This window comes from Loxodonta africana, chromosome 6 (assembly GCF_030014295.1).
Source record: "Loxodonta africana isolate mLoxAfr1 chromosome 6, mLoxAfr1.hap2, whole genome shotgun sequence".
Classification (NCBI taxonomy): domain Eukaryota; kingdom Metazoa; phylum Chordata; class Mammalia; order Proboscidea; family Elephantidae; genus Loxodonta; species Loxodonta africana.
Genome location: NC_087347.1, coordinates 56,095,932 through 56,375,447, shown reverse-complemented (window position 1 = coordinate 56,375,447; position 279,516 = coordinate 56,095,932). Strand labels below are relative to the sequence as shown.

Genomic DNA, 279,516 nt, shown 5'->3' with positions numbered 1-279,516 from the left:
CTAGGTCAAATATAATAACCAAATGCCCACTGAAAACGAAAGAAGAAATAACAGATCTCACAATTAGAACTTCTGACCTGCAATTCAGTTTTTAACCGACCTTAAGACACCCCCCATTTGACAGTACCATCATGTGAAATTCAGTGTGTACAAAAATGAACTGGTCATCTGATCCAGCTGCATTTACTAGAAAGAGCCTAGGCTTTCCTGTTAGACAGCCTTAGATAAAAATCTTCCTTGTCCCTCTAGCTTCATGAGCAAGCGACTTGTGTTGCCGAAGGCCCTATACCCAAAAAAACCCACTCCCGTCGAGTGGATTCCAACTCATAGCAATCCTATAGGACAGAGTAGAACTGCCGCATAGAGTTTCCAAGGAGCGCCTGGCAGATTTGAACTGCCCACTTCTTGGTTAGCAGCCGTAGCACTTAACCACTACACCACCAGGGTTTCCATGGCCCTATACTAGAAGGTTAATTTTTAAAAAATTTAAAAAAAAAAAGTTGCCATTTAGTCAACTCCTACTTATGGTGAGCTCATGTGTTTCAGAGTTGTACTGTGCTCCATAGGGTTTTCAATTTTTCAGAAGTAGATCACCAGGCCTTTGTTCTGAGGTGCATCTGGATGGACTGGAACCACCAATCTTGCAGTTAGTAGCCCAGAGCATTAACCGAGAAGTGCAGCCTGCCCGCAGACACCACCAAAAAGGAGCTGAAAGCTGTCTTGGTAGGAAGCTACTAATTGATAAACTGTACCCTGTCTTCTGAGTTGTTCCTGTTATTTCCAAGTTGATCCTGATCTCAAGCTGTAGCTGTTAACTTACCTAATAAACCCAGTAATCGTGAGTATGGCCTGTGAGTTCAAATGGACACTGCAATGAATTATCGAACCCAGTAGAGAAGTAGAGGTGCTGTGGGGAGGGTGGCTTGTGTCAGAATTGGGAAAGTCAGAGAGTGGAGGTGTGTCTGATCTCCACCCCATAGAAATCAGCTTTGGGCTGATAGTGATTCTCATCATCCACCCCCCACCCCGCCCCTTGAAGTTAGACGAGGTCAGATGCCACCACATTACAATCCTGAAGGCCTAAATCAAGTTTGATCTTCCTGAAATAGTCTCTTACTCTACCCCGTACTGAAATCTCCTTTTCTGAACTCCATCTACACTTTCAATTAGTGTCATAGTTCATCACTCACTTCTTGCCTTATTGTTGGCTGTGTTAACCTTCTCTCTCAAACAAATTATACATTCCTTGAGGGTAGGCACTGAATCTTATATTTTGTTTGAATCTTTAAAAACTAGTGCTGGCACTATTGTAAGAAGGCATACAAATTTGATGTACTAATTTACTCATTAGGAAAGAGGTTTTGTGTGCGAAGAACTCTGTGTGTATTTTAATCATTGGAAACCCAGCAGGATTGTGGAAAATAAGGTTGTAAAATGTATTTGTCAAAATGCAAGTGGCCTCTGAATTAAGTACCCACAACATGTGAAAGATTGTCCAGAAGCCAACACAGTGGCGGAATGGCAGGGAAGTGACTCCCTCTAGTCTCTCTGGTTGGAAATTATATTCTCAGCTCCCAACAGCACTTCTCTTAAGGCACTTACCATCTACTCCCTTGTATTGTAGGTGTGAGGTGAGCAGTCTTATAAAAGTCTCTTTGGGGCTTCTTGGACTCCACAATTTTGGTAGTCTCTTAAATTGAGTAATGAAATCTTCTGGATCCTTTTCATTCCTTCTTACTCAATACCCAAAGTAAGTTAACTAAGCCCTTCTGCAAGGCTAATATTCAGTTAGGAAGCCAGTAAGACCATAGGATTCATAAACATTGGTAACAGTCATGGGCCACTGCCAGCTAACCCAGCTACTCTGGCCCCAAAGAGCTCCACATGGGCACGGCTAAGCAAACCAACCTGGCACTCATCAGCTAGCTGGCCACAGCTATCTACACTAGGTTCCATTCCCATTTGGCCATAGTAGACCCAGATTCTTGATGGGGAGACACCACACCCAGCCATAGGGCTTGCATACCAGAAGGCATATACCCGCATATGCCTGGTGCTTATCAGGCTGGTCCTCCCAAAGCTGAAACTGCCTGCTACAGGCAAGTATGCTCCTAGAACCACCTTCACAGGACTGTAGTGTACCATAGCTATTTGATAGTTTGAATATTGCCCTTGCCCTTTTGTGTGCTTGTCCTAATCATTGTTTCAGCCCAATGTACGGGATTGGACCATGTGCGTTATAGTGGAGTTATTGAAAGAATCACATAGACAAAAATTGGATTTGAAAAACTTTAGAAGTAGAGCCACATCTGGGGATCTCCTCTATCTCCCTCTCTCCTTGATTGCGTGGAATCTCAAGCAGGCTAGTGAGATGTTTGCTTCTCTCTTGGTGCTTTATCTAGTCATTGAGTGCCTATTAGGTCCAGGTGCTATGTTAGGTGCTGGTCCCTGCAGCTCTGGAGCTATGGGGGAACATAGTAGGGCCTCTGTCATGGATTGAATTGTGTCCCCCAAAAATATGTGTCAACTTGGCTAGGCCATGAGTCTCACTATTGTGTGGTTGTGCACCATTTTGTCATCTGATGTGATTTTCCTATGTGTTGTAAATCCTACCTCTATGATTTAATGAGATGGGATTAGTGGCAGTTATATTAATGAGGCAGGACTCAACCTACAAGATTAGGTTGTGTTTTAAATCAATCTCTTTTGAGATATAAAAAAGAGAAAGTGAACAGAGAGACATTGGGATCTCATACCCCCAGAGGGCAGCACCAGGAGCACAGCGCATCCTTTAGACTTGGGGTTCCTGCACAGATGGGCTCCTAGACCAGGGAAGATTGACCATAGGGACCTTCCCGCAGAGCCAGCAGAGGGAGAGGGCCTTCCCTCAGGCTAGTGCCCTGAGTTCAGACTTCTGGCCTGCTAGACTGTGAGAGAATGGATTTCTCTCCATTGGGGCCATTCACTTGTGGTATTTCTGTTGTGGCAGCAGTAAATAAGACAGAGTTGTACCTTTTATAGTCTAAGAATATGAGAAGGCTTTCCAAAAGAAGTGACTGTTTCAGATATAGAGAATCTCTGTATAGGTGGAACATAACATGTGACTCCCAGCATTCTAGTAGTGGCACTGGTGAGGTGGGAATGGATCAGGCCACAAAGGGCCTGTGAAGCCACCTTAAAGGTATTTAAGCAGGAATATGGCATGATACTATTTTAATTCTATCAGTATCATGTTGGAGCATGGCCAATGGATCAGAGGGTAGCATTTCTGGCTCCCTACGCTTCTGTCTATATCTTTTGTGCACCTTCATACTAACTTGACTTGCAAGAGGCTTTGGCTTATCTGAAACCAGTTCTACTTCATGATAACATTTCACAATATCACTTTTAAAATAGTTATTTTCTAACTTACTTATTTTGCCTTTCTCACACTTGCTTACTGGCTAGTTTATTTCTCCATTTCTGAACTCAACAGAAAAGTCTGATTAACCTAGTTTACTCTTTTGAGCTCTGCCATCATGGCCTCCTTGAATCAACGGCCAAGGGGTAAACGTTGAAATGACAAATGTTTTGTACATATATATTTGCCACAATAAAAAAAAAAAAAAAGAGGCCATGAGGCTAATTATCTATTTGGAGAGTGAGAATGCTCATAGGTTCCAAGAGTATTGGTTTGGCAGGCAATGATAGCTTACTTTTCTGATCATCAACCAGCACTCATGCTCAGAGGATTGATTCAAATAACAACTGATAAAGATGAGGGCGTTAATAAGGTACCCATTGCTATAAAGTCGATTCCAACTCATGTCATTTCCAACTCATATCAACCCCATAAAACAGAATAGAACTGTCCCATAGGGTTTCCAAGGCTGAAAATCTTTACGGAAGCAGATTGCCACGTTCTTCTCCCACGGAGCACCTGGTGGGTTAAAACCACTGACCTTTTGGTTAGCAGCCTAGTGCTTAACGGTTGCACCATCAGTGCTCCTTTTGTTAATAAAACAGCAGATTTTAAAAACAATGTAAGAAAAAATATATTTGTATATATATGCACAAGAACTTTCTAGAGGAATGTACACCCAAATGTTAACAGTGATTATCCTTGGTAGTAGTGGAAATATGGGTGAATCACCTCTCTATAATTATTTACATTTCCTGTTGTTTCTTTTGAGAATAAAAACTGAAACCAAACCCATTGCTGTCAAGTCAATTCTGACTCATTGTGACCCTATAGTGCAGAACAGAACTACTCTATAAGATTTCCAAGGAGCAGCTGGTGGATTTGAACTACCAACCTTTTGGTTAGCAGCTGAATGCTTAACCACTAAGCCGCCAGGGATCCCATTTGAGAATAGACAGTTGTTTTGTAACCAAAAAAAGACGTATTTTTTTAAGGAAGTCAGGAAGCATTACACAAAGCCTACCATTTGTAAAAATTGGTGGTGCTAGAAATATCAAACTCCATTTCTCTGACACCAAACTATAAAGATCAATTGCAACTCAACTGCAGTTGCAGTTCACCTACCTCTGACCTTGACCAACTACAGCTGGGTCAGAGCTCACAAGTTAAAGGGCAGAGCCCACTAGACTACTGAGTCTGCCCAAGATCTCAGATACCAGCTGCAGGGTTGGGAGCCCCCACGATACCCTCACTTCTGACTTGCTGGCTACAAATTTGAGGTTTTCCCACTACCCCCTCAAGATGCCAGCCGTAAGCTCAGAGATCCCCAGGGCCCCCTAACCTCTGACCTGCTGGCTCCCACTATTCTCTTACGTTTGATAATTTGCTGGAATGACTTCAGAGCTCAGAAAAGTGCTATACTTACTCTTACAGTTTGTTATAAAGGATTAAAGTCAGGACGAGCATAAAAAAGAGGTGCAAAGGGTGAGATCTGGGAAGGCTCCCAGCGTGGAGCTTCCAAGTCCTAAAAAGGAACGAGCTACACTTCCACATGCATGGGTGCCATTCACCAACCAGGAAGCCCATGGGCTTCTGTATCCAGAACTTTTACTGGGTCTTCATTACTTAGGCAGAACTGATTGAGGCTGGGCTCATAACATGTGTGGGTCTTACTGGGCCAGCCAGGCCACATCTGCATCACCTCATTAGCATAAACCCTGGAGGCCTAATCAAAGACACTTAAATCACCAGAGAAATTCCAAGGTTTTAGAGGTTATCTCTCAGAAGCCAAGGACAAAGACCAAATTCTTCGGGTAAAGTTAATCATAAACCCTACAGATAGTTTCCAAAGTAACTTTTGGGTGACTTTATTCTTTACCACGCATGTACTGGGTGTCTGGTGAGTTGCCACCAAATAGTGACTATTTCACATCAAAGAAAATTAAAAGGCTTACCTTTTTTTCCATAAGGTAAAAAAAAAAACAAAAAAACTCAAACCCACTACCGTCGATTCCAACTCATAGTGACACTATAGGGCAGAGTAGAACTGCCCCATGGGGTTTCCAAGGAGTGGCTGGTGGATTTGAACTGCCAACCCTTTGGTTAGCAGCCGAAGTAGTGGTGGTTATTGTTTTTATTGCCCTTTTTTTATAGTCATAGTCAATTCTGACCTATGGTGACCCCACAGGTGCAGAGTAGAACTGCTCTGCAGGGATTTCAAGGCTGTTACCTTTTGGAAGCGGATCACCAGGCCTGTCTTCTGAAGCACCTCTGAATGGGTTCAAACCACCAATCTTTTGGCTAGTAGTCCAACACTTAACAGTTTGTGCCACCCAGGGACTCCTTCCATACAGTAGTTCTCCAAATCAGGTTTCTTAGAAAAAATTAATACAACGTTTGGTTTTGACTCATTACATGCCAAATTGTGTCCCTCATAATCAAACCAAAAATACATACGGAACATTTACATTCACAACATAAGGTGCAACATTGACATTATAAAGAATGCACAGTGTTTTTAAAGAACATAAACTTTGATACATAGTGACCTAACTGGAATAAAAATGTAAATTTATAAATATTTAGGAAAAGACACTAATGTAACAAATTTTGAACATACTGATATGTAAGCCCAATAATTAGAAAAATAGAGGGTAATAAGTGCAAAGCGTAAAAAACATTAATATATTGGGTTGAATAGTGTTCCCCCAAAAATTCATGTCCCCCTGAAAACACAGGATGTAGCTTTATTTGGACACAGGCTTTTTGCCAATGTAAGTATTAAAGATGAGGTCATACTGGATTAGGATAGGCCCTGAATTCAAAATCTGGCGTCCATAATAGAAGGCCGAATGAACAGACATGAGGGAAGTAGGAGAAGATCATCTGAAAAGAGAGGAAGAGACTGGAGTGATGCAGCCATAGGCCTAGAAACACCAAGGATTGCCTGCAACCACCAAAAACTAGAAAAAGCAAGGAAGAATCCTTCCCTAGAGCCTTTAGAGGGCACATGCCAAACCAAATCAAGCCCATTGTTCAGTTCATATCAATTCATAGCGGCCCTCTGGGATAGAGTAGAATTGCCCCATAGGGTTTCCAAGGCTGAATCTTTAGCAAAGCAGACTGCCACATCTTTCTCCTGCAGAGTGGCTGGTGGGTTCAAACTGCCAACCTTTCTATTAGCAACTGAGTGCTTTAACCACTGTACCACCAGGGCTCCTCGGACAAAAACTAACAACCTCCAAAAAAAAATAACAACACTGAGCTGTAGCTAAAGATGACTTCAGTAGAAGTGTAACAGTGGCTTATAGTGAAAAAGTAAAGACGAGGATTACTTTAAAACTATCTCCCGTAGAGTGGCTGGTGGGTTCCAACTGCCGACCTTTTGGTAGCAGCTGGGTGCTTTAACCACCGGATCACCAGGGCTCCTATGAGCCTGACAACACCTTGATTTCAGACTTACAGACTCTAGAACTGTGAAAGGATAAATTTCTCTTGTTTTAAATCACAAGTTTTGATAATTTGTTGTGGCAGACTTAGGAAACAAATACAATGAATAATAAACTTCATCATATTTATAGGCCAAGTGCTATCCATACCCATGACGAGTCACTTCTGGCTCTTAGTGACCCTAGAGGACAGAGTAGAGCTGCTGCCACTGGATTTCCAAGGAGCGGCTGCTGCATTTGAACTGCTGACATTTTTATTAGCAGTAGAGCTCTTACCCACTGTGCCACCAGGGATCCAGTAGTACTATCCATACGTTGGTGTTACTTAATTAGATTTTACTTTAAAAGTATAATGTAACAACAATAGTAGATAGGCAAACCCAAGAATCCCCATATCCCACAGGAAGTTTGCGTTTTACTCTAAACACTTTAATAAGCTGGATGGAAATGACCAAAATATGCATATTATGTATACACAGTCTTAAAGGCCTCAGCAATAAATATTTAAAATTATCACTAAAATAAAATGTATAAAAGTAAATTGTTCTGTCTTACCAAGTTTGATAAGTTGGACTACAATTTTGTAGCCTTTAAACTCTTCTGGGTTTCCCTAGAATTGTATATATGCATACACAGTAATAATAATAATATGCAGTAATACATAAGTGGTACATTGACTATGCAAAGGTATTCGAGTGTGTGGATCATAACAAATTATGGATAACATTGTGAAGAATGGAAATTACAGAACACTTAATTCCGCTCATGTGGATCCTGTACATAGACAAAGAGGCAGTTGTTCAAACAGAACGAGCAGATACTGCGTGGTTTAAAATCAGGAACGGTGTGTGTCAGGGTTGTATCCTTTCACCATACTTATTCAATCAGTATGCTGAGCAAATAAGCCAAGAAGCTGGACTATATGAAGAAGAACACAGCATCAGAATTGGAGGAAGACCTGCGATAGGCAGATAACACAACCTTGATGTTGAAAGCAAAGAGGATTACACTTCAACATAAAGAAAACAAAAATTCTCACAACTGGACCAATAAGCAACATCATGATAAATGGACAAAATATTGAAGTTGTGGAGGATTTCATTTTACATGGATCCACAATCAACGCCTATGGAAGCAGCAGTCAAGAAATCAAAAGACACATTGCATCGGCCAAATCTGCTGCAAAAGACCTCTTTAAAGTGTTAAAAAAGCAAAGACATTGGTTTGAGGACTAAGGTGCCCCTGGCCCAAGCCGTATTTTCGATTGTCTCATATACATGCTGTCTTAGTCACCTAGTGCTGCCATAACAGAAATACCACAAGTGGATGGGTTTAACAAAGAGAAATTTATTTCCTCACAGTAAAGTAGGCTAAAAGTTCAAATTCAAGAAGTCAGCTCCAGGGGAAGGATTTCTCTCTCTCTAGAGCCTCTGGAAAAAGGTCCTTGTCCTCAATCTTCCCACAGCCGAGGAGCTTCTCAGGCACAGGGACCTAAATAATGAGGCACATTATATACAGCAGAAGAGAGTTACTTAACAAATTATAAACCCAGTATGATCAGCAAATGAAGGATCTACTTCTTGTCTCCTCTTACCTTTCCAGTATTTTGCTGACTTAAGTTTTTGCCAGGATGATTTGGTAATATGAGTTGTGGAAAAGACATAAAAGATGTGGTTTTATATGTATTAACGGTTTTAAAGAACCTTCTTAAATTTCTTGTTTTGAATGCTTAAGAAATTAAAAGATTTTTTAATGTAATATTTCCTATAAAGTTAATATTGTCTTCATACTCACCACAAAATATCAAAAGATACAGTACCAAATTACTGACACTTACTTGTTAAAATTAAATTAAGGAACCATATTCCAAAGCAAAATTCACAAAAGGAATAAGCAATCAGGATGTAAATTTCCAAGATATGTGATAAAATGATTTTACAAACTAAAGGGTATTAGAGAGGATCCAAAAATAACTTGATTTTACAGTATTCCATGGAAAGCTAAAGTAAACAAGAATTTATTCAGGGATGTTTAAGAATTGAAAGAAATGGCTCATTGATAATACGCTTGCCGAGAGGATAACCTTTGTACTCTACACCAGAGAACTCTACACCTAATCAGCAGGGTCTGGGCTGGGCCGTTTACTAAGGAATGTTCAGATGAAGCACATGAGAAGCCAAGCCAGTGTCCTTTCCCTGAACATTTTGCTCTCAGATTCCAGCCTCTAATTCTCTTGAGACATGGCGGAGCTCAGATCCTAAGGATGCAGTTACATCAAGACTTTTAGCTTTTATTATCTTTTACATCTGGGAATTCAGTAAGCAACACTGCTATGGAAAGGTAAGTGGAAAAAAAAGATTATTCCCACTTTATGAAGTTTAACATATATACTGTGTATGTATGGAGTATGACAGAACAAAGATAAATACTTCAGCCCAGTGAAACTTTGTTAGAGATAAGCTCATATTCCTGTGCATCGGGAAATGCCTGTAGATATATTTACTATGACTTGTTTCAGAAATGTATCCTTTGCTTTTGATATCTCAGCAACTCATAGACTCCAAAACCACATTCAACTCCCCTTAGTTTTTATGGTTTAGGACCCTTGCACTGCACCTTCAGAAAAACTCAAAATGCTTTAAATATTCTATCACAAATGTTAAGGATCCCTGCCCAAATCTTTAAACAATCATGGATATACTTTGCTTTCATGAGATACAGTCAATTTCTTGTAAGGCAGGTATAAATATTTTACATTGGTTAATGATTTAAAGAGAACACAAAAATAAGATTGTGCAATATAGTGCTAGGAATTTATTACAGCTAAGTCAGTTTAAATCTAGTTCTCTGTGAATTGCCACATTTTCCCTATTTGTTAACTACCTAATATCCTATGGTCAAGTCATCTTTACATATGCCTAACAGAAGAACTAGAGATTATGGCAAATGCTGCAAAACTCATTATAATCCAATGAACTACATTCAAAACTAATTTTCAGTTTCTAGCAATTGATTTAAAGTTATGAGCTGTGGTAGTGGCAGGCAGGCACTCTTGATCTGTGTAACAGCAATTGATGATTTCAAAATCAGTTTTCTAAGAACCACAGGCTGATCTGATATGATTGAGCAAAGGATACGACTGTGAGGGTTAAGAAAGGCTGTGAGGGCTGTCTGTTGACCCTGCTATTATTGACCTTCGTTCTAGAGGCCTTGGCCAATGTATCATTAAAATCTTCAAAAGAATATATGTGTGTATACAGAGCATGACAGAACAAAAATAAATACTTCAGCCCAGTGAAACTTGGTTAGAGATAAGCTCATATTCCTGTGCATTGGAAAATGACTATAGATATATTTACTATGACTTGCTTCAGAAATGTATTCTTTGCTTTCGATATCCAGCAACTCATAGCCTCCAATACCACATTCGACTCCCCCTAGTTTATATAGTTTAGTAGCATTGCACTGCATCTTCAGAAAAACTCAAAATGCTTTAAATATTCTATCACAAATGTTAAGGATTCCTACCCGAGAGAATACACAAGAAAGCTACTGGAGTTAAGAAAATGAAGTCAGCTAAGCTGTAGGGCACAAGATCAACACACAAAAATCAGTTGTGTTTCTACACATCAGCAATGAAGAGTCTGAAAAGGAAATTAAGAAAAGTTTCATTTACAAAAGTATCTAAAATAATAAAATACCTAGGAATAAATTTAACCAGAGAGGTGAAAGACTTATGCACTTAAGACTGCAAAACATTGATGACAGGAATTAAAGTAACCTAAATAAATGGAAAGATATCCCATGTTCTTGGATTAGGAAACTTAATATTATTATGATATCAATACTACTCAAATGATCTATAGATTCAATGCAATTCCTATCAAAGTTCCAATGGTCTTTTTTTGTAGAAATGTAAGAGCCAGTCCTTAAATTCATCTGAAACTGCAAGGTGTGGCGAATAGCCAAAGCAATCTTGAAAAAGAACAAAGTAGGAGGACTCGTACTTCTTGATTTCAAAACATACTATAAAGCTACAGTAATCAAAATAGAATTTAGAAGCTATAAATAAACCCCTACATCTACAGTCAATTAATTTTTGACAAGAGCACTAAGTCCCTTCAACAGGGAAAGACTAGTCTCTTCCATAAATGGTGCGGCGATAACTGGTAGAACAGGCAGAAGAATGAAGCTGGATCCACACCTCACACCATATATGAAAATTAACTCAAAATAGATCAATGACTTAAGTATAAAAAGAAAAACCAAAACTCTTAGAGAAAACATAGAGGCAAAGCTTCAGGACATAGTTTCGACAATGGATTCTCAGATGTGACAACAAAAGCACATGCAACAAAAGACAAAATAGATAAATAGGACTTCATCAAATTAAAAACTTTTGTGTATCAAAGGACTTTATCAAGAAAATGAAGCGACAACCTACAGATGGGAGAAAAGATTTGGTAATCATACATCTGATAAGGACTTAATATCCAGAATATAAAAAGAACTCCTACAACTCAACAGGAGTCCCTGGACGGTGCAAATGGTTAAGTGCTTGACGAGTAGCCCAAAGGTTAGTTGTTCAGACCCTCGAGAGACACCTCAGAAGACAGGTCTGGATATCTACTTCTGAAAGGCCACAGCCTTGAAAACCCTGTAGAGCAGTTCTACTCCGCACACATGAGGTTACCATGAGTTGGAATAGACTGGAGGGCAACTAACAACAACACAACTCAACAGAACACAAACAATCCAGGTGAAAAATGGGGAAAGGACTTGAACAGACATTTCTCCAAATAAAATATACAATAAGCACATGAAAAGATGCTCAATAGTCATCAGTGATTATCAAAAACCAAAAGCAAACCCATTGCTGTCGAATCGATTCTGACTCATAGTGACCCTATTGTACAGAATAGAACTGCCACATAGGGTTTCCAAGGAGCGGATGGTGGATTCGAACTGCTTACCTTTTGGTTGGCAGCTGTAGCTCTTAACCATTGTGCTACCAGGGCTCCCCACTAGTGATTGGGAAAATGCAAACCAAAACTACAATGATATACCACTTCACACCCACTAAAATGGCTGTTATCAGAAAAACAGAAAACAAGTGTTAGCAAGGATGTAGAGAAATTGGAATACTTGTCTGTCTTAGTCATCTAGTGCTGCTATAACAGAAATACCACAGTGGATGGTTTTAACAAAGAGAAATTAATTTTCTCACAGTCTAGTAGGTTACAAGTCCAAATTCAGGGTGTCAGCTTGAGGGGAAGGCTTTGTCTCTCTGCCGGCTCTGGAGGAAGATTCTTTGTCATCAATCTTTCCATGGTCAAGGAGTTTCTCAGGCGCAGGGATTCCAGGTCCAAAAGACGCGCTCTGCTCCCGGTGCTGCTTTCTTGGCGGTATGAGGTCCCTCACTCTCTGCTTGCTTCCCTTTCCTTTTATCTCTTGAGGGAAAAAAGGTGGTGCAGGCTACACCCCAGGGAAACTCTCTTTACATTGGATCAGGGAGGTGACCTGAGTAAGGGTGGTGTTACAATCCCACCCTAATCCTCTTAACGTAAAATTACAGTCACAAAATGGAGAACAACCACACAATACTGGGAATCATGGCCTAATCAAGTTGACACATATTTTTGGGGGGATACAATTCAATCCATGACATTGCCCATTGCTGGTAGGAATGTAAAATTGGTGCAGTTGCCATGGAAAACTGTTCAGCAGTTCCTCAAAAAGTTAAACATAGAATTATCATATATGACCCAGCAATTCCACGCCATGTATCTATCCAAAAGACTTGAAAGCAAGGACTCGAGCAGCTACTCATACACCAATATTCATTGCAGCATTATTCACAATAGCAAAAAGATGGAAACAACACAAGTGTCCATCAACAGATGAATGTATAAACAAAACGTGATATATACATATGTGATATATACATATAATGGATATAGAAATTAAATTCTGACACATACTGTGACATGGATGAACCTTGAAAACACCACACTGAGTGAAATAAGTCAGACGCAAGAGAACAAGTATTGTATGATTCCACTTATACGAAATACCTAGAATAGGCAAATATAGAGAGACAAAAGTTTATTAGTGGTTACCAGTGGCTGGGGAAAGGCGGGAATAGGGAATTATTGCTTAAGGGGTGCGGAGTCTCTGTTTAGGGTGACAAAAAAATTTGCAAATAAATAGTGGTGATGGGTGCACAACATGGTGAATATAAGTAATGTCACTAAATTGTACAATTAAAAATGGTTAAAATGGCAAATGTTTCATTATATATATTTTACCACAGTAAAATTTGAGAGGAAAGAATATAACGGCATGATGAAAGGCTCATTACGATGGTTAAACAAGAGTTTACAAAACAATATATATAGTAGTATTTGTAAAAATAATACACACGCACATACACACACACACGATTGGAAATTGATACTCCGAAATGTTAACAGTGACAGTATTTTGGTGGGTTTTGTTTTCTTCTTTTTACTTTTTCACATTTTTTCAAAGTTTCCATAAGCTTTTCTTTATGAGACATTATTTTAAAAAGTAAATACATTTCACCTGAAAGTACACATAGTAAGAATATTTTGAAAAAGTAAATTTTGTTCAGAAGTTACCCTATTGCTATTGAAACGCCAAGGGCCCAGTAACCTCAAAGAGGAAGAATAAAACAAAATAGAGGACCCATAAACATGCCCTCGTGCAGAAAAGGATGTAATGCACAGTACATTGGTCACCATGGATTAACGGAAGAGAGATGTTTGCTCAGTAATGATGTCAATAAAATTGGCTAGATATATGGGGTAAAAGTTTAGAATTTCCCAAAATAACTTCCAAATTATTAGACTTAAATCTTAAAAAAAAATCAAGTATTTAAAAATGGGGAAAAATATAATGAATATTGATCTGATCTTTGGTTTAAAAAGGATTTTCTTGGTATAAAAACAGAAAAATTCACAGATTTTACTATATAAAAAATTTTTAATTTTGTACATAATAAAAACCCTTAAATGGAATTAAAAGGCAAACTAAGAAAATAATTTGCACAAAGAAAAAAGGGAGTACTATTGTTACTGTTGTTAGTTAGAATTAAGCAAGAAAAATAATAAGACTCCCATATAGCTAGTCTGCGAGCTCCGTAAAGGCAGAGACATAACTATATTGTTCACCAGTTTTATATCCATCAGCATAATACCCATAACATAATATGAGAAGAAAGACGAGGAGAAGGGGAAATACAAATGGCTAGTAGACATGAAAATAATTCTCTTACTATAATAAAAATGTAAATTACAACTACGCTGAGAAATTAGGAGAGGCTTTTTTGTGTCGTGAATTTTTAGTAGATGCAGCGATGAGATCGGCAGCATCATTCACAATGAGAAGGAGCACTTTGGCAAAATCATATTGTTGACCAATGTCGCTAGATGGAAATGTAGAAACTGTCAAATTGGTGTGTGTTTTGCTGTTTATATTCTCAACATCAACAAAATAATAAAATTAAAATTATTTTTTAATTAAAAAAAAAAGCTGTTGCCGTCGAGTCAATTTCGATTCATAGTGACCCTATAGGACAGAGTTGAACTGCCCCATAGGGTTTCTAAGGAGCAGCTAGTGAAATCAACATGCTGACTTTTTGGTTAGCAGCCGAACACTTAACCACCACCAGGACCCGGTAACCTAAAGAAGTACGAAAAGACAAAAACAAAAAAAACCCCACTGCCATCCAGTGGATTTTGACTCAGCAATCCTATAGGACAGAGTAGAGCTGCCTCATAGGGTTTCCAACACTATAAATCTTTACGGAAGCAGACTGCCACATTTTTCTCCCATGGAGCAGCTAGCTAGTGGGTTTAAACTGCAGACCTCCTGGTTAGCAGCTGAGCATCTTAACCACTGTACCACCAGGGCTCCTCAAAGAAATACAACAGGCCTTCATATTTATGAAGAATATATCTTCTAATCAATGTCACTAGATGATACATGTAGAAACTATTGAATTGGTGCATGTTTTGCTGTTTATATTCTCAACAATAAATTAACATATTTTTAGAATAAGAAATTTTTAAAAAAGGAACATATCTTCTAGATTCTTAGACTCCAAATGTGTGTTTACAAACTGTGTTCCAAGAGCCCTGAGGTTCAAAGGGTTCCCAAAACCTGTCTAACCAGAGCAATACCACTTTTTTTAAAATTTTTTATTGTGCTTTAAGTAAAAGTTTACAAATCAAGTCAGTCTCTTATACAAAAATATATATACATCTTGCTATATACTCCTAATTGCACTCCCCCTAATGAGACAGCCTACTCCTTCCCTCCACTCTCTATTTTCTCGTCCCTTCAGACATCTTCTGACCCCCTCTACTCTCTCATATCCTCTCCAGACAGGAGACACCAAAATAGTCTCATGTGTCCACTTGATCCAAGAAGCTCATTCTTCACCAGTTATTTTCAATCCCATAGTCCAGTCCAATCCCTGTCTGAAGAGTTGGCTTTGGGAATGGTGCCTGCCTTGGGGTAACAGAAGGTCTACGGACCATGATATCCAGGGCCCTTCTAGTCTCAGTCAGACCGTTAAGTCTGGTGTTTTTACAAGAATTTGGGGTCTGCATCCCACTGTTCTCCTGCTCCCTCACGGGTTCTCTGTTGTGTTCCCTGTTATGGCAGTCATCAGTTCTTCTGGTCTCAGGCTGATGTACTCCCTGGCTTCTGTGGTTCTTCCTGTCTCTTGTTGTTGTTGTTAGGTGCCACCGAGTCAGTTCCGACTCATAGCGACCCTATGCACAACAGAATGAAACACTGCCCAGTCCTGCGCCACCCTTAAAATCGTTGTTAGGCTTGAGCTCATTGTTGCAGCCACTGTGTCAGTCCACCTCCTTGAAGGTCTTCCTCTTCCTCTGACCCTGTACTCTGCCAAACATGTTGTCCTGCTCCAGGGACTAATCCCACCTGACAACATGTCCAAAGTATGTAAGACTCAGTCTCACCATCCTTGCCTCTAGGGGGCATTCTAGTTGTACTTCTTCTAAGACAGATTTGTTCGTTCTTTTGGCAGTCCATGGTATATTCAATATTCTTCGCCAACACCACAATTCAAAGGCGTCAACTCTTCTTCGGTCTTCCTTATTCATTGTCCAGCTTTCACATGCATATGATGTGATTGAAAATACCACGGCTTGTGTCTTCGTCTTCAGGGTGACATCTTTGCTCTTCGACACTTTAATGAGGTCCTTTGCAGCAGATTTGCCCAATGCAATGCGTCTTTTGATTTCTTGACTGCTGCTTCCATGGCTGTTGATTGTGGATCCAAGTAAAATGAAATTCTTGGCAACTTCAATCTTTTCTCCATTTATAATGATGTTGTTCATTGGTCCAGTTGTGAGGGTTTTTGTTTTCTTTATGTTGAGGTGTAATCCATACTGAAGGCTGTGGTCTTTGATCTTCATTAGTAAGTGCTTCAAGTCCTCTTCACTTTCAGCAAGCAAGGTTGTGTCATCTGCATAATGGAGGTTGTTAATGAGTCTTCCTCCAATCCTGATGCCCTGTTCTTCTTCATATAGTCCAGCTTCTCGGATTATTTGTTTAGCATACAGATTAAATAGGTATGGTGAAAGAATACAACCCTGTCACACACCTTTCCTGATTTTAAACCAGTCAGTATCCCCTTGTTCTGTCCGAACAACTGCCTCTTGATCTATGTAAAGGTTCCTCATGAGCACAATTAAGTGTTCTAGAATTCCCATTCTTCGCAGTGTTATCCATAGTTTGTTATGATCCACACAGTCAAATGCCTTTGTATAATCAATAAAACACAGGTAAGTAAAAGATGTTTTTTTTTTTAAACATCCTTCTGGTATTCTCTGCTTTCAGGCAGGATCCATCTGACATCAGCAATGATATCCCTGGTTCCACGTCCTCTTCTGAAACCAGACTGAATTTCTGGCAGTTCCCTGTTGAATTTTGTCAAATGCCTTTTCTGCATCAATTGATAAAATCGTGTGATTCTTGTCTTTTGTTTTATTTATATGATTGATTATATTAATTGTTTGTCCAATGTTGAACCATCCCTGCATACCTGGTATGAATCCCACTTGGTCATGGTGAATTATTTTTTTGATATGTTGTTGAATTCTATTGGCTAGAATTTTGTTGAGGATTTTTGCATCTAAGTTCATAAGGGATATGGGTCTGTAATTTTCTTTTTTTTTTTTTTTTTTTTGGTGTCTTTTCCTGATTTTGGTTTCAGGGATATGCTGATAGAATGAGTTTGGGAGTATTCCGTCCTTTTCTATATTCTGAAATACCTTTAGTAGAAGTGGTGTTAACTCCTCTCTGAAAATTTGGTAGAACTCTGCAGTAAAGCTGTTTGGGCCAGGGCTTTGTTTTGTGGGGAGTGTTTTGATTATCTTTTCAATCTCTTCTTTGTTACAGGTCTATTTAGTTGTTACACCTCTGTTTGTGGTAGTTCAGTTAGGTGGTGTGTTTCTAGGAATTCATCCATTTCTTCTAGGTTTTCAAATTTGCTAGAGTACAATTTTTCATAGTGATAGGATATGAGTCTTTTAATTTCAGTTCAGTTTGTTGTAATATCACCCATCCCATTTCTTGTCTGTGTTATTTGCCACTTCTCCTGTTTTTCTTTTGTCAGTTTGGCCAATGCTTTATCAATTTTGTTAATTTTTTCAAAGAACCAGCTTTTGGTCTTGTTAATTCTTTCAATTGTTTTTCTGTTTTCTGTTTCATTTAATTCTGCTCTAATTTTTATTATTTGCTTTCTTCTGATGCCTGAGGATTTCTTTCGCTGCTCTCTTTCTATTTGTTCAAGTTGAAGGAATAATTCTTTGATTTTTGCCCTTTCTTCTTTTTGGATGTGTGCCTTTATTGATATAAATTGACCTCTGAGCACTGCTTTTGCTGTGTCCTAAAGGTTCTGATAGGAAGTGTTTTCATTCTTATTGGATTCTATGAATTTCTTTATTCCATCCTTCTTGTTTTCAGTAACCCAGTCATTTTTGAGCAGGGTATTGTTCAGTTTCCAAGTGTTTGATTTCTTTTCCCTGCTTTTCCTGTTATTGATTTCTACTTTTATGGCCTTATGGTCAGAGAAGATACTTTGTAATATTTCCATGTTTTGGATTCTGCTAAGGCTTGATTTATGACCTAATATGTGGTCTAGTCTAGAGACTGTTCCATGTGCACTAGAAACGAAAGTATACTTGGCTACCGTTAGGTGGAGTGTTCTGTATATGTCTATGAGGTCAAGTTGGTTGATTGGGGCACTTAGATCTTCCGTGTCTTTTTTGAGCTTCTTCCTGGATGTCCTGTCCTTCACCAAAAGTGGTGTGTGGAAGTCTCCTACTCTAATTGTGGAGCCATCTATCTCACTTTTCAATGCTGTAAGAGTTTGTTTTATGTATCTTGCAGCCCTGTCATTGAGTGCATAAATATCTCATATGGTTATATCCTCCTGGTATATTGTCCCTTTAATCATTATATAGTGTCCTTCTTTGTCCTTTGTGATGGATCTAACCTTAAAGTCTACTTTGTTGGAAATTAATACTGCCAAACCTGCTCTTTTTTGATTGTTGTTTGCTTGATACACTTTTTTTCATCCTTTGAGTTTTAGTTTGTTTGTGTCTCTAAGTCTAAGGTGTGTCTCTTATGGGCAGCATATAGACAGATTGTGTTTTTTAATCCATTCTGCCACTGTCTGTCTTTTTATTGGTTTATTTAGTCCATTAATATTCAGCGTAATTATGGAAAGGTATGAGTTTAGTGTTGTCATTTTGATGTCTTTTTTGTGTGTGTGTGTTGTTGACAGTTTCTTTTCCCACTTAATTTTTTTGTGCTGAATAGTCTGTATATTGTCTTTTCCTCTATTCATTGTTGTTGACTTTGTTTCTGCTGAGTCTCTATTTTTTCTTGTATTTTATTTTGATGAGTAGGATTGTTAGTCCCCTTTGTGGTTACCTTAATATTTACCCCTATTTTTCTAAGTTTAAACCTAACTTATATTTCTTTGTATCTCCTTGTCTTCCTCTCCATAGGAAAGATCTATGACTACATTTCTTAGTCCCACTTTATTGTTTTAATGTTGTCTTCCTTTGCATAATAACATTGCTGTTTCCCTGTTTTGAGCATTTTTTTTTATCTTGATTTATTTTTGTGATTTCCCTGTCTGGGTTGACATCTGATTGCTCTGTCCAGTGTTCTAGTCTTGGGTTGATATCTGATATTATTAATTTTCTAACCAAAGAACTTCCTTTAGTATTTCTCGTAGTTTTGGTTTGGTTTTTACAAATTCCCTAAACTTCTGTTTACCTGGAAATGTCCTAATTTCACCTTCATATTTGAGAGACAATTTTGCTGGATATATGATTCTTGGCTGGCAATTTTTTTCATTCAATACTTTATATAAGTCATCCCATTGCCTTCTTGCCTGCGTGGTTTCTGCCGAGTAATCAGAGCTTATTCTTATTGACTCTCCTTTGTTGATGACTTTTCATGTATCCCCAGCTGCTCCTAAAATTCTCTCTTTATCTTCGGTTTTGGGAAGTTTGATTATAATATGTCTTGGTGACTTTCTTTTCAAGTCTACCTAACGTGGAGTTCGATGAGCATCTTGGATAGATATCATCTCATCTTTCACGATATCAGGGAAGTTTTCGGCCCAGAAATCTTCAACAATTCTCTCTGTATTTTCCGTTATCCCTCCCTGTTCTGGTCCTCCAATTACTCGTAGTTTATTTTTCTTGATAGAGTCCCACATGATTCTTAAGTTTTCTTCATTTTTTTATTCGATTTTTCTTCATATATATTGGTGCCAAGTGCTTTGTCTTCAATTTCACCAATTCCGCCTTCCACTTGCTCAATTCTGCTCCTCTGACTTTCTCTTGAGTTGTCTAATTCTGCGATTTTATTATTAATCTTCTGAATTTCTGATTGCTTTCTATGGATTTTTCCAGGTTATTAAATTTTTCATTATGTTCCTGAATAACCTTTTTAATTTTGTCAACTGCTTTATCTGTCTTTTCCTTGGCTTGTTCTGCATATTGCCTGATCTCCTTCCTAATTTCATTCTTGATGTCTTGAAGAGTTCTGTATATTAATCTTTTGAATTCTGCGTCCAGTAATTCCAGGAAAGCACCTTCATCCAGAAGATCCATTGATTCTTTGTTTTCAGAGCTTGTTGAGGTGATCGTGCTCTGTTTCTTTATGTGACTTGATATTGACTGTTGTTTCCAAGCCATCTATAAGTTATTGTATTAGTTTATTTTATGTTTGCTTACTGTATCATAGCTTCTTGCTTTGTTTTGTTTTGATATGCCCAGATGGGTTGCTTGAGTGAGCTGGCTTGATTATTTTCGCCTTTGAAGCTCTGATGTCCTGTCACCAGATGGCTAGAGCTGTTATCAGGTATATCAGCCGAGGATTCCATTCACTTTTCTTGTATGAATTCAGCTCAGGTGTCCAGGTAGCTGATCATCAAGTGTGTGGTACAAGTTCTGTCCTACAGTCTGAAAGGGGCAGGGGTGATTGGTGTAGGTACTGGTATCCGGTTGCAGTGGTAGGTCATGCTCTGAACAAGGCAGTGGGCTGAGAATCATCCCCCAAGTGTCTGTGAGGAAAGTGTGTCCCTGTGCCTTAGACCGTACAGGTGGGTGGGTTCTGCAGGTGGACCGGGGGCAGCTGGTGCTTTTGGTTGTAAGGACTAGGAGTTACCAGTTAACTTTGTACCCCTGTCGTGGGTGGCTGGGTGACCTGAGTGGAGCCACCAGTCCTTCTGCCCCTGATGTGGGTAGGTGAGGACCCTGTTTAATAGGCAAAGTGATATCAAATATCAAACATCCACCTCTCCACGGCACAGCTGAAATGGTTGCAGTCTCCCATCAAGGGCCTATTCTCCTGAAATAGGCTCTCACAAGTCCATACAGGGGGAAAAGGTGTTCAAAGTCCACAGACCATTTATGCCTGGACAGGAGCTGCTTCTGTCCTGACCTCCCCAAGTTAGTGGAGCTGGCAAAATTATCTTTTCCCCCAATTGTGAATTTATTCCTACTCCACGGCTGGGAGGATGGCTCCAGGCGCTCAACAGGGCCTATCTCAGGCCCAGGGAGATCAACAGCCACTGAAGCCAGCTCGGGGGTGGGGGGCACAGTAAAATATGCGCAAGTACTTAGCTTTTGCTGAGAGCAACGTTCTTCTCTGGTTCCGGAAGTGTGAGTAGGCTGTGTGGCTGGCCGCTTTTCCCTGAGGAAACTGCGGCCGAATGCCACTACCAGCCCACCACAGTCGCTTCTGGGAATGGTGCCTGAGGGATCTCGGCGATTCAGGTCTGGTAACTCCTCTCTACTTTTGAACTGTCTCTTTCTTCCCCTCCTGCTCATTTAATTTTCTAACTTTGCCTTTGATGTTCAGGGCTCTTAGCTTGTCATAAATATAATTGTTTCGCTTGTTTTTTCAGGTTTTTGTTCTAAGAGGGATTGCAGGAAGTGTCTGGCTATTCTGCCATCTTGGCCCCACCTCGAGCAATACCACTTTTATCTAATTTATGTTAGTTTTCATGTAAGAATTTTTTTTTCTTCTTTTATTGTGCTTTAAGTGAAAGTTTACGGTTCAAATTAGTTTCTCACACAAAAATTTATACACACGTTGTGATGGGACCTTAGTGTCTTCTCCCTATAATGTGACAGCACACTCCTCTTTTCCACCCCTGGTTTCTTGTATCCATTCAACCAGCTCCTGTCCCTTTCTGCCTTCTAATCTTGCCTGTGGGAAGGAGCTGCCCGTTTAGTCTCATGTATCTACTTTTTTTTTTTTTTTAATCTACTTTAGCTAAGAAGCACACTCTTCACGAGTATTATTCTACGTTTTATAGCCCAGTCTAATCTTTGTTTGAAGAGTTGGCTTTGGGAATCGTTTTAGTTTGGGGCTAACAGAGATTCTGGGGGCCATGTTTCCCAGGGTCCTTCCAGTGTCAGTCAGACCATTAAGTCTGGTCTTTTTACTAGAATTTGAGTTCTGCACTCACTTTTTTCCTGCCCTGTCAGGGACTCTGTGTTGTGTTCACTGTCAGGGTGGTCATGTGGTAGCCAGGCACTATCTAGTTCTTCTGGTCTCAGGCTGATGGAGTCTCTGGTTTATATGACCCTTTCTTTCTCTTGGGCTCATATTTTCCTTGTGTAAGAATTTTTTTTATGGATTCCACTTAGAACATTACAATTTAACATCAGTATAATGGAATAGGAGCCCTGGTGGCACAGCTGTTAAGAGGTTGGATGCTAATCAAAAGATTGGCAGTTCAAATCCACCAGCTGCTCCTTAGAAACCCTGTGGTGTAGTTCTTCTCTGTCCTATAAGGTAGCTATCAGTCAGAATCGTCCTGGCAGCAGTGGTTTTTGTTTTTGTTTTTAATTTCTTTAGGTTATGGAGCCTTGGTAGCACAGTGGTTAAGAGCTTGGCTGCTAACCAAAAGGTTGGTGGTTTGAATCCACCAGCTGCTCCTTGGAAACCCTATGGGACAGTTCTACTCTGTCTTATAGGGTCACTATGAGTTGGAATTTACATGATGGCAATGGGTTTAGTTTGGGTTTTGGTTATACTGTAATAAAGCTGCCTGGGTGGTGATGCAAGAAGTTTCTGATCCACTTCTAACCTAAAGGTTGACAATTTGAATCCACCCAATGGTGTCATGAAAGAAAGGTCTGGCAATCTGCTTCCGTAAGGATTACAGCCAAGTATAAGCCTATGGAGCATTTTTACTCTGTAACACATAGAGTCTCCTTGAGTCAGAATCAACACGACACCAACGTGTTTGGTTTTAATATATTGTAATATGTGATTTCTTTAATAAAATGCAATAGAGCATTACTTCTCAAAAACTATAGGAGAAATGGAGGACAATAGTCAGAGTGTTACATTCCCAAACTCTGGCCTCAAAATAGTAATTCAAATTCCTGCTTCAGCACACTTATAAATCACTCTAAAATTACCTTGCAAACAGTCAAAAGCTCAGCTGTAAAATCTGAGGATATCCAGGGTATGTTGCAAGAAGAAATAAAGGGTTTGTGTTTTATGATGTTCACAAGTGTTCCTTAATATGTCAGTCTGTCCTAACAGGAGTCAACTTCCACTCAGGTGTTTCAACAGAATTAACTTTATCGAAGGGACTAGTTACAGAAGTTGTGGTTAGGTTTAGGATTAGGATTGAGTGAAGGGACATGGAGGTACCCAGGCACTAGCAACAGTGAGCAGCTTTACATATACTAGACATGAAGGGACAAGGGAAGGAAGTAGTGTTTGCAGAGTCCAGGGAGAGCTGAAGTCACTGAAGGGGAGCTGGCTTGCAGGAGTGGTAGTCTTGGAGGGGCAAATCCACTGTCAACTCTGGCCCAAAGCAGGAAAAGAAGTGGGAATAAATACACCAACCAGCCTTGCTCTTTTTCTATCCTCTCATCTACTCAACCAGTGACAAACCTAACTGGAAGCCAGCTGGCAAGGGTGAGGGGGGAGGGAATAGTCATGAAAGGCCGGCTTTCTGAGACACAGTGCAGAAAATGGATCTGGCAGAGAGTCAGTGAAAATAACCAGCATACTTATAATATGAAATATTAGGAACCTAGACACGCAACAATAGAATGCTTAACTAAATTATAGTATTAACCATTCTCTTAATTAAGGAAATAATGGTGCTTAAAAGACCATTATATAGTCAGGGAGTACAGAAGAGAGTGACCAACTCTATCTTGGAAGAGGGAAGATCTTCTCATGCTGTAAACGCAGGTACTTTCTTGTCCCTCAAACGAAGGTTTTTTTTTTTTTTTTTCCTTAATTTTCATTGTGCTTTAAGTGAAAGTTTACAAATCAAGTCAGTCTCTCATACAAAAATTTATATACACCTTGCTATATACTCCTAGTTTCCCTCTAATGAGACAGCACACTCCTCTCCACTCTATTTTCCTGTCCAATCGACCAGCCTCTGATCCCGTCTGCCCTCTCATCTCCCCTCCAGACAGGAGCTGCCCACATAGTTTCATGTGTCTACTTGATCCAAGAAGCTTACTCCTCAGCAGTCTCATTTTCTATCCCATAGTCCAGTCCAATCCCTGTCTGAAGAGTTCACTTTGGGAATGGTTCCTGTCTTGGGCTAACAGAAGGTCTGGGGACCATGACCTCTGGGGTCCTTCCATTCTCAGTCAGACCATTAAGTCTGGCCTTTTTATGAGAATTTGAAGTCTGCATCCTCCTACTCTCCCGCTCCCTCAGGGGTTCTCTGTTGTGTTCCCTGTCAGGGCAGTCATCAGTTGTAGCCCTATAGGAAACACACACAGACAAGTATCTGTAAATCTTCCCCCCACAACCACTACAAACATCTTGGTGTGTTGATATCATTCCAGATCTTTTTCTACACATATGGTAGTATTATTTGGGATCGTACCTTAGGTATTATTTTATAAACTGTATTTTTCTACTTAAATCATGAATGTTCATATAATTCATATCAGTCTGGAACTTTTTAAAAAACTTGCTTTCCTCACATCCAACTGTAACTAATTTCTCTTCTCATGTAGTTTGGTTTCTACTTTTGGCTATTATCAAATGCATTATGATCAAAGTGTAGTCAACTTTTTGTATACATTGTAAAGCTCATGGCCTGTCTTTCCAAGGCCCTCAAGCTAAGAATTGTTTTTACATTTGTTTTCAGGATTGTAAAAATACACATACACAGAAAGAAGAATATGTGATAGAGACATATGTGGCCTGCAAAGCCTATTAATTCTCTGGACTTTAAAGTTTGCCAACTCCTGTTATAAAGGGTTTCTGCATTATAAATTTCCAGAAATTAAATTTTGGAGTCACAGGAAGTAAATATTTTTGAGGCTTACTACAACCTGCCAAACTGCCCTCTAGAAAGGTTGAACCAATTTATGCTCTTCTCAGTAATGTACTTAGTCATTTGCCATATATCCCACCCCAAGGGTTGCTGTCCCAAATCCCTAGCTCTGAGTATTCTTTTATTTCCAATCAATTTAATGGTGCATCAATTTAAAAATTTCACTTCTCTTCAAAATATAGTTGGCCACTTACATTTTTCTTTTATGACTTTGTTTAAATTTTAGCTCATTAAAAAAAATAGGGTATTTTTATTTTCTATGTACAATGTCTATTTAAAAAGGATGTTACTCTGGTACCTTTCATATATATTGCAAGTATTTTTGATATTTTTGTCTTTTTATTCTCTGGGTTCTTTTTTGATGAGAGAAGTTAAAAATTCTATAGTCAAATCTGTCACTTTTCCTTTGTAATTTCCACCTTTATTTCATGTTTAGAATAACATGAGTCCTGCAGTCAGATTGCTGGGTTCGACTTTGGCTTCACCACCTACTACATATTTGAGTAAATTAATTAACCTAAGTCTGTTTTCTTCTTTACAAAATGGAGATAATAGTAGTACCTACCATAGGGTTGATGTGAGAACTAACTGCTATAAAACACATAAAATACTTAGCACAGAGCCATGACCTATCATTACAGCAGTGACAGGATACTTCAGGCAAAAGCAATGACATGTATAAAGGCACAAAGGTATGAAACTGGTTGGTACATTTAGGAGAGCAAATGTGGTGTGGTCAGATGTGGTGTAAAATGTGAGGATCAGGACTGAGAGGCAGAGGGATAAAAATGGGCCTTGAAAGTCATGCTCAGGAGTTTGCTCTTTATACTACCAGAGATCAGGAGCCAATGAAGGCTTCCAAGCAAGCAAAAATCCCATTAAGATGTATGGTTTAGGATGATCCCTAGTGTAGCAAAGTGGAAAATGAACTGGATTCTAATGATAGTACAAAGTTCACAAAAAGAGTAATCCTCTGCTCCACCCTTCCCCTCCCCAAATTCCTGCTCCCTAGAGGCAAATTCTTTCAGCTTTTAATGATTTTTTTCTGGTATTTTCCTCCTAACTTCTAAATATCATATTTAAACTATTTCTTCATTTTGTCATCATAGGCACAATTTGGGACTAATTAATAAACAGTAGCAACGGGAATGGGAAAAAGGGGATGGACTTAAAAGATGAATCTGAGAGAAGGTAGAATCAACAGGCTTTATTGGTGAATGGGAACCTGGAAGAGAAGTTGAGTTTCAAGTTAGGGACCACAAGAACAGACTGGAAGCAGAAAGATGAGTTCACTTGGGAAAAGCGGTTCTAAGTGGTATTCTCTGGGAGCATGACAGCTCATGACTACTGCCCCAGGCTGCTGCCTCTTGGTGGTCCCTCACTGTTCTGAGGACCAGATGTTGACAACTCTGACAACTCAGGGAGTCAGTCTTGGGTAGTTTGGGGAAAACGTAGATAAGAAAACCTGCCAGTTAGAAATTTAAAAGAGAGATTTTGGGTTACATGCCATGGAATGAGTTACAGATAAGCAGACCTATTGGTCTTCTCAGTCCTCCAGGTGGAAGGGCCCAGTCACCTCCTACCCAAGCAGCTTTTTCTATTTGTCTCCAGTGTTGGATCTTGCAGACATTATCATTTCCTATCTGCGCCAGGAAGTGAAAGCAGGTGGGAAGCTCTGCTTTAGACGGTCCAGTGCAATCGGTAACAGCATTCAGCATACTGGCGCCTTCTACTCAAAAGCTTTATGTTGTTCTTTTTTATTTCCACTCCCTCCCCATCCATCCCTATCCCCACCTACCATTCAAAACCATCTTTGAGCACCAAAGCTTAAAGAGTTGAGGAGAGAGGAATCCCCTACCTGGGCTCTCAAAGTGGCCGTAGACTCACACACTGTAAGACAAGTGCCCAGCGAGACTGCTATGGTTTGAAGAACACCCAGCATATTTGACAATCTATTATAACAATGGGACCCATTGCCACTGGGAGCAAGTCCATCTTCCCAGGGGTCAACCCGTCCATCAAACTCTTAATCCCCCAAGAGTCCGGAAGAACGGAGGAGGAAGATTTTAAAACGCGATTTTTTTTTTTTTTACAAGAACAAAAACAGCGGATTAGGTGACCCTGGAGCCCTTTTCTTCCTGGCACTCCCCTCTGAATCACCAGCCCCACTTGTGACGTCGCAGGCGCCGGGCTCCAGCGGGCGTGGGGTACACTCGGCAGCCCGGGGAGCTCGAGAAGCCACCGTGCGCTTCCACGCCGCGGCCCAGGGGACACAAGGGGGCGGTGGCCTGGCGGATGCTGAGGTCTGCGATCCAGGGCCCAGCGAGGAGCGGTGCGTCGCGCTCAGCTGCGCCTTCCCTCCGGTGACCGCCGCGTCCTCCCGCCCCTCGTCTTCAGGCTGAGCCGGCGACCAGACGCCCGGCGCTCCCTTCCTAGCCTCCAGCGCCGCGGCAACCTCAGCCTCCGCATTTCCCTCCCCCTCCTCCCTCTCTCCTCCTCCGCCTCTTCCGTTTCTTAAGGGAAAGGCTGCAGCCAGTTCTCCGCTCCGCGCCCCCGCATCCCCGGCTTAGGTAATACGTTTTCCTCCTTACGCGCTCCCCCACCCCCACCCCGCCACCGCCCGGCTCCTCTTTAGAACTGGGGCCTGGGCTTGTGAGCAGCACGCGCCCCATAGCCCCTCCCGAGGGTAGGTGAGTGAATCTAGGCCGGCAGGGCTCCGTGCTCTCCGCCCCGGCCTGGGGTGACCTCTGTCCGCTGCAGCGAGGCTGCCACCCCTGCCGGCCCTGCCAGGCTCGGCATCGCTGCTACAACCAGCCGGGCGGAGGAGCTCGCGGGTCCTGGGTTCCCGCGGCTCTGCAGAAGCGTCCCGATAGAAATTGGAGGTGGGAAGAAAAGATTCGGAAACAATTTTTTTTTTTTTTTGATCTATCAATAGCATTTCCTGGTCGAAGAAGCTGACAGTTGTCGAGAGCGGTGGCCCAGGTTCAACAGGTATGTGGCGTAGCTGTCAGCGCCCCTTGGCTGCGGGGTTTGCTTTGAGAGATGCTTCTAAGAGTCCATAAACTGCTGGCTGCAGCTAGTGATCTACTAGAGGCGTATAAAATAAACATGATGGGACTATATTTAGAAGTCTTTACTTCCCTGCATTTTGAAATGCAGTTTTGTGAGACATGAGTAATTAGTTGGTGTGGCCAGAGTAATAGGTGGGGGAAAAAAATTAATATGAGCTTGACCTAGTCATGTGTAGTTATATACAAAGAGCATGGAAGAAAATCCCTAAATTAATACATCCAGGGAAAACACTTATAAACAATCAAGGTGTATACTTTGGGGAGTTCTAGTTTTAAAGCTAATTTTAAGGCATTGAATAAGCAGAGTGTTGTCCACTGTGTGAGTGATGTTCACTTCAAGGGAACTTCAAAAGTTCACTTGAAGGCTGTGTGGAAAGACCACTTAAGTGCATCCCGCATGTTGAATAAAACATTTTTGGTCCATTTTTGCATGGTTTTTAGGTTTAAAAACAAAGATTTAATAAGGAATCAGCCCTGCTGCTCAGCCTGATAATGGTCTAATGATGAAAACAATTCACTGAACTACTATTGACTGATAAATTATCTACATGACCTCATTTTTACCTTAAAATAGGGAATAAAAGAAAAAATAAAGGCAATGAAAGTGTGAATTTTTTGGACACAGCTATATGTATTTTTATTTAGCATCTACTTTATTTTTAAGATTTTGTGGATTTTTACACTACTTTTTTTTTTTGAAGTTAGTTCACCATGAAGAGGATTGCACAAGATGCATAGTTACACTTTACTTTTTGCTTAGAATAAGCAATCATTTCAAGCTTTTGTACTAGACTACAGCTTGCTTAGTTAGATTCATGCCATTTAATGTGAAATGTCTTCTTACAAATTTAAATTATAGCTATATTTGTGATAGATCTGAAGAAATGAAAACGTAGTTTCTCATTTACCATGTATGGCTTGTGAAATAAAAGTTATCAGTGTAATGCATGTTTTTTGTGATTCCTCATTTATTTCTGTCTTTAATAACAATTAGAAAATGTCTTACTCTGTTTCATTCTGTAGATAAATTGCCTGAAGGATAAGTATGTCATATAAAGTGACTAAAAGCAAAACTCTGTTCATTAGAGGTGAGGATGATATGTAGGAGAACTTTTTCTAGTTGTGAGTCCTTTTAAATGTCTTGTTAAAATACTTTTAATTTGTAATGAAACAAATAAAACTGCCTATGCAGATGTTTTTGCTTGGTTTAGAGTTTAGAAATAAAGCTGAGTTGACAGCCTTTTGTTCCCACCTCCCATGATTAGTGTAGTGTTTACCAAACCTGTCTGATTGTAAAAAGTGGTAGGCAAGTGTGGGATAATAGTGGTTTAAAAAGATTCCAAAGTTGCAGTGTGGGGCTTCCGGAGTCAGAAGATCTAAGGGAAATAAGATACTTAAAATAGACAAAACTACTAAAAAAGAAAAAAACATGGAGGGCAGACTAAAAAAATAGGCATGTTTGGGAAACAGGTGGGGAATAACTATTGCTGGAATAAATAGCCGACATAATCTATTAGGATTCCTGTACATAAAATGTTCTTAAATGATATTACTAACATGATGATGTTACCTGTTTAGGAAATCTGAAACTTTTATGTCCTTTAGTAGTCAAGCCTTCTGATGGTTGAACTTAGCAAATGTGTTTTTACATGTTTAGTTTCTTTTATGTGGTATGCAGTGTTAATTCAAGTTCTTTGATACCCAGGTGGCGCAGACAGGTAACACACTCTGCTAACCGTAAGACTGGAGGTTTGAGTTCACCCAGAGATACCTTGGAAGAAAGCCCTGGCAATCTACTTCCAAAAAATTAACCATTGAAAACCCTATGGAGCACAGTTCTACTCTTACACACATAGGGTCACTGTGAGTTGGGGTCGACTTGACGACAACTGTTTTTTAATGTTATAGAGCATTTTATTAATGGATTTTTAAAGCAGCGTACTGTGACAGGTAGTGATCCACGGCAAAACGTTGTGCCTGATAATTTCTCCTTCATATGACAGATTATAAATCTTTGTTGCCTCTTCCATGTTCCTGATTAAATGTAGGGAAGCAAGTATGCAAATTTGAATAACTTATTTGTAGCTTTTATTAAAATGACTCTCCAACCCTATCCAGAAAAGAAAAAACAACTTTACTTGGGCATAAAACATGGTCAATTATATAGATAAAACAAATGAACAAAATGGAGTACTAAGCATGTGTAAAAGAATTTGTTAAGATGAATTACCACAACGGAAAGTATCGGAGTATATTTCTCTTCCCTATCCCTTCCCTTTTTGATTTTCGTTTGCTTGCTTATTTTTCTTTTTAATCACGTGACTGTTAGAAATCTCCTAAACTGATTACCCAGTTGTAAATTAAATACTTGTTAACTTTGCCAATAGATACTCGTTGCTAGTTGCTGTCTAGTGTCCCCCAACTCATGGTGACCCCAAGGTCAACGAAACTAAGTGCTGCAGTCCTGCCCCATCCCCATGATCAGTTGCGGATCGGACCACTGTGATCCAGAGGGTTTTCACTGGCTAATTTTGGAAGTAGATCGCCAGGGCTTCCTCATCTATCTTAGTCTGGAAACTCTACTGAAACCTGTTCGGCATCATAGCAAGGTGCAGGCCTCCATTGACAGATGTTAGATGTGTCAATGTCGTTAGATGCATTAGATGCATTGGCTGGGAATCCAACAAGTAAACTTGCCCTTTTCTGCACAGAGTGACAGTGATAGGTTTCCCTTGATGTTAACATGAGTTATAATTACTACCAAAATTAAACCGATGCATAGCGACTGTATAGGACAGAGTAGAACTGCCTCATGGGGTTTCGAGGGAGCAGCTGATGGAGTCGAACTGCTGACTTTTTTGGTTAGCAGCCGTAGCTCCTAACCACTGTGCCTTCAAATGACTGAAGAAAGCTATTTTGATATTGCATACGGAAGACCTAACTTAGTTAAAGCTATGCTATAGTTTTCATTACCAATAGCTTTTTAAATGAGGATTTGATCTTCCAAATGCTAGAAAACCTCTGTAGTTAATTCCTGGGAATTTGCGAGAATCACATATAATCCCAGTTTGATCTGGGAATAATAAGGTCTGTTTTAAAGATATGCCCGACTTTAAGCCTCATGAATAGCAAAGAATGGGGGAAAATATAGGTAATAAGATCACACAGATAAATACTAACCAGCTGGAACATTTATCTGTGGTTTCAGGCTCAACAAGAATACCAGAGCATTTAGTATTTTTATATCGGTGTAGCTTTAATGAGCCATTCCTAGCCTTTTAGTACTTTGAACTTTTCAGGTAAAAGGTACTATAGATAAATACTCCTTTATCAGTTCATGTTCCTTTGAAGGCAGATATTACATCCAGTATTTTGTATCACTTTTTTTTTTTTATAAATATATGTTAAAAATCAACATTTGATCCTAAAAAGTGGAATAAATAGAATGCTAAAATTTGTTGCTAAACCTGATCTGACAAAATGATACATTTTATGACCTCTGATTTTTACTGTAACATTCAGGGAATATATTTTAGGTCGTGTAATTTATTTATTAGGAGTCCTGGGAGGCACAAATGGGTAAGCACTCAACTAGTAGCCAAATGGTTGGTTGTTCGAACCCATCCAGAGTCTCCTTGGAAGACAGGCCTGGCAATGTGCTTCTAAAAGGTCACAGCCTTGAAAATGCTAAGAAACACAGTTCAACTTTCCATACATGGGGTCACCATGAGTAGGAACTGACTCAGTGGCAACTAGCAACTATTATTTATTATTCCAGAAATAAGTATTAATAAGCATCTTGCAGAGAGCTCTGTAAGGAATGTTTTTGAATATAGTTTTAGACCTACATCATGTTTTCTAACATTATAACCCTAAATTTGCAAAATGAGTAATCCTTTACAGATTAATTTTGGTGCAAGAAAATCCTTTTAAATATGTTTATCTCTAATGGAATGAAAATCCGTCAAATAACTTATAGAACTCCTATTGCCTGTCATGGGGAGATGGAAAAAAAATGTGTATTCCACTGTCAAGAAACTTATAGTCTGCTGGAGAGAGAATCATGGTATCCCAAGGAGTGGCTTCAGTGGGAAGCTTTACTCCTTCCTGATAACGTCCATTAACCCCTCCACCCATATCCAAACCTCTGTATCTAAGTGATTAAAAACTGCTACGTATTAAAATCTAAGTATTAAAAAACCAGTGTTTGCAAAATCAACTTCAAGACAGATAGTCTAGTGCTCTCCTTTCAACGTAATTTTCATGCACACCCCTAACCTCTTTTATATAGAAAATAGATTAAAAAAAAAAAAAACAGGAAGTTTTGAACTGGAACAGACCATAGAGTCATCTTATCCAGCCTCTTGCCCTTTTTCTTTCCTTTTTTATTTTTATAAAAATAAGGAAAACAAGTCCTTGAGAGCTGAAGTCAATTGGTCAAACTTACACATCTGGTTGGTTAATAATATGTTGTTGTTAGGTACCACTGAGTTGATACCGGCTCATAGCAACCCTATAGGACAGATTAGAACTACCCCATAGGGTTTCCATAGAGCAGCTGGCAGATTTGAACTGCCGACTTTTTGGTTAGCAGCCGAGCTCTTAACCACTGTCCCACCAGGGCTCCAGTTAATGGTATAAAAAAAAAAAAAAAGTGCTGTCAAGTCGATTCCGACTCATAGTGACCCTGTAGGACAGAGTAGAATTGCCCCATAGAGTTTCCAAGGAGCGCCTGGCAGATTTGAACTGCCGACCCTTTGGTTAGCAGCCGTAGCACTTAACCACTACGCCACCAGGGTTTCCAGGTTAGTGGTATAACAGAGCCTAAAAACCAGCTCTCCTGTGGCCTAAACAAGGGCTTTTTCTACCACACACCAATGCAGCCCATATGTACAATAAAAGGCAAGTGTTAAATGAGTTGGTGCCTACAGTAAGTATTATAAGATTTCAGAAGGAAAGATAAATTTACCTGGAAATTTTCCTTTAATGACTGAAAAATGTTACACTTAAAAGGAAATGTTCAAAATGGATTCGAGAATTAATATGACTCTTAAATTCTGATTAACAGTTATCAAAACTGTACGTAATATTCCACTGCATAAGATTCTTTCTACAAGATATACATCTTATATGTTTTTCTGCTATTTCTTCTTTCCTACAGTTAAGATGGTTATACTGAATCTGTTTGTATTTTTTATATTCAATCCAATTTCAGGTTTTATTTGCTACACAACAATTCTAAAAACAGCTCTTAGCATACAAAAGTTTAAGCCTATCGTTAGAAAACAGCAGATAGAAAAATAGCTATGTGAATAAAGTTTCATTTAATAAAAATGGTCCTAACTGTGGAAAAAAGGGTAAGAAGGGTCACTATCAAATTTTAAAGCATTTCTAAATGGAATATTTTTCATAATTTTCCAGTGAGTTCTGGAAATTCTTCAAAATCTGTGCTTTACTCAAGTATTATGCTAATGTGGAATACTTGTTATGTAAATCAACTTGCACATCTCCAGTATTTCATTTTTGTTATAATAAAGGCAATAGAAAACTGACTCTTACCCTAAGAAGACTGTCATTCTCAGACACAGTAATGATGGGTTTCCCTGTTGTGGTCCTAAGTAACCAGTAAGGGCCAGAGTTGACTATTGCACATAATGTTTCCTTAAATTTCCAGATAAAAATCACCTGGAGAACATGCCTTGCCCTCAAGCCAGATCTACTGAATCAGAGTTTCCAGCCAAAAATCTATACTTTTAAAAAGTATCCCAATTAATTCTCTATCTGACTAATTTGGAAAGCACTTCCTTAGCACAAGCTCCCATTTATAAGCTACTAGAACAGTATTTGAGAACAGTATTTTGTGACCTATTGCTTTGAGCACCATCCATGAGCAAAAATATGGGCTAAAGTGGTACGTTAGTATCCTCAGTAGAACTAGGGTGAGATAGGAATGACCTGCTTAGAAATGCCACGTGTTGGGGGGAGAAATGTCACAGTTAAGTGGGTATTCATGTCTCTGTGTTTAATGTCTTTTCTGACAAAACTAAATTAAACTTACTATTTTTGGTAACTTAATCATCTAAATTAATGTAGTCAAGGATAGGTCACCTCTAGATGAAGTATAAACACAGATTCTGATTTTGCACTCAAAAAATGTGGTTCAGTTGCTAATCATCCAGCTACAGCTTTGATTTATTTTTGTAAATGAATACAGGATATATGTAGACTTTTATATAAATAAATACAGACCCATGCACCTAAAGGCACCTGGGTAATTCTGATAAAATCCAAGTGTAATAAACAGTATGACAAGGACGAAGCTGTATTTACAAAGCTAAGAGATAATTCATCAGCCAACATTTATTGAACACCTCTGAGGTATAAGCTAAGAGTCAGAAAAAGCTACACGTGCTTAAATCTCACGCCAGACAGAGCATAGACAAGTAAGCCAACATACAGTGTGTTGGAGAGCTAGGATAGAGACTTTGCTCGCCTCTGTTTTCCCATGGTCCAGTTGCCTAAGATAGGGAAGGGGGCCAATAACGGCTCCTGGAGGAGCTAACACTTGAATTGATTCTCTCTCTCACACACATATACACATTAAAAAAAAAGACTGTTGAATTAAACATACATTCAGAAAAGTATACAAATCCTAAGTTTATAGCTTGACGAATTTTCACAAAGTCAGCCCACTCCATGTAACCATCACTCAGGTCAAGAACAATAGCAGTTAAACCGACCAGTTGCTGTCAAGTCGATTCTAACTCATTGAGACCCCATGTGTATCAGAGTAGAACTGTGCTCCATAGGGTTTTCAATGATTGATTTTTCAAAAGTAAATTGCCAGGCCTTTCTTCTAAGGTGACTCTGGGTGGACTCAACTGCCAACCTTTCAGTTGAAAGTAGGCCTTATTCCCCCCTCACGGGTACCACCTCTTTCTCAAAAGTAACCATCGACTTCTAACACTGTAAGTTAGTTTTGGCTCCTTTTAAACTTCATATAAATTAAATTGCACAGTATGTATCTTTTGTGTCTGACTTCTTTCATTTAATTGTATGTTTTGTGAGATGCATTCATGCTATCGCCTGTAGCAGCTCATTCATTTTCACTGCTGTATAGTATTTTGTTGTGTGAATATGCTATGATTTATTCCATTTTATTATTGATGGTTGTTTGGATTATTTTGAATGCTTGGTTATTACAAAATAATGCTGCTCATACCTGTCTTTTGGTGCATACATGCATGAATTTCTGTTAGGTATACATCTACAGTTGAAATTGCTGGATTGCTAGGGACTTATATTTAACTTTAGTGACAAATAGTTTTCCAAAGTGGTTGTACCAATCTTGACTCATGCCAGCAGTCTGTAAGAGTTCCCACTGCACACCAGCAATGACCAAAAAACAAGTATATGGCCACATGTGTATGTGTATAGGCATATAGGTATATGGGTAGGTATGGGTGTATACATATATGTGCACAGATAGAAGTATCTATATGTACATGTAAGTACAGATATATGTCTGCAGGCCCGTGTATTCTTGGAAGATGCAGTTACAGATACTTTTCAGACACAACCCCAAACACCTTTCAAGATTATTTTTCTAAGTTGGAAGGCTTAGGCCCTTAGTCTCATGGGACAACTCTGTCAATTGGCATAATATAGTTCACAAAGTGCCATGTTCTGCATCCTAGTGAAGTGAGTAGTGTCTGGGGTCTTAAAAGCTTGTGAGCAGCCATCTAATATAAAACTACTGGTCTCTACTCATCAGGAGCAAAAAAATGAGAAGGAAACCAAAGTCTCAGAGAAGAAACAAGGCTCAGGGCTAATAGCCTACATGAGCCATGGCCTCATCTACCCTGAGACCAGAACTAGATAGTGCCTGGCTACCACTACTGACGGTTCTGACCAGGGTCATAATGATGGTCTTGGATAGAATGGGAGAAAAATGTAGAACGAAACTCTAATTCTTAAAAAAGGCTTACTGGACCAGTTGAGACCAGAGGACTCCCCGAGACTATTGCCCTAAGATACTCTTTAAACATTGAACCGAAACTATCCCCTGAGTTCACCTTTTCTCAAAATAACAGAGTGGCACGCAATTACCTGTAAGTACAGTGCTCTACTAAAAAACCATCTATCTGAGGCCAAATAGTCAACATTTACTCTAAAGTAAAGATGAGAAGATAAGGGGGCAGGGAAACTACAGTCCTGAAACCGAACAACCAGAATGCAATTAAAGAGAATGTCCACACATTGTGAAAAACGTAACTAATATCACTGAACAATTTGTATAGAAATTGTCAAATGGGAACCTAATTTGCTGTCTAAACTTTCACTAAAAGCAGAATAAAAATGTTATTGTTATTTTTTTCAAGTTCTCATTGCTACATGTCCTACCAAAACTTGAAATTTCCAATCTTTTTAATTTTAGTTATTCCACTGGGTATGTAGTAGTATCCTATTCTGGTTTTAAGTTGCATTTTTCTGATTACTAATGAAGTAGCATGTCTTCCCATATGTTTATTGGCTGTTTGGATATCCTCTTTTATGCAGTGGCTCTTCAGGTTGCTTGCCCTTGTTCTGAGAGTGTGAGTAGGCATTTGGTAGAGAACACAGGAGGAAGAGCATGTTAACCAGAGGAAAAAGCATATGCAAAAGTACAGTTTGTCCAGAGCAACCCAGTGCCATCGAGTTGATTCTGACTTATAGGGTTGCTATGAGTCGGAATCAACTCGATGGCACTGGGTTTGGTTTTTTTTTTTTTTTTTTTGGTTACGGTGTAAATGGACAAGTAGTGAGAAATCAGCTATTTAAAGGCTAAACTCAATCAGGGTGTATGAAGTGGCAATAGCAGTACCACACAGATCAAAATAATGCCAAAAAGATGCAGGGAGTCCCGTACTGTAATACTTAATGGATTCCAAGAAATGTTTCAGGTATCTGAAAGCTGAACAAGGTTTATACACTGGAAAGACAATTAAGTAAAAGTAGTATCTCAAATCACTAGTACTATTCGTAGTATATTTTCCCTTGGGCCTAGGTAGCCAGGTGGGCAGGTGAACATCCATATGGATATCAGGGGAGGATACCATTAGTAAGGTGCACACTAGCCACCCCTGGTTGCCCCAGGAGTTGAACAAATTGAGCTACTCCCCCAACTTTGTGTGGGCCTCCTTCTCTTCCCCTGTGCCTTCTGCCAGAGCATTCTCCAATATTTAAACTACTACATAAAACAAAGGGAATGGGAATGAAGTCTGTGTTTCCCCTACAACAGCCGTGTGAGCTAAATGGAGCCTTGGTCGAGCCCTCAGCATGAGCTGCTCCTTCTTGAGAGAGATCAGCACAGACACCTTGTAAAACACCCAGGTACTTCAAGGAAGTCTGGCCTTTCCCCCCAACAGCAGTACTTGTCAGGCAGAGCCACCATACCATACCTTCAGATTGCTGTTCCTCAGAGGATGAGTGTAAGACTGAATGCAGGCTATGAAGGTGGGGGTGGGGTGGGGTTGATATATAATGGGCAAAAATGTGGGCTCTGTAGCAATAAGGAGTCATCAACAGGAAGAAGGAAATGTCAACAGAAATGCTTTGACTCACTTACCTATTCACTGGAGAGCAATTCTGTTTTGGCTGAGAGCCCTTGTCTGTGTCCTCACATTTCTATTGCTGTTGACAACAGAAAGACACAGCTGGCTTCTGATACCCTGCACACAAGAATGGACTCCCTTGGTCCTAGAATTTCCACAAAATACCCTGACAAAATGTCTCCTTTGACAGAATAATGGCTCTCCCAAGCCACCCGTAGATGGTTTACTGTGAAGCCAGTGTAGGAACCAAAGTTTCCACCCAGACGCCCAGAAACTGAAGTAGTCAGATCTGGCCTGCGTAAATGAACTTTATTCTGGGCCATTCAGAGAATTACAAGTGGTTCCTGGGCTTCTGGATTTAATGGACTAGTAAATTTTCAGAAAAGGTTTCAGTGACCCATGTAAAGTTGCCAGCCTCTTATTTCTCAAGTAAGGACATGTGGTTTCTATGAAGTTATATTTAATAGTAACGTTGTTGTTAGGTGCCGTCAAGTTGGCTCCAACTCAGAAATCTTATGTATAACAGAATGAAACATTGCCTGGTCCTGTGCCATCCTCACAGCCTGAGCTATGTTTGAGCCCATTGTTTTAGCCACTGTGTCAATCCATTTCATTGAGGGTCTCCCTCTTTTCCACTGACTCTCTACCAAGCATGATGTTCTAAGTGTTCTGTGGTTATCCATAAGGTTTTCAATGGCTAATTTTCAGATGTATCCAATCTGTATATTGGATAAATAATCCAAGAAACTGTACTATATGAAGAACATGGCATCAGAATTGGAGGCTCATTAACAAGCTGCGATATGCAGATAACACAACCTTGTTTGCTGAAAGCAAAGAGGACTTGAAGCACTTACTGATGAAGATGAAAGGACTATACCTCAACACAAAAAAAAGAAAAACAAAAAAATCCTCGCAACTGGACCAATAAGCAACATCATGATAAACCGAGAAAAGACTGAAGTTGTCAAGGATTTCATTTTACTTGAATCGACAATCAATGCCTGTGGAAACAGCAGCCAAGAAATCAAAAGATGTATCGCATTGGGCAAATCTGCTGCAAAAGTCCTCATAAAAGTATTAAAAAGCAAAGATGTTACTTTGAGGACTAAGGTGTACCTGATCCAAGCCACGGTGTTTTCAGTTGCCTCATATGCATGCAAAAGCTGGACAATGTGTAGGGAAGACTGAAGAAGAATTGATACCTTTAAATTATAGTGTTAGTGAAGAATATTGAATATACCATGGACTGCCAGAAGAACAAACAAATCTGTCTCAGAAGAGGTACAGCCAGAATACTCTTTAAAAACAAAGATAGCAAGACTTCATCTCACGTACTTGGGACATATTATCAGGAGGGACCAGTACCTGGAGAAGGATATCATGCTTGGTAAAGTAGAGGGTAGTGAAAAAGAGGAAGACCCTCAATAAGATGGACTGACACCATGACTGCAACGGTGGGCTCAAACACAGCAATGATTGTGAGGATGATGCAAAACTGGGTAGTGTTTTGTTCTGTTGTACATGGGGTCACTATTAGTGGGAACAAACTTGATGTCACGTAATAACAATAACAGTTTTCAGAAGCAGATCACCAGGCCTTTTTCCTAGTCTGTCTTAGCCTAGAAGCTCCACTGAACCCTGTCCACCATGAGTGATCCTACTGTCATTTGAAACATCGGTGGCATAGCATCTAGCATCATAGCAACAAGCAAGCCACCATAGTATGACAAACTGACAGGTGGTGGTTAATAGTAATATCTGGCAATTTTTATCAACTAGGCTATCAACAAGCCTCTGTGCTGGGTACTTTTCCAGAAACATCTTGTTTGATCTTCATAACATTCTTGCAACCTAAGTATTAGCATCATATTATAGATGAGGAGAGAAGCTCAAAGAGGGTAAGTAAATTACCTGATGCCACACAGCTAGTTAGTGGCAGAGCCAGGTTTTGAACCCAAGTCTACCCTGTTTCCAAAGTGTGTGTCTTTCCCACTATACTGTTTATCACACCTGAAATATGTATAAATTCTTCCGATACGATTTTCAAACCACTGGTTTTCTCATGAGACAACAGAATGTTCACAAAGTAGAGTTTTGTCTTTGTAGAGAGGTTTGAGTTTCCAGGAAAAGTCTTAAAAGCCTGTTTTTTTTTTTTTTTTTTCTGAGAAGTATTTTCAGTATTTCTCCATCTGGGTATGAAAGCCACATAAAAGAGACTTTAATTCTATGTGGCATTGTGACACAATCTTCTGCTAATTTACAGATATACATTCGGCCTGAGATATTGGGGAACATATTATGTAACTTCTTTAGGCTTGTTTGGTCAAATGTGACTTCAAATAGGTTGTAAAAAAGCAAGGCTTATGAAAGGTTATTTGAGTGTTCTCTGCATCCTTCATGGTTTGACTGTTGAAGGGAGAAGCTTCTAGTTGGAAAGTTTGCCTCATAGAATTAAATTTATTGATTACGTAATGGGAAGAGGGAGGGGAGGGAAGAACCTCATCCCATTTTTACTGTTTGGCCAGAAAACAGAAGACTAAGGAATGGATTGTGTCAGTTTTGCAAAGATTAGCAAGGTGCCTCAAAAGACAGGCCTGGTGATCTGCTTCCAAAAGGTCACAGCCTTGAAAACCCCATGGAACAGTTCTACTCTGCACACATACGGTTGCCCATGAGTCGACTCAAGGGTAATTAACAACAACTCTTTCAGGAAAGGAATTAGGTATTTGGCATGAGTTGAACCCTGGTGGTGCGGTGGTTAAGAGCTTGGCTGCTAAGCAAAAGATCAGCAGTTCTACCAGGTGCTCCTTGGAAACCCTATGGGGCAGTTCTACTCTATCCTGTAGGGTGCTATGAGTTGGAATTGACTGGATGGCAACGGGTTTGGTTTGGGTTTGAGCCCAACCACAGATGATAATCGTTTAACGAAGACATCATCGGAACATGATAGAAGAGTTTTTTCCACCCAGTAGTGTGTTTGATGAGGTTGAGTATCAGCTGAGCAAAAACATTTTTTTCTGAGAGTAGAAGGGAAAGTCAAGTGTCATTTAAATAATGACTTGTAATGGCCAGATTAGTGAAGCTGTCAGCTAGGTGTGTGTTTATTTACTTTTTACTTTATAATGTAAGTTATATTAATAATGTGCTTATAATTATTTATGCTATAGCTGCTAATTTCCTTCCTTATTTAACAGCTAACATTTTATGAAAAAAATTCATTGACTACGATACTGGTTAAGAGTGTGGGCTTCAGTGCCAGCTTACCTGGGCTTGAATCTTGTCCCTGCCACTCACTTCCTAGTTGTGTGATTTTTGGCAAATTACTTAACCGCCCTGTGCCTCAGAACCCAGGTGGCACAGTGGTTAAGTGTTCGGCTGCTAACCAAAAGGTCAGCAGTTCAAATCTACCAGCCACTCCTCGGAAACACTATGGGGCAGTTCTACTCTGTCCCATAGGGTCGCTGTGAGTCAGAATTGATAGCAAGGAGTGTTTTTTTTTTTTTTTCCCCTGTGCCTCAGTTTCTTCGCCAGTAAAACAGAGATAATAGTTGTATGAGGATTAAATGAGTTAATGTATGTAAAGGGTTGTGTGAGGATTAAATGAGTTAATATATGTAAAGTGCTTAGAAGAATGCCTAGCATGTAATAAATATCTGATACATGTTAGCTTTTATTTTAACTTTGGCCTCTCTCTGCACATGGATAACTGATAACAAAATCGCTGCGCCTACATGGTTCCACCAAGATACCTGCCACCAGGTAGCAGCATCCCTGAAATCACAAGCACAGTGATAAAAAAAAAAAAAAAAAAGCAGCTTTGAGAGCAGTAGCTATTAGATTTCAGTGTTTAGAGGATCACCCAGGAGGCTGCTTAAAATCCAGATTCCTGGGCCCTACCCCCAGAGATTTTGATGAACTAAGTTCAGGTGGAGCCCAGAAGTCCGCCTCTTTGTGATAGGCTCCTTGAGTAATTCCGACCCAGGTAGTTTTCAGAACACACTTTGAGAAATACAGATCAAATGGAGTTCTGTGGGGTAAAGAATTTAACTTTACCCAAAGAATTTGGTCTTTGTCTTTGGTTCCTGGGAGAGTACCTCTAAAACCTTGGACTTACCCCAATGACTGAAGTGTCTTTGACGAGGCCTCCAGGCCACACCTGAAGGTTTACACTAATGAGGTGACTCAGGTAGAGGCTGACCTGGGAAAGGGGCGGGACAAAATTCTATCAATCATGCCTGCTTAATGAGGCCGAATAAAGGCTCTGGACAGGGAAGCTCCACGGGCTTCTGATTGAAAGACATCGATGTACACTGAAGTTCTGTATTGAGAACCTTGTACAGTAAATATATACAGTGAATCTCCCAACATATCATTTATTTTTGATAGAAAAGGCATTTAGATAGGTAGCTGATTTTGTTTTTCAAGTTTTAACTCCATCCTACTACCACCTGACAGTTTTTGTGTTATAACTATAGTCCCACTTTGTATGGACAGTTGCCTCTAGCAGTTGAGAAGTATTGTCCCTTCAGGCTTAATTGCCCCAGGATATTTTTATAATTAATTTATTTTATATATATTATATATTTATAGTACAAGATTTGAAAAAGTATAAGGAAAAGATACCTCATCCACAATTCTACCCCTCTGTAATCACATTAAAACCTTAATGTACTTAATAACCTTAATCCTTCTCTATATATGTATATACACACACACACACAGTGTGTATATATATATATATACTGTGTGTGTGTGTGTCATGGAGCCCTGGTGGTGCAGTGGTTAAGAGCTCAGCTGCTAACCAGAAGGTGGGCAGTTCAAATCCACCAGCCGTCCTTTGGAAACCCTATGGGGCAGTTCTACTTGGTTCTATAGCATCGCTATGAGTTGGAATTGACTTGATGGCAAGGGGTTTGGTTTGGTTTATATGTATCACATTATGCATCTACTTTCCCACATAACATTATAACGTTAACTTATTTCCATATTAAAGATTCTTCAAAACATTTAAACATGATTTAAATGACTGAATAGTATTCTATCTTATGTTTTATCAATATTTATTTAAGCTTACTTTCAATTTTTGCTACTATTATTGTTTCTCTTAGGTGCTGTCCAGTCAGTTCCAACTCATAGCGACTCCATGTACAACAGTACAAAACACTGCCTGGTCCTGTGCTGTCCTCACATTGTTATTTTTGAGCACATTGGTGCAGCCACATGGCTGTGTCAGTCCATCTCATTGAGGGTCTTCCTCTTTTTCACTGAACTCCTACTTTACTAAACATGATGTCTTTTTCCGGGGACTGGTCCCTCCTGATAACATGTCCAAAGTCCATGAGACAAAGTCTCACCATCCTCGCTTCTAAGGAGCATTCTGGCTGTACTTCTTCCAAGACATTTGTTCATTCTTCCGGCAGTCCATGGTATATTAAATATTCTTTGCCAACACCATAATTCAGAGGCATCAATTCTTCAGTCTTCCTTATTCATTGTCCAGCTTTCACATGCATATGAGACGATTGAAAATACCTTGGCCCAGGTCAGATGTACCTTAGTCCTCAAAGTGACATCTTTGCTTTCTTAACACTTTTACGAGGTCTTTTGCAGCAGATTTGCCCGATGCAACATGTCATTTGATTTCTTAACTGCTGCTTCCATGGGCATTGATTGTGGATCCAAGTAAAGCAAAATCCTTGACAACTTCAATATTTTCTCTGTTTATCATGATGCTACTTATTTGTCCAGTTGTGAGGATTTTTGTTTTCTTTATGTTGCGGTGCACTCCGTACTGAAGACTGTAGTTTTTGATCTTCATCAGTAAGTGCTTCAAGTCCTCTTCACTTTTAGCAACCAAGGCTGTGTCATCTGCATAACGCAGGTCGTTAATGAGTCCTCCTCCAATCCAGATGCTGCATTCTTCTTCATATAGTCCAGTTTCTTGGATCATTTTTACTCAGCATACGGATTGAATAAATATGGTGAATGGGTCCAACCCTAACGCACACCTTTCCCAACTTTATACCATGAAGGATCCCCTTGTCCTCTTCAAACAAGTGCCTCTTCATCTATGTACAGGCTCCTCATGAACACAAGTAAGTGTTCTGGGATTTCCTTTTTTCACAATGTTACCCATAATTTCTTATGATCCACACAGTCAAATGCCTTTGCATAGTCAGTAAAAACACAGATAAACATCATTCTGGTATTCTCTGCTTTCAGCCAAGATCTGTCTGACATCAGCAATGATAGCCCTCATTCCGTGTCCTCTTCTGAGTCTGGCTTGAACTTCTGAAAGTTCCCTGCCGATGTACTGCTGCAACCACTTTTGAATGATCTTCAGCAAAATTCTACTTTTGTGTGGTATTAATAATATTGTTCCATAATTTCTGCATTCTGTTGAATTACCTTTCTTTGGAATGGGCACAAATATCAGCCTCTTCCAGTCGGTTGGCCAGTTGCTGTCTTCCAAATTTCTTGGCATAGATGAGTGAGCACTTCCAGTGCTGCATCCTTTTGTTGAAACATCTCAATTGGTATTCCATCAATTCCTGGAGCCTTGCTTTTCGCCGGTGCCTTCAGTGCAGCTTGGACTTCTTCCTTTAATAACCATCAGTTCTTGATCATATGCTACCTCCTGAAATGGTTGAGAGCCGACTAATTCTTTTTGGTACAGTGACTCTGTACCATCTTCTTTTGATGCTTTCTGTGTCATTCAATATTTTGCCCATAGAATCCTTCAGTATTGCAACTTAAGGCTAGAATTTTTTCTTCAATTCTTTCAGCTTGAGACATGCTGAGCATGTTCTTCCCTTTTGGTTTTCTAACTCCAGGTCTTTGCATGTGTCATTATAACACTTAATCTTCCTGAACTCCCTTTGAAATCTTCTGTTCAGCTCTTTCACCTCATCATTTCTTCCATTCGCTTCAGCTATTCTACAGTCAAAAGTAAGTTTCAGAGTCTCTTCTGACATCCATTTACTTTCAACTTTTTGCTACTCTAAATAACATTAATTCTCCTTGTACAGGAATATTTGAACTCAGCTCTAACACAAATTAAGGAAAGCCTGGAGTTACTTTTTGAAAGAGTAGTGACATCTATAGAGATCTTGATACATATTTGTCAAATTGCTGTCTGGAAATGTATTTGACTGGGTGCTTCCTGGCAGAGTGTGAGTCCCTATTCCACCACATACTCTCCAAGAATGAAGGTTAAGTTTAAAAACAGTGTTGCTATTTAGTAGTGAAAGAGAATGTCTCATTGTTTTTTTAATAAATTTTCTTTTATTAGGACTGAATTTAGACATGTGTTTTCACATAATCTTAGTAAGAAGGCAACATATTTTTTAGCACACTTAAAGTTTAAGACACATCAACTATGACAACTCATGATTAACTCAATTGTATTGACATTTTCAGAGTTGTGCTAATCCCCAGTCTCCTAGACTCTATAAGGTAACATTTTAAATGAAGAAAATTGTTTATTGTAATAATAAAGGGCACAGGCTTCTATGCAAGACCAATTTCAAGCCCTTCCGTTTAGTCTTGTGTAACCCTGAAGAAGTTACTTAACCTCTCTAAGCTTCAGTTTCCTTGACAGTAAAGCAGGGTGGATAAATCCTGACAGTAATTCTTACAATCATGAGATAGAAATTTTTTAAATTTTCAGTAAATGGTAGCTGCTATTAAAAAAATGAGAATTGTTTCCCTCTAAACTGCAAGATAGACCCAGTAGGTATATGCAAAACACTTTTAGAAGCCAGAACTTTTCAAGTCCCCACAAGTTGCATATTTTACTTCATTTTATTATTTAAACTTTTAGTTTGGTAGAAGAGCAGCACGAAGGAGACTCTTTTTCACTGGGGGGAAAAAAAGCATGACTGGCAGATCTGCTTCGTCTGTGCAGCCCAAGAGTGGCCCCAGAGTCTTTTGCAGTAAACAGCTTTTGCCGGTGTGGTGCTTAGTACTTCTAGAAAGTTGCCCCGGAACTGATAGAATAAATCCTCTTCCATGTCTCCTCCCCTCCACTCCCATAGGGTGAAAGAAAGAGCACTACTTCAATACTGCCACTAAATTAGCCTATGTAATCACTCTAAGGTCATTACAGGAATTTGGCTTTTCTTTTAACATTGTGCTGTGTGTCCCTCTGTCTGCCTAGGGAGTTATAACATAGGTTCTCGTTTGAAGATTTTCTTTTGCTAAGAATTCCACTCTTTGTGTAATGGACCTTTTGAGGCTTAAAATATTTTTTTAAGATAAAAAAAAAATAAGCCTCACGTTTTGGATTATATCTACAACCTTACTTCCACATTGACCATGTGAATATGATATATACTAGCTGTTTAGCCATGCTAACCAGGTTGACTGCCAGATGGGTTGTTATTTTGCCGGAGGCATCCGACATCACTCTCTGAACTGCTTTCTCTTTCACATTCTTGTACTCTGCCAGCTGACAGCCCAGAGGGTGGGTACGGATTCCACCGGCAGCTGCAGCTGAAAGCAGCGTTCAGAAATGTCAGATATTCTCCGGGAGCTGCTCTGTGTCTCCGAGAAAGCTGCCAACATCGCCCGGGCATGCAGGCAGCAGGAAGCTCTCTTCCAGCTGCTGATAGAAGAAAAGAAAGAGGGAGAAAAGAACAAGAAGTTCGCTGTCGATTTCAAGACCCTGGCTGATGTACTGGTACAGGAAGTTATAAAACAGAATTTGGAGAACAAGGTAAGAGAGGTGACAGCCAAGGCAATTGCAAAATGTTTGCCCCTGTAGTTTTTTCTCATTATAGAATAGCATGCTGTTTGCTTCCGCCCCCGCCCTCTCAGGATACTAGCACCTTGGATTAAAATAAACATCTTGGCTTTCCCCTCCCTTGTTTTTATTACATTAATAAAGTGTCCATTGCAGAAAAATTTAAAAATACAGAAAAACAAATAAGAAAAATCACTCACAATTCTAACACTTAGAGATAAATATTTCATTTAGATAGACCTTTCACTTATTAATGAATTTTTAAAAATAAATAATATATGTTCTTTCCAAAATAAGCAAAAATAAGAAACCTCATAACTCTAAACTATTGTTGGAATGCTTTCCTTTGATGTGTATGTGTGATTTATTAAATACATAATTTATTTCAGCAGAAATGATAGCATACTGTTTTGTAACTTGTGTTGTTTGTTTTACTTGGTGTATTAAGTCCCACTTTCTGACTTAGTCATTTATCTAATGGTTGCCTTGATTGCAGGCTTATAGAGTCCTGGAGACTTTCCGTCTCCCTTTATTCTAGTGGAAAAACATTGTTTATGACTAACAGTGACTGTGATTCTGGGTATCTTGAGCTGACTGGGGAAAAGAAACTATTCATAAGTAGCAATAATAATAACTCTAGCAGACACTTAGAAGTGCTTACCGTGTGCCAGGCAGTGCTCTAAGGGCTTTACATATATCGATTTATTTAACCGGTGCAACAATTTGATGAGGTAAGAACTAGTGTTTCAGTGTAGCAGACGAGAAAAGTGAGGCTCCGAGAGGTTAACTAACTTTTCCAGGGTTACACAGCAAGTGAAGGGCAGGGCCAGCTTTAGAATACAGGTACACTGGCTTCAGAGTCTGTGTTCTTTGCAGTACTGTATTGCCTTTTATAATCTAATAATTACATACTTTAGGTTTGGGGAGGATAGAACTTCATGACATAAACCATTATAAAATATTGCAATTGTTTCTATGAAATTCTCAAAAAATCAGGGATCATTTTACAATGATTTAAGTGGAATCTTGACCACAGACAGGAGGAGAGAATAAATGACCCCCTTGAAATTTCTACAAACTTTATTCTTTTTCATACCCTGTAATATCTGGCTCTAGTAAACTAAATGAAACAAGTTTATTTTTGTTTGTTGCTGATCAAGATAGTTGGATCCAAGGGATGGTTGAGCAACTGGATTAGAAATGTGTCAACATTAACTTATGAGCTAATGTTTGCCCCAAAGCATTCTAACACGTTCAGGCAATTGTTCATTCAGGAGGTGTATGCAACGCTGATAAGTAAAAAAATGATAGTTTTTGCTGTGTAAGATATCTTTGTTTCATGACTCTTATATTCTGTAGCCTCAGAAACAGTTTTTGAGTGGTCTGGGGAGACTGCGCTTCAAACTTAGATGAAGAGGCTAGTTTCCAGCCTTTGTTCATTTGTAGTGTTGTGCAAAAGAGAAAAAAATAACAGGTGTTTGTGGGCACTGTTAAAGCTATTGGCCATCAAAGAATGACTGAGTTCAAACATTTGAAGCATTTCCTTGCTTTTTTTCCCTGAGAAGATCATGTGTATCATAATTTAGCACGTTTTCAGAAAAACTATGTTTACTATACAGAGATCAGAAGCAAAATGTATATGAAAGCTTTCTGATTATAGAGAGAAAAGATTCTTACTTGACTCCATTTAGTCACTCTATTGATACATTAATTACTTGGTCAATAAATTATTTTTCTTCTTTTTTTCTGTCACTACATTCTCCTAGTCTGAAGGCTAATGACACCTCCAACAGGTGCCTAAAACACACCTGAAGGTGTAAACAAAATCTCATGTCATCCAATTTCTTTCATCCTTTTCATAAAAAGTAATAATTTGGGGTACTCGGTCAACAGTATTGGAGCCCTGGTGGCACAGTGGATAAGTGTTTGGCTGCTAACCCAAAGGTCGGCAGCTCAAATCCACCAGGTGCTCCTTTGAAACCCTCTGCTCTATAGGGTCACTATGAGCCAGAATCAACTCAACAGCAATGGGTTTCATCAACAGTATTAACTCATATAAGCTACTGGTTTTGAAGAGCAACAGTTAAACTTTCTTAATTTCAAACACTCTAATTTACTGTGATCCTTCAGTAGAAGGATGAAGTTTATAGAAGTACTTATGAAATTGGAAAGAAAACCAGAACAACTACCATAATTTGAACTTTCTAGAGGGGTGGTGGGGCAGGATAATATTAGAAAACTAAGCACTGAACCAGGCTGACTTTATTTTCTACACTGCGATTGATTTACATTTCTGAATTATAGATCTAATTGTGCTATTTAGTTTTGAAATATGAAATGAAAAGCCATTCAGAATTGAATTCTTTCTATCATGCTTTGAATCATTCAGTTTCCAGGCTTGGGGAAAAAAATTTCTGGAGAAGAATCCAATGAGTTTACCAATGATTTGGGTAAGTATAAGAATCTTAATGTGTTTTTGTAACTTAATTATCATATGGTATTCTAATCTCCAACTTACAAATAAATGGATGTGTGGTAGCTTTTCAGTGTAAACAATATAATATATTTAAATGTTAAATTTCATTGAATCTCTACCTCAGAATATCATGGCATTTAAGTTACAGAGATGTGGTACCTTAGAATAATTTAGAAGATCCACATGTATTTATTTAAGATAGATATAAATCTGTAGCATTTTAATAATTTGTGTCTTAATCTCTGGGAAGGTTGCATGGCCCTGTGGGGATCTGATGGAAGGAAAAGATGGCCTCAGAAAAATGCACATCTACACAATTGTACAGACAATTTCAGGCCCTAGGTTTAAACCCATTCGTAGACCCCCTGGGGAGTCCATGGACCTTGGCTAAAAATGTAGAGGAGAGGCCCTGATTCTGAAGTACCATGTGAACTTAAGCAAATGACCTCATCACTTCTGTGGATCTCAGAGTCTCTGTAAAAGGAGTTGGACTAACTGAAAGGTTCCTTTTAGCATCAAGCTTTAAGTCTTATTTAATTAGTTTCCTGTGGGCCAGATTCACCTTTGATAGATCTCCATGCTGCCCTGTGTTATAGATAAAAATATCAAAATCCCTATCAGATTCTTTTGAGAGAAACACATTGTTTTTAGCTTGTTTGGTGTTTTGTTTGTTTAATGGTAGAAAATTAAAATAAACCAAACAAAACCCATTACTGTCCAGTTGATTCTGATGCATAGCAACCCTGTAGGACAGAGTAGAACTGCCCCCCATAGAGTTTCCAAGGCTGTAAACCTTTACAGAAGCATACTGCCACGTCTTTATCCTGTGGAACAGCTGGTGGGTTTGAGCCACCCACCTTTTTCGGTTAGCAGCCGAACACTTTAACCACTGTGCCACGAGGGCTCCAGAAATTTAAGTTAAAAAAAAAACAAAAAACTATTGTCATCGAGTTGATTCCGACTCATAGCAACCCATAGGACAAAGTAGAACTGCCCCATAGAGTTCCCAAGGAGCACCTGGTGGATTCAAAGTGCTGACCTTTTGGTTAACAGCTGTAGCACTTAACCATTGCCACCAGGGTTTCCAGAAATTTAAGTAGTGGCTGATCACTTGATAAATAATTAAACAAACATCTAGAAGCACATTAATAGAAAAAAGAAAAACTATCTTCTGGGTTAACTCTGAAAGATTTTAAGTCTCCTTCATGGGCTGTGTATTAAAATGTAATTAGTTCTACCACAGTCAGAAGAGAGAGAAATCCCATTTAAACTTAAGTTTAAAAACAAGACAAGACTCCTGTGATTGATTCATAAGAAATCCTGTTTAAAATCCTACATTTGGCTACTGCATAAACAGTTTATTTTAACCTCAGTTATTTTTATCTAGCATGATAGGGGCAGAAATGCATTCTACATACTTTTTTTTTTGAGAGCTGAAGCTTCAAGGAGGGAATGGGCTTAGCCATGTTGGAGAAACAGAGACCTGGAGAACGGTGGATGAGGCAGGGCTTTGAACTGCATTTCCACCCCCAGGTATCCTGAATCAGAATCTACATTTTAACAAGACCCCCAAGTGACTCTTATGTAAAATGAATTTTGAGAACCACTGCTTTGCTAGGGGTTCTCAGAATTGGCTCCTGACCAACATATTAGCATCACCTGGGAACTTGTTAGAAATGCAAATTCTCGGCTGGGGTTCAAACCTGAACAAACAGGTTCAAAGCCCTGGGATGAGGTAAGCACAGTTCACGGACAGCCCACAAGTGGTGGGAAGGATCCTGGATTTCTCTCTAAGTGTGATGGGAATCCATTGGAGAATTTTAAGCAAAGGAGTGATAGGATATGATTTGCTGTTTTGAACGATCCTATGACTTACTGAGCCCAGAGTTGATGCTCAGTGGCCATTATTAGCATTATTATTCCCCAACTTTAACAGTCTAATTTAATTTAATCTAATTGTTTCTTGCTGATTCAGAATCATCATTATAATCATTGTTTCACTTTGTACTTCTTAAATTTTAATGACCATATGAATTACCTGGAGATATTGTTAAAATTCAAGAGGTCTTGGGTGGGGCCTGAGATTCTGAAGTTCTAACAAGCTCCCAGGTAACATGGGTGCTGCCAGTCCTTAGAATAGTGACAGTACTTGGAGTATTTATCTGCACACCTAAAAAACCCCAATGTGCCATGTTTACTTGATTTTTTTTTTTAATAGAATTTTCTCCATTGTAGATACTTTTTGTTGCTATTAGTTTGCCTGTTTTTACCAGGCTTTTCCCTCATGCTTCTTTTGGGGGTTGGAAACCAGATTAACCAAAGATATAAGGAGCATGTTTAAAGTGGTAGGTAAAATACCTGGACTTGGTAACTTCTGGTTTCATTTAGAGAAGCTTCTTTTGTTACATCCCAATTTTCAGTGAGTTTTACTGAAGAGAGCTACTTATATGCCATTTAGATTAGTAGTTTTACTGCATTTAAAGATGTGATGATGGTTAACAGGTTTCAGCAGAGCTTCCACACTAAAACGAACTAGGAAAAAAGGCCTGGCAATCTGCCTCTGAAAATCAGCCAATGAAAACCCAATGGATCACAAAAATCCAATCCGCAATCAATCATGGGGGTGGTGCAGGACCAGGCAACGTTTTATTCTGTTGTGTGTGGGATTGCCATGAGTCAGGGGGTGGCTCAATGGCGGCTAACATCATACTTCATCTTATATCACTTTCCTGAGGATAAACCAGTATCAGATGAGGAGGAGGTAGAAGCATTTTAGTGTGCTGATAAGATCTGCATTCTTGTCAATAATACATTCAGACATAAGCAGGGTGACCTGAGTGTATTGTAAGTCAAAAGAAAAAAAAAGATTAAAGATCAAGGATTCAGGGATTCTTAACTGGTCCACAAGTCCCTTTACACTGGACACAAAATTGTGTGCATGTGCCCCTGTGGATACTTTTCTGGGGAGAAAGTCCTTTGATTCCTGGAGCCCATCCCTAGCTATTCTGATTAAGCGCTCGAGTCGCCACTGCCATCTGTGACTTCATGCAGCCCACCAGGTGATCCTGGCAGTCCGCCAGGTTTACGGATTTCCCTCACACAATCTAAGTGTTCAACTTTTGCTCCCCATCCCCTCTTTCTCTCTCTCTCTCATTCTTTCTCCACTGAAACTCTTGAAATGTAATGGCTTTTAGTTTGTCTTTACTCCAGGGGAAAAGATTATCTTGAGACTGTGTTCAGCAGAGGCAGAAACAGTGGAGCTTCTTAGCAAAGTTCTTAATGGTAACAAGTTGGCATCTGAAGCATTAGCCAAGGTTGTTCATCAGGATGTCTCCTTTACTGACCCAGCTCTGGATTCGATAAGGGTCGATATTCCACAGGACATTTTGGGAATATGGGTGGATCCCATAGGTAAGTATAGGAGAGTGTATTTGCTTTTATTATTTGTTCGCAGCATTTTTTTTTTTTTTTCTTAGAAAAATAAAAATCATTGAGTGTAGTTTAGCTCTCCTAAAATTTTTTAAAAATTGTTTTAAGGTTTTAGAATGATGAAAGAAAAGTTGAGAGGTGTGTTATATGTTGTATTATAGATATATGTATAACATGTATATGTGTGTATTTGTGTATATACACATATACATACATGTACATACACACGCAGACATACATCTTTGTAAAATCTTTGAAAAATTTTTCAGTACAGGGGTTTCAAGCTCAAATGCCTTCAGGGCCACACTGGTAAATAAATGAGCGAAGAATGCAGTGATAGAAGCTATGGCCACTTCAGCATACACACCATCTAAAGGGCACTCTGCGAGTTGTTGCCATATGGGGTTGCAGGCCAGATCTTCAGATTCTTAAAGACAAATGAAAATCTAGGTTTTTAAGTGAAATATCTCTATTTTTAACCATTGACAACTAATTGGATTAAACAAACAAAAGCACTGCGCAGGCTAAGCAAAACACAGCTAAATATGACTCATGAGCAATGAGTTTGTGAGCTCTGTTTAAACCTCACCACTTTTTTTTTTTTGTCATTGTGGTAGAATCATAATCTCTAATTCATTGCTTTAAAGGCGTAGGCCTTACCTTAATGATGCTGTTAACACAAAGTCGTAGGTATTAATTTTAAAAGTTCTCTCTTTTGTTCTTTTCTACCTCACTGGTATATTCTACCCAGCACAACTGGGACCATGCATTATGCTGAGCAGGCAAAAACAAACAAAAACAACCCTGATGTCCCCATCCTACAAGCATATTAACACAATTTTATAGAAATGGGTTAGTCAGCAGAGAATTACATAACACTCAGCCAATGGATTATATATGGAAATTAAGACCCATCCCCCAAATATTTTAGGGTAAAAATCAATTATGATTTCTGAGTAACAAGGATTTTCCATTTCTTGGGTCCACGCTGTGTGGATTCTTTTATCAGCTTTTTGGCTCTTAAGTCTGCATACCCTTAAAAATGATGATGGCAGGCAGCTGCTGCTGTGTATACATCTTAAGGGTAAACCCAGCTCCTCAGCTTCTTTTTCACAGGAGCAACATTCATTTCTAGAATCCTTTTATGCCACCAGCATTGTCCCTTTCCATCTTCTAACTTGAGGGACCAAAACAAAAGAAAACAAAAAAGGGTAATTCCACACTTGACAGATTCCTGGGAGGAAGCTATTCCATTCCCCTTGGACTAATCCTCTGATTATAACAGCTGTAAGGAATCCCATCCATTACCCTGATTTATTAGCTTTTAAATGCTTTTGACGTGTTACGAATATTTGCATGCTTATTATATGCAGTGTGCTATGCTAGGTGCCACAGGAACTATAGATGTGTCTCCTCTGGTCGAGAGCTCCCATTTAGTTGGGAAAACAAAACACAAAGCAACTTAAAAGTAAAGTATGAGAGGCCAAATAAAACAGTTCATGACAAGTGACAGCTAGAGATAAAACTTGATTGGTTGCCAAATTAGTATATTCAATATTATCACTAGTAGATATATTCAATATTATCTTCTAAATAATCTTTTTCCTGAATCTGAACAACTTTGCTTCATTTTTTTTTAGATTCAACTTATCAGTATATAAAAGGCTCTGCTGACATCAAACCCAACCAAGGAATTTTCTCCTGCGGGCTTCAGTGCGTCACTATTTTAATTGGTGTCTATGACATACAGACAGGGACGCCCCTGATGGGAGTCGTTAATCAACCTTTTGTGTCACAAGACCCAAACACCCTCAGGTAAAAGATTAACATTTTTGGCATCTTAAGGTTTTTAAAATTTACTAGCTTAGTTTATTGTCAGGATTATCACTCTACATGACATTCACATAACTCGATATGTGGGGTTGTTCCTACTGAAAGTTTGCATGTTTGAATTAAAGTTCTTTCTATTTTCAGTTCTGGATTTGGGATCAATTTATTTGGGGCCAGGTGCATGCCGATAGAAACTTTTGAAAGAAATACTGTCTTGCAGAAATTATGGTTTTGCATTTGGGATATAGCAATCCTGTTCTCTGTTTTCTAGAATCCATTTAAAACCAGCTTAATAGAGTGGTGGTAACATTGTCTTCTAACACATCTGGAACAAGACAGATGCTATCACTATATAGCCAGTTGAACCTTTGTACAATTTTAAAATAAAGTTCAAACCAGAAATGTGAAAATTTTCCAATGAAAAGATTGGTAGGTATGCCCAGGATTAGAATCTGACTGTGGGTTATCTCTTGCTATAATGCTGTCAGCATCATTTTTCTTTTCTGCCTCCTCCCTCCCCCGCCCTTTCCCTGGACTCCTGCACAGAACAAAGAGAACAACCAGGACTCCAGTTGCCTCTGATCCATGGCTCGTGCTTTGGGGTTAGCTCCAGGGCATGGCAAGGCCAAGTGGAAACAAGCAGCTTTCCTCTGTGGTTTTGGTTTTTATTGAAATAGGTCTCATTTTTCTATTTGTGTAGGACCATATATTTCTACTGAATCTTCAGGCACTTCAAGTGACTAAGAAGTGTTTGTTCTTTTATAGTCAAAAACTGTACCTTTGGAACTTTCATTTTCTTCTGCCACCCCTCTTTCCTTCTAAGCCAAAAAATGTGTTTGTCATCTTTAAAAGGTTATTGAAAAAGTACAAAGAATTGGGACTGGATGCAGACGTACTAATGACTAGAAACGGAGGTGGCTGATGAAGTAGTTAATGGCAGAGATCCCAGAGTCAGACTGCCTGGTTTGAATCCAGATGCTATGGCTGACTAGCTGGGGTGATCTTGGCCACATTATTTACCGTCTTAAAGCCTCAGTTACCTCATCTGTAAATGGAGTAAGCTACCCAACATACATATTAAGTTAAGCATTGATAAATGATACATGCTGTTGTTCTTATTGCCAAAAATAGTATTACGAGTCCATCTTTCTTGGTGTTAGAAGCCAGAGTGGAACCAGTGAATAAGAGAAAGAAAGTTACCAAATGAAGAAAAACTTGTTAAAGAGATGGTAAAGTATTTGCAGGTTGAAAAGAAAAATTCTTTATCTGTTCATCTTTTTCCCTGTTAAACTTTAAATGCCGAAAGTGGCAACAGCAGTTTGCAGTGTTCCTGGAGGCCCCAAATCCCACAAATATTTTAGTGTTGTCCTAGATTGATGTGATAATGTCATAAAATTGAAAGGATTTCTAGTCTGTGACAACACAGGCAGCTGCATGCAGATTAGTAGCTTTCAGAAATGAGTTAGCTATTCGATATCCATTTCTAGTCTTAAGACTGTTAAGACTCATTACATTATGATGATATATATCATGTATATTATATATATAAATGTATATATATTTGATATCAATAAGTTTGAAACCAACATGTGTAATGAAAAAACAAATGTGATAACCTACAAACTAAAACAACTCTTCCACAGGTGGAAAGGACAGTGCTACTGGGGCCTTTCTTACATGGAGACCAATATCCATTCACTTCAGCTCCACATTCCCGAAAGAAACGGCACCGAAACACCAAGCCAACTGACTGAAAACACCAGCTCTGAAGCAGAAGCCCACGGTTTTTCAGCTGTCATTAGTACAAGTGAAAAGGAAACTATCAAAGCTGCATTGTTTCGTGTATGTGGAGATAGCGTATTTCGGGCAGCTGGAGCTGGTTACAAGAGTCTTTGTGTTGTGCAAGGCCTTGTGGACATTTATATCTTTTCAGAAGATACCACATTCAAGTGGGACTCCTGTGCTGCTCACGCCATACTGAGGTCAATGGGTGGGGGAATGGTAGATCTAAAGGAATGCTTAGAAAGAAATCCAGAAAAGGGGCTCAATTTGCCACAGTTGGTATACCATGTGCCAAATGAAGGTGCTTCTGGAGTTGATCAGTGGGCCAACAAGGGAGGACTAATTGCATACAGATCAAGGAGGCAGCTGGAGATGTTCCTGAGCCTCCTCATCCAAAACCTTGTACCTGCAGATACAAATACATAGATAAAGTCTGACCTCCGTATACATTTAAACCGAACTGTGAAAATATCTCCCATATCGCTGTCTTCCTCTTTTGAGGAGCGTTTTTCCATTATGTGTTAGAATAATTTTAATTTCAATAAATGAATGACATTCATACAGGAATTGAGTTCATGTGTGAAATCTGCATAGAATTATTAGTTTTGCTTGAAACACTTCAATAAAATATTGAAGAAAGAGAAAACCCTGCTCAATTAGTAAAACTGCTGTGAACACCTAATTGAAAGGTGAAATGTTACTGAAATATTAGGAAGAATGCAGGATTGGGTAGTGCCTAGGTTTTGTTTCCTGTCTTGAAAGAAAAATCTGCAGTTTTAGCCTCTGTGGCAGAATATTTAGAACTGTGAATTTGCAAGACTTAGCCAAGTTCATGTGCTTTCAACAGTATTGTTATGTCTCCTCGTCATGAATTAAAGCCTGGAGCATTTTGGGCACCACAAGTGCACACACACACACACACACCCACACACCCACCCACCCGCCCACTCCTATAGATGAGGCAGAATGGGCCTGCAGTTTTTACATATTTACTACACTTCATCAAAACACAGAGGTAGGTTTTACTACTAGCATCCCATATTGAATGTTCTCTGAGGTGGTCATACAAGACCAGTTGTCATTGAGTCGATTCTGACTCCTGGCAACCCCACATGTGTCAGAATAGAACATGCTCTGTGGGGTTTTCAGTGGCTGATTTTTCGGAAGTATATTGCCAGGCCTTTCTTCCAAGGGGCTTTGGGTAGACTTGAACTGCCAACCTTTTGGTTAGCAGCTAAGTGCATTAACCATTTGCACCCCCTAGTGGACATATAGGGGGCCACTTTTTGCATTCTCAGCAGGCCCTGGTAGTACAGTTGTTGCTAGTTGCTGTTAAGTCAATTCAGATTCACAGCGACCCCGTGTGTGCAGGTACAACTGCTCCATTAGGGTTTTAAGTGCAGCTAAACCCCAAAACACACTGCTGTCAAGTTGATTCTGACTCATAGCAACCCCATAGGGTTTCCAAGGCTGTAAACCTCTATGGAAGCAACAACTTTCAGTTAACAGTCGATTGCTTTAACCACTGCACCACCAGGGCTCCTTTTTAGAAGGGATCAAACTCTGAGCTCTGATGTCCGTCTGCCCTGCGCCCCCTGGGGGCCAAAAGATATTTCTGCAGCATCCTCTCTATTTCTTCCAGGGCTTCAAATAGGTTGAACCCCTGCAGAGAATTTGCATTTCCACCCCCCCACCCCATATGCTGAATCAGAATTCACAGTTTAACAAGATCCTCAGGTGATTCTTCTGTGTACTAAATTTGGAGACCCACTGCTCTACTAGTGGTTCTCAGAATTGCTCCCTAACCAGCAACATTAGCCTCACCTAGGAATTGTTGGAAATGCAAATGCTCAGCAGGGATTGGAAGTGGAACAAAGTGATTTGAATCCCTGATTTCTACCACTGCAAAATAATTATACTTTTTTAGTAGTATTTGGTGCATGCTGCAGATTCACCAATTCATTTAGTGACGTGGTTATCGTTTCTTAAGATCTGTATTGTGTTCTGTAGAGCCCTGGTGACCCAGTTGTTAAGAGCTCGGCTGCTCACCAGAAGGTCCACAGCTTGAATCCACCAGCCGCTCCTTGGAAACCCTATGGGGTGGTTTTACTCTGTCCTACATGGTCGCCATGAGTCGGAATCCAGGGCAATTTTTTGGTACTGTGTTCTGTGATTGATTGTGAGCCCTCAAGCTACATATTGTTATCGTTTACAGTCTAATTTTAGAGGTTGATTTTAAGTCAAGTGATTCATTCTTCACACAAAAAAATTAGAAATGAAAACACAGAACCTAGCTTTATTCCCTCATACGGTGCCAGAATGGAGAAATAGAATATGGTTCAAGAAAAAGTATTTATCAGTATGAACATTTTAGACTATGCAAATTAATAATAAAATACAACAAAAATAGTCATCTTCAATGTGATCTGAACAGCTAGTTGGTTAATTGAAAAATAAAAGCTGAATGAACTGGGAATCAAAAAATTATGCAAATATCTTTTGAACATTTATTACATACATTCACTGTCGGTCTTGTTGGAAAGCTAGGGCCTGTTTAAGCATGTGACTGCTGATAGGAGGTCTACATTGTTTTTCTTGCATAAACCACACCAATGTGAGCATGATTTCTAGTTCTGAGTTCTTTAAAGGGGAAGAGAAACTTTAAAATATTTACAAAGCAATCTGAGAGCATAATCATTCTGGATTTTATAAATTTTCCCCATTTTCTAAGACTCACCTTTATCAATGCTTTCCAACACCTTCAATTCTTTTTTTTTTTTGAAACCCATGTTCCATTATTCTGCATTATATCTAATTAAACCATTTAATTACAAAAAGTACAAATGAAATAAAGGGTTTTAGAAAGAAATCAGCAATTCTTAGTAAACATACAACTCAACTGATGGGAACAAGAGCTGAGGGTAGTGATGGACAGGTGTTGTAGAGAGTAGCCTCTTGGCACCATAAATATCCAATGTCTTATGCATCAGTCAGTGTGTGTTACAGGGGAATAGATAGAGATTTTAATCTTCCAGGTCAATTAAATGGAGGACAGTAAAAAGATAGCTTCAGCTGCACGTCAATAAGAGCACTCTCTGGGATTCCAAGTCAACATTGATGCAATTCCCTCAAAATTCAAATCAAAAACACAGCCAGTCCGCCTTCAAAATATATCCAGGATTCAACCATTCCTTATCGTTCTGCTGCCCTGCACCCTGTTCCAGGCCCTATTTATCTTTCACCTGGATTATTGCAATAAACTCCTAACTCCCTGTCATGGATTGAATTATGTCCCACCAAAATGTGTGTATTAACTTGGGTAGGCCATGTGTGGTTGTCCTCCATTTTGTGATTTTCCTATGTGTTATAAATCATAGTCTCTGCCTGTGGTTAAAAGGATTAGGGTGGGATGCAACACTCTTGCTCAGGTCACCTCCCTGCTCCAATGTAAAGGGAGTTTCCCTGGGGTGTGGTCTGCACCACTTTTTATCTTACAAGAGATAAAAGGAAAAGAGGAAGCAAGCAGAGAGTTGGGGGCCTCATACCACCAAGAAAGAAGCACCAGGAGCAGAGCACGTCCTTTGGACCCAGGGCTTCTGTGCAGAAATGCTCCCAGACCAAGGAAAGATTGACGACAAGGACCTTCCTCCAAAGGCAACAGAGAGAGAGTCTTCTCCTGGAGCTGATGCCCTGAACCTGGATTTGTAGCCTACTGGACTATGAGAGAATAAACTTTTCTTTGTTAAAGCCATCCACTTGTGGTATTTCTGTTACAGCAGCACTAGATGACTAAGACACTCCCTTCCATACTGTCTATTCTCAACACAGAAGCCAAAGTGATCCTTCTAAAACATGTCAGGTATCATGTCTCTTCTGCTCAAAACCCTCCAAGGGCTCCTTAGTTCATTCAGAGTAAAAGCCAACATTATTACATAACCTACAAGGCTTACTGTACTCTCTTCCCATTCCCCCACTCTTTATTTCTTGGAGGTCCTCTGCTCTTATTCTCTCCCTCGCTCACTTTGTTCCAGCCACACTTCCTTCCTCGCTGTGCCCTGAACTTGCCAAGCATATTCTCTCCTCAGGATCTTTGCACTTGCTCTTAGTTCTGACTGGAAAGCTCTTCTCCATATATCTGCATGGTTTTCTCCCTCATCTCCATCAAGACTTCTCAAATGTCACTGTATCAGTAAGATCTTCACTTACCACTATAGCAACTCACATTCCCCCCATTCCAGTCCAACACTTATTATCTTCTTCCCTGTTTCTTTCCTTCATAGTCCCTATTGCCTTCTAATACAAGATATAATTTGTGTGTCTCCCAACTCTAGAATGTTAGTTCCACAAAGGCAGGGATTTTCATATATTTTGTTCAATGATGTATCTCCATTGCCTAGAATAGTGCCTAGGCACATGTTGTTGGGTGCCGCTGAGTCTATTCCAACTCATAGTGACCCTATAGGACAGAGTAGAATTGCCCCATAGGGTTTCCAAGGTAGTAAATCTTTACGGAAGCAGACTGCCATATTTTTCTCCCGCGGGGCAGCTGGTGGGGTTCAGACTGCAGACCCTCTGGTTAGCAGCTGAGTGCTTAACCACCACACCACCAGGGCTCCTTTCTGGACACATAGTACGTGTTAAATGTTTGTTGACTGGAAAGATGAATTGGTTTCAGAAACTGGACAAGAATTAGTACTCAATAGCAACTGATCATACAACTCTTAGTCTTATCACTAAAGTCTCATGATTACTCAACCCTTAGCCACATTCATTTGTGCACTTTTCTACCTCATCCCCCAAAGAATTAAAAGTGCCATAAATACATGCATTTATCAAGATGGAAAACAAAGGGAACTTCCTGGAAGCAAAAGCATAGATGGAAGTATAAGACAAACACAAGTACAGTTAATCCTCTCCTGATACCTACAGAAATCTGTGGGATTCTTGGCCCTGGCAACTGGCCTAGAAGTCTACTGCCCATCTTGTCAGGCCACACTTTCGGTTTCTTTCTGTTGAGTGCTCAGAATGCAGAAAAACCTGTGTCACGTCTCTGTTTTATATACCTTGCTTAGCCATTCCACTTAAGGCATCTGCTCACACTGCCCATTCCATGACACGTATTTGCTGTTTTCTCCAGAGGAGAATGAAGCAAACAAAAGTTTTTTACAGTTTTCTTCTTTTCCCCCAGTTTTTTCTTTTTTTTTTTTTCCTGCCTGTAAGTGCTAAATGTAAAAAGATGGAATAGAAGCAGTAAGTTGTAACCCTTGACATCCATAGTTAAGAATTTTATCTGGCTTGGTAGTTAGGTTGAAAACGTTCACGAAGCAAGCCTAAGCAACTGCAAATGTTCCCTTAGAATGACAGGGACTCAAGTAAGCCCTATAGGCTTAATTCTACTCTGTCCTCTAGGGTTGTAATAAGTCAGAACCAACTCAACGGCACACAACGACAACACACGTGCATAAGTATATCTTTGAAACTGATGCAGAGAGTGTAGCTATTTTTATCACTGACATCTTTTTCAAGATGTTTTTATTTATTTCTATCTGATACTCAGGCTAGCCAAAATTTTGACTCTGCAACAAAATGCCTACAATTAATTTTAAATATGAATTCTTTTCTAGGTTGTATTTTCAGTGTTCCTGATTCTAAACGTGCCTTAATCATGCAGGATTCAGAGCATCCTTCCTTTACCCATTAAAAAACAAACAAACAAAAAAAAAAAACAAGCAAACTAGTCCTGGGCCAGCTTCATGAGCTTGTGACTTCTACAGTCACACTCAGAGGGGCACTGTGTTTAAACCGAGCTTTAATGCTCTGTTGTTGACATCTTAGGAGCCCTAGTGGTGCAATGGTTAAAGGTTCGGCTGCTAACCAATAGGTTGGCAGTTTGAACCCTCCCAGCAGCCCCACAAGAGAAAGACCTAGCCATCCTCTCCTTCCATGATTACAGCCTAGAAAACTCCATAGGGCGGTTCTGCTCTGTCACATGGGGTCACTATGAGTCAGAATCTACGGCACACAACAACCACTGCCATATTGAAAGTCTTAAAAATTTTATCTTTGAACTTGTGCTTTGTAAGTTAGGTTGATGGGACAATGGAACACGAGCCTGAGCAAAGGCAATATATACAATATTCACTTCCACCTACTTTCCTTACCACCCAGTTTGCATGTAGTGCTCATAGTACCCCATGAATACAGAATTCCAGTGGACTAGTGATTCATGGAAGTTCAATGAGACTCAAAGCGACTACAAGGTAAGCGTGTTACCTCTATGACTCAGTAACCAGGGGCACTGACATTCCCAAAAGGGCATGGTTTTAGTTCAAACCAGAACTTACTTCACATGCAAAATGAAGGCAATGACATTCTAAGAAACATGAACAACCATGGGAACTTCTCATATCCTTTCTTGTTATTTTCCTGTACTACCAATCACATAGGCTGAAAATGAGGAGATGGAATGGAAAGGAAAGATGGGGCCACCCATAGAGCCTTTTCAGCCCTTCCTTACCTGTAAGCCAAAGGTAGAGTGTTGGTTGAACGTGTACGTGTCAAGAAGAGAAATAAAAGTAGTTGAATTAATTTCATGCAGTGTTTCTGCTGTTCTAGTAGGAAAGAAATACATATGCCTGTATGAGCTACAAAAATGAATTGTGCAATGTTGATGATTCCATATAGAGTTAAATGTTCTTATATTTAAAACTGGTATAATGGCTAATGTTAGGCGTCAACTCGGCTAGACTACTATTTTCACTGTTTTGGCAGACACTGGACCAGGTGCTCTTCCATAATATAATATAATGTAATCACTTTCTGTTTTGTGATCTGATGTGAGCAGCCAACCAGCTGAAAGGGGAGTTTCCTTGGGGTTGTGGACTGCCTCCAATATATAAATGGATGTTCTGGCAAAGCTTACTCTCTTTCTTAACCCTGCACTGTTCTTGACACCTGATCTCTGGTTCTTGGGACATAAGCTTGCAGAAGTCTCTAAACTGCTGCCTGACCTACAGATTTAAAATTTTCCAGTCCCTGTAACTCCATGAGCCAGCAAAGGCATCCAGCCTACCACCAGACCCACAGATTTGAGACTTGCTACCCCACAATTGTTTGAGCCATTTCCTTGAAGTAAATCTCTGTCTGTATTTATTTATATGTTTCACTGGTTTTGCTCCTCTAAGGAACCCAGACTAAGACAACTGGCTTTTGCACAATATAAAGATGAACATATCTTTACATATGCTTTTAATTTTAATTTTTGTTTATTTAGAATGACACTGGATAGAAAATAAAAACAGTGAAAAGTTGAGAGAGAGACAATAAAAGAGAGGAAAAAAGCTTTATTTTAGTATCACTAATGGTAATTTTTCCTTCTTTTTGAACAAGGGGCCCCACATATCTATTTTGTACTGGTTCCTGCAGATTATGTAGCTAGCCCTGAATTAGTACCATTTCTACTTCTAACCTCACTGTCTCTTGTTTTATCTGAATTTTTGTTGTATTTGCTAGCCAGGCCCAAACACAGCCCTCTGGTAAGCTAGGTTTACCCCAACTGAAAATAGAAAGTTCTTAGTTGTTTAAAAACTGAGATGATTAGGGAACCAGAGTGTGTTTTACATTACATATATTTCTCACCTGGTAAATAAACTTTATGCCTTCATACTGTAACATCTCAAGTACTTTCAGGACATTCAAATATTTGCTGTAAACTTATCAACGTTGTCCACCAGGTGTCTCTAGCAGATTTGCCCAAGTACTGCAACATGAGCGGCAAATTGTGGCAAAGATCTTGCCTTGGTTAACCTCTTCCAAAAGGTTACTTTTCAACAGCATCATCATTTAAAAAGAAACCATCCTCCTTAAACGACTTTATCCTTTCATTGTTTTTAAAATTTTCTTACCCTTAAATACTCCTTAAACAACTAGAAAATATAGAGAAGTAAAAAAAGGAGGAAAACTCAACATCCAGACAATTACTTTTAACGTTTTAGTCAATTTCCCTAGAGTTGTTCTTTTTTGCATTGTTGTTATGTGCCATGGAGTCAGTTCTGACTCATAGCGACACTATGTACAACAGAACAGAACACTGCCTGGTCCTGCGCTATCCTCATGATCATTGTTATGCTTGAGTTCACTGTTGCAGACACTGTGTCAATCCATCTCATTGAGGGTCTTCTTTTTGGCTGGCCCACTACTTTACCAAGCATGATGGCCTTCTCCAGGGACTGGTCCCTCCTAATAACATGTCCAAAGTATGTGAGATGTAGTCTTGCCATCCTTGTTTCTAAGGAGCATTCTGGTTGTGCTTCTTCCAAGACAGATTTGTTTGTTCTTTTGGCAGTCTATGGTATATTCAATATTCTTCACCAACACTGTAATTCAAAAGTGTTAGTCCTTTTTCGGCCTTCCTCATACATCGCCCAGCTTCTGCATGCGCATGAGGTGATTGAAAACACCATGGCTTGGATCAGGCACACCTTAGTCTTCAAGGTGATATCTTTGCTTTTTAACACTTTTAAGAGGTCTTTTGGAGCAGATTTGCCCAATGCAATGCATCTTTTGATTTCTTGACTGCTGCTTCCACGAGTATAGATTGTGGATCCAAGTAAAATAAAATCCTTGACAACTTCAATATTTTCTCCATTTATCATGATGTTGCTTATTGTTCCAGTTGTGAGGATTTTTGTTTACTTCATGTTGAGGTGTAATCCATATGGGAGGGTGTGGTCTTTGATCTTCTTCAGTAAATGCTTCAAGTTCTCTTCACTTTCAGCAAATAAAGTTGTGTTGTCTGTGTAACAGAGGTTGTTAATGAGTCTTCCACCAATCCTGATGCAGCATTCTTCTTCATATAGCCCAGCTTCTTAGATTATTTGCTCAGCATACAGATTGAATAGGTATGGTGAAAGCATATAACCCTGACACACACCTTTCCTGACTTTAAACCAGGCCTCAAAAAACCAAAACCATACTCACTGCCGTTGCGTCGATTCCAACTCGTAGTGACGCTATAGGACAGAGTAGAACTGCCCCATAGAGCTTCCAAGGAGCGCCTGGCAGATTCGAACTGCTGACCTCTTGGTTAACAGCTTTAGCACTTAACCACTATGCCACCAGGGTTTCCTTAAACCAGGCAGTATCCCCTTACTTTGTTCAAACAACTGCCTCTTGATCTATGTACAGGTTACACATGAGTACAATTACATGTTCTGGAATTGTCATTCATCACAATGTTATCCATAATTTGTTATGATCCACACAGTTGTATGCCTTTTCATAGTCAACAAAACTCAGGTAAACATCTTTCCGGTATTCTCTGCTTTCAGCCACGACCCAACTGTCATTAGCGATGACAGCCCTGGTTCCACATCCTCTTCTGAATCCAGCTTGAATTTCTAGCAGCTCCCTGTTGATGCACCACTACAGCCACTTTTGAATGATCTTCAGCAAAATTTTACTTGTATGTGATATTAATGATACCGTTTGATAATTTCCACATTCGGTTGTATCACCTTTCTTAGAAATAGGCATAAATATGGATCTCTTCCAGTCAGTTGGCCAGGTAGCTGTCTTCCAAATTTCTTGACATAGAAGAGTGAGCATTCCAGAGCTGCAACCATTTGTTGAAACAACTTAATTGGTATTCTGTCAGTTCTTGGAACCTTGTTTTTCCCCATTGCCTTCGGTGCAGCTTGGACCTCTTTCTTCAGTACCATCAGTCCCTGATCATATGCTACCTCCTGAAATAGTATAAAAATAGTGACTGTATATTCCTTCCATCTTCTTTTGATGCTTTCTGTGTCATTTAATATTTTCCCTATAGAATCCTTCAATATTGCAACTCGAGGCTTGATTTTTTTCTTCAGTTCTTTCAGCTTGAGAAATGCCTAGCTATTCTTCCCTTTTGGTTTTCTAACTCCAGATCTTTGCACATTTCATTATAATACTTTTCTTTGTCTTCTCAAGCAGCTCTTTGAAATCTTCTGTTCGGCTCTTTTACTTCATCGTTTCTTCCATTTGCTTAGCTAGTTGACATTCAAGAGCAAGTTTCGGAGTCTCTTCTGACATCCATTTTGGTCTTTTCTTTTTTTCCTGTCTTTTTAATTACCTCTTGCTTTTTTCGTGTATGATGTCATTCCACAATTCATCTGGTCTTTGGTTATTTGTGTTCAACGTGTCAAATCTATTCTTGAGATGGTCTCTAAATTCACGTGGGATATACTCAAGGTTGTACTTTGGCTCTTGTGGAATTGTTCTGATTTTCTTCAGTTTTAACCTGAACTTGCATATGAGCAATTGATGGTCTGTTCTGCAGTTGGCCCCTGGCCTTGTTCTGACTGATGATATTGAGCTTTTCTATCATCCCTTTCCATGGATGTAGTCAATTTGATTCGTAAGTATTCCATCTGGTGAGGTCCAGAAGTAAAGTTGCTGTTTATGTTGTTGAAAAAAGGTATTTGCAATGAAGAAGTTGTTGGTCTCGCAAAATCCTAGCATGGAATCTCTGACACTGTTTCTACCACCAAGGCCACATTTCCCAAATACCAATTGTCCTTCTTTGTGTCCAACTTTCATGTTCCAATCACCAGTGATTATCAATCCATCCTGAATCCATGTTTCATCAATTTCAGACTGTGGAAGTTGGTAAAAATCTTCAATTCTTCATCTTTGGCCATAGTAGTTGGTGTGTAAATTTGAATAATAGTCGTATTAACTGGTCTTCCTTGTAGGTGTATGGATATTATCCTACCACTGACAGCATTGTACTTCAGGATAGATCTTGAAATGTTCTTTTTGACAATGAATACAATACCATTCCTCTTCAAATTGTCATTCCCAGCATAGTAGATCATATGATTGTCTGATTCAAAATGGCTGATACCAGTCCATTTCAGCTTGCTAATGCCTAGGTTATCAGTGTTTATGCGTTCCCTTTCATTTTTGACAATTTCCAATTTTCCTAGATTCATATTTCATACATTTCATGTTCCGATTATGAATGGATATTTGCAGCTGTTTCTCCTTGTGTTGAGTTGTGCCACCTCAGCAAATGAAGATCACGAAAGCTTGACTCTATCCACGTCATTAAAGTCAACTCTACTTTGAGGAAGCAGTTCTTCCCCAGTTGTTTTTTGAGTTCCTTACAACCTGAGGGACTCATCTTCCCACACTATATCAGACAATGTTCAGCTGCTATTCATAAGGTTTTCACTGGCTAACTCTTTTCAGAAGTAGACTTCCAGGTCCTTCTTCCTCCTTTTATGCATAAGTGAATGAAAATGAGAGCCACGGAGTGGGAGAAAATATTTGTAATATATATCCAACAAAGGATTTGTATCCAGAAGATATAAAGAACTCTAAGAAATCAATAAGAAAAAAGAGAGAAAGCCCAATTTAAAAATGGCCAAATGGCTCTTAACAAAAAAGGATATCCAAATGACCAATAACTATATGACAGGGGCTCAACATCACTTCTCTTGCCATCAAGTGGATTCTGACTCATAGCAACACTATAGGAGAGGGTAGAACTGCCCCACAGATTTTCCAAGACTGAAATCTAAAATAAAAGAATATGGATAAATCTCACATACTATTGAATGAAACAAGCAGCGCATAAAAGAGCACATACTGTATGATACCATTTATATGATTCAAAGACAAGCAGAAGTAATGGGATGCTGGGATGCTTCATCACGATCCCCCTTCAGTAATGAAGTTCTTCTTCACCTAGATGCTGTATAGGGCTACCAGCACACAACCCTTAGCTCTTGATTCTCTTTGGGAAATGCCTCCACTAAAGAAGCTGCCTGGCTCAAGATCATATCTCTTTCCTGAAGCTGGGTATAAAGACCCTCACCCCACCTTGAGCCATCCAACTTCAGAGATCCACAAGGAGTCAGCTGGATTAGAGGAAGACTCATTAACAACCTTCACTGTGCAGATGACACAAGCTTGCTTGTTCAAAGTGAAGAGGACTTGAAGCGGTTACTGATGAAAATCAAAGAACCGCAGCATTCAGTACGGATTACGCCTCAACATAATGAAAACAAAAGTCCTCACAACTGGATCAACAGGCTACATCATGATAAACAGAGAAATTATTGAAGTTGTCAAGGACTTCATTTTACTTGGATCTACAGTCAACAGCCATGGAAGCATCAATCAAGAAATCAAACTACACATTGCTTTATGCAAATCTGCTACAATAGACCTCTTTAAAGTGTTAAAAAGCAAAGATGTCACTTTAAAGACTAAGGTGCACCTGACCCAATCCATGGTGTTTCAATCGTCTCATATGCATGAAAGCTAGACAACGAATAAGGAAGACAGAATAAGAATCGAGGCCTTGGAATTATGGTGTTGGCAAAGAAAATTGACTATACTGCCCAAAGAACAAACAAACCTGTCTTGAAAGAAGTACAGCCAGAGTGCTCCATGGAAGTGAGGGTGGTGAGGTTTTGTATCAAGTACTTTGGTCATTTTATCAGGAGGGACCAATCCCTGAAGAAGGACGTCATGCTTGGTAAAGAAGAGGGTCAATGGAAAAGAGAAAGACCGTCAACAAGATGGATTGACATAGTGGTTGCGAAAGTGGACTCAAGCATAACGATGATTGTGAGGATGGCATGGGACCAGGCAGTGTTTCATTCTGTTGTACACAGAGTTGCTATGAGTTGGGATTGACTTGATGGCACCTAACAACAGCAGCTTGCTGCTTTCTGCTGCATTTCTCAGCCAATTACCCGGAGCATATGTTATTGTTAGGTGCCATCAAGTTGGTTCCAACACATAGCAACCTTACATATAACAACAAAACGTTGCCTGGTCCTGCTCCTTCCTCACAATCTTTGCTATGTTTGAGGCTGGTGTTGCAGCCATTGTGTCATATATTGAGCATATATAGCATTGGCATTGAAAGTGTTGTGAATGGAAATTTCATGCAGAGGGCTGGGCTCACTGTTCTATGTTGCTCTTTTCTCTTGGATCTTGAGCCCTCAGATTCTGCCTGCCCTGAAGTTCCTAAACTTCAGTTTCCCTCTCCCCAGTCCAGTGAGACAAATGAGAGCTGAGGCGCTCTCTCACTCTCTCTTTCTGAATCTAGACCCCACAATGTGAATTTGAAAATATCTTGGGGTAGACCAAGATTTCTTAAATAAGACATTAAAGCACTAATCATAAGGAAAAAATTGGAAATAACTTCAATGATCATTAAAAGAAAAAAGGTTACAATAAATTGTATCTATATGTAATGGTATATTATATGTTACGGATTGAATTATGTCCTCCAAAGTTATTTACCAACTTGGCTAGGCCATGATTCTCAGTATTCTGTGATCGTCCACCATTTTGTTATCTTATGTGATTTTCTTATGTGCTGTAAATCCTGCCTCTATGATGTTAATGAGGCAGGACTCAATCTACAAGATTAGGTTTTGTCTTAAGTCAATCTCTTTTGAGATATAAAAGAGCGAAGCGAGCAGAGAGACATGGGGACCTCATGCCACCAAGAAACGAGTGAGAATAGCACATCCTTTGGACCTGAGGTCCCTGTGCTGAGAAGCTCCTAGAACAGGGGAAGATTGATGACAATGGCCTTCCCCTGAAGCCAGTGCACTGAATTTGGACTTCTAGCCTCCTGAACTGTGAGAGAAAAAATTTCTCTTTGTTAAAGCCATCCACTTGTGGTATTTCTGTTATAGCAGTATTAGATAACTAAGACATTATACAGCCAATAAAAAGGAAGAGTTAGATCTAGAAGTATTGATATGAAAGATACTTATGGTATAATATGTTGCTAAATGAAAAAAACAGTTTATAGGGAAAGAGGGAGAGTGCTGACACATTGCAGGGATTGTAACTCATGTCACAAAACAATTTGTGTGTAAAATTTTTGAATAAAAAACTAATTTGTACTATAAACTTTCACCTAAGACACAGTAAAAAAAAATTTAATAAAAAAAGCAGTTTACAGAAGAATGATTCAGTTTTTTAATTTTAAAAATATTTTTAAAGCCTGTAAATATATATATTAATTATTTACAGTAATGATGTCAATGATTACAAAAGAATCTGCATTTCTGTATTATTCTTCTGTATTGTTCCTTTTTTTTCTACAACAAGCAAAAAAAAAAACAGCAAAAATAAAATTTGATACAGTATTTCTTTAAGAGAAAAATTAATCTTTGGGCTACATGTTATATATATCCTAAATTTTAATGTTATTCCTCTAGAATATAAAGTTGATGAGAGTAGGGACCTTATCTATTTTATATGTTGCTGTATTTCCAGCACCTAGAACAGTGTGAGTCACAAAGTAGGCACTTAAATATTGATTGAATGAATGATATGTCCCCAAATTTTTAATATGAATGCTAAGTCACTGTTGCTAGTCTTCCATATATAGTTACCATCAAGTGAGAATTCTATGTGATATTATGGAAGAAAGTTTTAAGGGAGATTGGTTGAAAACAGATATATACTTTTCCCCAAATAACATACATTCTTGAAATATGCTTTAATTACATTTATTTCTCTGCTGAGACTGCAAGCTCCTTAATTTCATGGCCCCCTCTTTCTGTGCTCCATACCACCACTCTATTTCACTGAGGGTTTTACCAGAACAGTGAGTGCCTAATAAATATTAACTAAATAATTGCTCAATTATTGACATTTCATTTCTTATTTATTATCAGTGATAAAAACGATGAACTGGTATTACAGGTGTAAACTTCATTGGTATTTTATTTTACTAATTTTAAATTTAGTAGAGTCAACTTTCAATCCAGCTAGGTGAAGACAGACAGAATTATGGTTCCTTTTACATTGTCTCTGTGCCATGTCACAGTAACCTTTAATATAAGATAAATGGAAGAGTAGTAATATTACAATCAAATTTTCAATGATAGCAATGCAAAAATGTATGTTTATCCCACAGAGCTTTTGGGTTTATAGGGAAACATTATTTACTTCGTAATTTTTTTTTAATGAAAACCCTGATAATTCCTTGACACATACAGATGATAGAGAATTGAAAAAAAAAATTAGCTAAAAAGACTTTAAAGAGAACCAACTCCCAGTTCATTTATTTTGTATGAGACTCTGAGACCTAGAAAGTGTCAGTAATATTGAGCCCCTGATGAGGCGACTCAGGGCCCTTGGGGCTCACGGTCCCATAGAGAACAGTCAGAAGTTTTTAATAATAAGCACTATTTGATTTTAACTAATATAAAACATTTTAATTGTTTCATATTTCTATTTTGGAAAATACTTTACAATACTATTCAGTAAAAGTATCGAATTCTGAGTATTTTTATAAGTGAATGAGTGAGCAATTTTTTTAATTTAAATTCACGATTACACTGTTTCACCTACACAGCTCCTCCTGAATTAAATGAGTCTGTCATCATACAGAAAAACGTCTAGTATTAAGAATTTTTTTGTGTAAATTAACTCAATAGTATATGCCCAGACAAGCAAATGGTACAATGGATCAGGCTGTGGCTTTTGGCATGCAGAGTATTGTTTTCAGTTGATTTGCTGAATGAACTAGCAACTACGGCATTACATTAAATCAATAGGAAATGATGACATAATTATGTCTCCAGAAAGACATGACCATGATGAATGCATTTTAGTTGATTCTCTAGACGATACTTCGAGAAGGACACAGAAGAACTGGAAAATGTTCAGAGGAAGTAACTAGGATAGTGAGGATTTTTCTTCTTATCCTAAATGGTATATCCCCCACCCACCCCCCTTCTATGGTGTTTAGTTTTGTTTTTCATATTTGGAAAATATTTCTGTATATGAGTTTTATATCTTCCATATTAATAAACCCCATTATTAATTCTAAGAATTCCTTGGTTTGATTCTCCTGAATTTTCTAGGTGTAAAAAGAGTACAGTTTTGTCTCTTGCTTTCCGACATGTATAGCCCATATTTTATTTTCTTATTGCATTGGCTAGAACTTCTGGCAGGATACTTCAGTGGAGTTTTGAGGATGAGTTTAAGAAGGTCTATTTTTCTGGCTTTTTTACATGCACAGATTACCTTTAATAATGAGAGTCTATTATAAAAATAAACAGTAATTTCATGCAAGGTACAAGATCAACAAACAAAAATCAGTTGAGTTTCTATACACCAGCAATGAAAAATTTAAAAGAGAAGTTAGGGAAACAATTTCATTTATAATAGCATCTTCTTCCTTTTTTTAAATTGTACTTTAAATGAAGGTTTACAGAGCAAACTAGTTTCTTATTTAACAGTTAGTAAACATATTGTTTTATGACATTGGTTAACAACCCCATGACATGTCAACAATCTCCCTTCTCAAACCTGGGTTCCCTATTACCAGCTTTCCTGCCCCCTCCTTCCTTCTAGTCCTTGCCACTGGGCTGGTATGCTCCTTTAGTCTGTTTTTGTTTTATGGGCCTGTCTAATCTTTGGTTGAAGGGTGAACCTCAGGAATGACGTCATTACTGAGTTAAAAAGTTGTCCAGGGGCCATACATTCAGGGCTTCTCCAGTTTCTGTCAGGCCAGTAAGTCTGGTCTTTTTTTGTGAGTTAAAATTTTATTCTACATTTTTCTCCAGCTCTGTCTGGGACCCTCTCTTGTGATCACTATCAGAGCAGTCAGTGATGGTAGCCGGGTACCATCTAGTTGTTCTGGACTCAGTCTGGTGGAGGCTGTGGTAGTTGTGGTTCATTAGTCCTTTGGACTAATCTTGCCCTTGTATCTTCAGTTTTCTCCATTCTCCTGAAGGGTTAAGACCAGTGGAGTATCTTAGACAGCCGCCCACGGGCTTTTAAGGCCCTAGATGTACAATAGCACCTTCTAAGAAAATAAAAATGCCTAGGAATAAATCTAATCAGGGATGTAAAGGACTTATACAATGAAAACTATAAAACACTGCTGAAAGAGATTGGAGAAGATGTAAATAAATGGGAAGATGTTCTGCATTCATGGACTGGAGGACTTAATATTGTTAAGATTGTCAATACTTCAAAGCAATCTATAGATTGAACACAATCCTGATCAAAATTCCAAGAGTCTTCTTTACAGAAATGGAGAAACCAATTCTCAACTTTATATGGAATGGCAAGAGGAACTTAATAGCTAAAACAATGTTGAAAGAGAACAAAGTAGGATGGCTCATACTTCCTTACTTTAAAATATACTACACAGCTACAGTAATCAAAACAGCCTCGAACCGGTATAACAACAGAAACATAGACCAATGGAATAGAACTGAGAGTCCATAAATAAACCCACACATCTATGGTCAACTGATTTTTGACAAGGGTGCTAAGTCCATTCGATAGGGAAAGGAGAGTCTCTTCAATAAATGGTGCTGGGAAAACTGGACTTCCACATGCACAAGAAACAGGATCCATGTCTCACACCATACCAAAAAAAAAAAAAAAATTCAAAATGGATTAAGGGCCTAAATGCGCAAGCTAAAACTATGAAATTCTTAGAAGAATAAGCAAAGACAACACTGTCAGGCCTAGCTTTCAACAATGGATTATCTAATATGATAACTGTGTCAGGCTGGGTTCTCTAGAGAAGCAAAACTAGTAAAGTGCATGTATATAGAGAGAGAGAGATTTATCTCAAGGACTGGCAAGTCCTAAGGTCTGTGGGTCAGGCGTTGGCTGGAGGCTTTTCCTGACTCGTGTTTGCAGAGGCTGATGAAGCCAGAATCAGCTGGTCAGAGAGGCTGCTGGCTCACAGGGCTGTGGAAGCCGTCAAATTTCAAAGCTGTCAGATCAGAGAACAAGCCACTGGCTCAAGTTCCAAGAACCGGAGGTCAGATGATGACAAGCCAGAAACAGGATCCAGAGCAAGTAAGTGAGCTTTGCCATAATGTCCCTGTATTTATTGGGTGCAGGCCACTTCCCCAGGGAAACTCCCCTTACAACTGATTAGCTGATCACATCAGAACACACCAAGAAGGTGATAACATTATATCACAAGTGGAGGATAATTACATCATACTGAGAATCATGGCCTAGCCAAGTTGACACATAATATTAGCAACCACAATAACAAAAGCACAAACAGCAAAAGACAAAATGAATAAATGGGACCTCAAAAATATTATAAACATTTGTTAGTCAAAAGACATTACCAAAAAAGTGAATAGATAAGCTACTGACTGGGAGAATATCTTTGGAAATCAAATATCTGACAAGAATCTAACAACCAAAATATATACAAAACTTCAACGACTTAAAAATAAAAAGATAAACAACCCAACCATAAAATGAGCAAAGGACTTGAATAGACATTTCACCAAAGAGAACATTGAAATGGTCACCAAACACATGAAAAGATACTTAGTATCATAAACCATTAGAGAAATACAAATCAAAACCACAATAGGATACCATTTAATTCCCACTAGGGTGACTGTCCTGGTGGTGCAGTGGTTAAGAGCTTGGCTGCTAACCAAAAGGTTGGAAGTTTGAATCCATCAGCCACTCCTTGGAAACCCTATCGGGCAGTTCTACTCTATCCTATAGGGTTGCTCTGAGTTGGAATGGGCTTGATGGCAATGGGTTTAGTTTTTGGAGGATGGTTAAGATAAAAAAAAATAATAATAACAAATGTTGGTGAGAATGTGGGGAAATTGGAACCCTTATCCATTCCTGGTGGGAAGGCAAAATGGTACCGCCATCGTGGGAAACAGTGTGGAAAAACTAAAAATGGAGCTACCATATCACCCAGCAATTCCATTTCTATCTACGTACCTGAAAGACTTGAAAGCAGAGACTCAAAAAAAGACTTTTATATCAATGTTTACTGCAACACTATTCACTATAGCCAAAAGGCTATTGCCCATCAGCAGATGAATAGATAAAACGTGGTACATACATACAATGGAATATTACTCAGCCAGTAGGAGAAATGCTACAGTATGGATGGAGCTTGAAGACATTATGCTGAGTGAAATTAACCAATCACAAAAGGACAAATATTGTATGACCTCACTTATAAAAAGACAAGAAAAGGCAATCTCTTTTATATCCCAAAAGAAACTGGCTCAAAACACAATCCAATCCCATAGACTGAGTCTTGCCTCACTAACACAACTGCTGCCCATCCCCTTATCACATCAGAGACAAAATGGTGGACAATCACACAACACTGGGAATCATGGCCCAGTCAAACTGATACACACATTTTTGGGGAGCACAATTCAAGCCATGACAAGTGACAGGGAAAGCAGGGGTGTTTTGCTAACATACAGCATGAGCCACAGCCCATCCCCTCTCCACCCCAGGTTTTATTGAGTTGTAATTGAGATACAATAAAGTACACACTTTTAAAGTGTACAATCTGATAAGTTTTTTAAAATCACCCCGGAAACCATCTCCACAATCAAGGTAATGAACATTTCTAGCACCTGCCTCCCCGCAAAATTCCCTCATCCCCTCTTACAATTTTCCTTCCCTCTTTTCCCTTCCTATCCCTAGGCAATCACTCATCTGTTTTATGTTCCTACAGAGTCGTTTGTATTTTCCGGAAATTTGTAAATGGAATTATACTGTACTGTTTTGGGGGGAGGGGTCTGGCTTCTTTTTTTCAGGGTAATTATTTTGATATTCATGCATGTATGTTTGTATATTCACTCAGTGTCAGTAGTTTGTTCATTTTTATTGCTGAGTAGTATTCCATTGTATGAATACACCACAATTTGTTCATTCACCTGTTCAGTGCTTTTTCTGTATGTTTTTAAGCTCCAATAAAAAGTTTAACAACTAAAAAATAAGTATATTAAAAAAACACACACATTAACTGAGATATATTTTAAGTGCTGTGGTTTGAACTAGATAGGCACGCAAGATTGGAGACATGGAAGCCATTATAGAGACTGTTGCATTCGAACCTGAGTTACAGTAGTATGGCTAGGGATGGATGAGAGAAAACGTATTAGAGATACACTAAAGAAATAAAAGTGGCAGGACTTGGTGTGTGATTGAAGATGGTTAAGGCTTTTGGACTCTATGCTTTAGGCCCTAAAGATCTACTGAGTTTTTCTTAGGAGGATAGGAACATGATGAAAGTGATATTTCTGAACAGTTAATCTGTATACAGTTCATAGTTTATGCCACTTTCTATTATAAATGATCTATTTATAGCCTGTCTCTGCAACTAAACTGCAAGACTCTTGATGGAAGGAACCCAATTTTATATTTCCTTATATCTCCAGGGCTTAATTCTTTGTACTACATACAATAAATTTATTGTCATTTAAGATGGCCATAAATAGAAGACAATAAATGCCATCTGATGCAGAACTGGATTGGGAATGGAATCTTAGGCAGGAAGTAAATTATATTAAAAATATTAATTTAACAACTCTTCTTAAACTACAAATAGAAGGGTACTTTATTAACATAATAAGAATATCTACTGCTATGGATTGAATTGTGTCACCCCAAAATGTGTGTCAACTTGGCTAGGCCATGACTCCCAGTATTGTGTGATGGTCCACCATTTTGTCATCTGATGTGATTTTCCTATATGTTGTAAATCCTACCTCTATGATGTTAATGAGACAGGATTAGAGGCAGTTATGCTAATGAAGCAGGACTCAGTCTACAAGATTAGGTTGCTTCTTAAATCAATCTCTTTTGAGATATAAAAACGAGGCAAGAGCAGAGAGACAAGGGGATCTCATACTACCGAGCCAGGAGAATAGCACTTCCTTTGGATCTGGGGTCCCCTCACTGAGAAGCTCCTTGACCAGGAAAGATTGATAACAAGGACCTTCCCCCAGAGCTAACAGACAGAGAAAGCCTTCCCCTGGAGCTGGCATCCTGAATTCAGACTTCTAGCCTCTTAGACTGTGAGAAAATAAACTTCTGTTTGTTGAAGCTATCTACTTGTGGTATTTCTGCTACAGCAGCACTGGATGAACAAGACATCTACCTCAAAGCAACACCCATCCTCATACTCAATGGTAAAGCACTAGAGGGACTTACAGGAAAGAAATTAATAAGAAAAGAGGGTCAGCTATTGATCCCCACAAACATTTATGATTGTTTTGTCAATGTAAGTAAAATTTTTTTTAAAAAGAAATATATACAAATATTGAAAAGTAACCTACAAATCACTATTTGTAGGTTAATATGATCATACACCTGGAAAACTGAAAAGAATTTACCAAAAGCTGTCAGAATAAAAGATTTTTAATAAGTAAGCCTTCTTTCCTTCTACCTTTTAAGGTCCAACATAAGTCCCACCTTCTCCCTGAAGCCAATGCTGAGGAAAGGAGGATGACAGGAGGAGCTAAAAGAAAACAACTTCATTACTGTTGTCACCATTAAATTCATCCACTTACTTTCATCCATTTATTCAACAAATATTTATCAACTTTCACTCCAGACCCCTTCCACTTCCTCCCACCTGAGGTAATCATAGTCAAAAACTTGGTCTTTTCCTTCCACATTTTTCTCCATGCTCATAACAGCATATTCCAACAACCAAACTCTTGATACAGTTTGAGTGGTATGTCAGGGCTGCTAGTTGTATCCAGTATCTGCTATCCCTTTCTTTCATAGTACTGGAATTTTTATCTGTCACATAGCTACTCAGTTAAAGGCTATATTTCTCAGTCTTCCTTGCAGCTAGATGTGACCATGCTGCCAAGTTCTGCCACTAGAATTTAAACATAATATGTACAACTTCTGGTCATGTCCTTAAAAAGAAGAAATTTGCCTTAAACCCCCCCCCCGCCCCTTTTTCTTTCCTAATGGCTGGAATGTGAACATAACAGTAAGAGTTGGAGCAGCTATGTTGGATTGCGAGATGGAAGTCTTATGTTGAAAATGATGGTGCAACAAAATCAAAAGTGCACAAGTCTCCTGGTCCCCAAAACCACTGAGCCATCTATTTGTTTAACTTTTACATGGGGAAGAAACGTAATTTTATCTCATTTAAACTACTGTGCATTGGCTGTTACAGCAGACTACCCTGTATGCTAGCTACTACAATGTTGAGCAAGACAAAAATGTTCCTTGCCTTTCAAGGAGCTCATGATCTATCATGGAAACCAAACAAGTCATAACAATAGTGTTTGATAGAGAAGGCACATGTTACATGGAACAACCGAAGGGCAACAAACCTAGTTAGGGGGTCAGGGAAGGCTCCCTGAAGGATATCGCGTTTTATCTGGGATCTGAAGGAGGGAAAGGAGTTAGGCAAAGAGAGGAGGAGTAGAGTGTTAACCACTTCCTCCTGCATGAAAAACTCTCCTCTAGGCTCCAGGGACACCACACCCTGGAGTTTTCCCCTAATTTTATGACTGATTCTTCTCAATTCCTCCTCCTATACTATCTTTTAAATGTTGGGTGTTTCCAGGGCTATCTCAATGTATTCTCTCCATAGGTGATCCTCTTTTGTAAATAGCACCTCAATGCTGATGACTGCAAAGTCCATCCCTTTCTTTTGAGCTTTGGACTAAAATTTATAAATGCCAACTTCACAGCTCCACCTGCAAGTCTCACAAACAGCTCAAACTTATTGTGCCAAATGTGAACTCCTGCTTTCTTCCATCCACACCTGCTCCTCCCACAGTCTTCCTTTCTGTGAAGGTTATCACCATCCACCCAGTTGCTAGAGCCAGAAACTGGTGAGTCATTCTTAACACATCCCTTTCCCTCGCCTCCCACACCCAGTATATCACCATGTTGTGCTGATACACATCCAAAAAAGTACCTCTCAAATCCGTCTACTTCTCTCCATCCCCACTGCTACCACTCTGGTCCAAGCCACTGTTGAGATTTCTCCTCACTGCTGGTTACCTTCTAACTGAGCCTCACTTCCACTTTTGCCCTCTCTATGTCATTCTCTACACTGCAGCCACAGCGATCTTTTAAAAGCACAAATCAGATATGTTAATGCATCTTTCAATGCATTTCAATGAGTTTAGGTTAAAATGAAACAGGCTCTATATGACCCACAGGTCTCCGCCTGACTTGGCTCCTGCCTACTTCTTCAACCTCATCTTTTGACATTTCTTCTTAGCTCACCACTCATTGTGCTCTAGTTATAAGAGTCTAGCTTTTTCCCACTTCAAGGCTGTTCCTTCTGTGGGGAAGGGTCTTTTCAGGATTCTTTGCTTAGCCATCTCCTACTTATGCTTCAGTTCTCAGTTTAATGTTACTGCCTCCAAGAGGCCTTCCCTATCCTCCAATCTAAATAATGTTCTTCCATTTTTCTCTTGCACAGTGCTTTGTTTCTCCCACTGTGGAAGACTGCTAGTTGACTCCTGTTTTAGACTAGGTTCTCTAGGGAAGCAAAAGCAGTGAAGTGCATAGATAGGTAGATAGATTTACATCAAGGAAATGGCTCACGCAATTTTAGAGGCTGGAAAGTCCCAAGTCTGTGGGTCAGGCTGGGGGCTTCTCCTGACTCACATAACTACAGGGGCTGCTGAACTCAAGATTGGCAGGTCAGGCAGTAGACCTTTTTCTCACAAGCTGTGGAGGCCAAAAAATCCCAAGATCGACAGGTAAGCTGCTAGCTCAAGTCCCAAGAGCCAGAGGTCAGATGAACAGGAGCCAGCTGTAGGATCCACAGTGAGCAAAGTCTGTGAGCCTTGCCAGAAAATTCACCTATATTGAATGCAGGCCACAGCCCCAAGGAAACCCTCTTTCAACCGATTTGCCACTCACAGCAGATCTCATGGTGGACATGATCACATTATATCAGATCTCATCAAGGAAGTGATCACGTCATTATATGACTGCCAGACTACATTATAACTGCCAAACCACTGAGAATCATGGCCCAGCCAAGTTGACACACAGCCTTGACAATCACAACTGTCAAAGTCCATTCTCTCTTCCTTTTGTAGTAATGAAATTTAACTGGATATACAGCTGCTGAGCTAAAGATTATGTTTCCCTCCTTTGCACTCAGGTGTGGCCATGTGATTAAGTTTCAGCCATCAGGATGTGAATGGATGTGACGTGTGCCAATTCTGGGCCTTGTCTTTAAAGGACTGAACTTGTCCTCTCCCTATTCCATGTTCTGGGATATGGTGAGAGTTCAGCAGCCACCCTAGACCACAAATGGAATCCGTGTGTTATATGGATGGTGGAGCCTCATCAGTCTTGGACTATCTATTTTTGGACTGTTATATGAGAAATAAAGAAATTTCCAGTCTTATGTAGCTACTGGATTTTTTAATCTCTTTGTTACAGCAAAGGGGGCCATGGATAGATTATAACCAATTGCGCAAGATCAGCTGGTAGCACATCCAGGAGGTATAATACAATGAATAGTGCCACTTTGGAGTTGTGCAAAGAAATACAATTTGAATGGTGTCTGCTGGTGTTGTACAATCCTGTGGGACTGCAAAGAAATTAAATGGTCAGATGTTTTTAAAGATTACTTTGGTTACAATATGGAAAATTGACTGAATGGGGAAACACACTAAGGCAAAAGCCAGAGAAACGATTGTCATAAGGGAGAGGAGAGATAACAGCTGCACGGATTAGGATAGCACAGGGATGAAAAGGAGGCAAATACCAGAGATATTTCAAAAGGTGGACTCAAGAGGGCTTGGCTTTTGACTGGGTGCAGTAGGCAGAATAATGCCCTCCTAAAGATGCCCATGTCCTAATCCATAAAAACCTCTGAATATATTACCTTATATAGCAAAAGAACTTTTCCGAATGTGATTAGGTTCTTGAGATGAAGAGATTTTTCTGGAATATCCCAGAAAAATAATCACAAGGGTTCTTATAACAAGGGGGCAGAAGGATCAGTCAGAGAAAGCAATGTGATGACTGAAGCAGAGGTTGGAGTGCTGTGCTTTGAAGATGGAGAAAGGGGACATGAGCCAAGGAATGTGGGCAGCCTCTAGAAGCTGGAAAAGGGAAGGAAATGGATCCTCCTTTAGAGTCTCCAGAAGATATGCAACCCTTGATTTTAGCTTAGTAAAACTGTTATGGATTTTTGACATCCAAAACTGTAAGGTAATAACTTTGTGTTGTTTTAAGCTGCTTGTTGTTATGTTGTTAGGTGCCATCAAGTTGGTTCTGACTCATAGAGACCCTATGCATAACAGAATGAAACACTGTCCAGTACTGCACCATTCTCACAATTGTTGCTTGAGCCCACAGTTGCAGCCACTGTGTCAATCTGTATCATTGAGGGTCTTGCTCTTTTTCCCTGACCCTCTTCTTTACCAAGCATGATGTCCTTCTCTAAGGACTGATCTCTCCTGATAACATGTTTAAAGTATGTGAGACAGAGTCTCACCATCCTTGCTTCTAAGTGCATTCTGGCTGTACTTCTTCCAAGACAGGCTTGTTTGTTCTATTGGCAGTCCATGGTATATTCAATATTCTTTGTCAACACCATAATTGTGATGGTTAAGATAGCATGTCAACTTGGCTGGGCCATGATTTTCAGTGTTTCATCAGTTGTATAATGTTGTGATCACTTCCCTGCTGAGATATGAAATGTGATCACCCCTTTCAGCTGAAAGGGAGTTTCCTTGGGGATGTGGCCTGCACTGAATATAAGCAGAGATTCTGGCAGGGCTGGGGGCTTTTGTTCCAGCTGAATCCTGCAGCTGTTTCCTGTTCATCTGACCTCCGATTCTTGGGACTTTGACTAGCAGCTTACCTGCAGTCTTGTCTACTGACCTTGGGATTCGATCATCTTTGCAGCCTGAGAGTAAAAGCCCTGCTCTTTGACCCACTGATCTTGGGTTCAGCAGCCCCTGCAGCTATGCGAATCAGGAGAAGCCTCTATCCTGACCCATCAACTTGTGATGTTACGGCCTTCACAAGTTCGTAAGATTTTCCTTGATATAAATCTCTCTCTTTCTGTATATATTTATATACTTTACTGGTTTTCCTTCTCTAGAGAAACCAGCCTAAGACAATGATTCAAAGGCATCAATTCTTCTTTGGTCTTCCTTATTCATTGTCCAGCTTTCTCATGCATATGAGGTGATGTGTATGGGAATAAAGGTAAACGGAGCATAGACTATAAAGGTCTTGCACTACTCAGTGGATGGCAGTTTGGGAACCCAGAAGGAAGAGTGAGTTGGGGAGGGGTAGGAAATAATGAAGCCTTGATGTGGATTTAGTGAGCTTGGGGTACCTGTGAAACATCCCACTGGATATCTGACCATATGGATCTTCAGTTTAGAGAAGCTACCCCAGAGAGAGGGATTTCAGGGCATCTTCAAATATTCTGTGATGGGAGTCAAGGGAGTAGATGAGAGCATTCATAGAAAAAAACAGAGCTAGAAGACACAGAAAGCCTAGAACAAAACTCAAGGAAAACTAAAACTTAAGTGGAGTGTACAAATGGAAGTGGCCAGAGAGGAGGAGGGAAACCTACAGCTTGCGGTCACAGAATTCAGGGGAATGGAGCATTTTGAGGAGAGGACAATCAACAATGCCCGATGTTTCTTTCTGTGCATTTAAAAATGATTCAATAAACCACATGATTTGAACATCTTCATGTTGTCTTTGAGCCTTTTCATGCAATGACCTATGGAATAGCCTGCCTGGTGCTCAGAGACTAATTTCTCCCACCACACCCACACCTACTGGTTACCTCACATCGGGTGGGGACATTGAAGAAGGAATGGCAGATCACTTTATTTATCTTCATGCAAATTTGCATCTTCTTGGTTATACTGACAATGTATTTGTGTTGTATTTTAAAAAATAAAGACAAATTTAAGTTTGAAAATATTTAGCATGCATATGAATTGGAACAATGACATACTAGGCATGGCCAAGACAACCTGAAGATAATGGGATGTGACTGCCAGGAGAAATTTCTGTCCTAACAAGGCCAGTTAAAACAGCACTTTCTCCTATGCTGACCTTTGAGGCTGCTCTGTCCTGTTTGAAACAGAAATGCCAGCTCTAACTCTAGGATGGCTTGTTTTTCTTTTTCAACATGGAGCCACTTTTGAGCAGCTGTAGGTCCAGAACTACTCTTTCTTTTCCAAAGTTCTTCTGGGTCTCCTTCCTCTCCTACATGCAGGAGAGAATGTAGGACCTGAATAATGTTAGACCTGGGGTCTGTTCGACTTCTTTTTTCCTTATAAAAAGTTGCTTCTTTAATACTGGACAGATAAGAAGAATGGTAATTTTTTTTATGACAACCATCAAGTGGGTACATTATGAGCCGTTCAGTTTCAAATAATGCAATAGGAAACTGTCTTCAGGCCACATCAGCTCAGACATCAGTCATTTTATGAAGTCCAACAACCACCTTAATCTCTTTGAAGATCTGAATTTGAAACTTCAGCACTCACTGCCTTCATGTTTCGCTTTTATGTGTCAGTATTGTAAGCAGATTTTTCACAAGACTAATGTAGCTTACAGGAGAAAGATGTGGCAGTCTGCTTCTCAAAAGATTTAGTCTTGAAAACCCTATTGGGGCAGCTCTATCCTATAGGGTTGCTATGAGTCAGAATCAGCTCCAAGTGGGTTTGGTTTTGATTTGAATATTGCTTAAGTTTCAGGGCTGTTCCTAGGCTAAGGGAGGGGCCCTAGCAACTTCCTATCTGTAATATTGTTTTATTCCTTCTAAGGAGGCACTCCATATTCTAACGCTTCAGGTTTATAGAGCCCACATCTGTATGATTTATTAGTTAAGAACTTAAACCTTGGAGACAAGCCTGCTCTCCTTTCTATGTAGTAACTTTGGATAGGTTCCTTGAACTTTCAGCCCAACATCACCTGTCCCACGGGATTGTGGTAAGGCTTAAACAGTATTAAAATAGTGCTTTCTACATTATGGAAACCCTGGTGGCGTAGCGGTTAAGAGCTACGGCTGCCAACCCAAAGTTCCGCAGTTTGAATCTACCAGGCACTCCTTGGAAACCCTATGGGGCAGCTCTACTTTGTCTATAGGGTCGCTATGAGGTGGAATGGACTCGACTGCAATAAGTGTTTTTTTTTTTTTTCTTCAATATAACAAACAATCATAAATGTTAGCTGCCATTATTGTTGTTGCCAGAATTAGACCATAAGCTTCCTGAGACTAGATCTAGCATCTCTCAAAGCCCATCACAGGCACAAAAAACACTTGCTGAATAAATATGTTTTACAATCATCTCCACTCTCTACACCCTTTCTACGTGTCTAACCAGAAATACAACTTTAATTACGTTCGTAGTACGACACACACGGTTACCTATACAGCAAAGCGCCGGATACTCAGTAGCGTCTTCCTAAAAAGTAATGCTCTCGCCGGGATGTAGCCCTTCCTTAACGACTTGTAAAACTCCCTCGTTGTTTTCCTCTAGTTTTGCGCCCCTTCTCTCTGGGTTCATTTGGGGACAGTCAGTCGGCCAGGGCTGGAAACAGAGACACCGAGATAGCGCATTAATAGCGTTAGCATTGTGCCTAGCACATAACTATAACCAAACCCGTGGCTATGGAGAAGATTCCGACTCACAGCGACCCTGTAGGACTCACAGCGACCCTATCGGGCGGAGTAGAACTGCCCCATAAGGTTTCCAAGGACCACCTTACGGACTCGAACTGCCGACCTTCTGGTTAGCAGCCATAGCTCTTAACCACTATGCCAACAAGATTTCCAGCACTTAGCTAGTGCTCAGTAAGTGATGGCTATTATTATAATTCCCAGGCCAGGCAGCCACCGCTCCGCTACCCCCACCCCCGGCCCGGGGCCAGGCCGGCATCATTTGTAGGTGGGGTGGAGGGATGTGGAGGGCGGCGGAGGTGGGGTAGAACTTCGCCGGTCTGCTTCCCCTTCTCAGCGTGCTTTCCCAGCAGGGCTGGATCCAGGGGTCCCCCGGGGCCGCCAAGGGCAGGCGGGAGGCCGGGAGGAGGCAGCCGCCGCAGCCGCCGCCGCAGGAGGCGGAGCGCTGCACCTGGCGGCGGGTCCTCGGCGCTCAACCCTGAAACGGGTCCAGCCGGTAGAGAGCGGCGGCGGCGGAGGCCCGGAGCCGAAGAGGAGGAGGAGAAGGTCGTGCCGGCGGGTGCGCTCGGCCCACGGTTCGCCGTCACCAACCCCCCGCCCGCATCCCTCCGCCGAGCCGCGCCCCGCCCGCCTCAGCCCCGGAGGAGCGAGTGTCCGGCTGGAGATGGTGTGCGCCGTCCCGACAGCCGCCGCCTGGGCTCCCCAAGCCGCCGCCCTGAGCCCTGGGGAGGGGGCTCTCAGTGCCCCGCTCAGCTGAGCACCGTCGCCGGCGCCAGCAGCAGGTGAGTGGGGGCCGGACGAACGGGGAGGGGGCGCACGTGGGGGCGGCCCAGCAGCCCCACCCAAGCTTCGGTCGCCGCGGACGGACCCAACCGGGGCGGGGTGTCCACCCTGCCGTGTGCACACCTGCTGTCAAGGCAGGGGGGGTCGGAGAAGGGGCTTGGTGAGGGCGCGCGTGGGCGTCGCCACTCCTAGCCTGGCTCGCCAGCCGCACCCGCCCCTCGGCTTCTGTGCCTCTTGTCATCTTTGTGGGGTGCTGGGGTAGGCTGCAGCCGGCGCCCCCGGCGCGCTGGGCGAGGCAACACTTCCGCAAACGTAATTGGAGTCGGGAAAACAAAGGCGCTGCCTAGGGAGCTCTCGCTGGGCGCCGGGGTTGGGGGTGGGCCCCAATTTCCAGGCCCTTTTCGGCCCAGCTCCACCTGCGCTCTTGCCATAAACATGCCCTGGAGAAAGGGGGAGACGAGGAGTTCCCCTACGCCAGATAGCCCTGTGACAAGGACGTGGCCACTTGTGTGGCAAGAGGAGGAAATTGACATCGTCGGCCTCTCCAGGTCAATAAATACGAATAAAATACCACTCCACCTGCCTGCTATCCTTCTTTCAGAAATTCTCCACATCGTGCTTCTAGACTGCAACTCGGTCCACACCTCCTTGGAGCCTTCCGAGAGAGTAATGGGGGTTTCTGGTTCTCCTGAGCCTTATTGACTCCCCACACAGCCTCCTCTAAACTGAGGACTTGAAAAAACCCAAACCTAACTTTCCCCCTCGTTTAATCCATTCCCACAAGGACGGATAGGTGGATTAATTACCCATAAGGCCGGCACACGGTGCATTTTGCCTCTCCCACACACATTCGCAACCACAAACATTTCCTTTCATCCGAGAATATTTAACAGTCACCTTGCAGAGCTACTGGAGCACGAAAAACCTTGCCTGGTAGTTGTAGGGGGGAAAAAATTAAAGAATTGAGGTTCTAATCCCAGCTGTTGTCTAAATCGTTGTATGTCCTTGGGCATGTCCCATCTTCCTGAGCCCGTTTTCGTACTTGTAAAAGGAGATGTGGTTAGATATATCGTGGCCAAGTTTTCCTCCAACAGTTCTTTAAGTCCAGAATTTTGTGGAAGTCTAACCTCTTCAATATAAATGAATATAAGGAGGGGGTTGGACATACCCTTGGCCAATAACGTTTGATAAAGCAGATGTATATTTAGTAGGTCCCTGGTGTCTAGAGTATCCCTTGCCCAAGCACAGGGAGCCATGAGCCAGCTAAGGGTGTATACATCATTGATGGCCTCCTCAAGTAAAAGGAGAACATAGGAAGCTACCTCATTGGGAAGTCTGGCTTTTGACACTTAAAGCTGCTGGTCATTACTAAATATGGAGGATATTTTTATCTATATAGTGGTAGTCATATGGCTTGTGTTCATCACATGTTGTAAGTAAAATTTCAGATTGCTTAGATGGAGGTAGGATATTACTAATGAGCTCAGTGCAAGACATTCTGGGGGAGTAGGAGGAGACAGGATCATATTTCAATAATGATTAAAGCTACTAAGCATGTTTACAGTGATTTATTTCAAAGGCACTTTCTATGTCTATACAAACTAGGTAAATATAAAAACATGAAAGCAAAGTAAGACACTATGTATTTTTATATAGAGACTATAGTACATTTAGAGGATATAATTAAAAATCAGATTAGTAGAAATCATTGATGGTAGCATCATGCTTACAGAAAAATGTACTTTAAACCTCAAGGTCTGTATTCTCGTTTAAATTCTGAGTACATAAATGATGTGTCTGAGAAAAGCAACTGTAAGTATCTGTTTAACATGCCTTGTCTTACGGATGGAGCCCTGGTGACACAGTGGTTAGGGGCTTGACTGCTAACCAAAAGGTCGGCAGTTTGAACCCAGCAGCTGCTCCTTGGAAACTATATGGGGCAGTTATACTCTGTCCTATAGGTTCCTATGGTCAGACTGTGCTTTCTTCTAATCCTGTCAATTTCCTCAGTGTCTTTTATTGAATAGGCATTTATCAAGCACCTATTTTATAAATAAAAGATTATTTTATATGATATGTGTGCTAGCACTATAACCTAATGTTATATTACTAACATCTGATTTTGTTTTATTTCACATTACAATTCTTACTTTTTCCCACAGTTTAATTATCTTGTGTTCCTAGTCCTTTTAGATCTTGGACCCATAGTCCTATACTTATTGTATTTACCTGAGGCAGTCCTTTTCTGAAAAGATTTGGGGAAAAAAAGTTTTAAAAACAGGGGTTTACATAACTAGGTTTAAAAATAACCCCAAAAGTATCCACATTGAATTTGTAATTTATCTTTTATTTATTTAGCTTTTTGCTAATGTGCATTCTGTATAAATTATTTCTAAAATATAGCAAGCAATAATTTATTGAGGAAAATCTTTCTATAAAATGTTAAGCATGTAAGTCTGTTTTCAATATCAACGTTTTAAAAACTCTTTGCTTTATGATGTGGAAAGACAAGAAGCCTAAGATTTTTCCACATTACTTTCTTTGCAGAGAAATTTATATTCATTAAAATAATAAGTAGTTTGACAATAGAAGTAGTTTCAAATGATAAGTGTGAAGTCCTTGCTGTGGCTCTCTGTTTTTGCTGTGGCCTCTGCTGCCATTGACCAGGTTCTGTCCTTCCCTCTTTCATCTCCTAACCCTTTACTGGTCCTATTAACTAGAAGGAGTTTGAAGACACCATTTCAATGTTAGTAGATTTCCCAGGCTCCCAAGTGATAATAATTGCACTTTTTGGGCACCGTAACTGAGAAAATGCATGATAGGAAGCTAATAAGAATTCTAATAATAAATTAACATTTATTACAGAAAAGATTTATGATAGCAGCATTTATCTACATTTGAAGATGAGTAGAACCTATGTACCTGCTGCCATCAAGTCGATTCCTATATATGTGACATGTTATTTACTCAGAGCTTTCAAAGACCCCCAGCAATAACTCCATGGCCCCTGCAGGTTGGGGCCATTGCCTTGGAGGAAGCAAGTGGCTGGCAATTCTAGACCCACCTCTGTGGCTCAGGGCAGGAGAGAAGTGATTAGGGATCTTGGAGCTCTGGGTGAGGCTGCCTTGGTGAGATGTGTTCCTAGCATCCCAGATTGAACAGTAGAAAGTATTTTCACTTAAAAATTATATACTTTGTAATCCTTAGGTTCTTCTGGTAGTCTTGGCTCAGTAATTTGAAACATTACAGGTTAAATGAGCTGAGCATGTGTCTGGACACTGCAAGGTATGGAATCACTTTGCAGAAAGCCACTTGGCCTTTGTTCTCGGTTTGTTTTAGCCATACCAACACCTGAGGCTTATGAATGGGGATTGACCAGACTAAAAGAGACCACATAGGGGCCAATGCTGCCTGAGCCTTACAAGTTGTGATGTAATACATCATGGCCACATAACAAGGCCAATAAGAACCCTGACTCCTAAGGCTGAGAGGCATTTCCTGGTTGGTGACCACACATGGGAAAGGGTAGCACATCCATCCCTCTTTGGGACATGGGAGCCCCGTGCTGTGACCCCTCCCAGGCTTTACCCTATGTGTCTCTTCCTTTGTATCCTTTTTGATTGTAATAAGGCTGTAGTCGTAAGTATGGCGTACTCTGTGAGTTCTGTGAGTCATTCCAGCAAATTATAACACCAGGGCTGTGGGAGCCAGCAGGGGCAGTTGTCTGACTATTTGGCAGTCTGAAAGAAGGTGTCCTTCTAACACGTGAGCCCTGACCTAGCTATGGGTGGCAAGAGTCAGATAGAGAGGGTACCATGTGAGCAGCTGCTCATGCAGAAGTGGGAAGGTGAGGCCTGGATTCATTTCTACACTTTGGCAATGGAATTGATGCTGATATTTACCACACGAAGTTAGCAATGAAGGTGGGATTGGCCCACCTTGCCACTTGTTTAGTGCAACACCTATCACTATTTGTAATGTTGTTTCAATGGGGAAATGGTCTCTAAGCTTCTAACTTGGAATGGTTTTCTAACCATTTCTAACTTAATGGTTTCTAACTAAAATCCAAAAAAACAAACCTTTTGCCCATCAAATTGATTCTTCTAACTAAAGTGTAATGAATTTTGGGAAAGACCAATTGTTAGTTTGGTTACCCTCTAAATACAAGCAGTTGTTCTAATTGCCTCTTCTGGCTCTTGATCTCTGCTTAGATAGTGATGAACATACATCAGTTCTGCTTTCACAAAGCTTCTGTAACCACCTAAATTCTCACATTGTATTCTTTTTTGACAAATAAATGCAGAATAATAATAATAAAAACCCCGTTGCTGTTGAGTCAATTCCGACTCATGGCGACCCTACAGGACAGAGTAGAACTGCCCCATAGGGTTTCCAAGGAGCACCTGGTGGATTCGAACTGCTGACCTCTTGGTCAGCAGCTGTAGCTTTTAACCACTACGCCACCAGGGTTTCCAAATGCAGAATATCAGCAGCAAATTCAATTAATTTCACTTTCTGTTTTGAACATCTCTTAAATTTTTTTCTGTTAAAGAAACTTACAAGATATAAATATCATTTAAAATTTTTTCATGCTGTAATATGAACTGTTAGTTTGTTCCTCCCACTGAACTTGTTTTAAGATGGGAGGCTTATTTGAGAGAGAGAAGAAAATGAGGTCTGGGGCCTGCCTCAAGTTTATATTATAAGCTGTGCTATATTGGCACAATATATAATCAAAAACCTAAAACAAATACATAGGGATCTACTTCCCTAACAGTTGATAAGGTCCAAAAGCCCTAAATTGTAAAAAAAAAAAAAAAAAAGATTGGCATTTAATTGTTTCTTTCCACACAGTGAAAGCAAAAATCCATTTGGTTTGTATTACTAAAGCCATCTTAGGGTTAATAACCTTTGACCCTAAAGGTGGCTTTAGTAATTAGTTCCTTTCACTCTTAGCAGGTTGAGTGGAAATATACTAGAGAGAATTTCAGTTCTTTTGTTTCAGATTTAGTATGTTTCAAATAAAATTAAAATGCCCTTACAGGGAACTGTACTTTAAATGAGTAGTTATTTTTGGTCCAGAAATAATTATTATTCTAGACCATAATCCAACAATGTGTTTTGTAGTGAGCTACAAAAGATTGGGCTCTAAACATGGACAAGAACATAAATGTACGAGCTTTGATGGATAAAATGCTAGTCTTGGTTGAGGAGTAGATGTACCAAAGAATTCTAGAACACTTACCTGGGAAGAATGGTTTTGGAAGAACTACAAAATAAAGCCCATTATGCCCTGAAATAAGACCATCACTACCACCAACAACAAATATTCACGTGTTGCTTTTGAGTTTGCAAAATGCTTTTTTTTGTATATTTTTTAGTTTAAACCCTACAACTCCTCTGTGAGTTAGTTGACTTGAGTTTTGGGGGTTTTTTTATCCCAATTTTACAATGGGGAAATGGACCTCGGACATTCTGCTAATTCAGAGCTGAAACCACTCCTGAAACTCCTGAAGCCCACTCTTCAGACAAAGCTTAGACAGGCCTATAAAACAAACAGTAACACACATGAGAGAGGCAATGATTTACCACAACCAGCAGAGGAGCCAGGACTCCTCTCTGCTGATCCCTAAAATGAATCTCTGATCACATGAAACTTTAACAAAACTTTGTATGTATAATGTCATAAGCTGCTTGTCAAAAATAATGTATATTGAATGCTCAAAAGAGTAAAGGACAGTATCTAATTACTAGCATCCTCCCCCAAGGTGTTTATAATCTAGTTGGGCAGACAGGAAGTATCTGTTAAAAGATAGCAATAAAAAATTGCCCCTAAGACCTACAAGAACTCAGGTGTGAGAACCACCTGAGTAGTAAAGGAAGGAGTCAGGAAAATCTTGCAAGTTTATTCTATTTTCAGATCTTATAAAAGGTTGCATTAGATACAATTCATAAAATACTGTTTGTTCTAAAATGATACCATCACAGGATATTAACACTTGGAATCAGTGTAAAGACGACCACATTAAAATGAAAGTTTAAAGGTTAGAAAATTTTTTTTTCATTTTTAAAAAAAATTTATTGTGCTTTAGGTGAAAGTTTACAGCTCAAGTTAATTTATCATTCAAAAATTTATACACATATTGTTTTGTGACATTGGTTGCAACCCCCCACAGTGTTGACAGCAAGCTCCCCCTTTCCAGCCCAGGTTCCCTGTGTCCATTCATCCAGTTCCTATCTCTTCCTTCCTTCTTGTCTTTCTTTTGGATGAGAGCTGCCCATTTTGTCTCATACATTTGATTGAACTAAGAAGCACGTTCCTCATGTGTGTTATTGTTTGTTTTATAGGCCTGTCTAATTCTTGTCTGAAGAGTGGGCTTCGGGAGTGGTTTCAGTTCTGAATTAGCAGAGTGTCCAGGGGCCATAGTCTTGGGGGTTCTTCCAGTCTCTGTCAGACCAGTAAGTCTGGTCTTTTCTTGTGAATTTGAATTCTGTTCTACATTTTTCTCCTGTTCTGTTCAGGACTTTCTGTTGTGATCCCTGTCAGAGTGGTCAATGGTGGTAGCCGGTCACCATCTAGTTCTTCTGGACTCAGGGTGGAGTCGTCTCTGGTTCATGTGGTCCTTTAGCCCTTTGGGCTAATATTTTCCTTGTGTCTTTGGTTTTCTTCATTCTCCTTTGCTCCGGATGGGATGGGAGCAATAGATGTATCTTATGTGGCGATTCACAAGCTTTCAAGACCCCAGATGCTACTCACCAAATTGGGATGTAGAACATTTTCTTTATGAACTATTTTATGCCAATTGACCTAGAAGTCGCTCGAAACTATGGTCCCCAGCCCCAAGCCCCAGCAGCTCGGCCCCTCAAAGCGTTTGGATGTGTCTAGGAAACTTCTATGCTTTTCCTGTGATCAAGTTGTGCCGACATTCCCTATATTATGTGTTGTCTTTTCCTTCACCAAAGGTTAAAAAATCTTTAGTAGGGTTTGCAGTAGTAAAACCCTGCCAATCTATTCAATCTGTTTTTCATATTGTAGCCATAATGATCTTTGTAAAATTCACCTATGGCCGTTCCACTCTCCTGCTTAATTCCCTTCAGGGACTCTCCATTGCTCCCAAAGAATACCTACAAATTCCTAGTGTGTATCAGGCACTGTGCTAAGAACTCAACCTGCATTATGCTTTTTAATCCTCACACCTACCCTAAGAGAAAAGAGTTATTATATTCCCTATTTTGTAGATGGAGTCCCTGGGTGGTGCAAACCATTAATACCCTCAGCTGCTAACTAGAGGTTTGAGCCACCCAGAGATACCTTGGAAGAAAGTCCTGGCAATCTACTTCCAAAAAGCCAGCACAGTTGTGCTGTGACACATGGGGTTGCCAAGAGTGAGAATCAATTCAATGGCAACTTTTTTTTTTTTTGTAGATGAGGAGATGGAAGCTTAGGAAAGTTCATAGCTTTCCCAAGGCCACAAATCTAGTCACGGATAGAGCTAGGATTCACATCTTTGCTAGTCAGTTTCTTATCCATTATTTAGGGACCCCTTAGTATTGTGTACATACTCACCATACCCGTTGCCGTTGACTTGATTCAAACTCCGCAGTGACCCTATAGGACAGAATAGGACTGCCCCATAGGATTTCCAAGGCTGTAATCCTTACAGAAGCAGACTGCCACATCTGTAATCTATTCCTGTTTGGTAGCCTTATATGTCCCCCAGCCCCAATATAAACCTTTTAAGAATCTCCTGCTGCCTTCTCTTTTCCCCATCCTAGAATAGTTGTCTCACTCATCTTTGCCTAAGGTAAATCATACTGATTTTCCAAGGTTCTATTCAAGTCTCTCATTCTCTTGACAACCCCTGTCTGAAGTGTGAGCTCTCTGCTCTGAACTCCAGAAGTACCTTGTGTCTGAACTATGTTTTGGCAATTAATTATACAGTGCTATGTGGTTTCTTTTTTTTATTATTCTTTTGACTTGGTATATAAATATTTCGCATTATTTAACATTTATGAAGCCCTGATGGCACAGTGGTTAAGAGCTCGGCTACTAACCAAAAGGTCAGCAGTTCAAATCCATCAGCCACTCCTTAGAAACTCTATGGGGCAGTTCTACTCTGTTCTGTAGGGTTGCTATGAGTCAGAATCGACTAGATGGCAACAGGTTTGCTATTTAGTTTAATGTTTACATACTTGTATTTTAGGCTCATCTTATCAACTATAAAGCGAGTCTCTGAGGCCCAAGACCAAGTTGTTGGCATCCATATCTAGCATCACAATGCATCCAGATGTAGTACCAGCCAAAATCACAGGCTCTCGTACCAGACTTCCTGTGTTTGAATCCCAGTTCTGCTGCTTACTACCTGTGTGGCCTTGGGCTAGTTGTTTACCTTCTTTGTGCCTCAGTTTCTTCATCTGTAAAGTGGGGAAAATGATCGTACCCATCACAGAAAATGTGAGAATTAAATGAATTAGTATATGTTATTTTTTTTTTTAAGCCCATCCAAGCCAAACCCATTGCCTTCAAGTTGATTCTGACTCGTAGCAACCCTATAGGACAGAGTAGAACTGCCCCATAGGGTTTCCGAAGAGTGGCTGGTAGATTCAAAGTGCCACCCTTTTGATTAGTAGCTGTAGCTCTTAACCACTGCACTACCAGGGCTCCAGTAAGCCCATAGCAAGTGGTACTTAGGTGTTGTAGTTAGTTACAAAAATGATGATAATATATCTCATGGAACCCCTCTTAAAATACAAATATTTTTTCAAGATGAGGCAACCACAGGATATGCCTTAACTTTTTGTATGGATCAGTTTGTTACCTAGCAGACAAGTTTCTCTGGGCGCCTGGGAAAAGACCATCACAAATGTCACAAGCAAAAGCAAACCCATTGCCACTGAATCTATTCTGACTCATAGTGACCCTATAGTATCAACGATGGCAGGTTTTGGTTTCTAGGAGGAGTTTCAATGCCAGTGAAATACTATTAGTAGCAGCTGTGGGGAGCCCCAGGCAGCTCTGATTACCTGGAGGGCTCAGACTGGAAGCCAAAGAATCAACTGGCCTGGCAGGACTAGGACCAGTTTTGACTCTTTCACAATTTGACTTAGTCCCAGCCATAAAGGAGCCATGTCAAAATGTCCCAACAGGAAAAGGAATATTCCAAAATAGTCATTCACTTTCATAGATGTTAATGCCTTTGGAGTATGCATGACTATTAAAAACCAACCTTGTCTGTCTTTTGCATGACATTGGCTAGCTGTTTGGCAGATGCTAAAGCAATCCTTATTGAAAAAAGATCTGTTCAAACAGACTTTGAGCGCTGTGCCTGTGAAGAAACCTCTATTCTAGAAAATGCTAGGGATTGAACTGAATATTCAAGTGTTTGTTGTTGTTAGATGCTATCGAGTCGCTTCCGATTTGTCATGGATTGAATTATATCCCCCCAAAAATGTGTGTATCAGTTGGGCTGGGCCATGATTCCCAGTATTGTGTGATTTTCCTGTATGTTGTAAATCCTGCCTCTGTGATGTTAATGAGAAAGGATGGGCACCAGTTGTGTTAGTGAGGTAGGACTCACCCTACAGGATTGGATTGTGTTTTGAGGCCATCTCTTGAGATATAAAAAATAGAAGCGAGCAGAGAGACAGGGGAAGCTCATACCAGTGCTGGGAAGGTAACCAATGCTGGGAGCAGAGCGCATCATCCTTTGGACCCAGGGTCCCTGCTTGAAGAAGCTCCAAGTCTGGAAGAATGTTGATGAGAAGGCCGACAGAGAGAAAAAGACTTCCCCTGGAGTTGACACCTTGAATTTGGACTTTTAGCTTACTTTACTGTGAGAAAATAAACTTCTCTTTGTTAAAGCCATCCACTTGTGGTATTTCTTTTATAGCAGCACTAGATGACTAAGACAGAATTTGGCACCCAGAGAGTGGGGTGCTGCTCTAACAGATACCTGAAATGTGGAAGCAGCTTTGAAAGTGTGAATGGATAGAGCGACAGCTTCAGAGAATCGGCAGCACAGAATCAGGAGACCAGTGTGAGACAGCGCTGGAGCCGACCCATGGAGTGAGAGAGCTGAATGCCTGTGCGAAGAAGGCTTCCTGGCAGAGTGGGGTGCCTCTAGGCACTTATTGGTGGAGCAAGGCTTGCCGACCCACCGAACAAGAAAGCTGAGTGCCTGTGAGCAGGAGGCTTCCTGGCAGAGTGGGGTGCCTCTAGGCACTTATTGGTGGAGCTACAGAGCTTTGGAACATTTTCTCTAGCAGGACAGATCCAGATGTGAGGCCCTAGGAGCTAAAAGGCCAAGAAACAGAAGCTGAAGAGACAACACAAGAAGCCGAGCTGCCTCAGTCTCAAAAGGTATGGCCATGACCTCAGGGTTTTCAAAGAGGGGAGCCATGGCCTCTGGTGTTTCTAAGGGTGGAGTTGCCACTCAGGTGGAGAATGGTGAGCCTAAAGCTGAGGGAGTAGAGTTGCTGTCCCAGTGGGCCTGGAAGGCAGAGCTAAAGCCCACGGCCAGGGGGCCTCCACTCAGAATCTGGAGAGTGTGGCCAATACCTAGAGTCTGGAGGGCAGCGCCATTGTGTAGAGTGTCTCAGGGAACAGAGGATTATTTTCAAAGCTTTGAGGGCTAATGTAATGTATTCTGTTGACTTGCTTGGTGCCTGTTATTCCTTCTTCCCCTCCAGTTTCTCCCATTTGTAATGCAAATGTCTAGCTTGTGCCTATTCTGCCGTTGCATCCTTGGAAGCAGATAATTTGTATTCTAGATTCCACAGGTAAAGAGGAAGTTTTGGATTTTGAACTTGGAGTTAAGACTTTTGCTATGATGTGATGGGGTGAATATGTTTTGCATGTTGCGAGGATGTGATTTTTTGGGGACCAAAGGGTGAAATGTCATGGATTGAATTATGTCCCCCCAAAAATGTGTGCATCAACTTGGTTAGGCCATGATTCTCAGTATCGTGTGTGGTTGTCCTCCATTTTGCGATTGTAATTTTTATGTTAAAGATGATTAGGGTGGGATTGTAACACTACCCTTATTCAAGTCACCTTCCAGATCCAAGGTAAAGGGAGTTTCCCTGGGGTATGGCCTGCACCACCTTTTATCTCTCAAGAGATGAAAGGGAAGTGAGCAGAGAATCGAGGACTTCATACCACCAAGAAAACAGTGCTAAGAGCAGAGTGTGTCCTTTGGACCTGGGGTCCCTGTGCCTGAGAAGCTCCTCAACCAGGGGAAGACTGATGACAAGGAATCTTTCTCCAGAGCCGACAGAGAGAAAACCTTTCCCTGGAGCTGACACCCTGAATTTTGACTTGTAACCTACTAGAGTGTAAGAGAATAAATTTCTCTTTCTTAAAGCCATCTACTTGTGGTATTTCTGTTATAACAGCACTAGATAACTAACACACGATTCAAGTGTAGTGTGTGAATACCAGAATTCTACGGTCTGTCTTGGAAACCCTAGTGGCGTAGTGATTAAGTGCTACGGTTGCTAACCAAACGGTCAGCAGTTCAAATCCACCAGCCGCTCCTTGGAAACTCCATGGGGCAGTTCTGCTCTGTCCTCTAGGGTCTGTCTTAGAATGGCTGCTGTATGTCTGTGCACTAGTAGTTACAGTCTTGCTCTGGTACATGGCTCAAAGCGCAAAGAGTGGTCAATAAAAGCTGAAACAGTAGAGCTAGCTGTGAGGGTTCATGAAGTGTATTTCCTCGTTTTCTAACTTCAATTTTGGTCTCTGGGCAGCATCAAGTTAACAGTGGTGCAAAGGAAGAGTGTGCCTTCTGCGTTATCCAGAGATTGTTTCCTGCTCGTCACTGATTGTTATGTTGCTACTTCATTATAACACTCATTACCATCATGTTTGTAAATCTGATCTTTGGCAATTATTATTACAAATAATATAACCCTGCTGCCGTCAAGTCCATTCCAACTCATAGCAACCCTATAGGACAGAGTAGAACTGCCCCATAGAGTTTCCAAGGAGCGCCTGGCAGATTCAAACTGCCGACCTTTTGGTTAGCAGCCGTGGCATTTACCCATTAAGCCACCAGGGTTTCCACAAGTAGTATATTTCCACAAATAATACATTCAGGTCTAATTTTTTTTTCAAAAGTTGAACCCATTTTCATACTCTTAGGTCATATATTTGTGGCTCACTCAGTATGTATTTGAGCAGTTTTAATTTAAATACTTAATGAAGAAAGCTATCAATTTGAACAAGAACGATTTCATCTCCTCTCGTCAATAATTCAGACACACCTGCTATTTGAGTGACTCGATGTAGGTACTGTTAGCAGTAGAATCTCTTTCCAGGTTTTAAAAATACTGTTGTATTTTCCAGTAATGGTGTTGATTACTGTCATTGGGGAGCAAAGGTGAGAAAACTTTTGTTTTTCTAATAAAATAAACAAAAGCCCTCTTAATCCAGTTAAGATTAGCTACAAAATTGCAACAGATGATATCACAGAGAAGTTCATAAATTTCACTCTGTGTATAATTTGAAATGTTTTTTTCTCTTTCTCTCTCAAGTTTTTTTTTTTTTTTTTAAATGCTTAGAACTCAAAAGTTTAAAACAAAATGTTATATGTTGGTGGACCACTTAATAAACAAATCTCCCCTTGATTTATAAACAGTTTAATGACTTCATTCAGCATGTAAATATTTTTATTGCTCTTTATGCTTGCTCTACAGTATTATGGCAAATTAAACCTAATTTAATTCAACTAAAGCATGCCCTGCTTTGGCACATATTTTAATTTTATTAAAATACAGGGATGGTTTTTGGTTGTGGTGGTGTTTTTGTTCCTGATCCTGTGATTACATGGATGGTTGTAGTTATGCGTTACTACTATCAAAATCTAAATATGACCTGAAAATATTGAGCCTAACAATTAATGTCCTGAATTTACCTAAAGGTTTTTATTCGTATTTTTAGATGTGAAATTCATATAAAAGTTACTGTGACATTCATATAGAAAGTACTGAATGTTATATTACAGTAACAAGGGGTATCTTGCTTAACGTTATAATAACCAAAAAGTCATTTGAATAAGACAGAGAGGAAAGAGTAGTTGGGGAGACAGTCAGTTATCGAGGTTTAAATCAACACTCTACTGTAGGCTATTTTTTAGTTTTGAATTAGCATTTGGACATCAGTTCTTCATCATCACTTGCACAAACCAGGGAATGATGCTTTTTAAGAGGATTTTGTGTCCTTTTCTGACCTACTTGGTAAGGACTTGCTGGTTGATTTATGAAAGATAATTAATTAAAGACCATTATAGGGCACCTGATTAGAATTCATGCAGTTGGACATTCTGTACAATTCTGAAAAATATTTTTAGCTAGTGATAGAAGGGTACTAGTAGCTGCTGTGAATTACTGTCTTTCACAAAGGCATAATTCATATGACTGTACATTTCCTTTTTTTAGTTTTAATTTTTAACATGAGAGTTATACATGCACAAACTTAAAAAAAAATTTTTTACAAGGTTTTGTTTAAAACCAACAAATAGACTTCTGCACCCGTCCCTCATTTCCCCTCCCACAGGCAACTACATTCTCTGCCTTCAGGCAACTCTTACAAAATTAAGTCCAAAGGAAATTTATTTGTGTGTGTGTGTATTTTGTGTGTGTGCGGGGGGTGGGGGGTGATAAAATGTACGCACAGCTGACTTGGATAGGTAAAGGCGGTAATAAGGAAGGAAAAATAAGTATAGAACATTGAAGGAAATCTTTCATAGCTGGGCAACAGAAGATTGGATTTTGCTTTTTCTTCAGGTTTTCTGAAGAAAGTTTCCCTTTCACTATTAAGAAATTCATGACTATTTTCACAGCATATAGCTATGCTGACATTTGACTTTTTGGGAAAAGGATAAATTGAGTTATTTAATAATGACAGGACTTTAAATTGTGTTTCTATTGTCTGCCTAGGGGCTTTGTACAGATTAACAAATATTTGCAAGCATGGTTCTGGAAGATTTTCAGAAGGTTATTCTTAATTTTGGGGAAGAGAGATAAGGATATATCTCTTATATATATCCAAGGGGTGGCAAGTTATGTTGATAATTCCTTCTGGTAGAGAAGGTGAAAAGAATAATTATTCTAATATATGTACCTCTTATAGTCGCAGTATGTTTATTGCAACTGTATATTAGAAATCTTGATACAAGCAAAACCCTGTGACTATTAAATCATTTGTATAGTAGAAAAAAGGGAAATTCTGATGGAATGTGGCACAGTTCCTATAAATCTGTGACTGCTGATATATTGCTAATCTCTTATATGAAACACCCTGGATCTTAAAAAGGCTTAATAGCATTTTATTAACCAAAACATGTTATTTGGCAGTTTAGTGTGGTGTATTAGAGCATGTGTCCTGGAGCCATACTAAACCCAAATCAAAGCAAACCCACTGCCGTCGAGTCGATTCTGACTCATAGTGATCCTACAGGACAGAGCAGAACTGCCCTATAGGGTTTCCAAGGATATAAATCATTATGGAAGCAGACTGCCACATCTTTCTCCCACAGAGAGGTTGGTGGGTTCAAACCACCGACCTTTAGGTTAGTAGCCAAGTGCTTTAACCATTTTGCCACCAGGGCTCGTTTTGAAGCCATACTATCAGGGTTTAAATCCTGGTTCTGCCACTTATGAGTTAATTAAACTAGCCACATGTCAGTTTTCTCATCTGTAAAATAGAGAAGATAATCAGGGTATTATGATAAATACAAATTAATACATGTAAAGATTTTTAAGTGGTATGTTGCACCAAGTGAGTGCTCAAGAAATGTCGCCCCCACCCCCACCCCCACCAGCACGAGGTTTTCTTGAACTGAAATCCATAAAAGTACATCTGGGGAAACATAAGTGATAAAAGCAACACAAAGACTAGTGCCTTACCAGAATGTCATTGTAATGGCTGGAATGATCAACTCCAGTGACAAGTGTGCAGTTGGCTCGCTCTTCTCATTACAGTTGTGGTTGTGGTTAAGAGCTATTTTTCTCTAGAAACTAAACGATTTTAGCTACCTTTATTTTCTAAAGAATTCCAGACTTCATAGTGCAGTAGATTTGTTTGAACAGTAAAACCAAGAAACTATAAATAGTTTTTGCTTTCAACTCCCCATATCTGGTTTAGACATAACTCCTAGCATTTGTACGTTTTCCCTAGGAATCAGTGAAAAGATTGGGAATGAACCTGAACTATGAACCTGCCATTGGAAGATGTAATTTTAGTCAATTAGTGGCCACAAGTAGCATTTGATTTTTTGAAAGCTCTTTTTCTTTATCAGCATTTTATGGCTGCTGGTGATAAATGATGAGAATTCTCGCTCACAGTTGTTATTTTTAACTGTAGTTTGAAACTCCTCAGTTTCCTGCAAGATTAAGCTCTCTGTTTAAATGTTATAATTTTCATTACTAAGCCATCTTTTCAATTTTACTTTACAGATCAGCAGTCAGAATTTTGAAGGTCACAAACTTTCTGATGGTGGTAGTAAGCCATGGCAGCAGATGACAAAGTTGCCATCTTAACAGATGATGAAGAGGAACAGAAGAGAAAATATGTGCTTGCCGATCCCTTTAATGGTATTGCCAGGGAACCCGAACCACCTTCGAATGAAACAGCCTCCTCCGCAGAAATGTCTGCTGTCCCTGAGGAGGAAATAGACTGGATAGAGAAACACTGTGTTAAAATAAACAACGATCTTCTCATTTCCAAGGTCTTTTATTTTTTCTTTTACTCTGCCTATGGCTCTCTTTACCCCCTTTTGCCTGTGTATTATAAACAGCTGGGAATGTCCCCAAGCCAGAGTGGACTGCTAGTAGGTATTCGATACTTCATAGAATTCTGCAGTGCCCCCTTTTGGGGTGTAGTTGCAGATCGCTTTAGAAAAGGCAAAATTGTCCTCCTCTTTTCTCTTTTATGTTGGGTTCTATTCAACTTGGGCATCGGATTTGTCAAACCTGCTACCTTGAGATGTGTACCAAAGACTCCCCCAACAACTCGCCCTACTAACGCAAGTCACCTGCTAACCATCCTGCCAACGAATTCCTCCATTACCTCTTCTCCTACTATTCTTGGCTTCCCATCACCAAAAACACGCGAGAAAAGGAATGTGCTTCCTTCCACTGGGCCACTGATGTTAGAAACAGAGACCAATATCTCAGAAACTGTTATCTTTTCAACAGCTCCAAGCAAGAGAAGTGAATCCACTCTGCAGCCTCAGATAGGCGAAATTACTGACCATATTATGGACTTGACCTTAAGCCCCATCACAGCAACCGCTGTCCCCCCAGGAAACATAACCAGGGAGACAACCACTGCTACTGTCACTACCACCAGGTTGTTACCTTCTGACCAAGTTACTCTTATTTATGATCAACAAGAAGTTGAAGCTATATTCTTGGTGATCTTGGTAGTTGTCATAATAGGAGAGTTTTTCAGTGCCTCTTCTGTCACGATTGTGGACACAGTAACACTCCAGTATCTGGGAAAACACAGAGACCGCTATGGATTGCAGCGCATGTGGGGTTCCCTGGGCTGGGGTCTGGCGATGCTCTCCGTGGGCATCGGAATTGACTATACCCACATAGAAGTGCTCATTGATGGAAAGGGGTGTAAGCCCCCTGAGTATCGGAACTACCAGATCGTCTTCATCGTCTTTGGAGTTCTCATGACCATGGCCTTGATTGTCGCTACTCAGTTCCGCTTCCGCTACAACCACTTCAACAACAATGATACGGAAGGGAAAGAGGTGGAGATCCCTCAGGTGGAAAGGAACAACTCCACAGAGTCCTCTGAGGAGACACCAACCACCACAAGCCACTCACAAGCCTTCAACTTTTGGGACTTAATTAGACTTCTTTGCAGTGTGCAGTATGGCTCAGTGCTGTTTGTGGCTTGGTTTATGGGTTTTGGATACGGCTTTGTGTTCACCTTTCTCTACTGGCATTTGGAAGACCTGAATGGAACTACAACTCTCTTTGGGGTTTGTTCAGTCCTGAGTCATGTGTCTGAGCTGACAGCTTATTTTTTTAGTCACAAGCTTATTGAACTGATTGGCCACATCAGGTAAGAAAATGCTCACTATTCTCTTTAGCAAGTGAAATTTATCTTTTTTTTTTTTTTTTGGAGCCCTGGTGACACGGTGGCTGAAAACTCAGTTGCTAACCAAAAGATCAGCAGTTTGAATCCACCAGCCACTCCTTAGAAATCCTATGGGGCAGTTCTATTCTGTTGCTATGCGTCAGAATTGGCTCGACGGCAACAGGTTTGGTTTTGGTTTATTACTGCGCCTTAGCAAGTGAACTTTACCTTTTTATAGTTTATAGCTCCTTTAAGCACATTTTATGTTATAATTTGTGCTGGGGGTCAGGTGGGCATGGAAATGGAGTTTTTTTTGTTGTTCTTCCTCCTTAAGATAGAAACAAAAGGAAGACTGTAAGGAACCCACTTGGATTATCTAAAACAAAAAAATGGCTGCCACCTCTCTACTGCCCCTCAGAAAAGGTGTATAAGCTGCTTAGCTGTGTGCTAAGAGACTCTTACAGTAAATGTTTTCAGGTGTAGGACCTCCAACCTAGCAAACAGTATTATTCCATGGACCTTCCAGGGCCCGCCTGTGTCAGGCATTTATCAAGGCAGGCTTAACTGGATAAAGTAGATTTTTTTTCGGCCTTCATTTATTCTCAGCCACTTGCTGTCACAGATAGATCTTGAGGATATAAAGATATCCATTACGTTTAACAACACTGTGTGGTCATTATATGGAAGAAAGATGTGGCAGTCTGCTTCCATAAAGATTACAGCCTTGGAAATCCTATGGGGCAGTTCTACTGTGTCTTACACAGTCTCTGTGAGCTGGGATCAACTTGACGGCAATGAGTTTAGTTTTTTTGGTGGCTCCCTATAATCCTTGCACCATGGTTCGTGGAGAAATGTCATTTTTTTTCCTGATTGTTATGTGGGTCTCTGCATTCTTATCTGCCATGAAGACATGGAATACTTAAAAATCATTTTCCTACTTAAAATTTCCCAAGTAATCCTTTCAGTCAAAAAAATCTGTAAATGCCTAGTGTTTCTTGTGTAATGTTTCTGTCCACTAATGTTTGCCTGAAGCTGACTGAACAGTACCTTGCTCTTTCTAAGTCTTTCTGCTCTGTGGCTGGCTTTAAAATGTGGAGCTGGATACACTTAAAACATTCTTGCCTCATAGAAACGTGGTATGTCTGTTTCTAAAACATGAAGTTGCAGTAACTAAAAGGAAGCAACCGTGCATGTATGATAGTCTTTATGCTGTCCTTCTGAGAAATTAAAAAGGAGATAGAGACATGATGACACACTTAAGAAACATTGATCTTTTCTTCTTTTCATTTCTAAGTGAAGAAATATTTTTGAATTTAAAGTGTCAACCCAATATCAGCCTTTTCCACAGACGATAGTGAATATTTTTTCTTGTTTTTCGGTTTTGCTTTGGGAGGCTGTGTCCTGTTTCTTCTCTTTCTCAAATCTTTGTCCCCTTTGTTGCCACTAAACAAAGTCAGGCACTGTGTGGATGCTTCCTGGATGCATAGACTGCCTGAGGCATGTCCGTGGGACCAAGCTGAAAAGAGCCTTATAATACCAAGGGTTTCAACGTCCTTTATCCTTGTCCATACCGTGTTTACGTTCTCTGAGCTGTGTGGCTTGACTGTGATGACTTAGACTCTTCTCTTCAGCTTGGGTATGTGCTCAGGATCTTACCTCAGCTAACAGTATCTTTAAAATCACAGTCATTTATTCCCAAAAAGGTACCCAGCTAGGTCTTACCAGTGAGTGCAGTTCCTGGAAGTTGTTATATAATCAGTCAACAGCATTAGTTGAATGCTGACTCTGTATTGAGTATGTGACTTGGTTCTATTTTTAAAGAAATTGTTAGCTTCTTCTCACCAACTGAGAAAAGAAGGGTCTCTTCTGCCTTTGCCTTTTGTCTGAAGTATTTCATGGAGTCCCTCAGCGATGCAAATGGTTAATGCGCTCAACTGCTAACTGAAAGGTTGGAGGTTTGAGTCCACCCAGAGGTGCCTCAGAAGAAAGTCTTGTTGATCTACTTCCAAAAACTCAGCCCTTGAAATCTCTGTTGAGCTCAGTTCTACTTGGACACACACGAGGTCCCCAGGAGTCAGAACTGACTTGACAGCAGTTGAAAGAAAAAAATACATATTTTCCTGTTAAAATACGAGTGAGTTTTCTACAACTTTTGGTAATTACATGAACTTACACTTGTGCTTGATTTTCTTTCCTATTATTAGTTACTCATTACTTAAAAACCTATAATTTACTTAAGTGGAGCAGTAACCTTAATTTTCTAGTTTTATATACAAAAAGCATCTTCCTTTTCTTATTTAATATGTTTTGATGTATTAGACAAAGTTAGCTCTTGTGGCCACCTTGCTGCTGCCAAGAGCTTGCTGGGATTCCATCAATATGTGGTCGCTTACCTCTTTCGAATTTTAATATTAAAATTTATTAATTATTTTAAATACTTTTGAAAGATTTTGATAGCTAAAGAAAGATTATAGCCACATACCCAGGTAGAATGGATATGTTTCTTTTAGAATTTTGGAGGTCTAATCAGGCAAGGGAAACCCTGGTGGCATAGTGGTTAAGTGCTATGGCTGCTAACCAAAGAGTTGGCGGTTCGAATCCGCCAGGCAGTCCTTGGAAACTCTATGGGGCAGCTCTACTCATCCTGTAGGGTCGCTATGAGTCAGAATCGACTCGACGACACTGTGTTTGGTTTGGTTTTTGGTAATTAGGCAAGAAGAAGCCCTGGTGGCATAGTGGTTAAGGGCTGCTAACTGAAAGGTCACTGGTTCAAACCACCAGCAGCTCTGAGAGGGAAAGATGTGGCGTTCTGCTTCTGTAAAGATTACAGTTCTACTCTGTCCTGTAGGATCGCTATGAGTCAGAATCAACTTGATGGCAGTGGGTCTGGGTTTTTTTTGTTTTAATCAGGTATTGGTTGTTTAGTTTTGGGGGGTTTAAAAGTGTAGTATGACAGTTTAAGCTTTTACTGGAAGAATATCATACATTAAAAAGCTGATGAAGAGAAATTATCTATCTGTGATTTCTTACCCTTTATGTATTCCTTGTAGGAATTCAGCATTATGTGGCTATCGTACTGGGAGTTTGTTTTTAGGGAGTCAGTAGTACAGAAAATTTGTAGATATCTCCATGTGGTCAGTAGTGGATTTCTTTATATAGATTCACAATGAAGAATAATTCACACTGAAAAGCAATTTTTTAAATTAGCATGCCCACTGTTAAGCTGCTTAGGTTCTTTTTCATTTTGCCTTTTTTTTTCCTAATCTGCTGAGAGTGAGATGAAGCCACTTAGTATTTTAACAGTTTGGGCCCAGTTTTTCAGGAAACAACCTGTGAGTCTAAACACATATACACACAGTAAATGATTTCTGTTTTGAGTTTGGATTTTGTCCTTCTCTGGAAAGTGACTTTCTCAAGCAAGTAGGATAATACTTAATATTTCCACTAAAAAAGTAGATTTAATTTGAAATCACAAAACTCTAGAATATACAGCAAGTATATTTCTAGCCCAATTTATATAAAAAAAAAAAAAGTAACCAGACTTATTTAACTACAGATAGAAATGTATCTTAGGAGAATAGTCACCTCGCTGAATGTTTCAATAGCCATGCGTAGGGTTGTGATCAAAATGAATTGCAAAAAATCATTTGTAAATTTGTAAATCATCACTATCCATGTTAGGCCACCACCTATGTTGTTTAATATAAATTTGTTTATATTTTAAGGGTTATACAAAAATTTACCCAAGCAATCTGTGATGTTGCCCTGAAATTCTTATACTCAAGGTCAGTTTTACCATGCAGATGTTATCCAGAAAGGATTATAATAATAATTGTTAACCATTACCTGAAACCAAACCCATTGCCCATCAAGTTGATTCCTGCTCATACCAACCCTAAAGGACAGAGTAGAGCTGCCCCACAGGGTTTCCAAGGCTGTAAATCTTACAGAAGCAGACTGCCATATCTTTCTCCCATGGAACAGCTGGTGGGTTCCAACCGCCAACCTTCCAGTTAGCAGCTAAGTGCTTTAATCACTGTACCACCAGGGCCCCTTCTTGTTAACCATTAGTTACTGCTTAATAGTAGCTAATTTATCCAAATAAGTCAGCCCGTCAGTTTGGGAAAGAAATGTGTACACGCTGCAGATATCAAGAAGAGAAAGGCACAGGCTTTCTTGATGGGGCACTGCAGAAGACTCAGGCAAATAGGAGATTGCTGGGCTACGACTCAGCTGAGGGCACATAGGTCGTGGTGTATGATAAACATGCTGTCATTGGAACAACAGACAGTAAGTATTGCAGGAGGAAGGAGCCTTGCAGCTGGAATGATCAGGGAAGGCTTCCTGGAGGAAGCCCAATTTGACCTGGCCACTGAAAAGTTTAGAGAAGATTGTATCTATGCTTTTTTGCTGCTCACTCCTCTCCCTTGTTTCTACACATCTTGTTGTGCCATCTTTGCTGATCCTGGACCCACTGGCTCTCAGACCCTCTCCTCATCCTGTATGGTAGGGCACCGATTTCTGCAGGCTATGTTTCCTAGGATCTGATCTCCTGGCTTCTTCTTGGGTTCAGCTAATGCAGTGGTTCTCAACCATTAGACTCATCAAAAAAGCCTTTTTTTTTTTTTTCTTTTTTTTAAATATGGAGCAATTCATGAGCTTGCATGTCATTCCTGTTCAGGGTCATGCTAATCTTCTCTGTATCATTCCAATTTTAGTATGTGTGCTTTTGAAACAAACATTTCTGGGAGCTTTTAAAACTTCCAGTGTTGCACATTAGAACAATTACACCAGACTTTCAGGGGTGCACCCAGGCATTTCTACTTTTAAAGCTCCTCAGTTGATTCCTGTGTGCAGTCAGGGTTGATCACCACTGAGCTAATGAGAGGCACAGGCATGGGTGGAAGGTTAGAGGGAAGGAAGAAGCGGAAAAAAAAAAAAAAAATGGAGGAATTTCTTTCTTTCCAGTTCATGCAACATCTTTGTGTGAGCTTTGGAGATTGTTCCTTCTAATCTTTTCAGATGGTTCTTTCCCTGGCCTCTTGTAGTCTTCTCACATGCGTGGGCTCATGAGTACTGAGTACTTTAGGGGAACCCTCTGCAGACCTCTCCTCTCCAGTACTTGGCTCTGCTCCTTGGACTTCCAGCCCTGTGTTCTCAATTTAGGGAGACCTCCATGCCCTGTTAGGCAGTGACTGTAATAGCTGCTACATCTCTTTTACGGCTCCATTCACTATGGGTGAGCCCAAGCCCTGGTAACAGTGCCTCTTCCTTTTAGCCTTCTAACCAAGGCATGTAGAGGCTGCTTGTGGTTCTTTCAATCTGCTCTGGCTTCTCAGCTCTTCCAAAACCTATCTAACCAAGTCCCTGAATTAAGACGGATTGGTGCCTGTTTCCCCACTTAGACCCTGACTCATGTGCCATCCTTCACAGCTGAGGACTCTTGATAGTAATGCCACAGAGAAGGGCTAGAATGGAAACAGAATAACTCAAGTCTTAAGAAAAAAAAAAAAAAAGCTCATGGGCCTTAAACAACTTTTTTCCTTCTAATTCCTTAAGGGAGAATTATTTCTTTAAAAAAAAAATTTTAATTTTTATAATAATTTTGAAATTTTAAGTTATATGTACTCTAGAGGAGCAAGTTTTAACTCTATTATTTAAAAACCAAAACCATGAATATTTGTTCAGTTTAATCGAATAAGCGGTTATTTAGGACTAGAGAATTCCAGATTATTAAGATGCAGGGAATGAGCACTAAAGTAAAGAGAGTTGGAAAGACTGAGAGGGGTGCTTGGAAGCCAAATGGATGCTGGGACCAGGAACATAAACTTTATCTGGTGGCACTTGAGAACCATAGCAAGGTTTGAAGTAGGGAAGGACCATAGATTTTCACATGGGATGATCACTGTCGTTGCAATGCAGAGAATACCTTCGGAGCAGGGAGCCTACTGAGAAGGCTCATCCAGTAGTCCAGGTGAGAGATGATACAGGCCTGAGCTACAGTAGTAGTGACAGAAATTGAGAGGATGGTGAATTTGGGAGGTAAAATTGACAGAATGATTTGGATGTGGGAATTGAGGTAGAGACTCCTGAGTTTCCAGTTTGACTGCATGATGGTTCCACTTAATCCAGTAGGAAATGTAGGAAGGAGATGCAGAATTGGGGGCAGGTGTATCTGAATTCGGTGTGGGGTTTGTTTAGTTTGAGGTTGGAACATCTAGATGGGAATATCTACCAGGCAGTTGACTATGAGAAGTCTGAGCTTGAGGAGATGGATTAGGATGGGATACAGATTTTGGGATAAATCCGTGAATATGGATGAGCTCAACAAAGAAATCTTGTGGTCTAAGAAGAGAAATGGATTGAGGAAAATCCGTTACTCTTGTCTCCAAGATAATATTCCAAGTTTCTGATTTAATTGAAATTGATGGTCTAAGTTTGTGTTTTTTTTTTTTTTAAAGTAAATATCTTGAGAATATTTTATGTTGTGGGGAATTTTGTTGTGGTATTTATTGTAACCTGTTTCCACATCTTGTTTCAGGAGCAAATGACTTCCTGAGCAACCCCCACCTCCCCGGTGCCATTGCCTGAGCTAGGCACCAGCCAAGCAAGAAAGAAAGAGAAAAAGAAAAAAATACAGGGAGTGGGAATATAAGGAAAAGAGATGGAGAGAGAAAAGTAGAGAAAGTAAATAGCTACTTACATTCTCTCCGGGGGTAGGTTTCTTCCTGTCCTTATCTATGAGAGGCAGTCACATCATGGTTACAGGCAAGGGCTTAGGAGTCAGATCACTGCATTCAGAGCCTGGCTCTGCTGCTTGGGACCATGTGACCTTGGTTTTGTATCTTTGTTTTGTCACCTGTAAATGGGGATATTAATAGTACCTAACTCTTAGGTTGTGTTTTTTATTTATTTATTTTTCCTTTTTAAAATTTTTATTGTGCTTTAAGTGAAAGTTTACAAACCCAGTCAGTCCCTCATACAAAAATTTATGTACACCTTGCTATGTACTCCTAGTCGCTCTCCCCCTGATGAAACAGCACACTCCTTCCCTCCACCCTCTATTTCTGTGTCCATTCAGCCAGCTTCTGTCCCCCTCTGCCTTCTCATCTCCCCTCCAGACAGGAGCTGCCCACATAGTCTCATGGGTCTACTTGATCCAAGAAGCTCACTCCTCACCAGTAAAATTTTCTATCCCATAGTCCAGTCCAATCCCTGTCTGAAGAGTTGGCCTTGAGAATGGTTCCTGTCTTGGGATAACAGAAGGTCTGGGGACCATGACCTTTGGGGTCCTTCTAGTCTCAGTCAGAACGTTAAGTCTGGTCTTTTTATAAGAATTTGAGGTCTGCATCCCGCTGCTCTCCTGCTCCATCAGGGTTTCTCTCTTGTGTTCCCTGTCAGGGCAGTCATCAGTTGTAGCTGGGCACCATCTAGTTCTTCTGGGCTCAGACCGATGTAGTCTCTAGTTTATGTGGCCCTTTCTGTCTCTTGGGCTCATACTTACCTTGTGTTTTTGGTATTCTTCATTCTCTTTTGCTCCAAGTCGGCTGAGACCAATTGATGCATCTTAGATGGCCACTTGCTAGTGTTTAAGACCCCAGACACCACTCTCCAAAGTGGGATGCAGAATGTTTTCTTAATAGATTTTATTATGCCAATTGACCTAGATGTCCCCTGAAACCGTGGTCCCCAAATCCCCACCCCTTCTACGCTGGCCTTAGAACCATTCAGTTTATTCCGGCAACTTCATTGCTTTTGGTTTAGTCCAGTTGTGCTGACCTCTTCTGTATTGTGTGTTGTCTTTCCCTTCACCTAAATAGTTCTTGTCTACTATCTAATTAGTGAATACCCCTCTCCCACCCTCCCTCCCCACTCTCATAACCATCAAAGAATATTTTCTTCTCTGTTTAAACTGTTTCTCAGTTCTTATAATAGAGGTCTCATATAATATTTTTTCTTTTGCAGCTGACTAATTTCATTCAGCATAATGCCTTCCAGGGTCCTCCATGTTATGAAATGTTTCATGGATTCGTCATTGCTCTTTATCAATGTGTAGTATTCCGTTGTGTGAATATACCCTAATTTATTTATCCATTCATCCATCGATGGGACCTTGGCTGCTTCCATCTTTTTGTGTTGTACAGTGCTTCAATGAACATGGGTGTGCATATATCTGTTTGTGTAAAGACTCTTATTTCTCTAGGCTATATTCCAAGGAGTGGGATTGCTGGATCGTATGGTAGTTCTATTCCTAACTTTTTAAGGAAGCGCCATATCAATTTCCAAAGTGGTTGTACCATTTGACATTCCCACCAGCAGTGTATAAGTGTTCAAGTCTCTCCAGAACCTCTCCAACATTTATTATTTTGTGTTTTTTGGATTAATGCCAGCCTTGTTGGAATGAGATGGAATCTTACTGTAGTTTTGATTTGCGTTTCTCTCTTTTTTTAATGGCTAATGATCATGAGCATTTCCTCATGTATCTGTTAGCTACCTGAATGCCTTCTTTAGTGAAGTGCCTGTTCATACCCTTTGCCCATTTTTTAATTGGGTTATTTGTCTTTTTGTAGTTGAGTTTTTGCAGTATCATGTAGATTTTAGAGATCAGACGCTGATCGGAAATGTCACAGCTAAAAACGTTTTCCCAATCTGTAGGTAATCTTTTTACTCTTTTGGTGAAGTCTTTGGACGAGCATAGGTGTCTGATTTTAGGTGCTCCCAGTTATTTAGTTTCTCTTCTGGTGTTTGTGCATTGTTAGTAATGTTTTGTATACTGTTTATGCCATGTATTCATTTTTTATTTTTAATGAAGATAAAATGAGGTAAAATATGACAATTGCCTAGAAGAGTATCAGGCATATATTAGGAGTTTAGTTGATATTTTTTTTTGTTATTATTATATTGTCAGTTTTCTGATAATTATGTTGCTTGTAACTATAAAAATAAGACCCATTTAATCTGGTAAAAATACAGGCGACATGGTAAACTATAAGAAGTGTTCAGATCATTAAGGCTGCAGAGGCAAGATGTTTGTGATCTTTGTAATAACTAACATTTCACCTCAAAAATAACCTAGTCAAATAGAGATTTTTTTTCCAATTTCTGATGATGTATAGACTGTAAAATGACATGGAATTGTATTAAAATGGAAGTGCTCTACCTGATGTAGCCATTATGGAATGTTTTGCTCTTATAAATTATAAGGTTGTCTTTCAGAAGATTAGTCTAGTTTGCTCAAAGTTAATCAGTGCTAGAAAACAAAGTTATCTTTAGATTTTTGTAGGGTGGGTATAAAAAAATGCTTATTTTATGTAGCCTGGCTTGTTAATGAGATAAAATACTATGACTGTTCTTAGCATTGGTAAAGTGAGGCATGTTTGGCCTGTGCTTTCTCTGCCTGAGCAGTATAGCTCATCAACTGGCTTCAGGCCCAAGTTATGGTTATTCTTGGTCACGGCACTGGTTTTTCACAGAGGTAGGAACAACATATAGGCCAACCAACATACAGGCATTATTTTGTTTATTGAAAAATGAATAGACTGCTGTGTCCCTATGGGTGAAGAATATAGTTTAGCCACATCAATTCTGTTGTAACATCTAATGCCAGTTTTAAAAACTTAAAGTAAATGAGAGCCATGTCGCAGTGGACTAGGAGTTTACTCACAAGATCTGAGGAAGACAGATTTAAAGTGATCCTATTCTTTGCTTTTTTCACTATAAGCCACCACCATACTTCTGAAGTCATCATCATCTACAGCTCAGTCTTGTTATTTTTTGGAGGTTGTTAGTTTTTGTCTGAGGAGCCCTGGTGGTACAGTGGTTAAAACACTCCACTGCTAACAGAAATGTTGGCAGTTTGAAGCCACCAGTGGTCCATGGGAGAAAGATGTGGCAGTCTACTTCCATAAAGATTACAGCCTTGGAAACCCTATGGTGCAATTCTACTCTGTCCTATAGGGTCACAATGAGTCGGAACCGACTTGATGGCAGTGGGTTTGGTTTCAGTTCTTGTCTTACAATTTTCTTTTCTTCAAAAAAAAAAAAGAAAATCAGAGATTATATTTTTTCATTTATTGTATAAAAATGACAATGAAAACATAAAAGGAAGCAAATCTAAAGCTACAGTGTAACTCTTATAATTGGTTAATCAGCCAAACATTTTTACCAGGGTTAAAAACAATATCGCTATGTGTTACTTTATTGTTACAATTACAAAAGTAGGTGTTTGGATATTAAAAATCAGCCCTGCTTTCTTTAAAAAGCAGTTGTTTTATAAAGATAAATGTTTTTGGCCCCATTTTAAATGTCTACCCTTTTATACAAAAATCACGTAGTGAAAAGAAATGACATTACTGCGTTCCTTCTCTTCACACTGTATTTTGGTAAATTAACTCTAGCATGCTAATCTGGAACAGATTTAGAAATAAAATAGTCCAGGCCCCTCATTTGACAGCTGAGAAGCTATAGCTTGCCTGAGGACACAAGGCCTAAAATCTTCCATCCTTCAGGTATGGCATATGTGCTAAGTGGAGCCTTTTGAGTTGAACTGACCTGGCTTTCGTTCTCCGTTTGCGCCTTTCTTTTCTTAGCTGGGCAATCTCTGGCAAGCTGCATAACTTCTCTGAGCTTTAGTTCTACCCACATGTAAATCTGATTGGCAATACTTATAGGGGTGTCCAAGAGAATTACATGAGAATTTATGGAACGTATTCAGCATGGAGTCAGCAGATGGCGAGGATGCAGTAAGCAGTAGGAGCTGCTCTAATTATTATTATTATTGGTGGGAGGTGGTGGTAGTGTTCATATTCTTTGCTACTTGAGAGCTACTTATTTTTAACTCATCAGTAGTAAGAGAATGTAGACTCTACTTACTTTACATGCTAAAAACTAGGACACAAGTACGCTGTATGCCCTTTTTCCAGAATATTCTTAATTTAAAAAAATCACATTTCTTCATTAAAGGACTAAAATCTTTTTGGCTCTACCAGTCTTTCTCAACTGGTGTTCTCACCGAATCACAGAACATAGAGAATGATTTGATTGACTGTTTTTTCAATTCTCCAAAAGATGGTACATAATTAGTACCATTCTAGATGCATAAACAGAAGCTAATTCATTTCATACAGTGGATGCCTTAAACATTATGGCTTATTTCATTCCTGGAACCCTGGTTTAGAAAGGTCATTTACAAAGTCAGTTGGGAAAAATGATATAATGCTTCTCTTTTCATTAGAATAATTACTTTAAAATAAAATTCAGAACGTGATAGTATCTAAGCGGTTATTTCTTCCTGTAAGTAACTGATTCTCTGGGCAAAAGGAAGATTATTTTTGTCCTTCCCCTTTAAGCCCTAAGGATTACAGAGCACTGACTTGAAAACAGTCTTCTCTTTTATGCGGGTAGGTGATTTGCCAAGGGAGATAGAGCATATATTAAACTGTGGTGCCAAAAGATAGATATATTGTCCTGCTTCCTTTATGATGAGTTAAGAGTATGAATTTTAATATTTCTCAAGTTTATTTAAGTTTTAAAAATCCCACCCAAACAGTAGCACTCTCCAATAGTGAGATTACTTTTGCCACCATGAAATGATCTTCAGGTTTTTCCCCTGTCCTGTGATAAGGTTTAGTTTCCTGAGACCAAGCTTGGATTTAGCCTGGCTGAGCTTTATCTGTTTTTAATCATTATAAAATTATTACAAACTCTAAGGAATTATAAGAGTACCTATTTTATAAACAAGAAAGCCTAATTGGAGACTCAGTGTATCCAAGGTCCCCAAATCTCTTCAATCGCTGAGAGACTGTCTATGTAGAAGTACAGAACTTTATTAAGTCATAAGGCTCAACCTACCATAACTGCTGAGCTTCCTGAAAAACAAAGCCCATTGAAAAGTAGTTCTAAGTGGGAGAGCTATATATATATCAGTGGTAGTCTGCCCGGTGACTCACTGGGCTCTGAATTAGGAAGAAAAATTGTTTGGCAGTATCATGATGTTTCTAAACTTTGGGGGAAGGGGGGCCATTCCATCTATAAAGAAACTAATGAAACATGCATTGTGAACTAGAAATCCCTAGTTGGCCACAGAAAATCTGCAATAGCTACATATTTATTGATGCTAACTCTGGGCATACCCAACCCAGGACTACATACTGGTGAGGGTTTTCCCCCCACTTGCCGTGGAGTCAGTTCCTACTCATGGTGACCCAATGTGTGTCAGAGTAGAACTGTTCTCCAAAAGGTTTTCAATGGCTGTTTTTTTGGAAGTAGATCACCAGGCCTTTCTTCCAAGGTGCCTATAGGTGGATTCAAACCTCCAACTTTTTGATTAGCAGTCTAGTACCATTAACCATCTGTACACCCAGGGATTCCTACTGGTGGGAATACAGGAGATAAATACTTGGTTCTAGTTTCTCTGCTTTTTATACTCCAGATTTAAAGCTGAGCTTCAAAGTTAACCATCTAGAGAACTATGTAAGACTTTACCAAGTCTAGTTTAAAATGGGTCAGATTTGAAGAATCTGGGAATCCGCCAGTAGACTGCCCTAGAAACATGGTGGGCCTGAGTAAGGCAAAGGGAGAGGTCATAAGCCCTCACCACAAACCTTTATGAAGAGACCCTCTGTATACAGTGCTCAACATTTCAGGAATCCAAATAAATGCTCGCTCTCTGATTCACATGCACAATATAAGGTAGATTTAAAAGGATGTCGTGACACACGAGGTATAAGACGTTAGTGTATTTAGGGGTTTGAGATAGAATTGTTAACTTAACACACTCAATATTGGAGAATGGAGTAAGTAGAGTTTTACTCATCAGAGGATACAAAGTTAATAATTTCTGGTTGCTCGTCTTGTTTTGCTGAGGATTGATCAGTGCCAATTTGTCACCATTGAGTTTTTGTTTTCTCATTTTGCACAAACTGGAGAGCATTGGAGTTGTTAAAATCTGAGCAACTCTAGGTTATTCCTGTCTGCTAAATCCTCAGTTAATATACGGAGGACACATAGGCTATATATTATATATGTCTTCCACAGTGTAGCATTTATGAAAAATAACCTGTCTCGTGATATAGGAGCCACATGAAAAGCAAATTGTATATACACTCCCTAGTTCCACTCTTTAGGGTTTGGTGACTGTAAACCACCATCCCCGAAATAGCTAGCATACAGAAATGATTGTAACTGTAGATATTATTATTTATACATGGGTAGATTTCTATGTTCCTATTTCTTTCCCACTTCCTTACCTTCAAAGATGTTGACACTCATTTTTACAGGAAAAGCCTCTTAAAGCTATTTTGAGTATAGGTTTGTATTATTCAACTGTAAGCTGTAGAGGCTCAAAAATAGAAGAATTTATGATCAGAAGTTGAAAGGGAGTAATTTGGTTTTTATAGTCCTTTGAAAAGAAGAACATCTTTGCAAAGAAATATATTATCATATTATGTCATAGCTACCAGGCTGACTCGTTAATAACAGCATTACTGAAAATTGAACTATTCATAGTTCAGAACAAAAGGCTGTTGTTGCAAGCTAACGTAAGTGAATCCAGCACTTTTAGTTGTTGGTGTCACTTTGGTTTGTTTTATCTTCCACCTTCAATGGCTGGGTTGATTGAGGCACTGAGGTGGACTAACTCCATAGGAGCCGTAGCTTTTGTGGTCACAGGCTGCCCCTTCAGCATCTCATAGCAGAGGTAGTGGTTGAGGTGTACACTTGGAAAGTGTAGAGACGGCTCTTACAAATTCATTACCTAGAAAACCACTCTGGAGACAATTCAGCTCAAGTTGGATGTTCCTTATGGACTGAAAATTGCATTTTAAGGTATATGCCACAGGATACTTACTGCAGCTTTGTAACAGTGAAAAAGAGAAACAGCGTAAATATCCCTCAGTTCGAAAATGATACATTCAGTGTGATAGAGCCATATGATGGAATGTTATGCAGCAGTTAAAAGGAATAAACTAGATCAGTATGGAAAGCTATCAAAAATAAAATGTTGAATGAAAAAATTTCAGAGTGATATACAGTTTGGTATATTTCAGTAAATTTTAAAAACAAACTTTAAAAGTTATTGTGCATTTTTATCGATATATCTATATGTACAGAAAGATGTTTAAATTTCATTCTCCTATAGAAGAAACAAATACGCACACATATAATTATTATTCCAGCTGTGTATGTCTTAAAGAGACATATCGTGTCCAAATAGATCAGGTCAGCATTGGGAATTCATGCCCCTAATATGTACATATGTCATGATACAAGAAATAATTGGTAATCGTTCAACCATTTCAAGAGGTAACACGACCAGGAACCGATGGTACTGAAGGAAGAAGTCCAAGCCGCGCTTATGGCATTGATGAAAAACAAGGCTCCGGAAATTGGCGGAATACCAATTGAGATGTCTCAACAAATAGATGCAATGCTGGAGGTGCTCACTCGTCTATGCCAAGAACTTTGGAAGACAGCTACCTGGCCAACTGGCTGGAAGAGATCCATATTTATGCCTTTTCCCAAGAGAGGTGATCCAACTGAATGCGGAAATTATTGAACAATATCATTAATATCACATGCGAGAAAAATTTTACTGAAGGTCATTCAAAAGTGGGTGCAGCAGTATATTGACAGGGAACTGCCAGAAATTCAAGCTGGATTTAGAAGAGGATGTGGAAGGAGGGATATCATTGCTGATGTCAGATGAATCCTGGTTGAAAGCAGAGAATACTTGAAAGATGTTTACCTGTGTTTTATTGACTATGCTAAGGCATTCGACTGTGTGGATCATAACAAATTATGGATAACACTGTGAAGAATGGAAATTCCAGAACACTTAGTTCTGCTCATGAGGAACCTGTACATAGACCAAGAAGCATTTGTTCGAACTGGGGGATACTGTGTGGTTTAAAATCAGGAAAGGTGTGCGTCAGGGTTGCATCCTTTCACCATACCTATTCTGTCTGTATAATGAGCCAATAATCTGAGAAGCTGGACTGTATGAAGGAGAACAGGGCATCAGGATTGGTGGAAGACTCATTAACAACCTGCATTGTGTAGATGACACAACCTTGCTTGCTGAAAGTGAGGAGGATTTGAAGCACTTACTGATGAAGGTCAAATACCCACAGCCTTCAGTATGGATTATGCTTGAACACAAAAAAAAAACAAAAATCTTCAAAACTAGACTAAAAAGCAACATCATGATAAATGGAGAAAATACTGAGGTTGCCAAGGTTTTCGTTTTACTTGGATCCACAGTCAACACCCATGGAAGCAAGAGTCAAGAAATCAAAAAATGCATTCCATTGGGAAAATCTGCTCCAAAAGACCTCTTTAAAGTGTTGAAAAACAAAGATGTCCTTGAGGATTAAGGTGTGCCTGACCCAAGCCATGGTGTTTTCGATTGCCTCATATGCATGTGAAAGCTGGGCAATGAATAAGGAAGACTGAAAAAGAATTGATACCTTTGAATTGTGGTGTTGGTGAAAAATATTGAATATACCATGGAGTTCCAAAAGAATGAACAAATCTGTCTCGGATGAAGTACAGCCAGAATGCTCCTTAGAAGCAAGGATGGCAAGACTATGTCTCACATACATTGGACATTTTATCAGGAGTGATCAGTCCCTGGAGAAGGACATCATGGTTGGTAAAGTACAGAGTCATGGAAAACGAGGAAGACCCTCAAGGAGATGGACTGACACAGTGGCTGCAACAATGGGCTCAAGCACAGCAGCAGTTGTAAGGATGGCCCAGGACCGGGCAATATTTTGTTCTGTTGTGCAGACTCAACATCACCTAACAACAACAACAACAATATGTACGTTGAATTTTTTCCCTAAATAGCGGAATTATAAATGATTAAAATTCTGTTTTATATATAACTGTCGAAGCCTCAGGTCTTGTTTTTTCCACCTAAAATAAGAGCAGGTGAAAAATCATATTAAGAATTAATGTCAAACTGTGTCCAATAACTCCAATTTGGGTGGTAACTATTTTTTTTAAATATATATAAAGAGAAGTTGAGGTCCCAAAAAAGCCAACTGTCTTCCCAAAGATCGTAAACGGTGAGTCTAAGTATGGTGTTTGTACTATTTACTTAAGTCACAAGTATCAATTTACTACCTTTTTTGTGGTACAAGTACCAAAAAAAAAAAAAACTGATTTGGCTAAATGTATTTCTCTATTTCCTTGGAAATATTTAGTAGACTGCAATTATGTAATTTTATGGGATATTTTAAAAGAGTAGATAAGAAAAGAAATTCTCTTGGAAGCTTGCTTCATAGCATACCTCCTCAAAGCCTTTTCAGCCTGAGGGAAGAATACCATTCCATTCTTGTTTCTGAGATAGAAAGGATCTTTTCTTTACCTTTTCTCTGCTGCAAATAACATCTTGAATAGTATTGTATAAATAAACAATAACTTGCTAGCTTTTTTCTTAAAAACTTTATATCTGGATTGAAGCCACAACATTAATAAAAAGAAGAATAACTCTACAGTTACATTTGTCTAGCGACTGTATGTTTGGACCATGCTACCGTGTGTTGTAATTGACTACTAACTATGGTGAGGAATCTTCAGTGATGGAATGTTGGTGACTTGTCCTTAGTTATAACTGTCAGATGTTGGACAGACGTTTCATTTCATTTCACCTAGGAGAATGAGAAAGAGAAGGAAGCAAACTGGTTTGGCCTGGATTCCAGTTATCTTCCTAAGCCCTGGCAGTAATGTTAGGTAGCCCGGTAGTCATCTTGTTACCTTTTTATTCTGCTTTTCATCAGTTTATCTATAAAGAGAGGGTGCCTGCACATGTGTACATTTGACCCATATTCAAATTCCAGGCTTACTACATGTATGGGCTTGGATAAGTCAGTAATTTAGCTTTGTTAAGCCTCAGGTTCTCCATTTGCAAAATGATGGTTATAATTGTTCCTAACTCCATATGATTGTTATTAAGATTAGATGAGAGAATGCATAGCATATAGTTTAAGTGTTCAGTCATAAATAGTAGATGGTATTTGTCTTAGTCATCTAGTGCTGCTGTAACAGAAATACCAAAAGTGGATGGCTTTAACAAAGACAAATTTATTTTCTAGGAAAATTCAAATCCCAAAATGGAGGACAACCACACAATACTGGGAATCATGGCCTAACCAAGTTGATACACATATTTTGTGGGACACAACTCAATCCATGACAGTATTATTATTGTTGTAACTAAGTCACTCCTTCAACAAGCATTTATTAAGCACATACTCAATGACAAACACTCGTCTATGCTCTGGGGATATGCGGAGTGTGTAATAAGATATACAAAGGCCAGTCCTCATGAAACTAATATTCTAGTGGAGTAGATAATAAACAGTAATCAGATTATTTTATTTCTGATAATCATGAGTGATATATAGCAAAAATAAAGCAGAAGAGGTCCTCGAATGACTGTGTAGATGAGGTTCTTTGATGAAGATTAATGCCACAATGCATGGAGATCTCCAAGGGACACCAGGTGCACAGATGTTGTAAGGATACAAGGACCTTCCCCTAGAGCTGACAGAGAGAGAAAGCCTTCCCCTGAGAGAAAGAACCCTAAACTTGTACTTCTAGCTTTTAGTTTGGGTGGGCTGGGAGGCTCTCTCAGAGGAAATGACATCTGAGCAGAGCCCTGAATAAGAAGTTGCCCTGTGAAGATCTGGGGAACTCAGGAAACCATGTGTGAAGGCCCCGAGAAAAGAACGAGGGATGGCAGGAAGTCAGCAAAATGGACAAGGGCCAGATCTTGTGGGGCCTTGAGGATCATGCCAGGAGTTGGGATGTTATTCTAAGGGAATTGGGAAGCCACTGGTGAGTTGGAACCAGAGATGACATGAACTAATATCTACTCTTATGTTCTTTAAAATAATTATTTGGGTGGAGAATTTATTATCATTATATACCTTGCCCTACTTTAGAAAGGTCTCATTTCATTCTCTGAGTTTCAGAGAAATGAGTTTTTCTTCTTTCCTTGAGTCATAAAGTAGTGATTCATGTACTACCTTTGTTGATTTAGTGTCCTCCACCAATCCACTACACCAATCCAGATAGATTTTTTTTTTTTTTTGTGGCAACTTTAAAATTTCAGAAAGCCACAGAATCTAGTGAATAAGCGAAATATAAATAATAATTGTCACGGATTGAATTGTGTTCCCCCCCCAAAAAAATATGTGTCAACTTAGCTAGGCCACAGTTCCCAGTATTATGTGGTTGTCCTCCATTTTGTGATCTGATTATCCTCCATTTTGTGATATGTTATAAATCCTAGCCTCTATGCCTGTGGTTATAGTCCACTTGGGAGTGAGCTGTCCATTATGTTAATGAGGCAGGGTTAAGACATGTTTATTGAGATTGTTATGTTTATTATGTAAATGAGGTAGGATTAAGGTTGTATGTATTTTTAGACCCGGTCCTTCAAAGTTCTACAAAAGATAAAGGTAGACAGAAGTGAGTAGAGAGAGAGGGACCTGACTACCACCAAGAAAGAAGAGCCGGGAGTGGAGTGCATCATTTGGACCTGGGTTCCTGGCACTGAGAACCTCCTACATGCAGGGGAAGACTGATGCCATGACACATACCTAATGTTAGTTAGATTGGCAAGTATTTTATTCCTTTGTAAAACCTAGTTTCACCTCTCAGCTCTCGTTTCTGCTCTGAGTGGCCAGTGTCTCTGCCCCAAACACCCTCCTGTGTTTTCCTGGTAATATCTCAATTCCTCTAAAATGCCTCATTCTTCTAAATTATTCCCCTTATCTCCAGTGAAACTCTCATTCCTACTGGGTAGCTAATCTCAGCATTGTTAGGGTGAGAGTAATGTGATTAAACTAATTCACACTGAATATAAGTGGTAAAATTAATGTTTCTAATGATCATGTACCATAAAGAAAGAATTCATTCACAATTAAACATATGTGCATTCATCAATATTTCTTTAAATGAACCAGGTTCCATTCTAGGGATACAGTGTTGAACAAGACAGACATGTAGCTGGTACAGTTAAATCTATCTTATGATTCCAGGTTGCCTGTAACCACCTTCTTCCTTTCTTCCCTTCAGATGTAAATCTATTTGTGAGAAATCTTCCTGAAATAAGGAACGTGTTATTATCAGTGTTAACACTTCTGGAAGCAGTGCCATACAACAGGACTGATGGAAAGAGACAAGCTCAGAGCATTTAAGATGTAGGTGAAATTTATATTTTAAAGTCAAAACAAGAGATCTTGAGGAATATATCTTTAATGTTTTCTTGCTATTATTCACTCACAGTGCAAGGCTTCATCCTAGTTGTCGTTACGTGCCATCGAGTCGGTTCCCACTCACAGCAACCCTATGTACAACAGAACGAAATGCTGCCTGGGCCTGGTCCATTGCATCCTTACAATATTTGTTATGCTTGAGTGCATTGTTGAAGCCACTATGTCAATCCATCTTGTTGAGAGTCGTCCAATTTTTCCCTGACCCTCTACTTTACCATGCGCGAGATGTCTTTCTTCAGGGACTGGTCCCTCCTGATAACATGTCCAAAGTACGTGAGACAAAGTCTCACCATCCTTGCTTCTAAGGAGCATTCTGGCTGTACTTCTTCAAAGACAGATTTGTTTGTTCTTGTCCACGGTATATTCATCATTCTTTGCCAACACCATAATTCAAAGGCATCAATTCTTCCATCTTCCTTATTCTTTGTCCAGCTTTCACGTGCATATGAGGTCATTAAAAATACCATATCTTTGTCCTCAAAGTGACATCTTTGCTTTTTAACACTTTAAAGAGGATTTTTGCAGCAGATTTGCTCAATTCAGTATGTTGTTTGTTATCTTGACTGCTGGTTCCATGGGCATTGATTGTGGATCCAAGTAAAATAAAATTCTTGACAACTTCAATACTTTCTGTGTTTATTATAATGTTGCTTATTGCTCCATTTGCAAGGATTTTTGTTTTCTTTATGTTGAGGTGCAATCCATACTGAAGGCTTTAGCCTTTGATCTTCAGCAGTAAGTGCTTCAAGTCCTCTTCACTTTCAGCAAGCAAGGTGGTGCTGTCTGCATATCGCAGGTTGTTGGTCTTCCTCCATTCCTGATGCCTCATTCTTCTTCATATAGGCTAGCTTCTCGAATCATTTGCTCAGCATACCGATTGAATAAGTATAGTGAAAGGATACAACTCTGACACATATCTTTCCTGCTTTTAGACCACGCAGTCTCCCCTTGTTCTGCTTGAAAGACTACCTTTTGGCCTATGTACAGATTCCTCATGAGCAGAATTAAGTGTTCTGGAATTCCCATTCTTCACAATGTTATCCATAATTTGTTATGATCTACACAGTCAAATGCTTTTTCATAGTCAATAAAATACAGGTAAATGTCTTTCTGGTATTCCCTGCTTTCTGTCAAGATCCATCTGACATCAACATTGATATCAGGCTATGCTGATACTGAGCCAAGGTTATTCCTCTTCTGAATCCAGCTTGAATTTCTAGCAGCTCCCTGTTGATGTATGGTTGCAACTGCTTTTGAATGACCTTCAGCAAAATTTTACTTGAGGGTGATATTAATGATATTGTTCGATAATTTCCGATTTTGTTGGATTACCTTTCTTTGAAACGGGCACAGATATGGATCTCTTCCAGTTATTTGGCCAGGAAGCTGTCTTCCAAATTTCTTGACGTAGACTAGTGAGCACCTCCAGTACTGCATCCGTTTGTTGAAATATTTCATTTGGTATTCTGTCAATTCCTTAAGGGTTTTTTTTTTTCTTTTTTTTGCCATTCCCTTTTTTCAGTGTAGCTTGGACTTCATCCTTCAGTACCATCAGTTCTTGATCATATGCTACCTCCTGAAATGGCTGAACATCAACCAATTTTTTTGGTACAGTGACTCTGTGCATTTGTTCCATCTTTTTTTGCTTCCCTGGGTCATTCATATTTTCACCATAGAATCCTTCAAAATTGCAACATGAGGCTTGAATTTTTTCTTCGGTTCTTTTAGCTTAAGAAATGCCGAGGGTGTTCTTCCCTTTTGGTTTTCTAACTCCAAGTCTTTGTACATTTCATTGTAATACCTTATTTTGTCTTCTCGAGCCATCATTTGAAATCTTCTGTTCAGCTCTTTTACTTCATCATTTCTTTGGTTTGTTTTAGCTACTCAGCATTCAAGAGCAAGTTTCAGAGTTTCTTCTGACACCCATTTTTGTCTTTTCTTTCTTTTCTGTCTTTTTAATGACCTTTTGCTTTCTTCATGTATGATGTCCTTGATGTCATTCCACAGCTCATCTGCTCTTTGATCATTAGTGTTGAACACGTCAAATCTCTTCTTGAGAGGGTCTTTAAATTTAGGGGGGATGTACTCAAGGTCATATTTTGGCTCTCAAGGACTTGTTCTAATTTTCTTCAGCTGAACTTGCATATGAGCAATTGATGGTCTGTTCCACAGTCGACTCCTGGCCTTGTTCTGACTGATGTTATTGAGCTTTTCCATCATCTCTTTCCACAGATATGGTAGATTTGATTTGTATTCCATCTGGTGAGGTCCATGTGTATAGTCGCCATTTGTGTTGTTGAAAAAAGCTATCTGCAACGAAGAAGTTCTTGGTCTTGCAAAATTCTATCATGTGGTCTCTTGCATCATTTCTGTCACCAAGGCCATATTTTCCAATTACTGGTCCTTCTTCTTTATTTCCAACTTTTGCATTCCAATCACCAGTGATAATCAATGCATCTTGATTGTATGTCTGATCAATTTCAGACTGCAGAAGTTGATAAAAATCTTCACTTTCTTAGTCTTTGGTCTTAGTGTTTGGTGAGTAAATTTGAATAATAGTCATATTGACTGGTCTTCCTTGTAGGCATATGGATAGTCTGCTATCACTGACGGCATTTTACTTCTGGATAGATCTTAAAATGTCCTTTTTGACTATGAATGTAACACCATTCCTCTTCAGTTTATCCTAGAGTTCATCTTAGAGTGAGCCTCAATTTGTCCTTAGGAATGGTGTCTGTACCATTTCAGTGGGACAGTAGAAGCCAGAACTGGGGGAATATGATGTCCAAAATAGCCTGAAGACTTAGGTGTGATTTTGTATGCCTAGGCCTTATGTGATAAATACAGTGTAAACTGAGAAAGAAAACAAGACTAGACAAGCAGACAAATCAATTATTGTTTTTAACACTCAGGCCTAAGGATAGCATTGTATTTTACTGCCTTACCTCAGGAAAACTACTGATAACTGGAATATATTTTATTGCACTGACGCTTTTACAGGGAATAAGCTTATGCTCCCCCACTTGTCTGTCAGTTTGTCGTACTGTGGGGGCTTGTGTGTTGCTGTGATGCTGGAAGCTATCACCAGTATTCAGATACCAGCAGGGTAACCCATGGAGGGCAGGTTTCAGCTGAGCTTCCAGACTAAGACAAACTAGAAAGAAGGACCCGGAAGTCTACTTCTGAAAAGCATTAGCCAGTGAAAATCTTATGAATAGCAGCAGAACATTGTCTGATATAGTGCTGGAAGATGACCCCGCCCCCCCCCCCCAGCTTGGAAGGCACTCAAAAGATAACTGGGAAAGAGCTGCCTCCTCAAAGCATAGTTGACCTTAATAACTTGGATGGAGTAAGGCTTTTGGGACCTTCATTTGCTGATGTGGCACGACTCAAAATGAGAAGAAACAGCTGCAAACATCCATTAATAATCATAACCTGGAATGTACAAAGTATGAATCTAGGAAAACTGGAAATCATCAAAAACGAAATGGAACACATAAACATCGATATCTTAGGCATTAGTGAGCTGAAATGCACTGGTATTGGCCATTTTGAATGGGACAATCATATAGTCTACTCTGCTGGCAATGACAACTTGAAGAGGAATGGTGTTGTATTCATCATCAAAAAGAATGTTTCAAGATCTATCCTGAAGTACAACTCTGTCAATGATAGGATAATATCCATATGCCTACAAGTAAGACCAGTTAATACAACCATTATTCAAATTTCCCCACCAACCACTAGGGCCAAAGATGAAGAAATAGAAGATTTTTATCAGCTGCTGCAGTCTGAAATTGATGGCACATGCAATCAAGATGCATTGATAATTACTGGCGATTGGAATGTGAAAGTTGGAAACAAAGAAGAAGGATCAGTAGTTGGAAAATATGGCCTTGGTGATAGAAACAATGCTGGAGATCAAATGATAGAAATTTGCAATATCAATGACTTCTTCATTGCAAATACCTTCTTTCACCAACATAAACAGCGACTATGCACATGGACCTCAACAGAGGGAACACACAGAAATCAAATTGACTACATCTGTGGAAAGAGATGAAGGAAAAGTTCAATATCGTCAGTCAGGACAAGGCCAGGGGCCGACTGTGGAACAGACCATCAATTGCTCATATGCAAGTTCAAGCTGAAACTGAAGAAAATCAGAGCAACTCCACGACAGCCAAAATATGACCTTGAGTATATCCCACCTGAATTTAGAGACCATCTGAAGAATAGATTTGACACACTGAACACTAGCGACCAAAGACCAGACGAGTTGTGGAATGACATCAAGGACATCATCCATGAAGAAAGCAAGAGGTCATTGAAAAGACAGGAAAGGAAGAAAGACCAAGATGGATGTCAGAGGAGGCTCTGAAACTTGCTCTCGAATGGTGAGCTGCTAAAGCAAAAGGAAGAATTGATGAAGTAAAAGAACTGAACAGAAGATTTCAAAGGGCCTCTCGAGGAGACAAAGTAAAGTATTATAATGACATGTGCAAAGAGCTGGAGATGGAAAACCAAAAGGGAAGAGCATGCTTGGCATTTCTCAAGCTGAAAGAACTGAAGAAAAAATTCAAGCCTAGAGTTGTAATAGTGAAGGATTCTATGGGGAAAATATTAAATGACACAGGAAGCATTAAAAGAAGATGGAAGGAATACACACAGTCATTATACCAAAAAGAATTAGTTGATGTTCAACCATTTCAAGAAGTAGCGTATGATCAGGAACTGATGGTACTGAAGGAAGAAGTCCAAGCTGCTCTGAAGGCATTGGCGAAAAACAAGGCTCCAGGAACTGATGGAATATTAATTGAGATGTTTCAACAAACAGATGCAGCCCTGGAGGTGCTCACTCATCTATGCCAAGAAATATGGAAGACAGCTTTCTGGCCAACTGACTGGAAGAGGTCCATATTTATGTCTATTCCCAAGAAAAGTGATCCAACCAAATGTGGAAATTATAGAACAATATCATTAATATCACACGCAAGCAAAATTTTGCTGGAGATGGTTCAAAAATGGCTGCAGCAGTATATTGACAGGGAACTGCCAGAAATTCAGGCTGGTTTCAGAAGAGGACGTGGAACCGGGGATATCATTGCTGATGTCAGATGGATCCTGGCTGAAAGCAGAGAATACCAGAAGGATGTTTACCTGTGTTTTATTGACTACGCAAAGGCATTTGACTGTGTGGATCATAACAAACTATGGATAACATTGCGAAGAATGGGAATTTCAGAACATTTAACTGTGCTCACGAGGAACCTTTACATAGATCAAGAGGCAGTTGTTTGGACAGAACAAGGGGATACTGATTGGTTTAAAATCAGGAAGAGTGTGCGCCAGGGTTGTATTTCGCCTTACCTATTCAATCAACCTGCATTATGCAGATGACACAACCTTGCTTGCTGAAAGTGAAGAGGACTTGAAGCACTTACTAATGAAGATCAAAGACCACAGCCTTCAGTATGGATTACACCTCAACATAAACAAAAATCCTCACAACTGGACCAATGAGCAACATCATGATAAACAGAGAAAAGATTGAAGTTGCCAAGGATTTCATTTTACTTGGATCCACAATCAATAGCCATGGAAGCAGCAGTCAAGAAATCAAAAGACGCATTGCATTGGGCAAATCTGCTGCAAAGGACCTCTTTAAAGTGTTAAGAGCAAAGATGTCACCTTGAAGACTAAGTTGCGTCTGATCCAAGCCATGGTATTTTCAATCGCATCATATGCATATGAAAGCTGGGCAATGAATAAGGAGGACCAAAGAAGAATTGACGCCTTTGAATTGTGGCATTGGCGAGGAATATTGAATATAAGGCAGACTGGTAAAAGAACGAACAAATCTGTCTTGGAAGAAGTACAACCAGAATGCTTCTTAGAAGCAAGGGTGGTGAGACTGCGTCTTACATATTTTGGACATGTTGTCAGGAGGGATCAGTCCCTGGAGAAGGACATCATGCTTGGCAGAGTACAGGGTCAATGGAAAAGAGGAAGACCCTCAACGAGGTGAACTGACACAGTGTCTGCAACAATGAGTTCAAGCATAACGATTATAAAGGATGGCTCAGGACCGGGCAGTGTTTTGTTCTGTTGTGCATGGGTTCGCTATGAGTCGTAACCGACTCGATGACACCTAACAACAACAAGCTTATGCTCAGTCCTAATTAGTCAGGCTAAATCAGATAGTCATTATTTCCATTCCTAATTTTTAACTCGCCATCAGGAAAAAAATGGAAATAAGGTTTTTGTAGACTTTACAGTCTATACAGTTTTCTCAGATTTTCATTGTTACAACAACCTTGCGAAACAGTAAGTTTTATTATATTCATTTTACAGTGACTTTTTTTTTTTTATGAGAGTCTGGCATCTTCCACTGGTAGAAAGCCCAAGTTAAGTTCCTGGGGTCTGGGGTGGGTGATAGGAGAAGCTGCAGCCTGGGTTCATGGGGCCCCAGGGTAGGTTCCTAGTTGTGTTAGACAGTGCTGGTGCCAAAGATGGAGAAGCATGTCTGAACAGGTAGTCAAAGCAAGAGGAGCCTGAGACAGATATAAGGGATTGGGATTCCTAAAGATTTCGAGAATTAGAGAAAACTAGAGTGAGGACCTGTGGCTTAATGTGAGTGGGATAACACTAGGAGTGAGTCCAGGAGTCTGTACCTATAGGAATTCCTGATGGCATGTACATCGGTTGGGCAGGTTCACTTTGCAAGCCTGGACAGCAACAGATTGCTGGGATTTGCCCAAGATCCATCTTCTGAGTGATGGAGCAGAGACGTCAGCCCAGGTTCTCCGGCTTATAGATCCCATGCTCTTTTCAATATATCAGACAGTATTGTTGGTGTTGTCAAAGTAGGTGAAGACTTCTTGTTTTTAAGCCAAAAATACCCAAAACCATTGCTGTCGAGTCAACTCTGACTCAAAGCAGCCCTATAGGACAGAGTAGAACTGCCCCATAGAGTTCCCAAGGAGCACTTGGTGGATTCGAACTGCCAGCCTTTTGGTTAGCAGCCGTGGCACTTAACCACTGTGACACCAGCATTGTTCTTAGGTGCTGTCAAGTCAATCCCAACTCACGGCAATCCCGTGTGACAGGGTAGAACCGCCCCACAGGGTTTTCTTGGCTGTAATCTTTACCAAAGCAGATCACTAGGTCCAGTATATCATTAATATTAATTATGCTGTTAATTCTGTTCAAGAGATTTTATTATAAATCTAGTTTCTTTTAAACACAGAATATTATAGAAAATCTCTGTGAAACAAGATTCTAAAAAAAAAAAATTTTTTTTTATTGTTATTATTTTTATTTTATGAAAAAAAACACCTTTTAAATTTATCAGAAGTCTTATGATGGGGGTTGGGGAGAGGCTCTGACTACAGAAAGCGCACAGAACACCTAGCTGAGTCTTGGTTCTGCAGTTTGTTTAGCTGCATGACCCTGTCAACTTGGTTAACCTTTCAGGGTCTTCATTTCCTCTGTTTCAAAATGAGATTGATAATAACCTTGTCCTTTCCATTTCAGAAGATTGTTTAAGGAATAAATATGATCACTAAGTAGAAAAACCTGCTAAAAAATTAGAGAGGCCTGCAATGAACAGAGTTCACAAACGGGGACAAGAGTTATTGGATCAAAATCTACTACTCAGGTTTCACTGTTTTAAAAAATAATAGAGAAAAAAATTCTATTCATAAAAGTTCACTAGTTGACAGGTTTGGGTAGGAGTTTATTATAATTGTATTTACACTGTTTTTTCCTTGCTTGCAAAATCCATAACTTAATTTTCACTTCAGACAAAGAAAGTGTTTAACACTATGAGTTGAGATCACTTTGAATTAAGTCTGAAAGGAGTGAAAAGTTAAGAGAGAGAGAAAGTGGGAAAGAGGAACCAAAAACCAATACTGCCCCTGGGGTGTTTAAAACTTCACAGGAGGTCTGCAGAGTCGCATCAGGGATCAAAGGAGTGGAAAAGATCTGGGTTCTTTTCAACACCCTGGTGGGATGACCCCAGCTCCAGGAATTTCCCAGGCTAGTCAGGAGACCTGCAGGTTACTGGAACATTCAGCCTGTGATGTGGTTGGATCAGACCCTTTAAGATGGAGACTCTATGCACTCTGTCTTTGCCATTCTCCATATGACCTATCCCCATGGCTCTCCCCCTTGTGACCCTGTTTAGGGGGTGTGTGTATGTGTCTGTGTGTGTGTTGCATTGCCTCTCCCTAGTTTCTGCTCCTTCCCAAGCCCAAGTAAGCAGTCAACTTCTGATTATTTGATTTCAAAGTCTGCCTGCCTAATGCAGCCCAGGTCCAGCCTGGGTGTGGGGGCAGAAGTCATGGCTCACCCTGGGTCCTGCCCCAACAGTGATACCTGCAACTTCTGGAATTACCTCAGGAGAAAAGCCTTTTGGCTTATTTTATCTCATAACACTGAATTTTGCTTCTGGGTAACCTTTTCTTCTGTGATCCAAGATATTGGATAGCTGTTGAGTGGTATTTGCTTTTCTACTTTCCTCTTGCCCCATTCTTCCTAATGATCCATCAATGTTTAAACTTTTAAGTGTCCTCTAAAGCCAACTCAAACATATATCCAACTCTCAATCCAAATCCAGAAGCATAGCCACGCTAACACTGCCAGTCCCTGTCTTCTCTGATTCAATCCAGAGACGTTCCTTCAAGCTCTCATTTAAGTTTGACTTTATGTTGCGACCTTGTAGTAGGAACATAGCATGTTGTTATTACCTACAGAAAGAGCATGGTAGGATGAGGGGATAAGGACCTACACCTTCTATTGGCCAACCGACTTTGTGGTCTGTTTCATCTCGCTGGGTCTCAGTTTTCTTATCTCTATAGAATGAGAGGGTTGGAATTGATACTATGGCTTCTTTCAGTTCTGACCCTATAATCTTTCTATTTTGGTTGGTTTTAGTATGTGAAAAACCATACTTAGACCTCATCCCTCACTAACCCACTGGAGGCAGCCTCTGAATGGTTTTTGTGATTAGGTAGTCACATGGTCAGAACTGTGCACAAAGCCATTCATGCACACTCATCCAGGCTGTGCCGTCTAACCAGCCGTGAAACCAAGAAAACGAAACCTGTTGCTGTCGAGTTGATTCTGACTCCTAGGGACCACTTATAGGAAATGTGATTTAGGGTAGTAGTCGTTGCGATCTATGTAGAGAATTTTCTTTCCTTAAAACCAGCTGACCTGAACGGAAGTTGGAACCCTAAACCTTAAAGACATCCCCATGTCCTGGCACAGACCAAGTTTGTGAAAAATCTGACTGCTTTGCTGAAATGTTTGCATTTCATTTAATGGTAGCTTACTCATTTGCCCTCACATGATTTGGAATCAACTTGATGGCATTTGCACAGTGTTTTGTAGTTTTTCTTCACATGCTTATTTGACCTTTTCAAAACCCCCCTAAAATAATGAAGGCAGTAAGAGCATCCCCAAGAAAAGCCCACTTCAGGTATGCTTGTGGCATGGATTCCATCATCTCAGCAAAGGTGCTCCATATGCCCCATCTGCTGCCCATGTGAAAATGCGTTAATTGGCACTGTTTGTAAAAGCCTTTCATTTTATATCAACTACTGGAAAAGTAAATAGCAATCCCCTAGATAACATAAGTGAGTAAATATAGTCACACTGGGTTGTGCAAAGTGCTAACAATCCTCCCCTAAGGACACAGAGTCACTGACTTCCGAAGCCCTGGGAAGCTGCCACTGGGATGACATGCTCTGTTTCTGGTCCATGGAGTAAATAGCCCTCGAGGAAAACAAGTGGCATTCTTGACTAAATCTTGCCTTATGTGGAGATGGTTTCAGACTGTCTCATTGAATAACAGTCTGTTGTTGAAACCACCCTGAATGTTGATTTCTGCAAGGTAAGGAATAAAATATGACTTGAAATTCTTAATTTCCACTCTGTCCACTTTTGTATATTATTAGGTTACAGCGCTTCCTAAATAGTTCAGGTCAGCATGTTAGGATGTATTTTTTCAGCTCTAGATTACAGATGTAAGTAACATGAGCATACATTTAAACACTGGAGTCATTTTAGTTACATTGATTATAATGTTATTTTTTTTAATTCAGAATTTAAGTGGTATTTTTTTCTCCTTCTTCTCTCCCTGCTATGCATATTCTCCATGTTTTTTAAAAAAAGTTTTATGACAGTTTGTCAGTTATGACAATTCAACACTTCATTTCCTGAAGAATTCCTCAAGAAACTGTTCTGTCTTTAGATCCAGACCTATTTTTTAAGCCAGTTTTCTGGGTCTTTAACATACATACACCATGTGTTCTTTTAATAAAACCGAAGCCTCAACTACCTGGAATGCCTAGGGTGGGTATGTTCTGCCTAATTTTTTTCCTGGTTAACTGAGGGTCAGCAATAAAACCTTTCTTTAAACTGTATTTAAAAACCTATCTAAAATATGAGTTTAATTTTATAAATTAGAAAATATGATAAGTATTGTGAGGATAGTTGAAATTGACCTTGATAATTCAAGATCTTCTATGTCTCAGGGCTTTAAGAAGTTATAAAATCCTTTGTTACTGATCTTTACATGTAGAAACTGTTGAATTGGTGTATGTTTTGCTGTATGTATTCTCAACAATGGAGGAGCTCTGGTAACACAGTGGTTAAAACACGTGGCTGCTAACCGAAAGGTCAGTGGTTTGAACCCACCAGCCGCTCTGCAGGAGAAAGATGTGACAGTCTGCTTCCGTAAAGATTATAGTCTTGGAAACCCTATGGGGCAGTTCTACTCTGTCCTATAGGGTTGCTATGAGTCACAATCAACTCCACGGTAATGAGTTTGGTTTTTTGTTTTAATCTCAAGAACAACAATAAAATTAGAAAGAAAGCATAGAGCCTTGTAGTTGTAAATAACCTTGGAGGTCAGGAAGGCCTAGCTTCATCCCAGTTTTGGTTCCCTTCCCCCAGTCCTTGACTGGAGGTTTCTTAGCCTTTGCTTTACCTCCTCCAGTGATATGGAACTTGCTCCTTTACAAAGTAGCTAAGATCTGTGTCACTTAGGACCCTTTCAGTTGAGATGGCAGAAAACCTTTCCCAAAGTGGCTTCAGTAAAACAAGTAATATGCATTGTCTGATATAACTGAAAGCTCTAGAAACCGGCTTTAGGTGTAGCCTTAACCAGGTCTCAACCAGTGTGATTAGAACCCAGTTCTCTCCGTCTATTAGCTGTGTCTCCTATGGGGTAGGCTTCGTTGCTAGGCCTACCGTGGAAGTCCCAGGCAGCTCCAGCCTCACATCTTTCAGATTCAAGTCCAGCTGAAAAGAGAATGCTGGTTTCCTTTAGCTTCTGCTTAGCAGCAAAAACAACACTGTTTTTTTTTTTTGCCACTGAGTGTTCCCTGGTCTGACTTTGGCTAATGCAGAGTAAGCCCACCCTCTCTACAGTGGAAAAGCCCTTCACATATTTTAATGTCCTGCTTATGCTTTTGCTTCTTCAGTTCGCTCAGTGATTTCTCCTGGAAAATTTTATCCAGGACTCTCTCCTTTTTATATATTTTTTGCCCTGGTACCTTTCTTTTTATGTTAGTGATCTCTTAAAATGCGGTTCCCAGAATTGGACCTACTCCTGTTGTGGTCTGGCTAGGGTCAAGTACAGTAGAATTTTACCCCTTTTGATCTGGTCATGATATTCCTTCAGCCTGGATTTTCATAAACTTGTTTAGCCCAATTTATGGTCAACCAAAAACCTTGAGGCCTTTCTCAAATTAATTGCTATGCTGAATATCTATGATTCTTGTCTGGAAACTATAGAGTCTATATTGTATGTATACCTTAGGTCATATCATGAAGAAAACTTTTTTTTTTTTAAACAAAATCATGTTGTGGGGTCATTTGACTTTTTCCTAAATGGAAAATACAACAACAAAAGAGCATATTGTATCTTCCATGTGGTTGAATTCTACTAATCTATTTTGCTTTGAATATCTTTAGTTTTCTACCTGGAGATATACACAGCCTAAGAAAAAGTAGACAGATAAACCAAAAGAACAATAAAAAACCCAAACCAAACTCACTGCTGTGGAGTCAATTCCAACTCATAGCCACCCTATAGGACAGAGGAGAACTGCCCCATAGAGTTTCCAAGGAGCAGGTGGTGGATTTGATCTGTCGACCTTTTGGTTAGCAGCTGAGCTCTTAACCACTGTACCACCATGGCTCCAAAAGGAACAACAACAACAACAAAAAAACCATTGCCATAGAGTTGGTTCCAACTCATAGCAACCCTATAGAAGAGAGTAGAACTGCCCTATAGAATTTCCAAGGAGTGGCTGGTAGATTTGAACTGCCAAAATTTTGGTTAGCAACCAGGCTTTTAACCACTGTGCCACCAGGGGTCCAAAAAGAATGGAGAGATGTAAATATGGCCAGGACCCTGCTGATGGTAACAACAATCCCACTCTTAGCTTGGTTTATAAGCCAAGAAAGATCTGAAGGCAGCAAAACAAAGAATGATTTAAGACCAGCAGAGACTCAGACTTCAGTTTGACCTTTTCTTTTTCTAGCAGAAACAATTGAAGGAAATACTGGTAGCTGCAGAAATGAATATTCCTTTTCCCCCATTTACTCTTCTGACCCACAACTTGGTTCATATTCTTCATTTTACAAGGATAGGCCAGTGGTCAGCTACACCTGCTTGGTGATAGAAGCTTGGTGGCTCCCAGGGTCTCTATTGGTGACCCCTCCAGCTATGTAATGGTTGGTTGTCATGGGAATGCCACTGACTCCTTGAGCTTTGCGGCTTGCAGGCTAGCTTTCGTGCCTCTGGTGAGATAGGCCTGTGGGTACCCAAGAACCCTGTTATCTGCTGGCGCACATGTGCTGAGGTTCCATTGCACAGTGCACGGGATGCCCCAAATAAGCAAACTAATCAGTGACTTACTGAACTGTTGCTTGCCCACATAAATGACTTAATACTTATTTTCAACCATAGCCTATTAGCATTAGTCAAAATGTTTCCAAATATGAACATCTTTTTATTATTATTATTATTATCCTGTTACTAAGCCTCTTTTATAAGTCAATTCATTCTTTCACATACCCATCACCTATTCCTATACCATAAGTAGGTATCTTAACACATATCTACATGTATAGTTATACGTACATAGTATATAGAGTCATATGCCAGATAACATCCGTTCAGGCAGTGTCTAACCGCATATACATCCGTGGTCCCATAGGTTATAATAGAGTTCAGAAATCCCCCTCACAGAACTGGATGAAGCAGATGTAACTGGATGTAGGGAATACAACATATTCCCCCACACAACACGAGTATCTCATGTCTCTTGTATACAAAGGGATTGGGCGGTGGGTTAGTCATCTAGTGCTGCTATAATAGAAATACCACAAGTGGGTGGCTTTAACAAAGAGAAATTTATTTCTTCACAGTTAAACAGGCTAAAAGTACAAATTCAGGATATCAGCTCCAGGGGAAGTCTTTCTCTCTCTGTCGGCCTTCTCATCAATCTTCCCCTGGACTAGAAGCTTCTCTGCGCAGGCATCCCGGGTCCAAAGGATGCTCTCTTCTCCCAGTACCTCTTTCTTGGCAGTATGAGGTCCCCCTTTCTCTTTGCTTGCTTCTCTCTTTTGTATTTCAAGAGACTGCCTCAAGACACAATCCAGTCTTATAGGTTGAGGCCTGCCTCACTAACACAACTGCCGCCCATCTTCCCTCATTAATATTACAGAGGTAGGATTTACAACAGATAGGAAAATCACACAATACCAGGAATCACGGCCCAGCCCAATTGATACACACATTTTTGGGGGGACATAATTCAATCCATGACATTCCACTCTTTGGTGCTCCCAAAAATCATATCCTTCTAACACGCAAAACATATTCACCCCATCATATTATAGCAAAAGTCTTAACTCCAAGCCCAAAATCCAGAAATTCCTCTTCATCCGTGAAATCTAGAATACAAGTTACCTGCTTCCAAAGGTATAGCAGCAGAACAGGCACAAGGTAGACATTTCCATTACAAATGGGAGAAACTGGAGGAAAAATAAGGATAACAGGCACTAAGCAAGTCATCAGAACTGATTACATTAGCCCTCAAGGCTTTGAAAATAATCATCTGTTCTCTGAGACAATTTACACAATGGCGGTGTCCTCCAGACTCTAGGTATTGGCCACACACTCCAGATTCTGAGTGGAGGCCCCTTGGCACTGGCACAGCTCCGCCTTCCAGGCCCACTGGTACAGCAGCTCTGCTCCCTTGGCTTTAGAAACACCAGAGGTCATGGCTTCACCCTTTGAAACCTCTGAGGTCATGGCCATACTTGGCTTCTTGTGTTCCTTGTCTCTTCAGCTTCTGTTTCTTGGTTTCTTGGCCTCTCAGCTCCTCAGGCCTCACGCATACATCTGCCCTGCTGGGGCAAGTATTCCAAAGCTCTGTGGCTCCACTGATAAGTACCTGGAGGCACCTCACTCCGCCAGGAAGTCTCCTGTGCACAGGCACTCAGCTCTCTCACTCTGTTGGTCAGCTCCAGCACTGTCTGTCTCATGCTGGTCTCCTGGCTCTGCTGCTGCTGCTTCTCTGCCACTGCGGATTCTCTGCAGCTGCTGGTTCTCTATCCATTCACAGTTTCAAAACCACTTCCACATTTTAGGCATCTGTTAGAGCAGCACCCCAGTCTCTAGATAGCAAATTCTCTGTTAGTCATCTAGTGTTGCGATAACAGAAATACCACATTAAAAATTGAATCCATGGCGGGCGGTTAGGCGTGTAATGATAGAATACATATATAACCTGTTTTAACACATATATCTTGGTAGTCATAATAAACGCCTATGTTACTGGCTTTTGTATGTACTATATTTTCTATCATTATTTTAATGTGAATTTTCCCTACTTTCAAATAAAAGTTTACCATATAACATTGTATGCTTTGCCTCATAGGCAGCAGCATCCAATCTCATGCATCTCGCGTCTCTTGGGTGTTGTAACATTGAAAAAAGAAAAACCCAATTTATGGCATTATCTCTGTTTAATTTTCATTGGAAAATATTACTGTGAAGTGCATCATGGCTCCCAAATGCAGCAAAACCAGTGCCAGTGATAGCAGCAGCCAGAGGCAAAGAAGAAGTATCGATTTGAAAGTGAAACAAATGTATCCCAGATAGCGTTGCTCAGTATACAATACAGCGTTAGTTTGCACAATGTCCAAATCATGTAACATCCTATTTCACAGAACGTATATGGTGGTCATTAAGTGACACATGACTGTGCTTACATCTTGTTCACCACTGTATCCTTAGCACTAAACACAGAGTGCATTCAATAAATATTTGTTGAATGATGTTCTATTTAAAGTATTCATTTTCCCCCTCCAGTCAATGAATATTGAGTGCCTACAAAAAAAAAAAAAATTTTTTTCTGTACTATGTGTCAGGCACTGGGGACAAAACTGAGTCAACACAATATGAAATAGTCTCCACTATCCATGGAGCATGCAGACAGGTTGCAGATGTTTGGTTACAACTGAGATAAATGTTATGAGGAAAGGCATATGAGGCTTTGATCACATTTGAAGGGGAATGGACCTGGTCTGAGATGGAGCTGAGTGACACCTGAAAGAGGAGTAGGATATCATGACACAGTTAGGGCAAGGTGTGTATGGTTGCACAGTGGGTCCACTTGGCATTCATGTGACTGGAGGATAGAGAGCTAGGCAGAGTGCTGTGCCAGATAGGCTGTAAGGAAAAGTTGTTTTATAACTGAGTCTTGTTTCTGTCATCCATTTTGATTCCAATGTTCCCGTTGTGTTACATATGCTTTTTGGTTATCCAGGTGGCTCTCTGAAGCAAAGAAGCACCTTTCCTAAGTCTTTCTCGATAGTTCGTTTTCTTTGTCCGGAAAGAATATGACACTTACTGCAATGGCAACACTAATCATTCTTTGTACATGCCTTTCTTAATTGTTTGGAACATTATATGGTTTACCCACACTCAGCTTCACAACAGTTTTAAAAAATAGAAATAATAGCAAATATTAACTTAGCTACGGTGTTGTATTGTTTATATGCCCAAACAGAAACCTACATAATTATCTCTCCAGGTTGGAGAACCATGGGTCACAAATCATATATTCTACATCATTTGCTGTGTCTATTTATAGCTATATGAAACACAGTGATGATTTCTATTCATTCTTTGAAAAAGTAGTTCATGCATATGGCAAAAAATCCAAGGAGTATGAAAAGGCATCCAGTAGAGTCTCTATCCCACTTCTGGGACAGTTCCTCAACTCCTACCCTCTCCCCCGACCCCACAGTCAGCGAGGTGAGGTTCCTAGTGTATCCCAGCAGAGAGATTCTATTCACATGTAAATGTATACATGTATATGCTACTCCCCTTTTCTGACATAAATGTTAGAATAATACTCTTTTTTTTTTTTTTTTTTGGAACACAAAAAGATTTTATTTAGCATGTGTTCAAAGAGGCAAAACTAGGAAGTAGACAAGCGTGCTACCAGAGCCATGTCTGTTCAAGTCAGACGAACGTTACAGAATCATCATTACACATTATTAACATTACAAAATGGGCAGAACAATTGAAAGGTTCATCTTTTCATAGATTGGCTAGAAACTGCTAGGTCTTTGGGATTCTACATTTTGAATTGTCTTTCTTAATAATCATCGGTACAGGTTTCAGTAATGATAGCCTGGAGGTCTTCATTGGTCCAACAAATGCTAATAGAAAAAGATAAGAGTGGAAAATATGGGCATCTTTAAAGCTCTACATGATTACTTTATGTGAAAGGTTCCCTAAAAGACGTTTTCTAAGATTGTCCTGCCTATTGTCTTTATATTTCAGGGCCCAGTGGATATGTCCTTGTGAGTTCTTGTGAGTCTAGCTCCATACTTACTATTCTGCAGTGGCTTTTAGTGTGCTTTCAGTGACAACACAAATATGCTGTCTTATCTGGCCAAAACAATCTGACAGCAGAGTTCTTCTAATTCTTTTATTATTTTACTCCACATTTTATGGTTGTCTTTCCCATGCCTAATTTGACAGTTTTTTTTTCTTACCTTTTCCAGTCTTTATTGTTATATGATTATCAAAAAGTACTTTATTCACTATAGAAATACTCGAAATCTACAGAAATATACTCCTTAGAAAAAGCAGAGCCCTGTAATCACAAATCTCCAAGATAATCATTGTTCATGGTTTGATGTCTGTCTCCTAGATTTGCTTTTGTACTGATGTAACTTGAATATGCACCTATATACGCAGTCATTTATAGAAAAAGGTCCAGGATAACTGTTATTTTAAAACACTCACCCAGTGCTTCTCAACAAGGGGTGTTTATAAATGTGTGTTTTGGGAACATTCTTAGGCTTTTCTCTGCTGCTGACAGCCTATGGTGTGAAAAAATAAAAAGAAAAAATGGTGTGAGGGGCCTTTTAAAAGAGTTTCTGGAATGCAGAATAATTTCCAGATTGGATCTCCACTGGGAAATTTCATTCTTCTCTTCATAAACCCTTAGACTTTGATCCTATATCCTTATATCTTTCAAACATCCCTTTGGCTGCAAACACTTGAGGTTTTATTGTTAACCTTTGTTCAAATTGTTCCCTCTGCCTGTAATGCTCTTCTTACCTTCTTTGTCAGCCCTTCTAACCCAGGTGTCCCTACTCCGTCCCCCGCCCCCCTCAGGTTTACTTAAGGGCCTCTCCTTTGTGCTCCCATGGCACTTTGTGCACGTAAATTATTTGCTTTTATGTCTGTCTCCCCACTCGACTCTAAGTTCCTTGAAGCTGAGAAGGATTTCTTCTTCGTGTTTATTCCTCTCAAGTCTGGCATAGTGCATGGTGCATAGTGGTATCTCAGTAAATGTTTATTGATCTATATTTATCTTCATGTGATTTAGAGGTGCTCTCAGGAGCATTCAGCTATATTATGGATGGCTAAAATTAAAGAGGAGTCCCTGGGTGGTGCGGGCGGTTAAGTCCTTGACTACTAGCTGAAAGGTTGGTAGTTCAAATCCTTCTGGAGGAGTCTTTGGAAGACAGGCCTGGTGACCTCTTTTCAAAAAGTCACAGCCTTGAAAACCCGGTGGATCAGTCCTACTCTGCACACGTAGGGTCGCCATGAGTCTGAATTGACTCCGTAGCAACTAACAACAAAATTAGAGAAGTAGGACATCATAACTAATCTACACTCTGTTAAGAGTTACAGAATAACTCACAATTTATCTATATCTTGAATACCGTCCATCTGAAATAAAGAGTACGAGCTTTATTGTAAGATAGTCACCAATCAACTTAAACTTCTAATTCTGTGAATTGCAGTCGTATAAGAAATTAGAATCTCATAAGCACTTTTTCTCCTACTGTTGTATTTTGCCCAAATACAGAATTGAGAATAGTGATTGGGCTTTTTCCATGGTATAGTGTTTTCTGCTGAATCATTGACTTCTTACTAATTGTGTTTCACCTGTTCATTGTTTCTTGCCTACTTTTATACTTACTGACTCTCTGTTGCACAATAGGAAAGCAATATGTTGCTTCTGAGCCTTTTCATTAGGTGTTCAATAAGCATCTTTTTCTCACCAAGAGGCATTTTTCAGACTATTCTATATTTCCAGACCTCAGGGCCCAAGAGAATTCTTGAACCCTGAACATGTGCTCTCTATTCAGCTTAAGTAAGAATTTCATTATCCAGAAAATGATCTAGTAAAACATGTTATAAATTCCTTTTTATTACCAAATCCTAATTTCATGAGAGTGAATAATATGGCAGTTTAAATATCCCATTCAGATATTGAAGAGATTCTTAGGTTGCTGAAACACTTTTCAGTGACTATTCATAAATGTCTACTTCTTTGCCTTTTCGTAAATGAAAATGCCACCTTCCTTTCTGGTCACAGTTTTACCCATACTGCTTTCCTGAAGCCACTGACTTCCCAAGAATGGTTGGCGAGGATAGAATAGTAGTGCTTCTCTCTTTTGTGGAATTCTGGGATATAAGTTTTGTCAGAAAACAAAGGGGTACTTGGATACTTTTCTTTAAAATAATAATAAGGCTATCGTTTATTTTGGTTGAGTCACTGTGTTGTAATTATCACAGATCTGCAAAGTAGATATTGTTATCCCTATTTGATATATGAGGCTCAGACAAATGACGTTAACTTGCCCTGGATACTACTTCTTTCACTTTTTTTCTTTGCAGGAGCTGTTGGTCCTAAAGGACTATCAGTTGTGAGATTAGAAATGTGGGAAAGAAGTGAAGGTGGTATCAAGATCACAGTCACTTGGCTTGTTGGTGGCAATCTGATACCTTGTTGTTGTTATTAGCTAGAGTCGAGTTGGTCCCCAAATTATGATGACCCCATGCACAGTGGAACGAAACACTGCATTGGACCATTGTGATCCACAAGGTTTTCATTGGCTGATTTTTCAGAAGTAGCTCATCAAGCTTTTCTTCCTGGTCTGTCTTAGTCTGGAAGCTCCACTGAAACCTGTTCAGCATCATAGCAACACCCAAACCTCTACTGACAAACTGGTGGTGGCTGTACATAAGGTGCATTGGCTGAGAACCAAACCTGGGTCTCCTGTATGGAAGGCAAGAATTCTACCACTGAACCACCAATACCTCAATCTGAGACCTAAAAAAAAAAAAAAATTACAGACTCCAGCAACTGAATTCCACATGGATAGAGTTTTGGAGGTGTAGTACAATCTACTTCTTAAACTGCGCTAATTGGGTTACTTTATGCCAGGAGCTTTAGTCTTTGGCCTGAACTGAATAATGGTTGTCCTGGTAACTCCGATTCAGAGATGGCCTTAAAAGAAACGTTCAGATAGACCATGAGAAGGCAAGAAAGATGGACTACTGAATTTGTGTTATGATGGAATTATAGGGAAGTATTACTGGGAGATGAGCTAGACCAGTTGTTCTGCACCCTGGCTCAGTATCAGAATAACCTGATATCAATGCTGATGTCAGATGGATCTTGGCTGAAAGAGAATACTAGAAGGATGTTTACCTGTGTTGATTGACTATGCATAGGCATTCAACTGTGTGAATCATAACAAATTATAGATAATATTGCAAAGAATGGGAATTCCAGATGCTTAATTGTGCCCATGCAGAACCTGTACATAGATCAAGAGGGAGTTGTTCGAACAGAACAAGGGGAATACCATGTGTTTTAAAATCAGAAAAGGCATGCATCAGGGTTGTATCCTTTCACCATACTTTCTCAATCTGTATGCTGAGCAACTGATCTGAGGAGCTGGACTGTATGAAGAACATGGCCTCAGGACTGGAGGAAGACACATGAACAACTTGCCATATGCAGATGACACAACCTTGCTTGCTGAAAGAGGACTTGAAGCACTTACTGATGACAATCAAAGACTACAGCCTTCAGTATGGATTACACCTCAACATAAAACAAAAATCCTCACAACTGGACCAATAAGCAACATCATGATAAATGGAGAAAATATTGACATTGTCAAGGATCTCATTTTACTTGGATCTTCAATTAAAACCCATGGAAGCAGCAGTCTAGAAATCAAACATTTTGCATTGGGCAAATCTGCTGCAAAAGTCCTCTTTAAAGCATTAAAAAGCAGAAATGTCACTTTGAGAACTGAGGTGCACCTGACCCAAACCATCATATTTTCAATCACCTCATAAGCATGCAAAAGCTGGACAATGAATAAGGAAGACTGAAGAAAAATTGATGCCTTTGAATTATGGTGTTGGTGAAGAATATTGAATATACCATGGACTGCCAGACCCAAAACCAAACCCACTCCCATCTAGTCGATTCCAATTCATAGTGACCCTATAGGACAGAGCAGAACTGCCCCAGAGTGTTTCCAAGGAGCATCTGGTGGATTCAAACTGCTGACCTTTTGGTTAGCAACCGAGCTCTTAACCACTGTATCACCAGGGCTCCACGGCCTGCCAGAAGAATAAACAAATCTCTCTTGGAAGAAGTACAGCCAGAATGCTTCTTGGAAGCAAAGGTGGCGAGACTTCCTGTCACATACTTTGGACATGTTATTAGGAAGGACAAGTCTGTGAAGAAAGACATCATGCTTGGTGAAGTAGAGGGTCAGCAAAAAAGAGGAAGACCCCCAGTGAGATGGATTGACACAGCCACCAACAATGGGCGCAAATATAGCAACAACTGTGAGGACGGCACAAGACCAGGCAGCATTTAGTTCTGCTGTACGTAGGGTTGCTATGAATTGGAACTGACTCAACAGCACCTAACAGCAACAGCTCTCAAGCTACAACAGCAGAGCTTAGTAGTTGCAATGGAGATGGTGTGGCCATGTGGCTGCAAAGCCTAAACTATTTACTGCGTGACCCTTTGCACAAAACTGAACTAGAACTTAAAAAGGAGACATAAGTTGTGGTTTTGCATTTTGTTTTTTTGTTTCTTTGTTTTTTTTCCCCTAGCAAAGGAAGGAAACCCTGGTGGTGCAGTGGTTAAGTGCTACAGCTGCTAAGCAAAAGGTCAAGAGTTCAAATCCGCCAGGCGCTCCTTGGAAACTCTACGGGCGACTCGACGGCAGTGGGTTTGGTTTTTGGTTTGGTAGCAAAGGAAGGTTGATGAATCTGTAGTAACTTTTCTTAACAAATCTTTTATCAACAAGGATTGAACTCGTGTACTTTTTTTTCTTAAAACCCATACGTACAAAGAGCATAATGTCCACAGTATAAGATGACCAAGCCTTTTTTTTTTTTAGATACTTTACTGAGGATCTCCTGAATCGCTCTTAGTATCTATTTTCCAGCCCAGCCCCACCCCCTCAGCCCATTTTTTGTCTTTTCCTCATTCCTCTGTTCATGTTTTCAATTTATGCCAGCTGGGTGCCTCTGAGCATTTCCTTTCCTTGGCTTAATGTTGGAAAAAAGAAAACAGTGTTTATAGGAAAGGTTTTAATATAAAAGATAGCTGGGAAAGATTAGGAAAATATCACTGATTGTCATATTGGTTTATTTCTTTCAGCCTCTAGTTTTCATCCACTTGAGTTCCGAAAACAAGAAAAGCGCTAAGGTTAGGGAGATTAACAGAAAATGGAAAACAGCTGGGAGAGAGAACTCGCTCCCATGGGGTTGTGTTTTGTGTGGAGAAGCAGCCACCATTTGCTTCCAAACCAGCCTGTCTAGTTCAGAATGAATGCCACACTTTAAGCCTCTGTTTATTTTGTTCTGACTTATATATTTTTATAAGCATATGATAACTTCAATCATGGATTTAAAAAAAATACTGAACATGTTTCAGTTGAACTCATTGGAAAAAAATATTTTATTTCCAAATAGTTTATTATTCATCATTGGATGATAGTTTTCAATGACGTTGAGAACCTCCTCGTGATGCTGCTTGGTGTCTTAGATATTGCAAGAGAGGCCAGATTGATGTTTTCATGTTCTGTCCTTCCCCTATCATAGTGAAGTAGCTGCAGTCCCAGGTGTATTTATCCTATGAAAAAAAAAAAAAAAAACCAAACCCAGTGCTGTCGAGTCGATTCATAGCCACCTGGAAAGAAGCCAGCAATGTCATTACAGCTGGCAGTGTGCCCAGACTACCTTAAAAAAGCATCGTTTCTGCCGCTTATTAAGTTTCAGGAAGGGTGATGTTTGCTTTTACACTAACAAGCATTTTGAAGAGGCTGAAGGAAGATATGTTAGAAGCAACGCTCTTATTCCTGAGAGTTCATCGTTAAATTTAATTGTCCTTTACTTCACCACTCTTAAGTCTGGAACATTGTCTGCTGGAGGATGAATGGTTTTGGGAGAAAAAAAGTAGGTAATACTTGCATCTTTTGTATCTCATACTGGGGCCTCAATTTATTTTCCTTTGCTTTTTTAGGGTTCTGTACATTGGCCTGGCCTGCAATACAGCTCGCTATATATATATTTCCTACCTGGAAAATGCCTGGACTGTTCTCCCCATGGAAGTTCTTCAAGGTATGTTAACAGCTGGAATGGAAATAATTTCTCTACCTGAGTTACGACTGTGTCCTTCGGTATCTGATTTTACAAAGGAAGGGCGGACCTACTGTTTTAAATGGTTTTGAAGTGGTTGTTAAGGAAGAGGTGATGTCATGGAGGCTGGTTCTTCAGTGACCCTGAGTTACCCCATTCTGTGTTTGTTGACGTAAACGAAGCTGAGTTTGACCCACACCCTTTTGATTAAACTCCTATGACAGTTGTTAGGTATACAGATGTTAGGCATAAAGATTCAAAGGTGGTTTTTATATATAAAAGGATTTATCTTTTAAAGATTTTGGTGTTTTTGTTTTTGTAGGTTAACTATGTTGTTGTTAGGTGCCATTGAGTTGGTTTAACTCATAGCACCCCTATAGGACAGAGTACAACTGCCCCAGAGGGTTTCCAAGGAGCAGCTCATGGATTTGAACTGCTGACCTTTTGGTTAGCAGCCCAGCTTTTAACCATTATACCACCAGGACTCTAGGTTAACTATAGCATTGGAAAAATATTGTTCTCATAATTTTTTTTCTTTTAATATTTATTCTACACAACTAAGCACCTAACATAGTGTTCAATACTATTGATAATTTTTTAAAATTTTTATTGTGCTTTAAGTGAGAGTTTACAAATCAAGTCAGTCTTTCTTACACAAATTTATAAGCACCTTGCTATATACTCCTAAATGCTCTCCCCACAATGAGACAGCACACTCCTTGCTCCACTCTCTCTTTTCATGTCCATTCCGCCAGCTTCTGACCCCCTCTGCCCTCTCATCTCCCCTCCAGACAGGAGATGAAAATGTAGTCTCATATGTCTGTCTACTTGATCCAAGAAACTCATTTTTCACCAGTATCATTTTCTATCCCACTGTCCAATCCAATCTCTGTCTGAAGAGTTGGCTTTGGGAATGGTTCCTGTCTTGGGCTAACAGAAGGTCTGGGGACCATGACCACTGGAATCCTTCTAGTCTCAGTCAGATCATTAAGTCTGGTCTTTTTACTAGAATTTGGGGTCTGCATCCCACTGCTTTCCTGCTCCTTCAGGGGTTATCTGTTGTGTTCCCTGTCAGGGCAGTGATCGGTTGTAGCCGGGCACCATCTAGTTCTTCTGGTCTCAGGCTGATGTAGTCTGTAGTTTATGTGGCCCTTTCTGTCTCTTCGGCTCATAAATATCTTGCGTCTTTGGTGTGGAAACCCTGGTGATGTAGTGGTTAAGTGCTATGGCTGCTAGCCAAAAGGTCAGCAGTTCGAATCCACAGGCGCTCCTTGGAAACTCTATGGGGCAGTTCTACCCTGTCCTATAGGGTCGCTATGAGTCGGAATCGACTCAGCAGTAGTGGGTTTGATTTGGGTTTTGGTCTTTGGTGTCCTTCATTCTCCTTTATTCCAGGTGGGTTGAGACCAATTGTTGAATCTTAGATGTCTGCTTGCTAGTGTTTGAAACCCCAGACACCACTCTCCAAAGTGGGATGCAGAATGTTTTCCTAACAGATTTTATTATGCCAACTGGCTTAGATGTCCCCTGAAACCATGGTCCCCAAACCCCCGCCCCTGCTACACTGGCCATCGAAGCATTCAGTCTATTCAGGAAACTTCTTAGCTTTTCATTTATTCCAGTTGTGCTGACCTGTCCTATATTGTGTGTTGTCTTTCCCTTCTCCTAAAGTAGTTCTTATCTACCATATAATTAGTGAATATCCCTCTCCCTACCTCCCTCCCCGCTCTCGTAACCATCAAAGAATATTTTCTTCTCTGTTTAAACTATTTCTCGAGTTCGTATAATAGTGGTCACATACAATATTTGTCCTTTTGCATCTGACTAATTTCACTCAGCATAATGCCTTCCAGATTCCTCCATGTTATGAGTTGTTTCACAAATTCATCACTCTTCTTTTTCGATGTGTAGTATTCCATTGTGTGAACATACCATAATTTATTTATCCATTCATCTCTTGATGGGCACCTTGGTTGCTTCCATCTTTTTGCTGTTGTAAACAGTGCTTCAGTGAACATGGGTGTGCATATATCTGTTTGTGTAAAAAAAAAAAAAGGGCTCTTATTTCTCTGGGATATATTCAAAGGAGTGGGATTGCTGGATCGTATGGTAGTTCTATTTCTAGCTTTTTAAGGAAGTGTCAAATCAATTTCCAAAGTGGTTGTACCGTTTTACATTCCTACCAGCAGTGTATAAGTGTCCCAGTCTCTTCACAGCCTCTCCAACATTAATTATTTTGTGTTTTTTGGATTAATGCCAACCTTGTTGGAGTGACATGGAATCTCATTGCAGTTTTGATCTGCATTTCTCCAGTGGCTAATGATCGTGAGCATTTCCTCATGTATCTGTTAGCTACCTGAATGTCTTCTTTAGTGAAGTGCCTGTTCATATGTTTTGCCCATTTTTTAATTGTGTTATTTGTCTTTTGGTAATTGAGTTTTTGAAGTATTATGTAGATTTTAGAGATCAGGCGCTGATCGGAAATGTCACAGCTAAACTTTTTCCCATCTGTAGGTAATCTTTTTACTCTTTTGGTGAAGTCTGTGGACAAGCATAGGTGTTTCATTTTTAGGAGCTCCCAGTTATCTAGTTTCTCTTTTGCATTGTCAGTAATGTTTTGTATACTGTTTATGCCATGTATTAGGTCTCCTAATGTTGTCCCAATTTTTTCTTCCATGATCTTTATCATTTTAGATTTTATATTCAGGTCTTTGATCCATTTTGAGTTCGTTTTTGTGCATGGTGTGAGGTATGGGTCTTTTTTCATTTTTTTGCAGATGGATATCCAGTTATGCCAGCACCATTTGTTAAAAAGACTATCTTTTCCCATTTAACTGATTTTGGGCCTTTGTCAAATATCAGATGCTCATATGTGGATGGATTTATGTCTGGATTCTCAATTCTGTTCCATTGGTCTATGTATCTCTTGTTATATCAGCACCAGGCAGTTTTGACTACTGTGGCTGTATAATAGGTTCCAAAATCAGGTAGAATGAGGCTTCCCACTTTGTTCATTTTCAGTAATGTTATACTTATCTGGTGCCTTTTTCCCTTCCATGGGAAGCTGGTGATTTGTTTTTCCGTCTTGTTAAAATATGTCATTGGAATTTGGATTGGAATTGCATTGTATCTATAGATCCCTTTGGAAGAATAGACGTTTTTACAATGTTAAGCCTTCCTATCCATGAGCAAGGTATGTTTTTCCACTTATGTAGGTCTCTTTTGGTTTCTTGCAGTAGTGTTTTGTAGTTTTCTTTGTATAAGCCTTTTACATCTCTCGTAAGATTTATTCCTAAGTGTTTTATCTTCTTGGTGGCTACTGTAAATGGTATTGATTTGGTGATTTCCTCTTCAATGTTCTTTTTGTTGGTGTAGAGGAATGCAACTGATTTTTGCATGTTTATCTTGTATCCTGATACTCTGCTGAACCGTTCTATTGGTTCCAGTAGTTTTCTTGAGGATTCCTTAGGGTTTTCTGTATACAAGATCATGTCATTGGCAAATAGAGATACTTTTACTTCTTCTTTGCCAATCTGGATGCCCTTTATTTCTTTATCTAGCCTAATTGCTCTGGCTAGAACCTCCAGCACAATGTTGAATAAGAGTGGTGATAAAGGGCATCCTTGTCTGGTTCCCGATCTCAAGGGGAATGCTTTCAGTCTCTGTCCATTTAGGATGATGTTGGCTATTGGCTTTGTATAAATACCTTTATTATGTTGAGAAATTTTTCTTCTATTCCTCTTTTGTTGACAGTTTTTATCATGAATGGGTGTTGAACTTTGTCAAATGCCTTTTCTGCATCAATTGCTAAAATCATGTGATTCTTGTCTTTTGTTTAATTTGTATGATGGATTACATTAATTGTTTTTCTAATGTTGAACCATCCCTGCATACCTGGTATGAATCCCACTTGGTCATGGTGAAATTATTTTTTTGATATGTTGTTGAATTCTGTTGGTAGAATTTTGTTGAGGATTTTTGCATCTAAGTTCATGAGGGATATAGGTCTATAATATTCTTTTTTGTGTGGAGTCTTTACCTGTTTTTGGTATCAGGGATATGATGGCTTCATAGAAGGAGTTTGGGAGTATTCCGTCCTTTTTTAAGCTTTGAAATACCTTTAGTAGTAATGGTGTTAACTCTTCTCTGAAAGTTTGGTAGAACTCCGCAGTGAAGCCATCCAGACCAGGACTTTTTGTTGTTGTTGTTGTTGGGAGTTTTTTGATCCTGTTTTTTAACCTCTTCTTTTGTTATGGGTCTATTTAGTTGTTCTACCTCTGTTTTTGTTAGTTTAGGTAGGTAGTGCATTTCTAGGAATTCATCCATTTATTCTAGGTTTTCGAATTTGTTAGAGTACTATTTTTCATAGTAATCTGATATGATTCTTTTAATTTCAGTTGGGTCTTTTGTAATATCTCATTTCTTATTTGGGTTATTTGCTTCCTCTCCTGTTTTTCTTTTGTCAGTTTGGCCAATGGTTTATCAATTTTGTTAATTTTTCCAAAGAACCAGCTGTTAGTCTTGTTAATTCTTTCAGTTGTTTTTCTGTTTTCTATCTCATTTAATTCAGCTCTAATTTTTATTATTTGCTTTCTTCTGGTGCCTGAGGATTTCTTTTGTTGCTCTCTTTCTTTTTGTTCAAGTTGTAGGGATAGTTCTTTTTTCCCTGTTCTGGTACTCCAATCAGTCGTAGGTTATTTCTCTTGATAGAGTTCCACATGATTCTTAAGGTTTCTCCATTTTGGCCCTTTTTTCTTTTTGTATGTGTGCGTTTACTGATATAAATTAACCTCTGAGTACTGCTTTTGCTGTGTCCCAAAGGTTCTGATAGGAAGTGTTTTCATTCTCATTGGAGTCTATGAATTTCTTTTATTCCATCCTTAATGTCTTCTATAACCCAGTCTTTTTTGAGCAGGGTATTGTTCAGTTTCTAAGTGTTTGATTTCTTTTCCCTGCTTTTTCTGTTATTGATTTCTACTACTATGGCCTTATTGTCAGGGAAGATGCTTTGTAATATTTCAATGTTTTGGATTCTGCTAAAGCTTGCTTTATGACCTAGTATGTGGTCTCTTCTAGAGAATGTTCTATGTGCACTAGGAAAGAAAGCATACTTGGCTGCTCTTGGGTGAAGTGTTCTCTATATATCTATGAGATCACGTTGGTTGATTGTGGCATTTAGATCTTCCACGTCTTTATTGAGCTTCTTTCTGGATGTCCTGTCCTTTACCGCAAGTGGTGTGTTGAAGTTGCTCACTCTAATTGTGGAGCTGTCTATGTCACTTTTCAGTGCTGTTAATGTTTGTTTAATGTATCTTGCAGCCCTGTCATTGGGTGCATAAATATTTAATATGGGTATGTCTTCCTGGTATATTGTCCCTTTAATCATTATATAGTGTCTTTCCTTGTCCTTTGTGGTGGATTTAACTTTAAAGTCAATTTTGTCAGAAATTAATATTGCCATGCCTGCTCTTTTTTGATTGTTGTTTGCTTGATGTATTTTTTTCCGTCCTTTCAGTTTTAGTTTGTTTGTGTCTCTAAGGTTTGTCTGTTGTAGGCAGCATATAGATATTTGATGTTTTTTTTTTTTAATCCATTCTGCCACTCTCTGTCTCTTTACTGGTGCATTTAGTCCATTTACACTCCGCGTAATTATGGATAGGTATGAGTTTTTTTTGTTTTTTTTTTTTATGAGTTTAGTGTTGTCATTTTGATGTCTTTTTTTGTGTGTTGTTGACAGTTTCTTTTTCCCACTTAATTTTTTGTGCCGAGTAGATTAACTTTACATGTTGTCTTTTCCTCTTATTCGTTGTCGTTGATTTTGTTTCTGCTGAGTCTCTATTTTTTTCTTGTATTTTATTTTGATGTGTAGGATAGTTTGTCTCCTTTGTGGTTACCTTAATATTTAACCCTATTTTTCAAAATTTAAACCTAACTTTTATTTCTTTATATCGCCTTGTCTTCCTCTCCATATGAAAGCTCTATGACTACATTTCTTAGTCCCTCTTTATTGTTTTAACCTTGTCTTCTTTTACATAATATCACTCTTTCCCTGTTTTGAGCATTCTTTTATCTTGATTTATTTTTGTCATTTCCCTGCCTGGGTTGACATCTGATTGCCCTGTACAGTGTTCCAGTCTTAGATTGGTACCTGATATTATTGATTTTCTAATCAAAGAACTCCCTTTAGTATTTCTTGTTGTTTTGGTTTGGTTTTTACCAATTCTCTAAACTTCTGTTTATCTGGAAATGTCCTCGTTTCACCTTCATATTTGAGGGACAGTTTTGCTGGATATATGATTCTTGGCTTGCAGTTTTTTTTCTTCAGTGCTTTATATAAGTCATCCCATTGCCTTCTTGCCTGCATGGTTTCTGTCAAGTAGTCGGAGTTCATTCTTATTGACTCTCCTTTGTAGGTGACATTTTCTTTATCCCTAGTTGCTCTTAAAATTCTCTCTTTATCTCCGCTTTTGGCAAGTTTGATTATAATATGTCTTGGTGACTTTCTTTTAAAGTCTACCTAATGTGGAGTTCGGTGAGCATCTTGGATAGATATCTTCCCATCTTTCACGGTATCAGGGAAGTTTTCTGCCAACAAATCTTCAACAATTCTCTCTGTATTTTCTGTTATCCCTCCTGTTCTGGTACTCCAATCACTCGCAGATTATTTTTCTTGATAGAGTCCCACACGATTCTTAAGGTTTCTTTGTGTTTTTAAATTCTTTTATCTGATTTTTCTTCAAATATATTGGTGCCAAGTGCTTTGTCTTCAAGTTCACCTATTCTGCCTTCCACTAGTTCAATTCTCCTCCTCTGACTTTCTTTTGAGTTGTCTAATCCTGCAATTTTATAGTTAATCTTCTGAATTTCTGATTGCTGTCTGTCTATGGAATTTTCCAGGTTATTAAATTTTTCATTATGTTCCTGATTAACCTTGTTAATTTCTTCAACTGCTTTATCTGTGTTTTCCTTGGCTTGTTCTGTGTATTGCCTGATCTCCTTCCTAATTTCATTCCTGATGTCTTGAACAGTTCTGTATATTAATCTTTTGAATTCTGCATCTGGTAGTTCCAGGAAGGCACCTTCAGCCAGAAGAATCGTTGATTCTTTGTTTTGAGAGCTTGTTGAGGTGACCATGGTCCGCTTCTTTATGTGACTTGATATTGACCGTTGTCTCCAAGTCATCTATAAGTTATTGTATTAGTTTATTTTATGTTTGCTTACTGTATCGTAGCTTCTTGCTTTGTTTTGTTTCAATATGTCTGAATGGGTTGCTTGAGTGTCCTACCTTGATCATTTTTGCCTTTGGAGCTCTGACATTCTCTCCCCAGATGGCTAGAGCTGTTATCCAGTATATCAGTCTAGGAGTCCATTCACTTCTCTTGTATGAATTCAGCTCAGGTGTCCAGGTAGTTGCTTATGAATTGTGTGGTACAGGCTCTGTCCTACAGTCTTAGAGGGGTAGGGGTGATTGGTGTAGGTACCGGTATCTGGTTGCAGCAGGGGGTCACACTCTGAACAAGGCAGGGGGCCGAGAATCATCCCCCAGATATCTCTGAGGAAAGCACGTCCCTGTTCCCTACAGTGTACAGGTGTGTGAGTTCTGCAGACGAACCATGGGCACCTAATGTTTTTGGTTGTAAGGACTGGGACGTACCAGCTATCCTTGGACTTGTGTCATGGGTGGCTGGGTGACCTGAATGGAGCCACCAGTCTTTAGGCCCCTGATGTAGGTAGGTAAGGACCCTGTTTAATAGGCAAAGTGGTGCCAAACATCGAACACCCACCTCTCCAGCACACAGCTGAAACAGTTGTAGCCTGTCAACAAGGGCCTGTTCTCCTGAAATGGGCCCACACATGTCCATGCAGTGGGGAGAGGTATTCAAAGTCCATGGACCATTTATGCCTGGACAGAAACCATTTCTGTCCTGAGCTTTCCAGGTTAGTGGAGCTGGCAAATATCTTTTCCCCCAGTTGTGAATTTATTTCTACTCCAAAGCTGGGAGAATGGCTCCAGGTGCTCAACAGGGCCTGTTTCAGGCCTAGGGAAATCAACAGCCACTGAAGCTGGCTTGGGGGTGGGGGTGCGGTAAAATACATGCAAGTGCTTAGCTTTTGTTGAGAGTGCTGTTCTTCTCTGGTTCCGGAGGTGTGAATAGGCTGTGCGGCTGGTTGCTTCTCCTTGAGGAAACTGCGCCCAAATGCTACTACCAGTCCGCCGCAGCTGCTCCCGGGAATAGTGCCTGAGGGATCCCAGCAATTCAGGTCCAGTTACTCCTCTTCGGCTCTGAACCAACTCTCCCTCCCCCTGCTGCTTGGTCCGTCTTCTAACTTTGCCTTTGATGTTTAGAGCTCCTATGTTGTCATAAATATAATTGTTTCATTTGTTTTTTTGGGGGGGGGGGTCTCTGTTGTAAGAGAGTTTGCAGGAAGCACCTGGCTATTCTGCCATCTTGGCCCCGCATTCCTCTTATAATTATTTTATATCTTTAATTGTTTTTATCGTACTTGGTTATTTATAGCTAAAGCTTTATTGGCAGGCTATTGTTTTCCCATGAACATTTAAGTCTTTGGTGAAATATCTTGACCTGAGATCTTCTTTTGCCTTCATTGAATTGTTTTCCTTCAGCAGATAACTTTGAAATGATTCCAGGACGCTCTTGCCACATGGTGTAAAAGCACTGAAAACATGTATTTTATTCAAGGCCCATTGCTATGATCTCTCCTAGAATCCAGACTATTTCCTGAAAATCCCTTTTAGCATCGTGGTTAAAATGTTTGGGTTTGGCATTATGATTAAAATAAAGTTTCAGTACAAGATCACTGGAGTTGAGGTGGTTCTGTGACAGCACAGACCCCTAAATCTGTTGTTGTTCTTAGATGCCATGGAGTCAGTTCCAGCTCATAGTGACCCTTTGTACAACAGAACAAAACACTCCCCAGTCCTGCATCATCCTCACAATGGTCACTATGTTTCAGCAACCATTCAGCAATGGTTACTATCTCGTTGAGGGTCTTCCTCTTTTTTGCTGACTGTCTACTTTACCCAGCATGATGTCCTTCTCCAGGGACTGGTCCCTCCTGATAACATGTCCAAAATATGTGAGACAAAGTCTCCCCATCCTTGCTTCTAAGAAGCATTCTGGCTGTACTTCTTCCAAGACAGATTTGTTCTTCTGGCAGTCCATGGTATATGTAATTTTCTTTGTAAACAGTATTATTCAAGGACATCAATTCCTCTTCAGTCTTCCTTATTCATTGTCTAGCTTTTACATGCATATGAGGTGATTGAAAATATCATGGCTTGGGTCAGATGCACCTTAGTCCTCAAAGTGACGTCTCTGCATTTTAACACTTTAAGGAGATCTTTTATGGCAGATTTGCCTGATGCAATATGTCATTTGATTTCTTGACTGGTGCTTCCAGGGGCATTGATTGTGGATCCAATTAAAATGAAGTACTTGACAACTTCAGTATTTTCTCCATTTATCATGATGTTGCTTATTGGTCCAGTTGTGAGGATTTTTGTTTTCTTTATGTTGAGGTGTAATCCATACTGAAGGCTGTAGTCTTTGATCTTCATTAGTAAGTGCTTCAAGTCCTTTTCTCTATTAGCAAACAAGATTGTATCATCTGCACGTTGCTGATTGTTAATGAGTCTTCCTCTAATACTGATGCTGCATTTATCTTCATATAGTCCAACTCCTAGGATGATTTGCTCAGCATACAGATTGAATAAGTGTGGTGAAGGATATAACCCTGACGCATACCTTTCCTGATCTTAAACCATGTTCTATGCCCTCATTCTGTTCAAATGACTACCTCTTGGTCTATGTACAGGTTTTGCATGAGCACAATTAAGTGTTCTGGAGTTTCCATTCTTCACAATGTTACCCATAATTTGTTATAATTCACACAGTTGAATGTCTTTGCTCAGTCAATAAAATACAGGTAAACATCTTTCTTATTCTCTGCTTTCAGCCAAGATTCATCTGACATCAGCAATGATGTCCCTTGTTCCATGTCCTCTTCTGAATCTGGCTTGAATTTCTGGCAGTTCCTTGTCTACATACTGCTATAACTGTTTTGCAGTTATCTTCAGCAAAATTTTACTTGCATGTGGTATTAATGATATTGTTTGATAATTTCCACTTTCTGTTGGATTACCTTTCTTTGGAATGGGCACAAATATGTATCTGTTCCAGTTGGTTGGCCAGGTAGCTATCTTCACAATTTCTTGGCACAGGTGAGTGAGCACCTCCAGTGTGTAGCATCCCTTTGTTGAAACATCTGAATTGGTATTCTGCCCATTCCTGGAGCATTGTTTTTTTACCAGTGCCTTCAGTGCAGCTTGGACTTCTTCCTTCAATATCATCAGCTGTTGATCATATGCTACCTCCTGAAATGGTTGAATGCCAACCAGTTCTTTCTGGTACAGTGACTTTGTGTATTCCTTCCATCTTCTTCTGATGCTTCTTGCATTATTCAGTATTTTGTTGCGCATAGAATCCTTCAGTATTGTAACTCAAGGCTTGAATTTTTTTCTTCAGGTCGTGCAGCTTGAGAAATGCTAAGCTTGCTCTTACCTTTTAGTTTTCTAACTCCAGATCTTTGCACATTTCATTATCATACTTTAGACTTCTTGAGCTGCCCTTTAAAACTTCTGTTCATCTCTTTTACTTCATCATTTCTTTCATTTGCTTTAGCTACTCCACGTTCAAGAGCAAGTTTCAGAGACTCTTCTGACATCCATTTTGGTCTTTTCTTTCTTTCCTGTCTTTTTAATACCTTTTGCTTTGTTCACATATGATATCCTTGATGTCATCCCACAACTTGTCTGGTCTTTGGACATTAGTGTTCAATGCATCAAATCTACTCTTGAGGTAGTCTCTAAATTCAAGTGGGGTATACTCAAGGTCATACTTTGGCTCTCGTGGATTAAATCATTAATCGTACTAAATAGTCTATGATTATATACAAGTTCGTTAGCCTTATAGATTGCCATTATCATTTTCCCTAACACCTAAATATGGAAGAATCAACATAATTAATTTCTTTTCATGAAATCTAGATGAAACATTCACAATTATACATCTAAGCAAAACATACATATGTGAGCCCATTTATCAAATTTCATCTTTGCAATGAAAAAAAATATTCTAAATGAAAGGAGATATAATTTATATTCCCATTAAAATTATAAAATTCAAATATATACATACTATTAAAGGTGCTTTTTTCAGGTCTTATTTGGGTCTTTGTGTATAACTGATGAAAGGAAATTTGTTTACAAATAGATAGAAAATAAAATTTGGTTTTAAAATAAGAAATCATCATTTGTAAGAATTAGAATTCCAGAGGGTCTTGAGGTGGGACATATGTCTCTCAGCATTGCGTTATTAAAAAAAAAAAAAAAACAAGCACTAAATGTGATGCATTTGAACGATGATGTTGGTGAAGAATATTGAACTTCCAGAAGAACAAACAAGTCTATCTTGGAAGTCATACAGTCAGAATGCTCCTTAGAAGTGAGCATGGTGAGACTTTGTCTCATTTACTTTGGACATGTTATCAGGAGGGACCAGTCTCTGGAGAAGGACATCATGCTTGGTAAAGTAGAGGGCCAGTGAAAAAGAAGGTGGCACTCAAAGGGGTGGATTGACACAATGGCTGCAACATTGGGCTCAAGCATAACAATTGTGAGGGTGACGCAGGACTGCGTAATGTTTTGCTTTGTCATTCATAGGGTCACTCTGAGTCAGAAACGACTGAATGACACCTAACAACACAACACCAAATGTGAACTCCAGGAAAAATCATGCAATAGCAAGTATACACAACACAGTTCTTAGGATTTCCCACCTCTAGTTTCTTTTTTAGTTTCTGTTATACCCTCTGAGGTGGATCCTTGCCTGCCCTAACCACTTTGTTTACTGGTATGTCACAGTGTGCAGAATCTAGGCAAAAAACTTGTATATTACAGAATGAAAAAGTGTATTGTAAAGATATATGCATGTATCTTCTTCCTCCCTTTTCTCCTTTTAATTTAATATGAATTAGACAAGAAAGGACAGTTTGTATAAGTGACTCAGAAAAAAGAGCATCCACAGATGGTTGTGGAACAATAAAAAGAATTTAGTAAGAGAGAAAAACAAATGCTGGTGTGAATTGAAAAACTTTTTCTCAGTTAATTTATCAGAGAAGTATTAAGTAGCTACTTTAGGGGTCAGACACCATGTGGGGTGCTGAGAATATATAAATAAATTTATACATACATTCATACTTAGGCCCAAAAGTCTTAAAGCCAAATGTATAAATACCTAATTCCTATATAATGTGTCATATGCAATCACAGAAAAATATACCAGATGCAGAAAGAGAGTCCTGTGCAGAGAGTGGTTAGCTTTGTGAGGCAGGGAGTGGGAGGATGAGGTATTATTGAAAAATCCCCTAAGGAAATCATCTGTGAACTGGATTTTGAAGGGTGAATAGGAATCCCCACCAGGTGGCCTACAACAGTGGGCATAGGATAGAGCCAGGTGCCAATGCACAGAAGTGGGAAGCAGAATGGCATTTAAGGGAATGTAAATGGTGCACTGTAGTTATGGCTCGATGGATTTTATCATCTGAAAATGTGACCCAGGATATATAATACTAGTGTGTGCCCCAGGGTGTATGAGGGAGCTGGCCATGTTCTGAATCTAAATCTGTGGCAGGCTACAATTTATACTTCTTTGTTTCATTTTGTTCTCCCCATGTGCTGGAAGAAACGTAGTTATAAAATGTAACAAGTAAGAAGGGGTTCTAAAATACTTAGAATCCTAGTCTAACAGAGGGATCTGTGTGACTGGTTTTCACAGAGCTCTTTGTGTCTAAAACTGGAGGACGATTTCATTCCCTGGCAGAAGTGAGCACTGAGTATTTTGGCTGTATGACAAAAAACAAAATCCTTTCCCTTTGTTTGATTCATGCCCACCCGCTGAAAATAGTGGATCATCCATTTGGATTAAATAAATCCTGCATCACAGGAATATACTTCTGACTGAAAAGTTTTTGTTTTTGTTTTTGCCATCCCGGATCCTTCCATCTTTACAAGGCTTGTCCAAATGACTTTAAAATCCCAGTGCTTAAGGAGACGCTACTTAGGATGCAGTAAATTTCTAAATGATGACAACAAAACACTGAGTGAATTACAGAGTAAGCCAACTATCATGATAAACGAAAAACCAAATCAGTTGCCCTCAAGTCATTTCCAACTCATGGCAACCCCATGTGTGCCAGAATAGAATTGTGTACTGTAGGGCTGTAAATGGCTGATTTTTTGGAAGTAGATCACCAGGATTTTCTTCTGAGAGGTCTCTGGGTGAACTTGAACTTCCAACCTTTTAGTTAGCAGCTGAATACATTAACCATTTGCACCACTCAGGGACTCCATGGTTTTGATAGCTGCCCCTTATCTCCTTAATTGGAATTATTACCTGATAATTACTAAAGACCTAGTCTTTGCTGTGAAAGGGTAGAGGGAGGGAGATGTTGTCTGCCATCATTGATGATTTTGACCCTGAACAATCGGCACTTCCATTCTTTGAATCCCAACCAGTGCCATACAAGGGAACCTGAAAAAATATGTGAGAAGGTTCATCTCTTCATCCTCTTACCCCTTGCATTACCCCCAAAACACCATAGAACCTGTACTACTAGTGGACACGTAGGGGTAGGAGACAAATGATGTGGTTTACTCCATATCTCCAGCTACCCATTTCTTCTTCCCCTTCTGGGATGGATGTAACTAATGGTGAAGGATCCCATGTTATCCTTCATCCATTGGAGTTCTTTATCATCCTCTCAGCATCTGTCTCCTTAGGCTGTGTTGGTAATAATTAGATGAGATGTGGGAGAAGCAAATTTCCACCTGTCTAGACCGGGTGGGTTTTAGACCCCTAAGAAGGAGGCTATACTAGGCATCTATTTGAGGATCACAGTAAGACCACTGGATGCTGTTGGGTGTTGTGAGGATGTTTGTTTCCCATAATCTTTCTTGGTTCACATTCAGTAGCCAGTATCCTGTTACAGCCCTGTCATTTTAGCTGTTTAGCTACCACTGGCAGCAAACATGGTGTTCAGTGGGCAACTGGTGGTGTCATGTAAAGAAGTAGGAGACATACTTCCTACCCAGAAAGAGCCTGCACTCTATTTTAGAAAGACAGTGGGTATAAGTGCTTAAAACATTACTGGGGGGGGGGGGGGGATGGGTGTTCATATTTGTTTTTCAAGATATCATTTTAAAAACCCATAGAAATTTTCCCCCTTTACTTTTGTACAGAACCATTCAGACACTTATGGTTGTGATCAGCTATATAAACATTTGATAAAAATCAAGCCCAAATTTATTATGCTCCTTTCTACTTGGGTTTTAGGAGTCCCTGAGTGGTGCAAATGGTTAAGTGCACAACTACTAGCCAAAAGGTTGGTGGTTTGATCCCACTCGGAGACACCTTGGAAGATATGCCTGGCAATCTGCTTCCGAAAGGTCACAGTCTCGAAAACCCTGTGGAGCAGTTCTACTCTGCAAACATGATATCTCCGTGAGTTGGAATCGACTGGTTATCAACAACAATGACAGCAGCAACCTGAGTTTTGGTTGTGAGATGACCGTGATCCAAATTATTCTTGGTATTAAATTGTATGTAAGGAGGGTCCCTGGGTGGCACAAATGGTTTGTGCTTGACAGTTGGTGGTTTGAATGCAAGCAGCAGTGCCACAAAAGAAAGGCCTGGCAACCTGCTTCCATAAAAATCACAGCCAAGGAAACCCTATGGAGCAGCTCTACTCTGTAATGCATGGGGTTGTCATAAGCTGGAATCAATTCAATGGCAACTGTTTTTTGTTTTGTTTTGTTTTGTTTTGTTAGAGGTTGGAGGGTAAGTCATCCGAGGAGCTGCTATACCTCAAGAGGCTTTTTTCGCGTTAATAAGCTCAGCCACTGAAGTGTGAAAATGCTTAACCACCAAAGTGTGAAAATGAAGTCCGTGTGAGCTCCTTCTCTGCAGGGTGCTGTATTAGTGGGATCAGGGCAAAGATTTTGATGAAACGTAGATTTTTAATGTCACCACTAGAAAGACTTGAGCTGGCATTTATGAAGCTTTACTCTGTTTTTCTTGTTCAGCATGCCTATTCAGCTGAGAAAGAACCATGTCTCCCTTGCTCTTAAGCTCTGGAAGAGCAAGGAGAAATGATAAGAGAATCATTACGCAGCCTGTGTTGGACAGTTGAAATTCTGGACTGGTATCCTAAGTGAAATTTCTATTTGTTACCATCCATATTGGAGGTTTTCTGATTCCACTGCTCTTCATCTGACTTAACCCTTAAAGCCCAGGTAGTTTACTACATGAATACATCCTCTAGACAAATGCTCTAAGTTCAGAGTTTCAATTGAGAAGTTGGCCTATGAAAGTCATTGGTGTTACTGTTAAAGTAATTTTTATTTAAAATAGCCTTACAAATTATAATAGACAAATTTCATTCCTACTTACCCCATGTTTTATAGTTACTGAAAGTTCTTAAATAGCGTTTTCTTTAAAATAGAAATTAACTTGCCCATTTAGGGTTCATTGTAAACATCATCTACTCTAAGAATCAAGGTGCTCTTATGGCACAGTGGTTAAAGCGCTCAACTGCGAACCAAAAGGTCAGCAGTTCAAACCTACCAGCCTCTCTGTGGGAGAAAGATGTGGCAGTCTGCTTTTGTAAAGATTTACAGCCTTGGAAACCCTTTGAAGCAGTTCTACTCTATCCTATAGTGTTGCTATGAGTTGGAATCGACTCAACAGCAATGGGTTTGTTTTTGTTTAATTTTTTTTACTTCAAGAATCTTTTTCTGGCATCTGCATCTCACACGTAGCTCTCCCTTTTCTGAATTGTTTTCAAACTTATGGACGGTGTTACATAGTTTACCACTTAGTCCCTCTTGACTACAGGGACCATGCCTTGTACTTTTTGACTTCTATAAATGCTTGTTGTTTGATTGATTCTGCGGTCCCCTGTATCATGTACTGTGGTTGATATTTTCTAAGTTTTAAAGCTTCTTAAATAATACAGGAAGTTCTATTTCAAAAACTTATAAATACCTGAAAGAAGGGAAAAAAAAATTTAGAAGCTGACCTGATAGTTCTTTTCCTAGGGTGACATCCTGCCACCCATTGCACATCTGTAAAAACATCAGTGTACTTTAACAATTCATTTGGATATGCTCTCACCTCATTACACGAATTCGTTGAGGCAGTTTACCAAAATATGTGATAATCCGAAAACCACTTATTGCATTCAGGCTTGGGTCAGACTGTCTGGGTTTGAATTCTAGCATCCCTGCCTATCTTTGAGCAAGATGCTTAATCTCTCTAAGCCTTGGACTCCTGAACTGTACCATTGGTTGATATGAGTATTAATTAAACTAATCCATGTAAATACTTAGCACAGCCCCTGGCACATGGCCCCCAGTAAATGTTAGATAACACAAATATGAAATAACAAAGTAAAATATTATAAATAAATAAAATCAGAACCAGGGGAAATACAATTTAGGAGATTGTTCTAACAAGTTAGACTACAATTATACATGAAAGCTTGGTTGTAAATAAGGCTCTGAGACCTGGTGACCAAAGCATAACGGAAACATGACTAGTCAATTCACTGTTCTTTAAGATATTTTTAAGGAAGTAAAATTTTTCCTGCCTTTGATATAAAAGCAGTTCTCATATGTGGCTTCATATGGAGGGGACAATGAATGTAAACCGTGTTGCCAAATCCTGACATTAAATGCATTCAGTTTTGGGTGGTAGTATCTTAAAATCTTCTCTAAGTTATGCTTTGGGCATAATGCCGGCATGTAAAATTCATGAGGGCCCCAAGCGCGCGGTTGCATCTCTCTCTCTCTATTTGCATTCCTCACTATATTTCAACATTTTTTAAATAAAGCAATTCACATATCTTTTTTTATTTTATTTTATTCCTTAACTTTCAAGTTGAAGCTTATGGAAGACACCTACTGCTTTATTTTCTCCCTCCACTTTTATTCCTTTATGGGATTTGGAAGTTTTCTTCAATATTACCTGGGGTATCTAGGGTCCACAAACACCTTCTTCTTCAAGTCCTAATATGCAGACCACTTCCTACCTAGTTGCAGTTCAGCATTCATTTGTTGAGCTGCCATTATGTGTCAGGTCCTATGCCAGGTGCTGGTCGTCTGCTGTCCTCCATAAGCTCAGTCTGCTCTTCTTTCAGGCAAATGCTGCCCCTTTCCACCTAGCTGGGGTGGCTGGGCCCATATTTGTATACCATCTCTCCAAACCTAGCAGGGTATCTGGTACATGGTATAGGTACTCAGTAAATACTGTTGAATGAATGAAGATAATTCTGCTTACAGTGCTACCCATTGGCGGATGTGGGAGTGTCAGCCTTTAAGAGTTGTTGTGTATCTTGTATAAAGTCTCTTTCCAATTCATGCAACTGCTACTAGGTCCTCCGCTAATTGGAATTTCCGTAGTTGGTGGCCCTGACTTTGGCAGAGACTGGCTTGCTATTTACCTGTTGTGTTCCTTTTCTTCCTGGATACACAGCCAGGTTGTATTTCTCAGCCTCCCTTGCAGCTGGGTATGCCCATATGACTGATTCTGGCCAGTAGTATCTGATGGGCAGAAATGATGTGTGCACTTCAAAACCCAGCCCATAAGATCTCCCATGTGCCATCATCTCCTCCCTTCTCTACCAGCTAAATGTTGATACTCAGGGTGACCTTCAAAGCCATGTTTGAAGATGGCAGAGTCTCTGCAGCCTGGGTCCTTGACTGACTGTGTGGAGCCTCCTGCCCATTGGGCTTTTATGTGAGCAAGAAAAAAAAAAAAAAAGCATCTAATGTGTAAAGCCACTAAGACTACAAGGTTTATCTATTATAACAGCTAACATTACCATAACCACTATAGACCCTTTTTATTGGCTGCCGAGAGTTTTTTTTTTTTAAAGGAAGAACAGTCTTTTGTTGATTTTCACTAGCTTGATCTGTCAGAGGCTTTTTTTTTTTTTTTTTTAATCCCAGCCTTTGAGAATTATACTGAATGAACTGAAATTTATGCTTTGGTTTTTCAATGGGGAAGGTTTGTCATAGCTGATTCAGGGTGCCAGTAAAGGATGGATTACCCAATAAGCAAGGTAAGCACGTGCTTAGGGCATCAACAAAACAGGGGCACTAGCTGTCCAAAGAGAAGACCCATAGATGCTAAGCGACAGGACACAAGGAAAAGCGAGCACCACAGTAGAAGGGAACTGGCAGGGCACTAAATGAAACTGATAACAAACTCCAGTGTGTGAGAATGTGCAGGCCAGAAATAAAGTTCATGCAGGGTCATGAGGATACCAAGGCAAAAGGTTGTTTAAGTTATGAGGCCCCTACCACTTCAACACCTTTGTTGATATCTGTCTCCTGTGGTCCCCTCCAGTGTAATTGAAACTCCTTATCTCGGAGGGCCTCTTGGGAATATACTGTTTCTTTTTAATAAATAAGAGGTGGGGTGGGCTGTTGAGTGAAACTCTTGCTACATTCACCCAATATGCAACTGGACCCACCATGAGCAATTACTGGGCAAGGATGGATTTTATTAATAGATAACAAGTCTCTGACACATTTTGAGAGAACAGTCTTATACATCCACATCTGTTGATCCAGCAACTCCAGCCAAGAGGGTCAGCAATGCTGTTTGCTATGATACAAACACAAGGGTATGCCCTTGCACATGCCCTGGTAAACAACCAATGGGTTACAGATAAAGTTAGTTTGTTGTAATACTTGTTTTCTGATCATTAAATTTTCTTTCATAATATCATTTGTTCACTTGTAATTATAGCATTTATTATGAAACAAGCATCAAAATTGAAGTATGAGCCATTTAAAGCAAAATTGGTAAAAGTCAATTAGGTCTTTGTGGTGGGAGATCAACAGAACTTTACATTGATTGTTAGAACAACTAAGTTCACTGACTCATCTTCTTTGATATAGAATATGTGGGATATTCTTTTTGTAGGAAAATGTGGCATATAGTAAAAATCTTAGTACCCCACATCCACTGAAAATTTTATAATCTGATTTGTCTCATTCCACTAAAATGGCAGATGCCAATTTTTGTGCAGTTGCTAATATTATAATCACATTTAAAAAGAAGTTACATCATGGATAGCTAAGATACACGCACAAACACCCATATATATGTATATACATATAACTCACATATCCCGTTCAAATGCATGAGTAAGCAGAGAAGGGGGCACCACAGATTATCAGTATTTAGGGCCCTCAGATGCCTTAATCTGGCCCTGGTATCAGTGCTAAAGCGATAGTTATGTTTTGTTCAGTGAGCACAAATCAGTGACAGAAGCAAGACATTCAGAACAAAACAAAATGTCATTCTCCAGTACTTTGATTATCAGTTCTCATCCCTCCCAATCATTACGATGTGATTTCCGTAAACCATACAGCATTTTACAAAAAGCAGCTGTCTCCTCAGGAAGAAAAAAAAAATTTCTTGCTTATACATGTTATTTATTGCAATAGAGCATTCTTGTGGGCTCAGACTAAGCAGTTTCAAAATACATGCCTTAGAATCAGATACCAGGGTTGAATATTATAAGGTAAAGAGTTATTTGGACATATAAGAAACTTGTTAAATCTTTTACGATACGTCATCTCTTTAGGAGGAAGGGAAGAAGGTAGTGAGACTATCTTCTGTTGGGTTAGCTATTTTTAGTTCAATAATTGACTTGGTAGATTGTTGGCCATGTTTGATATTATCAACATAACCTCCCAAAGTAGATGTTTACATTTACTATAGAATGCTTTTCATGGTTGTTGTGAGTTGGCATTATAATGTAGTACTTTAACATTCAAGTTCTGAGCATAGACATCTTGGGTTCAAACCCCTGCTACACCACTCTGTTGTCTGTGTTACCTTTGGCAAGGCACTTTAATCTCTCTTTGCCTCAGTTTTCTTTTTGGAAAACACAGGAAAAAAAAAATAGTTCCTACTATTGGGAGAAGTCAATGAGATAATCTATGTAAAATGCCTAGCACAATTCCTGGTAGAGTAAGATGCTGTAATAATATTAATAATGATAAATTTTATTACATGTTAATCATAATTATTTTTATCTTCTCATAGTTCGCTAATAAGAAATAAAGAATGTAGGAGAATTTTCTTTTCCCAGCTTTGATATCTTTTACCCCCTAAATTTTATAGGAAGGTTGTTCTAGGTAGCACAGCTGTCAAGATTTTCTTTTTTCCTTTTCTTGTCTTATAAATATGGAAAATGGTGGAGGGTTTTTAGATTTCTAAGTTGATTTTTTTATTGGTAGTAAAATGAGTTTATTATTAGTAAATTAGTAAAATAGTTTATTAGTAAAAAAACTCATTGGCAAGAGTTTTAGGTTATTAAGAAGGTTACTAGAAGGTTGTACATTTAACAACAAGAACCACAACTGTCTTTGTATACAAAGATAATGATGTTACCAACCCAGCCCCCCTTAGGAATGTTTAGTTTTGCTAGTTGGTTTTCTAGGAGTGGAAATTATTTAATTCTTCCATTTTCACAATATTTTGAAATGTTATTTCAGAGAAATAATTTCTCATCTCTCATTTGCCTTGGAAAATGTTGGGGCATACAGGCAGAGTGACTTTCATTCTTCTGGTTTTAGTACCAGAGAAAATTTGTTTTACTACATACTTTACTGTTTTTTTTCCTTTAGTTAATGCCCTGAGTTGCTTTAAAGAATGTAGTTCCCAGTTATCTAATCAGTCCCAAAAATCAATAAGGAAACTCTAGAAATTTAACTGTAGAGAATCTTTTGCAACTGCCATTTAATACCAGCCCCAAATTCTAAGAATAGTTTAAAAGCATTCTGATTTATATCATTCTGCTGGAAAATGTTTTAATTATCTTAAAAGGCTTGAAATTAAATGTGTAGAATCTTGGGGGGAAAAAGAAACCCTATTAATTGGGAGATTTTGTGTGTGCCCAGGCCTTTACATTTAAAAGAATAACTGCTATTATATTTGATCTGGAGTTATAGCAACAATACATATTTTAATGTTTTGGTCCTATAAATACATAGGCCCATTTTTGTCTACTTGTAAATCTGGCAGTGGATTACTCAGACATAGACAAAACGATATATTTGGAGTCACCATTAACGTGAACCTAAAATCATTTGATGTGGTTTCTGGTTTTAGGTGATTCATCTTTAAAATGATTCCCAAGTTGGATTTTACTATTGAAGCTAATTAATTTTGATAAATTCATTTTATTTCTTAGAATATTTTTGGGTTTTTCTTAGTATTGTTAATGAGAAAATATGTACATCTGGAAAGAAATGGAATGAGTAACATCTTTAATAATACAAGTGAAAATATTTAAAAATATTCCCATTGTGTACTATGTCAGCATTCATAATTAAGACTCTATCCGGGCATTATTCAATTCTGAAACAGCTAGCATTATCTAGGGTATTTCAGTTGTTTATCTAGATAAAGCAAGTACTTTGACTTCTGTGAAAATTAAGTTGTGCGAACTATCTCTAATCTACCCCATCTTTCTAGATAAAAAATAAACCCAAACCAAACCTGTTGCCATCAAGTCGATTCCGGCCCATAGCGACCCTATAGGACAGAGCAGAACTGCCTCACAGGGTTTCCAAGGAGCGCCTGGTGGATTCGAACTGCCAGCCTTATAGTTAGCAGCCATAGCTCTTAACCACTATACCACCAGGGTTTACAGATAAAAAATAACCTAGTTGAAATAATGACTGAAACATATATGGCCTTAAAAACAATTACTTTGATGTTTCTTAGTTACCTGTGAGGCATATAATCTAATGTACCCAGTAAAAATAGTGTTTATTTCATTATGGATCTACTTAAGGAAGATCGTGCCTGGTAATTTTGACTGGATGCCAGACATTGTGAATTTTACCTTGTTGAATGCAAGATATTTTTGTATTCCTATAAATATTCTTGAGCTTTGTTCTGAGACATAGTTAAGTTGCTTGGAAACAGTATAATCCTTTAGGTCTGGCTTTTAAGATTACTTAGGTGGAACCAAAGCAGTGTTTAGTCTAGGGCTAACGATTTCATACTGTTAACCCAAGAGCCTTTTAAGTCTGACAGCCTTGAGGCTGCCATGCTGTGAAGAAGCCCAAGGCACATGAAGAGGCCATGTGAGGCCTCATGCATGAATCATGAGTTCTTCCAGTCTAGAAAAACTGTGTCCAGCCCTGTACGAGTTCTGAGTACTGATCTTTGTAATTCTTTTGGGTGGTTCTTTCCTTGGCTTTGGGGAGTTCTTCACATGCAGGAGGAGGAGTCTCTGCAGCAGGGGTGATTAGGGAAGGCTTCACAGAGGAAGCTGGATTTAGAGGACCATGCCTATGTTTTTTTGTTTTGTTTTGTTTTTGCTTTTCACCCTTCTCCCTTATTTCTACTCACCTCATTGTGCCATCTTTGCTGATCCTAGACCCATTGGCTCTCAGATACTTTCCCCACCATGTATGGCAGGGTGATGATTTCTGTAGGCTGCGTTTCCCAGGATCTGATCTCCTGGCTTCTGCCTGGATTCAGCTAATGAGGTGGTTCTTAACCATTAGACTCACCAGAAGAGCTTTTTAAAACTCCCAGTGCTGCACCTCAGAACAATTACACTGGACTTTAAGGGTGCACCCAGGCATTCATACTTTTTAAAGCTCCCCAGTTGATTCCCATGTGCAGCCAAAGTTGATCACCAGTGAGCAAATGAGAGCACAGGTGGAAGATCATAGGAAGAGAGGTTGTTGTTATTGTTGTTGTTAGGTGCTGTCGAGTCAGTTCTAACTCAACGATCCTATGTACAATGGAACGAAACACTGCCCAGTCCTGTGCCATCCTCACAATCGTTTTGTTTGAGCCCATTTTGCAGCCACCGTGTCAAGGATCTTTCTCTTTTTCGTTGACCTTCTACCTTACCAAGCATGAGAGAAGAAGAGGAAAAAAAACTCAGGGCATTTCTTTCTTTCTAGCTCATGCAACATCTTTGTGTGAGCTTTGGAAATCGTTTCCTCTAATTCTTTCAGGTGGTTCTTGCCCTGGCCTCTTGTAGTTTCTGCACATGCATAAGCAGATCAGTACTCTGCTCAGTACCTGAAGGGAATTCTTAGCAGGTGTCCTGAGTTCTCCTTCCGAAACTGTTTCTTCTCTGGCAGTCTGCCCTGCAAATTTTAGCTGCCTTGATCTCCCTAGACTCAGCTCCATCTTCTCAACTCAGTTGTTCCCCCGCCCTGCCCTGTGGCCTAGAAACCCTCACTAGGCAGTAAGCTGGGCGCCTCATTTGTTTCCAGTCTCAGGGATCACTGCCCATGTTGCCTGATGTCCAGTGTCTTTGAGAGCTGCTGTTTCATTTATTTTGTCTGGTTTTTAGTTATTTCAGGAAGGAGGGTAAGTCCAGTTCCTATCGCTCCATTTTGGTCAGAAGCAAACTAATAACAGACCGAATCTAAAATGAATATTGGCCTTTTAGTTTAATTTTCTAAGATATAGATTGAGTTTCTGATGATATTGCCTCTAAATGAGAATATTTTTTAGGGAGCAAGCCCAAGACTTAATCTAAGCAGAACCAGATGATTTCTTAACATTGTATAGTTATAAACCTGTTGCAACAATATCTTTTTATTATATTTAAAGTAGCATCTTAATAAAAATTTTAATTCAGACAGTGGATAGTTGCCGTGTATTAAAATAATGGCCAATTTTTTTTTTTTTAACTTCATCCTCTTTCCTCCTTTCCTGCAAATGTTGAAGATATAATGAAACTGGTAATGATGGCATTGTACATTGTCGCTACACTCTTTTGGAAAATAGATTGTAATAATATATTTAAAAGCACAAAAATCATTTTATCTTTTGAATAATTAACCCCACTTATAGAATTCTGGATTTCTGGTGGTGCAGTGGTTAAGTGTTCGGCTGCTAACCAAAAGGTCGGCAGTTTCAAATCCACCAGCTGCTCCTTGGAAGCCCTATGGGGCAGTTCTACTCTGTCCTAGGATTGCTATGAGTTGGAATTGAGTCAATGGTAATGGGTTTGGTTTTTTGGTTTTGTAGAATTCTAGCCAATGTAAATAACCTAAGGTATGTAAAAAGCTTTACCTCCAAAAATGTTAACCATGGCACTAATGAAAAAAAAAATTAAAAATAATCTTAATGTTAAAATGTAGGTGCCTGTTAAACAAAGAAGGAGCCCTGGTGGCACACTGGTTAAGTGTTTGGCTGCTAACAGAAAGGTCCGCAGTTCAAACCCGCCAGCCACTTCGTGGGAGAAAGATGTGGCAGTCTGCTTCTGTAAAGATTACGGCCTTGGAAACCCCATGGAGCAGTTCCACTCTGTCCTGTAGGGTTGATATGAGTCAGAATCAATTTGATGACAATGGGTCATGGATAGTAGCAGTAGTAGTTAAAAAAATAATATAATTTATGTTCAAAAAAAGAGTTACTGAGGAATGCTGACCAGACAACCCCTCCTCCTCTCCCTCTCCAGGAGTGACTCACGCGGCCATCTGGGCAGCTTGCATTTCTTACCTCAGTGCAGCAGTTCCCCCTGAGCTGAGGACGTCTGCCCAGGGCATCCTGCAGGGCCTCCATCTGGGCTTGGGGCGAGGCTGTGGTGCCATGATCGGAGGCGTGTTAGTCAATTACTTTGGTAAGAATGGCTTTCTCTTTTTTCCTTTCTTCTTTGATAAAAGTTTATGATTTTTCAGCAACACTTCAATAAACACTCAAATTTTTATTGGAGATTGCCAGAAACTGAACTCTAGCATTCATATTGTCTTCCTAGGTTTCAGGGTAGTCATAACTGTAAATCAGTGTGCTTATTCCATCATCAGGATGATTAGAGGCAGCCTGTAACCTGCATGCGTCCCTGACAAGCTGCTCAATGAGGTGCTGCAGAGATACCTCTGAGGAACCAAATAAATGAATGAGCACGTGTGCTTTTGGTTTGAAGTAAGGTAGCCTAAACCTGCTGATAGTAATGCTAGGGAAAAAGAAAATCTATTGTTATTCCATCAGGAGATTGTGAACCAGAAAAATCTAACTATTTGCTGGCTTTGGTAATGTTACTACATCTATGACAACACAACCTGCCTGCCTTGTCAGATCTCCCTCATTGGAAATATCAGGGGCTGGGGGGGAAGTGAAGAATTTTCTGCTCCAGGGATCTTGAGTGTTCAGTCATCTGTGTAAGGTGGGCCCAAGATGTCTGAATGTATAGCACGATTTGTGCTCTGCTGTTCCAATTACAGATTAATAGAGCTGTTTGATAATAGTTGGGTAAATGGTCTTTATGAAGAGGAGATCACCATTAAATTTTATGACAAAAGGCACCCAGACAATCCTTTCTAAATACAGGTACCTCATTGACCTATGACAGATCCAGTACCAGCACCTGGGTCTCCTGACACCTACCCAGCCCTGTGTTTTTCCCACTATATCAAGCTAATGACCGGTCGCTTTTCTTTAGTTCATCCCAAGTTCTGCTGCTCTTGTCCCGTACTTCAGAACATTGATGGCTTTGGATGAGGAATGTCTGCATTTCCTGGAATTACCGTATAGAGTGCTCTGTTTGTTTTCACAGGGGCTGCTGCAACCTTCCGAGGAATTGGCATGGCTTGCTTGGTGATCCTCCTGCTCTTTGCCCTGATCCAGTGGCTGGCAGTGCCAGATGAGGAAGAAGGTAAACATCGCTATTCTTAATGGTTCTGAAGGTTCAAACCATGGGAATTCTACACACATACCACATAACCACACAGGTGGTTAACAGAGTGTACAACAGATCTATTTGGTTAGATTTTCTTAGTGGTGTATAAACGAACTCATGTGTACCACTGCTTGAGAGAAGCCACCCTACTATGTTGAAAAGAACATTGGTTCTTTTAAGTGACTAGGGGTTTTCTTATTTTTGTTTTATGGTACGAAGTACTAGGGAGGAAGTAGTTTTAAATTTCTCTGGAATACTAAAGGAATTTCAAATTTAGGTCAAATATATATAAGGTTATAAAATAATTTTACTACTGGGGATAGGCAGTGGTATTCATCTTTAGGCCATTACCTACATTGGAGAAAAATCCCTAAAACATCTAAACCTTATGTTTGAAATTTTCTCTGAACCAGGCATGGCCTTTTTAAAAAATCGTTATACATTGTGTAGATAAGAGTAAGTTGAATCTTTTATTTTAATGGAGAAGGCCAACCAGTAGAACAGTAATAACCTTGCCCAGTTCTTGGGTCCTAGAACAGGGCTTATCTTCTTTGAGTATCCTATCTTTTGAGGAGTCTTTGCCTCCACCTGGAAAGAAAAACTAGCTTGTACCAGAAACAGATTTTTAATTCCAGTAGGTAACTCAGAAAGAAAGATCAAACTAATTTTTCTCATTCATGTTCTTTTATAATCCTAACTGGATCACATATTTTACACAGCCTTGATCCATACGTTCTGTAAAAGGCCAACAGAAGAAACAATCACGTGCCTTTCCTGTATATCTGATGTGTATTTTTAAAATCATAAACCTGTAAATCAGTAAGGCAACATTCACTATAACCATCCCACAGATATTGTATCTAGGTTAAATGAATGATAGATTTAATAAGTTGTTATTTATTGCTGAGTCGACTCTGACTCATGGTGACCCCTTGTATAAAAGAGTGAAATATTGCCCGATCCTGTGCCATCTTCATGATTGTTGGTATATTTGAGTCCATCGTTGAGGCTATTCTGTCAGTGCATCTCATTGAGGGTTTCCCTCATTTTTGCTGATCCTCTCCTCTACTTTTTGGAAACTCTGGTGGCATAGTGGTTACATGCTACAGCTGCTAACCAAAGGGTCGGCAGTTGGAATCTGCCAGGCGCTCCTTGGAAACTCTATGGGCCAGTTCTACTCTGTCCTATAGGGTCTCTATGAGTCGGTATCGACTCAACAGCCCTGAATTTGGTTTGGTTGGTTTTCTCCTCTACTTTACCAACCGTGATGTCCTTTTCTAGCGACTTATTATATATTAAGCCCTATAAGGAGACCCTGAAACATGACATCATGTTTATTTATTCAGTCTTGCAGCAAGAAGTCCCTGGTAAACAGCAATTTATTAATGTTGTCTAGCACACTAGAATGGGCTTATGGGATTGTTGCTTTTTTGGCTTTGTTTAAATATGAAGAAAACCCTGAGACATGATTTAAACATTATTTTCTTTCCAGACAAGACAATGTTGGCAGAAAGGATTCCTGTTCCCTCTAGTCCTGTTCCCATAGCAACCATCGACTTGGTACAGCAACAGACAGAAGATGTCATGCCACGCATTGAGCCTAGACTTCCGCCCAAGAAAACCAAGCACCAGGAAGAACAGGAAGATGTGAACAAACCAGCCTGGGGAGTCAGCTCTTCTCCCTGGGTGACCTTTGTCTATGCGCTCTACCAAATTAAAGAGATGATGCAACTAACAAGAGACAGCCGTGCTTCTGAGATACAACCTTTACAGGTAAAATTCCTTTGCTGTTAGCAATATGACCATTCACCAAAGAGATCTTAAGTAGGCTCAGTTGTTTTAATTTATCCAATTATTCACTCAAAAAGATATTTTGAAGGTTTGTTGAGGGAAATAGACATGCAACCAAATAATTTCACTAACATGATAATAGAGGTGTATACAAGGGCCCAGAGAGGGGAAATTCTGCATTATGGAATTTAGGGAGACTTCACAGAGGAGACAGTATTTCTTGAAAGAAAGAAAGAAATCCACTCTGATTTTGTATATTTCTTTAAAATCTCCGGATGGCAAATGTCAGGTGTAATGAGAATATATGATTTTTGACTTGGAGGACCCATATTTATTAATCTCTGTAACTCCAAAATTCCAGTGCTGGGCATTATATGTAATAAAAAAAATAGAACCTCAATAAATACCTGTGAAATAGAGTCACTCAGCTGAGCCAATGCATGGTCTGATAGAGCACCCACCGCAGTGGAAGTGTGGTTTCACCAGTCTCCACCAAGTAAAATCAAATCCTGTTGGTAAAACAGTGGGTAATTGTGCAACGAAAACGATATCCTGATTGTGAGAAATGAGTAAGTGACTTCTATGAGCAATTTGGCCAAACTAATGAGTCCACTTCCCCCTTTTTAATCACTTCCTTTTACTCATATCATTATAAGTTCATGTAAGCTCTGCATCTAGAGTCACTTCAGAGGACACATTAAAAAAAGAAATAAAGGGGAAAGACTTAAAAATAAAGGGTAATTGGGTAATTTCCCTTTTAGGAAATTTGTTAAACTACCTTAATTAAATTTGTCATGAATTTGTAAACTAACATATAATCTTTGCCTAATTCAACCAAATCTGATTCTTCATTGGTAACCATGATACATGATCTTATTTATCCATCAAGATAATGAACTCACATAAATCCTCTGCTCCATCAAAAACTGGAATATCAGTCAACAACAAAAGAGAAACAATCTAATTAAAAAATGAGCAGAGGATATGAACAGACACTTCACCAAAGAAGACATTTAGGCAGCTAACAAACACATGAAAAGATGCTCACAATCATTAGCCATTCAAAAAAAGAGAGATGCAAATCAAAACTACAATGAGATACCACCTTACCCTGACAATAATGGCGCTAATCAAACAAACAGAAAACAACAAATGCTGGTGAGGTTGTGGGGAGATTGGGACTCTTATACACTGCTGGTGGGATTGTAAAATGGTACAGCCACTATGGAAAATGGGATGGCGCTTCCTTAAAAAGCTAGAAATAGAAATAGCATATAACCCAACAATCCCACTCATAGGTATATATCCTAGAGAAATAAGAGCTGTGACGCAAATAGACATATGCACACCCATGATCGTTGTAGCATTATTCACAATAGCAAAAAAAAATAGAAACAACCTAAGTGCCCATCAGCGGATGAATGGATAAACAAATTGTGGTACCTATGTAGAATGGAATACTATGCAATGATAAAGAATAATGATGAATCCGTGAACATCTCACAATATGGATGAATCTGGAGAACATTATTTTGAGTGAAAGCAGTCAATCACAAAAGGACAAACACTGTATGAGACCACTATTTTAAAAAGTCAGGAATAGGTTTATACACAGAAAGAAACATTCTTTGATGGTTACCAGGGGTGAGAGAGAGAGAGAATCACAAGCTAGATAGTAGATACGTATTAACTCTGGTGAAAGGAAGGGCAATACACAATATGGGGGAAGTTAGCACAACGTGACCAAGGCAAAGGAAGACATTGAGCAGTCCGCAAGGATTTGAACTGCTGACTTTTTGGTTAGCAGCTGTAGCTTTTAACCACTCTACCACCAGGGCTCCATGGTAAATACTGTAACATATACAACACTATAACATATCCTGCATCAACAGTAATAACAAGGAATTTAGGAATGGATAAATAGGTAGATATGTATGCTAAATAGGTGTGAGAGGCCATACAGGAATGTGTATATGTAGGTATAGTTATGGATATTTCTACATACATATTTATATGTACTGCATGTATATTCATATATATTATAGAGCACATAGAGGGCACAGTTAAGGAAACTTCTTAGACATGACCAAACATCTTGAGGGAGTATGTCACTGGACTTGAAGGCTCGAGGGTCATGTAGGTCAATTGGCATGACATAGTTTATAAAGATAATGTTCTGTACCCTTGTTTGGTGAGTAGCATCTGGAGTCTTAAAAGCTTGCCAATGGCCATCTGAGATACAACTATTGGTCTCTTCTCATATGGAGCAGAGGAGAGTGAAGAAAACCAAAAGCTCAAGGAAGAATTAGTCCAAAGTACTAACGGCATATAGGAATCACAGCCTCCTTTAGTCTGAGACCAGAAGGACTAGATGGTACCCGGCTACCACTACTGACCACTCAGACCAGGAACACAATAGAAGGTCCTGGTCAGAATGGGAAAGAAATGTAGAACAAAATTCAAATTAACAAAAAAGACCAGACTTACGGGTCTGATAGAGACTGGAGGAACCCCTGAGAATATTGCCCTAAAACACCCTTAGAACTGAAGTTTCCCAGAGGTCACCTTTCAGCCAAAAAATAGACTGGCCTATAAAATAAACAACACCTGTGAGGAATGTGCTTCTGAGAACAATAAACTATACAAGACCAAAAGGGTAACATCTGCCCAAAAGCAAAGACGAGAAGGCAGGGAGGGTCAGGGAAGCCCAGATGAATGGAAAATGGGAACCTAGGGTGGAAATGGGGAGAGTACTGACACATTGCAGGAATTGCAACCAATGTTGCAGAACAATTTGTGTATGAATTATTGAATGGGAAACTAATATGTAAACTTTCACTTAAAGCCCAATAAAATGTTAAAAAGAAAAAACTGGAATATCAGGGTGAGCAGAGCATATGAAGGATTCTAATATCTTGAAGCAGGGAGGTGAAGTAGGAGAAAGGATGATACCTGATGCTTGAATAGCAATGTTTTCATTACTTTGGGTACTCATCCTCATTTTCACACAAGCCTGTTAGGCTTAAATTGCATTTTTTTAAAAATGCTTTCTTTTTTTTTTTTTTTTCTCCCCTGTTAGGTTAAAATTAACCAGAACTGTTAGGTATTATTCTTATGAAGAAGTCACTATGCTGTTTTTTTTTTTTTTTTTTACATATTAGGATCAATCACAGGAATAAATTTTATTTATTTATTTTTTTGTGCTTAGCTATTTAAAGCAATGGGTACTAATTCAGAGGAAAAACCCATCTTTTTAAAAACATGATTCCTGGCTTGTAAAAACCAAAACAAACATAGTGTATTATAGACACTGCTGGAGGTAATGTACTACAGCAAGTGGGTACTCACGGTTACTTACAGTTTGTTATATAAGTGCCTGTTTACATTCCCTTTTTTAGCCTGGACATTCTTATTTAACTTTTAAGTGTACTTTGATATCGCAAATATAAATTTGGACTTTTAACTCCAGGATATGCTTCTTCTGGCTTTGTTTCCAAGGCTGAGAGTACCTTATTACTCACTGTTAGACAAGGTGTATAGGAGCCCTGGTGGTGCCCATGGTTAAGCACTCAGCTGCTAACAGAAAGCTTGGAAGTTCAAACCCACTCAGCTATTCTGCAGAAAACAGACCTGGTGATCTGCGTCCATAAAGATTACAGCCAAGAAAACCCTAAAGGGTAGTTCTACTCTGTCACATGGGGTCTCTAGGAGTCGAAATTGATTTGATGGTACCAACAACAAACAAGGTGTCTTCCCACTCCTGAATTCTGTGGTTCTAGCAAGTGGCACAGAGTCCCTGGGTAATGCAAATTGTTAATGCCTTGGCTGCTAACCAAAAGGTTGGTGGTTCAAGTTCACCCAGAGGTGTCTTAGAAGAAAGGCCTGGCAATCCACTTCTGAAAAATCAGACATTGAAAACCCTATGGAGTGCAGTTCTACTCTGGCACGCATGGGGTCACCATGAGTTGGAATTGACTCCATGGCTACTGGTTTTTAGCAAGTGGCCTGAGCTTCAGTTATTCAGTGCTGTATCCCCAGGGAGTTACCACAGTGGCTGGTGGGGGCTCAGTAAATATCTGTGGCTGTAAATTGCTGACCCAGTAGTAACAGGCATCTTGGTAGTAATGTTCCTCTGTCCACAAGAGATGTCTACTTATAGTGTTTATGTTTTTCATGCGGCTCTGGCAGTTGCACATAGGAAAAGAGACAAAAGGTAAGACATTCTCTCCTTATTCTTCTATTATTTGTTCCCTGAAGTGGACACTTCAGGATGGTTCCCTCGTGTTTCTTGTATCTTAACTTGAAAACATATGAAAAGTGTTAGATATATTTGCTATCACTGACCACCAGTCATCTCCTGTTTCCCTCCCAGGGGACCAGTGAGAATCAGGAACACTCTCTAGCTGGTGGAGCCCAGCCTGTCCCATGTGAGACTCATGCTGACCCATCCAGAAATCAGCCAACCCCTAAAGCAGCTGCATCTCAAACCCAGACCAGCCCCGCTCATCCCAGTGTGGACCAGCGTGTGGAGGCGAGTCAGGAGCAGCAAACCCAGCCTGCTGCAGGAGGACACTGAGGGATCCCTGTTCATCTCACACCCTGCATGGAATGGGCTCCTCTGCCAACACAGAGGAGAGGTGCCCCAAACCCAGGACATGCCTCCCCTTGAGGATCATAGCACCACATATGCTTCTAAATATCTAAACTCATTAACATGGAATCACACACACACACAGGAGCTACAGTACATGATGGCAGGAAAAGGTAAACTTGCATAATCCGATTGGAATTACAGAAAGGAAATGGAGTTCAGTGAGAACTTGAGCTCTTTTTGTTGGTTAGGTTAAGTGCTACAGGATTCTCTGCCAGTGCGGTAATAGCTGAAACCAGCACTTACACTGAGTCAGTGGAAGGAGCATGTTTCAAGGTGAATGCTGATGTAATTTCCCTCTTCTGATTATTTGTTCTAATGATCTGGTTCTTAAGGGTAAACCAGGAAGAAACAGTACACATGTATAACTTTGTTTCTCTTGCACAGAATCATTTCAAAAATAGTAACACGTATTTAAAACGTAACTGGATAAAAGGTAGGAACATATATGCTTTTAATTAAAAATAAAAGGAAAACATTTCATCAGAAACTTTACATATCCCTAGCAAATATATTTTTATATGTATATAGGGATAATGAAAATAGTTGATTCTTTGAACAGCAAAAGCTATTATTGACAACTGCAAGCTAAATTGAGCTTTAAAATGCCTTTTTTTTTTTTAATGGGCTTTACAAAAGACTAGAAATGAGGGAATATTTAAAATAAACCAACTCAGTATGCTGTGGCTTGTTAGACAAGGGTTTACTAAACATATTGATATTGTAAGTAGCCTTTATCACTATTTACCATTTTATAGTGAGTTGGGCTGTAATTAGCTGATTGAATAAAGCACAACAAAAATCACTGAATTCTTTTAAGGCTTTCTTTAGTTAGCAGTGCTATAGGGTCGCTATGAGTTGGAATAGACTCCATGGCGGTAGGTTTGGTTTTTTTGGTTTATTTATTTACAAATAACAGTATAAGATGTAAGTACCTGGGGGAGGGATAGATACAATTTGCAAAAATTACATAATGGATCAATTTTTGTTCTTTTGTTTTTGGTGAGGGGAAAGGATAGTGAATAGGAAGCCAGGAATGGGAAGGAAGGGAATAAGAAGTTACTCTGCTTTCCAATAACTTAAGCAAATCTTAGCATATTCTTTCCCACGAAGAATGGGAAAGTGGGCACTGGAGAGGCAGACACTGGAGAGTTCAGATATGGGTATGCTACTATAAACATTACAACTATAGTCAGGACAATGACTGAGTGAATCGTTCCAAAAGCTTGCTGCTAAAAATGAGCTGAAGTTCCTAGGAAGCCGTGGGGGAGGGCTATGGAAAAGGGAACACCACTTTAGCTGAAGGTCAGTGAGTTTGTCTAATAGCTGTGGACCAGCACAGGAATGAGGGAAGAAGAGAACAAAATTAAAAATGAGCAATGCGCCTTGCCCTCTGACCCTGATTGGACAGCCTCAGTTCTCAAGTGAGGGCTCCTCCGTGACACATAGGGTTGCCCACACTGCATCTGGGAGAAGGAAATTCTACGCTTGGATGTCTAGCTGCACCACAAAACACAGCTTAAAAATCAAATAGCAGAGAGAAATAGAATTAAGCAAATAGTTATTTTTGCACTTGAACTGAAAAGTACTGTACTGTAAATTATCATGACTCATTTTAAGTGACCTTTAAAATCAGATGTATTTATTATGCTTATGTAATTATAGAAATAAATAAATGGGTGACAGGCTGAACCCCACCTATGAATGTACAGTATGTGGATTTGTGAAACTGTTGAAAGTCAAAAACTTATACTGTATCTTGTGTTTACAGTTCTGATTTTATTCCTTTGAAAAGCCTGCTGTTTTGGAAGTACACAGTTGACATGTTGAAATAAAAATAAATACAATTTTTAAATGTTTCTTAAATGATAAAGATGTGACTAAACAAAAAATAAAAGTCCTTTACTGTGTAACGAATGAGGCCAAATTCAACAGGCCTTTGTAGTGGAACGTTTACTGTGAGAGCTGATTCAATAATGCAGTAATTTCCAGCCTTTTAGACCAGATACCCTCATGGGTTTGTGGACTTTGTGACTTTTTCTTCTTGTCCTCAAAATGTCATGTGCCATTTTAAAAAACATTAAAGTGAGTTCAAATTAAATTTTGATTTGAGGATGATTTTATAACCCCTCTGGAGATCCCTGGAAATACCCAGGGGTGTCACAAAGCCCAGGCTGGTAATCACTGCTTTAATGACTTATTTCATACTGTTTCCCCTATGATTGTCGGAAGAGTAAATTACCCCAGAGTGCTAAGCTTGGGTGGATCCAAAGAGTTTAGTAGCTAATTATTAAACTATTCTTCAAAGTAAAAAAAAAAAAAAAAAGGATAATAGATGATTATAATACATATATCGTCCAAGAGCCAGCGAACCTCATGAAAAGCCTACAAATTCGTAGGAAGAACATGCTACTTAAAAAAAAAAAAAAAGTTAGCTTATTAATCCCGCCATGGTGCACACTAAGCAGGTAGCTGGCAAAGAGCTTCCCTCTGTTTTGCAGTTCCTTCTATTACTGTTGGGTGGGGGGCTAGTGGTGGTGGGAGACCACTACTTACTTCAGCAATATTCCTCTCAGCCAAACTGAGGTTAAGCAGTGAATCTGGGAGGAGAACCACACACATAGTTATTGGGTGCTTTTTATGTGCTGATGAGACTATCATTTGGCTTTAACCCTATGGGGCATATATCACTATCCCCATTTTAAATACTGTATGAAAATTATAAAGCTAACAGAGCTCAAGTTACATGACCAAGGTCATAAAGCCAGGATTCAAACTCAAATCTGCCTGATGACAAAGGCCAGGTCTGCCCAGCACATCCACCACCCCAGGAGGCGGGAGACCATTCTTTGCTCCTGCTGTGGTGGAGCAAGCCATAAAGTAGCCCTGGCCTAAACCATTACCTTCTGTGCCTTATACATATGTGTGTGTGGCTGTGTTTCCATTTAGGATTTCTAGGTATTCTAAGGTACCTAGAAATCCAGCACCTTCGAAAAAAATTCTTGACACTTTGTTAGCTGAGAGTGACAGACCCCTTATACCCTGGAGGTGACCTGGTTGGCTTGGCAACCCTGAAGGAAAAACCCAGAAGGGACTCTAAAGACCAAGGCCATGGGAGTGAGGAACGGCAGGGAGATGCTTGCACAGCTCGGTATCCTGAGGCCATGGCTTTGTACAGAGCAGCACTGTCCAAGAGAATTAACTGACAAGGGAAACAGTCTCTATTTGTGCTGTCTAGTGTGGTAGCCATTGGTGATGTCAGTTGCGGTTGACTCCAACTCATGGTAACCTTATGAACAACAGAACGAAACATCGCTGAGTCCTGCACCATCTTCACAATTGTTGATATGTTTGAGTCCATTGTTGTGGCTATTGTGTCAATTCATCTCATTGGGGGGGTTTGCTCATTTTCATTGGCCCTCTACTTTACCAAACATGATGCCCTTTTCTAGCAATTGATCTTTCCTGATGACGTGTCTAAAGGAAATGGGTTGAAGTCTTGCCGTCTTCACTTCCAAGAAACGTTCCGGTTGCATTTAAGACTGGTTTGCTTTTTTTTTTTGGCAGTCCACAGTATATTCAATATTTTCACCAACACCACAGTTAGAATGCAGTAATTCTTTGGACTATCTTTTTCATTATCCATTTTTTGCATGTATATGAGGTGACTGAAAATACCATGGTTTGGATGAGGTGCACCTTAGTCATCCAAGTGACATCTTTGCTTTTTAAAACTTTAAAAAGTCTTTTTTTCCCCCAGCAGATTTGCCCAATGCAATAGTCATTAGCTTTAAGCTTTTGAAATGTGGCTAGTGTGTCTGAGGAATTAGATTCCTAAATTTATTTAAATTTAAGTAGCCACATATAGCCTGTGGCTACTATATTGGAGAGCACAGGTAGAGAGGAAGAGATCACCTTTGATGGATCTCTGGGCCTCTGTTTTCTCATCTTCAGCAAGAGAGGTTAGACTTTTAAATTTTCTGTGAAGCTGAGGGCATGTTTGTGACAAGCTGACTGTGGGGAAGTAAGAGGTGATTTTCCATTCAGAAGTTAGTCTGCCCTTTGTTTTACAGGGACAAGGCTCAGGCTGCTAAAGCTTCAAACCACTCCTGTGCCATTTCAGCAAACTCTACGAATACTCAGCTCAAGAATTCCAAACCACCAGGAGGATGGAAGAGTACCTGGAAAGGGACAGGATAAAGGGGTGGAAGAAGCAGGAAGTGGTTTTTCAGGTCAGAAAGTAATTTACCTTATGCTAGGACAACTGAGGGAGCTTACAGAGCTGGGGTTAGGCATGCAGGCTCTTGGCTTGACTATCCGGATTAGAGTCTCAGTTCTGCCAGTGAGAACTTACATTTACACATAAACCTCTCTGGGCCTCAGGTCCTTCCTCCATAAAATCGAGGTAATTATTGTACCTACCTTATAGGTTGGTTTGATGTTTAAGTGACATACCTGACACATAGTGTATGTCCCATAAATATTCCCATCTTTATGTGGCAAATGGCCCATGGCAGGAATTCTTCTAATTTTTCTATCAAGAGCCTAGCCAATAGCTTTTAGTATTTTGTTGATGTTTAAATCTATAATCCTATTCAATTCCCCCAAACTACAAAGCCATGCTAAATGTCTACCTAATAAGCTATACAATAAAATGTTCGGTTCCAACACATATTGTAAACATTAAAGTGGTTAGAGGTATGAGTTAGTAGACAAAATTATGCAAAACAAAAGTTGAAGAAGATGGAAAAAGATGACAATAATGACAATTCCGTAATACGCAAAGTTTCACAGAGGGAGAGATTATAAGACATTTATTCTACAATTTCAATTTTCTTTTTTCTCCCAAGAGGTGTGTAGTGTGATTAATTATTTTTGTGTAGCCTTTCTAGCCATGGTCTTGTAACTCCCACCCAGATGATTGATAGGGTTAATCATGGCCCACCAAAGGAATTGGTCAGGTTTGCCTTAGAGCCAATTCCATAGCAGAAAGGATACTACCACCATGAAGGAAGAACAGCCAGGAGTGAAGAGCACGTCCTTTGGGCCCAGGATCCCTGTGCTGAGAAGCCCCGGGAAACCGGAGACAGAAACAGCAAGCTGTAGCCCTGAAAACGGTGAGAAGCAGTGGCAAGTAAGACCTGGCAGCAGGAGACTGCACAGTGGGCTTCTCACAGAGACAGAAAGCTGAGTGTCCTTGGGGACAGGCCTAGGGCCAGGGACAGGCGTGCCTGTGAGCACGATTGGAAAGAGGCTGTCCTGATGGAAGAACTGTATCCTGAGTGTTCTTGAGCAAGAAATGTAACTTACTTCCCTAATAAACTCCATAGTCGTGCGTACGGTCTGTGAGTTCTGAGTGGCCACCGCAGTGAATTATCGAACCCAGTAGAGAAGTAGAGAGTGTTGTGTGAGCGATGGTTGGTGTCAGAGTGGTAAAGGTGGCAGAGAGAGGAGGCTTGTCTGACCCCTGCCTCATGGGAATCAGCCTTGGGCTGTTGATCTTGATTTCCCTTTCCCCTTGTGAAGGAAGATAGAGGAGGTCAGACATTGCCCCCATGTCATTGTTACATGGTGTTAATAAATATAAAACAATAACTTTATAATAATTTAACAAGCACTGTGCTCTTTTCCAAATAGGTGAGGATGCTATTCTTTTAAACTGTAAGCCCATATTTTTAAAAAAGCCAGGGCTTTTTTTTTTTTTTTTAAATTCCCTGAAAATATCAACGGAGGTCTTAAAAAAATAACATCTAGACCAGTGCTACTCGAAGTGTGGTCATGGACTAGTGCTGTCCATAAAGTGTTGCTGGTGTGTGACAAAACAAAAATTAAGCGTTTTGAAATGTTTAAGGCAATTTGACATTGCCATGATATCCCAGCACATGATCACTGGGCTTATACTTTGTATGTCTTTTTAAAAAACTATTTAGTTTTTCTAATAACTTAGCTTTAGTGTATTTTACAGAAGTATTGCTCTGTGATGGACTGGGAGGGAACGCTGACATAAGCCACAATCTATAGTACACGTAGGAGTAAGTGCATATGATTGGCATGTGCAAAACATCAGCTGATATAGTCATCTCTTGAAGGTACTATTTACAGGGCCATTTCCTTGACTAACATTTTTTTGAAGATGGCAATATGGGAAGTGGAAAGACAATGGACCCTGGAAAAAGATACATTTGAGCTCAAGTTCTGTTCTTACCACTTTAGCTATATGTCATTCAACAACCTTCTCTTACCTTCTCTGAGTCTTTGCTCAGCTGTAAAATGGAAATCATACTAACATTACAGAGTGATTGCGAGGTTCAAATGAGGAGGCATAGAAAATGTCTTAGTATGTTGCCTAATAGATCTCCAATAAATATTGGGCCACTTCCCCTTCCCCTTCTGGTCACTACCTTTTTGGAAAAAGGACCAAATCTAAAAAATGAACAGATCTGTCACCTTACTTAAATACACAAAGAGCAGCTGCCCTACTGAATGCACCTTCCAGGTCTTATCCTGATAAATGTTCACTCAATTTCAAATCTCTCGTGGCCTATTAAGGTATCACATTCAAGATCATAGTGAGACCAGGCAAAGTTACTTAAAAATACAAATAGATGCCCAGGGCAAAGACTTTCCTGGAGGTTGTAATATATCCTAATGAAGAAGAAAATGCCCATCAGAAGGGGGTAGGGATATTGGTAAATAACAAAAGATTAGAAAAACAGCAAACAAAGATTAGAAAAATAGAAGTCACAAAGAGGAAAAAGTTGGCAGGGTCTGTACAAAGGAAAGTATGGTCTTTGCCAACAGACTGGGTACTATCCCATGAGCAAGGCTACCCTTGTTGGGAGTTACGGAGTTACAGTGCAGTGAATTATTAATCTGGACCTTTTAGCTATGCATAGTCTTTTAGCTCTCATACAGTGATTGGTTGGGACTATGCAAATAAAGTGCTTGTGGACCACCAAGGGGATGGGACAATTTGCTAATAATGCAAATAAGGTGCATGGAAACCTGCTGGGGTGGAATCACACAAATAAGGTGTATGAGACCCTAACGAGGGGATAGGTCAGTTTTACCATTCTCCTAGGGTTAAAAAAAGAGCCAATCCCATAGTGGAGAGGAGACTTCACTACCATCAAGAAAGAAGATTTGGGAATTGGACCCAGGGTACGTATGCTGAGAACTCCTAGACCCACGAGACAGAGAGCTATAACACCTGAGAGCTGGCGTGAGATGGTGCAAAGCAGCGGCAGAAAAACAGTAGCAGCAGAACCAGGAGACTGGTGGGAGACGGCAGTGGGCTTCCCAGCCCCAGGATCAAGGAGTCTACACTGGATGGCAGACCTGAGTGGGACAGCTGAGTGTTTTCAGACAGGAGGCTTCCTGGTGGACTAGGGTACCCCGGGCACCTATCTGTGGAGCTAAAGAGCTTTGTAATACTTGCCAGAACAGGGCAGAGGCCGGGCCCTGGGGCCTAGGGGCAGAGGGAGAGGCCTGCATATGGGCATGGCTGAAGAGTGATCCTGACTGAAGAACTGTATCCTGAGTCATTCCTGATCCTGAATTGTAACCTGTTAGCTCCCTAATAAACCCCATAATTGTGAGTATTGTCTGTGAGTTCTGTGTGGCCATTACAACAATTAAACCCAACAGAGAAGTAGAGAATGCTGTGTGAGGGATGGTTGGTGTCAGAGCAGTAAAGGTGGCAGAGAAAGGAGGCATGTCTGGCCTCCACCTCATAGGAATCAGCCTTGGACGGATGTTGATCTTGATTCTCCACCCCCCGGAAGTTAGAGGACCCCTGATGCCACTGCGCCATTTTTACAGGAGTGAATGTGTTAGACTCTCTGGCCTGGTGACATTAAACATATGAATTATGTAACAAACTCCCTTTGTTCTGTTTCTGTTCACCAAGCCACCTTCCTTCTTATTATAAGCTGACCCCTTAGTAGATCAGTCTTCTGAGAGAGAACCTGCTGGCCATACCAACTTAAGTATTTTTATCCTTACACCAGTTATATTTTTTTGCTGTGAATTATTACATGGATGTTGTTGTTAGGTGCCGTCAGGTTGGTTCTGACTCACAGCGACCCTATGTACAACATAATCAAACACTGCCTGGTCCTGTGCCATCCTCACAATCGTTGTTATGCTTGAGCCCATTGTTGCAGCCACTGTCAATCCATCTCATTGAGGGTCTTCCTCTTTTTTTGCTGACCCTCTACTTTACCAAGCATGATGTCCTTCTCCAGGGACTGATCCCTCCTGATAACATGTCCAAAGTATGTGAGACAAAGTCTCACCATCCTCGCTTCTAAGGAGAATCCTGGCTGTACTTCTTCTAAGACAGATTTATTCTTCTGGCAGTCCATGGCATATTCAATATTCTCCACCAACACAATAATTCAAAGGCATCAATTCTTCTTCAGTCTTCCTTTTTCATTGTCCAGCTTTCACATGCATATGAGGCAATTGGCCAGTGTGAGACAGGTCTACTTTCAGCTCAATGACAGACATCAGGGTTCTGAATCAATAAGGCCAAGTGTCGTACCTGGTTAACTCACCAATGCCATGCCACCCAGTGAGACAGCTGGCTCCTAGGGTCATCTAGCAATACCTGTCTGTCCTGCTGCTGGCTTCTTCAAAATTACATCTCTGTTATGTTATCACGCATAAGATCCTTCCTTCAGTTGGGCAAAAAGCTGATTTAAAAATTTGTACATCTTTATCTCTGGGAAATATTCACATACAGAATAATATAAAATCCTATTTCTTTTCTTGACTTTATTTCAGGGTCTTAGTTCATCCATGTGTTTAGATATATTGATGTATTCCATCATTTATTCCAAATTTCTTTAATATTCCAATATCTATTAAATTTCCATAAATATAAAAAGGAGTTATAAATTCAAATACTTTCCTAAATGTCAGATGAGCACTCTCCTGTAATTCAGCCTGAAGTATTATTGGCAAACTATACAATGAATTCACAGAGCATTTTTTGTGATGTGTAAAGTGTGTTTTAAAACCTTTTATAAAATAACATTTGAATGATACAATTGTTTGAGCGCGGCCACCTACATTACATCTCACCCACACATTTTGGTGTCAAACAGTTCAACTCTCTAATGACAGTAAGCTTTTGTGGGGCATCTAGCATAAGGAATAACACAACAAAGGCTTGTGTTATGCTTGATAATTGCACACCTATCGGTGTGAAGCACAAAGCTGATTTTCAACCACCTGGGAAGGGTACAGCCATTTTACTGAATGTCATTTAGACTGCTTACAAGCTTTTAGAAAGAGAAAGGCAGGAGGGAGACAGGTGAGCAGAGGAGAAGGTGAGGGAGAGAGTAAAGGGAAAAGAAGGAGAAAAGGAGGGAAAAAAGAGCTCTTAGAAGAGTTATTTCTACATTGCTTGATGAGGACTAGAATTGTTATCGGTGCCATAATTAACCCCAAAACAAATGAACACAATCCAAACACACCAAAAATATCACACAAGTAATGCTTTTAATTGTTCAGCTTCTTACAGTACTCATAACAGAAACTGACAAATCCATGACGTCCCCTAAAAATAAACAAAAATTAAGGTCCGGGAAGACTGTTACTCTTTTTTTTCCTTCTTTAGCTGTTTTTGTTGTGATTGTTAGGAGTACCTGGGTAGTGCAAATGGATAACATGCTCAGCTTCTAACCAAAAGAATGGAGGCTCAAGTCTACCCAGAGGAACCTCAGAAGAAAGGCCTGGTGATCTACTTCTGGAAAACCAGCCACTGACAACGTTACGGAGCACAGTTCTGCTCTCACACATGTGGGACTGACAACGTTACGGAGCACAGTTCTGCTCTCACACATGTGGGGTCGCCATGAGCCCGAATCACCTTGATGGCAACTGGTTGGTTGGTTGGCTATTGTGATTGTTTTACACCTGGCCTGCTGATCCACAATGAGCTGCTTCCTGCCATGGCCTTTTCACCTTGCCACAGGTGAGGCCCTGGGGCTGTCTTGGCTGAAACATCCCCTAGGAATTCCAGCAGACTGTTCTCATATTATTCACACATACACTTTGTACTAGACAAACTGCCTCTTGGGAGGTGAACTTGGTGAACATAAGCATTGTTACATTTGGTACAGTTATATCATCAATAAATAGAATTATAATAAATAAAAATCAGATTAAACTGTAACAAAATGTTCAAGTTTTACTTTTGTTAAACACAGATAAAAGAGTCACCATCGTCATAAGTCTGAATGGAAGGTACTTTGAGATCTTAATCAAAATCTATGTAAAGGCACAGATGGAGTACAGTGCATTTAAAAAAAAAAAAAAAAAAAAAGCTAAGCTCCTAATATTAAAAGGCTCCTGGCAAAGGGACCTGTAAAACACTGACATTCTCCTTTCAAGAGGAAATACTATTTGAAAATCAACCTTACGAAAGTTCCAAATGTTGGTAGTTATGCTCCAACTCAAAACTTCAGAAAAATCCCAGTAAATCTGGCTCAGGAAAGCAACAGTGCCTTAATTCTCGGTATACCATTCCCCTTTTATCTTCTTCTAGTGAAAGGGTTTCCTCAGGAATGCCCCTCTTCCTTTTGATCCCATCAGAGCAAAAAAAGTCTGAGTTTGATTCTGAAAGGGAATCAGTTTAGCAACATCTGCACTCTTAAACTGTGTTGCCATGCTCTCTTTTCTCAGACCTGTGTTTTGGTCTCCTTTCCTCAGAGTCAAAACAAACAGTTTGGCCCCATTTCATTCTGGCTTAACATCAGCTTAACATTACGAATCAAGAAAAGATTTGTTCTCTGTAAGAAAGATCATAAACCTATTCTGTAGGATGTTGTTACAAACACATATAGCTAAACAATTTTAAAAAATGGACCAAGCAATTCAAAATTCACAAGAGGCTCAAGCCTTCAATTTTATCATATAAAAATATATATAAAGTAATTTTAATTCCTAATCATTACATATTTCCATAAAAATCTTATCAAAACTTTAATGATTTAAAAAATATTTCTGTTTATCGCCATTATTAAATTGCTTATTGCCCATTAGTTTAAAAAATAAAAAAGTCACCACTGTGTGCGGCTCAAGGCTGTGCAGAGATGGCACTGTGTTTTGCTGTGAAGGTCTCTTCTACGTGAGTCGTGGGACACACAAAGGGCTGGAGTTCTAGTCCCAGTGCTGCCTCTAAAACATTGTGGTCTTTGATAAGTTATGTAACCTCCCCAAACCTCAATTTCTCCATCAGTAAAATGAAGGCGCGGAAACAGATTAGCATTTCCCAAACATGTGCTCCAAGGAATATCTCATGAAAAGGGGTTCTGTGGTCAAATTAAATTGAAAACTGCTGCACACAACATCTCCCCGCTAGGAGAGTCACAATGTGCATCAGCCTTATTAAAGTTTCTGAAAAGTCCTGTAGTACATTTCTTTAAATTTGTGTAACACTTAGTTGACCTCAGAATCTCGGACACTCAGGGATGGATTACCTAATAAGCAAAGCAAACATGGGCTTTGTTACTAATCTGTAGTGCACAATTTCACCTGTTTTTCACCACGTGGTGAAACCCATGTGAAATTGTATACTACAGATTAGTAAGTAAACACAATTAAGTCTGTGCGTACTTTGCTTTCTGGTCAATCCGCCTCTACGACACCTATTAGCGTTCTGTGGACTATACTTTGGAAAACACTGGTCCAGCATTTCTCAGGTCTCTTCCAGCACTTGCACTGACGAATGCAGGAAGAGCAATGCAGGCTCTTTTATGCAGGTTCTGGAGACTGAGAGAGGATTTAAAGCCCTGGTGTTGACAAAGCACCTGTTCATGCTGTCTGGCCCCTTGAAGAACACCACAATTCCCTAGCTGCTAACGAAAATCTTCATTCAAGGAAACCAGGAATGACCGTCACAGAATCTTAGTGGCCACCTACAGTACCGTAAGTAGCACAACTTGCCAAGAATAAGTTATCTTCAATATAGTTTAGTTTTCCTTTCTGGTATGACTTGATTTTTCTCCATAGCAAACGCTTTTGCCACTGTTCCTAGAACAGTTCCGCCCAACTTTACCAGGATCCCTGCCCTTTATCCACTTCCTTGTCTAGAATGATGTTAACTTGCAGTCCTCAGGTCAAAGAGCTGCTCTTCCAGGAAGACACCCCCAAGGCCATATTGTTCTTCATGCAGACGAATTTCTTCTGGTGACAAGTGGCTTGCTCCAAGAACAAAGTCTGCAAATCTAATAAGGTTTTTTTTTTTTTTTTTAAGTAATAATAATAATAAAGCTACTGTTATCACAGACAGGTTTATCTGGATAACAATATGTTCCCTTGGTACTTATCTCCTTTAATTAAATTTGACTTTGAGTCAACTGCGGATGGCATTTACACAGTGGGCAGGAATATGAGACTGGTGTATGGGATCCTCCTAGAGGCAGCTATTCAGGGAGAGGCTGGAGAGGGTGGAGGAGTAAGCAGACTCAGACGCACTTAACGTAGCCAAATGTACCCACTCCTGCTCTCTACTTCCATCCTGCCTCTGTTCTTTCGTAGTTTAGATTTGTTATTTATTTATCTGTTACCGCCAATACTTTCCCCCCTTCAATCTTTAATTTGGGCCACTGTTATTTGGATTAAGTTATGAAGAAGGGAAAGCAATAAGATGTTGGGGCCAGAATGTCTTTCTTGGTGAATTTAAAATAATATTTTCCACACCAGTAGAATTAGAACCAAGTTACCTAACCCACGCCACCATTCTCCTCCCCCGGATGGAAGTTATCTTTATGGTCTTCCCTATAAAAAAATAGCAGATCAATATTTAGTCTGACATGTGCAGTTCTGTGCCAATCGGAGAACTGAAGGAAAAGAGGAACAACTGACAAACTTCCTCATCACCTGTTGTCTAGGAAAGTCGTCTGTTTCTAATCTGAAATATCTTTACCAAGCCACTATGTTATTTTCAAAACAATTCTTACCCAAGCTAAGGGTTCAAACAACCGAACAGGGCTTATGAACAACGAAATGCTCGCTTACTTTTTAGGAGCCTGGAGTCTGGAGACAGCCAGCCAGGATGAGAAGTCGGGCCTGAGGCAGGCTTGGCGCAGCTCCTCCAGAGCGCTGGCTGTCGCGGCATCGGCTTGTTCCCTGTATTCTTCGTCAGTAAGATACTGAACCACCAGTTTTTCTGATGTAAACCATCTCTTCATTTTCCTAAAACATGCAATATTTGGTTGCTAGATTCCTGGTCATATTTGATTGCTTAATCCAATCCTTAGGATTCATACAAATGCATTTCTTAGAAAGCAACAGTAATATTTTTAAACTTCCCTGATATAATACCTATGCTTTTTCTTGTTATCATGAATGAGGTATATAGAACCTGTAAAACTCGTTTCTGTTGAGTTGACTCCAAGTCTTGGTGACCCCATGTGTGTCAGAGTAGAACTGCACTCTACAGGATTTTCATGGCTGTGACCTTTCAGAAGGAGATCCGGTAAAAAAGCTCATTGCCGATTCTGACTCAGCGACCCTATAGGACACAGCAGAACTTGTTCCATAGGGTTTTCAATGGCTGAGTTTTCAGAAGTAGATCACCAGATCTTTATTCCGAGGCACTTTCGGGTGGGTTCAAACTGCCAACCTTTTGGTTAGCAGCCCAGTGCTTAACCATCTGTGCCACCCAGGGACCCCATACAGAACCTATAATTTGGGTCTAATAGTACACTTTCCCTTTTCCTAGATTATCCTGATATCCCTAAGGCATTTGAGAATCGACTTTTGGTAGAGATGTTAATTGCATTTTTCTTCTTCGGTGATTTCTAATCACACAGTTAAAAGTCTGGCTTCTTTATGCTTGGCCTGCTGATTTTCTCAGCACTAACAGAAGCAAGCCTTTGGAGAGTTCCTTTTATGGAGGCCTCACTCACCACTTACCCCCGAGGCTGAAAAGCAGGAGAATTTGTGGGATATCGCCTCCACCTAGTGGTGATGCTGCTGATAAATCCCAGAGAGGGAACAAACATTGTATGAGGGTGTTGTATGTGCAATAATTTATAATTATGCTTCCTTCCCCAGCATCAGAATTGCCAGGAGTTTTCTATTTTGAATATATTTTCTTGAGGGTTGAAACCTTAAAAATCTATATTTTATCTTTTAATGCTCACTTGGTAGTTGATAAGCTGAATTAGGAACTGCTTTTTTTTTTTTTTTTAACATTACTTTCTTTTCTTTTATTGAATACCTAGACATGGTTTAAGGAGCCCCGGTGGTGCAATGGAGCCCTGGAAGCACAGCGGTCAAGCGTATAGCCACTAACCAGAAGGTCAGCAGTTCGAATCCACCAGCTGCTCTTTGGAAGCCCTGTAAGGCAGTTCTACTCTGTCCTATAAGGTCACTATGAGTCAGAATCAACTTGACGGCAATGGGTTTGCTTTTTTTTTGATTTGGTGATGCAATGGTTAAGTGCTTGGCTGCTAACAGAAAGGTTGGTAGTTTGAACTCACCAGTAGCTCTGTGGGAGAAAAGACCTGGTGATCTGCTCCCATACAGATTTCAGCCTAGGAAAACCTATGGAACAGTTCTACTCTGTCCTATAGGGTTGCTATCAGTTGGAATTAATTCGATGGCACACCACAGATATGGTTTCCCTAGAGAAGAAAACCCTGGCCTCTGAACCAGAAGACTCGGGCACAAGACCTAGCTTTGAGGTTTACTCACTGTGTGAGCTTGGGCAACTCCTTAGCAGTTCTGAGCCTCACTTGCTCATCTGAAAAAAATCAAAGTAGTAATATCCATCTCATGGTGTCACTCTATGGATGAAATGAGATATTGTGTGCAAAGAGCTTAGCACAGTGAGTAGCCTACAGTAAGTGTTCAGTAAGGATAATCCAAGCAGTAGCTACAATTTATTATTAAAATATATGTATACAGTTCTTTGCAAACTAGTAAGTACTATACAAAAGCATTCTTTCTCTGGTTTATTATTTAACCTAGAAGTTCCTATTTTATCCCCTAGTTCTTCATATAATTCTTCACTAGCAAAGTGAAAAGCTGAACAAGGTATAGTGCATTTTGATTGTTGCTTTCATGCTAACAGAATGCACAGGAAGTCCTATATTTGTGACCACTTTAGTGAAAAAGTCAGACCAATATATTTCTTTTATCATTCTGTATTAACTATCATTACAATCTAATTGTTCAAAGATATCATTAAAGTTATCAGGCCAAGAAGCCTGCAGGGAGTAACTTAATAGATGAAATGACAGAATTCAAATTTTACATATCACAAGAAAACTACCTACTTTTTCGTCTCCCCAAATGAAGAATTTTACCTATGTTATGTATAATGAATACTTACCAAATATCCATAATTATTATGTAATTAATTAGAAGCCAGAAAAATTATTAATTTTACTTACTGATTTATTGATACATTACCTTAGGCCCTTGCACATTATCACCATTCCACGTTAAAAAAAAAACAAAAAACTCAGGTACATAATTTATACTTTAAAGCTCTTCTGCTTAAAAGAATCATTGTGCAGGTGACAGAACACACTTTGCTCTTGGCAGGGCAGCTGGAAGACAGAATCCTACCCTGGGTTCCTCAGGCCACAACCCTGGCAAAGAGCCAGAGACCTGGAGGAGGAAGCCCTGGGTAATTCTAGTCACTGCTGGCCTCTGGTGGGTAGGGCAAAGAGAGAACCGGTCATCATCAATCCCTCTGACCCATCCTGCTGCCTCTCAGATCCTCCAGCATCCTCTGGACAGGGACCCTATCCTGTCACTGGTATACTTTGACCCTGTGACAGTGCCACATAAGCAGTCACTAGATCTGTAAACTTCTAGTTACCATAGTTTCCTATTCCCTCACAGCCAATTTACCTCTTTAAGTATTTATTAACTCCCTCTTCCAGCCCTTGGTCTGTCTCACTGCCCTACTCCAGGCCCTTATCAGCTCTTGCCTGGACAACAGCGATGTCTGAGACTGGTCTCCCACCACGCAGACCCCCACTTATATCCACTCTCTGTGCCAGAAGATGGATGGGCCACACCCTGCCAGCCGACGATGTTCTTGGTATCTGGTTTGCTTTTTGTTTGTAGAATGTATTCTTACTTTTAATTAGATTAGTTGCCAGCATTTAGGGTCATAAGAATTCACATTCTAATCCACATTTCCAGCTTTTCTAGAAGCCAGAGCCCATCTTCCCATATAGCAAGAGTCAGCTCAAGCTGAGCAGTAACTGCCGCCTTTTAGATGAGGCCCTATTGTAGAATTTCCCAAAGCCCTCAAGATCACCTCCCTGCCTAAGGGGTATCTGGTCGGCATCACTCATTACAGTATGTTCCTGGCCTTCAGTATTTGAGTTTATAATTCCTGTCTAGGCAGCATCAGAGACAGCAAACAAAAATGCAGGATGCTTAACCTCCCACTGTGTAGAGGCTATAAATAGGTTCTTCAGCACGGCCTGTGAGGCCTCCGCAATCTGGCCCACGCCTACCTCTCTGGCTGCATCAAGAACAGTGCCTCATGATGGTACCAAAATGGGCTTTCCCACCATCAAGAAAGCTCTTACCACATCTATTCACCTGGCTATTTTGATTCATTCTTCAAGATTCAGCTCAGTACTATCTCCTCCAAGAAAGCTTTCCTGAACTTTCTCTGTAGTAAAGATACAGAGATTTATGTCCATATCTCAGCAAAGTATACCTCAAGGACCATCTCTTTCATCTGTGCACCTGACACAAGAACAGGTGCTCAAACTCAATAACTGAGGAGGCACATGAACAATAAACTATGACAGTAGAAGTTAGCTCATCCTTCTTTCTGAAGTTTCAAAGGGCTTAGGCCTTAACTTAAAACATAAGAGAAAAGAAAGTCCTAAATCTTAAACATAATTTATGATTCATTTCAGTTCCTAAAACTTATCTCATAAACACAACACATAATACTAAAGCATCTTTGGGCTCTAATGCAAGGAAAGGCAAAATGAAAAATAGAAATTTTAGGCAACCCAGAGCCCAAATAATTTTGCCACTGATTTAAATAAATTCTAGGTAGGTTGTAATTACCTAGTCATTGGTGATGCACCACTAAAGGTTTAATGAAGACTAGAAATGGAGATGGGATCAGATGCTTAAGTTCTCTTTCCTTCCTCTCTCTCTCAGTGAAATCTCCAGATAAAACATTTAATTCCAAGATTAAACATGGTGTGCCCCCAAAATTCCCCCAAACGATAACCAAAACCAGACTTTAAATGTCTATTCACTAGGAAATTAAAAAATTTGATGCACACCAGCTCATATAGTGGAATACTTTGACTGGGTAGCGCAGACTTCTGGAGCACAGGATGAGGACCATCACTGCATATGCAAACTGAGGCACGGATGTCCCGGAGTAGATGAGAACCAGGGAGATGAGCCGCAGCGTCCACGTCAGGAGGTTTCTGCTCCTTTCGTCAACAAGGGGTCCATGTTTGTAACAAACTGCAAAGCTGAAAAATCCAACTATCAAGATATAGCCTGTAAAAGAAGAAGAATATAAAATAATGTAAACTTGAACAGTTGTATGTAAAACCTGGAAGAGACTTGACTTAAAGCTAAGAACATATCAGAAAACCTTAATTTCTTTTTTTTCCAATTAAGCAAGGTTAAAAATTACATATAGAGCTAGTTATCACTGCCAGGTGACATACTGGGTTGACTTCACAATCATTTAGGACATATAATAATAAGTAATTAGAAATTACTATTTATAATAGTAAATTATTATGACATATAAGCATATTTGTTTTTTAGTCCTATATGACCAGATGTTATGATTGCTTTGAATATGAATAAGCCTCACAGCCATAAAAAAAAAAAAAAACCAAACCTGTTGCCACTGAGTCAATTCCGACTCATAGTGACCCTACAGGACACAGTAAAACTGCCCCACAGAGTTTCCAAGGAGAGGCTGGTGGATTTGAACTGCAAACATTTTGGTTAGCAGCCATAGCTCTTAACCACTGTGCCACCAGGGCTCCCTAGTCATAAGAGGAAAGTGTAGTTTTACAGTGAGGAAGCAAGCTGTCTCCCTCCTAATCCAGTGGTCAGTCTCAGTATTGCTGTGTCTCCAGTTGTGATCCAATGCGAAGTGCATATCACCTCTTACATATTCTACCGGAAGTGTTTAATTTGTATTTAAGCAAACTTCAATACCCAATTTCTGGTTTACAGGAACTACAGGGGAGAGGGGAAAGTAAAGTTATACCACAAAGAAGTCATCAGATAAAGCCAGAAAGTGGGACATTCTACGGATTAATGGAGACTTACAGGACATAACAGATGCCCAATATGGCTCTGAACTATATCCTAAAAAAAAAAAACAATCCAGTGCCATTGAGTCGATTTCGACTCATAGCAACCTAGCTTATATAAACTAGCTGTAAATGATGTTTAGGAAATGTGGGTAATAGATGATTTGATGTACCTGTTAATTTTGTCAGATTGATAATTATTTTGACTATGTGGGAAAATGCTCTTGTTTTTTAGAGATGCATAATGAAGTATTTAAGAGAATATACCACGATGTCTGTGATTTATTTTAAAAATGCTTTACCAAAGTAACAAAATAAGGCATAAACATAAAATGTTCAGGCAAAAAAAAATTGCTTTTTTGGGAAGGAGGAGCTTTGTGAGAAGTTTGGTGCTAAGGTTAGGAGAAAATCAATTCTCCCATTCTCCACTATTTCCAGTTAAAAAACAATAACAACTACAACAATAAAAAAGGTAAGAAGATGTCTTGCTTTTGTAACATAAAACAAGGAGAATCAGTGGTTTCTTAATAGCCTCCCTGTTTCTGAAAAGTCAAGTTTTCATTTGTCATTTTACCTAGGATTTTTCACCTTTCTTGCTGACTATGTTAAGAAGAAATGAAGAGACATATTTTAGAGAATTTTTTACCAGTTAGAGCTTAACCACAATTCAGAAGCATGTGTAGTCAAAAGGCACAAACAATTTTTTGTTCTTTTGATCATTAGAACAGAACTAAGAAAGAAGCCAGGGGAAAATGTCTAAAATGAGACGGAAATGAACTGAAATCACCAACTATGGGAATAAAATAAATAAAATATTTTTAAAAGCACTTCTTCTGAAAATTTAGATGCTGGAGAGAACAACTCTAAATTTATATCGAAAGAACACCTCTAGTTGTACTTATCAGCTTTACCAAAAGAGAATGTATTTTTTAAAAATCACTTACCTAATAAATATATTCTGCTTTCATACCACAGCCTCTTCAGATCTTCCATCAATTGGCTTAAAATGTAAACTGAAGCAAACCAACAACCAACCATTAGAGCCCCAAACGTGCTATACTGTGCATGGAAGAAAATAAACGACACATTTTTTTTTTTTTTGGTTCATTCAGTCTTATAAAAATAGATGTAAACAAATAAACTCTTTGTATTAGAAACTTCTATATCAAGCTGCATTGACGTCAGTCTAAGATACTCTCTACTTGACGCATGGTCTACCAACCAGCAGCATGACACCACCTGGGAGCCTGGCAGAAATGCAGACTCTCAGGCCCCACTCCAGTCTGCTGAACCAGAATGTGCATTTGAACAAGCCCCCCAGATGACTTGAATGTACATTAAAGTTGGAGAAGCACTGCTCTAAGGAATAAATTTACCTCAAAATAGTGCTACGTTACAAGGCTTAAAGTAACTGCAGCATTATCACCATGAATTAATATTTATTTATTCTCAACTAAATGCAGGGAATTATTTTACCCAAGGTGTTTCAGAGAACTATAATGAACAAATCCCTAGATGTGGCAATGCTTTAATTCAAGGCCCTGAGGGTTCAGTGTTATGCAATCCCTAAACTCTGCATAAGACAAGAGAAATTTTCACTCAACATAGAATTAGCCCGTCACTCTTAAGCAGAACACATTTCCAAACCAAATCCATTGCCATTGTGTCGATTCTGACTCATAGCAAACCTATAGGACAGAGCAGAACTGCCCCATAGGGTTTCAAAGGAGCACCTGGTAGATTTGAACTGCCAACCGTTTGGTTAGCAGCCATAGCTTTTAACCATTACGCCACCAGGGCTTCCATTCTGATTCATAGTGACCCAACAGGACAGAACAGAATTGCCCTGTAGGGTTTCCAAGGCTGTAATCTTTATGGAAGCCGGCTACTACATCTTTCTCCCGAGGAGCAGCTGGTGGTTTCGAACTGCCGACCTTTCAGTTAGCTGCCAAGTACTAACCACAGTGACACCAGCCTCCTTAAAAACACATTACCTAGAAAATAAAGTCTCAAAAAAAAAAAATCACAAAACTTAATACTTAGTTAAGCCTACATTTAGTAATAACTAAAGCAGAATCTTTAGAAAAAGATAAACTTCAATAAAAGCCAGTGTATACAATGAAGGAACACAGCTTGAATTAGGAGCTGTCAATCAATGCAAAGCAATTTTGGTCAATTTTTCATGTTTTATGAGATCATGGTTTCCATTTACTCATTTACACATAAGATGCCTACCTTCGGAATGAACCTTTTCACCAACAGCAGGACAAAGACAAATGTCATCAGAACACCTAGCACAGTCCCGGAAAAGTAATAGAAAATAGGGCTTCTGTGAAGACAAGCAGATGAAAGCTATTTAAATGCCACGTAGCACTTAAGTACTAAAAACGTGCTTAACCTGATGACAGTAGCCATAAAGAATACTAAAAAGAAAAAAAATTCAGATGGCAGCTCTGATAACACCCTATACTCTTAAAAAATGAAATCAGTACTTGAAATTTATGGTAAATAGCTTGCCACTAATTCAAAACAGAACATCTGTGTCACCGTCTATATTCAGAGTCTGATTCAACAATAATTACTGAGCACCTATCATGGAGCAGGCACTGGCTGAGAGCGTCACATGCATTCACAACCCTGTGAAAGAGCTATCCATGTCTAACTTTACAGAGGAGGAAACCAAGGCATCAGGAAGGAAAAAGACCTTTCCAAATTCAGCATCTGATCAATGGAGGATTCAGAGTCTTGGTCCAGCTCCTCTGATTCCAAGTTTTCCCTCCTATTATGTATGCACCGTACAGTTTATAGAGACCATGGATGACATGAAACACACTTGGTTATATTGTGAGGAAAGCTAGAACACGAACAATGTTAAGAATAGTTAGTGAATGTTGGATACTAACTAACATGAGCAAGCTAAGAAGTAAGATATTATTGGAAAGAGGATCCTTTTTCTATGAGAAATTGCAAAGACAAAATATCAGAACAATATATTTACCAGATATTTGTTAAATTCAACCGTCTGCATCAGAGCCACAAATCTAGGAAGCAGCTTTAATGTAACAGAAAGAGCAAGGCATCTGGCATCAGAAAACCTAAGTATAAATCTCGGCCCTGGCAAGAAATAGTTGTGTGATGATGGATGTTGGTTTTTTCATCTATAAAATGAGAACAGTAATACAAAGCTCACATAATTGTTATGATCAAATCAAATCAAATAATGTATGTTCATAAATAAGATCTAATCATGCATGTGGATGTACTTTGTAACATACACATATCATGCTATGCAAATAACTGTTACTGTTTTTGAAGGTCTTTTAAGCACTATCATCAGACCTGTTGTTTGCAAAACCTAAAGCAAGAGGTTGTAAACAAGAACTACAAATGCACAGTAGTGTGGAAATATATTTAGTGTACCTTCAAAAATGTCCTAAACTCCTTTTGATTTACAAAATTAAGAAAGTAAAAAATTAATACTTACTGACTCAAGGTCTTTGCATAAAAGAAGAGGAAAATGCCTGTCATAAACACAAGGAAGAGATTGAAGTCCATGACTGGGGTAAAAGAAAAAACAGAAGAAACAAAGAATTTGTGTCAATATAGCATTAGAAAGAAAAGTCAATTTATTGAAATGTCACCCCAGAAAAACTGAATCTAGAAAGTCATATATAATAAAAAAAAAAAAAAACTGACCGTTTTGATTCACTCTTATTGTATAGGTAAATATCTTTCTTACAGGCTTCACAGAGAAACATACAGTCTCTCCATATGGATTGATGATTATGGTTATTTCATTAGACTCCTTTGGTGTCCAAAAGTTATGAATCACACATTTGATAAAAGATATAACGGTTTCTGGATACTGGCAATTATGTCTTTCTGTGATATATAAAATATGGAGCAAGCCTGGACTGGTAATGTCCACCTACAAAACAAGAACAAACAAATCCATAAACACAAAACTACAATTTCTTATAAGCTTCTTAAAAGCACAAGCAGAGGAGTAAAGAGATCCCATGATTGAGTAAAGAACACTACAATGCACATGGTAATGGTCTGACCCCATGAATGGACCCCACAGATCTGTGTTTGGGACCAAACACACACTGGGCTGCAGACACTTTTGAAAGTGAATGTTTCTTTCTCTGAGCTGTGGTTGATTTAACTCACTCTCCTGGCAACTGTGGAACACTGGCGGCCCAATGGTTAAGAGCTACAGCTGCTAATCTCAAGTTACAGTGGTCAACAGACAGGTGAAAAAGGATGGGATAGAAAAAAATAGTTGGCAAACTATTAATTGTATCATCAGTAATGGTACAATTGAACATCAAGTGCTATCATGACACAAAGCTCTAGCTATTCCCCCTGCCTGGAATATTCTTTCCCAGCCACCCTCTTGGGTAACTCATCACTTCCTTGAAAGCTTCCTCAAATGTCACCTTCTCAATGAGAACTAGCATGACCATTCTTTCTAATACTTCAACTTGTCCCCTATACCTCAGTCCCACTTACTCTACAGTTTCTTTTTTCATAACACTTATTAGTTTTGCAATTTTCTTCTCTTTTACATTTATGGTTTATTATCTGTCCCTCTCTCCCCCTGAGAGTATAAACATCTACAGGGGCAGGGATTCTGTTTTGTTCAATGATGTATCCTAAGAGCCTGGGACAGTTTCTAACACTCAGTAGGTGCTCAGTATATATCTGTTGAATGTCAAATGAAGGAAAGTACGAAGCTATTGAAAGCAAACTGCTATCTGGCCGTACCTGACATCAGAGGTGACACCAAAATTTCCATGCGGGAGGAGATTGGAATAGCAATTATTTTAGAAAGTAGGAGAGTGGGTGTTGTTTTCAGCTGTGTTTGAATAGCGAGCATACCGTATTCACTTCGATGGCCTATTTATTTGGACTGACTTGGGGAGGGGTTGATGAAGAGTATGGAGGAGTTAATGTCCTCTCTCATACCAAACCTCCACGTGTCTGTCAGTTTGTCGTACTTGGGGCTTCTGTGTTACTGTGATGCTGGAAGCTATGCTACCAGGATTCAAATACCAGCAGGGTCACCCATGGTGGGCAGGTTTCAGCTGAGCTTCCAGACTAAGACAGACTAGGAAGAAGGGCCCAGCAGTCTACTTCTGGAAAGATTTAGCCAGTGAAAACCTTATGAATAGTAGCGGAACATTGTTTGATATAGTGCCAGAAGATGAGCCCCTCCGGCTGGAAGGCACTCAAAAGATGACTGGGAAAGAGCTGCCTCCTCAAAGTAGAGTTGACCTTAATGACGTGGATGGAGTCAAGCTTTCGGAACCTTCATTTGCTGATGTGGCATGACTCAAAATGAGAAGAAACAGTTGCAAATATTCATTAATAATCGGAACATGGAATGTGCAAAGTATGACTCTAAGAAACCATAATGCTCCTTAGAAGCAAGGATGGTAAGACTATGTCTCACATACTTTGAACACATTGTCAGGAGGGATCAGTTGCTGAAGAAGGACATCATGATTGGTAAAGTAGAGGGTAAACAAAAAAAAGGAAGACTCCCAATGAGATGGATTGACACAGTGGCTGCAATGATGGGCTTAAGCATAATGACTGCGAGGATGGTGCAGGACCAGGCAATGTTTTGTTCTGTTGTACGTGGGGTCGCTATGAGTCGGAACCAACTTCATGGCACCTAACAACAGTAACAACTGAGCGCTTAGCCACTGCTCTACCTAGGCTCCTCCTCCCATACCACCCACCCCTTAATCCACTGTTTGTCATCCCCATGTCAGCTTTCATATTGACACACAGCTCTAAGTCATACAAAACCTACTTTGTATTATTGGAATTAAAAAAACCCATTTCCATGGAGTCAATTCCAACTTATAGCCACCATATAGGGACAGAGTAGAACTGCCCCATAGGGTTTCCAAGGAGCGGCTAGTAGATCTGAACTGCTGGCCTTTCGGTCAGCAGCCAAGCTATTAACCACTATGCAAACAGGGCTTCATTTTTGAAACAGTACCTTTTAATTTCCTGCCCCAAGACATGATTTAAAAGTAGTCCCTCACCTGTACAGTTGACCATATGTACTTCCACCTTATTTGGGTATTTTGATTGTAGCAGTAACAGCCTGACTCAGAACTTTTAATTAAATCCACTTCCTTCAAAGCTTTACACCTTGGAACTGAAAGATGGAAAAAGAATACATCTCTTAAACATTTAATCTTTACCTTTTTATTTATTTATTTTTATTCACAGGGATAATGGTAGCAGTCTGAGTACTCTATCACCAACAATTTCTCCTACGTGGCAATTACAGTCTTTCTGCCTTTCCAACTTAGCAGGAGACAGACAGCCCAGTGTCAGTACTCATATGACATATGAAGGCACTATAAGAGGGCAGAGAACAGACCTTTTCCATCTTGGAGTGGAGGGAGAAAATCAAGGGCAGCTTCCCAGAAGAGGTGACAAGTGAGCAGAACACTGAAAGATAAGTAGGAAGCAACGAGACGGAAGCTGGTAGAGGTAGGAAGTGTGTACAAAATCATGGAGATGAGAGAAATGGTGTGAGTCAGCCATTCACAAAGATGAAGTGTAGGGAATATATGAGGACATTTCAACACTTGAGGCTGGAAAGGTAAACAGTGGACTTCATCCTGAAAGCGGAAAATTGAAAGATTTTAGGTAAATATCAGATTCTTGAAGGAGTTCTGGTGGCGTAATGGTTAAGCGCTCAACTGCTAACTGAAAGGTCAGCCGTTTGAACCCCCAGCTACTCCACGGGAGAAAGATGGGCAGTCTGCTTCTGTAGAGATTTACAGCCTTGGAAACCCTACAGGGAAGCTCCACTCTGTCCTACGGAGTTGCTATGAGTCAGAATTGACTCAACAGCAAGGGGTTATAGGTTAATAAAGTCTCAGCAGAAAACTTTTGACACTCAAAAAGGTTTAACTGAAAAGCATTCAGTGAAGATGTGAATAGGCAGGGTGAGGTTCCCAGGTACCAGGAAAAGCAGGAAGTCTTTAACACTGTCGCCCTGAAATGATAAGGGGAGGACCTGATGTTACTAGAGCTAGAAGAATGATAGCCTAATGGAACACATTAGTCACTGCCAGAAGTTCAGTGGAATAGCAGGGTGAGGTTACTGGAGCTTCAACCTCTTTCTCCTGCCCTTCTGCCAGTGCCTCTCATTGGCCAAACCCAACAGGAAGCTGGCAAGCAAAGCCCAGGTGATGCAGCTCACTGAGGTGAGCTTCCAGGCACAGAGCAGGGGAGAGAAGGTCAGAGAATGGGTCTGTGGGAACAGAGAATAATCAGCTCAGTGAGGAAAAGACAAGAGCACATTTGTGTTTTAGAAAGGTCACTCTATAAGCACTGTAGAATATTAGATGGGAAGAAGAATGAAAGCAGAAAAACCATGAAGGAGGCAACCAAAGCAATCTAAGCAAAAAAAAAAAAATGAAGGCAGTGAGGAGGGCAAAGGAACAGATTAAAGAGCTCTTCATAAAGTGGAATCAGCAGACTTTGGAGATTCATTAGATGAGGGAGAGCAAGAAGATGACATGAAGGTTTTCGGTGAGTGGACAGATGGTAAGGGCCTGCACCCAGAAAAGAAATACTGGAGCAGAAGCAAGCTTGTGGGGAGAAAGGGAAATGAGTTCACTTTTGGAAGGACTGAGCTTTGGCTGGTGGGACTAAGTGAAGATGGAGAGGTCTGCAGCTCAGAGGAAATTTAGCTGAGACAGATGTGAATACACAAGTGTGTATGTGTGTTTAGATATGTGTGTGTGTTATATACTAACACAATATAATCAGTATATCACAGTACAATATAATATTCAGAGAGAGGAGGGTTGTGTCATAGTGCAGGCAGTAGATATGGTAAGCGCCACAAGAAAATTACAAATGAACAGGGTTCCTTTTATTCTGTGGCCATCACTATATTCAAATTTGAAATGAAGCAGGATGAAAGTCCTAAGTTCTTCTGGATGCAGGCTGAGCTGTCACCACTACATCTGTCAAATAAGAAATAGAGGAACGGGGGATGCTGGTGGGCACACACAGAAACAGGCCTTACACTCGGCCCCTCACTCCTCTCAGGAAAGTGTGGTCAGCTGTTTCTCCAGAAAAACCTGAAGCGAAGCTAGAGCAACCTGCTACACTGCAGCTGGGGAAGGACTGGGTGACCAGCAAGAACTACTCAACAATTACCTCCACTTAAGGAATAGTGCTGAAAACACTCAGGTCCCTTTTCTGGCTAGGAATACTTTTAGCATTAAGCTGGAGAAAAGCAAAGACAGACTGAGGGAAAGAACACCCACCCACTGATGCTGTGAACACCCACCACTCTCTGAAATACAATGAACTTCATAAAAGCCAGGGTCCTCAGGCGACTCCACAGAGCAGGGAATTTACACGAGGACACAGTCTACTCCACTGTGACACTGTATAATCATTTACTCTTAACACTGTGAAGAAATGCTTAAGCTTTTATATATACAAACAAATTTGCAGAGTTTGAAAGTCTGAGATGCAAATACAAAAACCCAGGTAAGGCAAGTCTCAAAAAAAAAAAGCATGAGAAAGAAGGACCTCTGTCAAATACGGGATTCCAAAAATGAAAAATGCATTCCTGCATGGTTTTGTCTAAATACAAGAGCACAAAGGAGAAAGCAGAATCAGTGCTACAAAATATAAAGCAACCAATGCTGAACTGCAGTTTTGGGTATATCTGAGATGCAAATGGCTCCTGGCCAAGGGCTTCACAAGGAAAAGGCCATTCCCAGGACATCAAAGGTTTGGCAGCAAGCTGTAGAAAAGATGTGTCTTAGAAGGCAGTGTAGAACCTGGAAGAATCTAAGCAAACTGATGAGAACACATTAAAAGCCCTGATAGTAAGCAGCAGAGACAGGATTAGAACAAGGTCACCTGACCTGCCTTCTAGTATTCCATGCTCAGCCTACACATGGCCTCCTGTGGAGTCTCTCAGCAGGAACCAGGGCTAAGTGGCAGACTAGAGTTGAGAACTTTATATGGCCCTTGATAAGGGAAGGAAAGTCCTACCTATTGTAGGAAAGGGACCCATTCCAGTGGGGCAAGACAGTAAAGGGCACGAGGGCCACAGGCCCCAGCAGCCCCAGTCCTCATAAAGATGTTTTACTTCCAGCCAGTTCTGTCTTTGCGGTTACTTTTAGTAGCACATGATGCTCTGGCACTGTTTGTGCCTCCAGGGCTCTTCCCTGCAATTTCTCTCCTAGTAGGCTCCGCTGCTTTAAGGGCTTGAATCAAGGCCCAGTAGAACCATTGGTAGTGATCCGAGGGGATATCTTCTTTGTGATGCCTGAGATTTGCAAACGAAGGCTGCCTTGACATGAAGTTTTCTCCGTTTGGTCCAAGACTGCCTCCTAAATCATTTCATACCTGTAGCTCTTAAGAACAAGATGCAATTTAAGTATAGTGCAATCATTTGAATTTAGGGGTAAACGCTTCTGTTGTCCAAGTCATCTTGTACTCAGATTACCGCAAGGAGTCCCTGGGTACAAATGGTTAATGCACTCAGCTGCTAACCAAGAATTTGGAGGTTCAGACAACCAAGGGGCACCTCAGAAGAACGGCCTGGTAATCTACTTCCGAAAAAGCTACCATTGAGAACCCTAGGGAGCACAGTTCTACCCTGATACACCTAAGGTCACCATGAGTTGGAGTCGACTCAATGACAACTACTGCTTTTTTTTTTTTTTTTAATATCAACTCAATTTTATTATCTAATATAATGAACCATAAAATTGTATATACATATACATATATATAATATTTAGATGAAAGTTTACAGAAAAAACTAGTTTCTCATTAAACAATTAGTACACATACTATTTTGTGACATTGGTTACCAACCCCACCACATGTCAACACTCTCCCTTCTTGACCTTGGATGCCCAATAACCAGCTTTCCTGTCCCCTCCTGCCTCTAAGCCTTGCCTCTGGGCTGGTGTGCCCCTTTAGTCTCATTTTGCTTCACGGGCCTGTCTAACCTTTGGCTGAAGGGTGAACCTGAGGAGTGACTTCATTACTGAGCTAAAAGCTTGTCCCGGTGCCATACTTTCTGGGCTAACTATTGGGTTTTTAATAGCTTTCCAGATGGTCTCCCTGTTTCCAGAATTGCCCCCTACAACTTATTCTCCATATAGATCTTTTCTTTTTTTTTTTTTTTTAAACATAATCCTGTAAAGACGTCAATCAGAGCACCGCCCCCGCCTCCGTGCGCCTCCAGGACTTCGTCTCCTACACTTCCCACCCACTCCGGCTGCTCCAACCACACCAACCTTCCAGCTCCTCCTCAAAATGCCAAGCCCACCCCCGCCTCAAGTCTTCGTACTTGCTGTTTTCTTGGCCTGCAACTCACTTCCCCCAGATCTTGGCAGAGCTTGCTCCTTCCGATAATTTATGTGTTTGCTCAAACGTCACCTTTTTAGGAAGGCTTTCTCTGACCCCACTATCTAAAATAGCACACTTCGACTACCTTCACCCCCTTTCTTCTTACTCTGCTTTACTTTTTCATCATATTGCACATGGTTTTATTACCTTATACTCTGTCTCCTCATGAAGTAAGGAATGATGCATGTTCATTGCTACATACCATTTAAAAAGCTCTGAGTTAAATATTTGTCCTCTGTGCGTTGTAATTTGAGAGGATTATTGGGTCGCTATGAGCCAGAATCGACTCGATGGCAACAGGTTTGGTTTTTTTGGTTTACTGGGTTATTTAGGCATGTGCCGCCTAGCCAGTGAAAGCTTGGCTAATCTTTATAAGAGCCTCACCTATGCCAGTTAGCACCATAAAAGGAGATGCCCGCTGGCCCTCCCTTTGAGACAAGCTGACGTAATAGGGCACCTTCTTCAGTTTGTTTTCGTTTTACTCTTATTTGGTATATCAGTATATTCTGGGTAAGGGACCTCCCAGTTAGAAGAAAAGAACTTGCTCTTAATTTCACCTCGGCCTTCAACCAGATTAAAGAAAGTAAAGATGAAAGTAAGCTGTTCTGAATACCAATGCCGATAGACATGCTCCTAAAAATGTTTCCAACAGTGTTCCCCACTGCAATTTTCCAGAGTGGCCTCTGGCTTTTGAGGTGAGGTTAATGTAGAATTTACATAATACATGAGATGTCACAGAGAAGGTGTCAGCATTTTATGGTGTCCTCTGGCTGCCCTCCATTCTTATTACCTCTCTCCTTTACCTCAACCAACCCACACAAGAATTCCTAAATATCCAGGGGACTAGGAACTCAGTCAACCACAAAGAGCCACAGGCCTAGCTCCAAGTGAGTTCAGGTGAACCTTGAGCCACAGGCTAGTTAGACTAGGCATGAGACAGTGACTTGTGACAATCAAGATTACTATTGAAGCAGGCCTACTGCCTTCCTAGAGTGACCCAGCTCTTTTCGTCATAGATTGATTAGGCCTCTCCTCCCTTCAGCAGTCTGCTTCTGGGGGTATTTCACTATTCAGTTTCTATCTCCTCTATCTCCACCTGAGGGAGGAAAACAGAAAACATAGCCAGTTTGACTATTTATTTGCAACTCTATCTCCTGATTAACCCCTGACACTGAAGGCTATTCAGCTGCTTACATGTCTGCAGTTTGCACTTACTCATGCTACTCCAGTCTTTGCTGGTTAATTGTGCAAGGATATAACCTCCTGGTGGGAGATGTAGGCAAACACAAATACATCACAGCAGCAATCTCTCTAGGATATAATTCAGAAAATGAAATGGAATTTCCAGGAATTTATAAAAACTTAATAATAATCATTCCTTTGGTCAGAAAAGAATGATACTTGCCTCGGCAGAGCCACTGCTTCCATTTGAGACTGAAACATTCCCATGCTGGAGGGTAACCCATAACCTATTGACTTCCTCAAACCTGATTTAGGCCAGGAGAAAGACCTGGAAGTGTGGGTCATCCCAGCTCTGTCTTAAGGAATATCTGTGGGACAAACTCTGAATGTCATCCTTATTATGGCTACCCCAGCAAGGCTGTGTTTCCAAGCCATGGAATTAGCATCTCCTTCCTTAACTCCCTGTAGTCCTCACAGGTTCTCTTGATTCTTTCAATAAACCTGACTTCTGGAGAATATATTTCTAGACAGTTGTGTCCAGACTGCTAAAACAAGTACATGAGGCATTAACTATTTACATCACCAAAGGATTTGAGTTAGGGTTACCCGAACCCAGCGGTATTTTTAAATGCCACTCAGTTTACAAATATCCACTTAATCTAATTTTAGGACTATATATCATATATTAAAAAGTAACAGCTGCATATCAACTACTTTAATTAACAAATTGAACTTAAAATCACTCCTATATATTGTACTTTTGCCACCAGGGCTCCTGTCATTTATTAGTTTGCCTAAATGCATAAGTATATATTCAAACTAAAGAATTTAGTCATATGTAAGGTAAAAATATTCAGTCAAAACCAGAAAAGAGCAGGTAGTACTTAAGCCTACTTATAGAGCATGCTAAAAATAAAAAGCACAAACACTTCTCAAATCTTAGCAGGTCTTAAACAGCCCCCAACATAAAAATATTTCAGCAATGTTCCTCCTGAAAACTTAACCTTAGATGGCTCTCAGACGGGAAAAAGAATCTTCAGATTAGACTATCACAGGGTAATATCACATTAAATTATACTGCCGTTTTCTCCATTTGGTTTATAACTGTTTTTCTTTTGGGGCAAGGGAAAGGGAGGTAGAAGTATATAAAAAAACAAACAAAAAACCAACAAACCTTAACTCATGAGAGTTCAAATGAAGGAAGAGTTTTTGTTTTTGTTGTTGTTGTTGTTTGTTTTAACAAATTCTCATTTTCAAAGGAGTTAGCAAGTAGCACCAAAGTCACAAAGGTAATTTTTCTATTAAGCCCCGTTTCTTTTTATTTGTTTCATTTTTTAACCTGACTTGAGTATAAATCTTCGTTTTTATTTCTCCAAGAATATGAGTAAAGAATGAAACTGAAATTAGCACATGCTAAGGTCTGATGTTAACTTCAAATACAGATGTTTATTCTCCACAGGTGAATTTGAAAGCTGTGATTTTGAACAGTTTGTTACAGTTGATGCCTGAACTTCATTTCAGCATCACATGGTTTCTGGAGATCTCTCACCCAGTGGTTGCAAACCAAACGTAACTCCTGGCTTGTAGTTTTTCTTCCTCTCAGCCAATGACCTGTCCCTCCTGTGCCAACTGCTTCTGACTTTCCTCCAGTGTGACAGAAAGCTGGCCTTGGTCAGGATGTTCTCCATTTTATGGAAAGCAGTGTGTTCACGACAGAATTTTAGAACAGGAAGGCACCTTAAGTCTCTCACATTACAGATGTGCCCTATTTTATGAAAGGAAGTACCAGTTATTCGTCTCAGGATTCCTCACAAAACAACAGACTTTCAGAGTGGCAATGGTTCTTAGACTTCATCTAGTCCAGAGGTTCCAACATGGTGTCACAGGCACATCACAGGATCCTGGCTGCTTCACAGTCCACACTGTAAAGCTTATCTGGAATGGTAAGCGTCACTATATGGCTACAGAGGTTGCCGTTTTTCATAGCTGTGGACTAAGTGTCCACCGTGCATGTCTCAGGCAGAACAGAAACTCTGATATGCATTTCTAAATGTCTTTGATTAACAAAATAGAGAAGTAAACTGTTACCGCTAAATGTGGTAAGACAAACTTGAAAAAGTGTTCCCTGGTGAAGAAAATATTGGAAACCATTCAGCCAACAGAACATCTTGATTTTACTGACGAGAACACTACAGACCAAAAAGGTTATGTGCTTAGACCAAGGTTTATACTACCAGTAGGTGACTGAATGTAACGACTGAAATAGAATCCAAGGTTTTGGGTGTTGGTCCGCGGCAACATTCAATTCCCTGGCTGCTGCCATGCCCATCCTCCTTCCTCTCAGAGAGATCTGTATTGTATTTTTTTTAATCAATATATCCTGGCTACAGCTCTTACTACTAAGCCTTCTTTTCCTCATCTGTAAAATGGGTATAATAACAGTATGTACCCCCATAGGGATACTATGAGTATTAAATAAGATAATGCAGTTAAAGCACTTTTAACACATCTGGCAGGTAGTAAACAGTCACTGTGTGTTCAATGAAAGCTGTTATAGAATGGATCCACAAAGCGTAACTCTGCAAGAATTCCTGGGTTGGCATTTGTGGCAGAGCCTGAAAATTGACTAGCCAACATTCATTCTCCCCTTCATCCCTAAACACCCAATCCTGATTTTATTGGCGGGGATGGGGCGGGGGGAAGGGGGGCATATGTCCAGCTAAAAAACCTCACTGGGCAGCCTCCCTTACAACCAGGAGTGGCCAACGAAATGAAGGGAAGTTGGTGGAGGGAGCACCCAGGAAATCTTTTCAGAGATTTTATGGACAAAGAAATAAAACACAGGGATGCTAACTAAGCAAATTAGTAGCAGTTCTAGAGTAAAAAGTTGATTTTCCTGACTCCCCTTCTGTGCCAAGATCTTGAGAACATTCCATAGATACCCCTAACAACATTACGAGCTGCTGTCTCTTCTTGCCTGTCAGTCATTGTGCACACTTTAAAAAAACATCACATTAATCCCGTGAGGCGTCATTATCAGTGTTTTAATATGACCACTTACGTGCCTCCCTCCAGGTCACACATCTGATCGGGGCAGCGGAATTTCGGTCTAATTCTAACACCAAAGCTCTAGTCTCGGCTCCCAAGGAATAGCTACATAAATTATGAGAATTTCAACATAAACTGATACACTGTAGAAAAAGCCCTGTGTTGAAAGGGGAGCGGTAAATTCTAGGATGGGCTGTGCCAGCTACTAGCTGTGTGACCTTAAATCATTACATTTCTGAGTTTTGGTTGCTTCTTCTGTAAAACAAGGGAACTGGGTAAGACTTTGAGCTTTGCTGTTGCTTCTAGTTCTAAAATGATAAAACGTCCAAGAGCCAGCGGAGAACCCAGAAGTCCAGATGGCAGAAAGGGACGGTACGACCTGTGCAGGCCGCTACGCGCGCCCGCTACCGGGTGCCCGGGTTACCTGACAACGCCGCCGCCACGGCCTCCTCCCCAGGCGCCACGCCCGCGGGCACTGTGACCAGGAGCGGCAGCCAGAGCGGCAGCCACCGCAGCCCCGGGGGCGGCCGCATCCCGCCCGAACGTCGGCTCCGCGCGGCCTGCCCGGGGCAGGAACCCCTGGGAGCCGACTAGGCCTAGAGCAGCGGAAATGGCGCGCGGCCCAGGAGGAGGAGGAGACGGTGGCAGAGAGGCCAGCACGCGGGAGAGGCGGAGACTCCGCCTCCGGGGCCGGAGACTAGAAGCTCCGCTCCGCCTGCGACCTCCCGGCGGCCTGGCACAGCTCCCTTTGCCCTGCTTCAGCCCCTCCAGGTCCTCTTCGGCCTCCCAGCCCTCTGTCCTCCCGGACCTCCCAAACTAACCCCTGCTCTCCGCAGCAGCCGAGGAGGGCTGCCTGTGAGTTTTGCCCCAAACTTGCCTGACAGGCGAGGTGTGGGGGCTTAGTTCTCAAAGCTCCCATCGGTGACACCCTCTTTCAACAACTCCTGGCCTTTTTATTAAAAAAAGGTCAGTTTCTTTGTTTTTCTTTTATATGTTTTATGTTTTTCCTTTTTGTTAGTAACAATAGCACATTGGAAATTTGGTTCATTAAGTAACATTGCGTGTCTGAGTTCCTACAGTCCACATTTCAGAGTATAAAGAGGCCGTGAAATGTTCCCTCACCGATGTAACAATCAGATATCCCTTAATATCAACTTGTGTTTAAAATATATATATACTTGGGGGAGTGACGTTAATATTGGTAATTAGTACAGAACTTAACCCCACGCATCTGTCAGTTTGTCGTATTGTGGAGCTGCTGTGTTGTGATGCTAGAAGCTATGCCAAAAAACCCAGAAACTAAACCCATTGCCATCAAGTCCATTCTGAGTCATAGCAACCTTATAGGACAGATTAGAACTGCCCCACAGAGTTTCCAAGGAGCACCTGGTAGATTCGAACTGCCTACCTTTCGTTAGCAGTCATAGCTATGCCACCAGTATTCAAATACCAGCAGGGTCACCCATGGTAGACAGGTTTCAGCTGAACTTTCAGACTAAGACAGACTGGGAAGAAGGACCTGGAGTTCTACTTCTGAAAAAAAATTAGTCAGTGAAAACCTTCCGAATAGCAGCAGAACATTGTCTGATATAGCGCAGGAAGATGAGCCCCTCAGGTTGGAAGGCACTCAAAACAGGACTGGGGAAGAGCCGCCTCCTCAAAATAGAGTCGACCTTAATGATGTGGATGGAGTCAAGCTTTCCGGACCTGCATTTGCTGATGTGACTCAACTGAAAAGGAAACATCGATTAAAAATGGGAGTGTGGAATGTACAAAGTATGAACCTAGGAAAATTAGAAATCATCATAAATGAAATGGAATGCATAAACATCAATATCCTAGACATCAGTGAGCTGAAATGCTCTGAAACTGGCCATTTTGAATCAGCCAATCATATGGTCTACTACCCTGGAAATGACAACTTGAAAAGCAATGGCGTGGCATTCATCCTCAAAAAGAACATTTCAAGATCTATCCTGAAGTACAACACTGTCAGTGGTAGGATAACATCCATTTGCCTAGAAGGAAAACCAGTTAATACAACTCTTATTCAAATTAACACACCAACCACTGAAGCCAAAGATGGAGAACTTGAATAAACCAACTTCTGCCATCTGAAATTGATCAAACATGCAATCATGACACGTTGATAATTACTAGTGATTGCAATGTGAAAGTTGTAAACTAAGAAGGATCAGTAGCTGGAAAATATGGCCTTGGTGGTAGAACTGATGCCAGAAATCGCATGATAGAATTTTACAAGACCAACAACTTCTTCATCACAAATACCTGTTTTCAACAACATAAACAGCAACTATACATGTGGATCTCACCGGATGGAATACATACGAATCAAATCAACTACTTCTATGAAAAGAAACAATGAAAAAGCTCAATATCATCAGTCAGACCAAGGCCAGGAGCCGACTGTGGAACAGACCATCAGTTGCTCATATGCAAGTTCAAGTTGAAGCTGAAGAAAATTAGAACAAGTCCATGAGAGCCAAAGTATGACCTTGAGTATATTTCACCTGAATTTAGAGACCATCTTAAGAATAGATTTGATGCATTGAACACTAATGACCAGACAAGTTGTGGAATGACATCAAGGACATTGTACATAAAGAAAGCAAAAGGTCATTACAAAGACAGGAAAGAAAGAAAATACCAAAATGGTGTCAGAATAGACTCTGAAAATTGCTCTTGAGCATTGAGTAGCTAAAGCGAATACAAGAAATGATGAAGTAAAAGAGCTGAACAGAGGATTTCAAAGGGCAGCTCAGGAAGACAAAGTATTATAATGACATGTGCAAAGACCTGAAGTTAGAAAACCAAAAGGAAAGAGCATGCCCAGCATTTCTCAAGCTGAAGGAACTGAAGAAAAAATTCAAGCCTTGAGTTGCCATACTGAAGGATTCTATGGGGAAAACACTGAAAGACACAGGAAGCATCAAAAGAAGATGGAAGGAATACACAGAGTCACTGTACCAAAAAGAATTGGTTGACATTCAGTCATTTCAGGAGGTAGCATATGATCAGGAACCGATGGTAGTTGGAGGAAGAAGTCCAAGTTTGCACTGAAGGCATTGGCGAAAAACAGAGCTCCAGGAATTGACAGAATATCAGTTGAGATGTTTAAACAAACAGATGCAGCACTGGAAGTGTTCACTTATCTATGCCGAGAAATTTGGAACACAGCTACCTGGCCAATCAACTGGAAGAGATCCATATTTATGCCTATTCCCAAGACAGGTGATCTAACTGAACGTGGAAATTATCGAACAGTATCATTAACGTCACTGGCAAGTAAAATTTTTCTGAAGATCTTTCAAAAGCAGCTGCAGCAGTACATTGACAGGGAATTCCAGAAATTCAAGCTGGATTCAGAAAAGGATGTGGAACAAGGGATATCATTGCTGATGTCAAATGGATCCCGGCTGAAAGCAGAGAATACCAGAAAAATGTTTACCTGTGTTTTATTGACTATCCAAAAGCATTTGACTGTGTGGATCATAACAAATTATGTTAACATTGTGAAGAATGGGAATTCCAGAACGCTTAATTGTGCTCATGCAGAACCTGTACATAGACCAAGAGGCAGTGATTCAAACAGAACAACAGGATACCACATGGTTTAAAGTCAGGAAAGGTGTGCATCACCATACGTATTCAGTCTGAATGCTGAGCAAATAATATGAGATACTGGACTATATGAAGAACAACAAGGCGCCAAGATTGGAGGAAGACTCCTTAACAACCTGTGACATGCAAATGACACAAACTTGCTTGCTGAAAGTGAAGAGGTGTTAAAACACTTAATGATGAAGATCAAAGATGACAGCCTTCAGTATGGATTGCACCTCAACAAAAAAATGCAATCCTCAAAAGGACCTACTTAAGTGGAAAAACATACCTTGCTTATGGATAGGAAGACTTAACGTAGTAAAAATGTCTGTTCCACCAAAAGCCATCTATACATACAATGCACTTCCGATCCAAATTCCAATGACAGTTTTTAATGTGATGGAGAAACAAATCACCAACTTCATATGGAAGGGAAAGAAGCCTCGGATAAGTAAAGCATTACCGAAAAGGAAGAAGAAAGTGGGAGACCTCACTCTACCTGATTTTAGAATCTATTATACAGCCACAGTAGTCAAAACAGCCTGGTACTGGTACAACAACAGACACATAGACCAATGGAACAGAATTGAGAACCCAGATATAAATCCATCCACATATGAGCAGCTGATATTTGACAAAGGCCCAGTGTCAGTGAATTGGGGAAAACATAGTCTTTTTAACAAATGGTGCTGGCATAACTGGATATCCATTTGCAAAAAAATGAAACAGGACCCATACCTCACACCATGCACAAAAACTAACTCCAAGTGGATCAAGACCTAAACATAAAGACTAAAACGATAAAGAACATGGAAGAAAAAATAGGGACAACGTTAGGAGTCCTAATACAAGGCATAAACAGAATACAAAATATTACCAAAAATGACAAAGAGAAGCCAGATAACTGGGAGGTCCTAAAAATCAAACACCTATGCTCATCTAAAGACTTCACCAAAAGAGTAAAAAGACCATCTACAGATTGGGAAAGAATTTTCAGTTATGACATCTCCGACCAGCTCCTGATCTCTAGAATCTATATGATTCTGTTAAAACTCAACCACAAAAAGACAAACAACCCAATCAAGAAGTGGGCAAAGGATATGAACACGCACTTCGCTAAAGAAGATATTCGGGCAGCTAACAGATACATGAGAAAATGCTCTCGATCATTAGCCATTAGAGAAATGCAAATTAAAACTACGATGAGATTCCATCTCACTCCAACAAGGCTGGCATTAATCCAAAAAACACAAAATAATAAATGTTGGAGAGGCTGCGGAGAGATTGGAACTCTTATACACCGCTGGTAGGAATGTAAAATGGTACAACCACTTTGGAAATCTATCTGGCATTTTCTTAAACAGTTAGAAATAGAACTACCATACAACCCAGAAATCCCACTCCTTGGAATATACCCTAGAGAAATAAGAGCCTTCACACAAACAGATATATGCACACCCATGTTTATTGCAGCTCTGTTTACAATAGCAAAAAGCTGGAAGCAACCAAGGTGTCCACGAATGGATGAATGGTTAAATAAATTGTGGTATATTCACACAATGGAATACTACGCATTGATAAAGAACAGTGACAAATCTGTGGGACATTTCATAACATGGAGGAACCTGGAAGGCATTATGCTGAGTGAAATTAGTCAGAGGCAAAAGGACAAATATTGTATAAGACCACTATTATAAGAAATAGTATAAACTGAGAAGAACACATACTTTTGTGGTTACGAGGGAGGGGAGGGAGGGTGGGAGAGGGTTATTTACTGATTAGTTAGTAGATAAGAACTACTTTAGGTGACGGGAAGGACAATACTCAATATACAGAAGGTCAGCTCAACTGGACCAGACCAAAAGCAAAGAAGTTTCCGGGATAAACTGAATGCTTCAAAGGTCAGCGGAGCAAGGGCGGGGGTTTGGGGACTATGGCTTAAGGGGACTTCTAAGTCAATTGGCAAAATAATTCTATTATGAAAACATTCTGCATCCCATTTTGAAATGTGGCATCTGGGGTCTTAAATGCTACCAAGCAGCCATCTAAGATGCATCAATTGGTCTCAACCCACCTGGATCAAAGGAGAATGAAGGACACCAAAGTCACACGATAACTATGAGCCCAAGAGACAGAAAGGACCACATGAACCGGAGAGTTACATCATCCTGAGACCAGAAGAACTAGATGGTGCCCGGCCACGACTGATGACTGCCCTGACAGAGAGCACAACAGAGAACCCCTGAGGGAGCAGGAGAATAGTGGGATGCAGACCCCAAATTCTCATAAAAAGACCAGACTTAATGATCTGACTGAGACTAGAGGAATCCCAGCAGTCATGGTCCCCAAACCTTCTGTTGGCCCAGGACAGGAACCATTCCCGAAGACAACTCATCAGACATGGAAGGGACCGGACAATGGGTTGGAGAGAGATGCTGATGAAGAGTGAGCTACTTGTATCAGGTGGACACTTGAGACTGTGTTGGCATCTCCTGTCTGGAAGGGAGATAGGAGGGTAGAGAGGGTCAGAAACTGGCAAAATTGTCAGGAAAGGAGAGACTGGAAGGGCTGACTCATTAGGGGGAGAGTAAGTGTGAGTATGGAGTAAGGTGTATATAAGCTTATATGTGACAGACTGACTTGATTTGTAAACATTCACTTAAAGCTCAATAAAAATTATTAAAAAAAAAAAGTAGATTAGATGCAGAGATACACATACACGAGGTAAGGCAGATGCCATGTGAGGGTCGCCAAAGAATCAAGGAATTCCCAGGGCTACTGACAAGGAAGAAATTGACATGGCCGAGACACTGATTTGGACTTTTCACCTCCAGGACTGTGAGAAAATAAACTTCTGTTCTTTAAAGCCAAAAAAAAAAAAAAATGCAATCCTCAACATAAAGAAAACAAAAATCCACACAACTGGGCCAATAAGCAATATCATGATAAACGGAGAAAAGATTGAAGTTGTCAAGTATTTCATTTTACTTGGGTCCACAATCAACACCTATGGAAGCAGCAGTCAAGGAATCAAACGACATATTACATTGGGCAATCTGTTGCAAAAGACCTCTTTAAAGTGTTAAGAAGCAAGTATGGCACATTTAGGCTAAGGTACGCCTGACCTAAGCCATGGTATTTTCATTTGCCTCATATGCATGTGAAAGCTGGACAATGAATAAGGAAGACTGAAGAAGAATTGATGTCTTTGAATTATGGTGTTGGTGAAGAATATTGAATGTATCATGGACTGCCAAAGAATGAACAAATCTGTATTGGAAGAAGTACAGCCAAAATGCTCCTTAGAAGCAAGGATAGCAAGACTTCATCTCACATACTTTGGACATGTTATCAGGAAGGATCAGTCCCTGGAGAAGTACATCATGCAGTGACTGGAACAATGGTCTCAAGCATAACTACAACTGTGAGGATGGTGCCAGACCAGGCAGTGTTTTGTTCTCTTGTACATAGGGTTGCTGTGAGTTGGAACCAACAACAACAACATAGAATCTACAATCTTAAATAATACAGTGCTGTGCTTTTTATTATTTTTAAACAACAGACCTTCCATGGGCTCTGGGAATCCATTAATGTGATTTAATATACCATTTTTAACACTTAGTAGGACAAAAGTTCATTTCCTCTTCTCTGATTTCATCTTCTCCTGAGGAACCTTACGTCTATACCTGTTGCGGTCAAGTTGATTCCGACTCATAGAGACCCTATAGGATAGAGTAGAACTGCCCCATAGGGTTTCCAAGGAGTGGCTGGTGAATTTGAACTATGGACCTTTTGGTTCACAGTTGAGCTCCTAATCATTGCGCCAACAAGGCTCCACAGGGGACTGAATTGTAATAGAGATCAGCCTCTAAAAGGAGCTCAGCCTTATTTATTCTTAAAAGTCTGAGTAGAGACTAACTAAAAGATTTCCTGGCTTCAAAATAAGGTTTAACCTACTTCCCTCAAGCCCTTAGCGCCATGTGTATGCCCATATATGCTTTTAGAAAGTTCAGGAATTTCCATGTAAGGGACTCTTCAGGGTGATGGTTCCTACAAATAAACTCTCATTACTTGTTATTACATGTCTGACCCCTGCAGAATGTCTCCAGAAAAGTGGTAGAGCCCTTGGTCCAGTTCTTTTCCCTGTGTTCCCCTGGGAGGTGTGTACTTGCCTTTTCCATAGCCTTTTTTTTTTCAACCTAACCACATTTGTTTTTATTTACTTTAATTTTGGACGGCACCATGGAAAGTGGCTGTAAGAAACAAGTGAATTCTTTAATGTTTTCTGCAGCTGTATCTGGTAGAGGACTAAAACAGCAGGCAAACCAGTGGAATGGAATTGAAAGTCTAGAAATAAATCCATACATATATGGTCAACTGTTTTTCAACAAGGGTACTTAGTCCATTCAATGGGGAAGGAAGAGTTTCATCCATAAATGGTACTGGGAAAATTGGATTTCTACATACAGAAGACTGAATCAGCATCCATGCCTTACACCATACACAAAAAGCAATTCAGAATGGACCAAGACCTAAATGTGAAAACTAAAACCACAAAATTCTTAGAAGAAGGGGGTGATACTGTGGGACCTAGTGTTTAACAATAGATTATCAGATTATATATATATTATTCGTTATCAGATATGACAACAAAAGCTCAAAGAACCAAAGGCAAAATAGAAAAATGGGCCCTCATAAAAATTAAATCCTTATGTATATTTGAAGACTTTATCAACAAAGTGAAAAGAAAACCCACCGACTGGGACAACAATTTAGAGAAACAAATATCAAATGAGGGCCTAATATCAAAATATATATATATATACAGTACAACAAGATGGTATCTGGCTACCACCACTGAATGCTCTGACAGGCGTCACAATAGAGGGTCTTAGACAGATCTGGAGAAAAATGTAGAACAAAATTCTAACTCAAAAAGAAAGACCAGACTTGCTGGCCTGACAGAGACTGGAGAAACCCTGAGAGTATCGCCCCCGGATACACTCTTTCAGCCCAGTAATGAGGTCACTCCTGAGGTTCACCCTTTAGCCAAAGATTGAACAGGCCCATGGAACAAAAGACTAAAGGGGCACGCCAGCCCTGGCGCAGGGTTTGGAAGGCAGGAGGGAACAGGAAGCTGATAATAGGGAACCCAGGGTTGAAAGGGAAGAGTGTTGACATGTCCTGGGGTTGTTAACCAATGTCGTAGAACAATGTGTGTGCTACCTGTTTGATGAGAAACTAGTTTGTTCTGTAAACCTTCATCTAAAGTACAATAAAAAAGAAGAAAAAATCATTTTGCATGAGACCAAATGGTCAACAATGACTTTAAAACAAATATGAGAATGTAAAGGAGAGGGAAAACTAGATTAATGGAAGCAGGAAAACCAAAATGGAAATATTGAGAGTGTTCACACGTTGTGAAGAATGTAACCAATGTCACTGAAAAACTTGTGTAGAAATTGTTGAATGGGTACCCAAAATATTGTATAAAACTTCACCAAAAACACAATAAGATACTATTATTTTTTTAAATTTTTATTGTACTTTAAGTGAAAGTTTATAAATCAAGTTAGTCTCTCATACAAAAACTTGTATACACCTTGCTATATACTCCTAGTTGCTCTCCCCCTAATGAGACAACACACTCCATCTCTCCACACTGTATTTCATGTCTATTTAGCCAGCTTCTGTCCACCTCGACCTTCACATCTCCCCTCCAGAGAAGAGCTGCCCACGTAGTCTCATGTGTCTACTTGATCCAAGAGGCTCACTTCTCACTGCTATCATTTCTCTCTTACAGTCCAGTCCAATCTCTGAAGAGTTGACTTTGGGAACGGTTCCTGTCTTAGGCTAACAGAAGGTCTGGGGACCGTAACCTCCAGGGTCCTTCTAGTCTCAGTCAGACCATTAAGTCTGGTCTTTGTATGAGAATTTGGGGTCTGCATCCCACTGCTCTCTTGCTCCCTCAGGGGTTCTCTGTTGTGTTCCCTGTCATGGCAGTCATTAGTTCTTCTGGTCTCAGGCTGATGTAATCTCTGGTTTATGTGGCCATTTCTGACCCTTGGGCTTATAATTACCTGTGTCTTTGGTGTTCTTCATTCTCCTTTGATCCAGGTGGGTAGAGACCAATTGATGCATCTTAGATGGCCACTTGCTAGTGTTTAAGACCCCAGACACCACTCTCCAAAGTGGGATGCAGAATGTTTTCTTAATAAATTTTTTTATGCCTGTTGACTTAGATGTCCCCGGAAACCACGGTCCCCAAACCCCTGCCTCTGCTGTGCTGGCCTTCGAAGCCTTCAGTTTATTCAGGAAACTTCTTTGCTTTCGGTTTAGTCCGGTTGTGCTGACCTCTCCTGTATTGTGTGTTGTCTTTCCCTTTGCCTAAATTATTTCTTGTCTACTATCTAATTAGCGAATATCCCCTCCCTCCCTCCCTTCCCCTTCTCATAGCCATCAAAGAATATTTTCTTCTCTGTTTGAACTATTTCTTGAGTTCTTATAATAGTGGTCACATACAATATTTGTCCTTTTGCAACTGACTAATTTCACTCAGCATAACGCCTTCCAGATTCCTCCATGTTATGAAATGTTTCACAGATTCATCGTTGTTCTTTATCGATGTATAGTATTCCATTGTGTGACTATACCATAATTTATTTATCCATTCATCCATTGATGGGCACCTTGGTTGCTTCCAACTTTTTGCTGTTGTAAATAGTGCTGCAATGAACATGGGTGTGCATATATCTGTTTGTGCAAAGGCTCTTATTTCTCTAGGCTGTATTCCAAGGAGTGGGATTGCTGGATCATATGGTAGTTCTATTTCTAGCTTTAAAATATTATTAAAAAAAGAAAAAGAAAAAAATATATATACATTTGTATAAAACTTCTACAGCTTAACAACAAAATGACAAGCAGTCTGTTCAAAAAACAGGCAAAGAACTTGAACAGGTAGTTCACAAAGAGGCTATTCAAATGGCTAACAAGACCATGAAAAGATGCTCTACATCTTTAGCTGAAGTCAAGTGGATTATGACTCATTAGCCAATAGATAGATGTAAATCAAAACCACAATGAGATATCACCGCTCCCTCAATTTAATGGTAATGATAAACAAACAAACAAATGAACAAAACAGAAAACGACAGATACTGGTGAGGTTGTGGAGAAACTGGAAACCTCATCCATTGTTGGTGGGAATGTAAAATGGTGCACCCTCTGTGGAAAACAGTTTGGCAATTCCTCAAACAGTTGAACATTGTTGTTGTTAGATGCTCTTGACTCAGTTCTGACTTATAGTGACCCTGTGTACAACACAATGAAACACTACCCAATACTGAGCCATTCTCACAGCTGGACCAATAACCAACACCATGATAAATGGAGAAAATATTGAAGTTGTCAAGAATTTCATCTTACTTGGATCCACAGTCAGCACCTATGGAAGCAGATGGTAAATTAAACAACGTATTGCATTAGGCAAATCTGCTGCAAAAGCCTCTTTAAAATGTTGAAAAGCAAGTACGTCACTTTGAGGACTAAGGTGCGCCTAACCCAAGCCATGGTATTTTCAATCATCTAATATGCATGCAAAAGCTGGACAATGAATAAGGAAGACCAAAGAAGACTTTGATGCTGTTGAATTATGGTGTTGGTGAAAAATATTGAATATACCATGGACTACCAGAAGAACAAACAAATCTGTTTTTGGAAGAAGTACAACCGGGATGCTCCTTAGAAGCAAGGATGGCCAGACTAGTCTCACGTATTTTGGACATGTTATCCGGAAGGACCAGTCCCTGGAGAGGAACATCATGCTTGGTAAGGTAGAGGGTTAATGAAAAAGAGTAAGACCCTCAACGAGATGAATTGACACAGTGGCTGCAACAGTGCGTTCAAACATAGCAATGATCGTGAGGATGGGGCAGGACCGGCAGTGTTTTGGTCGCTGTAGTTGGAACGGACTCAGCAGCACCTAAAACAACAACAACAACGGACTGAGTAAGTATGGTGAAAGTATACAACCCTGTTGCTTACCTTTCCTGATTTTAAACCACATAATATCGCTTTGTTCCATTTGAACAACTGCCTCTTGGTCTATATACATGTTGCACATGAGCACACTTAAGTGTTCTGGAATTCCCATTCTTCGTAATTTATCCATAATTTATGATCCACACGCAGTCGAATGCCTTTGCATAGTCAATTAAGCACAGGTAAACGTCTTTCCCTATAGGGTCTCTATGAATTGGAAACGACTCGACAGCAACGGGTTTGGTTTTGGTTTAAACATCTTTCTGGTATTCTTTGCTTTCAGCCAAGATCCATCTGACATTGGCAGTGATATCCCTCATTCCATGTCCTCTTCTGAATCTGGCTTGAAATTCTGGAAGTTCCAGGCTGATGTACTGCTACAACCACTTTTGAATGATCTGCAGCAAAATTTTACTTGCCCGTGATGTCAATGATATTGTCTGATAATTTCCAAATTCTGTTGCCTCACCATTCTTTGGAATAGGCAAGAATATGGATCTTTTCCAGTTGGTTGGCCAGGTAGCTGTCTTCCAAATTTCTTGACATAGATGAATGAGCACTTGCATCAGTGTATCCATTTGTTGAAATATCTCATTTAGTACTCCATCAATTCCTGCAGCCTTGTTTTTTGCCAGTACCTTCAGTGTAGCTTGAAATTCTTTCTTCAACAGTTAACGTAGAACTACCATGTCGTTGTTGCTGTTAGATGCTGCCAAGTCAGTTGTGACTCATAGCGACCCTATGTACAATATTGACAAAACACTGCTTGGTCCTGGGCCATCCTCACAAGTGTTGTTATGCTTGAGCCCATTGTTGTCACCATGTCACTGTGTCAATCCATCTCATCAAGGGCCTTCCTCTTTTTCACTGACCCTGTACTATACCAAGCATGCTGTCCTCCAGGGACTGATCCCTCCTGATAACATGTCCAAAATATTTGAGACGAAGTCTCACCATCCTCGCTTCTAATGAGCATTGTGGCTGTACTTCTTCCAGTACAGATTTATTTGTTCTTCTGGCAGTCCATGGTATATTCAATATTCTTTGCCAACACCATAATTCAAAGGCATCAATTCTTCCATCTTCCTTATTCATCGTGCAGCTTTTACATGCCTATGAGGTGATTGAAAACACCATGGTTTAGGTCAGGCACACCTTAGTCTTCAAGGTGACATCTTTGCTTTTTAACACTTTAGAGAGATCTTTTGCAGCAGATTTGCCCAATGCAATGTGCCATTTGATTTCTTGACTGCTGCTTCCATGGGTGTTGACTGTGGACTCAAGTAAAATTAAATCCTTGACAACTTCAATCTTTCTCCATTTCTCATAATGTTGCTTACTGGTCCAGTTGTGAGGATTTTTGTTTTCTTTATGTTGAGGTATAATCCATACTGAAAGCTGTGGTCTCTGATCTTCATTAGTAAGTGCTTCAAGTCTTCTTCACTTTCAGCAAGCAAGGTTGTGTCATCTGCATAACGCAGGTTGCTAATGAGTTTCCTCTAATCCTGATGCTGCATTCTTCTTCATATAGTCCAGCTTCTTGGATTATTTGCTCAGCATACAGACTGAATAAGTATGGTGAAAGAATACAACACTGATGTACACTTTTCCTGACTTTAATCCAGGCAGTACCCCCTTATTCTGTTCCAAGGACTGCATTTTAGTCTGTGTAGTTTCCACCTGATCACAATTAAGTGTTCTAGAATTCGTATTCTTCACAGTGTTATCCATAATTCGTTACAATCCACACAGTTGAATGCCTTCGTATAGTCAACAAAACACAGGTAAACATCTTTCTGATATTCTCTGCTTTCATCCAGGATCCATCTGACATCAGCAAGGATATCCCTCATTCCATGTCCTCTTCTGAGTCTGGCTTGACTTTCTGACAGTTCCCTGTCAATATACTGTTGCAGCCGCTTTTGAATGATCCTCAGCAAAATTTTATTTGCATGTGTATTAATGACATTGTTTGATAATTTCTGCATTTGGTTGGCTTACTTTTCTTTGGAATGGGTACAAATATGAATATCTTCCAGTCAGTTTGCAAGATAGCTGTCTTCCAAATTTCTTGGCATAGACAAGTGAACACTTTCAGTGTTGCATCCATGTGTTGAAACATCTCAATTCATATTCTTTCAATTCCTGGAGCCTTGTTTTTCACCAATGCCTTCAGCGCAGCTTGGACTTCATCTTTCAGTACCATATTGGTTCCTAATCATATGTTGCCTCCTGAAATGGTTGAATATTGACAAATTCTTTTTAGTATAGTGACTCTGCATATTTATTCCATTTTCTTTTGATGCTTCCTGCGTTGTTCAATATTTTCCCATAGAATCCTTCAATATTGCAACTTGAGGCTTGAATTTTTTCTTCAGCTCTTTAGTTCTTTCAGCTTGAGAAATGCCGAGCGTGTTCTTCCCTTTTGATTTGTTAACTCCAGGTCTTTGCACATGTCATTATAGTACTACCATATGACCCAGCAATGCCAATCACAGGTATATACCCAGAATAAGTGAAGACAGGAACGGAAACAGAAACCTATATACCAATATTCATTGCAGCCCTTTAACAATAGCCAAAAAGTGGAAACAACCAAAATGGATAATAGCGAATGGCATTACTGATTGAATTGTGTCCCCCCAAAATGTGTGTCAACTTGGCTAGGCCATGATTCCCAGTATTGTGTAGTTGTCCACCATTTTGTGATTTGATGTGATTATACTATGTGTTGTAAATCCTAACCTCTATGATGTTAATGAGGCAGGATTAGAGGCAGTTGTGTTAATGAGGCAGGACCCAATCTACAGGAATAGATTGTATTGTGAGTCAATCTCTTTTGAAATATAAAAGAGAGAATCGAGCAGAGAGAAAAGGGACCTTATTACCACCAGGCAAGCAGAGCCAGGAGGGAGTAAGTCCTTTGGACCTGGGGACCCTGTGTTGAGAAGTTCCTAGACCAGGGGAAGATTGATGACAAGGACTTTCCTCCAGAGCCAACGAACAGAGAAAGCCTTTCCCTGGAGCTAACACACTGAATTTGGACTTTAACCTTCTAAACCATGAGAGAATAAACTTCTGTTTGTTAAAGCCATCCAGCTGTGGTATCGCTGTTATAGTAGTACTAGTTAACAAAGACAAACAGGTAAGCAAAATGTCATCTATACATACAATGAAATATTACACAACCATAAAGAGAAATGAAATTCCGATGCATGCCACAACATGGATGAAATTTGAAAACATTATGCTGAGTGAAATACGTCAGCCACAAAAGGACAAATACTGTATGATCTCACTTATATAAAATAAGCAAATGCATAAAAAAAAAAACCCAGTGCCGTCCATAGAAAGCAAAAATTATTAATGGTTACCAGAGGTGGGATGGAGAGGGAAAGGGAGAATTTTTGTTTGGGAGGTTTTGAGTTTATGTTAATGGTGGTGGAAAACATAGCAATAATGTTTTGGAAAACATAGCAATAATGGTGGCACAACATGAAAAATATAATCAGTATCATTGAATTGTAAACATAGAAGTTGTAGTATTGGTGAATGCTTTGTCACGTGCATTTTCACCACAATTAAAAAAAAAAAAAACAGATTGGGCGGAGAGAAAACAACTAAAAAAAAATGGTAGATTTAAATCCAGCCATATCAGTAATTACATCAAATGTAAATGATCTCACACCCTAATAAAAATGCAGACATTGTCAGATTGGAAAGTAAGCAAGAGTCATCTTTTTTTTTTTTTTTTGCTTATATATATGCTATCTACAGAAACCCACCTTCAGTATAAAAATACAGCTACATTAAAAGGAAAAGGATGGAAAATGATATACCAAGCAAACACCAGTCAAAAGATAGTTGGAGTGGCTGTATTAAAATCAGGCAAAGTAGATGCCAGAACATTTTGAAGAAGCTCTCTGGAGGTCCAAGGATCAAACTTTGAGAAACATATCCTAGAGTACTAGGCACACAAGTAAATTGGCAGAGTGAGGGTAGGTAAAAGAATTCCATTACCCAATAATTTGGAAAGTACGGTTTACTATATTATTCTGTGCAGTGCGCTGCTGTTGTTAGGTGCCGTCATGCTGGTTCTACTCATCGCGATCCTGTGTACAACGGAACGGAACACTGCCCAGTCCTGCTTCATCCTCACGGTTGTTGTTATGCTTGAGCCCATTTTTGCAGCCAGAGTGTCAGTCCATCTCCTTGAGGATCTTCCTCTTTTTTGCTGGCCATCTACTCTACCAAGCATGATGTCCTTCTCCAGATATTGGTCCCTCCTGACAACATGTCCAAAATATGTAAGACAAAGTCTCACCATCCTTGCTCCTAATGAGCATTCTGGCTGTACTTCTTCCAATACAGATTTGTTTGTTTTTCTGGCAGTCCATGGTATATCCAATCTTATTTGCCCGCACCATAATTCAAAGCCATCGATTCTTCTTTGGTCTTCCTTATTCATTGTCCAGCTTTCACATGCCTATGAGGCAACTGAAAACAGTATGGCTTGTGTCAGGCACACCTTAGTCCTTAGAGTGACATCTTTGCTTTTTAACACTTTAAAGAAATCTTTTGCAGCAGATTTGCCCAATGCAGTGCATCATTTGATTTCTTGACTGCTGCTTCTATGAGTGTTGATTGTGGACTCAAATAAAATGAAATCCTTGACAACTTCATTCTTTTCTCTCTTTATTGTGGTGTTGCTTATTGGTCCAGTTGTGAGGATTTCCATTTTACGTTGAGGTATAATCCATAATGTCTTAGTCATCTAGTGCTGCTGTAACAGAAATACCACACGTGGATGGCTTTAACCAAGAGACGTTTATTCTCTCACAGTCCAGTAAGCTAGAAATCCAAATTCAGGGTGCCAGCTCCAGGGGAAGGCTTTCTCTCTCTGTTGGCTCTGGAGGAAAGTCCTTATCCTCAGTCTTCCCTTGGTCTGGGAGCATCTCAGTGCAGGAACCTCAGGTCCAAAGGACGCCCTCTGCTCCTGGAACTGCTTTCTTGGTGGTATGAAGTCCCCATTTCTCTCTGCTTGCTCCTCTCTTTTATATCTGAAAAGAGATTGGCTTAAGACACTATCTGAGATACCAGAGGCAGAGCCAAGATGGCAGAATAGGTAGATGCTTCCGGCGAGGCCTCTTACATCAAAGACCCGAAAAAAACAAGTGAAACAAGTGTATTTATGACAAACTAGGAGCCCTGAACATCAAAGGCAAAGTTAGAAAATGAACTGAGTGGCAGGGGGAGGAAGAAACAGTTCAGGAGCAGAGAGGAGTTACCAGACCTGAATCGCTGGAAGCCCTCAGGCACCATCCCCAGGAGCAGCTGTGGCAGGCTGGTAGTAGCGTTTGGCCGCAGTTTCCTCAGATAGAAGCAGCCAGTCGCAAAGCATACTCACCCCTCCAGAACTAGAGAAAAACGGCACTCTCGGCAAAAGCTAAGTACTTGCATAAATTTTACCAGGCCCCCCCCGCCCCGCCCCGCCAAGCTGGCTTCAGTGGCTGTTGATTTTCTGGGCTTGAGATAGGCCCTGTTGAGTGCGTAGAGCCATCCTTCTGGCCTTGGAGAAGGAATAAATTCACAGTTGGGGGAAAAGATAATTTCCCAGCTCCACTAATCTGGCAAGCTCAGGACAGAACCGGCTCCTGTCCAGGAATAAATGGTCCATGGACTTTGAGCACCTTTCCACTCTGCATGGACCTGTATGGGCCTATTTCAGGAGAATAGGCCCTTGTTGACAGGCTACAACTATTTCAGCTGTGCAGCGGAGAGGTGGGTGTTTGATATCTGACATTGCTTTGCCTATTAAACAGGGTCCTCCCCTACCTACATCAGGGACCTAAAGACTGGTGGCTCCACTCAGGTCAACCGACCACCTGCGACAATGGTCCAAGGATAACTGGCACCTCCCAGTCGCTACAACCAAAAACTTTTGGTGCCCATCCTCCATCTGCAGAACACTTCAACCTGTATGCTCTAAGAAAGAGGGATGCACTTTCCTCAGAGACGCTTGGGGGACAATTCTGAGCCCCCTGCCTTGTAAAGAGCGTGACCCCCTGCTGCAACCAGATACCGGTACTGACACCAATCACCCCTGCCCCTCTGAGACTGTAGGACAGAGCCTGTACCACACAACTGACGAGCAGCTACCTGGACACCTGAGCAGAATCCTTAGAAGAAAAGTGAATTGACTCCTAGACTGATATATGTGATAACAGCTCTAGCCATCTGGGGACAGGACGTCAGAGCTTCAGAGGTGAAAATAATCAAGATAGCTCACTCAAGCAACCCATTTGGGCATATCAAAACAAAACAAAGCAAGAAGCTAGGATACAGTAAGCAAACATAAAATAAACTAAAACACTAACTTATAGATGGCTTGGAGACAACAGTCAATATCCAGTCACATAAAGAAACAGACCATGATCACTTCAACAAGCTCTCAGAACAAAGAATCCAGGGATCTTCTAGATGAAAGAGCCTTCCTAGAATTACCGAAAGCAGAATACAAAAGATTAATATACAGAACCCTTCGAGACATCAGGAAGGAAATCAGCAATATGCAGAAAAAGCCAAGGAACACACAGATAAAGCAGTCAAAGAAATTAAAAAGGTTCTTCAGGTACGTAATGAAAAATTTAATAAGCTGGAAAAATCCAGAGACAGACAGCAATCAGAAATTCAGAAGATTAACAATGAAATTCCAGAATTAGACAACTCGAGAGAAAGTCAGAGGAGCAGAATTGAGCAAGTGGAAGGCACAATTACTGAACTTGAAGATAAAGCACTTGGCACCAATTTCTTTGAAGAAAAATCAGATAAAAGAATTTTTAAAAAATGGAGAAACTTTAAGAATCATGTGGGACTCTATCAAGAGAAATAACTTACAAGTGATTGGAATACCAGAACAGGGAGGGATAACAGAAAATACAGAGAGAATTGTTGAAGATTTGTTGGCAGAAAACTTTCCTGATATTGTGAAAGATGAGACGATAGCTATCCAAGATGCTCATCAAATTCCACATAAGGTAGATTTTAAAAGAAAGTCACCAAGACATATTATAATCAAACTTTCCAAAACCAAAGATAAAAAGAGAATTTTAAGAGCAGCTAGGGATAAATGAAAAGCCACCCGGAAAGGAGAGTCAATAAGCTCAGACTACTCAGCAGAAACCATGCAGATGAGAAGGCAACAGGATGACTTATATAAAGCATTGAGGGGAAAAAAAATTGCCAACCAAGAATCTTATATCCAGCAAAACTATCTCTCATATATGAAGGTGAAATTAGGACATTTCCAGGTAAACAGAAGTTTAGGGAATTGGTAAAAACCAAACCAAAACTACAAGAAATACTAAATGGAGTTCTTTGGTAAGAAAATCCGTATCAGGTATCAACCCAAGACTAGAACACTGGACAGAACAAACAGATGTCAATCCAGACAGGGAAAAAACAAAAATAAATCAAGATTAAAAAAAATGCTCAAAACAGGGAAATAGCAATGTTATTCTGTAAAAGACAAAATTAAAATAATAAAGAGGGACTAAGAAATGTAGTCATAGATCTTTCATATGCAGAGGAAGACAAGGTGATATAAAGAAATAAAAGTTGGGTTTAAATTTAGAAAAATAGGGTTAAATATTAAGGTAACCACAAAGGAGACAAACTACCCTACACATCAAAATAAAGTACAAGAAAAAAATAGAGACTCAGCAGAAACAAAATCAACAACAATGAATAAGATGAAAAGACAATATATAAAGATAAACGACTCAGCAAAAAAATCAAGTGAGAAAAAGAAACCGCCAACAACACACAAAAAAAGACATCAAAATGACAGCACTAAATTCATACCTATCCATAATTACTCTGAATGTAAATGGACTAAAGGCACCAATAAAGAGACAGAGAGTGGCAGAATGGATAAGAAAAAACAGGATCCGTCTATATGCTGCCTACAAGAGGCACACCTTAGACTTAGAGACACAAACAAACTAAAACTCAAAGCATGGAAAAAAATATATCAAGCAAAAAACAATCAAAAAAGAGCAGGAGTGGCAATATTAATTTCTGACAAAATAGACTTTAAAGTTAAATCCACCACAAAGGATAAGGAAGGACACCATATAATGATTAAAGGGGCAATATACCAGGAGGATATAACCATATTAAATATTTATGCACCCAATGACAGGGCTGCAAGATACATTAAACAAACACTAACAGCATTGAAAAGTGAGATAGACAGCTCCACAATAATAGTAGGAGATTTCAACACACCACTTTCGGTGAAGGACAGGACATCCATTTGAAAGAATTAACAAGACCAACAGCTGGGTCTTTGAAAAAATTAACAAAATTCATAAACCATTGGCCAAACTTACAAAAGAAAAACAGGAGAGAAAGCAAATAAGAAATGAGATGGGCAATATTACAACAGACCCAACTGAAATTAAAAGAATCATATCAGATTACTATGAAAAATTGTACTCTCACAAATTTGAAAACCTAGAAGAAATGGATGAATTCCTAGAAACACACTACCTACCTAAACTAACACAAACGGAGGTAGAACAAATAAATAGACCCATAACAGAAGAAGAGATTGAAAAGGTAATCAAAAAATTCCCAACAAAAAAAAGCCCTGGCCTGGACGGCTTCACTGCAGAGTTTTACCAAACTTTCAAAGAAGAGACGGAATACTCCCAAACTCATTCTATGAAGTCAGCATATCCCTGACACCAAAACCAGATAAAGATACTACAAAAAGAGGATATTACAGACCTATATCCCTCATGAACTTAGATGAAAAAATCCTCAGCAAAATTCTAGCCATTAGAATTCAACAACATATCAAAAAAATAATTCGCCATTACTAAGTGGGATTCATACCAGGTAAATTTTTTTTTTTTAATGCAGGGGTGGTTCAACATTAGAAAAACAATTGATGTAATCTGTCACATAAATAAAACAAAAGAGAAGAATCACACGATTTTATCAATTGATGCTGAAAAGGCATTTGACAAAGTTCAACACCCACTCATGATAAAAACTCTCAGCAAAATAGGAATAGAAGGAAAATTCCTCAACATAATAAAGGGTATTTATACGAAGCCAATAGCCAAAATCATCTGGATGAGGTCGGGAACCAGACAGGAATGCCCTTTATCACTGCTCTTATTCAACATTGTGCTGGAGGTCCTAGGCAGAGCAATTAGGCTAGATAAAGAAATGAAGGGCTTCCAGCTGGGCAAGGAAGAAGTAAAAGTATCTCTATTTGCAGATGACATGATCTTATACACAGAAAACCATTAAGAATCCTTAAAAAAACTACTGAAACTAATAGAAGAGTTCAGTGGAGGATCAGGATACAAGATTAACATACAAAAATCAGTTGGATTCCTCTATACCAACAAAAAGAACATCAAAGAGGAAATCACCAAATCAATACTATTGACAGTAGCCCTCAAGAAGGTAAAATACTTAGGAATAAATCTTACCAGAGATGTAAAAGACTTATACAAAGAAAACTACAAAACACTACTGCAAGAAACTAAAAGAGACCTACATAAGTGGAAAAACATACCTTGCTCATGGATAGGAAGACCTAACCTTGTAAAAATGTCTACTCTACAAAAAGCCATCTATAGATACAATGCAATTCCAATGGCATTTTCTAATGAGATGGAGAAGCAGATCACCAACTTCATATGGAAGGGAAAGAGGCCCTGGATGAATAAAGCATTACTGAAAAAGAAGAACAAAGTGGGAGGCCTCACTCTACCTGATTTTGGAAACTATTATACTGCCACAGTAGTCAAAACAGCCTGATACTGGTACAATAACAGACCAATGAAACAGAATTGAGACTCCAGACGTAAATCCATCCACATACAAGCAGTTGATGTTTGACAAAGGCCCAAAGTCAGTTAAATGGGTAAAAGACAGTCTTTTTAACAAATGGTGCTGGTATAACTGGATATCCATCTGTAAAAAAATGAAACAAGACCCATACCTCACGCCATGCACAAAAACTTACTCAAGGTGGATCAAAGACCTAAATATAAATATAAAATCTAAAACAAAGATCATTGAAGAAAAATAGGGACACTGTTAAGAGCCCTAATACATGGCATAAACAGTGTTCAAAACATTACTAACAATGCAGAAGAGAAACTAGATAACTGGGAGCTCCTAAAAATCAAACACCTATGCTCATCCAAAGACTTCACCAAAAGAGTAAAAAGATTACCTACAGACTGGGAAGAAGTTTTTAGCTGTGACTTTTCTGATCAGCATCTGAGCTCTAAAATCTTCATGATACTGCAAAAACTCAACTACAAAAAGACAAATTAAAAAATGGGCAAAGGATATGAACAGACACTAAAGAAGACATTCAGGTAGCTAACAGATACATGAGGAAATGCTCAATATTGTTAGCCATTAGAGAAATGCAAATCAAAAGTAAAATGGGATTCCATCTCACTCCAACAAGGCTGGCATTTATCCAAAATACACAAAATAATAAATGTTGGAGAGGTTGTGGAGAGACTTCAACACTTATACACAGCTGGTGGGAATGTAAAATGGTACAAGCATTTTGGAAATTGATTGGGCGCTTCCTTAAAATGCTAGAAATAGAACTACCATTATGATCCAGCAATCCCACTCCTTGGAATATATCCTAGAGACATAAGAGCCTTTACGCGAACAGATATATGCACACCCATGTTCGTTGCAGCATTGTTTATAATAGCAAAAAGATGGAAGCCACCAATGGATAAATAAATTATGATACATTCACACAATGGAATACTGCGCATCGATGAAAAACAGTGATGAATCTGTGAAACATTTCATAACATGGAGGAACCTGGAAGGCATTATGCTGAATGAAATTAGTCATTTGCAAAAGGACAAATACTGTATAAGACTACTATTATAAGAACTGGAGAAATAGTTTAAACAGAGAAGAAAATATTCTTTGATGGTTATGAGAGGGGGGAGGGAGGGAAGGAGAGAGAGGGGTATTCACTAATTAGATAGGAGATAAGAACTATTTTAGGTGAAGGGAAAGACAACACACAGTACAGGAGAGGTCAGCACAACTGGACTAAACCAGAAGCAAAGAAGTTTCCTGAATCAACTGAATGCTTTGATGGCCAGTGTAGCAGGGGCGGGAGTTTGGGGACCATGGTTTCTGGGGACATCTAGGTCAATTGGCATAATACAATCTATTAAGAAAACATTCTGCATCCCACTTTGGAGAGTGGTGTCTGGGGTCTTAAACACTAGCAAGTGGCCATCTAAGATGGCGTTAATTTGTCTCAACCCACCTGGATCAAAGGAGAATGAAGAACACCAAAGACACAAGGTAATTATGAGCCCAAGAGACAGAAAGGGCCATATAAAGCAGAGACTACATTAGCCTGAGACCAGAAGAACCGATGACTACCCTGACAGGGAACACAACAGAGAACCCCTGAGGGAGCAGGAGAGCAATGGGATGCAGACCCGAAATTCTCGTAAAAAGACCAGACTTAATGGTCTGACTGAGACCAAAAGGACCCCAATGGTCATAGTCCCCAAACCTTCTGTTAGCCCAAGACAGGAACCACTCCCAAAGCCAACTCTTCAGACAGGGATTGGACTGGACTATGGGATAGAAAATGATACTGGTGAAGAATGAGCTTCTTGAATCAAGTAGACACTTGAGACTATGTTGGCACCTCCAGTCTGGAGGGGAGATGAGGGGCAGAGAGGGTCAGAAGCTGGCCAAATGGACACGAAAGATGAGAGTGGAGGGAAGGAGTGTGCTGTCTCATTATGGGGAGAGCAATTAGGAGTATATAGTAAGGTGTATATAAATTTTTGTATGAGAGACTGACTTCATTTGTAAATTTCACAAAAAAGAAGACACTATCTAATGTTGTAGACCTCAGCAATACAACTGCCACTAATCCATATTATTACATCACAGTGATAGGATTTACAGTACATAGGGAAATCACATCAGATGATAAAATGGTAGACAATCATACAATTCTGGTAGTCATGACCTAGCCAGGTTGACAGATACTTTGGGGGGACACAGTTCAATCCACGACACATACTGAAAGCTTGGTCCTTGATCTTCATCAGTAAGTGCTTTAAATCCTCTTCAGTTTCAGCAAGCAAGGTTGTGTCATCCACGTAATGCAGGTTGTTTATCAGTTTTCCTCTAACGCTGATGTCACATTCTTCTTCATATAGTCCAGCTTCTCAGATTATTTGCTCAGCATACAGATTGAATAAGTATGGTGAAAGGATATAACCCTGAAGCACACCTTTCCTAATTTTAAATCACACAGTGTCCCCTTGTTCTGTTCGAATGACTGCCTCTTGGCCTATATGCAGTTTCCACATGAGCACAATTAAGTGCTCTGGAATTCCCATTCTTCGTAAATTTGTAAATTTTTCATAATTTAAGTTGTGATCCACACAGTCGAATGGCTTTGCATAGTCAATAAAACACAGGTAAACGTCTTTCTGGTATTCTTTGCTTTCAGTCAAGACCCATCTGACATCAGCAATGATATCCCTTGTTCCATGTCCTCTTCTGGATGCAGCTTGAATTTCTGGCAATTCTCTGTCAATGTACTGCTGAACCGCTTTTGTATGATCTTCAGCAATATTTTACTTGCGTATGATATTAATTATATTGTTCGATAATTTCCTCATTCAGTTGAATCACCTTTCTTTGGAATGGGTGCAAATACGGATATCTTCCAGTTGGTTGGCCAGGTAGCTGTCTTCCAAATTTCTTGGCAGAGACAAGTGAGCGCTTCCAGGGCTGCATTCGTTTGTTGAAACATCTCAATTAGTATTCCTTCAATTCCTGGAGCCTAGTTTTTTGCCAATGTTTTCAGTGCAGCTTGGACCTCTTCCTTCAGTGCCATCGGTTCTTGATCATATGCTACGTCCTGAAATGATTGAATGTCAACCAATCCTTTTTGGTATAGTGACTGGGTGTATTCCTCCCATTTTCTTTTGATGCTTCTTGCATCATTTAGTATTTTCCCCATAGAATCCTTCAATATTACAACTCAAGGCTTGAATTTTTTCTTCAATTTGAGAAGTTCTTCCCAGTGTGATGGATAGCTTTTATGTGGCCTTTCTCGCCGTGGTCTTGTAACTCCAACCAAATGATTGGGTGAGACTATGCAAATAAGATGTACGGAACTGTAACAAGGGAATTGGTAATTTGCCATTCTGCTAGGCTTAAAATGAGCCATTCCAGAGGAGGAAAGGGAACTGACTACTACTAAGAAGAAGAGATGAGAGCGGAGGATGTCCTTTGGACCAGGGATCCCCGTGCTGAGGACCTCCTAGACCCAGGAGACAGAGAGAGAGAGCTGTAACATCAGAGATGGTGTGAGATGGCAAAAAGCAGCAGCAGAGTAACAGGGGCAGCAGAACAAGGAGACCAGCATGAGAAGGTGGAGTGGGCTTCCCGGCCCATGGACTAAGGCAGTTACAGTGGGTGTGGCAACCCACAGAGTGAGAAAGTTGAGCACCTTCAGGCAGGAGGCTTGCTGGAAGTGTGGGGTGCCTGTGGGCACTTGTTGGCAGAGTTTGGCTTACCGACCTATAGAGTGAGAGGTGATGAGAGCCTTCTGGCTGAGGCTTACTGGCAGAGTGGGATGCCTCTGGCACTTATTGGTGGAGCTAAAGAGCTTTATAACACTTGTCCGAGTAGGGTGGAGGCTGGGCTGGCCCAAGAGGCCCGAAGGTCTAAGGAGCCAACGGGCTGAGGGCCAAGAGTTTGAGAGGCTGGAGAGAAGCCGGCTTGCCGGCACAGCTGAGAAGAAGCTGTCCTGACTAAAGAATTGTATCCTGTGTCATCCCTAGTTCTGAATTGTAACCTGTTCCCTAATAAACCCCCTAACTGTGCGTATGGTCTGTGAGTTCTACGTGGCCATTGCAGCAAATTATCGAACCCAGCAGAGAAGTGGAGAGTGCTATGGGAGAGACAACTGCTATCAGAATTGATAAAAAGATTTGAGAATGGAGGTATGTCTGACCTGTTCCTCATAGGAATCAGCCTCGGGCTGTTGATCTTGATTCTCCTTCCCCATTGTGAAGTTAGAGGAGGTCAGTCAGACGCCTCCGCCATTCCATTTTTACATTCCCCTTAGATGCTCACAATGGCAAGTAGCATATTAAATACTTAAGAATTCCTGCAATACAAAAACTTGTAGTCAGCCTCTAAGATGGCCCAGTGATCCCACTGCCCACCTCCTGGTATCATCCTGCTCCCTTTACTGTGTGCTGGATATATTGACACACTTCTAATGAATAGTATATGGCAGAAATGATGGGATGTTACTTCCAAGATTTGGTTATAAAATAGACTGTGGCTTCCATCTTGGGTGCTTGCTCTCTCTCTTTTGGATCACACACACTGGTGGAAGCCAGCTTCCATATCAAAAGGCAGAGCTGTGGAAAGTGGACCTTACCAGTAGGACCTTGAGGTAACTGCAGGCCTGGCTGAAACCTTGATTGCAGCCTTGTGTGAGACCTTAGCCAGAACCATCCAGTTAAGCTGTTCCCAGATTCTTATCCCATAGAAACCTATTTATTGTTTCTGGCTGTTAAGATTTAGAGTAATTTGTTATGTAGCAATAGATAACTAATACAAAACTTTTTTAACTTTCTCTACTTAGTGTTTAGACCCAAGGATTAGGTAGTTTTACTCTACTAATGCTGTGTTGTTTCCGTTATAACCTTCCTCAGTATTGAGGAATTGTGGGCAAGACATTAAAAGTTCGTGCTCATACTCCACCAATATTTAAGTCTAATAATTTTTTTCCAAAATAAAATGTACTAACATCACATGCACAGCTTAGAAAACACTACAGTTGATCTTCAGTAAAGTCATATTTGCAAGTTGAGTTTCACTGTATAAAGAGCTATAGAATGCTTAGGCTGGAGTATTTAAGGTACTAAAAGATGAGCATTGTGTCTAAGCTTTGTGGACCTTATAGCAATGAGCAAAAAACAAAACACAACAAACCAGTGAGGAGAAACACAGGGCAAATGGTCTTATTTAGGCAGACTCTTAGGTCTTTTGAGACCATCATGTAACAATGTTTCCTTTTCATGAGAAGCATACAGAATTAACAAACTGTGATTATTTTTCTAGAAGATACATAAAACTAAACAAGCAAACATATAAAAAAGACACTCATAGAATCTTCTGTTTCAAGCCTCCTAGCGTGTTATGCGAGCTTGCTTTCTGTGCTGCCATTAGAGAATAAAGTTTGCCCATCGGTGATTCAGTGAGGTGAGAAAGTTGTAATTGGTGTCACCATTAAATTTGCCCAGAAAAAGTAAGCAAATTGTAACTAGATGTTAATATCAGCCCATGGATGTCTATACTAAAAGAAATAAGTAGGATGGAATTTATCTCCTCTTTGAAGTAGTTGCTCAGTTGTGCCTACACATCATTAGCTGTGGTCTGCTGGCAAACCCCTCCTCAGTTTTAAAAACGGAGAGGCAGGTGGGGGAGTTTGGAAGATGGAAAGATAAAAATCTTAACAGAGTCTCAAATTTTGTTCTGCTTATGTTATTTTTTCTTTTTTTTAAGTCAGATCTCGATAGCTTCTATTTGTAGTATTGTTGTCTCTTTCTTTTCTACATCTGGTCAGACCCACGTGTATTATGGAGTAATTATACAGATTTTGGCTGCCTTATTTTTTGTCGGATGCTATTGTTGGTCATGGGGTGGTATGTCAGAGAAAGTATAAGCAATTGTTTCGAAGAAATTTATAACTAGATACTTTTTTATGAAGAACCATTACACAAAAGAGTATTCTGATGAACTGTTTCTATAAGAAAATCATAATTTCCATATAAGTATGTTTCAAAAGAGATTATGGAAACTTAAAAGTATAAATAATTGAACTAATATGCTTTTAATTTTTGCCATTATTAGTGACATTTTGCCTATAAAATATATCTGAAATTAGATTTATTTTTGTTTGCCTTAAGCAAAGTCTGTAAGATTAGATGACATTGTATATTATAATTTGGCACATTTTAGCATTTTTTCCCACTCTATTACATTTACATGCCGTGATTTGCAGGTAATGCAAACAGTTCAACACCCTTGGGTGCCAATCAAAAGTTGGAGGTTTGAGTCCGCCCAGAGGCATCTTGGAAGAAAAGCCTGGCGATCTACTTCCTAAATCAGGCATTGAAAACCTTATAGAGCATAGTTCTACTCTGACACACACAGGGTTGCCATGAGTCGAATCAACTCACCAGCAATTGGTGGTGATGGTAGTGGATCTTTATGAAGAGAGCCAAGAAATTTATCCAAAAGGCTGCCTGTATTATCAGGATATGAAATTAGTTAGGATGTTTCCAACTACAAGTAACAGAATTTCCAACTAAAAATATCTTAAACAATGAAGACATTTATTATGTCACATGGCAAAAGTCGTGAAGCCCATGGATTCAGCAGCTTAAGCGTGCTGTCAAGGAACTAAGCGGTTTTCTTCTACACCACCACCATCAGCTTGTTGGACTTTGTCTTTAAGCCTTTCCCCTCCTGACTGAAAAAAAAGATGCCATTGCTCAGACATGTGGTCCTCACACAACTGTGACCAGAGGCGAGTAGATACTATCTCCCATTCCATCTTTTGATGGAAGCCCTCCCTTTCGCTCCTCAGCAGATTCCCTCTGTGGTCCCATTAACAAGTTACTCACCCAAGCCATTGCTGAAAGAGGTGAGGCCATCGTCTGGCATTTTCAGCCTCTACGGTGGGAGGTGGTTTCAAAGGAGACAAAAATTAAAATAGCAACAGACAGGAAAAAAATCATTGGTGATATTTTTGACGACTCCAAAAGCCTTCGTAAGTGTGTGAAAATGGTAATCTGCAATCTTATGGTGACTTAAAAAATGAGTTTTCTCCATTATTCCACACATGGATAAATGTGTTATCTATCTTGGAATTTACACATTGACTGAAATTGGGAGTTGCTTCTATACCAATTACGTGTTTTTCTATTTATCTTGTTTAGTAGATTTACATAAGGTCTTTATTCTAAATGTTCAATTTCCTAAGTGGCAAATATTTTCTATTCTCATAATGAAAAAGGAAAATTAGACAAAGGAGGATAAGTAATGAATGAAAGAAAAAAGGGAGGATAATAGGAATGGCAGAAAAAAGTGGGAGAGGTGGAATGGACTGAGTGGTGACTAATCTTGATGATCTAATGTGAGTTCAGTTAACTAGGTCACTTGCCACTTGAAATGACGGGCAGAATAAGCCATTAAGACAGCGGCACAACTGGAAGGAAAGGGAGAGGAAGCAGACTCCTTTTCCAGGCATGCATTCAGCAGGTTAGAATTTGTCTTCCCTAACCACAATACAGGTGTGTCCCTGGAAATGCATGTTCATATAGCTTGGCATTAGTACTCTGATGGCACTCCTTTTTTTTTTATATATAAGGATGATTTGCCTAACAACCATGTTTAAACGATCTACCTAAAACAGTTAATGCTCTTAACTTCTCTCAGCAGTTATGAAAGCAAGGTTACAATAGTCCAAGGACATTCTTATGCCCTGAGTAGAGTTTCAAAGGACCAGGCCTCACAGGTGGTCGGGGCCTTAAAAGGATTTATTCTATGTAAAACCTAAATCCACTTTAGAGCAAACAGCTCACCTAAACTCACTGATATTTCTTGGATTTGCTTTAGGATTAAGAGGTTCTTCTTCCTGGTCTCCGTTTTACTATTTTATCTGGTTTTTTATTGTCTTTGATAGTTTTCTCTCTTTCCACTCTTTGCAAGATGTAATATCACTGGAAATAGCATGAGTACTTTTTGATACTTTATAAATCTTTAAATTCTTGCTTTGTCGTAATAGCTATACTTTATACCACATAGATTCTTTATTATTTCTAGTCTTTATATTGTAAGGTAAAACACAGATTTAGAAAGCAGCACAAAGTAAATGTATACCTTAATGAGTCATTACAGGGCAAACACCATCATGACCACCACCCATGTAAAGAAATAGAATTTTCCAGCCACCTCAGAAGCCCTCCATGTGTCCCAGCCCAATCTCAAATCCCCCTCTACCTAACCCCAAAGTTCCCACATTCCTGATTTTTATAATCACTTCATCATGTTTCTTTATAGTTACATGACCCAAGCATACATCAATAGATACTATGTTTTTGCCTATTAAAATTCCTTTGGATATGTCTTTTAAGTCTCTCATAATCTACACGTTCTCCCTTCCACTGTTGCTTTTCCTTACATTTTATCTGTTGAAAAACTTGCAGAGTTTCCCACAGTCTGGATTTTGCTGTTTTCGTGCTCATGGTGCAGTTCAGCATATTCTTGTCTTCTGTAGTTCCTGGAAACTGCCAGCCAGATTCAGAGGTTTCATCAGACTCAGGACTGGTACCTTTCATTAGGAGGTATATGTCTGGTTGTCTCTCTTTTTGTGATATTAGTAACTTTTAAAAACATTTTTTATTGTGGTGAAAATATACATAACAAAACATACACCATCTCAACAATTTCTACATGTGGCGTTAGTAACTCTTGTTGTCTGGATACATTAATTCGCTGGGAGTTGCAAAACGGTGATATGCAAGTTCCATTATTTCATTTTCATTTATTAGTTGGAGTACTTTTATGAGGAGACACATCCCCTCATCTACTCTTCGGTTACTCAGTTTTACAGTTCATAAAGAAAAGTCTGGGTAAATGCTTTGTTCTTTCTCTGTATTTACCAGTTTTCAAAATAATGAATTGGTTCATTATTTATTACCTTCTGAAGGTGGCCTTTTTTTTTTTTCTTTTCTTTTTTATTGTACTTTAGGTGAAAGTTTACAGAACAAACTAACTTCTCATTAAACACTTAGTACACATACTGTTTTATGACATTGGTTAACAACCCCACAACATGTCAACACTCTCGCTTCTTGACCATGGTTCCCTACTACTGGCTTTCCTGTCCCCTCCTGCCTTCTATTCCCTGCCCCTGGGTTGTCTTGCCCCGTTAGTCTCATTCTGTATTATGGGCCTGTCTAATCTTTGGCTGAAGGGTGAACCTTGGGAGTGACTTCATTACTGAGCTAAAAGGGTGTCCAGGACCATACTCTTGGGGTTTCGCCAGTCTCCGTCAGACCAGTAAGTCTGGTCTCTTTTGTGTGTGTGTGTGTGTGAGTTAGAGTTTTGTTCTACATTTTTCTCCAGCTCTGTCCGGGACCCTCTACTGTGATCCCTGTCAGAACAGTCAGTGGTAGTAATCAGGAACCATCTCATTGAACTTGACCAGTCTGCTGGATACCATGGTAGTTGTGGTCCGTTAGTCCTTTGGACTAATCTTTGCCTTGTGTCTTCAGTTTTCTTCATTCTCCCTTGCTTCCAAAGGGGTGAGAACAGTGGAGTATCTTAGATGGCCACACACAGGCTTATAAGGCCCCAGATGCTACTCACCAAAGTAGAATGTAGAACATTTTCTTTATAAACGATGTTATGCCAATTGAGCTAGATGTCCCCTGAGACCATGGTTCCCACAGCCCTCAGCCCAGCAATTCGGTCCCTCAGGGAGTTTGGATGTGTCTATGGAACTTCCATGACCTTGCCTTGTACAAGTTGTGCTGGCTTCCCCAGAATTGTGTACTGTCTTACCCTTCACCAAAGTTACCACTTATCCATTGTCTTATTTAATGTTTTCCCATCCCCACCCCTCCCCTCCCTTGTAACCATCAAAGATTGTTTGTTTTTGTGTGTAAACCTTTTTATGAGTTTTTACAGTAATAGTCTCATACAATATTTTTCCTTTTGTGATTGACTTATTTCGCTCAGCATAATGCCCTCTAGATTCATCCATTGAAGGTGGCCCATTCTTTGTTTTTCAAGAATCCTTCATGAACTCATGGAGTCTTGGTGGCACAGTGTTTAAGAGCTCGGCTGCTAACCAAAAGATCAGCAGTTCGAATCCACCAGCTGCTCCTTGAAAACCCTATGGGGCACTTCTACTCTGTCTGTCCTATAGGGTCACTATGAGTGGGAATCGACTCGATGGCAACGAGTTTTTTGAATCATGAACTCATGGATTTCCACACATTTGGTAAGGTTTAAATAAATAGCAGTTTTTCTTTGACGCTCAAATGGTTAGATCTTTGGCCAGTGAGTTTCTCTTCTAGTTGGTTTCTGAGCCCTTTTGACATAGCCTAGTAGTTTTTGATAATTTCCTTGCTATCTGATATAAGATGTTCCAGGCTCACCTTGTATGCCTATTGCCCCAGATATGGAATCAGCAAAGGCTCCAGGAAATTCTGATTTCTTTTGGTAGAAAACAGTATTTCATGACCACAATCTGGGTGCTAATATTCACTGCTACTGGGCTAATTACTGTTTGGGGAGCTTTTCAGTGGCAGAGCTAGGCAATCTATATCAGTAGATACATATATAGATATAATTTTACAGATAAAACATTTAATGAATTTATGGTGCTATTTCTACTTCAGATTAGAACTATAGGGTTTTTTTTTTTCTTTCTTTTAAATACTACACATCTTTTCTTCCACGTTGAGAATCCTGGTTTTCAGGGATACAGTGAATGATAGAATTAGAAGGTCTTATAATGACTCATTATACTACATTATATACACAACAGTATCAGAATAATAATACAAGTATTACTGTCATCAGTATAATCACAAAGAATAGCTTAAACTTTTTTCATGTACTTTCCCTATTCTCAGAAACCCTGGTGGTGTAGTGGGTAAGTGCTGCGGCTGCTAACCAAAAGGTTGGCAGTTCGAACTCACCAGGTGCTCCTTGGAAACTCTACGGGGCAGTTCTACTCTGTCCTCTAGGGTTGCTATGAGTCGGAATTGATTCGACGGCAGTGGGTTTGGTTTGGTTTGGTTTTCCCTATTTCATCTGATTTTTGATAGCTGTTCTGTGCAAAGTGAGCATATAGCTTTTACATACTATACTCTCTTTGAACCCTCAATTAGTCTTGGTTCTTCAGATAATGGTGGATTTAATGCATATTAGTCCTTAAGTGATGTCTCTCTAATCATTTTCATTGTCTGAAACTCATCCTCTGGTAGATTTCTCAGGGAGGGCTAATAAGAGTAATATTCTCTGAGTTCTTGCATGTTGGTACTGGCTTTTCTGGATGTTTTATACTTGGAGGTCAGTTTTGCTGGATATAAAATCCTTGGTTCATATTTTATTTCTTGAGTATCTTGTATATGTTACTTCATTTTCTTCTGGGATAAAGTATTGCTGTCAAAAAAAAAAAAAAAAGTCTGATGGTACTCTAATCTTACCCTTAGAAGTCACTTGCTCTTTTGACTAGATAACCAGCAGGAGTGCATTCTTTTTCTTTAAAGTCCATTAATTTTATTAGAATATGTCTTGGTATTGGTTCTGGGTCAATATTCTCAGGTACATAGTGTGTTTTTTCAATATGTAGTTTCAAATTGTTTTTTAATTTAAGGAAATATATCTTTAATTATAGTATAAAACCAAAAGAACCACACTGGTTGCTGTCAAGTCGATTCCGACTTATAGCGACCCCACAGGACAGAGTAGAACTTCTCTTAGGGTTTCTGAGGAACGGCTGGTAGATTTGAACTGCTAACCTTTTGATTGGCAGCCAAACGCTCAACCACTGCACCACCAGGGCCCCCAAAATTGACCCTTTAGTCTTCCCATCAGGGAATTGAACTCTGGACTCCTGAGTAACAGGCAGGGATACTCACCACTATACTAACGAGGAAGACAATTATAAAACCCAGTGCCATCGAGTCGATTCAGATTCCTAGCGACCCTATAGAACAGAGTAGAACTGCCTCCATAGAGTTTCCAAGTTGTGCCTGGCAGATTCGAACTGCGGACCCTTTGGTTAGCAGGCGTAGCACTTAACCACTATGCCACCAGGGTTTCCACGATAATTATAGTATAGTTTTTAGTATTTTTTTCCCCCATGTTTTGCTTTTCTTCATCTGGATTCCTGTTATCGGTGGTTGAATCTTCTTTGTCCATCTTTAATATTTGTCACTTTCTCTCAAATCCTCTTTATCTTTCTTTATTTTTTATTTTGAAAATCTTCATCTTTTTTTTTTTTTATCTTCTGTTTCTCTAAGGTATAACCTGTTTTTGTTTTATTTGATCTCGTGTTCCTTTTGGCTTAGTTTCATTTCTAAAATGATTTTTCTTTTATTTCTAATTGTCTCATATGTTCTGCCATCTCATTCCTGAGTTTTTCTAATTTTGATTAGTGTTTTCAGATCTTGTATTATTTTCTTAATGTACTTTAGTTTCTTTGAGATAGAAGATTATGGCTTTGATCTGTTTCGTGAGCATGTCTTCCTGGTATAGGGATGTTATTATATTCATTATTTTTTTAGAAATTATTTTGCAAGGAATTTGACCACAATACTTTTCTGTTTCTCAGTTTTCCATGAAAGTGGTTTTCCAGAATTTTTAATACGAAATGTGTTTTTGAGTAGCTCTCCTAACTTCACACATCCCCTCTTCGGTTGTTTTCATGTAGTATTAAGAATGTCACCTTGCTTTATGAGATATCCTGGTTCTGTGCCCTCCCCTACACTTTTATCTGGGCCTCCTCTGTCCATTGTATTGTCTTTGCAGCTCGATTTTGATTCCACTCTCAGTATTTCTCTTCAGTGTGGGGTTTTGTCTTGGAAGGGAGCTCTGACAGGTCAGTTTCTAAAGAGAGCTCACAGGGGTTAGACTGCTTAAGAGCCTACAATCTTTATAAAGAACTGCTTGTGCTCACTATCTATCGGCTTTGGGAAAACCTACCCACCTGCTTTCTAGTGAACACCTGTTGCTATTTTGGTCGCCTCATAGCGACCCTATAGGACAGAGTAGAACTGTGCCATAGAGCTTCCAAGGAGCGCTTGGTGAGTTTGAACTGCTGGACTTTTGGTTAGCAGCCGTAGCTTTTAACCACCAAGCCACCAGGGTTTCCACTTTGGTCATCTCGCATTTTCAAGTCTGTGAAACTATGTCAAACTTCATTGTTTCTCTGCTTTCCTCTGCTCGGACACAGATACTGTTCAGGTCTTGTGGCCATCCATGGTTTGTCTTCAGCCATTTGTATTTTGAAGTTTGTGTGTCATGTCACTGTACTTGTTGCCCATGGATTTTTTCATTCTGCTAAGAAGCCGCTCTGTGCATTTTTATGTTAAGATTCGGATTCAAAACTATGCTGTTGCTGCCATCATCTTCCCAGAGCCCACCAAATAGATTTGAGATATTCTTTAAGTAGAACCACATTTCGCAAGAATAGGAGATGGTGATCTGCTAATAGCTTCCTAAGCTTTGATAATTTTATTATATCTTCAGAGGGGTTTAGGGGATGTACTCTCAGTGTTCTGAAATCCTCTAAGTGCTTTATAGCAATGTATTGTCAGTCTACTTCTGGTACACTTCAGAAGAAAAAATGTCTGTGTCCTAAAACTAGTTTTTTTTAATAATAGATGTTTCAGGTATTAATGAAAAACAACTATATATAAAATTTTGGTACAAAGCAGTTTATAAGCAGAATATTGTAGAAATAATAATTCCTATTGTTTACAGGAGAAAATGTGTTTACATAGCATTCTCATGTATATTACCTCATTTAATCCTCAAAATAATCCTATTAGGGAGGTATTGTTACTATGAATCTCACCCTTCAGAAAAAGAAATTGAGCTGAAGGATTTAATTGATTTGATTTGAGATTCTAGCAGGAAGGGTAGCTACGCTTGGACTCTTAACACCTCTGTCTATAAAGGCTTTTCTTTTCCACCCAGAGCTCAGATTTGGAGAGACCCCTGTGCACCATGAAGAAAACTCCAGAAAACTGCCCAGCCAGTTCTATCAGTCAGGTGCTGCAAGCAGATTTCTCAAACAGCCTGGTTACTAGGACCCTAGAGCCTGTAAGTGACAGAAGTGTCACTTGTACCCAGGCTTCTGACTACAGATCCTGTGGTTTGGTTTTTCTTGCTTGCTTAGCTGCTAACCAGAAAGTAGGAGGTTTGAACCCATTAGCCAATCCATGGGAGAAAGATGTGGCTGTCTGCTTCCGTGAAGATTACAGCCTTGGAAACCCTTTGGGGCAGTTCTGTTCTGTCCTATAGGGTGTCTATGAGTTGGAACCTACCTGATGGCGCACACGATGTTGTCTTCAGCAGTGCGTTTTGTGTGTCTTGCAGGGCACTTAGGGGTGTGAGTAGCTCCATGTGACATCACCGTACTTGCATTTTGCTGGAGATGGCTGGCTTTGATTTACAGCAGGTATGAGAAAACAGGCTCTGAGTATTCTGATGATTGTGGCAGTGCTTCTCAAATGATTTCTCCCAAATACCCTGAGCAGCAGAGAAGGTGGGCTTCATCCTATACTTCCACAGAGTCTGTCATTACGTTCTAATATTTTACCTTAAAATTCATGCAACTTTTAAGTTCTTCTTTGTAATATGTTTGTGCTATTTGAATACTAAAATAATATTTACATCACTTGTCAGCAGATAAAGTTGTTATAGAGAGATATACAGTGTTTTTATACAGTGGCCCTTAATTTCTCCAGGCATATCAATGTGTACTCCTAATGTGTTCCTCAGTTTGAAAGCATGAGAGGAAGTAGAGAGAAGCAAGCTGCTGTCCCATCATGGGGATTTGAAGATTTTGTAAACATTTGGACTTTGTTCTGTAGACACTGAGGAGCCAATGAAGTATTTCAAGAAAGAAAATGACCTGATCAGTTTTGTGTTTTAGAGGAATGGCTTTTGAACTCCTTTGATATCACCTATAGTAAAAAATTTATTTTACCTGGCAATTCACACTTAGATGATATATATGTATATATATGAAATGAAAATTTGATAAAGCTTTTCTTACCTTTATATTTTTCATTCTAATCTACTTCATCAAGAAAAAGTTAATGCAACTCACTGAATTGTTTGCACAGTCCCCTAATGAGCTGCACCTCATAATTTTTTATTACATTGGTTGTAGTATGGAGGAAGGCTGGTGGAAGGGAGACAATAAGGCAGCGAGACTCTGAAGCGCAGGTAGGTCAGAGGTGATTAGGCTATAAAGGGAGGCAGTGGCAGTGGGGATGGAGCTAGAATCCACAGGAACTGGCTTCAAATTGCCCATAAAGGGGACTTGGGGTTTCTGGCTTGAGTGAATGGCCATTCTGTTCACCGAGACTAAGAAAACAGAAAATACATGTTTGGAAATAAAGATAACTGAATTCTGTTTGGAAGTGACTTTGAAGTCCATGCAAGACATCTAATAGGTAGCTGGATAGGAGAGTTGGGGCTCAGGAAGGAGATATGTGTAGGGGAGAAAGATTTGGGACTCTTGAGCATATGGGTCAAAACTGAAGCCCAGGGAATGGGGATGAGATGGCCAGGGTGAGTGTGAAGACTTAAATGAGATGAGGGCCAAGGACAGAACTCTGAAGAATGCCTTCATTTAGGAAGAGGGCAGAAAAAGGGGAGCCTGCAAAATAATAATAATAATAAGGAACTATCCAGTAGAGTATACCCCCCGAAAAAAAACCCATTGCTGTCAAGTTGATTCCATCTCATAGCTACAGTTGCTAACCAAAAGGTCAACAGTTCAAATCCACCAGCTGCTCCTTGGAAACACTAAGGGGACAGTTCTACTCTGTCCTATAGGGTTGCTATTAGTCGGAATTGACTCAACGGCAAAAGGTTTGATGTTTTGGTTTGGTAAAAGAGAAAGACAAGAAATCTTTGGCTTGGGATTTACTTGGCAGACTGAATGGAGAAACTCCAAACTGTCCTTACCCTCTTTGAGTAATTTAACAAGAAGCGAGCTCAGCAGGTCTGAATCTGTTGAAGGGAGAACACACGATGAGATCAGCAGCACTGGGATATGAACTCCATAGCTAAGCTCTGGTCTGCTAAGACTACTTCCCGGCCAGAAGCTCTCACATGGCTACACAGTAGACTGACTAGGTATTCCCAATGCCCCTCCCAGCTGCTCATAGATAAGTACAGTAGCACCAGAGTGGGGCTCTTTCTACTCAGCATCCAGCTGTGCCAACCCATATGCTTCACCTCTCCATGGACTCACAAACGCTCCCCAGCTTCCACCTCCAAGTTTCTCAATTCACATTTACAACCTGGGGCTGCTGTGGGTGTGCCAGCGCCCCTTACATACCACCCATATTTTCTTATGTATTAATTAATTGATTCATGAGACTTTATAAAGTCCCTACCTCATTCCTTGGTCAAGTCTTTTTAAGCTGTCTGAGCTTCAGTCATTCAGATTGTAAAATGCGGGAGTTGGTCAAGATGATCTCTGTTATCCCTCTTAGCCCTAATGTATAAATCTATGCTGCAGTTTCAGACTCGAATGCAGATTTTTAAAAAATTCCCATTTATAGTTACAAAAGAAAATGTAAGTGCCTTTGGCTAGCAGATAAGGGGAAAAAGTTCCTATCTCTTCCTAGGGTTATTTTAGATGGAAATTTTAAGCTCATCTCAGCCATGAGTTTCCAACTCTTTTCCCCTACTCTGCCTTGGGCCACACTTGCTTATGGAAGCAGCTCTGGGATCCTCCTAAAACCACATATACAAGCTGAGACATTCTTTGTCAATGACATTGGCAGGTTCACTACCCATTTTATCAAACTAAAAAACATATATATATATATATATATAATCCTGAAAAACAATTTTAAAAATTCAAGATGACTGTCTAAGACAGCATTATCAGCAATGCCTTGTTTTTTTTTTCACTTTTGACTAGAATTGCTAATTAATCGTTTTCTGGTGTTCTTTTTTTCAGTCCTGTGGGATATTTCCTTAAGACATTCACATTTGAAAAGTGGCTTTATACTGGTTTCTACTCTTCGCCCACTCATCACCCGCACATACCTGCCCTCCTACTCCTTACTGACTCACCGGCCCAGCCTTCTCCCACAGATGCTCAATGACCTGGCACCCATTTATCCACCCTCTCATTTGTTCTCCCACAAATCTACCCACTCATCTGTTCTCTCCTTCAACAGGTAGACATATTCACACTCCCACTGCCCAGCAGCCAAAGCAAAGTAATGGCCTAAAGGAAAAAAAAAAAAGAAATATATTTCTAATGACCATTATCTTTTTTTCTTAATTAACAAACTTTATCCCCAAATGAATAATTGATAAAGTTGTTTTATTCTTAAATTATTTTTTCAAAACTTCCTCATACAAAATAATTGAATTTTCTATTCTTGAAAACTCTACCAATATGTGTGGATACTTTGTTATAATTTTTTCCAGTCAAAACCCTTATCTCTTGCCCAAATTGACATACTTAACTCACATTTTCAAGTGAATGAGTGAACCGATGAGACAGTGGCTCGCTGGGATGGTTATTTGTAATGACAGTGTCTGAGCTACAGCTGGACTAAACAGGCTGCCTGACAAGATTAATTAGCTATGAATTATGCCAGAGCTATTCCAGAGTCAACACCAGAAACTAGGGCTAGCCCAAAGCCCTACCAAGGGTTCCCTACTCTGTGGGCTGGGCCCCAGAGAGATGGGGAATCCAGCATTTGCTACTTATGTGTGTTTTGAAAACTACTAGAAAGGTCTTACCTAAAGCACTCTCATCCAGGTGTTGCTATGCATAAAATTCGAGCATTAGAGGGTCATTTCTGAGCCTTCCTAATATTTAAAGTATGGAGAATTAGAAAGATTCCTGCAGTTTCTTCCTGTTCATGTCAATTATTTTTATCTTTTCAAGGAGCTCAGATTATATACTACACGGTGTGAACAGAATCTATTCTGCAATATTACAAATCCAATCTTTATTAAAAAATATGAGCAAAATAGATTTTAAGGAGCATGCACAATTGAAGGACTTTATGTTTGTATGTTGTTTTGTTTTCCCTTTTTTAAGGGAAGGCAGGGACCATTTCTCATCCTCATTTATCTCTCCAAGGTCTAGCAGCATGTCTGACATGTAGCAACACTCAACCCATGACTGGAAAATTGCTTCGTATCCTTGGTAATTTCTCTTGTCAGCACTAAGCCTTAGGTCCAATTTTATCCTACTTTATTTACACTTTTATTTTACTCTTTATTCTGAATATTAACTACTCTTTCCTTTAAATTTCCTTAATACTTGATCTGCTCTTGTGTATTTTATCACTTTCTCTTTTGTATCATGATTATTCTTAGAACCTTAATGGCTCATAAGGACTTTGAAGGCAAATCCTTATATTATTTAACTTTACATCCTCACATAAAGCACAGCTCCTTACACAAAAAGCTCCCTCACATAAAAAGGTTCAATCAAGGTGCAAAAACAAGAAGCAAACACCTTCTGGCCTATTTCACAGTGGTGCTATGATTGCCACCAAGTTTCTAACTGCTGGCTTCTGGCTGGCTAAAGATGACAGAATGAACATAGACATATCCCTCCACTAAATAGATATGAGGAGAGGGTTATCAGTGGATGAGAGATTTCAACAGTTGCTTATTGGAGACACCACGAAGGAGGGTTAACTGACCTAATGGGAGAGGAAGGCACAACCTGAGGTATGTACAGGATCCTGAAAAGAAGCAAGGGAGTTCACCTTGAAAAACCTGGAAGAGCCTGAGGACTTGGAGTCACCAGATTTGGCAGAGAGTGGGGGTAAGGTATGGGGTGTAAAACATGAGATAAGGTGAGAGCCTGTATATCAAACAGTAAACTCTTATTGTACCCCCAGGCACAGAGAATCACCAGGCTTCTCCCTCCTGCACCAAGAGTAGATGAGAGGTTTATTCCCTGGAGATACTCAATAGCAGAGGTCTGGGCATCATGGAAACCTGACCTGATTTAGGAGTAAGGGACAGGGCAAGGAGATGTAAACAGGAAAATGAATTAGAAGTATACTTTGGGAAGGTTGGATTACCTCTTCTCTATCCCCTGCCCCCAAATTAAAGCACTGTTAATCAGGCAATAAGCCCCTGGGCTAGTGTTTTTCAAACTGTGGGTTATGAAATCAACTATGATGAACTGGTTATGAATCAGTACAAGGGGTCATAACCAACATTGTCATGGGTTGACTTCCCCCAAGAAGCAGATTCTGAAATGGAGTTGAGAGTTTAGAATGTTTATTAGGGGGTGCCTTTAGAATCAGGGAGCCCTTGTGGCACAGTGGTTAAGCACTCAGCTTCTAACCAAAAGGTCTGTGGTTCAAACCTACCAGGTGATCTGCAGGAGAAAGATGTGACAAGTCTGCTTCTGTTCTGTAAAGATAACAGCCTTGAAAACCCTATAGGGCAGTTCTACTTTTAGAATCCTGTGGAAGGAAACAAAGTTGGGCAAAGGGAGAAGTGGAGCAAGGCCCAATGACCACTTCAGCTAACCCCACGGGGAGCACTAAAGCTAGAATGGCTCTTCAGAGTTGTCCCAAGTCAGGCCAAGATGGCCAGGCTTTTGTACTCCATTATTGGATGTGGCCATGCCAGGAAGAAGTGTGACCTTAGGCAAGGCAGCTTTCCGCAGCTGAGGCCCCTCTGGAGGGGATAACACCTCCAGATTGCCCAGCAGTAGCACTCTGAGTGATTGGGGCAACTAGTCCTTCATTGTAGTGGATCTGCTTGATGCATCACAATGTCTACTACAAATGTTAAAGAGAATTGAATAGACTAAATAGAAAATATCAAAGTGCATTATACCTAGAAAAAGCATATATTATTTCATGAAAATATTTTGCCATTATATTTGTTATATACCAGTGTGCAGACTGGGAAATTATTACTTACTGTTAAAAATGCTGAAAACTCACTTCCCTAAGCAAGAAATTAAAGAAATTTTTCTGAAAAAGCTAAACAGCCACAGAGAAACAAAATGACGTAGTGCTGCTATAGCAAATACCACAAGCGGATAGCTTTAACAAACAGAAATTTATTCTCTAACAGTTTAGGAGGCCAAAAGTCTGAATTCAGGGCACCCACTCCAGGGAAAGGCTCTCTCTCTCTCTGTTGGATCTGCGGGGAGGTCCTAGTCATCAATCTTCCCCTGGTCTAGGAGCTTTTCAGCACAGGGACTCTGGGTCCAAAGGACTTTCTCTGCTCCTGACTCCTTTTTCTTGGTAGTGTTGAGGTCCCTTTTCTCTCTGCACACTTCTATCTTTTATGTCTCAAAAGAGATTGACTTGAGACAACTTAATCCTGTAGATTGTGTCCTGCCTCATTAACAAAATGGACAGCTCACTTCCAAATAGGATCATAACCACAGGCATAGAGGCTAAGGTTTACAACACAAAGGATAATTACATCAGATCACAAAATGAGGGATAACAACACAATACAGGGATCGTGGCCTAGTCAAGTTGACACATATTTGGGGGGGACACAATTTAATCCACGACACTGACCATACAACAATGAAGCCCATCATTCTATATAAACCCCATCCACCCACACAGAGCTCCTCATCAAATTTTTAGCACCCCATTCTTAAATATGAATGGACAAAAAAAGACCAGCATGCATATAAGGCACACTTCTAACCTTAAAGAAATGAACACAAAAAACAGAAAATAAAGTACAAGAGAAAACTACACAAAATAGAAAAATACTTTTAAAATGCTAATTTATTCTAACACAAATTATGAGAATTTTTATTTATAAAACAAAAGCAGAATGCTATGATAAAAAGAACAATTGAAAAACTAAGAGGGTTCTTGACAGTTATATAAAAATAAAATTCAGTAGAAGGATTGGGAAATAAAGCCAAGGAAATCTGCTAAAAATAGAACCAAAAGATAAATAGATGAGCAATAACAAAGAAAAGAAACTCAGAGAATAACCCAGTAGGTACAATATCTGACTAGTAGGAGCTCCAGAAAGAGAAAGAGTCGAGGGAAAATAACACAAGAAAAGTTCTTGGAACTGGAGGGCACAAGGTCTCAAAATTTTAAGTGGCTACCAACTACTCAGCACAACAAATAGAAAAGAGCCTTCACAAAGGCACATCACTGAGAAATGCCAGACCACTGGGAATAATGAAAAAATATCAAAAGCTTCCAGAAAAAAAAAGAGTGGGCCTTACATGAAGAAGTAGGACTGTATCAGATTTTTCAACTACGATATTGTAGTTGAATAGTGCAATGCCTCAAGAATTATAAGGGATAATTTTTTTGCAACCTAGAATGCAATACCCAGCCAAACTATCAAAATGTAAGAACAAAATAAAGATATTTTCAGACACAAAAGAATTCAGAAAAATTACCTCCCATGTATCCTTTTGTGGGAAGCTAATGCAGGTTAATGCAGGATATGATCTAGAAAACAAAGGGGAAAAACAAGGAGACATTATATCCAAGAAATAGATGACACAACATACTAGAGATAAAAAGGGAATCCATGTGATCGTTGTGAAAGTGCAACAGGTTCAGACTGATGCAGAAGGATGCAGGGCTCCAGTAAGGATGTCTCCAAGAGAACAAATTTGTAGAATAATTCATGAATTTGAATGTATGGGAGGAGACTTACATTTCTGTCAGAGAGTAGAGGACATATTTGTGACAGGTGTATAGAAAATAAAGCAAACAAAAAAAATGAGAATCATTAATTCCAAGAAAACCCAAAAGTATACCAAGAAAGGCAATGTAATCATATAACCAGGTTCCATTCTTTCTTTCTACAGATAAAACCAGGACACTAGTTTCCAGTAGTATTAATTCATTCTTTCAACCCTCCTCTTTTTTTCCCTGGACTCCATCATACCTTGAATATAAAAGGAACACTTAATGTATGTGAAATCATTACATGCCTTAGCCTTAAATAATTTTTCCTCTTCCTCCATTTGCCGTCAAGTCAATTCTAACTTGTGGCTACACCGTGTATGTCAGAGTAGAACTGTGTTCCATAAGGTTTTCAGTGGCTGATTTTTCCCAAGTAGATTGCCAGGTTTACATCATCTTAATTGCGTAAAAATGGAATGATGATCTAAGAAAACTACTGTGATATGACTATGTTGGAAGAATAAGAGGATCATGTAGCTGCTGCTGTTAGGTGCTATCTAGGTGGTTCCAACTCAGCAACCCTGTGTACAACAGAACGAAACACTGCCTAATTCTGCATCATCTTCACAATTGTTGCTGTGCTTGAGCCCGTTGTGGCAGCCACTGTGTCAATCCATCTTGTTGAAGGTCTTCCCCTTTTTCACCGACCCTCAATTTTACCAAGCATGATGTCCTTCTTCAGGGACTGGTCCCTCCTGATAACATGTCCAAAGTACGTGAGATGAAGTCTCACCATCCTTTCTTCTAATGAGCATTCTCATGGTACTTCTTCCAAGACAGATTTGTTCATTCTTCTGGCAGTCCATGGTATTTTCGATATTCTTCTAAATGCCATAATTCAAAGACATCAGCTCTTCTTCAGGCTTCCTTATTCATTGTCCAGCTTTCACATGCATATGAGATGATTGAAAACATCTTGGGTTGGGTCAGGCACACCTTAGTCTTCAAGGTGACATCTTTGCTTTTTAACACTTTAAAGAGATCTTTTGCAGCACATTTGCCCAATGCAATAGGTCATTTGATTTCTTGACTGTTGCTTCCATGGGCATTTAATGTAGATCCAAGTAAAATGAAATCCTTGACAACTTCAATCTTTTCTCTGTTGATCATGATATTGCTTATTGGCCCAGTTGTGAGGATTTTTGTTTTCTTTATATTGAGGTGTCATCCATACTAAAGGCTGTAGTCTTTGAGCTTCATCAGTAAGTGCTTCAAGTCCTTTTCACTTTCAGCAAGCAAGCTGTGTCTTATTGCACGTTGTTAGTGAGTTTTCCTCCAATCCTGATGCTGCATTCTTCTTCATATAGTCCATCTTCTCGGATTATTTGCTCAGCATACAGATTGAATAAATATGGTGAAAGGATACAAGCCCGATGCACATCTTTCCTGACTTTAAACCACTCAGTACCCCTTGTTCTGTTTGAATGACATCCTTTTGGTCTATGTACAAGTTCCACATAAGCACAATGAAGTGTTCAGGAATTCCCATTCTTCACAATGTTCTCCAAGATTTATTATGATCCACATGGTTGAGTGCCTTTGAGTAGTCATTAAAACACAAGTAAACATCCTTCTCTGCTTTTAGCCAAGATCCGTCAGACATCAGAAATGATATCCCTCATTCCACATCATCTTTTGCATCTGTCTTGAGCTTCTGGCAGTTCTCTGTTGATGTACTGCTGCAGCCACTTTTGAATGATCTTCAGGAAAATTTTACTTGAGTGTGATATTAATCATATTCTTTGATAATTCCAGCACTCCTTTAGGTCACCTTTCTTTGGAATGGGCACAAATATGGATCTCTTCCAGTCAATTGGCCAGATAGCTGTCATCCAAATTTCTTGATGTAGATGAGTGCGCACCTCCAGTGCTGCATCCCTTTGTGGAAACATCTCTATTAGTATTCTGTCAATTCCTGGAGCATTGTTTTTTGCTAAAGCCTTCAATGCAGCTTGGACTCCTTCCTTTAGTGCTATTGGTCCTTGATCATATGCTACCTACCGAAATGGTTGAACGTTAACCAATTCTTTTGGGTATGTTGACTCCATGTATTTCCTCTATCTTCTTTTGATGCTTCCTCTGTTGTCCAATTTTTACCTTGTAGAGCTATTCAACACTGCAACTCAAGGCTTGAATTTTTTCTTCAGTTCTTTCAGCTTGAGGGATGCTGAGCGTGTTCTTTCCTTTTGGTTTTCTAACTCCTGGTCTTTTCACATTTCATTATAATACTTTACATTGTCTTCTAGAGCTGCTCTTTGAAATTTTCTGGTCTGCTCTTTTACTTCATCATTTCTTCCTTTCACTTTAGTTACTCTACATCCGAGAAAAAGTTTCATAGTCTATTCTGACATCTATTTTGGTCTTTTTTCTTTCCTGTCTTTTAATGTCCTTTTGCTTTCTTCATGTATGATGTCCGTGATATCATTCCACAACTCGTCTGGTCTTCGTTCATTAGTGCTAAATGCATCAAATCTAATTTAATGGTCTCTGAACTCAGATGGGATATACTCAAGGTCATATTTTGGCTGTCGTGGACTTGCTCTAATTTTCTTCAGCTTCAACTTGAACTTGCATATGATTAATTGAAGGTCTGTTCTGCAGTCAGCACCTGGCCTTGTTCTGACTGATATTGAGCTTCTTCCTGTGTATCCCATCTGGTGAGGTCCATGTGTATAGTTGCTGTTTATGTTGTTGAAAAAGGTGCTTGCAATGAAGAAGTCATTGGTCTTGCAAAATTCTATCATGCAGTCTCTTGTGTCGTTTCTATCACCGAGGACATATTTTCCAACTACTGATCCTTCTTCTTTGTTTCCAACTTTTGCATTCCAGCCATCAGTAATCATCACTGCATCTCGATTGCACGTTTGATCAATGTCAGACTGCAGAAGTTGGTAAAAATCTTCAATTTCTTCATCTTTGGCCTTAATGATTGGTGCATAAATTTGAATAATTGTCATATTAACTGGTCTTTCTTGTAGGCATATTATCCTATCACTGACAGTGTTGTACTTCAGGATAGATCTTGAAATGTTCTTTTTGACTGTGAATGGGATGCCATTCCTCTTCAGTTTGTATCTCTCCCAGCCTAATAATATATTGTTCTATTCAAAATGGCCAATTCCAGTTCATTTCAGCTTTCAACTAATGTCTAGGTTATTGATCTTTTTGCGTTCCATTTCATTTTTGTCAGGTTCCAATATTCCTGGATTCATACTTTGTACATTCCACATTCTCATTATTAATGGATGTTTGTAGCTGTTTCTTCTCATTTTGAGTCATGCCACATCAGGAGGTGAAAGTCCTGAAAGCATTACTCCATCCGCGTCATTAAGGTTGACTCTACTTTTAGGCAGCAGCTCTTCCCCAGCTTTATTTTGAGAGACTTCTAACCTCAGGGGTTCATCTTCTGGCAGTATATCAGACAATATTCTGCTGCTCTTCATAAGGTTTTCACTGGCCACTTTTTTCAGAAGTAGACAGCCAGGTTCCTCTTCCTAGCCTGTCTTAGTCTGGAAGCTCCAATGAAACATGTCCACCATGAGTGGCCATGCTGGTATTTGAAATACTGGTGGCATAGCTTCCAGCATCACAACAACATGTAAAGCACCATAGTATGACACACTGACAGACAAGTGGTAGAAGAGAAGCATATAAGAGACTAAATCCGTATCTCTAGAAAGAAGTCATAGATAGTATCTGGAACTAAAAATTAAGAAATAGGAGGTAGAATTGTGGAGATAAATACCAGAAGAAAAAGCTGGAAGAGTTGAGAGTGGTTGCCTGTGGGAATGGAAATAGCATATATGGGTGGTACAGGGTTAGAGGCTGCTTTTTTTCCTTTCAAGCTTTGAGGAGCTATCTGACATTTATAACTTACATGAAAATATAAACAATTCTAGAAAGAAAAATGACAATATCACCTAATTATTTTTAAGCTATGGAAGTAACCATCTAAAAGCTAAAAACAAGTTTTTAAGTGGTTTCCTCTGCAGAGCAGGGCTGGGGTTGGTTTTCCCTGTTAAGCACTATTGAACCTTTGATTTTGCAGACTTGTGAGGACATTATTTTGAAGAAAATTTGAAAATAAAAAATAAAAACAGTAAATTGCAGGAATGAATTCAAGCACGTGGACACTTAAGAAGGGCTTTGAATTTTTACTCCGCTGCTTACAAGTTCCTAATCTTTAAAATCTTCAGCATTTTTCTTACTCGGGCAAGGATTAAATGAGAAAACACATTTGGGAATCTCCTGGCACGTTGAAAATGATGAATAAAAGTTCCATTCTTTCCTCCTACAGATAAAACTAGGGCACTAGGTTCCAGTAGTATTAACTCATTCTTTGAGATCCCTCCCTCCCCCTTTTTTTCCTGGACTCCATTATACCTTGGATATAAAAGGAATACTTAATGTATATGTGAATAATGAGATCTTTTTTTAAAAAAAATAATTTTTATTGTGCTTTAAGTGAAAGTTTACAAGTCAAGTCAGTCTGTCACATATAAGCTTAAATACACCTTACTCCATACTCACACTTACTCTCCCCTTAATGAGTCAGCCCGCTCCCTCCTTCCAGTCTCTCCTTTTGGGATGGTTTTGCCAGTTTCTAACCCTCTCTACCCTCCCATCTCCCCTCCAGACAGGAGATGCCAACACAGACTCAAGTGTCCACCTGATACAAGTAGCTCACTCTTCATCAGCATCTCTCTCCAACCCATTGTCCAGTTCCTTCCATGTCTGATGAGTTGTCTTCAGGAATGGTTCCTGTTCTGGGCCAACAGAAGGTTTGGGGACCATGACCGCCGGGATTCTTCTAGTCTCAGTCAGACCATTAAGTCTGGTCTTTTTATGAGAATTTGGGGTCTGCATCCCACTGTTCTCCTGCTCCCTCAGGGGTTCTCTGTTGGCTCCCTGTCAGGGCAGTCATCGGTTGTGGCCAGGCACCATCTAGTTCTTCTGGTCTCAGGATGATGTAGGTCTCTGGTTCATGTGGCCCTTTCTGTCTCTTGGGCTCATAGTTATCTTGTGACCTGGGTGTTCTTCATTCTCCTTTGATCCAGGTGGGTTGAGACCAATTGATGCATCTTAGATGGCCACTTGTTAGCATTTGAGACCCCAGACGCCACACTTCAAAGTGGGATGCAGAATGTTTTCATAATAGAATTATTTTCCCAGTTGACTTAGAAGTGAGACCGTTTTTTAAAATGTCCAATATGAAATAAGAAATGTCCTTTGTGTAACACAACTAGCCCAGCAACGAGACCTTTTATAATAACAAAGTGCAATAAATAGTTTACTCATATGACTTTTTCAAATCTTCATGATTTTGAATGGGTTCCAGCAACTAATAGTAGCTAGAACCATTCCACTCATTGTGGAGTGCTGGGTTTTCTGGGTCAAAGCTGAGCTGTTGCAGGTGGGTAAGGAGTGGGGCACTGAGAACTTGACCCCCACGGCTCATGGGTTAACCAGTCCCCTTCTGGCCAAGAGCCACCTAATTTTTACCAGTTCTGTATAATTATTATGTCTTTATTTGATTGTCATAAAAATCCATTATAAGAATTGATAGTCATTTATAGTCTTTTTCAGTTTTTTATTTATTAAATTTATAAGAGAGGTAGTTAAATTTGCAAGTCTTTATATGATTTTTTGATGTCCCCAAGCCAGTATGGAAATCATTGTAATGTTATCCTTCTGGGGCAAATGAATCAAAGAGAAATAAATTTCTAGGTACATATATGAGCTTTGACTCGACAGCACTGGATTTCTGGGTGGTATATGAGCTTGGATTATGTTCAGCTACAAGTAACTTTAATAGCAATCCCAAGATAGTAGTTCAAACAATTAGATCATTATTCTCTCCTGTAAAAAGAATTCTGGAGAAGGTCATCCCACGGCTGGCGGGGCAGTGTCATAGACATCAGGGATCCTGGCTGCTTTCAGCTTTTGCGCTGACATTCCTAACATATGAGACTCAGCCTCCAGGAGTGCAAGCCATCCCAGACACATTCCAAAAAGCAGGATGGAGGAGGGAAGATGAAGAAGGCTGTGCCCTCTCCTTTTAGGGAGACTTCCCAGAAGTCACCATCCTATTTCCATTTAACTCTCATCGTCTGGCCGTTAGTCACATGACCACACAGAGCTGCAAGCATGCTTGAAAATTGTGGTCTTTTAGCTGGGTGGCAACATATCCAGCTTAAAATAAGCTTTCTATTAATTTGAGAGAAAAGAGGAGAATGGATATTTGGTAGGTGACCAGCAGTCTTCACCACAACATATAGTCACTGCTACGCAACTGATTTCAAACAGAAGCAAATGCTAGAAAGGCTAACATTAGCATTAAGGAATACCAATTAACAAATTCATTATTTGGAGTATTGTTAGTGGCATCACTGGGGGGAAATCTGGAGAAAAATTTGGAGCAGAACTCAAATTCTTATTTAAAAAGAAAAGAAGCCAGACAAATTGGAATAGTAGAGAACAGAGGACTCCCTGAGACTATGGCCCTAAGATACTCCTTAAACCAGAACTGAGCCTACCCCCTGAGATCACCTTTTAGTGAAATAGCAGAGTGGCACACAAAATAAAGGATATTATCTGTAAGATCAGTGCTCTACTTAAAAACCATCTGTATGAGACCAAAAGGTCAACAATTACTCAAAAGCAAAGATGAGAAGATAAGGGGGCAGAGAAACTAGAATATTGGGAAGGGAACAAACTGAACATAATTAAAGAGAATGTTGACACATTATAATAAATGTAACTAATGGCACTGAACAATTTATCAAATGGAGACCTAACTTGCTGTGTAAACTTTCACCAAAAACTCAACTATTATTTTTTAAAAAAATGACCCCAGGGTCTGTGGCAGTGGCAGGCAATCCCGCTCTTCCAAAGGAGGGGCCTCCAAGGCAGTGGCGTCAGTAGGGTTGGTGTCACCCATCACCCCATGTAGTAACTAATAAGCCCTCTGTCTTAGTCATCTAGTGCTGCTCTAACAGAAATACCACAAGGGGATGGCTTTCACAAAGAGAAATTTATTTCTTTACAGTAAAGCAGGCTAAAAGTCCAAATTCAGGCATCAGCTCCAGGGGAAGACTTTCTCTCTCTATCAGCCTTCTCATCAATCTTCCCCCGGGACTAAGATCTTCTCTGCACAGGGACCCCAGGTCCAAAGGATGCACTCTGCTCCTGACACTGCTTTCTTGATGGTATGAGGTCCCCAACTCTCTGCTTGCTTCCCTTTCCTTTTATCTCTTGTAAGATAAAAGGTGGTATAGGCCACACCCCAGGGAAACTCCCTTTACATTGGATTAGGGATGTGACCTTTGTAAGGGTGTTACAATCCCACCCTAATTCTCTTTAACATAAAATTACAATCACAAAATAGAGGGGAACCACATAATACTGGGAATCATGGCCCAGCCAAATTGATACACACATTTTTTGGGGACATAATTCAATCCATGACACCCCCCATCCCCACCAGTCAGAGTGCAGGCAGCTGGGCTGTGGCGCTTACCACTGGCCAGAGAGGAGGGTCTCCCACCTTGGCCAGTGGAAGAGAGGAGGAGCTGCAGGGAACCATAGAGGGTGGGACCGGAAGGGTCAAGGCTGAGCACAGGTTGCTGGCCCTGCCAGTGGGGTGAGGGCATGTAGGAGGTGGCGAGGTTGGGGCTTGGCCAGCCACACTTGGGGGGGGTGACACCAAGAGTTACCTCATTGGGTGACATCAACCCTAGTGACACCACTGAGTCTTGTTTACAGATTTTTGTTAGATTTAGCAATTCATGATTAAGGCACTACAGCTAAAGGGTAAAAACTGAGGTTCTAGAACAGCCCGCCTGGCCTCCACTTACTTGAGCAAGTTACTTAACTGCTCTGTGCCTTAGTTTTCCTTTTCGTAAAATGAAAATAATAATAATATTACCTATATACCAGGATTTGGGAAGATTCAATGAGTTAAAATACATCTAAAGTGCTTAGAATAGTATCTGACATAGTCAGTGCTCAGCAGATGTTGCTTATGATATGTCTTTTACTTAAAAACTTCTAAAATCATTGGTACCTGTGACAATCTGATTACTAAGAATTTCCTGGTCTGCAATATTTTCATGGTTATACTCTTGGAGATACTTTAAACATTCTGATCCCTGTAGTCAAACTGTAGGGCTTTACCTGAGTTACGAAGTGTAATAGCAGCATTATGAAAGGGAAAGGAGTTAGGCATTGGTAAAATTAAACACTGACTAGTTTGTCTCTCTTCATCTTTTTCTCCCGCTTCTTCCTATTAATAGATTGTACTGATGATGTCACACACACAGACACCCAGTCTGATAGCCCTGTTTTGCCCCAGGGCAGTATAAATCCTTGGTCTCCATACCCCCAGCACTGCAACATGCCTTGCTCATAGCCCTTCCCAGTCATGCTCCCTAAAAATCTGGGGCCATTCAAAATTATAAAATAGTCCAAATTGGGGGAAAATGCCATATACGTGTGTTTTTCTTTCTTTCTTTTTTTTTTAAATGAGAGGGTCTATTGTCTTTTTAAGAAAAGCAATATTTTTTAAGAGAAATTTTGATGATTAATTGTATTAAAAATGGTGAAGCACTTTCTCACCTTTTTAATAATAAAAATGATATTAAGGAAGTTTTAGAAAAATGAAAAAAATTCCCACATCCCTCAACGTGTGGCTTCCATCTTGGGACCTAAGGTAGCTGCTTCAGTTGTTCTCATTTCCTTTTCAGAGGGAGGGGGTAAGTAAGGCACAGAGAACATGTGCCTCATTATTTTCATGGGCAAAGCTTGGAAGTAGATGGAAGGGAGGCTGGGAAATGTAGTTTGTAGCTGGGCAGCCCCGTGACCTGTTAAAACTGGGGGTTTTGTTATTGTTAGGTGCCATCGAGTCAGGACAAGGTAGAACTGCCCCATAGGGTTTCCAAGGAGCAGCTGGTAGATTTGAACTGCTGACCTTTTGGTTAGCAGCTGAACTCTTAACCACTACACCACCAGGGCTCCTAAAACTGGGGGTAGAGGTTCTATTACTAAAGAAGAAGTGAGAGAATGGATACTAAGCCTTTGACACATAGTTGACAAACAGTAAAAACAATTTTATATATTTTTTTTTTACTTAGCGTTATATAAAAAACTTTTTTTCATGTTACTATATGGTCTTTATAAAGTAACTATTTTATAATAATTAATTGACCAGATAGTCAATAATTTAACTCTTCCTCTTGTTGAAAATGTGGGTTATTTTCAATTCTTCACTACTATAAACAATGTCACAATAGATCTTTTTCATGAGTAAAATTTTTCATCTCCTTGGATTCCCTTAGGACAAGTTCCCAGAACAAGGATTACTAGGTCAAAGAGTGTGTGAACATTTTATGATTCTTAATTTTTTTTTTTTTTTTTACAAAAACTGGTTTCTGAGAAAGCAGTACCAGTTTGTTCCCAAAGGAAATGTGCACATTTTTTCTACAAACGTGGGGTAGAAGATATATTCAGATATACTTGGAGGTAGCGTATATTCAGTTTCAGGGTCTGTTGGGATAAACAGAGGATAACACAGTATTTGAGTTTGAATCCTTATTCTACCAGTTCCTAGCTGAATGTTGTTTGTTATTTGCCGAGGAATCAATTCCAATTTCTGTATAGCCATAGGCAAATACTTAATCTCCCTGTACCTCAGATTCTTGACTTTAAAATTGAGGATAAAGATATTTCCCTTATAAGATTTTGTGATTATTAGGGGTTCTTCACAAATAATATCTACCCTTCTTCTATGAACGTGTTAAAAATGCAATTCCCTGTCCTCTTGAGGTTAGGAATGGCCACGTCACTTGCTTTAGCCCATGAAATGGAAGCGGAAGTACCATGTCTCATTCGCAGGCATATATTTTAAGAGTCAGTGTGCATTTTGTCATACTCTTTTTCCCTTTGCCATAGGGAAATGTTCCAAATAATAGCTCTTTGACCTTGAGTCTCAGAGTAAGAATAGCACAGAGCAGAGCCCCAAGCCAGCTTGTGGTGAACTTGTAAATTGAGTGAGAAATAAATTTTTTTTTTTTTAAGCCAGTGAGACTTTGGGGTAATTTCTTAGTGCAGCATAATTTAGCCTACTCTGACTACTGCAGGCTCTTCTCAGGATTAATGAGAATAATACATGTAAGAGGCTGGACCAAGGGAATAGTCTCGGCGGTGATAGTGTTAGTTGCCGTCAAGTCTGCTCTGATGCATGGTGACCTTACGTATAATCGAAAGAAACATTGCCCAGTCCTGCGCAGTCTTCATGATTGTCGATATGTTTGAGTCCATTGTGTCAATGCATTTCATTGAGGGTTTCCCTCATTTTCTTTGGCCCTCTACTTTGCCAAACATGATGTCTTTTTCTTGCAATTGGTCTTTCCTGATGACATGTTCTAAGTAAACGAGTCAAAATCTTGCCATTCTTGCTTCTAAGGAACATTCTGGTTACGTTTCATCTAGACTGATTTATTCATTCTTCAGATGACAGTATTTGTCAGCACCACAGTTCAAACATCAATTCTTCTTCTGTTTTCTTTTTTCATTATCCAATAGTCTTAATATATGTCTTTATGATAATAAGCAATGCCTTATGTGTGTCAGGTGTTTGTATACATTATCTCTACTCTTCATTATCTTGTATAATATAAAAACCTCCATTTTCTAAAGAAAAAGTGGCAGTGCTGGGATTCAAACCTGGTGTGTTTCTCACCATCTTTATTTCTTTTGTCTTTGAAACTTTATGGCATTATTTTATTGTTATTTACATCACCCTGTGAATTTCTTTACAGCATTTGTTTATGAGCTTCACATTTATTCCTGCAAAAAAAAATTCCATTTTCTTAAACTTGTTGCAATATAAACAGAAATCAATTGAGTCAAAGGTACAGTAGCTTGCTATTGAAACCCCTGCTTGTTCACCAGAATAAAACTTATGGACTCAAGTACCTTTTACATTTTTCTTGGCTTGAATATACCTGAGAGCAGTTAGAAATTGACTGCTTATAAAAAGAAAAAACAGTTTGACTATTAGAGTGGAATGAGTCAGATTAGGAAAGCAAATTCTCAAAACCCCCGACATTTACTGACTCTTTCTTTCTCTCATTTTAACAGCTTCATTAAGATATAATTCATATGCCATATAATTGAACCATTTAAAGTGTACAATTCAGAGGCTCCGGATAAGTAAAGCGTTACTGAAAAAGAAGAACAAAGTGGGAGGCCTCACACCACCAGGTTTTAGAAAATGTTACACCACCACAATAGTCAAAACAGCCTGGTACTGGTACAACAACAGATATGTAGACCAATGGAACAGAGTTGAGAATCCAGACATAAATCCATCCACACAGGAGCAGCTGATAATTAAAAAAGGCCCAAAGTCAGTTAAATAGGAAAAGACAGTCTCTTTAACAAATGATGCTGGCATGATTGGATGTCCATCTGCAAAAAAATGAAACAGGACCTATACATCGCACCATGCACAAAAATAAACTCAAATGGATCAAAGACCTGAATATAAAATCTAAAACAATAAAGATCATGGAAGAAAAAATAGGGACAATGTTAGGAGCCCTAATACATGGCATAAACAGTATACAAAACATTACTAACAATGCAGAAGAGAAAACAGATACCTGGGAGCTCCCCCAAAAAATCAAACATCGATGCTCGTTCAAAGACTTCACCAAAAGAATAAAAAGACTACCTACAGACTGGGAAAAAGATTTTAGCTATGGCATTTCTGATCAGCATCTGATCTCTAAAATCTATATGATACTGCAAAAACTCAACAACAAAAAGCAACCCAATTAAGAAACAGGCAAAGGATATGAACAGGCACTTCACTAGAGAAGACATTCAGGTAGCTAACAGATACATGAGGAAATGCTCACCATCATTAGCCGTTAGGGAAATGCAAATCAAAACTACAATGAGATTCCATCTCACTCCAACAAGGCTGGCATTTATCAAAAAAACACAGAATAATAAATGTTGGAGAGGTTGTGGAGAGACTGGAACACTTACACACAGCTGGTGGGAATGTAAAATGGTATAAGCACTTTGGAAATCGATTGGGCTCTTCCTTAAAAAGCTAGAAATAGAACTACCAATACAATCCAGCAATCCCACTCCTTGGAATATGTCCTAGAGAAATAAGACCCTTTACACAAACAGATATGCGCCCACTCATGTTCATTGCAGCACTGTTTACAATAGCAAAAAGATAGAAGCAACCAAGATCCCCATCAGAGGATGAATGGATAAATTATGGTGTATTCACACAACGAAATACAAAGCATCGATAAAGAACAATGATGAATCCGTGAAACATTTAATAACATGGAGGAATCTGGAAGGCATTATGCTGAGTGAAATTAGTCTATTGCGAAAGGACAAATATTGTAGGAGATTACTATTATAAGAACTCAAGAAATAATTTAAACAGAGAAGAAAATACTCTTTGATGGTTACGAGAGTGGGGAGGGAAGGAGAGGAGGATTCGCTAATTAGATAGTAGACAAGAATTATTTTAAGTGAAGAGAAAGACAACACACAATACAGGAGAGGTCAGCACAACTGGATTAAACCAAAAGCAAAGAAGTTTCCTGAATAATCCGAATGCTTCAAAGGCCAGCGCAGCAGAGGCAGGGGTTTGGGGACTATGCTTTCAGGGGACATCTAGGTCAACTGGCATAATAAAATCTATTAAGGAAACGTTCTGCATCCCACTTTGGAGAGTGGCGTCTGGGGTCTTAAACCCTAGCAAGTGACCATCTAAGATGCATCAATTGGTCTCAACCCACCTGGAGCAAAGAAGAATGAAGAATGCCAAAGACACAAGGTAATTATGAGCCCAAGAGATAGAAAAGGGCCACATAAATCAGAGGCTACATCAGCCTGAGACCAGAAGAACTGGAGAGTACCCCGCTATAACCAATGAGTGCCCTGACAGAGAACACAACAGAGAATCCCTGATGGACCAGAAGAACAGTGGGATGCAGACCTCAAGTTCTCGTAAAAAGACCAGACTTAATGGTTTAACTGAGACTAGAAGGACCCCAGAAGTCACGATTCCCAGACCTTCTGTTAGCCCAAGACTGGAACCATTCCCAAACCCAACTCTTCAGACAGGGATTGGACTGGACTGTTGTTGTTGTTGTTAGGTGCCATTGAGTCGGTTCCAACTCATAGCGACCCTACACACAACAGAACAGAACACTGCCTGGTCCTGTGCCATCCTCACAATCGTTGCTATGCTTGAGCTCATTGTTGCAGCCACTGTGTCAGTCTACCTCATTGAGGGTCTTCATCTTTTCTGCTGACCCTGTATTTGCCAAGTATGATATCCTTCTCCAGAGACTGATCCCACCTGAAAACATGTCCAAAGTATGTAAGACGTAGTCTCTCCATCCTTGCTTCTAAGGAGCATTTGGGTTGTACTTCTTCCAAGGCGCACCTCAGTTTTCAAGGTGACATCTTTGCTCTTCAACACTTTAAAGAGGTCCTTTGCAGCAGATTTACCCAACGCAATCCGTCTTTTGATTTCTTGACTGCTGCTTCCATGGCTGTTGATTGTGGATCCAAATAAAATGAAATCCTTGACAGCTTCTGTCTTTTCTCCATTTATCACGATGTTACCCATTGGTCCAGCTGTGAGGATTTTTGTTTTATTTATGTTGAGGTGTAATCCATACTGAAGGCTGTGGTCTTTGATCTTCATTAGTAAGTGCTTCAAGTCCTCTTCACTTTCAGCAAGCAAGGTTGTGTCAACTGCATAATGCAGGTTGTTAGTGAGTCTTCCTCCAATCCTGATGCCCCATTCTTCTTCATATAGTCCAGCTTCTCGTATTATTTCCTCAGCATACAGACTGAATATATTTGGTGAAAGAACACAACCCAGCGCATACCTTTCCTGACTTCAAACCAATCAGTATCCCCTTGTCCTGTCCGAACAACTGCCTCTTGATCTATGTAAGGGTTCCTCATGAGCACAATTAAGTTTTCTGGAATTCAGATTCTTCACAACGTTATCCATAATTTGTTATGATCCACACAGTCGAATGCCTTTGGATAGTCAATAAAACACAGGTAAACATCCTTCTGGTATTCTCTGCCTTCAGCCAGGATCCGTCTGACATCAGCAATGATATTCCTGGTTCCACATCCTCTTCTGAAACCGGCCTGAATTTCTGGCAGTTCCCTGTCGATATACTGCTGCAGCTGTTTTTGAGTGATCTTCAGCAAAACTTTGCTTGTGTGTGATATTAATGATATTGTTCTGTAATTTCCACATTTGGTTGGATCACTTTTCTTGGGACTAGGCATAAATATAGATCTCTTCCAGTCAGTTGGCCAGGAAGCTGTCTTCCATATTTCTTGGCATAGACAAGTGAGCGCCTCCAGGGCTGCATCCGTTTGTTGAAACATCTCAATTGATATTCCATCAATTCCTGGAGCCTTGTTTTTCGCCAATGCCTTCAGAGCAGCTTAGACTTCTTCCTTCAGTACCATTGGTTCCTGATCATATGCTACCTCTTGAAATGGTTGAACATAGATTAATTCTTTTTGGTATAATGACTCTGTGTACTCCTTCCATCTTCTTTTGATGCTTCCTGCATCGTTTAATATTTTCCCCATAGAACCCTTCACTATTGCAACTCTAGGCTTGAATTTTTTCTTCAGTTCTTTCAGCTTAAGGAACGCCGAGCATGCTCTTCCCTTTTGGTTTTCCATCTCCAGCTCTTTGCACATGTCATTATAATACTTTACTTTGTCTTCTCGAGCTGTCCTTTGAAATCATCTGTTCAGCTCTCTTACTTCATCAATTCTTCCTTTTGCTTTAGCTGCTTGACTTTCGAGAGCAAGTTTCAGAATCTCCTCTGACATCCATCTTGGTTTTTTCTTTCTCTACTGTCTTTTCAATGACGTCTTGCTTTCTTCATGCTTGATGTCCTTGATGTCATTCTACAACTCATCCAGTCTTCGGTCGCCAGTGTTCAATGCATTGAATCTATTCTTCAGATGGTCTCTAAATTCAGGTGGGATATACTCAAGGTCATATTTTGGCTCTCGTGGACTTGCTCTGATATTCTTCAGTTTCAGCTTGAACTTGCATATGAGCAATTGATGGTCTGTTCCACAGTCGGTCCCTATCCTCATTCTGACTGATAATATTGAGCTTTTCCATCATCTCTTTCCACAGATGTAGTCAATTTGATTTCTGTGTGTTCCATCTGGCGAGGTCCATGTGTATAGTCACCGTTTATGTTAGTGAAAGAAGGTTTTTGCAATGAAGAAGTCATTGGTCTTGCAAAATTCTATCATTCGATCTCCAGCATTGTTTCTATCACCAAGGCCATATTTTCCAACTACTGATCCTTCTTCTTTGTTTCCATCTTTCACATTAAAATCACTAGTAATTATTAATGCATCTTGATTGCATGTTCAATCAATTTGAGACTGCAGCAGCTGATAAAAATCTTCTGTTTCTTCATCTTTGGCCCTAGTGGTTGGTGCATAAATTTGAATAATAGTCGTATTAACTGGTCTTCCTTGTAGGCATATGGATATTATCCCATCACTGACAGCATCGTACTTCAGGATAGATCTTGAAATGTTTTTTTTTTTTTGATGATGAATGCAACACCATTCCTCTTCTAGTTGTCATTCCCAGCATAGTAGACTATATGATTGTGCAATTCAAAATGGCCAATACCAGGCCATTTCAGTTCACTAATGCCTGGGATATCGTTCCATTTCATTTTCGATGATTTCTAATTTTCCTAGATTCATACTTCGTACATTCCAGGTTCTGATTATAAATGGATGTTTGCAGCTGTTTCTTCTCATTTTGAGTCATGCCACATCAGCAGATGAAGGTCCCGAAAGCCTTACTCCATCCACGTCATTAAGGTTGACTCCTCTTTCTTTGAGGAGGCAGAGCTTCCCCAGTCATCTTTTGAGTGCCTTCCAACCCGGGGAACTCATCTTCCAGCACTATATCAGACAATGTTCCACGGCTATTCATAAGGTTTTCACTGGCTAATACCTTTCAGAAGCAGACTGCCGGGTCCTTCTTCCTAGTCTGTCTTAGTCTGCAAGCTCAGCTAAAACCTGTCCTCCATGGGTGACCCTGCTGGTATCTGAATACTGATGGCATAGTTTCCAGCATCGCAGCAACACACAAGCCCCCACAGTACGACAAATTGACAGACATGTGGGGGTGGACTGGACTATAAGATAGAAAATGATACTGGTGAGGAGTGAGCTTCTTGGCTCAAGTAGACACATGAGACTGTGTGGACAGCTCCTGTCTGGAGGGGGGATGAGAAGGCCGAGGCGGACAGAAGCTGGCTGACTGGACACAGAGATACAGGGTGGAGAGAAGGAGTGTGCTGTCTCGTTAGAGGGAGAGCAGCTGGGCGTATATAGCAAGATGTGTATAATTTTTTATGACAGACTAACTTGTAAACTTTCACTTAAAGCACAATTAAAATAAAAAAATTAAAAAAAATAAAATGTACAATTCAATTCCTTTTCCTGTATTCACAGAGTTTTGCATCCACCACCATAATCAATTTAAGGACATTTTCATTACCCCAAAAAGGAACTCTATACCCCTTCACTGGGTTTTTTTTTTTTTTTTTAATACCCCTTAGCCCTAGCATTCTCTTCTTAACATTTCCTTACATTCCCTTCCTCCCAACCCTAAGCAGTCACTAATCTGCTTTTTGGGTTCTGTCTCTTTTTACAACAGCTGCCAAAATGTCTGTTCCTACTACCCCCAACCGATTCAAAATCATGTGGTCTACTATGCCAGAAATGACACCTTGAAGACAAATGGTGTTGCATTCATCATCAAAAAGAACATTTCAAGATCTATCCTGAAGTACAACACTTTCAGTGATAGGATAATATCCATATGCCTACAGGAAGTCCAGTTAATACGACAATTATTCAAATTTACGCACCAACCACTAAAGCCAAAGATGAAGAAACTGAAGATTTTTACCAACTTCTGCAGTCTGAAATTGAGTGAACATGCAATCAGGATGCACTGATAATTACTGGTGATTGGAATGCAAAAGTTGGAAACGAAGAAGAAGAATCGGTAGTTGGAAAATAGGGACTTGGTAATAGAAATCATGCTGGAGATCACATGATTGAATTTTGCAAGATCAACGACTTCATTGCAAATACCTTTTTTCACCAATGTAAATGGTGACTATACACATGGAAGTCTCCAGATGGAATACACAGGAATCAAATCTATTATATCTGTGGAAAGAGACGATGGAAAAGCTGAACAAGGCCAGGGGCTGACTGCAGATCAGACCATCAATTACTCATGTACAGGTTCAAGTTGGAACTGAGAATATTTGAACAAATTCATGAAAGCAAAAGTACAACCTTGAGTATATCCTACCTGAATTTAGAGACCATCACAAGAAGAGATTTGACGCGTTGAACACTAATGACCAAAGACCAGACGAGTTGTGGAATGACATCAAGGACATCATACATGAAGAAAGCAAGAGTTCATTAAAAAGACAGGAGAGAAAGAAAAGACCTAAGTGTATGTCAAAAGAGACTCTGAAACTTGCTTTTGAACGTAGTGTAGCTAAAGCAGAAGGAAAAAAATGATGAAGCGAAAGAGCTGAATAGATTTCAAAAGGTGGCTCGAGAAGACAAAGTAAAGTATTATGATGACATGTGCAAAGGCCTGGAGATAGAAAACCAAAAGGGAAGAACCCACTCAGCATTTCTCAAACTGAAAGAACTGAAGAAAAAAATTCAAGCCTCGAGTTGCAATACTGAAGAATTCTACGGGGAAAATATTAAACGACGCAGGAAGCATCAAAAGAAGATGGAAGGAAAACACAGAGTCACTTTACCAAAACGAATTGGTCAGCATTCAACCATTACAGTAGGTAACATATGATCAGGAACTAATGGTACTGAAGGAAGAAGTTCATGCTGCACTAAGGCACTGGCGAAAAACAAGGCTCTGGGAATTGATGGAATACAAATTGAGATGTTCATCAAGCAGATGCAGCACTGGAATTGTTCACTTGTCTATGCCAAGAAATTTGGAAGACAGTTACCTGGCCAACCGACTGGAAGAGATCCATATTTATGCCTATTCCCAAGAAAGGTGATCCCACCAAATGTGGAAATTATCAAACAATATCATTAATATAACACGCAAGCAAAATTTTGCTGAAGGTCTTTCAAAAGCGGCTGCAGCAGTATATCAACAGAGAACTGCCAGAAATTCAAGCTAGATTTAGAAGAGAATGTGGAACCAGGAATATCATTGCTGATGTCAGATGGATCCTGGCTGAAAGCAGAGAATACCAGAAGGATGTTTACCTGTGTTTTATTGACTACGCAAAGGCATTCGACTGTGTGGATCATAACAAATTATGTATGACATAGAGGAGAATGGGAATTCCTGAACACTTAACTGTGCTCATGAAGAATCTGTACATGGATGGTGAGGCAGTGGTTTGAACAGAACAAGGGAATACTGCATGGTTTAAAGTCAGGAAAGGTGTGCATCAGGGTAGTATCCTTTCACCATACCTATTCAATCGGTATGCTAAGCAAATAATCCAAGGAGGACTATATGAAGAAGAATGGGGCATCAGAATTGGAGGAAGAGTCATTAACAAGCTGCGTTATGCAGATAACACAACTTGCTTGCTGAAAGTGAAGACAACTTGAAGCACTTACTGACGAAGATGAAAGATCACAGCCTTCAGTGTGGATTATACCTCAGCATAAAGAAAACAAAAATCGTTACAACTGGAACAATAAGCAACATCATGATAAATGGAGAAAAGATTGAAGTTGTCAAAGATTTCCTTTTACTTTGATCCGCAATCAACACCCATGGAAGCAGCAGTCAGGAAATCAAATGGTGTATTGCATTGGGCAAATCTGATGCAAGGCTTCCTTAAAGTGTTGAAAAACAAAGATGTCACTTTGGGGACTAAGGTGTGCCTGACTCCAGCCATGGAGTTTTCAATAGCCTCATATGCATGCAAAAGCTGGACAATGAGTAAAGAAGACTGAAGAAGAACTGACGCCTTTGAATTGTGGTGTTGGTGAAGAATATCGAATATACCATGGACTGGCAAAAGAACGAACAAATCTTTCTTGGAAGAAGTCCAACCAGAATGCTCATTAGAAGCAAGGATGGTGAGACTGTGTCTCACATACTTTGGACATGTTATCAGGAAGGATCAGTTCCTGGAGAAGAGCATCGTGCTTGGTAAAGTAAAGGGTCAGTGAAAAAGAGGAAGACCCTCAAGGGGATGGATTGACACAGTGGCTGCAACAAAGGGCTCAAGCACAGCAACAATTGTGAGGATGGCACAGGACTGGACAGTGTTTCCTTCTGTTGATCATGGGGTCTCTATGAGTTGGAACCAACTCCACGGCACCTAGCAACAACAACAACCACCCCCAACAAATGGTTCTTCCTTTCTCCTACCCACCCCCAATCTTCACCCGCTCCCATTATGCAAAGCTTTGCTTAATTATTTTTAATTCAAAGCTCAAATTCTGATGCATCTGGTATAATAACTCAATTTTATCAATTCCATTTTTTCTAAGTTTTAAAAATTTGCTAAACTTAAAATTTCTTTGCAATTACAAAACTAAAGGTTAAAAAAAGTATGAGCTTTTAAAGCTCTCGTTTATTTATGCCTTGATTTTTTTTTTTTAATCCAGCTTTGAAAATCTTTTCTTTCATTGTTCTCTTATGAGCATTTCCTAGCTTGTTGGTACCTCTAACTGATTATATAAAATGGTCAAATAGATGAGATTTAATTAAAATTGCTGTGCTTTATATGCTTCTGGTTTTAGGAAAGTGTTGGTTGGGGGCAGGCAGGAACTGAAATTAATGATTAAAAAGGGCATTAAATATTTTCTATGAATTTTAGTGATCTATATTCGCATGTGGAGCCCTGGTGGTGCAGTGTTAAGAGCTTGGCTGCTAACCCTGGAAACCCTATAAGGCAGTTCTACTCTGTCCTATAGGATCACTATGAATTGGAATCAACTCAAAGGCAAATTTTTTTTTCCTTAATATTCACGATTACTGTAGATGGCTTCTGGTTTACTTCTTATAATGCTCATTACGATGGAAAATGACTGACAACTTGTTGAATCTGGTTGTTTTTGTTATCAGCAGACTCAAATTATCTGAACCATATGGTTGGAAACAATGATTTCTAGAGCTAGCACCAGTTTCCAAGGTTTGTTGATGAAAGATAGTCCTTATGCTAATAAAATTTAATGATATTAAAAAGAAAAAAAACAGGAAGCAAGAAAATATAGCTAAGCATTAAGAGGAATAATTTATCTATGGGAGAAATTAATTGTTCCCTAAGAAGGAAGAAATTAATGAGACATATGAATCCCCTGAAGATGGTATTGCTACAACATACTGAATTGAGAATGCATTAACTAGTTCATGGAGGGTCTGGTTCAAGTCTCTACTTGTGCCATGCTGACTTGTTTTCTGGATACGTGTAGTGATACCAACCTGGTAGTCTCCGGTGAAACCCAGTCAAAAGGTATGTGAAGCCTGGATATGTGAAGTTGAATAAGCACATCCTAGAGCCATGACATATATTAACATTGTTGGGCAGTTATGGCAACGGAAAAAACAACCTTGATGAACAAGAATACTGAGAGGGTGATAGCTTAATATAAGGAAAAGGCAGGCATTTTATAGACAAGGAGTACTTACCTTTTCTTTATTCAGTAAGCTTTGAAAACTTTAACTCTGTGCTAATTAGTGGCACAACTGATTAAGCGCCGAGCTAATAACCAAAAGGTTGGAGGTTGTACTCCAACTACCCAGAGATGCCTTGGAAGAAAGGCCAGGCAATCTGCTTCTGAAAGGTCGCAGTCATGAAAATCGTATGCAGTACATTCTGCTCTGAAACACATGGGTTAGCCGTGAGTCCAAATTGACTCAAAGGCAACTGGTTGATCGTGAAGCTTACCTTCAACAAAATGTTTATTCAACAACTACATTATGCATAAGGCACTGGACTAGGTCCTGCGAGGGTACAATGTGGAATGGCAGGACCCTTGGGCTTAAGGTTCCGTGGGAAGTACAGACTATGTCTGGGAATCAATGAGTTCAGTGTGTACACGACTGAATTACTGGGGAAAGTGGGAGATGGAATTGAAAAGTTATATTGGACCCAGATTGTGAGGTTTTTGAATGCCAAATTCGTATGTTAGAACTTTATTCTTTGGAAAGTCTGCATCCATTGTTTTCTTTTGTTTTTTAAACATGAAAAGAAAGTTCTTTCTGGCTATTTATTCACATATTTTTGCCCCATTGATATAATTTTACTTTAGATGGTAAACGGTCAGTAATCAAAAACTATCTATTTTACTTATTTAATGAGAATGCAATGTTGCAAGCTGTTTACGTAAACGGTGGCCACAGTTACTCAGCAGAAGCAGCTGTTATTAAAAACTCATGTGTTCTTAATATTTATTTAGCTAAGCTACCATCTACCGGGAAATCCTGGTGGCGTAGTGGTTAAGTGCTATGGCTGCTAACCAAAGGGTCGGCAGTTCGAATCCGCCAGGCGCTCCTTGGAAACTCTATGGGGCTGTTCTACTGTGTCCTATAGGGTCGCTATGAGTCGGAATCGACTCGACGGCACTGGGTTTGGTTGGTTTGGTTTACCATCTACAGGAGCCCTTGGGGTGCAGTGGCTGAAGTGCTCAGCTGCTAACTGAAAGGTCAGTGGTTCAAATCTACCAGCTGCTCTGCTGCAGCCTGCTACCATAAATCCTATAGAAATCCTACGGGAGCAGTTCTGTTCTGTCCCATAGGGTCTCTAGGAGTTGGAATTGACTCCACAGCAGTGGGTTTGGGGTTTTTTTTTTGGTCTTTTACCATCTACCTTACCAAGGAAAAATGAATCCAGGCAACTGTGGCAAATCATTTGCCTAAAGAGACCACTTTTATAAGCTAATGAAGCTATTAGGTACTAAGGAGCATAGAGATGCTCTAAACTGACATGTTCTGTGTTTCATTGATTCAGCATTTTTTTCGATGTTATCATGTCTGTGTATAGATTTCAGGGGATTAGCATATTTTTAAATGATCTAAGGTTCCTATTGAACATAATCAATTCTGTCTCTCCTTCTTCATTGCCCTTTACATTCTCTGTGAGGTCATCTGGCCTTGGGTAACTTGTCATAATGGACAGAACACACTTAGGCATGTGAGTGATACCACCATAGGTACCCTAGAGTGAGGGTATCTGAAGAATGGACAGGGAAAACTCACAACAGGGTTAGAGGAAGGAAAGAATGATGGTGACTATTGTAGAGCCTGGAATGGTTCCTTTAGGAAATTAAAGAGGAAAATGAGAGTTTTTGTAGTTTCCAGAAATCTGACTGCCTGCCAGCTTCTTTGCACCCTCCCTTTTAACCTCCCTAAGGGAGAAGAGCAGGCTGGCACATGCAGAATGACTACTTCCCTGCTTGTGACAGCTCCGGATTACAAACGTTAAGAACAAGATTGCAGTGCCAGCATTCCTAGGCCCAAGGAGCAAAGTAGGGTGGGATGGGATGAGGTAAAGGAAAACCAAACAAAATAGAATTAAATGGAGGAGAGAGTGAGAAGAAGATGTGTGGGGTGGCAGATACAGGATTAAGGTGCTGTGGGCAGGCTGAGTGAAGGAGAGGATGAGGGCCTGAAACAGAAAGCTTTGTGCTGCTTGGGTGAGAGAGACGTGGGTGTGTTTGCAGAGGAAGTTCTGGGGGCATATGTGTGTGCAGAATGTATGTAAGGGAGGGGTTTTATTGATGTAGGAGTGGGAGGGTGTGTGCAGTAGGGTGTGGAGTGTGGGGGTGGAGGAAAAAAAGAGTGTGGAGGGAGGGAGGACTTTTATGGAGTGCCAGGAACACCCATTTCACAAAGGAAAATTGCCAGCTGCCAGAGAGTCAAATCTCCTTTCTGGGAACAAAAAAGCTCCCCACAGTGAATTCTGGCCTCAGATCCTACCCCAGGATATCTGCCAGAGGTTTGACCCATAAGGGAGGGACACAGTTTCTGGATTTTTACCACACCCTGATCCATGATCTTTCTCAGGGACTCGTGTTTTTGCTTGCATATTATCAGAATGCTGGTCACAGAGCAGCATTTATCGGTAGTCTAGTGAAAAGAATTGTAAATTAGAAATAAGTGCTTTCTAGTCTGGTTTCTTCATGTGCTTTTTGATGGCCTTTGGAACCCTACTATAATAATCCTGTGTCTTGGTTTCCCAACTTTTCTAGGAGCAAGAAAGAATGCTTTTTATGCTATGGTGTAGAATTAATAATTGAATGACCCTTTTCCATTGAGTCAATTCCAACTCATAATGACCCAACAGGACAGAGTAGAACTGCCCCATGGGGTTTCCAAGGCTCTAAATCTTTATGGAAGCAGACTGCCACATCTTTCTCCCCCAGAAAGACTGGGGGGGGGTTGAACCCCCAACCAAGAGCTCAGTCACTGCACCACCAGGGCTCCTTAATAATTGAAACGGTAATTATAAAGACCAATGGTGGAAAATTTTAATGTACTATGAGAAAGAACTTCTACTTAGAATTGTTCAAAAATAGAAGAGACTGACGTAGGAGGCGGCGTGTTTCATGTCATTAGAAGTGTTCAGAGGGAAGATGACCAGTTATTGGGTGTTTAAGGGGGAATTCCAGCAGTAAATAAGAGGTGTACTTAAGGTACCCTGAAGAATTATGCAAAAACTCTGAAATGTTATGATTTCAGAACTGTACAGTTGCTTTAAGCACGACAACATTATTTTGAATATTAAAGTGTCTTAGATATGAAATAGTCAATATATTAAGTGATCAACCGTGTCTACTGCATGATTAGCACTGTTCTTGGACAGACTGTATATATATATACATATATATACATATAAATGCAGAAGGAACTTGAGGTCCAAGTCCTCTACAGCAACCCTGAGCCAAACTAAATTTATAGGAAGAGACTATGCTAGTTACTAGGGGGGAGGTAGTCACTAAAAACTGCCGATAACTCTCATCAGTTGTTCCTGAAGAGCCTCCATCTATTTCTATGAGCGATCCAGTTCCAACATTGTGTAGTACTGGAAGAATGCTAGTAGTTTTCTCTTCAGGGATAAAAACTTTCAGATGTCTGTTGACCACCCAGTTCAGATTCGTACCAGGTGCTTGTTTGAGAGATGGTGCAGAAGTCCTCAGAGCTTCCTAACTTTTCCAAGTTAGGAAAGCTTCTCAAACTTTAATGTGCATTCACATCACCTGGGAATTCTATTAACATGAAGATTCTGATTCAGTAGGTCTGGGCTGAGGCCTAAGATTCAGTATTTCTATCAGCTCCTAAGAGATGCCGATGATGCTTGTCCACGGGCCACTGGAGTAGCAAGGCTATAGAGGAAAGCAGGCAGGAAATTCTAGGCTTCACCTATTTTCCTGGGCAAGGGCACACAATGTATCAGGAGGATAAGACTCAATGCTACCACATCCATAGAATCACAAAATCAGTAGTCTAAAAGGAGAGGAGCCTTGTGGTGCCACTTAAGGACCATCTCATTGGCTCCTTTTAGTGGCGTATGTGAGGGCGTATGGGATCTTTGTGGGCTGGAGTGGAGTCTCCTAGGGTGGTGACTGTATGGTCTATTAGTGTAAATGTCAGAGACTTCTTGAGACCTCCAGAATAAATTGTCAAGTAGAGAAAGTAAAGTTTATTTTTGTCCCTTCTTACCTGTTCGTCTCACCCTTCTTAGAACATGGCTTTCTGTAAGACTGAACTTTAGTCTTTTCTCTCAGAACCTTGACCTCAACTAATTGTCATAATACCCTCTAAGGAATCAGATAAAGAAATTAAGGTGTCGCTTTTCCCAGGGAACTCTTTAAAGAGCCCGAATTTTCAAGATACAAAAGGATAGAGCTCCATCAGTGAAATGTCAGACCATGTGACAGGTAGAAAAGTGTGTTTTGACAGGAGGGTTTGCTTACATGGCCTTCCAGTTCCTCCATAGACTGACCTTACTCAGGATAAAAGGAGTGGGGAGAAGCCTTGGTGTTGGGAAGAGTCCTAAGAAGGACCTCAGACTCAGTCTAAGTGACCGGTATTAAGAAGTCTGCAGGCTAAAAGTCTAGGTCCAGAGAGAAGATGTTTGGGGACATGGAATAACTAAGGTTGTTAACTATGGTTAACTTACTTATTTTGTTTCAATGGATCAGAAATAATCAGATTTCGCCCTCTCACCTCAGAACAGATTGTAACAACTGTGCCACATATTTTAAACTACACAAGGAATGTAAGAAATACTTATTTCAGCCATCCACATCTTAGCTCCCCAGCAGTATTCCAAGAATTATGCAAAAAGCTCCCAGTGCAGGCAAAATAAGCCAAAAAACCAAACCCATTGCTGTCGAGTCCACTCCAACTCATAGCAAGCCTGTAGGACAGAGTAGAACTGTCCCATAAGCTTTCCAAGGCTGCAATCTTATGGCAGCAGACTGCCGCATCTTTCTCCCACAGAGTGTCTGGTGGATTCAGGCAGATGACCTTTTAGTGAGCAGCCAAGTGCTTAACCACTGTACCACCAGGGCTCCTTGCAGGCAAAATAGATGTCATTAAATCCATGCACTAAAGCTCATAAGAGTGCTCACTTTGGTAGCACATATACTAAAATTGGAATGATACAGAGAAGATTAGCATGGCCCCTGCGCAAGGATGACACGCAAATTCATGAAGTGTTCCATATTTGTTCAACATTGTGCTGGAGGTCCTACCCAGAGCAATTAAGCTAGATAAAGAAATAAAGGGCATCCAGATTGGTAAGGAAGAAGTAAAAGTATCTCTATTTGCAGATGACATGATCTTATACATAGAAAACCCTAAAGAGTCCTCAAGAAACCTACTGAAACTAATAGAAGAGTTCAGCAGAGTATCAAGATACAAGACAAACATACAAAAATAGGCTGGATTCCTCTACACCAACAAAAAGAACATCAAAGAAGAAATCACCAAATCAATAACATTTACAGTAGCCCCGAAGAAAATAAAATACTTAGGAATAAATCTTACCAGAGATGTAAAGGACCTATACATACAAAACTACAAGACACTTCTGCAAGAAACCAAAAGAGAGTAACATAAGTGGAAAAACATACCTTGCTCATGGATAGGAAGACTTAACATTGTAAAAATGTCTATTCTACCAAAAGCAATCTATACATACAATGTAATTCCGATCCAAATTCCGACGACATTTTTTAATGAGATGGACAAACAAATCACCAACTTCACATGGAAGAGAAAGAGGCCCCAGATAAGTAAAGCATTACTGAAAAAGAAAAACAAAGTAGGAGGTCTCACTCAACCCAATTTTAGAACCTGTTATACTGCCACAGTAGTCAAAACAGCCTGGTACTGGTACAACAACAGATACACGGACCAATGGAACAGAATTGAGAATCCAGACATAAACCCATCCACATATGAACAGCTGATATTTGACAAATGCCCAAAGTCGTTTAAATGGTGCTGGCATACCTGGATAACCACCTGCAAAAAAATGAAACAGAACCCATGCCTCATACCGTGCACAAAAACGAGCTCAAAATGGATCAAAGACCTGAATATAAAATCTAAAATGATAA

The 279,516-nt window shown here is 39.8% G+C and overlaps 3 protein-coding genes and 2 non-coding genes across 14 annotated transcripts; 3 read left to right on the top strand and 2 right to left on the bottom strand.

The window, feature by feature from the left end:
* Positions 1-26,987: 26,987 nt before the first annotated feature.
* Positions 26,988-56,376, top strand: INPP1 (inositol polyphosphate-1-phosphatase). 5 transcript variants are annotated; one of them, XM_010602710.3, is made up of 7 exons: positions 26,988-27,098; positions 27,702-27,757; positions 45,883-46,149; positions 48,566-48,626; positions 51,863-52,063; positions 53,722-53,896; positions 55,555-56,375. In XM_010602710.3, exons 3-7 carry the CDS (start codon positions 45,946-45,948, stop codon positions 56,117-56,119), a joined length of 1,206 nt encoding a protein of 401 aa, XP_010601012.1. In that variant the 5' UTR covers positions 26,988-27,098; positions 27,702-27,757; positions 45,883-45,945; the 3' UTR covers positions 56,120-56,375. The 5 variants fall into 5 exon arrangements, with proteins under 5 accessions (XP_010601012.1, XP_003406214.1, XP_023398504.1 ...); XM_003406166.4 differs by lacking the exon at positions 26,988-27,098 and adding an exon at positions 27,153-27,336; XM_023542736.2 differs by lacking the exon at positions 26,988-27,098 and adding an exon at positions 27,387-27,456.
* A 28,411-nt stretch (positions 56,377-84,787) lies between these two features.
* On the top strand, positions 84,788-176,506 carry MFSD6 (major facilitator superfamily domain containing 6). Of its 2 annotated transcripts, XM_003405956.4 has the most exons (7): positions 84,788-84,919; positions 100,377-102,000; positions 144,206-144,303; positions 168,922-169,083; positions 170,017-170,115; positions 171,632-171,912; positions 176,303-176,506. In XM_003405956.4, the coding sequence occupies exons 2-7, from the start codon at positions 100,430-100,432 to the stop codon at positions 176,504-176,506; spliced, it is 2,415 nt and encodes an 804-aa protein (XP_003406004.2). In that variant the 5' UTR covers positions 84,788-84,919; positions 100,377-100,429. The 2 variants fall into 2 exon arrangements, with proteins under 2 accessions (XP_003406004.2, XP_064142960.1); XM_064286890.1 differs by lacking the exons at positions 84,788-84,919; positions 100,377-102,000 and adding an exon at positions 143,742-144,138.
* On the bottom strand, positions 106,652-106,757 carry LOC111749508 (U6 spliceosomal RNA). Its single transcript, XR_002784639.2, has one exon. It is a non-coding gene; the product is annotated as a U6 spliceosomal RNA (small nuclear RNA).
* On the bottom strand, positions 171,900-210,080 carry NEMP2 (nuclear envelope integral membrane protein 2). Of its 5 annotated transcripts, none has more exons than XM_064286892.1 (10): positions 209,957-210,080; positions 200,937-201,052; positions 198,571-198,802; positions 198,359-198,431; positions 197,110-197,203; positions 195,819-195,933; positions 193,873-194,098; positions 189,611-189,787; positions 179,138-179,181; positions 171,900-172,439 (listed from the first exon to the last, which is right to left on the bottom strand). In XM_064286892.1, the coding sequence occupies exons 1-9, from the start codon at positions 210,063-210,065 to the stop codon at positions 179,169-179,171; spliced, it is 1,155 nt and encodes a 384-aa protein (XP_064142962.1). In that variant the 5' UTR covers positions 210,066-210,080; the 3' UTR covers positions 171,900-172,439; positions 179,138-179,168. The 5 variants fall into 5 exon arrangements, with proteins under 5 accessions (XP_064142962.1, XP_023398500.1, XP_010601002.1 ...); XM_010602700.3 differs by lacking the exons at positions 171,900-172,439; positions 179,138-179,181; positions 209,957-210,080 and adding exons at positions 186,070-188,817; positions 203,932-204,296; positions 207,659-209,950; XM_023542732.2 differs by lacking the exon at positions 171,900-172,439 and having other exon boundaries at positions 175,111-179,181.
* A 68,435-nt stretch (positions 210,081-278,515) lies between these two features.
* On the top strand, positions 278,516-278,622 carry LOC111749492 (U6 spliceosomal RNA). The gene has a single exon (XR_002784625.1). It is a non-coding gene; the product is annotated as a U6 spliceosomal RNA (small nuclear RNA).
* The last annotated feature ends 894 nt before the right edge of the window (positions 278,623-279,516 follow it).

Bases quoted from the DNA above. Each gene is read 5' to 3' on its own strand.
- INPP1 (XM_010602710.3), top strand. From the start codon at position 45,946: ATGTCAGATATTCTCCGGGAGCTGCTCTGTGTCTCCGAGAAAGCTGCC. The intron at 52,064-53,721 runs GTAAGTATAGGA...ATTTTTTTTTAG, and splicing joins AATATGGGTGGATCCCATAG to ATTCAACTTATCAGTATATA. The intron at 53,897-55,554 runs GTAAAAGATTAA...ACTCTTCCACAG, and splicing joins CAAGACCCAAACACCCTCAG to GTGGAAAGGACAGTGCTACT.
- MFSD6 (XM_003405956.4), top strand. From the start codon at position 100,430: ATGGCAGCAGATGACAAAGTTGCCATCTTAACAGATGATGAAGAGGAA. The intron at 102,001-144,205 runs GTAAGAAAATGC...TTGCTTTTTTAG, and splicing joins GAACTGATTGGCCACATCAG to GGTTCTGTACATTGGCCTGG. The intron at 171,913-176,302 runs GTAAAATTCCTT...TTTCCCTCCCAG, and splicing joins CTGAGATACAACCTTTACAG to GGGACCAGTGAGAATCAGGA.
- NEMP2 (XM_023542726.2), bottom strand. From the start codon at position 210,065: ATGCGGCCGCCCCCGGGGCTGCGGTGGCTGCCGCTCTGGCTGCCGCTC. The intron at 197,204-198,358 runs GTAAGTATTAAT...TTGTCTTCACAG, and splicing joins TATGCAAAGACCTTGAGTCA to AAGCCCTATTTTCTATTACT. The intron at 195,934-197,109 runs GTAGGCATCTTA...TTCCATGCACAG, and splicing joins TGAAAAGGTTCATTCCGAAG to TATAGCACGTTTGGGGCTCT.